This window comes from Rhinolophus hipposideros, assembly GCF_964194185.1.
Source record: "Rhinolophus hipposideros genome assembly, chromosome: 1".
Lineage (NCBI taxonomy): Eukaryota > Metazoa > Chordata > Mammalia > Chiroptera > Rhinolophidae > Rhinolophus > Rhinolophus hipposideros.
Window position 1 is genome coordinate 26711192 of NC_138047.1, and position 288358 is coordinate 26999549.

Below are 288358 nucleotides of genomic sequence, written 5' to 3' on the forward strand. Positions count from 1 at the left end.
TAGGGGAATATACTAGACTAGCTAGAGTGACTTTTAATCATTTCTTTTATGGTCTCCAGCTTTTAAATTTTTCACAGGACAGACCATACAATTAAGCAACCTCAAACCAGCCTCCTGCTGCCACTATATATAATAACTGTGTGACTGAAATTGGCTCCATTGTCTAGTTGATCACACTTGACTCAGAATGAATTTGCTGCTTGTTCTGTCTCACCCCATCCGCCCTCCTTGGCACAGTGAAGGACTGAATGAGCTCAGTTCACCTACCCACTCAGCGGGGTTTGCTCTCCTTTGCTTTTCTTGGTCAGGGCCAGAGGAGGTAGCCCTCCACTGCTGGCAGTGAAGTGTTCTCTGTCCAGAGAATCATTTATCCAAAAATCTCCCTCCTTTAACGTGAATAAAATCCCCACCATTAATTGCCATCTGAAAGTCTTGTGGCATAGCCTCTAGAAGATTCAGTGAAAGTCGAACGTCCTCTGGTTAAGTGCATTAACTCATAAACAATAGTGGCCATAATAATCAACACTTATTGAGTACTTAGTGTGTGCCAGGCATTTTGATGATCTCTTTTCTTGCAATATCTCAAAAAATCCCTGTCTTATGAGTAATAATTTTATGCGTCAGTCACTATTATTATCCTCATTTCGTAGATAACAAAACCGAGGCTTCCAGAGTTTAAAGAGCTGGCCGCAGGTATCTGTGTGTAAGTATCAGAGTCAGGATTTGAACCCAAGTCTGTCTTACTCCAAAACTCTTGTTTTTAACCACTGTACAGTTACACAGTTGACAAAGAGCAAGACTCTGGCAGTTTGGGACACCTGACAATTATGTTCTGATGGTGGGAGTTGGGGGAGAGAGAGTATGACATTATTTCTTAGGGAAAACACTTGAGACGCTAAGAAGATGCAAAAATAGAATGAATGTAGGGGATGCTGAACATACATTCAGCATTTATTGAACATCTACTATGTATAGAGAATTATACTAGGGGTGAGGGGTGAGGGTCAGGCTAGTTAACCCACTGTCCAACATGCTTCATATACTCCTACTTGCTGACTCTGGGCTAAAGGCAGGAAGTAGAGAGTGGTGTGCAGACTGAGGCAGCAGTTGCCCCATCTTAAGTTCTCCTTGTTCCCTGGCTTTTAGCCCACTGTATTTCTCTGCCATCTGCCAGAGCAATATTGCTGCTCTCCATGGGCTAGGACTGATATTGCCTTGTCAAATAAACCTGACCATAATTACAACAATGATAGCTCCTATTTTCTGAGCACTTACTAAGTGCCAGCCATTGTTTTTGAAAGCTCTATAAATCTATTATGCAGAACCCTCTTTAATCCCTCAGGCTAGTGACTGACCTTATTATTCCCAGGATTGAGGCTAGGAATGGGTTAGTGACTTGTAGAACTCTCTTTGTCCTTTGCTGAGTTACGGTTGGAATCTCACTCCATTTCCAGCACTACTTTCTGCCTCTATGAAGGTGAGTGAGTTTGGAGGAATGACTGGTGCAGTAAAATCAGGAGTATTGTGCAGGGACCAGCAAAGAGAGAGCAGGAGTCACTTAGGAGAGACAAGAGGAAAACATCTAGCCAACCTCAAGAACAGCAATATGGGTGCTTTTCCCCTGGAAGACCTAACCATCCGCCTGGGTCAACCAAACTGCTTAGAGATCCCAGTTCTCTGGGGATCCCAGCGGATCTCCCAGACCAGACACACTCCCAACCACCCTGCCTTAGCCCCTGAGGTCTCAGGAGATGTAAAGATGTCAGTTATGTTTGAGTGAAGCAGGAACACTCAAGTGGGAGAAAATAGAAGGAAAAGCAGGACCCAGAAGCCCAGGGGACAACGATCTTGTGCAGAGTGGCTTCGAAACCCAGGAGAGACCCCTATATAAGCAGGAGGAGCTTACTGGTGACCCAGTGGACGTGGAGCAGCTGTGCTCACTGCATGTTGTAATCCTGGGCTTGTCCCTGATGGACGGGAAGTACTTTCCTCAAAGTGAGTGAGCACTTAGTGCTGATGGAGAGAATCGATGGGAGAAAGGGGGCTTGGAGGTGCCAGAGGAATCATAAATATTGTATATTGTCGAATCAAATGGAAAAGGCAAAGCTATTTCTTTTTTCAAATGGAAGTGGTGCAAACTTCAATTCATTCAAGATTAATAGGTGCACTGCCCAGTCATCAGAGCTTGGAGACAAAGCAAAAAGGAACAGCTGAGATTGAGAAGCACAACCATGGAGCAAGGACATCCAGAGCTGGAGAGGCGGGTTAGGCCACGAGGTAGGCTGATCTGCAGATGCGTCTTCCTTCAGAAATTCCAGGAAGGTGTGGATAAGCTGGGGCATTACTTTCAAAGCACCAGGAAGATTCAGGTCATGCTTATTAGGTGACTTATAGAATACGAATAACCATGCTCAAATGCTCAAGTGTGGGTCCTGGTGATTCTGGCTGGTACAACAGCATTAGAGCTTAAGTGTGCAATCCCGTGGGTGCAGGAATGGTGAGGGTGGCCTCATTCCTCCCTTGCCCTCAGCCAGGGCCATCCCTGCTCCAGTCGTTTCACAGTGCTGAGCATCTGGGCTATTTGTAGAGATCGACAGGGACACTTACCTCACCTCTTCCTTTGGGAATTTCCTTTCATGTTCAGTAGCCTCTGAAAGCAAATGAAAGGTGATGTTCCAAGTCATTCCCTCCCCTTGACCTATTTCCACAAACTGTCCGTGCCTCTACTTCCTGCTCATTTCTATGAACAGGGAATGTGGCAGTGCTTCCTTTAGTTGATGCCCTCTTGCTCTTTTTCAGACCTGACATATTCATAGGAAGTCAGCTCAGAATTTATAGTCAGGACAAGAAGTGGATTGACCAGTCCTTTGTGAAAGGAAGGAGAGTTGGGTGTAACTGACCATTTTGGGGTTTTCCCTGGGCATAAGCTAGGCTTTTGGGAAACACTCCCATGCTGCTCACCCTATCTTCCCACTAACTATCCCCAAATCTATGTTGGTCACATCCTGTGTGTCAGTCCTGCCTTATGCCGTGTGAGGAATAGAAGATAAGCTCACATGTCCTGCCTGCCAGAACACGCAGACTTCCTTCTTTGTCTCCTGTGCTCTGACCTGCCACCTATGCCCAGATCTCTGCTCTGCTCACGCTCACCTTGGCAGGAGCTGGGCTTCTGCAACTGCCTTTTGCAGCTCCAGAAAGGAAGAGCATCAGTCAGATGACTCTTAACCTCTGCAAGAGCATAACCTAGTTTTTATTTTTGTTTTTAAAGATTTTATTGGGGAAGGGGAACAGGACTTTATTGGGGAACAGTGTGTACTTCCAGGACTTCTTTCCAAGTCAAGTTGTTGTCCTTTCAGTCTTAGTTGTAAAGGGCGCAGCTCAGCTCCAGGTCCAGTTGCCGTTGCTAGTTGCAGGGGGCACAGCCCACCATCCCTTGCGGGAGTCGAACCGGCAACCTTGTGGTTGAGACGACACGCTCCAACCAACTGAACCATCCGGGAGGCAGCTCAGCTCAAGGTGCCGTGTTCAATCTTAGTTGCAGGGGCACAGCCCACCATCGAGGACTCGAGGAGTTGAACTGGCAACTTGTGGTTGAGAGCCCACTGGCCCATGTGGGAATCGAACTGGCAGCCTTTAGAGTTAGGAGCATGGAGCTCTGACTGCCTGAGCCACCGGGCCAGCCCCATAACCTAGTTTTTGAGTAACAGAAAATAAACAATTAAGCAAAGCAAGATGGAATATTTCCTTTTGATGTCCCTCTTAACCATGATGCCAGCCTTGGCAAAAGTCAGCTGACACACTCACTCCCTGGAAACTACCTTTGGCCAGAGGCACAGGACTTTCTCTATTTCCTTCCTGCGCATTTCCAACCCATATCCTTCTTGCCTGCCTGAGTGCAGAAGCGGTGGGCAGCAGTGGGAGCTCCAGCACGATGCCAGAGGCTCTGCTGCTTCTGGTGCTTCACACGCCTGCCCCTCTCCCCATTTTACCTGCAGGTCCTCGGGCCAACTGGTGGGTGTGCATTAGATGCAGAGAAGTCGGGGCCCACAAAGCAGGGCTCTGCCTCAACAAACTGACAAGGGGCAGGAGAAATTTACTCCTTTGTAAAATGGGCATTGATTTTTCGTAAACGAGTTCATGTGTACATAGTGCCTGGGATGGGGTGGTGCTCAGTTCCTGGAGTTTCCATTCCTACGAGAGCAGTGGCTAAGGGTTATGCTTTCCTTGGATGTCCTGAACCACTTCTCGCGGTTCACTTTCCACAGGACAGTTGGTGAGGCCACACACAGGCCACAGGCAGGCACTCTCAGCAGGCCACAGATCACTGTTAGGGACACAAAAGTATCCTACACTTGCAACACTTTATTTTCTCTTTCTGCCCCTTTTCTCTCATCTTCCTATTTTTTTCTCTCTCACTCCTTTCTCATGTTTGCTGAATTTTTCCTCCCCGCCCAGGGTTTTGGAACCAAGAGATCTGCTATCACTCCCCTTAGTGACCTTAAAAGAGGCCCTTCACCCTCATAGGACTTACTTTTCTTATGCGTTTGCATAGAAGCGTAGGGTTGGGCTACAGTTTAGGATGATGAAATCAGGGCTGATCTCATTGATAACTTGAGGGCTTGGAGCCCTCTCCAAAATGTCTTCGCCAGCCCACCCAAGGTGGCTTTCGAGGGACTCCCAAGGACTCTGGGCTCCAAATCATCACACCATCTGACCACTGAGGTCTGACCACTAAGGTCAGCTCTAACAGTATGTTCCTTTTCCTCTCCTGCCCACATTTGACACCACAGAAACAGCAGGAAAGCAGCTGTGAATCCCATGGCAAGCTGCTGAGGCTGTGTTTTCTCTCACTGTCACACAGCATGTACCCACCTCTGCAAGGCACACCTCTGCCAATGCAGGGAGGTGACCTGGGCCAGCTCCCCCCAGCATCCGAACCCAGCCAAACAAGAGCTATCAAAGGGCTGCAGGGGCCCATGAAGTAATGTCTGAAAACATTCGTGAGATCTCTGGGGTTCCAAAGCATTTTTCTTTCTAATTGTGAAATGAGACTGTCTCTTTAAAAACTAAGGCTGTTTGTGAGGTGAATTTAAATACACTGCACAATAATTTCACAATAATCATCACACTGTGGTTGAGTCCACAACCCTGGGGGGTGAGGGTCGGGGGTGGGGAATATGTGACCGTTTAAATTATTTATCACAAATTGTTTTTTCTCATCCCCACATGAATGTCGAAATGGTTCTCCAATACAGTTTAAAAAATGTGCTCTGGGTTCATGACCTCAACTTCGGGGAATCATTATGTGCTCATCAGTTGACAGCATCAGTATCAGTCAGCTCCAAAGAGCATGTGCTTCCAACAGCCTCACTCAGCCCCTGCCTTTAGCCAATTCTTCTGCGGGATGCAGGTCTGAGTTCAAACTGAATTTTTCAACACTGGGCAAGTTTCAGCAAAGTAGAGCCGGGATGAGGATGCTACTTTTGTGATTCATCTCCTCCACAAAGATTGAACGGGAAGTGTATGTGGATCCCCCAGCAGCTGCTGAACTTTAAAAGACTTAGTTTCAATGAGAATTTCACGTCCAAGACCTGTCAGGAGCATTTGCCTTCACAAACATGACCTAGTCAAACTGATTTTCCTTTAATATCCATAAGACTGGGAATCTGAGAACGAGGCAGATGACAGCAGTGAATTTTCCAAACTGTCCATAGGCTTCCAACCATGTGAATATGTTCCTGCGGCGAGGGTGGGCTGCTTGGAATGTTGGTCCCTCAGGAGCCAATGTGAAGATGCTGATGACAACCGCCTGCCAAGCCTCTTCAGCAGGCTTCGGGGACTAAGGCACGTGCTACAGGTCCTTTGAATGGAGGCCTCAGTTCAAATGGGGCTATTCTATTGAACTACATGAGAGGGTCAATATTCAACCATTTTTTTTACCTATAAAAATGGCAGTTTCATATGTTCGATCTAATGTGTGCACTTGACACTTAATTGTGACCTTTTTATTTCATGGTGGCAGAAATACCTCATGTGGAATTTAAAATGCAATCCTCCTTGTGCTTAAAGGTCCAATCTGATTCGTGAAGAATCCTTAACCCATGTGACTTTAGGCCTGTGAAACTCTCCATGATTTCCCACCCCTGTCAGAACTAATCTCTCCTACCCCGGGGTTTTGTTAACAGTACTTATGAATTACATACCTTTAATTATATCTATCTGTATTCATCTATGACCTTTAAAATGACAAAGTCTTTGAGGATGTGGGCTACCATACACATCTTGGCTTCTGCTAGATACCTTTTCACATAGTAGGCACTATTAATTATTTATTGGTTGGCTACCTGAATTTTGATACATTTCCCAGTTTAGTAAAGTTGTTTAGTACCAGTCAGCTCTTTCAGAATTTATAATGGGCTATAGTTTTGCTTCATGGGACAAAAATGATGGTCATCTTTTATGTTATGATGAAAAAGATCGTTGTCTTTCTAATCTCATGATTGCGTAGCATTTCCATGGTGTGTATAAATGTATTTTCCTTTGTGTTGATGTGATTCAGAGAATACTAATAGCTGACCAGCATTCCCAGTCCTGCACTGCACTTATCTACAGTTTGTCTTGCTGTGCCCCCAATGGAGGTGGAAGTGAAAGATCACATGGGGCACAGAGGGTGTTACAACTACCTAAACTTGTATAACTAGGTGTGGGGACAGGGCAGTTTCCAGGCTCTCGGCCTCACATGGAAAGTTGCTGGCTAAGGTGGTGGATGGCCATCGGCTGTGGCTAGTTGGCCCTCAGCTGTAACCATTGAGCCATTGGCCACTAATATAACTGCCGTGGCTACGTTGGGGAGTCCAGGAGAGTTGAGGGAAGTCAGAGTTGATCGGTTGGCAGAAAACCAGACAGCAGGTCGCATGTCATGTGAATCCAGCCTCCAGTGAGACTATAGTGGTATGACTCCCCTACCTATGGCTCCGTGAGTGTTCCTTTTTGGCCTCACCATATCTTGTGTTCTTGTGTGGGGAGCGGGAGCTGAGACTCCACAAGCCACCCCGCATGACACTAGGCTATATGCATACATGTTATGACTGGGAATTGAGGAGTCTAGGAGCTTCCAGTTCAACATGTGTCCACTGGGACTCGTCCTCCCGCCCCTGCTCTCCTTCCCTTGCGCCTAGTCTCCGTGAATGGCTCTGATGTTTTTCCAGATGCCCAAGCCAGAAGCCTTGGAGACCAATGCACCCCTCCTGCCTCTCACCAGTGCCCACATCTCACTGAACGTCTCTCGGTCCTCTGTTCTGTCACCTTTCATCTTGACCACCATTGCCGAGAGTCCTACTTACCCCCCTTTCCTCCCTGGCTTTTTGCCTCTGCACAAGAGTGAGTTACCTGCCTTAAATCCTTCACGCAAGTCACACGAGCCCTTCTTGATCCAGTCCTGCCTGATAACCTAGTTCATCACTCTCCACTTCAGCTACTGAACTGCCCACATTTCCTCCCTCCACTAAGTTTTTGTGTTTGCTGCTCCCTCTGAATGGTAGGTGCACACCCTTTCCATGGCCAAGTCCTACTGAACGTTGGGGCTCAACTCAACTCCATCGTTCATTCACACCACCAGGCTGGGTTGAATGGCCCTCCCAGGCTCCCACAGCACCCTGAGCTTACCTCTAGCAGGACAACTGAAGCCTTCAGTCAAGCGGTAGCTCATCTTAGCTGGTGACAATGTGTTTCCTTTGCCATATAGCGCACTTTGCTTTGCTTATGTGGTGTTACATGATCTGCAAATCCTTGTTCTGTGCCTATTCAGTCACTTGCTTTCCTTGGACAGGACAGTGACTAATGATGAAGGTCAAGCGCTAGGTCTTGACACACTAATCCTAACTTTGAGTATTTCTATACATGGCACATTACAATGGGCATTAATTTATGGGTGACAGAGATAGACACAGAGCCTTTTAGCTAATTAAATAAAAAGGTATTACACCATACCATCCTGCCCCCTTGAAAATAAAATACAAAAGCAGGAGAAAGATGACACGCTGGTCTTTCAGAGTTTTCAGATGACATGCTGGTCTTCCTGAGATTTCAGAGCTGGGGTCTAGTAACTCAATAAGAAAGGAATAAACTCTCCCACTGTCTGACAGGACTTAGTTATGGCTTTGGGCATGGAGCAACGGAACCCAGAGACTTGCCAAAACTTTATCAGAGTGATGAACAGGAGGCAAGAACTCACATCCCTTGAGAGTAAAATTGTCACCCCCCGCCTGCCTGTGCTCAACTTTGTCACCTCCTTTCTAATGGAGAAAGTGGGGATAGGCAACCCCTGAGTCCTAACTGGATGAGACCTGAACTGTCAGCAAGATAACAAAAACCCCCACCTGGGCTCTTGCCTGAAAGGTAGAGTACCCGTGACTCATCCTACTCAGGCAAGCTTAGTCATTTCAAGGTAAAGTTGTGCCAGTTTAACACCCAGTAATATTTTCCAGTCAAAACTCATCAATAAACAGGAGATCACCAGTCATCTCTAGATTCTTCTTGGAGCCCCAGCTCTGAGGGGCACACAGCTCAAAGGAACTGGAGGGTGGCAAAGCAGGTCCCTGCACGCCCAGTTTATCTGTCAGCTTACACATACCCATGGCTCACTTACTGCCAGTGCAACTTCCTGACACTGAACTAAAACTGGGGGTTTTTACATATTCAGTGTGTGTCAGAGTTTAAAGAATATTATATAACTGAAATAACATTTTTGAAAGAACCATGTGACTTTGCTCTACTGGGTGAAGCTAAAATTAGAGGCCGGCATTCAACTGCATATAAGCTACGGATGCCATCAGAAGAGTGCCTTACATTAAAGGTAGTTTAGAGAAGAGGCAGCTGGGCTCAGCCTAGACAGGCCAGTGCTCTCAAAGGTCATGTCACAGTGGCATCAGTCAGGCAGGACTTTGAAAATCCTGGCTTAGAACTTGGCACTGTGGAGATTGTTCATATTGCAAATTTAGGCATTCATGCAGGAGCAGAACAGAAAGGCAGGGGGAGTAGATGTCTTGCTGTTACTTGGTTGAGTCTAAGCTCAAGTCTAGCCACCTTTGGCTGGCACAACTGTTACTGTGAAGAGAGACTGAAACTAATCAAAGCTATTTGTGTATCTGTGCCAAGCCACAGAGACCAAACTCCCCTGCACAAGAGGGGGGCATGTAGTAGCAAAATGGGTATTTTGAAGAGAAAGCCTGCTAATTTAAAATGAAGAGCTGACTCGATGCACCATGACAGGAGACAGGTGTATGGGCCAAGCGCAGCCTATCTCCATGGAAACTGCAGGCAGACATGGCTAACCGAGCAATCTGCAGCTCGCTCACAAAACTGGGTCCAGCCCAGGCAGACATAACCCGCGCTACCTGCAATTAAATAATTTATTGAAATTTAAAAATAAGAATGCATGTTTCTTATACTTCCTTTTTGTTGGAAGATGCAGTGAAATGACCAAAGGGTCCAGTGTGTGTGTGTGTGTGTTGAGAGGGTGACAAGGGAGGGAAGGAGTACATGGATTAATTAGCAACCATTAAGGGATACTTGACTAGTTCTGATTTATCTTTTTTGGTCAATGTTTACAGTCATATGTAATTCTAACAAAAATCCTTGAAATGACTCTTCCTAATATCCTCTTTTGCAGATGGGGGACAGTTGAGAAAAAATGAGTCAGTCTAGGTCACAAATCTAGCAAGAGATGGAGAATGGAGACAGATCTCAACCAGGTTTCCAAATCCAATATTCTTTCCATTGAAACACAACATCTTCTGTCAGAAAATCATTCAGATTATAGGGACAAGACTTTTCCAGAATTATTTGGTGCCTCAGGGTCTCTAGGGTATTTGGCCAGAATGTTAGTTCCCCTACAATTTGAGGTCCCACTGTCTGGGAGAAGCTGTGGAGGAGCCTTTTAGATTGGACCACTGTAGCTGAGAAGAAGACCCGTAGATATCAGGATCATAATATTCACATAGCTACATTTGGTAAGCATTTGCCATGCTCCAGACATGTTGACATAAGCACTTAGGAAACAGGGACCTTAGCCAGGCGTGGATACACCCACAGATACAGTCTCTGTCTTTACTGAAACCCCAGTCTCATCAGGAAGGTGAGCTGTAAACCTGGGTGTCTCCCACACCCACCACCAGCCCACACCTCACTGAGATCTCTGGAGCTGGGCCTTGGGGTGTGCATTGTTTTAGACCCCACAGATCATCTTGAGGTTGAGGTTGGAAAGTCCTCGACTTGCACATGGAATGTACTGAGAGGACAAAGGAGGAGCAGCTCGCCATCCAGAGAGCAGAAAAGAGTGCAGAGAAGTGGGGAGTTAAGTAACAAATTCATTCATTCATTCATTCATTCATTCATTCATTCATTCATTCAGCAGATATTGAGAGCCTATAATGAGTCATCTACTCCTCTGGGTGCAGGGACTCTGCTGGTGAACTAAACAAATAATAATAATAATAATAATAAAAAACCCCTCCTGTTTTCATGGAGATGATGGACCTTGATCTCCTTGAACAGGATCCAGCTTGGTGGAGAGGTGAGACCGGGAAAGAGTATAACATTTTTAATATGATACTGAGGAAACCATGGCATTGCCACTTACAAAGGGGCAGACCCAGCGTGGAAACGCAGGCCTTCCTGTGCACTATGTACTGCTACACAGAGGACCAGCAAAGAGAGGGGTCCCTGAGCGAGGGCAAAAACTACCTGGATGCTGGCACCAAATGTTGTGGATGTAAGTTTTGTCCTTCAGCCATGTTTCCCTTCCTAACAGAACTTCCTGGGGAGCTAAGGGTTACAAATGCATCTATCTTTCGGTCAACAATTTTAGCATCAGTTTCCATCACGCAGAGAGATTCCTTTACACAAACAACATAACTCCCTTAAGGAAGTCAAGACATTTTAGAAACCACAATCAAATTTGTAACGTAAGGCAAAGCAAAGTTTAACAAAAAAACAAGAAAAAGTTGTGTAACCATTTTTTGTTATGCAAAGCTGAAATGAAGAACCCAAATTTGACAAATGTATAAGGAAAGGACATGAAGTTTATAGTGTATTTTATAGAACAAACTATAAGAGCAAACATTCATACTCAGGGGGTTTCATAGGTATGATATCCCAGACCAAGACTGAAATTACCGCATTAACAAAAAAACCACCCTCCTCCGTTAGCTAGAGAAGTAAGAACATGGAACAAATTGGTACTTGCCAGCAATTTCTTTCTTTCAATTCTATAGCGGTTACAGGAAAAATTACAATTTGTTAAGGAAATCCAGAACATGTTGGTTTTCGGAGGGAAACGGATACACACATATACCTACCCATGGTTTGAAGAGAAAGAAAACAAACCCCAAATGCTTGAAGTGGTAACAATGGTTAGTTTTATTTCACAACTGATAATTTGTCCTTTCACAGGCAGAAGATGCAAAAACAGGGCTGTGTTTTACATTCTTCTCAGAGGAAGGATAGGTCCATGCACATTCTTTCTCTGACAGCCTTTCCTGCCACCTCGCCTGGCAGTTATTCAGCTCCTTTGAGCTTTTCCTCCACATCAGGGCATCTTCCCATGGACACATCCTAGATCTTGTCATCACCTACAGTGCATTCTGCAGCCCCATCTTAATTTGTCTGTCTCTTCAGGAACTAATTTCCCTGTCTCGTCTTTCTCCCAGTATTCCTTCTCTGCATCTTCAATAGAAGCTCCAATTTCTAGACTTCTGTGCTTCCCAGCCTGTTACCCTTTCCTCCATTCCTGTTCAGTAGAGCTGTTCTTCATCCATCATTAAGCCTCTCTCATCTGGGCTTGCTGGTCTCTGATTATAGAATACCCTTTTCAGGTCTCACCTCTCCACCAAGCTGGATCCTATTCAAGCAGATCAAGGTCCATCATCTCCATGAAAACAAGATAGTTCACCTCCAGAGTCCCAGCAGCCAGAGGAGTGGATGACTCATTATAAGTTCTCAATCAATGTCTGCTGAATGAATGAATGAATGAATGAATGAATGCATTACTTAACTTCCCACTTCTCTGCACTCTTCTCTGCTCTCTGGATGGCAAGCTGCTCCTCCTTTGTCCTCTCATCACATTCCATGAGCACGTCTAGGACTTACCAACCCCAAGCAAACATCAAGATGATCTGTGGGGTCTAAAACAATGTACACCCCAAGGCTCAGCTCCAGAGATCTCAGTGAGGTGTGGGCTGGGGGGTGGGAATCTCCCAGGTTTACAGCTCACCTTCCTGATGAGTCTGGGGTTTCCTTGAGGACATAGACTGTATCTGTGGGTGTTTTCACTCCCTGGCTGGATGCCCTGTTTCATAAGTGCTTCATAAGAGTCACAAATGATTTTAAAGAGGCTTTGAGCAAGTCATACTCTCTGGTGTGAGTGTCTGTCTGCATCTGCTCAGTCCTTCATTTCCTCTGAGACTCTAACAGCTCATATGTGGGAAGTGTGCTAGTCAGGGTGTTGAGGGTCAGGCTGGAAACCTGACTGTACCTTGAAGGCATAAATAAGATAGCCACACAGCTGTGTGCCTAGGACAGGAATGGGGCTTGGCCTAAAGCATAATGTGCCTCATCGCTGAATCCATCCCTCCTCATTTGGTCTGCTACAGGAGCAGGATTTGTCAAGGCTCTGGGCTCCTTTGCTTCAGGCATATACTCTTATTCACCCAGTGATCCAGAGAGTGGACACAGGGCATAGGCCTATAGGAGGGGCGGGGGCAGCACTAGCGGGGGATGACCTGGGGAGACCCCCACCCCCACATATTTTTCAGGCCCACTAGACCATCAGAAGTGGGGTCATGGGTTGACCCAGTCCCCTGGAGGTGTGGTGAGGCCACTGTCTACTCAGCAGTGCTGTGTAGCACAAAAGCAGATCAGGCCTGGTTCCATTACAAAGAAGAAAAAAACATCTTGTCAACAGGGGGCTGGTCCTGCAGCGAGGAGATTCAAGGGTAGGGATGGCTGAAAAGAGGTTTCGAGGATTGACAAAGCCTTTAAAACTCCCAAATTTGTTAGGAACTAGTGAAAGATGGAGGAGGCTGAAAATTATAAAATTGCTTTTGGCACCTCTGAGTCTCCCCAGCTGAGCACAGCCACCAAAAGCCTTTATCGCTTCTCCAAGGTCAGCAGTGAGTGATGGAGTCAACAGGGAGGGAGCTGCTGATGGAGGAGAACGGATGGGAGGAGGGGAAGATGGAAACGAGGAGACTGACAAAACCCAGGCAAGTCTGCTCCCAGGGGCTGAGCTCTGGAAAACAAATTTGGAAATATTATCCCACAAGATCTCCATTGAAGACACTAAGCTCAAAGGCCCAAAGGGACCATTGAAAAGGGGAGGCCAGAGCAAGGGATCTCAGAAGCTCTGACATTCTGGTGAAATCAAAACAGCATGAGGCAAACAGCTCATGAAGAGATAAGGGCTGAGACCTAGCCATGTAAATATGAGGGAATCGCTAACATTTTTGAGGTCTCTGTAGAAAGGGGGTTTGTTCTACTTAGGAATGAACTGTGAAAAGCTGAATTCCAGTCTGGAGTCTCTGTTGAAGCGTAAAAACCGAAAAACCTCTCCCACAGGCCATTTGGGGAAACAGCCCGTGATTTCATTTCATATTGTTCTAGGGCTGGCAACAGAGAACAAACCCCACAGACTCTGGTTTGTGATTGCATCCCGAAATGCCAGGCAGTTGTGAGTTCAGGGGATTTGGAATTCACTGGTGAAGTGAGCTCTTATTGGAATTCAGAAAGCAAACATGAACCAGGGGTATTTTTATTGTACTTTTTCATTTAGTGGTATAGCTTTTTCATCTTGGATTGGATTCCAATAGCTCCCTGGGCAGCTACCATTCAGTTTTGAAAAAAAAGAAAAATTAAAAATTAAGCAGACAAGGTTTTAGGCAGCTATAAGCAATAGATGTGGGAGATACCCTCAGGAAGGAAGCTGTGGGTGGATGTGGGGCGAGTCTTTGGGTGCTAAGGGGGTGCACAGGTCAGGTATTAGGTCAGGGACACTCATATTTTATGCTGAACATTCAAAAAGCCACTTCCTGGAACAGCAAGGTTCACACCAAGATTCCAGGGGTTCAGGGGCACAATCTGAGCTCCCCAACAGAATTCCTCATTTTTTCCAAATGTATTTCAGGTTAGGAAATGAATTTTCGTAATAGAGGGCAAGGTCTTTTGGGGTCTCTCAGAATAATCCAGAAATGCTGAAAGGAACCCACGGAAGTTCATCATCTACCTCCTGTAGCACTGACCCATGTCAATATGAGCAAGCCATCTCTGCTTTTGTGGTTCTAAGTGTCAGGAATGATGCTTTAGGGCATTGCATTATTATTTGGGAGGATTTGGTGGCCCTTCAGAACCAGGGAAGTAAGAAGATTTTTGTCCACGGGGAGTTTAAGAAATGACACACAGGCCCAGATCCCGGAGCTCTGTGGGGAAGGTGCTGACGTGGGTACTGATGCTGCCTGGAACCTCTAATTCTCTCAGCCTTCTATCTGGCACCAAAGCCCATGTGAGCCAAAGATTTATCTGCTCCCTCCAAACTGGTTATGAAATGCGGCAAGGATATCAGTATGGTCTCCTCCTAAAGGTTCGTGTGTGACAGTTACAGCTTCATTATACAAGGCTGCCTCAGGGCTGGAGCTTGGACATTCAATCTGCTGACCTGTGTTGGTTTACTTCTATGGAGTGTGGTGGTTCCTCCCCTCTTGTGTCCTAGGCTAGTGCTGGCCTGTCACTGGGGTGAAGAGGAGGGGTAAGAAGGCTGAGTTCCTGCTCTTCCTTTGAACTTTGCCTAAACTTCAACCAGGAGATGTGAAGTTTTGTAAGTATTGTCCTTCTGATAATGCACACAGTTCATCTATTGGTGTGAGGATAATTGAACAGAACCCCAAGTAACAGCAGTTAATATTATTCAGACAATGGGGAAGCTAAAGGAGGCGAAGATACGGGTAAGAGTAGAAGATTTGGGACAGATTAGAATAAAAATGAATTGGATTAGGGTAATTCTAGATGCTGTAAAAATATAACATCTTAAATTTTAATGTCTTAACACAATAGAAATTTATTCTATGTCCTGAACAACTTGATGGAGGTATTCTTGACTGATAGATAGAAGACTTGTCACAGTGGCAATCGGGATACTTGGCTCCTTCCATTCGTAGTCCAGCTGCCCCTAGGGTCTTGGGGAAAGACAGGGTATGGAGAAGTCATTCTTACTTCTTGAATGCTTTGTACTAGAAGTGACACACATCATTTCCACTCTAAGTCCCATTCCAGTTCTCTATTGATGCATAACTTAGTGGCTTACAACGACGACAATATTTGTTTTGCTCATGAATTTGCAATTTGGACAAGGCTCGGCGAGGACAGCTTGTCTCTACTCCATTTGGTGTCTCCTGGGATGCTTGAAGGCTGAGGGCCGGAGTCATTGGCCAATTTTCCCCCTTTATCCAAGGCTGGTATCTGCTGGTATGTCGGTGACTACCGGTACCTCAGCTGTGGCTGTAGCCAGAACATTTATACTTGGACTTCCAGCTGCTGGACCACCTCACAGCATGGTATCTGGGTTCCAAGGGTGAGTGTCCCAAGAGGACTGGGCAAAAGCTGTATCTCTTTTAATGACTTGCTCTGATAAGCCTTCCAAGCCCACCCACGTGAAAGGGAGAGGACACAGGCCTCACTGCTTGATACAAGAATATGGCATCCCATTATAAGACTGGGTGAAATGGGACATCCTCGTGTGGCCGTCTTAAGATAGTACAATGTGTCACAATTCCATTGGTGAGAACTAGTTGCATGAGGCCACTAGATGCAAAATGAGCTTAGGAAATATAGCCCTAGTTGGGCAGCCACTTCAAAGTGACAATGATGGCAGGAAAGCTCACATTTTGATTACAGCTAGCAACCTTTGCCACATGCTATAAAGCACTTTTTTTTTGCTTCATGAATGGGCCCATTGTAATGCTCCCTGGTCAAATGGAGACATCTGCAAAGACACTTTTTAGGATGTTGGCAGAAAAAGCAACATCATGCTGTGAGCACTTGAGGTTCCGCTTGACTGGAAAGCGCGACCATGTGGTGACCAGACGGCATTCTGACACTGTCCACCTTTAACACATTCCAGTGGAACCCAAGCACGTTAGACAGACCTTAGGCTCCATTTGGTAGCTGCAGAAATGGGATGAGGTGGGACACTTGGCCACAGGTTCTGCCCTCACCAGCTATTCTCTTTGCGCCTCCTCTGGCACCTTTGTTCCTAGAGCTTTTCTGATTTCCCGTGGCAGTAAAGCACTGCAGTGATGAAAATAAGGCTCGAGAATGTTCATTGAGCCCTCTATTTAGCAGATTTAATGAGCAGCTACTACAAACTAGGCACTATGCTGAGCACTGGAGAAAGCCTGTGAACTAGCCTGGCAAGGGCATGGTTGCCCAAGCACAGAATTTCAGCTGCAGTTCAGCATGAGGGTGGTGCTGTGCATAAAGACAAGGTGGATAAGTAACAAAGAGTCTAGTGACTTCCATAACATACTGGTGACTGCATCAATTAACCTAATTAAACTGCCTAACTGGTAAACTACACGCTCCCCATGTCAGATGTGTAAATCAATGATGAAAGACGAAATGATAGGGCTATCCTTGCTGTACACTTGTCTGGGGGTAATTAATTATAACAGTCTGGAATGGCATTTGTGCCTTGGAATATGGAGGCAGCTGAAGAAATTATGTATGTACTGCTGCAACTAATTTGCATTTAATTGTACTTGGCATTCATTTAGGGTCCTGGCAGCTGAGCTGCAGTGTATGTCACCAGACACTTCAGCAGATCACGAAGTTACCCTATGAGTGTTTCAGGGACGCTGACTGCATTTGTAACAAGTGGCATTTTGGCATACAAGAAGCGTCCTTCCTCAGAAGAGAGACAAACCATGAAAGAAATGTCAAAATTGAGAATGGAGAAAATCGCTGGGTGCTTTTGGAAACGCTTCTCCCCACCCACTCTTGAAAAACAAAAGCCAGACCCTCTTTTATCCTCTCTTTCAGCTGTAGCAGTAGAACTAAAGCATGTTTTTCAAAATTGGCCGAGAACAAGTGGTATTTCACAAAGAACACATCAAATGTGGGACAACTTCATAGGAAGAGCTTAGCTGAAAAAATAAAACAGCCCAAGCTCCTGCTGGGTTTGATGCCTGTCACGAGAGAGGACTTCATTGGTCACTGAGGGAGATTAATCCTTGTTTTTGTAGGAAGTTGGAAGCCACCATACAGATGTACCTTGTTTGAGTATGTAAGATGTGGCCATAAAAAAAAAAAAAGACTTAAAAATATTCCTAAGTAAGGCTGCTGCATTCGATTGTGTGCTGTCCCTTTCAAAGCACTTAATCTTTGGTTGAAATAAACTATGTCATTACTCAAAACATGTTTGGAATTCCTCTGCAGAGATTGAAGCATGTTGTTTTGAATATTTTAGCCCTAAAATAATTTAGAGACAAATCTGGGGAATAAGATAGAAATGCAAGCCGAGTCTAATATAGATGTGTGTGTGTGTGTGTGTGTGTGTGTGTGTAATCACAAAAGAGGTATACACAATGCAGTGAGAATGGTTTTCTTACTTGGTTTTTTAAATGGGCTCTGAAGGCATATCCTGATGAATGCTGCTCAACTTGTTTGAAAGATATTAGCATTGCAGAAAGATGTCCATAGCCTAATACCGACCATGTTTATTTGGCCATGGGATTTTTTTCTTTATATATTTTTTATTAACAGCTGATATAACCACTGTTCCCAAATGTGTCCCTTGGGAAATACTGAACTTCAGCAATCACAGAGAAAAGGACATGCAAGAGTACTCAGGAAGACAATAGGGGCTTCTAGTAAGACCGGGTAAATTGACCTCATGTCTCTCTTTTTCCTTTCCCAATGTGCCAACAAAGGAATAAAAATATATATAAAGTCTCAAACGCAGAAGAAGACAACAATGGAAAAAGGATTACAATAATTCCTGGAAAATGAGAACCCCTTGTTAGGGACAATGACTTAGGAAAGTGGAGGGAGCTGAAACCTAGATTTCTAGAAGGACGTCCTGTGGAGAGGTGAGCTGATTTGCCCACAGAACCCATGAAGGCTCAGAACTGCGAGGCAAGAGATATTGCTTTGAAACACAGTTGGCCACATGAGATGCTGTTATGAACTGGATATTAGTATCTTCCCCAAATTCATGTGTTGAAACCCTAACTCCCTGATGTGATAGTATTAGGAGGCAGGGCCTTTGGGACATACTTAAAATTAGATGAGATCATGAGGATGGAGCCCTCCTGAATGGGATTAGTGCCTTTTTCAAGAGTCGTAAGAGAACTTTCTTCTCTCTGCTCTCTGCCATGTGAAGACACAGTACGAAGTCAGCAGTCTGCATCTGGAAGAGGGCTCTCACCAGAACTAGTCCATCCAGGCACCCTGATTTGTACTTCCATCCTCCAGAACAAGGAGAAATACATTTCCATTGTTTATACGCCATCCAATCTATGGCATTCTGTTTCAGCGATCTGCGCTGACAAGGACAGGTGCTAGAATAGGGAAGCCAGGAGAAAGTCTACGTGAAGAAAGGCTAGATCCCTCTCTAATGCCTCTCTCCCATCAAAAACTAGAAGTTCATTCTTCTTTGGGGAAATTGAATCTGAGAGTCTCTAAAATGCAGGACATCCAGACAAAGATGTAGAGGATAGGGAATGAAGGACAGACCTGAAAACAAGAGGATTAAGTAAATGTATTTATAATGAATGATGAGCTCAAATGCACCCTTCCCCCACCCTGCTTCTATAGTACTGGTAGCCAGGCTAAGGTACCCAAAGCAGGAAGTTCCTCTATGGAGGAATTTGAGGGCCCAAGGGAAATGCTTGCATGTCATGACATTGGGGAGTCTTCCCTCAAAAAAGGCTGCATTGCCATTTTATTAAAAATGCTGTAAAGCCCACTATTTTGTTCCTCCATCATCATTTCATGCCCAGTGAGTCCCAATTAGGCTTTTAGTACCTCACCTTTAAATATGAATAACTGCTGGGCCGGCCTGGTGGCTCAGGCGGAGCTCCGTGCTCCTAACACCGAGGCTGCTGGTTCGATTCCCACATGGGCCAGTGGGCTCTCAACCACAAGGTTGCCAGTTCAACTCCTCAAATCCCGCAAGTGATGGTGGGCTGCGCCCCCTGCAACTAAGATTGAACACAGCACCTTGGGCTGAGCTGCCTCCTGGATGGCTCAGTTGGTTGGAGCGCGGGCTCTCAACCACAAGGTTGCCAGTTCGATTCTTCGACTCCCACAAGGCTGTGCCCCCTGCAACTAGCAACAGCAAGTGGACCTGGAGCTGAGCTGCGCCCTCCACAACTAAGACTGAAAGGACAACAACTTGACTTTGAAAGAGATCCTAGAAGTACACACTGTTCCCCAATAAAAGTCCTGTTCCCCAATAAAATATTTAAAAAATATGAATAACTGCTAAAACTTAGCAAGCATTTAAAAAAAAACCTCCATCCTCAAAGACAGAAAAAGAGAAGAAAACAGAGGTAATGCAGGGAACAGAAGAAAACGTAAAAAAATCAAACAAACAATACACTTGCAAGATAAGATATACGCTTGCACACATGAAACTAGAACAAATTACTATTAAAAAGAGAATAAGGCACACATCAAAAGCACAGACAACAAAAGGGAAAAACAGATAAATTGAACTGAACTTCATCAAAGGACACTACATCAAAGTACACTAGCAGAGAGTGAAAAAACAACCCACAAAATGGTAACACATACTTGCAAATCATACATCTGATAAGGATTAATATCCAGAATATACAAAGAAATTAAAAAACTCAACAACATCAACTAAAAACCCCTAATAACCCAGTTTAAAGATGGGCAAAGTATTTCAATTGGCGTTTTCCAAAGAAGATATACAAGTCACCAATGAGCACATGAAAAATTACCTAACATCACTAAATTGGGAAATGCATATCAAAACCAACTACAATGAGATATATTTCACTCCCATTAGAATGACTATTACTAAACAAAATGTCAGAAAATAACAAGTGTTGGTGAGGATGTGGAGAAATTAGAACACATGTGCATTTAGGAAGGTAAAATAGTGTAGCCACTGTTAAAATCATTATGGCAGATCCCCTACAAATTAAATAGCATTACCATATGATCCAGCAATTCCACGTTGGGGTATATACCACAAAAAGTTAAAAACAGGGACAGGAAAATGTGTTCAGAGATATTTGTACACCAATATTCACAGCAGCATTATGCACTACAGCCAAAAGGTGGAAACAACCCAAATACCCATCAGCAGATGAATGTATAAACCAAAATGTGGTGTATATGTACAATAGAATATTATTCAGCCTTAAAAAGGGATGAAATTCTGATACATGCTACGACATAGATAAACTTTAAAAACATTATGTTAGGTGACATAAGGCATACACAAAGGAATAAATATTGTATGATCCCACTTGTATGAGGTACCTAGAGTAGTCAAATCCATGGAGACAGAAAGTAGAATGGTGGTTACCAGGCCTGTTGGGATATGGTGGAGGGTGAATGGGGAGTTGTTGTTTAATGGGTACAGAGCTTCAGAATGGAATGATGAAAAAGCTCTTGAAGTGGACAGTGGTAGCAGTTGTACAACATTGTAAATGTACTTAGTGTTATTGAAGTGCACATTTAGAAATGGTTAAAATGGAACATATTTGTGGTATATGTATTTTACCATAACTTTTAAAAAGAAAAAATAATCAGAGTACAAGAAAGAGATAATGGAAATGAAAGTAAGATACCACCTTTTCCAACATTTTATTAGAAAAATTAGAAGAGAAGATATAATATCCCAGAAAAGAATAAAGGATAAAAGGACAAAGGGAGAAAAGGAAATGGAGAACTAGAAAATTACGGACGGAATCAGGAAGTTGAACATCTGCCTGACAGGAGTTCCAGAAACAGAAAATAGAACAAAAGGAGTGCACAGAATTATCAAAGCATTAATACAAGAAAACTTCCCAGAACTAAAGGACACGAGTGTCTAGACTGAAAGGTCAATGACGTGCCCAGCACAATACACTAAGAGCTAAAGAAAGGCTCACACAGAGACAAAGCATCATGGAACGAGGGATAATAAAATGACCTCAAAAGATTCCAGAAAATAAGTCACTTACAAAGGACTGAGAATGCAAACAGCATTGGACTTCTCAATAGCAGCACTATCAGCCAGAAGACAATGGATCAATCAATGCCTTCAATATGCCCAGGGAAAATGATTTCCAGCCTCCAATTCTATGCTCAGCCAAACAATCATTAAGAATATGTTGGTAATCTTGCTGCAGTCTGCATCGAATTTTTCTAAGATTATTTATTCTCTAGGTCCCTGCTCTGTAGGCCAGTCAGACTAAAATAGAACCTTTGCTATCAAACACTTTTTAAAACATTTTCAGCTCATCTGTTTCCCCCCAACTCCCCAATTTCGGTTTCATTGAGGCGTAATTGACATGCAAAATTGTAAGCTATTTAAAGTGTACATCATGGTGATGCGTTATATGTATATGTGGTGGTCGTCTGCTCCTTAGGACAGGTGACCTAAGGAGAAGGAATTCAGTGAAGTGACTGCTCCTTTTGCCACTCTCCTGTTTTTGAGTCCCTGTGTCCTAAGTCCTGTAGCTCCTGTCTCTTGGTTTACTCTCTCATTTGGCAGGAGCACATTCTCCAACAGCTTCCTAGGGAAATGGAAATTTTCAGTCCCTACATATCAGCAAGTTTCTGTATTCTACACTGAAATTTACTGGACAGTTAATAATTTAAGAAACAGAAGACCCAAAAGGAAAGGGGTCAAAGGATGACAGGTACGCAGCTAGGCAAGCTCAGAGAGACCCCGGGCCTTGTCCAAATAGGATGGGGAACTACGGATGGGGGAAATATTTATAAGTGTATGACAGGAAAATTCCTAGACATATGACAGAATCATTGGAGTATCTGGAGAGAAAGTGGGAGACATACAAAGAAAACCAGGCAAATGAATTAAATGGAGTAATTCCAGGGGAAAAAAAATTATATGGAAAAGGAGTACTGACCTGTGTGCTAATGGACTCTGTAGTGAAAAATAATTGTATAACCATATTCAATAGACTATTGATATAACTAAATACTGTGATAAGCCAATGTTGGGAGGGTAGGGGAAGGCAGCAGTGACATGGGGAGTGTGAGAGGGAAGTTCTTCTGTTAGCATGGTGAGATGTTAATCGTTAATGTCTAAAACTACAAATCAAGAATCAGAAATAGCAATATATTATTTAGAAATGTGGTTGTATGTACTTGAAGGAACTGCCAAAGGAGCTAATTACAGCTAACTCTGGGGACCATACCGAGAGCATTGGGCCTGGAGGGGCAGAAGACTGCCTTTTAGAACGTTTTGATGTTTTTGAAAATCATCTATGATGCAAATATCTGTGTTTGATAAAAAATATAAGCTAACCAAAGAGAGTATTCTCAATGTATGCACATTTATAAAATAAAAAGTTCTTTGAAAAAAGTCAGGTTGTGGGTGATTTGCATATTAAAATCAGAGCTACACTAAGATGGGCTGTATCTCCAAATGACTTCAGCTGACTGTTCTCGGTATGGAGGTAACTCAGAAGGATCCTAAGGTGCACAGGTGACTATCATAAACCAGGAAAATCACAGTCCCTTCAGCAGTTCATTTTGTAAATTTTAAAGTTATAATGTATCATCTCTGTTATTCTCTTCCCAGCTCCTACCCAGTCTTTACTCCCACTGTTGCCTGGTCACATGGGGTAGCTGTGGCTCATTGTTCAGGAGCCTGACTGTAGAGGAGACCAAGCCCATTTTAAGGATAGCACCAGGTACCTGATGATTCAGACTGCAAACCTCTTGAGGGCAGAGACTTTGAATTATTTGATGAATTGCATGTCTATTGAATGCCTACTATATAGAAGGCAAGACCCTTGGGCTGGAGAAACAAACACGAGCAAGGTACCATCCCCCAAATCAAGGGAGAGATGGACACACAGTTAAACATAATGCCAAAGTTAGACATTTTAAATATTTTAATAGACAACTTGGAAAAAAGTAATTTGAAAAAGTGTGATAGAGACACTCTCTTAGCCTGGGTTCCTTGCAAACCAGAGCCTGAGGCAAAGCTTATGGCTCATACCGAGGCGTGCTCTCCTAGGGCAGCAATCACGAAAAGAGGAAAGGGACAGACATCTGACAGAGTTTAGGGAACTGCCTTGCCTGAAACAGTGCATGGGTGTGTGTGTTGGGATGGGACGGCAAGATATTGCTCTGATGGCTGCTGCCTATCTTGTTCCTTATTGGTTACGGTTTGCCTGATGTGAGACACCACCTACCCTGACTAACCTTTGAGCAAATGAGATTCTGTTCAGTAGGGGGAGCGTCCTCAGAGACTGGAAGTGATGGGAGGAGCAGCCCATCTGGTCAGGTGGGACCAAGGCAGGGGAGCTGTTGTCCCTACCTCAGCTCCCACCATGGCCAGTGCGGCAGAGCCTGGAAGGGGCTGAGTCAGCGGTCTGGGCGCCAGATTCTGCTTTGTGCCGGCAGCTGCGGGTCAGGCATGGAGAGTGGACTGGGGTGGGGAGGACAATGCAATGAAGTATATATATGTATATATATTTTTCTTCCCACTCTCAAGCAATCCAATCTTTTGAGAAGTAACAATTATAAATAGCTGAGCCTGTAAATATTAGCAATTCTGATTGTTGGTAGGGCAGCATGATGCCATTTTTGTTGTTTGTTTTGCTCTAAATAAAGGAAAACAAGATCTCTCTTCTATCAGGGCAAATAGTCTTGACAGATGAGTTTACCGGAAGACTGTAAGCTCCCTGAGTGCTTTTGCACTGTTGTTACCTCTGTACCTAGCTCTCAGTGACGATTGACTGAGTGGACAAGTGAATCCGCATTTATTAGTTGACTGGATCTTACAGGAAAAAACCAGACACTATCTCGGCCAGCTGTTCTCAAACCCTATCATGCACAGGCATGGCACAGGGGAGTTTGGGAAAGACGCAGACCCTGGTTTCCAGCGCTAGAGGTTCTAGTGCAGTCAATTTGAGGTGGAGACAGGAATTTGCATTTTTTTCAACCAGCATCTCAGGTAATCCAGGTGCAGGTGGTTTGTGGATCAAAATAAGAGAAACCCTGCTGAAAGATTCTGGTAATTTGTGACGTTATGGATTTGCAAAAAAGATCATGCTTCATGTTTACTTGTAACAAGGACCACACCTAGAATACACAGCTGCGGATACCACGCTTTCCTTCCTATCTGTGAGACGTTGGAGTGGCACTTTCTACAGAAAAAGGAAATGGATGACGATAAGAAACAATTTGTAAATGTGCAGAGTGTAGAACTGTCGAAAGAATGTGGCCTGAAAAGAGCCAACAGTCCCATTTCACTCCCAAATACCCACATCTTATAGGATTTAATTCCACAAGCATTTATTAGGCCCTTGCTTTGTGTCAGGCACTGTGGATGGTTCTGGAGATGCGGGTGTTTAAGACATAGAGGTCTTAAAAGCTTTCCCTGTGTGTACACTTCCCTTCAGTAAAAAAGGCAGCCATGTATCCCGTGAATCCAGTGGCCAGAATGGTGAGTCTGAAGCAAGCAATGGTGAGCGAGTGAAGGATGGTATAAAGCTTGAACTTGGGAAAACTGCTTTTGCTCATTGACAGCAGTGAAATTGTGCCGAGAAACCATATTTCCTCACCTCCTGGTCTGAGAGGCTTTGCTGTTTGATTCACTTCAGTGGGAGTGGGCAGCCCACTCTTGCCCAGAGGCGTGGAGCTTGTGGGTCGCCATGACACAGGGAAGTCGACTTGGTTTCCAAACCCTGTAATAGGGATTTGGACACACATTCCACAGTTATCTTAATGTGGCTGTTTCCAAGGAAACAGGACCTCGAGTCCACTTCTTAGCACTGCTGGTAATCAGACTGTGTTGTTCCTAACAGAACCTAAAAAACATTTTTCTGATGGGACATGGCCAACGCCACCTAAACAGGATATATCTCAAGACAATACCACAGCTATAAAATAATGAGCAATCTCTCTCCTTTTGAGTGATTACTGCTTGCTTACCTAATGACAACTTCTTTTCCAACAGCTCCCTTAGCCTCATTTCATTCTTACTCCACCTGAATAATGACTGCTGCCAACCCATTTTCGAAACTGCCTCTGCTTCATGGCAGCTCCAGTGTAGAACTGTTCCCCCTTCCCCCAGGTCCTCTTAAAAATCCTTCTACATAAGCCCACACCCCATAAAAAGCCCCTCCCCACTCCATCTTGATGAGATGCCCTGCGATCCCTATGGTTTTCATCACCTGTGGTGCAGCAAGTTAATACACTGCAACTTGTTGGGCTGTGGGTGTGTTCCCGGTGGTCTCATCTGATGGGCTTTGTCAAGGATTAGGGGTTGGCAAAACAGGGCTCTTCTCTCTCAGTGGTGCACTGGTAAACGTTTTACAACTAGATCTTTGAAAAGAAAGGAAGAGGGAAAAGCTCTGATTTGTAGTGTTTGCCAATAGTGCGGTGTAAACATTCTCATGCTGGTCGATTTCAAGATACCAACGTGACTTCACTGAACAGAGTTGGGAAGAAAGGCGCACATCAGCTTTCAGGAGTCGGTATCAGCGAGCTCCAGCACACCACCACCACCTCCTCACCCACTTTCCTCAAGCGAGAACATTTTTTTTTCCTCATTGAGTTTCCACAATTTGTTCCTCCATGGAGTAGCCTGTGATCTTTTCTTTCCCTGAATTTGGGTGACGAATCTGTCATCTAGCTGATCTATGAAACTTGGCAAAGAACTTGCATATAAAAATTGACAAGTAGCATAGAACTTGAGTTTTGGAGACCAGTAAATACACACCCATACAGTCACTGTCAGCTCTTCATGGCTATGGCAGAGGCCAGATGATTTTGTCCTAGAGAAGAGATACACCCCCCTCTTAAATATCAACACCAGCTCCTCTTGCTTTGGCCTGGGCTTAATCTACAAGCCTTCAGCAAGACCTGCCTTTTTTTATCCCACAATGAACATTCTCTTTGTGGAATACCCATGAAGTAATTATAGATAATGGGCCACTGATCTGGCAGCTACGAGTTCAGCCACTTGACTGAGAAATGAGTTCCCTATCTCCTACTACAGGACTTCATTATGTGCTGTCCTGGTGAATTGATAATGAAAAAACTTAAAAAGTGTCTGAGAGCAAGAAGCTCCTTTCTTAGCCTGACTGACCCACAGAGCAGGGCCCAAGGGAACAGCTGACTGAACTCAATGCAAATTTCCAATAAGATTACCAGCAGGTTCTTATCGTCCTTTTGGAGCTCTGGGAATGTGGAAACTGAAAAGCCAACAGACAAAGATGGAAATAACATCGTTAAAGGAAAAAAGGAAAACTTTTCAATTTGGCAAAGAGAAAGAAACTGGTTTAAGGTAGGCTAAGAAGGTTGATATTATTTTTCTAAAAAGGCATAAGACCCTTTGACAGTAATACAAAGAAAATAAATAGATTTCACTTTACGTCAGCACTTTACTCAACAGATTGATGTAGTATCTTTCTAGTACTGGAGGTGCCAAAATGAAGCGCACCCTCTACTGAAGGAGAAAAGTATTTGAGCCAGCCACTTGCTTCTGTGCTCTCAGATCCAATTCTAGCCTTTTCCATGGGAGCTGCAGATCCCACGCCCCCTTAGCAACTGGGTTCGGGTCACTTTTAAGGCAGTCCAGCACCGGCAGGAAACTGGAGAATGGGTGTTAGGGAGAGGACAAGGTATCTATTCCTCTCTGTCTCTGCTTTGGATGGTGTCTCAGTGGTGCCAGTTCCCAGGCACGTAGCCTTGGCTTCTGGGCTCTGATAACAGCTCTTTTACCTTTGTTTCTCCAGCCCTAGCAGCTAGCTAGCAACTTCCTAGTGTAACTAAAATCTGCATTGCCTCATTGTTTCCTCTTGGGCTTATCAACTCTCTCAACAATAAATTTGTAACTAATTTGTTGCACTGAATTCCTCCTATTGAACTACCTGAAATGAGCTTTTATTGTCTGTAGGCTGACTAATACAGAAAGTAAACAAATAGTTATAACTTAATGTGATGCTGCTCCAAGCAGGCTCTGTGAAAGACTCTATAAAGACATTTCTCTCTCCTTTGCGGGGACTAGGACAGTTTATGCTGAATGGGAAATTTGAATTGTAGCTCCAAGGATCAGTCAGAAGCTCCAAGCAATTACTTGAGGTAGAGGAGGCAGAAGGAGGGAGAGTATTACAATCGTTTGCAAAAAGCATGACAACGTGACAGAATGTGGAGTTTTAAAGGAATGAATTTCAAATACTCAAAATCCATTGAAGAATGGGTCAGGCACAAAATAAGTGGACTGCTGGAGGTTAGCTATTCAGATTCCAGTTTTTATGACTACACATGTCACTGTTGTCACAGAAGACTTAAATTCCCCAGGATCAGAGGATGGGAAGAATTACCCAGAAATATCTGGAAAAGTTGGCACTGTTTTCTCCCGCTCACTCTGTCAACGCAAAGGATTATTTGCCTTATTAGCAACCATTAAACCATGTACTTACATATGACACCAATGTTACCTAAAGCCTCTAAACTATGAGGCACTAGTGTTGAAAATCAGATAGTGACTTGGAGTACCTCTTGCTTGCCTCCATTCTGCTGGGAGGTGGAGAGGCAGAGAAAGACTTCCCAAGTCACTGATAAACAAATAGGACCCAGGACTTGGAAATGGCCAAGAGCACATCTATTTAATCTTCTTCTTTTGACAGTAACACAAATGTGTCTAAAATTTAATCATCACCCCCTTCCTAAATACACATGCACATAAGACAACAGTGGCCTTTCTGTTGCGGGTGGGTCCCAACCTCCACAGTTTGGGAAACAGGAGTTGAAGACTGCCACTGATAGCGTTCTGATTAAAGCAGAAGGATCTGCTTGCCTTCAAGGACAATATTTGCATTTCTATGTTGTAAGGTGTCCTTTAGTAGCACAGTGTGGTATATTTTCAAAGATGCTTCCTGTTCACTTCTCACTTAATTTTCCCACACGACCCTGTGAGGCAGCTGGGGTAAATGGAGAGAGTTCAGTAACTTGCCCAAGAACCTCCAACAGACTCTCATCAAGACCAGAGATTGCATCCAGATCTCTATTGTTGGTAGGGGCACTTTGCGCCATTCCATAATCCTTGTCAGAATGTCTGCTCTTGTTACAAGTGACTCACTATAAGGGATCCAGGGTCAACTTTCCATAAAACACACAAAAGCTGCCAGGTTGGCCCCATTTCTCTTAAGCTACATTCAGGGGACGATGTTAAAAGAGAGATGATCAACTCAAGACAATGTCTCCTGGGCTTTTCCTTGCCTCCACCAGCCACTCCACCCCAGAGAGAAATGCCCTTCTGACCCCTGCTGGCAATGACAGCACACACACTGAGTGCGGAGAGAATTATTTCAGAGCTGAGGTCAGGACACTCTCCCAAACACTCTCCAACTATGATTGGACAAGAAGCTTCAACACAGGAAAGGTTGACTCAGGCTGATTAAACAGGTTGGAAAGACAGAAACAAATAAATCACCCTGTATGCAGCAATAATGGAGCAACAAAGTAAATATTAAAGGAGAGGCTTGCTATCAATATTTAACCAGCAGATTAATGTACAGGATGCACTTTGGAGAATAGGAGGGTGACCAGAGAGGCAGAAATGGCTCAATTATGATACATTGTCACAGTCAGAGAAGAGGAAAGGGTTGTCTGCATTGTTTAACCTCAGGTTATGTATGTACAACAGAGGCAATCAAGGGTGATTAAGTAAGAAGACGGTGATGAGCCATAATGCCAGGCTCATTAGCATAAAAAATTTGTTGAAAGAAGGAAATAGGGAATAAGCTATAAATTCTGGTTAAGAGTTCTTGCCTAAGATTCCTGTACAATTATGCCCCCCTTATCAATAATTTTCTCAGCTATTTTGGTTCTTTATTTGCTCAATTAGGGGAAAAGATCTTCAGGACCATTTCACATTTTCGGGCAATGTTTTCAACCATAACATGCCCTGATGTCCCCGGTTTTCATTCATACAACCAAATATATTTCTTACTCTGTTGCTATCTAGCCATTTCTCAGAATGGGGATATTATTAAATTATTGCACACAAAAAAATTTTCCATGAGTCAATAACTGTGGGGAATTCTGAATTAAAGATTAAAGTGTACATTAGCATATCAAAGCAGCTGTGATTCTTCCAGATGGATGTAGTGATAGATGACATTTCCCAGAATCATTAGCCCACAGAATCATTTTTATAGAAGTATCTTAGATAACCAAGATTCCTTGGGAGACTCTTGGTGAAGGGTTTTTCTCTCTCGTTTGTCTTCTTGAATTAGCCCACTGATTTCCCTCTGGAACATTTTGCTCTTCCTTCCTTCATACTTGGAGTGAGATGGCCACCAGCTAGTTTTCTGAGAATCGTTGTACCAGGGCAGTGAAAATGTCCTGAGGCATCATCATCTGGAGATCCTACCTTCCTGTATGCGAGGTGCCTACACACTCTGGGAGTGTTCCCGACAGCAGAGATCCCAGAAATGTACTTTATCTTTACATGTTCGCACAGCATGCAGACGCTTCGGCGTCTCATAAATAAAAGTCATTTTTCCTCAACAGGAAATGACAAATTTCAGTCCCACTGGGACTGAGTCATAGTCTCATACTGTTTCTCTAAGAGCTAACGAAATGTGAACCGCTAAGATTTCAAAAACTTATAGGATACCCTCTTCATGACCTAATATTACAAAATCCCTGAATTTTCCTTCTGGTCCCTCTGAAATTGTGTTCTCCACTCCATTCTGTGTCTCACTGATAGCTCCTCCAGGAGATGAGAAGAAACAGGAAGGATGAATATTTGATATAGGGTTTAGTGTAATAGGAGGTTAAATTAAAGGGTGGTGAGTTTCAAGGGTCAGGTTTCTCTAGATGGATATGTGTTTTACTCCTACCTTGGCCCCAGTGGATCTGAATGGATTTGGTCAGGTGGTCAACACCTTTGTGTTTTATTTCTGTCAAAAAGAGATCATAGCACCCACATCAGGTTGTTAGGAAATGAGTTTGAAAGGTATACAAAACAACAAAAGCATAAGTCTATAATATAACCGAAAAGTGATTACCACAGATGTTAATAGAGTTTTAACATTTTTTTCTTATTTCGGGCTGACTACAAAGATTTCTTCCCTCACGGTGAAAGACAATGGTACAGATCAAATCCTTTTATAATAAACTCTAGGAGATAGAGTATTTTCAAGTGGAAATTAATGATTAATGGATGACGTAGCTTTGAATTAGCTTTAATCAAGTTGTTTGTATTCAGATTGAAATGGATGACAATCTGATTACAGTTACGGGTGAAGAGACACTAAGGTACCTTCACTCTTTCGTGGTATCTTGGCAGCTGTTTGCTGATCCTGCCTTTGGAGCAGTGGCCCGGGGGCCTTGGGAGGAGCCTACCCTGCCCAGAGTGAGTGAGAATTAGGTGAAAACAGTTCATGCCAGGAAGAGAATCAGAGAGAGGCCAACAGAGGATCTCAGCCTGAGACCAAGTTTTGTCTTAGCTGAACCCGTGGTGTTGGGCTAGGACAAGACAAAGACAACTGACATTCCTGCTGGTAGGAATTTTTAGTTTGGGGCCTGGGAAGTCAACAAAAAAGGGACTAAGTGTCTCTAGCTAAGAGAAACATACATGGCTAGGCTATGTGCATCACATGGCCCTGGAGTTAGACTGCTTATCTCTGAATCCTGCCTCCACATAATCAGCAGGCGGTCTTTGTCACATTCCCTGACCTCTTTGTGCCTCAGCTGCATACTTTGTAAACAGAGACGATGATGAGGATGATAATAATGAAAACTAATTCATAGAATTGATGTGAGGATTAGATGATAACACCAGGTACATGGCAAGCTCTTAAATATCAGTACTATTCTCAACACTAAATAAATATCAGCTATTATTAAGGTGAAAATGAGAAAGGAGTGAAGCATGGAAAATACGAGGAAGAGAAAATGTTCCTGTGTGTATTAGTAGCAGTGGGGCAGCATGAGGTGTGTGGGCGCTGGAGCCTTTCGGAGAAGAGAAGCTCATTGAGAAGTTTTCAGGGTTGGAAATAGCTTCTTAAGGACTTTAAGAGACGCATCATATGCAATTCTGTGTTAAATCATTTGATATGATGTGGCTCCTCTCCAGGTCTCTACTACTCCACGTCTAACACACACACACACACACACACACACACACACACACGTACTCACAAATGTTAAATAAAACTCTGCTATAAATAATAGCCTGTGTGCATGCTTACTTGGGGGAATCAAGAAACAATGAAATGTTCTGTGCTGCCTATATCGGTGGGTGCTACCTACTTAGTTGGGTGCTGCATATGTAAGTGGGTGTTGTGATGTGGAGAGAAGAGATTTGTCCTAATAGATGTATTGTGTTTTTCTCTTAACTCTACACATACCTCCATCAACCTACTGATACCAAATTAATTTCTCTAATCAATGTAAGTAATTCTGCCAAAATCTCAAGTATCTCTCCATTGGGATAGATAAAAGTAATTTTTAGATATGGAAAAGGTAAGCTTATCAAGGTAAGCTAATACAATCCTGTCTTTACATTCAGAGGGATTTGGGGATCTGGGGAGTTTACAGAACGGCCCCAAGTTTGTGCCTGTAGCAGAGTTAGAAGTTGTACCTAGCTCTTCCGACTTCAAGTATAGAATTATTTTAAGAAAGAAATTATTGCATCGTTTTCTGGGTGTTTCAGACATATTGCCAATTTAGTCTTCACAGGTAGTCTTTGAGTCAAATAACATTATCTTCATTTTTATGAAGTAAAATGTTTGAGTTCATTTTAATGAGTAAACTGAGGTTCAGCAAAGTTAAGTAACTTCAGTAAAGTTACATAGTGAGTGAACAATTAAATTCATATTTTCACCTAGGGCTGTTAAATTTCTTCTTTATCACCCTATGACTCTCTACAAATAAACTGAGAACATAAATTGGATCTTACATACCTTTTTCTATCACATAACACCTTGTGTAGATAGGTGCTTAATAAATATTTATGGAGAAAGGAAGGAAGGAAGAAAGAAAGGAAGGGAGGAATGGAGGGAGGGAAGGAGAAAGGGAAAGAAAAGAGGAATTAGATAAATACTCAGGTCTCCTGAGGTCAAAGACATTGTCTTTTCCACTATACAAAACACTGTTTTGAATATTATTGATCAGAATGAAAGCAAAGTATAAGCTTATATTGAATTATCTTGATGTATTTCTGGTTTCCATTTTCCATCTTGATGTGTTTCTGGTTTCCATCCTTCATTTTTGTGAGGAGATATGAATATATCGATTTAAAATAGTCTGTGTTGGTTTGCCAGTTAGCATGAGTTATGAAGAGTTAATGCAAAATTTAACAAAGAAATTTATCTCCACTGCTCAAATAGAAGTGTATGAATTTAGAAATAAGATTTGTACAATGAAGATTATTTAAAATACCTATTGCCAACTAGATCTGAGAATTGACAGAATTGACTGGAGTGTCACTATATTAACATGAACCTTTTGCATTGTTTTACTTCATCTAACAATCATTTATTTATTTCAGAAATGAAATGAAATCATTTGAATTTCTTTAAGATCTATAGCACTCTAGTTTATTTAAATAATAGATCATTGTGCCTGTTGCTTTTTGCACTTAAGGTTTCTGCCCACTTTACTGCCAAGAATGGGTTAGAGGGGCTTAATGGTACTGTCTGACATGTGCCTTGCAGAATATGCTTCGAGTATCGGCCTAAAGTGATGCAGCGTGGCCTGACGAATCGGCTTCTGTGCATTAGTAGGTGCACTTTACCTAGTGATTTCATAACAAGAATATCCTGCATTTGCAAATGACTGTCTGTGAGTCTGTGTTTTATAAACATTCACTCTATCTCCCTGCACCCCTTGGGACTGAGGAATGGCTCCCAAGGTAAGCAGGCACATTAGGTGCTGGCACAGCTCTATGTTTAGGCAACTCCACAGAGAGCTTTCACTGAATTCAAAGGGAATTCTAAGCGTGATGGGAAAATTGGACCTAAGAATAATATTTTCTTTTAAAAAGCTCCTTTTCTCCAGTGCTGAACTGCAAACTGCTTTGTCTTTTGTATATTCCCATAAGCTAAAAAGTGTGTAAAATGCTGGAACTTACGACCAGGAGTGATAAACTAGAATGACTTTGTGGGGTAACATTATCAGAAGAAGAAACAATGCCGTTTTTAAAATGACCTTAAAAGCCTAAAATATTGCCAGGAATTTGACAATGGAATGAAACTGACTGGTGTGCTGCCCTCTTTTGACCTGTGTGAGATCCTAAAGAGTCTGTCAGACACAGGCTCTCCATTGCCCACTGGTAGAAAGTGGGTGCGATATTTCTGGGCCATCAAGGAGAGAGAGACAGACCTGAGCCAGGGCCCTTAATTCTGACCCACATGTCCTGCCTTGAGTGAATGACTTCTAGGGTGGTTTCTAAAACAGAGATGCTATGGAGGCCATTAGCATTTGGGTATTTTTATAAGCAGTTGTTGCTTTCTTATGATTGACATACGAGTATGTCAAATCATCGGCTGGCCAAATAGGACTATCCAGATCCCATTTCATAGTACCTTACACTCTTATGGATTATGGAATTTCCAATCATTCACTTCCCCATTTATTTCTCAACCCGCACAGCTCCTATTTTGTGCCAGCTGTTCCAATACTTTGACTCACCATGAGGTCCCAGTGTGGACGGACAACCTCTTGGTTTGAAAAAACTCATCTTCCTACCAGGACCTACTCAGAAATGAATACATGGGAAATCGGTTTTTGGTTTTCCTGCCTTCTTCCATTTTGTTGAATCTTTCTTTCCCTTCCTGATACTTTCTTCAGGTATCCAGGTTGCCTTGTTCCAGAGCTGTTTCCTCCTCCTGTCTTGGACAACACACTGTGATCCGGGCCCCCTTTCTCCCCAGAATGTCTTTTTGATCTCATGTTCCATCTTCTAAGAGTCACACTTTCCTTCAGTGATAGTGGGTAGAACTAGGGTCATGAGAATAACCAATTACTACCAACATTTTCACTGGCTAATACATTATGTTCTTAGTAATACAAGTGACTTAAGAGACTCACTTATGGAATTAAAACTTACAAGAATGCTTTTTGTTATTTTTAAAATACAATTTATTCTTTATTTCGAAAAAATCAATATTAATTTGAACTTTGTTTTAAAATTCTCTGATGTTCCCAACCTCAAGGTGTGAGAAATTTTACACAGCCTGTGATGCCTGTGCCAGTGGGGGTCTTACGTCCCTTCTGAGGTGCTACATGGAAAACACAGGACCCAGAGTCTTTTCTTCCATTCCCAACCTGAGTGAATTTCAATCCCATTATTCCTTGCCCTCCAGATCTTTTTCCTTTCCTCACTCACAATAAGACATTTAATGTTAATTTTTCAGTGGATTGATGTTTTTATAAAATTAAAATTGACTTCAGTTGCTGTATCTAGCAAAAATGCTGTAGACAAGGAATAACAAAGCAGACTATTGGGCTTCAAATGAGGGGAAAAGGAAAAATAGTAAAAGAAGCACATGTTACCATTCAATAAATTGCCCTGGCACAATAATCTTTTTTCTTCACCTACCAGTTTCTTTCTTTTGTTACTGTAATTTTTGTAAAGCACAGAAAAAAATACAGGTTAAAAAATAGCACTCAATATTCCTATTAGTACCACCATAAAGACATATTATAGATTACCACATGTATGGATAGGTATGTAATTTTTATGTAAATGGGATTATATTATAGATGCAATTATAATAACAATTATTGAATTTAATTTTACTTAAAGGTAACAGGAAGAAAATTAAAGAAAATGTCAAACTTCAAAAAGTGATTCTTTACTATTGCAATATTGGTTACTAAAAGGTCACTTTATGTTCAATAAAAGAGTTAGGGAAAACTTTAAGGAGTTAGAATTATTATAAAAAACAAACAGGTGTTTGAATCTAAAATAATATAGACTGCATCCCAGCTCTGAAAGAAGAGGGCATTAGCATTCTCTCACTTTCTCTCACCTCACTATCCCCACATCCTGATATATATATTATTAATTTTGCATTATTCAAGTAGATAGCATTCACATTCTGTAGTGTAACTTTAATTTGACGTAATTCCCATGTAGCTTTCACCTTTTACTACATTCTTTCCTTGGCTTCCTCCTTTTCAATTCATCTCTGAATTGTCTGAGTTTGAATGTCTGGTAGTTCTTTCATAGCTGTTTATGGGTATTGTAGTCCTTGGTTTCCTTGTCTTTAAGAATGTCTGCCTGTTTCCCTTATTTTTGAGTAACATCCTGGATTGGCAGAATTTCTTGGTGTTACATGTTCTTTCCATTGGAACTTTGCTCGATTGTTTTGAATGGAGCCTTGTACATTAGTCTGGGAAAGTCTGAGGCCACAGTGATTTTCTTCATTCTGTCTCAGGAACCTACCTTTATTCCTTGGATGTCTGAAACATTCATTAGTATACTTGTAGTTCAACAGCCTAACTAGGATATAGCTCAGTGTTGAAAATTCTCTATCACATTTTTCTAAAGCACAGTACACTTTTCAATCAGCATATTCAGTGTCCTCTTTATATCAAGGAAATTTTCTTGTGTTGTATCTCTCAATACATCTTCTTTTCCTTAGGTCGGTTCTCTAATCTAGGGATACAAAATATCTTTATGTTGGATTGGTTTTTATTTTCTCATTTATATTAGTGTTACTCAAATTGCTTTAGTATTGTTTTTTCATATGTAGTTATCATTATGTCAAACACTATTTTTATGTTAGTAATTCTATTTTCAAAACTATTTTGCTTTTTCTTAAGTTATTTATTAAACCTTTAATACGCTATTTTGTTCCTCAATTTGTCTTACGTTTGAAAGTCCTACTTCTATCATATCCTGTTATTTTATTTTCTAATTATACATTTTTGTTTATCATAATCGTGTTCTATATATAACATCAAGTAATTGTGAGTAAATCCCTTTTGTTTCTTGATTTATGTTTTCTCCTAGATTGCATTACTTGTTTTTCTCCATGGTGTTTTTGTGTTTTCTGTTGTTTGCCGGGAGTCAAGATGCTTCCTTTTATCTTGTTTATACTTGGACCATTCAGCCTGGACCTTCTGTTTACTCTGATACAGGGTGGGTAATTCTTAACTCTTTTCCCACTATATCCGACCTATAGTGAGAAAACGAGAAAGAAAGGAGGCAAGATCATTTTGGTTGGTGTGCAGTATTTGTTAGAGTGTCTGGGCTCAGACACTCTATTATTTTGTTAAATGTTCTAAATTAGATATAAAAGCAGATATTGGATGTGATACTGATTTAGCTACAAAGGCCAAAGAAGCAGTGATTTAACTATAATAGAAATTTATATTTCTCTTCCGTAGCTATTTGAATGTAAGCAGTCAAGGTCGGCAAGCATAGATATGGTGGCGGCTCTGTAGTGTCAGGTATTCTGAATTCCTCTATCTGACTGTCTGTCAAGCTGTCTACGCATTACAGAAATACTCAGCTCTTAGTGGCACAGCCACATCCAGTCATTGTGAAGGGAAAAAGGAGAAGGAAAGGGCATTTTTCTTTTCTTTTCCTTTTCTTTCTTTCTTTCTTTTTTAAAGATATGAACCCGAGGTTTCAAGCATCACTTCTCCCATATGATTATCTAGAACATAGTCACATGGCCACATGTAGCAGAAAGCGGGGCTTGGAAACGTAGTCTTTCTTCTGCGAAGTCATGTGTGCAGGTGAAACATGGAAATCACACTATTAAAGGAAGAAATTGGAGAACCAGTTGACCATGATGCACTAGGTTTCCCGACACTTACTGGTGGGATATAGCTCACTTCCTGGATGGGATACTCTTGGGCTTCAGATGGCTTACCCAATTCATGATGCCCACCTCTCCTCCTCCCACATATTTTTCCTTTATTTGGGGAAACAAATATAGTTCCTCAAATAGCTTCCAGTAGTTTCTACTTCTCCTCATTCAAAAAAAAAAAATTAAAAAAACGATGAGAACATTCTTTCAATTTACATAACAAGATTTGATGCTATTAGTGAGTATCCTTGGGATTTCTTTGACCCACCTGCATGTGTCCCCCTGGGGGTTGAATCAGGTGAGAAGCCAGGCTGTGCTGTACCTCTCTGCTGCCCCTGGCTGCTCTAGAGTTTTCTGTTTGTTGGGTTTAATGTTTTGAAGTTTATTGAACTAGGTTGTAGTCATTACCCTTTTTTGTTGCTTTTGGTGATTATTTTTGCTATTTTTAATTTCATTTTCATAGTTATCAGGAGAGGGAAAGTTTTTTGTATTACTGTTTTTCCCTTTTACCATTTATAACCCCTTCCCAGCATTTCCTATCTCCCTCTTTGCTTAATTTTCTCCATTGTACTTATGTAATGCAGTTAAAACTATTCTCTATTTTAACTCAAAACCCCCATAGTCTATCTTACTCATTTTCTCTCTTTCTGTATTTCCTCAACTTTTCCATTCTGCTATCATACTTGTTTATGTAGTTGTATAAAACAATTTTATCACGTTAAAAGTACCATTATATATATATATATATATATATATATATATATATATATATATATATAATAAAACGTTAGAAGGGAAAATACTTGTTTATGCTTAATCTATGTTTTTGAATCAGCAGTAGGGTCAACAGTAGGTTTTTGGAGACCTTTTTGTAATCTTCAAGCAATACCACTCAGGAAGATGTCTGCTTTGCTAACTGATTCTGTGGGTGACCCAGTTGTGTTGTCAAAATTTATCTCTACGGTTGGCATCCCACAAAGCTAAGCTTATATGCTATTTTTAACCAAGCATCTAGAAAGTTTATCTCATAATTGATGGGAGATGGCCCTGCTATGAAATTATGGATGAATGCTCACTTCATAAATTCTATATAGTGAGGATGTTGCTATTGGGTAGAGATAAGAAAAAGAAATTTAGGCAGGAGAATTGCCTGTCTTTAACCAAGAGATAAGTATTAGAGGAGATGCCGTCTTGTTATAGAGAAGGTCCATAACACGCAGGATGTGGCAGAAATTTTTTTTTCAGAAAAATTTTGTTATACTAACCCTCCAAATTCTTGTTCCAGAAGAAGAATCTCCTGGTAGGTTAAACCTGCCAGTAAATTTGTCTCCTCATTTCCCATTTCCACTGAGGTTCTCTTATTCCAGCTGCTCACCATGGCTGCTTTAATCAACAGGTATTTATTTAGCACTTACCATGTGCCAAGGGACTATTCTATGTGCTGTGGATACTGCAGTGAACTAAACAGACAAAAATCACTCTCCTCATGGAATTTGCATTCTATTAGTGTAGAGGAATAGCAAAATAAATAAGTAAAGTTTGTGCTATAGTAAAAGGTGACAATTTCTATGGAAAGAAATAAAATAAGGAGTGGAGAAGGAGACTGCTATGGATAGAAATAGGGCTCTGGGTAATGTTTGCCTTCCTTTTTTATATTTTGGCCACATATGGACACAAACATTTCTGCTGTCTGTCATTTGGTTAGCTGACATGCACGACGACTTGCAAAATTACTAAAGAGTTCTAAAATGACTAAATACAAGATGACTAAACATGAAGGGAAATTCAAATAGAACCACACAGAACATATGGGAAGTATAAAGGTTTGCTCCCAGGACTCATAGAATCTTTCCCCTTTCACATACTGCTTCCTAAAATCCTTGCTGTCTGGACACAAAAGACTGAAATAATTCTGTAGGCCCTTAGTCCATGTTCCTCATATCTCTCCTGACTCACCTCCACATGAAGCATTTCTCTTCGCAATCCAACATGCAGGAGTCTCATTTTTGACCTGAGTCATCTCATCTCATTTATTTCATTTGCCTGCTTCCCCCCTAAGTTATTTCTTTCCTTCATTTATAATTGGTTTCCAGTCTGAGAGACACCTCATTTCCCTAGGTAGCAGGCATAGTGAATGATCTCATCTACTTTCTGCAGCAGGAGTGTGGCTTGGCATTTGGTTAAACTGTGGCAGAGACACCCACCGCTTATTGAATATTCATGTGGTCCCCCACTTTTCTCAGAACCCTTCAAATTTAGTGGGACCACATGTCAATCCCAGGCTTCAACACCTTAGAGGCTAGTTTCTTGCATAGAGACCAGAAGCCACCTGTTCTTGTTGGTACTGCTGCAAGAGGGAAACAGCCTGGATCCTTGACTCACTGCTTAGAATAGAGCTGTCCTGCAGAGCTAATGGACCCACCGTCAACTCTGTGTAAGTAAAACATACACCTTTATGTATTAAGCCACTGATACTTGGGGGTTTATTTCTTACTACAGTATAGGCTAGCCTAAGCTGACTAATCCCTGGCCTAAGAGTAAAGTGAGATCATTGTACTACACATTCCAAAGTATTATAACAATTGACATTTGGTAATAGGAAAGCTTTCCTTCACACCAAGGAGGCAGGGTAGAGAAATATTTAGGATGTCTTCGACGGATCTGGGGTTGAATCTTGGAAATGCCACTAACTCATCGTGTGACATTAATTTCATTTTTCAGCCTCTGAACCTCAGTTTTTGTAAACTCAAATCATAAGATTGTTTTAAGGGTTGATTGAAGCATCTATAAAAGTTTGGTACACAGTAAGCTTTCAGAAAATCTGATAAGTAGTTAAGAAGTTTATGTAGAGTGGATTCAATAATGTGCCCACTGATTAGTTGAAGCAGATGCATGTGATGTCATAAGCCTGTGTGCTTAGGGAACAGGGAGAAGGCCTAACTGGTGCCACGCCCTGGACCTCTGCAACCATCCAAGGTTAATAGCAAATAGAAGAAACTAAATCAAAGGGATGATTTGTTATTTGGATGACAGAAAGGGTATTTCTTCTTACAACTAACAGGAACGTAGGTGGCTTAAATATGTATAAAATTAAGTGTTAATCCATGAACATTATTTTTAAGATGCTAAAAATAGTGTCCTTTTAGATGGAGGGTTGGAATCATGGCAAGAGATCTAACAAAAATGATTGAATCCGCTGTAAATATATCATACAGTCAAAGTCAAGAAGCAATTTAATCATTACTGAAAGTTTGGAGAAGTTGGACAAAATTAGAGAAATGAGAGCTCTAATAAACACTAGGACAACTTCCCGACATGATTACGTCAAGGTCGTTAGCATTGCCAGCACATCGCTGCAAGATGATGATGGGGCTTTGAAAAAGGGTGTGGAATTAGCTCATGCCAAAAAAGATGGGATGGAGGAGATGTCCACATCACAGAAAGGAGCATCACAAGGACCCGGACCTGCTCTGCATCCTGGCAAGTTATCCGATTAAAACTACACAAAGACGAAACTCAGGTGCACTGTCACAGGACAGCATGTCCATTTCCAATCCAACATTCTGCCAGAGCAAGTGACTTCCCAACTCCATTAACAGGACAGTGATAAAACTGGGTGTTGGCTATGAATGTGAAACATTTATTGAACTCCTACATCTTCATGGGTACCATTCTATTTAGATGTGGAAACAAGACAATCTTTCTATTAATATATAGAAAATCCCTCTCAGGAGACACTATTGGACAACAAAGCTCTATTATCTGTTAGTTTCTCATTCATTTATAACAAAAACCCTAAGGAACAAGATTAGAAAAAGTCAAAGAAAGATTAAATAGTGTTTGTGTAGTTTTACCCTCAGCATTTTAAAATCTTTGGAAAGGAATCAACTGTGTGATGAAGGAGGCAAATTTGTTGAGTAGAGAATTTGGCTCTTCACAAAATAGTCCTCCATTTCCTCCCCTGACCACACTGTGTTGATGAACAGAGTATTAACTATGCTTCTGTGGCACTTTAAAATTTTCATCCGGCAAAATATTTCATCGACTCTATTTCTTCCCTCTCAGAAAAGCCTACATTTAGGCCCCTCACAAACACACAATGGGATGTATAGATGATGTAATACAGAATTGTACACCTGAAATTATGTAATTTCATTAACAATTGTCACCCCAATAAATTAAAAAAAAATTCTCAAGCAGAATGCCCACGAAGTGCTTCTGAGTGAGATTTCCAATTTCCTAATTTTACTTTCTGTTTTCCAGGCTGTACTGTGCTCAGACTCTTCTGAACATTGCTTTGTGAAACCTGCAGGGATGTTTTCCTGTCTTTGAGTATCCAGAAGCCACCACGGGAAGCAAGGCACATTCTCGCACACCTGGCTCAGTGTAACAGCAGACGGTGAAGGTGCTTCTCAAACCGGAATGGATGGGAATACAGGTCATCAGGGGAGCTTGTTAAGCTGACTCAGCAGGTCTGGGGTACAGCCCGAGACTCTGCATTTGTAACAGGTGTTCAGATATTGCTGCTGATGCTGGTCCTTGAGTGGCAAGGCCCTAGGTGAGCATCTTATAACATAATGCAGGACTATGGACTGATAGGAGTGTTGGAGGGGGAGATGAAACCTGATACATCCTGAACTCATCACTCAACCTCCCTAAAATTTGAGTTCCTCGTTAATAAAGTGGAATAATTACAAAACTTACCACACAGAGCTGCTGTGAAAATAGCTAATGCTCTCAAATTAAAGAAGTACACTGTCATCACTCTAGAAGATTCTCATGAGGTGGGGTTTACACCTCTCTTGAAATAATGGGATCAATTCATAGGGCCTATATTGCTGACTGAGAAATGACATGCGTGGGATAATATGATTTTCTCATTTGTATCATCTTGCAATGTTTCTTTGTAATATTAAAAAAAGATAATTATCCTAGTCTCACATGCTTCTTGGTGCTCAGTTCTACTCAATTTGAGGCTCTCTTCACTAGGTTTCTCAACCCCCAAGTTGAAAAGCTGCTTAAGATCCTTTAGTGGATGTAGTTTAGGAAATTCTTGTTAGAACTGCTGTTTAGTGTAACACAACCGCTATAATTACCATTGGGAAGCAGAAACATTATGGAATGTTACAAAGCCCATTTGATTTGCGAAAAGATATAGTGCAATTCAGCCCAACTGGTGATTAATAAATTAGCACAGAGGACAGGAGGCAGAACAATAAATCAGTTTCATGTTTTAAGTTAAATGTTTCAATCTTCATGACATACCGGGGGTGCCAAAAAAATGTATACAAGTGGACACTTTCATCACTGTTGCTCAAGCAGCAGTTCGCCATAATCACAAGTGTCTGGACGCTGATGGTAACCACTTTGAGCACCTCTTGTAATTGCGAAGTCAAACGTGACTTGTATTCATCTTTTATCGGTATATAGTGAGTATTACAATTTTAATATTCAAGTACATACTGTACAGTGACTTAGCTCATTAAACCCAGTAAGAAAGGCCTAGCTTAGCAGCTTACTTGGGATAAGAAAAGAGTGAAAATCATCTCTGTTTAAGATCTTCTCAAACAGTGAAACAGAAGTAATATTATACCAAAGGCCGTGGCATTTTTCAGAAAGTGTTTTTGGATTAATTCTCATAGACTCTTTGCAAGTCATCTTGTTTTTTTGGAAACATCCATGAGTGTAAACATAAGTTCAGTAAAGTAATCACCTGGCTCTATCTCTATCTCTATCTCTGGCTCTTTTCTCTAAACAGAGAGACCTAAAAATCCACTCAGCGGGGAACATGTCCTATTGTTGTTAAATCTTGGAAGGGGCAAAAGGTGTAAGCGTCCAGAGAAAAGTGGGAATATTGGTTTACTGCGAAGAGCTGTGCACAGCATCCTACCTCTCATAGAGTTCCTATGCTTTCCAAATAAATTCTCCTACAGTTAAAGGAAGATAAAGAAAGAATTATTGGTCTGTGGATATGAGGGTTAGGGTAGGTTAATATCATCGAAACAATCTTTCTACAGCGTCCTATTCAGCATGCTTTGGCTCAATACTTCTATTACCTTTATTATTGGTATTATTATTATTAATGATTATTATTACTATTATTTTGGTTCCAGATGAAATAGAATTTTTCCTAAGCATTACAAATGGCCAGTTGTAATGCCATGCTCAACTTTGCCTTACACCTAAATTTCAGATAGACACAGCATAAACACTGTCAGATTTATTACCTATTTTTTTTTACAAGAACAACATTTACCAATAGGTATTTGTGAATTTCATTTAAAAAATAAAACTTTACCTAATGGAATATAGAACATTTGACACAAGATTTAAGGTTGAAAATTTTCCATTTATCAGGTCAAATTCTCTGTTCCTTATCTTGGCAAGTGTCCAATTTGGGCTGATATTTCTACCTGCAGGAAATGTCTCCTTAATCTTCTCTCCTTATTAGGATATTATTTGTAAAAGAGAACTTAGAAAAACCTTGAAAGTTATTTGATGCTGGAATAATACCAATTTCTTTAACAATAACAAAGCTAATATAATAAAAGCCATCAGTTTGGGGATATTTTATGAAAATGTTTAATTCAACTGTTTCTTTGGAATGTAGTAGTCATAGTTTGGAATTTAAGTTACAGTTCAGTTCTATGCGGTTTTTATGCTACTCAGTGTCTGAGAATACAAATGTCATTCAAAGTTAAGGCTTCGCTGTTCATTTTGAAACAACAATTTACAAGTGTCATATTGTCATAGAAAATAAAAATTTCTGTAAAAAAAATTTGCACAAAATTTTATGATGGTACAAAACATGAAGCAATAATATACCAGTAAAATGAAAACATTTTACTACAGAAAGTTTTATAGATTTCAATAAAGAAAAAATATGTTATTTTACACCTTTAAAAATTACGAAACAATCTAACACAATATAAACTGAACATTTTGTAACACTGCCTTTACAAATTAATAACTTTATAAACATATATTTTTTAAATATATTTATCAGTGCAAGATACTTTAAAATTTAAAGTTTCAGTATCATTTTTCCTTGGCTGAGGACAACTTTAAGTCCATTGCCTTAAAATAAAATCAAGTCTTAGTGCTTTTGTCCTGCTATGATTATAACAACTGAATGAATGTCTCTGTGGACAAAAATCTATTCTTACATAATGATCAATAGTTTCCTGGAAACAAAAGGCATTCTCAATCCAATTAAACCAAGATGAATGGACTGTCTTGTCCATGATGCAAATGTGACTCCCACAAATATATTTGAGTGAGACCTATAGCAATGCAGGAAGGGAGGAAGATTGAAAAGTTCTTATGTACAACATGGCATGACACAAATACACTGAAAACAACCAAAGCTTCTTTGGATTAATTCACATGCTGCCTGATAGGATGCTTACTACTCTGAGCTGTTAGAGGCTTTGGTGTTCCCAGCCCCAAGTCAGGCTTTTTCTTTGTGAGCAATTGGAAGTTTCTAGAAGCATTTATCCAAGTCTCTGTTTTTCAGGTTTCTGCTGAATGGATTTTAAAAAACATTTGTTTTGACTTTACTCATTTTTCCCCCACCCTCTTATCTAAAAACACTTCACCACCAGGCACCAGGATTTATAGTCGCTTTCTTAAATTAACTGTTCTTTCTTCCACTTCCTTTGTCTGACCCAGTACCAAAACAAGAAGGTTCTCATGGGTCATTTTTGCATATTTGGATGTAAAAATCTCACGTTTTGGGATATTTGGAGAATTGTATTCAGTCCTTCCTTTGGGTCTCACTTGAAAGCCAGTTCATATCATTTCTTCTCTCAACTTATCACTATTTCTATTAAATGCAAATATTTCTGTCAAAGGTCATTTTGATTGGAATAGACAGACAAATGGCTTAAGGAAAAAAGATACTGTCACTTTAACCAGTTAACAAGAAAACCAAAGTTAGACTTTGGAGGGCAGAGTTAGAAATTTCCCTTATTTATTTTAAAACATAAAGTCTAGTAAAATTATTTGCCATTACCAGCAGGTTAAAGCTGCAAATTTCTTTTCTGGACAATGGCAAATGCTTAAATTCTAAGAGAGAAAAAGACAGAGAGATAGGAGAGAAAGAGTTTACATTTGAAAATACATTCCGTATGAAAGAACAAGAGGAGAGACTATTGCAGCTTTATACAAAAGGATCAAGAGACATGAAATCGAACTATGGAAAAAGCAGAACAATTAAGCCACGTTGCCAAATCTTCGGAGCCCTTGCCTTCCCCGGGGCTGACGTCTCACACTAAAATATACTTTCTTCTTAGTCAGTGGGCCACCAGGGTTTGATTAAAGAGTAGGGCTTTCACCAGTGAGAAACAGAGCAGGTCGTTAATGTAACATAATGCGAACTAGTACAAACAAAAAGGCACTTGAGAGGACATGGACTAGCCAGTGCCAAGGATTTTTCGACGTGGTTGTCGACAGGACAGCCAGTTGCCAGCAGTGTTTGGTGATGGCACAGTTTTTTGTATGGAGTTCACAAGCACGAGGTTTAGTACAACACTGGAAAACATCAAGAAAATGTGACGGTATTGCTTCGTAAACAGAGCTGACACACTATACTGGTACTGAGGCTACAGTACTTAAAAATAAAACATCCTACTCCTTCGTTGCCTATGCACGACGCGGGCAATTATACACAGGTACGGCTTCAGGAGTCCACTGAAATGCGGTTATTCTCATACACTATGGGCACTGGGCTACAGGCAGCATGTCCGTCTAAAGGGCCACACTGAATACACTTGGCGCCAGCATCTTGGATTTTGCACAGTTTCCGAAAAGAATCCATAAAAGAGGAAAGAGAAGGGGAAGGAGAGTCGAAATGAATTATGAAGTCAATCATACTTGGTCTCAACACCAGCATTTGATTATTCAAATTAAACCAACAGAAAAAAGCTGACTGTACATGATTCCGATTGTTAACACAGCTAACTTGTTCCTGTCTGTCGGCCATACTCATTGAAGCTCCTGAGAAAAGCCTGGCTCAGCGTCATCAACGCATTTTCCAGCCTGTACAGTGAAAGAAGATCAACACACTCAAGTTACGTCCTTCCACCTCAGTTCTCTGACTCGACTTTTCATCTGTCTGCCTTCATGCCTCGGAGTAAGTACTCTGTGTGTTCAGTTTGTCTTTTTTCAACTTCACGCCATCCACAAGTTCAAAGTTATAGTTCTCCAGGGCAGATAAGTTTCTTTCTGACATCCCGTTGTGCCAACAGGCACAATACAGGACAACCCCACAGACAGCACCCAGGAGGACACCCAGCGCACTCATGGCTATGATGGTGATGAGGATGGGGTCCAAGGTCTTCAGCACGTTGCCTGGCTTCCTGGAGATGTTCTCGTCACCTTCTCCCGTGTCCTCGTATCCTGGGGTGCTCCCTGTGCAGAAAAACAAATTGGCTGTATGAGCACTGCCAACATACCAGATGGAAGTAGACAGAAAAATAGACAAAAAGGGAAAGAAAAAGGAGAAAATCACAGTCTCGTTTTGTCTCGTTTTGTCCCCAGAAGCCTGCAGGGGATTTCTGAAGTGGGGTTTGGCTCCTCCATGGATGGGAGACACCCAGGTTTGTGTTTCACTTACTACTGGGAATCGAGATGTGGGAGGTGAGGATACTGGGGCGCTGTGACAGCTAGCTTAGCACATGGAAACAACTGATTCTGGGTAAACAGTGAGGTTTATGGTCTAATCTAATTCAGATTTCATGCAGCCTGCCATCTGTGCTAGATTGTAATCTATGTTGTTAGTCCTTGGCCAGATATGCAGTCACTGAACTTTGCAAAATGCTCAGTCACACATTTGTGTGGCGAGGGATTTAACTCTTTCCTGTATTTGTCCAATCGCCCAGCAGGCACGAGGAATCCTTCCAAGCTGCCCTTCCATGGGGTTCTCTGTCCAGTATCCGGTGTGGTTTAAACACATGTTTGTTCTTCCACATGTAAAATCTTCAGGTCAAGCAAGTTTCCCCCCAAGTCTACAGTGATTTCACTCAACAAAGAGAGATCTTTCAGACCATGGGAATGCTTGCTGCTGCCATTTAGAAGGGTGCTGGCTCCAGTCTGGAGACCGTGTCTGTGTTGTGCTGAATAGAACACATTGAATAACCAGCATCTTTGCAGCCTGGTGGTTTCACTGGAGACAGTCACACTGCCCTGCAGTTCAGTCACTGGGGAAATGTTTTCTTTAGAGTGGAACATGAGAAATTATGAACATGGGAGCTTTGAGCCTAATTACCTGGTACTAGAAACGAGACTAAAATATTAATGTGTAATGTACACGGTGTTTACTTAGTGGTGTTCTGATCAACAAAGATTCCAATCAACGAAAACTAAAAATATGAGCTGCAAGTCCCTAAACAGGGGCAAACAAGCCATGGGGGCATATTAATATTCTCTCCCTTGATGAAACATTGTTTTGAAACAACCTCTAGGCGGGCTATGTAACTAAGCTAAATGATCCACGTGTAAATATTACTAACAGCATAGTATAGCGCTATATTTATCTGTTTCTATCAAGTCCAAATCTGGCTATAGTAGGACAACATTGCTAATAGCAATAGATGCTAACGTTTCTGAGCAGGGTGCAGAGCTGCGGGAGCAGCTGAGAGCAACAGTGGAGCAACTGTCCAACACCCCACAGCTGCTAGCCTGGAGGTGAGGAAACTTCTGGCAATAAAATAATGTCAGACAAGGCCTAAGTCTGATCAAAGTCTTCAATTTGATCACAAAAGAGTGTTCAAAGAAAACACATTTTCAAGCAAGTCCAAGTCTACCACCGAGTTAGCTATGCTACTTAAGAGAAGTCACTGCTCTGAATTTCAGTCTCATCATCTGAAAATGGGAATAATTATACCTCAGAGAGCAGCTGTGAGAAAAGATAATTAGAAAAGATAATGTATATAAGGTGCTTGGAACATACCAGCTCCTCAATAAATCCTTATCATCATCATCATCATTATCACAAAACTAGGGTTCCTGTAGAGGAGGATGGGAACAGATGGACCAAATTCAACACATTATCACAGACACTGGGCTCCAGTCCTTTAAAGACCGTATCTGGATGTCAACCAGACATAAACATTTGGGTTGTTTTCACATTACTGTGTGAAAATCATTGTAGGTCTTTGGTAAGTCATAGCCTTCACTAGTTTCCTGTTTCCATCGTGATAAAATGAGACTGGTTACTTGATTATCCTCTAAGTTCTCTTCTAGCTCAGGGAGGGAAGGGCTAGGGCTGCCACCCTTCCCCTGGGCTCAACCATGTACACAAGTCAGATTTGTCAGAGAGGCTCCCCAAGTCTTCAGGGCAGCTTAGGAGAGGGCCCTGTGTGACAACAGTCTAATCCACAGTATCATGGGTAATGATGTATTTTATTTGCACCACTTTGATATACTAGTATATTAGAGTTCCAGAAAGTTTCTTTATAAATATAATGAAAGCCACAGAAAAATTTTTTTTAATGTTGGTCACGAAGACAAATTTACCTGTTTCATCAATTTTATTTTCTGTGTTCTTTTTATCCAGGTCTGCGGGTCCTGATAAGTCAAACAAAATTGAAAGAGATATTTGAACTGCCAACAAAATATAATACATACAAACAACATAAACCCTAGCACACACACACACACACACACACACACACACACACACACACACACCCCAAGGGCTCAGCTGGGTTAGTGCAATCGCCTGTACCATGTAACTGTAAAGCAATAGCAAGGTGGTGTTCAGTGACTATTAAGTTGGTGTCACATCTAAATCCAGGTATCTCTGCTGATAGCAGAGTGTGTTATTTTAGAAGAGAAGGGTAGACAGAAATGGTTTTGGCGTCTGGAGTGTGGGGGAAATCTGGTGAAAATAGGAAACAGAAGTGGGGTTGTTCATATGGCTACCAGACTGTGCTTTTGTAGATAACAGCTTCCTAAGTTTGATGAGTGTTAGTTTGATTTCCTAAACAGTATGCCAGCAACTGTGTCCTGTGTCTTACAAAAAAAAAAAAAATCTCTGGAAAAAGTGGAGTCTGGCAGGCATCCTTTATGGTTCTGAGTAGAAGGAAGGGGCTTTTGAGTACTTTGTTTATTGTACTCAAAAGAACAGTGTCCGGAACATGATAGGTGCCTCAATAAATAGTTGTTGAATTAATGCATGAATGATCAATAACTAGTTGATAATCTTATAGCATCCATGGCTGAATATTTGAAAATACATATTTGATGACTAATTATATAATTACTTTAGACATCTTTTTAATGGCACTACAACATTAAGTGTATTAATGGTATTTTAGTTGTGACTTTTTGAGTACTATGCCTAGTGACAACTACAGCTAATTAGACCAGACACGTGAAAAGAAAAAGGCTCATAGAACTGTCTTAGCTCTCCATATGTTCACTGGAGCACTGGATGCCGCTTTGCATACGGTAGGTTGTCAGTTATAACTTGTTGAACTGAATTGAATTTGTTTGTTTGTTTTAGTTTGTGAAGTTAGCTCTACATTCCAAAAACATAACCATCATCACTCTCATCTTGGAATAGGAGAGCGATGGTATTACCATGCACTGTGTAGCTAGCTACATGAAATACATTGTTTGACAGCAATGCGACTTGAATGTGGGTCATTTGTAAAGTAGTTGCAACTGAAATATTAAGCCTTATCATTTTCCGTGAAGATTTGCTAACTAGTATGGCATTAAATAGATTTTCTTACACAGTACGCAAAAGCAGATTTTTATTCACAGCTCTTTTATTCCCCCCAATTTCTTCAATCAACCCTACCAAATTATTGCCACTTTACAGATTATGTATATTTAATATATTGCATAGTAAATGCCTTGTAAATTGCTGAAACGACCAAAAACCCATCATAGCCAGTAGGCCTCCTTTGTCTTAAATTCACCCAATCAGCATATTCCAGTTGGTGACAATTAACATCCTATTATATAATAATATATAACAAAGTTTAAGTGTAGCAAACGGAACTCAAGACTAATTACTGTGCTATTACATTGCCATTAATGATGCTATTTATAATTATATATCAAGAACTAGACAATATGAATTGGCTTTCTATGTCAGACTTTTATCCATACACACCAGACCGATAAACACCATAAACTCTGAAATACTAGGCAAAATTTCTAAATTTCATTTATTCTTTTGAATCATTTCAACTATTTTCGGAGACAGAAATATTTACTTATTTGTAATAAAGCAAAGAATTATGGCTTCTATGGTTCATTAAACTGTAATCTTAATTAAATTCACTGGGATTAAAATTTTCAAAGGCCTGCTGTTTTGTTTATGCACCCAGATTTTTGGAATTATCCAGATGTCTGAGTTTTCTACTTTTCATCAGATTGTTTTGGCCCGGTGTATAGAGTCTGTAGACGGAGATTTTCTTCTTTGCTATGTATGATGTTTGGATTCCACATCATAACGTAGTTTTGTAGGTACCAACCAGACATTCTAAATGAACTAGGTTAGGTAATGGGGTACCTAAAGATAAACTGACCTGATTATTGCCCTGTTGCACCAGAATATACATTTCATATGGTGTGCTCACAGCCCACATTGAAGTTCTAGGTCTAAATGAGCAAGACAACGACCAGCCCATGGAAAGAGACATGCTCTGGGCAAGTGCTCCGTAGGTGTCTACAGCACTTGTACTTACTTGCACAGTCCTCTTGTGAAATGTGGTTGTTAATACTGATGTCATCCACTGCAATCCCACCAAAGTTTCCTTTTCCGATTTCGCCCTCAAAAATCACCTATCAAAATGAGATCATTTTCATAGTACTTAAATGTTCAGTCCCAAATAACAGTGTTTATAAATGCTTGTTCAGCTCAAGCTATGGCACATAAATTAAATGCCTGAGATTTCGCAAAAGCACATGCTTTGCTGTCAGATCCTTATTAACTGCCTTGGTGATGGCATAAAACTCCTCACACTCTCTTTTTATGATACAAAATTTAAAACTGTAAAGAGCAGCAAATAAAAGGAATGATCATTGAGACAAACAGAAATAGATGAAAAGTAGCATTTCCCTTTATCTCAGCAAACTGGTTCTATTCCTGTAATCTAGGAGACTGAAATGCACTACTGAGATTATCATCGTTGCAGCAATATCTCATGTTCAGGAAACCCCTGAAATAATTTCTGGGGTGATTCCAGCATCTCATTTGATAACCTTCAAAATACGACCTCAGTGTCCCCGAAGCAGCTGCCCTGCCCACCTCAGGGAAGGGGTTTACCTGGTAAAGTTTCAGAGATTTGTGGAGCAGGACACGCCCTTCCTTCCAGTGGTCTCCTTGGTGTCCAATGGCCATCCAGACCAGCTGGTCATACTCCTCTGGCTTCTGGTAGCGCAGTTTGACCCTCAGTGTGCCCACGTTGGAACCAGACATGTGATACCAGAAGGTCATGCAATGGGCAGAGTTCTGGGAATAAACCACAGGGCTCACCAGGCGAGCCACTTTGCCCTTCTGGTTTTCATCAGCTTGGGAGTAGATGAAGTTGCCATCTCCTGCTGCCACAAAAACAACTGTCAGGGAAAGTGGCCAAATTTATGACTCCTTTATCTCTTTTCTTTCAATTTCCCCCACTCAAGCCTTCTCTCCTGGGCTGAGCACCAAGAACCCAAACCCGCTGTGGAAAGGGAACGGTATGCAGTTGTTGGGTAGCCTCTTTGGTACCCAGAGCTCAGCTCTAAGCTTCTGTGAATGGACATGTGATTGGAGGAAGACTGCAAAGCAACACTACGTCAGATACCACACATTGGGAATGCATCGTCATAGGGACCTGGGCTGTGATTAAATCAGCCTTTGCACTGTTGCAAGCAGACTGAAAGCAGAGGGCAGACCTATTTTCATGCAACTTTAAGATTGCTTCAGCAGCACCTGTGTGAACACAGACATTAAACAGAATAGTTTAGATGTATTCTTATTTATCGTTCGAGCACAGGACTTCTGGTTGATGATGCTTTGGTCACTATAACAACAGCTTGATAATACTAAAGCTGCAGTTTTTCCAAATAATCTAGTGATTTCCTTTTCCCAATTCAGATTATTTTTCACTAGTTTATTTTATAAATAAATTCCTGAAATAAACCTGAGAGCTTGAATCTCACTTGTGTTCCCGCTCCTGTGTGATGGAGGCTTCTGGTTCACAGAAAGGCAAGGTTGCATTTTCGAGGCTTATTAGAACATGGCATTTTGACAACACAGACACTTGCAGAACTGTGAGGACTTACTCTTGGCTTTGCTTTTAATTACCCCCAGTGGGAACATTTCCTCCTGCTACCACCTGGTCTAAACACACAATTCATGTTTCACTGTTTGCTCTGCACACAGAAATTACCTACTCTATGCCTCACCTGATGTAAGTGTGAATCTGACGCTCAGACCTCAGTAGACAGTGGTCTGTTTTGCTGGCTGTCCTGGAGGCTTGTGTATTTGTGACATAATTTTTCACTATGCATATGTGGGCACATCCTTGTATCTGCTCGCCTGTGTCAACAGCGTCCAGCGGGCAGTTTCGACCCTCACCTGGCTGCTTATATGCGATCACACCAAAACACGCTTAATGAAACCAACGGGTGGAATAATAAAAGGAGGGTGGAAATAGAAATCATAGCTCCAGCAATACGTGTGATGCTCTCTGTGTTTGTGGAGGGTCCTCTGTGACCCTCAGACACTCAGACACGCCTGGGGTTTGTCTTATCCCACTAATTGACCAAGTGGAAGTCACCTGTGTGAGTGACAACACCATTTCACTGAGATGACTAGTGGATCACTCCACTAAGACGGAGGTAAACAATGCACCCATCTTTCCTCTGCCTGCTCCCACCACTGCCAATCTTATGGAAAAAGATGGAAGTTGGAGATCTGCAGAGAGGAAATGCATTTATTAGCCCATGAAGTTTATTTGAGCAAGTCAGAGAATAAATGGTAGAAAGAAGAAGACTGGACATGGGTAGAAGGAGGAAGACTGAAATCTGTACTGGCTGCAGCCCTGCTGCCATTGTGGACTTTGAAAAATTGGCTCACGTCACTTTTCTGCTTCAAACATTTCTCTGGCTCCTCACTGTCTTCAGCCCATCCACACTTCTTCCTGTAGCACACAAGGCCACACCTCCCCTGCCACACATCTAACTGCTTCACACAGGAATCTGTCCAAACCACACCACTGGCAATCCACTGAAACACAGTGTCCTCTTCACATCTGCACATCATTCCCTATTCAAGCCAAGTTTACACTGTCTCTGAGTAAGGACTGCTCTCTCTGTCCTCTTCTATGTTACCTTTCACCACTGATGATCGCCACTGGGTAGCCTCATTCCACTGCACTGTGGTTGTTTACCACCCACAACCAGACTATGAGCTCCTGAAAGGGAGGGCCACGCTCCTTGGTAGGTGTCTCTCCAGTGCCCCACACAGCATCTGCCATGTGACAGGCTACTCAAATAACACATGCTCAGTGAACATGGGAACATGCGGGGCTTCATGAATCCTGTGGGAGGAGATACCTTGCTTCATTCTCAGAAGTCGCATTAAGCCAAGTGGGATTCCTTTAAATACATTCAAAATTGGGCAACAGGATATTGTACCTAGGTAGTGTTAATTAAAAAATAAAAATCTTCGTGTATGATTTGCAAAGTGCTGCACACTATCTAATGTTGTCTGTGTGCATGCGTGCTGTGTAGGGTTCTTTTCATCTAGATCGTTTTCATGTTAATAAGTTTCTGCCTTTCAGATGTCAGGCTCACGCATCTCTTGGCAAATGATTGTGTTTCTAGTGCAGTGGGAGGCTCTTTCTAGTTAGGGCAGGCTTGGCAGTATAGCCAAGTAAATCTGGGTGTCTGGGAGAACAAAAAAGACAAACCCTTCTGAAGGAATCATATTTATCAGCTGTTAATCTAAGACAAGCCCTCCTTTTCTTATACTCAACGCATAAAGCACTAATATTTTTCCTTTCAGGGGTTTGATCACAGTTCTGGGTCAGGAACTCTGTCTTCATTTTCTCAATTAGCACTTTACTTCTGCAAGCCTTTTAGCTTTTGTCTCTTGGTAACATAGCTTTTAACCTCCTTTGAATGTCAGATCCTACTGAGCCATTTTGCTCCACTTTGCATCAATTTTTCCACCATTACTGCCTTCATTCCAGCTAATTGCATTTGGTTAATTTGATGCCATTTATATGTACAGTGCCATTTACAGTCAAAGTATTTTAAGTTTTCTAAACCTGCTTGTCTTAAGATTCAATTGAAAGTGTCTCAGAATTGAAGGAGTCCAATTTTATCCAATTTCCCTGTCATTCTCATTAGGAAAGGAGCTAGGCTGTGGGGGAAGGAGGCCTATTCAACCTACTTAATAGTTATATTTACTGGGGGAAAAGTGAACAACAAAATAGGAAAGGCATGAAGTACCCTCTGCCCATTCACTGGCCCACTGACCCACTTGCCCAAAGCACAAGCATTGAGGGGAACTTTGCTCAATGAGATTTGTCAGCAATAGCAATGGCCCCTCTGGGGTATCTTTGGGAAACTACTACGTGAGTAAGCAGTTCTGTGAGCATCGATGAGTAGGGTAGATGTTTTTGGGTTGGGTGTTCCTTGTGTATGTGTGTGTGTGTCTGTGTGTGTGTGTGTGTGTGTGTGTGTGTGTGTGTGAGAGAGAGAGAGAGAGAGAGAGAGAGAGAGAGAGAGAGAGAGAGAGAGAGAGAGAGAGAGAGAGAGGATGTATGTGTGATTTTGCAAGACACTGCTGGTTGTTTACACCATACTTCAAGATGAAATAACTAGGAAGAAAACAAGATGGAAGTGAATAGATGAGTTCACTGGAGTGCCTGTCAGTTCCCTCTCTCCCCCAATCCATCCTTCCTTAAGTAATTAATCTTAGAGGGAAAGTAAGACAGAAGGGGTGGTGGTTTGTGAGCTGGAGTGTAGTGAGGTTTCTACCTGCTTAGATTTAAAATCTTTCCCAAAGGAATAAGAATGCCATCCCATCTTTATCCACCACCACTTCAAGTGTCCACAGAGAGAGTAAGAATTAAGCTCACTCTTTGTTTGATTAGCTGTAAATAACTAATATATGTCTGAACTTGCTTCAAGATAGCCCAGTGTCAGGGATGAGAGAGATAAACTAAGAGTCCTATGATTTGATAATTGTTGAAGTTGGGGTATACATATGTAGGGTTTGTTTTACTATTTCTTTTCTACTTTTGAATATGTTGAATTTTTCATTAAGAAAGCTCAGAAAAAGTATAAAACAGGTATTAATTCACATATCTTTGCCCAGTTTGCTATTTTTCAGGGAGGCCAATCAGTTGCCAAATTTAATCAGCATTTTCTACCTATTGGCCTAAGAATATCTCTACTAGGAAAGAGATTTTGGTTAATTCCAGAAAATAAAGGCATGAGTAAATGCTCTGCAGCATTTTCTAACCCCCTAAATTCTCACATCTCAGAAACCCTCCACAGTGAGACCTCTAATTCAAAGAAATGAGGCCACAGTGAACTCTGCATTACCTGTGTGATCCTGGATAGGTCCCGTTTTGCTGGTCAACACACTCCACTTGAGTTGCACTTGGTTGTCATGTTCCCAGTGACAGAATGTCTTGTGAGAACCCCAGCCAAATTCACAGTTAAAACCATATGTTGGAAACTCTTCAGTGGGTGAAAAGGAAAAATAGAGACAAGCAGAAAAAGACAAACTTAATCATTTAGGTCAAAAAGGCCCTTAATTCGTTCATGGAATGCACAATTTATATAACTTAATGTCTGTTTGAAAATTCTGGGAAAGCCACAAAATCCAGGATTACCAGGAAACTCACAAGATGTATGGAGATGTCAAAATGTTTGCAAAATCCCGTTTAGTAATTTTTTTTAACCCAGCTTTATAAAAAGATTATGGAATGCCTGCCAAGTTGGTTTTATATAAAATTTCCAGGAAGGTTACTTTCCAAAGCATGTATATTTTATCTGTAGCATTCTCCCTATTTCCATAGTATTTAATATGAAAGATACTCTGTTCTTGAGGATGAATTATATAAATTGAATATCCACCAATTAAGAAAATCTTAGTTAGAAATCAACCTGGGAACCTAAAAAGTCTAGAAATGTGACAGCTGAATGCCTCATCCTGGGGGTTATCTGTATTCTCACCATAACAGTTTATGCTTTGGGTTTTTAATGTCAGATCTCTGAAGCATTTCTTAAGCTTATTGTTTTTTCTTCTGTGCTTTATATCAGGTCAATTTATTTTAAGTGTATTTTCTGCTTTTTCAGTGAATTTAAAAATTTGCATATAAATTGTTCACCCCACTTAAGCCTTAATGCAAGGTCATGTAAAACCAAAGCACATTTAAATAGCCACCCATTTTAATTTTTTTAATGTTTAAAAACACTTTCTTTGGGATCTGAAAGGAAAGAATGAATGGATTCTCAGGAATGATTTCTCTTGTGTGTTCTCCAAAGTGCTACTTGGCTGTAGACTTTTTAATCTCTATTTTTTACTCCACCCTCTTTTTGAAAATACTTGAGCTTCAAGTATGGAAAAAATGAAATCATTGATACTTGGAATTTTTTTGGTAAATTTAAGCTAAAAATAAAAATATTCCTAAAGATGAGATGCTCATGCTTCTGTCAGTCTCACTCCCCCTCCTATGTAAAAAAATGAAACACAAAAGCATCTGTTTTCTCTAGTGAAGGGTGGGAGGGTCATTGCTTCTCATTGAGTTTAGGCAGTCCACAAGATGGCAGCATTGAAATAGAAAGGTGCCTAGGGCGACTTCCCATGGAACTTCAAAATGTCTCAAAACCATCCCTGTGTACAATAAGGAAAGTGTAGTATTATATGCTGTATTAGGGTACAACATATAACAGGCTGAGAGCATGTCTTGTTACGATCTTTTCTTTAACTTTGCCCAAACGTTTAATCAAAAATTCCTTGTTTACTCCTCTGAGCCTGGACTCCATTGTCCCTCTGCCACTTTAAGGATGGCAAAAGGAATTTTAATGTAAAGATTTATTGAATAGGTAAAAATGATTTACTTTGCCTTTTTAGTTTCCAAGGAACTCTTTTCAAATGCTAATGTAAAATTTTGGAAGGAATGTACCATATGAATTGTCAGAACCGAGAAGGATGGATTCTCCCTTCCAATGACAATGTGGTGACCTCCCAAATAGTGCACAGGGAAAATGTGAGAAAGTAAACTAGTAAGCCCTGTGATGTGCATAATGTGAACGCTTTCAATTAGTGCAAAAGGGCTATACTTCACAGCCACAGTGTCACTGGAGAGTTGTATTTCATGTCTAGTGTCTCATAACCATGAAATTCCAAAATTTACCACACTTGTGCAGCAAGATTGAATTATGCAGATGAAGTAAAGTCAACTGAACAGTGGCTCAATGGTTCAGCAGCCTTGGATGTCAACGCCCATGATTCAGGCATGTATTATTGCATAGTCTCATGTTAGAAAATGTTAATATTGGAAGATCTTAATGTGTGTGTGCTTTTGGGTTTTCTCCTTAAATGTAGTTTATAAAATATGCACATACAGGAGGGCAGTAAGCCATTACAGCACACACATTTCTGGTTATATTTACCTTGTTGATACCTTAAATTTACTGTTTAGTACAGAAAACTACATCATCCATTATTTTAGCTAATATTCTGGTGATGTCATAAAATAGATGAACTTGGATATTTCTGTAATCACCAGGACATGGGGCAGCTTTGCCTGAAAGAATGATTTAGGCATTCTTCCTGTTGCAGTGAATGGCAATTTGCTTTTATCTTCCAAAGTTCTTTCCAGTTGTATGAATCTAACAAGGCGAACTGCTCTCACTTTGTATATTTTACTACTCTTTTACTTCTTGTCTGGATTATAAAACTTATTTTTGGCAATGTTGTTTATTTAAAATAAAAATTTAAAAAAATCTATGCATTTTATGGGGGAGTGGTGTAGAGAGAGTAGCTCAATGTTGAAAATTCAAGCCTGGCTAGAAAGGTCATTAAACACACAAATACACATAAACATTTATAGGAAGGAAAAAGGAAAAAAAAAAAAACAGAGAAAGAGAGAAGGACAGAAGAAGAGGTAAAATAAAAGTTGAGAAGAGAAAAAAGCAAATGGACAAACGAAATACGTATATAGGGCTATTGACCTTTAAATCTTCAAAATATTACCGAAGCCCTGTAGCTGCACAATTCTTATTAAATTCATTGGGAATAAACTGGCTAAATTCCTCCTTGACTCTTAAAAATAGCAGGAAACAATATTCTGAACTTAAAACAAATTTATAGCCGCTGTGAGCAAGCACCAGCTGTGCTTGTGGAACTTATCTTGCCCGCAGTTGAATCATCAGCACCATATATGCACAAGGATTTAATTTTTAATTTAGTTTTTTGAAATCTGGATTTCAAAACTTTCATTGAGTGTGTTAACTCGCTTACTCATAGACTGGACTTGCAGTTCAAACAAGGCCCACGTAATCATAGCTTATGAATCTACTCTGAGCTGCTCTAGGAATGTTTGAAGATCCTCAGAGGGTAAGAGGCTTCACCAGGGGGAGCTGGATCTAAAATGCAGGGTTCTCCAACTCATTGTATGAGTTGGCCGTAGTGCCGAGACCACAGCACTTGGCACAAAGTAGGTGCTCAATACATACCTGATGAATGACCGACTAAACAAACCCAAGTCTAGGACATGTTTTTTCCTCCCACTATACGCTACAAGAAACTATTTAACTTCCTGCCATGTTTTCTACTCTTCAGAAATGAAACAACTTCATTAAGCCTAATTAAATGCTGGTCCCCCACTGTCTAAGACGACAGTCACAAGCCAAACGCGCTACTCAGCACTTGAAATGTGATGGGTCCAAATTGAAATGGACTATAAGTGAATCTCAAATTTTCAAGGATTAGTGTGAACAAATACTGTAAAATATCTCATTATTATTTTTTTTTACATTGATTACATGTTGAAACGATAATAGTTTGGATATACTGGGTTAAGTAAAATGTTATTAAAATGAAAAAATAAAAATAAAATAAAATAAAATGCAGGGTTCTTGTCAATTCCTGGCAGAGAACTCATAGGCTTTTATGCATTTGATTACAACCAGACAGTATATGAATATTATATGCCCACTGAGTTTATTAGGTTGATAAGAATCCTCAAAATGAAATCTTGAGATTCTGCTTGAGTCTATAATGGCTTCAGCAAAATCAGATTATGATGACAGTTTAGCAGTCTGATTTTCTGCTGCTTGTAAAGATGCCTGAAGAATCTGTAACCTACAGAACAGTGTGGAACAAAGTATCAATCAAATGAACCTGACCACTAGGGGACACCTCAGAGTTACACCTGGCCTCTTCCTCATACTCTCAGGTCCTCATGAAGTGTTCTGAGCATTGGCTGAGTCAGAAGGTGACAATCAAAGAAGGTCAGACAGCCCATTATACACAAACAAAGACTTGGACCTAGATTTGTGACTCAGGCAATGAAAAAACAGGAAACCAGGGTGATTCGTAAAGGGCTCTGGACTGACCCTGGAATTCAAAACTGGACCCGATCAGTAAGCCCTGGGGTTTGACATGAACTTGTTCAGATGGTGGTAGCAATGGGTTTTACTGGTTTATGATTTGTACATCTGCCCTCTGACTACACCGTGTTTCCTCGAAAATAAGACATAGTCAGCTCTAATGCGTCTTTTGGAACAAAAATTAACATAAGACTTGGTCTTATATGATATAAGACCCGATATCATATCATATCATATCATATCATATCATATCATATCATATCATATCACATCATATCATATCATAACCGGTCTTATAGTAAAATAAGACCAGATCTTACATTAATTTTTGTTCCAAAAGATGCATTAGAGCTGATTGTCCAGCTAGGTCTTATATTTAGTGAAACACGGTAGTAGACATGAGGTGACCATCTGGCCCTGAAGCTCCTCTGTGAAACCATCACACCAATGGCCTTGAACTCATGCACAAATCAAGTATGTTCATAAAGCCATCCCTGCTCTGATGATATAGACCTTCAACATTCAGGGAGAATGATCCCATTTGGCGATTTGATATACCCTTCCATTTTATCTACAGCTGTTTTTCCCTTTTATTTTTTAAATTATCCCTAGCTCTTTTGATAGGCCAGAGAAGAGATGAGATGAAACAAGTTAGCTGGCAACTTTATAGTGGTTTTAATTTATTCTCTGGCAAGAGAAAAAATTAAAACCACAATCAAAATGTTTGTTACATTATCAGACCTTCATTTTTTCACCTTACCCCTCTTCCCAATTATAGAGTCACAGAGAGTCAGCTGGTGGTTATCCCACAGAAAACCACCCTGAGAGAGCTGAGAACTCTCAGGAAAGGTAGGCAGCAAGTGAGAGGCAGAGCTTCACTCATTAGTTAGCTTCGCCATCCCAGGGGGGGCTGCACAATCCATTACGGCCACATTTTATAACGTGAAAAGATGGGGGTAGGACTACAGTGTCTTTTGAATTTAAGCGAACAGATTATTCTTTTGTTTCATCTTTCGGTATTTGGGGTGTTTGAGCTGTGTGGTAGCAGGAATTTTGTCAACCTGAGCAAACTATGGGGAAACAGGGTTAAGTCCAACTGAAGAGAATTTTGTTTTGCAGTTTAATCAGGTCAACGGTGACAGGGTCCTTTAAGGAAGCATACTAATTAGGGCAGTCTTTTCTGCTCTCTGCCTAGCTGGGTAGTGTCAGAGTGTTGAGGAAACGTTGATATACACCACACGCCCCATTAATAAATGACTGTGGAGGCCAAGGCTGAGTGAGCGTCTATAAAGGAAATGGGAGAAGCTGGAAAGCTGACCTGTTCACCTTACTCTAATGATTAACTTTAAAGTATTTAAAACCTCTGATTGCTTATACTGACTGTTTCCCTTCATGTGAGTCTGTAGGGAAGAATCTTACAGAATACTAACAAAATACAAAGAAGAAGGAGAGGGAGGCCACCATTTAACTGTGGCTGGCCTTGATAAACAGTAAACCAAAGGCTTTAAAAGTCATTATGCTTTTCTATTAATAAAAGGACGCGGAGGTGCTGTTCCCAAGGGTGGGCCCCTCCCCACGCACAATTATAGCCATGGCTTCCTGCGCCTCATTTCGTGGCACACCCACTGGAAATGCTGTTGTACAACTGCCAACTCTGTGGCAGGCAAAACTGACAAACTTTGCCTGTCTTGGTTTTGCAGAATGGTGATGAAAATAGTCAGGCTGCTGCCTGTGAGATTTCCTTCTCTTATCGTTTGCAAACACAGTCCATGTCCTAGATGTGCTGCATTTAAACAAAGTATGTTATCCTGTTCCTTCAGTTGGGAGCTGGGATTGTCACCATTTGGCAATTACTGATGGAGCAGGAAATCTCGCTCCCTGCCGCATATACATGTGGATGGAAAGAAAGCAATATTTATGGCTCATGCTTGGAGACCAGATGCTGTGTGGCATCTCTCTTTTAGGACTTTGAGGAACCTGAAACCCAGAAGCATAACAATGGGCTACTTTTCTTGGTGGGGGGAAATCTACCACATTTTCTGTTTTATTTGATACCTGATTGGATTGTGCTGTCTATTATGGTTGGCTTTTCTGTGGTCAGCACAGTGGTACCACCTGAAAAACAAAACAGCAACATAGAAAAGTGAGAAAAAGGAAGCATTGTTGATAATATGCCGTAGAGAAATGCTGCATGCTTACATACATTGGATAGAGGCAAACATTTTCCATAGAAAATTCTTCCTTTAATCCCAGCTATAGTAATTCTTTGACTTAAATTTTGCTCACCACAATATCAAGTTCAAAGAAACTATTAGTTTTTACCCAACACATTGATTCATAAAGCATCCAGACAGTGTGGAGAGCTTGAGACTTCGTTCCAAGGGCTTCCCTGATTCCCAGACTGAGCATGGCATGCAATTGCAACAGTGAAACACAAAGGCCTCCAAATGTCCTCAGTGATTTGGGTATTAAACCTGACCTAGACCTCTAAGCTTCAAATAGTTTCCCAAGGTTTCAGATGTGTGCCTTCAGGGGAGTTGCAAGGCTGGTCCCACAGTCTATTTTAAAAACTGAAGGTTTAAAGTGGATGGCAGTAAGATTTCCTTTTTTTTGGCTATGAAAGTTGTTTATTTTTCCCCAAGGACAGATATTCTGCCCAGTATGTGGTTTGGAGAAGCTGCAGGAAAAGGGAAGGGAGAAATATTTCTTCACAGTTCCAAGGAACTGGAGATTGCACAAACAACACACTGAGAAATGTCAGCTTTCAATCAGTTTGTGTAAACTTTGAAACTCCTGGTCAGGGGACCATGTGGAAACTTAGCTGCACCCTCTTTTTCTTTGTCTCAATTCTTCCATTTTCTGCTCTTCAGCATTATATTTCTGTTTAAATCAGTGTTCTTAAACTTGACAAACCACAAGAATCACCTGAACGCTTGTTGAAATTGCAGTTTGCAACCTACTTACCCTCAGGTCTCACTGAGAACCAGAATCTCTAGGGGTAAACCCTTGAAATCTGTATTTTTGAAAGCTTCTCAAGTGTGTCATAATCCACGAAGCTTGAGAAACACTGGTCTGCTGTTTATTACTTAGGTGCTTGGGAAAGGCGTTTCTCCTTCTGTATCTGCACTGCAGATCATGGTCAGTGATAATGTATTTGCTATCCCAAGACATAAAGTCCTGGGCAGACTGAGGGTAAGGGCATGGGCTGGGCTCTGACTGCCACAGAAAGTTTGGGTTGGTTATAAGGTGCCATTGTACACCTTCCAATGGTATCATTCAATAAAGATTGGTGATCAGCTCTGTTCTGGCCAGGCCCTAGTCCTATTCTACAGCTCCCACAGACCAGAAATCATCCAGCTCATGAATCAGAGCTGTAAACTCGTGCTCTTGGAACAGTCTGAGGATTTCTGAGCTAATTGGCTGCAGCACCAAGTCATGTGACCTCTGCTCTCCTAGTAAATGTGCCGGCTGAGCGGTCACACATGTGCGTGGCTTCAGTGAAGCAGGCACTAGGAAGGAAGAATTATATATATTATGGGTTACGAAGGTGAATCTTTAATGGTAGAATTGGAGGGAGGCCAGAATACATCAGCATTCTGTTCCCAGTGGTCTTATAGGAGAAAAACTCAAGGTGAAAATTCACTCTTTAAAAGTGATATGCATTATCAGTTTTGTCACAGGTTGGGAGCCAAATTCTGCTGTTGGATACATACAGATCCAGTATGAAATTTGGCCTCCTGATGCCTTTGAAGTTAATTGTATTATCTAATGACTTCAAGGGCATTTGCAAATGAGTAACTTCACCTTGGCAATCAAATATTGGAGAGCAAAACCTCTCCTCATTTCCATGCATTTGGTACATTTCACCTGGAATTCAGTGTTGTTTATAAGTAATGAGTATTTTGCTACAGTACTTATCTCCCTCTGTATACAAACAGGTCACCCCAGGCGGAGAAATTAAAGCAACAACATCTGCTTTAAGGCACTAAATGCTACTAAAGAAAGCCTTGATCCCAATTTCCATGTGCCCACCTATCAGGGTTAAAGTGAGAATGCTTTTAGTTTGCTTTTATTGTACTGAACATTCAAAGGTTGCAGCTCTGACAGTAAAGTCTGTGCCAGAGTGAGCAAAAAGGGTGCAACGTTGTGTGTATGCCTAGGAGACGTTTTGTTCACATGTGAGAAGATACCTGCTTGGGTGAGGGCTTTGCTCCTTGTAAACATTTATATATGAGCATACCCTTTTTCAGAAAAGGATAACAAGCAGCTTCATAAAACAAATTCACCATAATGCAATAAATGAATAGGGGAACATGAAATGCCTTCTAAAATTTCTTCTTGATGGGGGTGTTAAGTGGTCATTATGAACACCCCCAGAAGTTCCTAATATACACATGTATTGATAGAATTATTGAGACAAATGTGCTGACCTGATAAAATAACTTTTTTTTTTTTGCCATGGTCATACATAAAAAATGCCAAAAAAATTAGAATGAACTTTCTTCTATCTATACAAGATATAATTTTTTAAATGCTGTAGATAAACCATAACCTTATACTTTTAAAGGATAGCCACTGTTTCCACTATAAATGACCCATTTTCTGTGGTTTGTAACTCATTGCCATACACAGTTTGCTCCAGGCTAACATACTTGCCCTATTTCATTCAAAGGCTTCAGTTTCAATTGATTCAGTCATAAACCCAGGCAAAAATGAGAAGGTTGGTTGTTCTGATACGAGGAGTAAATCTGAGGCTTTGTTCTAATCAATATTAACTGACCACTTTAGGGTATATAAAGAAAAGAACTCTCTCCACAAGAGGGTAATTGAAAAGGGTATCCTGTGATGATTTCAGTCATTCCTTTTTAAGAGGAATTTCACTACGAAAGTGTGACAGGGTCGGCATAAAGCCTGAGGTTTGTGGCAGTGTTTACAGGCAACTCTGGGAAGGTTCCACGGGATCTGGTTCATAGAATGGTACTGTTTTTTACATCAGCTATCAGGTTTTCAGCTTGAACTTAACTTCTTACAAAGAAAATGCCTTTGCATTAATTAGAGTATTTCGGTGGCTTGTGGCTACTTATATACTTATATACAAGCTTTGTTTGAAAAGCCCATAGCAATGTAACATTTATTGGCCACATGAATGTAAGTGATTATCCTGGAGATTTGCAGGGAGACAGCCTTAGGAGGTGAGATTTCAATGTAAACCTAGTACATGGTACTAAATTTTTGAGCTAGATTTTATGCCCTTGTTCCATCTCAGAATGCAGAGCTCTCTCATTCCTTCTGAGGAAAGCTTTTGAAGTCATTCGAAATGTACTTTGGGACATTTCCTTCCAGATTTTACATGAATTGCTTTGGCTAATAACATGGCACTATTATGAAGTTACACGCTAACACCTTCAGTTTCACCCATGAAAATTAATTATGTGGGCTCTTTGAGTCCTTTCTGGGTAAAAATACAGACCTGCATCCAAGAGCTCATGTTCAATCTAAAATTAGAGTCAGATGCTATATGAAACTGCATTTTGACCCGAGTAGCAGTAAAGGTCCCATGGTACCTTTTGCAACAATAGTGTGAAAATCCCAGTGCCTTGGCCAATTTCCAAATGATGCAATCCCATTCCCCACTTGCCCAACATTTCCTCTGCTGTTCCAAGTGGAAGAGAGGTCCTTTTCTAGCTTTTAGGGTTTTAAAATATTATGGAGTAATACTCTAAATTAATTAGTGAAGCATTTGGCACACACCATCCCTGATATATTTGCTAGTTGGTGGTAATGTGAAATGACAACAAATGCTGCCTATATAAATTTTATTGTAAAATGATTTATAAAATCCTAACTTAAAAGCCACATTTCAAATATAAGCCTAATTTCATCAATTAGTTGGCTAAAAGATCCACTCAAAAATTTTTATCTTTGTGGGCAGCCGGATGGCTTAGTTGGTTAGAGCGTGAGCTCTCAACAAGGTTGCTGTAAATCCATGGGATGGTGGGCTGCGCCCCCTGCAACTAAAGATTGAAAACAGTGACTGGACTTGGAGCTGAGCTGTGCCCTCCACAACTAGATTGAAGGACAACGATTTGGAGATGATGGGCCCTGGAGTAACACGCTGTTCCCTAATACTCCCCAATAAAATTTATTAAAAAAATTTTTTTCTTGATCTTTGTTAGAAAATGAAAATAAACATTACAAAGTGTGTGGTTATGTACATATCTTATGGGGTGGGTGGGGGAGATGAGAATCTGTTCAGCACATTTAGCCATGGAGAAATTCTTATTCAATGAATTCTAGCCTTGACCCCGAAAAGGGTTAAAATGATTGGTTGAAATGGCCGTGGCGATTAAAAACAAGTTGTTTACATGGATGACATGAGGAAATGAAAATGCACATGTTTGGCAAGGCTGCCTCTGCTGTGGGGCAGTTCTGCCACCACCCTGATGCCCACCACCGTGAGGAGAGACACAGAAGCGACCAGGCATTAATTAGCTGGTCTCCACGACAGCATGAACTGAAATGGCACAGCAATGGGATGAAGATGGTTTCTGCACCTGTGAGCTGGAAGTCATCACCTGTTCCGCTGTGGCAGTTGGCCTGGTCATCATCACATTCATCCACCAGGTTCCCATTGGGAGTGGTCGGTCCAGCTGTAGGTGCTGAAACAAGATCCAAGGATCATTATCTCACACCTCTGAAATGTATTCTCAAGCCTCTGGTCTGGCTGTTGAATCTGCTAACACTTTTGCTGAATAATCTGTGGCAAGAAGGCCAGGAACATGGCTTACCTCTGTTTCAGGAGCTAAAATAGATTTGGATTTTGCAGAATCCATTGGGGACTGCTTTGTTTGCGTATTTGATCCATATCTGCTGAATAGAGTTGGCTGCCTTAGCATTTTTTACATTGTTATCTACATAAACATCCTTTTTCTGAAAAGTTCTTAAATTCTCACTGGTTATTTATTCATGACCCTGGGGTTGAGAACTTTGATAGTAAAGATATTGCTTGAACTGTTTTTCCTTTCCTTTTCAAGGTACTAGAGAATTCACTTGTCATGAATTCTTTTAAATGCTTAGTACTTACTAAGTTTGCTAAGTTCATATTATAATTTATAATTTTATTCCCCAAAACAGAGTCCCATCATTCACTTTTAGTACAATATTGTTATATATTTTTTATTAAAGAGTGATTCCATTTCTGTCAACTTGTGATCCCTCTCCAGAGCAGGTGTCTGAGAGGATTTGTCTTAGATATCCTGGGGTCATTTTACTTAACTCCCAGAGGACTGCATTCCACTGCTGGCAGGTATTCCCATATCTTTGAATTTGTAGATGAAAGGTATCCAACATTAATCAAAGAAAGACTGCTTTTGAAGTTCTTTAAATTTAGTTCAGTCTATTTTTTTTTTCAGTCTGTTATTCATTTTTGCAATCTGTTTAATATTTTACAGTTTTCGGCATTACATTTCACTTTACGAGACTGGAGATAATGTACAGTTCTCTTGATGTTTGAGAACCAGACAAGATGCTGAGAGCGGGGTCCTGTTCTCTAATAGCTTCTGGCCAGCAGGAATGTACTGGGAACTGCTGCTTTCTCAATAAAAATTTGACATTGTTTGTTATTGTGCTTAAGTACTGAGCAGAGTTATGACAAATGTAGAAATGTAGCTAGTTTCAACTTCTTTAACTACCCAAAAGCACACACCAATAATAACTGGGAAACCAGCACATACAGATGTTATAGACACTGTTTAGGCATACAGTCTACACTTTTTTTATTTTTTTATTTTTTTATTTTTTTATTTATTTATTAGTTTCAGGTGTACAAGACAAGGTAATACTTAGACGTTCATCATTTATATCCCTCCAGTCTACGCTTTTTAAAGCATACACACATATTCCGGGCTCTACTTATTCCTCTCACTGAATCCATAGAATCCTCTCTGGCAATCCAGATGCTTGTCTTCACTAAGATGTCTTGATAATGTGCCACTTTTAAGTATTTTAAACTGTCTCTTCAGCTTGCTGTTTCTTTTTTTCATTCATTATGGTTTCTATAAAGGTGGGGTTCCAAGTTGGAAGTGGCCCAGGGTAGTACCGAGATTAAGTTGAAAATAGTAGAAAGTGAATGATTTTTATGTCTCAGTTTTAATACTTGAAAATATTTTATTTTCTGTCGTTCTCTAATTATTTCTTAAATATAAATGCTAGCCTAAAATAGAATGGACACCCAGGAAAGGCTGGACTATACCATATCCTTTTTGTACTCCTCTAGGTAACTCCTATAGAACAAGGGACAAAATAGATACCCGTATTTAATAAGGCCTCTTCATTGACTTAAGGAAGAAGAAAAGCACTCCCTTTTACCAATTGTATTAAAAGCTTTGACATTACTTTCCTGGATGTTGGTTTCTCACATGGCTTGGGGCAACTTCCTCACTTCTGTGAGAGCTTGGAAACATCTGTTGCGAAGCCCTTCACCAACAATTTCGACTGCACTACAGAGTTGACACTGGCAAATTGCCACCAGGCTCAGTCTTTTCAACCATCCATTCATTCCACCTCCTAAATCAGTGTTGCTTCCCAGAACCCAGGCTAAAGACTTGCCTCATAGCAGCAGACTCCCTTTCCCAGATGACCACATTTCTCAGTAAATTGAACATGTCTGTAGTTGACTCAATCTGCCCATCCCTTCTTTTGCTTGGCATCTTTGCCAAAGCCCTGGCACATGGTCATTCTTGGTCTGTGTTGATAGTGGCTAGATAATTCAGAGGTCTGGGACATGACTACAGATATGGAAACAACTGCACAATAAAGAATGAGAGATAATGGCCTGCTTTTAAATAAGCACATAGAAAAGTAGCTATGAATTATTCACTAGTACGGTGATTCATAGCTTAAGATTCTACAAAATCTTCTAAAAAGTGCATAAAAAAGTTTTATGATTTTAATGTGCTCAGGAATATAGTTACATTTGGGTAGCTGAAAACACACATAATTTTGAAATCACAAGAAGGTGATACTAAAAAAGCATTCTTTAAAACAACTATGAGCATATGCTCAGTGTATTAACATCTGGGTACCAACAATAGCCATTCTTTGAGCTAACCTGGAGAAAGACCTTTATGGGGATGGAAAAGTTTGTGTAAGGTTATTCATTTATGACCAAGTGTAAGGCAGATGGGAATTTGAATGCACAAAAGCATTAAATAGTACAATAAACAACCATCGTATCATTTTTTTCAAACATTCATCTCATTTATTATGTGACAAAAAATGCAAAGACGGAAAAGTTATGAGAAATTCAGTGAGAACTGAATTTGTTCTTGATATGACCTTTATATGATAACCTGTTTATTCAGTAACATCCTTACAGACCTCACTGTATATTCACATACATTATATTATATAAAGTTTGTGTCTGCAGCAGCTTAGGAAATTCATCTAAGAGAATGTCTTGATGTTTCAGTCTGTTGAATGCTGCTTCCTGCTGGTATGTGAAAGGTAGTCAACACAATCTACAGAACTCTAGATCACACATAGACTTCTAAACAAAATTTAAAAAGTCAAAGGGATTGATGGTTGCCAGGTTGGGGGAGTGGGAAGTAGGGGGAATTTGCTTAATGGTTAAGTGGTTTTACTTTGGAATGATGGAAATATTTTAGAACTAGATAGAGGTGGTGGTAGCACAAATAATCGTGAAAGTTTGTACTAAATGCTACTGAATTGTTTACTTTAAAATGGTGAGTGTTGTGTTGTGCGAATTTCACTTCAATAAATTATTATTATTTGTTAAATCCAAGGAGACAACCCCACAGAATCTGAGGAGAGTTATGCAAACAACCAAGACAAAAAAAAGGAATCTGAAGGCATTGTTTTCAGATTAGAATGTTCTAGAATGTGCTTGAATGTTTAGCCTCATGAACTGGCAGGCACAGAGAGATGGATGCAAGATTATCCAGGGAAAAAGGTGGTAATTTGTGATAGTACCATCAAGGGCATAAATGCATGAAAAGGAAAAAAAAATCTAGGAAATAGAAGGGACTCTGGAAATTGTAATTACCTTCCACTTCACAGCCCAGCAGCTCCATCCTCAGCCCTAGGCCACCATGAGTGGCTCTCTCAGGGTAGATCCTGATGAACCGTGTGGAAAGAGGTGGGAAAGTCCGTAGCTCAGGTGTATCATAGTTGCTATTGCCTTCAAAAGACTGTGAAGTATGAGAAACACCAGTTATTAATAAAACCTTCCTTTCAGCAGAAGAGCCCCTCTACAGGGACTCTTAACAGGGAAGAGAAATAGGGCTCATTCTGCCACTTCGTAAATGGCTGACATACCTTATAAATGAGAAAAGAAAAAAAACCACACAATTAAACCTTCTCTAAGAAGTGACAGATGTCATTTCTCAGAAACCAGAGTACACACTGAGGCTATACCAGAAGCTTTAATGAGACACGTTTTTAAATGATATGCTGATATGCCCGGGAGGAGTGACACTTTTACCACTTCTTGAGGTGGAGGACAGTAACTCAGTAAGAGAACTTTGCCATTTTTCAGAGCTTATAATAGACACCACATTTTCAATAACTACTCCTGTTGTATTCTCTTAAAGGAGCAGGTCTTATAGGAGAGGGACGAATTAAATTCCTGAAGTAGGAAATAGTAAATTTAATGCAGTGCAAATGCTGTTCATTCAAGAACTTGGGTTATTCCAACCCTTTGGAATTGCTATTTACTTAAGCAGTTCTACCAGTTGGAGGCATCTGTAGATAAAAGACCTTCACATCTCAGGAAGGGAACAAGAGTCCTGTTTGTTAAGTGATGTTCTGATGCCTGGTTGAATTGCCCCTCTTTGTCAACTGCATTCCTAACTTGAAGTCACTGTGACATTTTTTTAGGAGCTAGGCTACCCGGTCCTGATGCTGCTGCTGGATTAGTTTATTTCCCTTTTTACAATGACAGGAAGGTCGAAATCCTTGAGAGCATATCTTTTTCAAGAAATGGATAAACCTCCCTATATCCTCTTTTCCCAACACCATTCTTAATCCTGTCCAGAACAGAAGAGCGGAGGGAGATTAGAAAAATTGAATTGCTTTATCACTGGGAGTGTCCTTTAATATACCAAACATCCTATGTGAAAGGCATTAAATGCTTAAAATATATTAATTCATTTAATCCTCAAAACAACGACACGACATAGGTTCTGTTATTATCCTCATGTTACAGATGAGGCATAGAGAGGTCAAGCAATTGGCCCATGGTCGCTTGTCAGGTAAGTGGCAGAGCCAGGATTCAAACCTAGGCAGTCTGAACCAGTGCCCTTCAGCCCTTCACTACTACACTGCTATGATGCCTCCTTTTGTCCCTAGAAATAACCTAGTCTAATCTACTCATTTTAATAAATGAAAACACTGAGGTCCAGGAAATCGAGGTCTTTGCCCAAGGCCACACATTTAGTTTCATTAGTTTTTCTTTAAATGTGTTGCAGTTTGGGCTACCAAACCTGGTAGATCAGATTGAGTGGATGGCCAGCCTATGGCCAGGCTATGTCAGTTATGAGTGGGAACCACGCCCAGTAGTTGGGTCATAAAACAGCCAAAGATGCCATCATCCAGTGGTGAAAATATCAGGGCAAAACAGGGGACACATTTAAGAGAAGGCAGACAGGTTGAGTAGGTTGTGACATATCCAGAGGTTTTCTGAGTCCTAGAAGAAAATTAATTGGTCTTTTTCCAACTCAGAAGAGCCTCTGGGAATCTCAAAGTACATGCCTAACATAGACCTACTTCTCCCAATTAAAGTTTCCTTCTATTATTTTCAAGAGTAAATTCCCTTTGGGGTGGGGTTCTGCACTCTTGATAGAACTGCAGTTGCTGCCAGTAATTGAGAATCTGACATATATTATTGTCAGGTCCAATTAAGTGCTGTCAGTAAGATACTAATTATAGTGAAAATAGCATTACTACACATGCGAGTTCTGTGTATGTTGACATAGTTCCAACAATCATAGGAGAAAAGCACTTATATCGATGGGATCCCAGACTCTTCTCCTAATTTTAACTTGAGCAAAGAATTAGTACAATGTAAATACATACCACACCGTCAGTGATAAGCTGGGGAGAATATTAGCAATGAAGAGCCATATGGAACTGGGCTAACTTTGCTAGCATAAGGCTGTTTATGAAATATGTGTCCTTTTACTAATCATGTTTTAGAAGGACTGTGAGTATTTAGATCCTCTATCTGCTCCTGAAAAGTGTAGTTAATTCAGACTCTGATGTACCTTGTCCATCATGCATTGAGAGCAGGAAGCGAGGAGAGGGCACAGAGGATTTTAAATCCATCAAAGTGCTATTTTATTTCACAAAACAGTACTTATTTTACTGTTACATATAAGATACTTGGCGTCCTAAGCAGGTAACCTTCATTGGTAAGTTTAAATATACTATGTTTTATATCTTTATACCATTTAGAAATATGTACTGCTCCTAAATTGTAGGTTTTACCAGTTTCCTTTTTTCATCTTTAAGATTTTATTTCTGGGAAAGGGCATGTAGAGATCATCGATTAGGCTCTACATAAACAACTTAGAAGTTTTCAGTTTTAAATATCATAGGAAGATGATAATTACTGATAGAATCATATTTTAGGAATAAAACTGCACGCATTCAACCAATCATGAATGGAGTGTTTTGTTAAAATTAAAAACTGTTGGCTTCTTGTGGAATTCTATACGAGATGTATTATAATAGAGGGACAGCGTCAGACGTGATTGCAGATGCGTGGATTGCATAACAACAGGAAGCATATGACGCATCCTATCCAGAGCATATGGTAATTTGTTTTCTGTCTCTCTTAGAACCCTAGTGTTGAAGAACATGTCACAACAGCACACACTGCCATGTGACAGCAGCTCCAGGAAGTTGCTGATTTGCAGCATATTCACACATTGCGATCAAGTCGCAAGGCTTACTACGCCTCAGAGAAGATTGGCTCTTAGGGAGAACTCCAGTTTCTGATGTTTGTTTTACTTTTTCTTTCACCGAAACGAGAGGGGGCAGACATAAAAGGGAAAATGAAATGGACATAAGAAAGTAGCTGCACACAGATGATAAAAAAAAACACTGGAAATGTTTTAGAAACCACAAGTTAACAAGGGGTGAAATGGGAGAGAAATTTTTACATTTCTGACAGCATCATCCCTGTCGGTGGGTGGCTGACCCACAGCCGGTGGGGGACAGGGCTGTCTTTGCAGAGCCCTACATCTGGACAGAGTGGGAGTTGGCTGCGCTGCCCCAGCTTTTGTTTCCTGCCTGCAATGCCTTTGTCTGAGTCACTATATTAAGCTACATTCCCACACTTACTTAGAGGGGGAGCAAGGATTATATTCGCTCAAATTAGCTAGAATCTTCTTTTCATAAAAGGAGTAGGTCTTGGTCAAAGTGGGGATGGGAAGGCTGGGACCAAAAGGCCAATTGTGCTGGCTATGAGAAACATCATTAGCTGAATACCATTCCCACATTGCATACAGAACTGACTGCCTTTGGGTTGTTACTTATTTTAATCTCAAACCAGCTTCCAGGTCAGCTAGCATACTCCTGGGTATCCTTTCTTAGTTGGCCTCGTATACTCAGGAAATGCAAATAAATTTAACAAACAGCTTAAGTAAAATGTAATCATTAAAGAATATCTGTTTAGTTAAAAAATATTATAGCATGTGTTGTGGTGAATGTTGGAATATTTTTATATTGCGAATCCCTTCCTGTTTCACTGGATCATCAAGGGTCAACTGCATTTAAAAAGGTTCTAATGCATAAAAAAAATACACTTAAGCATTACTTACAATAGCCAAAGGTAGAGTCAACCCCACTGTGTGTTGATGGATGAATGGAGAAACAAAATGTGGTATATGCAAATAATAGAATATTATTCAGCCTTAAAAAGGACATTTTGACACATGCTACAACATGGATAAAACTTGAAGACATTATGCTAAATGAAATAAGCCAGTCAAAAAAGGAAAAATATTGTATGTTTCCACTTATATGTGGCACTTAGATTAGTCAAATTCATAGAGACAGAAAGTAGAATGATGGTTGCCTGGGGTGGGGAACAGGGGAAGTGGGAGTTATTGCTTCATGGGTACAGACTTTCACTTTTGCAAGATGAGAAAGTTCAGGAGATTGGTTTCACCGATATAAATATGCTTACTATTGCTGAAGTGTACACCTGAAAAAGTTAAGATGGTAAATTTTGTTATGTGTATATCACCACAATTGAAAATTAAAAAACAAAAACAAAAACACACCTAAAGGAGGGATAGGTGACAGAAGGGAAAGGGGAAGGGCTGATAGGTTAGAATTTACAGAGAGATTTTGAGTTCCTACTGAGTTGCTGCTGTCAGTCCCCTGCTGCTCACCCTCACAGCTGCCCTGTCTCCTGTCTGTGTTGAGCTATCTGCCATCCTTAAGAAAGGGAAAAGTTTATCTCAGACATCACTTTTTCCAATCCTGTGTGCCCTAGAACCGGTGATCTTACTAACACCATCACACATCTCCACTGGTCTCACTGCTGAAAGGGAATAAGTCTTGCTTCCTCAGGAAACTGATGGAGGTCCTTGATTTAAGTCAAGGATATGAGGAAGGGCTTCCTCCCGGCAGTTGCTCCCTGCCCTTGGACCTCACCTTAGCCTTGCGTTTGCTGTCGTCCATGATCATTTTCCAGTCGGAACCATTGTTGCTGTACCCGATCTTGAATTTCCTCATGGATACCTTGTTGTCCCGGTGCTTCCCCCCCTGAATGATGATGCCCCTCACAATCTTCTCCTCCCCCAGGTCCACTTGGAGCCACTCATTTGTGTACGGGTGAGGTGCGGGGGGCAGTACCCAGCCAGAGCGACTGGTCACAAGGCGAATATTTTCAGGCATCCAGTTTCTGTCCCCTTGGTTTGATGCTGTAATCTGGGAGTCAGAAATAAGTCCAGACACCATACCCAGCATTCCAGAGCAAGGATAATCTATAGGGTAGAATGAAATAGATAATGTAAAATGATTTTCTAGAAATCTCCATGCTTAGAAAGAGAATAAAACATACTGAAAAAAAACATTGTCTGTACCCATGCATATAAATGTTCAAATTTCTGGATCATTTGACACTAAACTAGAGCCTTCCCTCCCTCAAACTTTTCTTCCACTCTTTCAGAACTCCCCTCCCTATACTACATTCCAATAAGTAAAATCTTCCATAAGAACATACATTTCCCCCTTTTTGAGTTTTTTCTAAGGCAATGAACGACATCATAGATCTTTTGATATCCTCTACAACAGGCCAAGTAGCTTCTGAGTGTAAGGAGAGTATCAATCATTGATTGATTGGTGACTTAAAAACAAAATGTTCAACCCTTCAATTATTCTCCTTTCAAAATTGTACATTTAAATAAGGACATGCATAGAAATAATAATTTATTTTTCTTTGAACAACTCAATTTTGCATAATATAATCAAAAGTTAGCCTAAAAATATAACCATCTTAATAGGCATGTATCTAATAGAGTAAAACTATGTCCATGTTATCAGCTGAACCTTAAGAATTAATAACTGAGATGTTCTCCCCATGAATTGATACATAGTTCAGATCATGTCATTTCTTTATTCAAACGTTCAGTGCCTGCTTGCTTAGGAATTATGCATGTACGTTCAACCAAGCATGCCAGGCCTTCCATAGCATATCCTTGCAAGGCCTCCCCTTGAAAGGCTGAGCATTCAAGTGTGTTATTGCATTGAATTCTCACACAGAGACAGTAACCAACCCACTCAGTGTCACAGAACTCGTGACTGGAAGAAACACAACTGAAACCTAGGGCTGCCTGATATCAAGGCCTAAACCATTGAAGGATTCGGAGATGTGCTGAAGACCATCACAGCACAGAGGGCTTATAAGATGAGGGTTCAAAAGTACCTATTGTGCATGGCTAAGGAGTGGGCTGGGGCCCCTGACCAAAACATTTTCAATGGAACGGAGAATCAAAAGCCAGAATGCCATGGGTAGAGGAGAAAGAGGTGGACAAAGGAGACATTTGTCTTCAAAGCAAGGCTACAGAGGAAGGAGAGAATAGTAATGGGGTTGGGGGGGAAGGTATGACTGGTCGTGAGAGGCCTCTTAGCACTCCTGAGATGGTAGACATCAGCATTTCTGAATGGCGTTGGGAAGAGACAACAGAAAAGGAGAGGTCACGATTGTATGGGAGCAACGTGTACAAATGTGGAAATGTAAGGAACTGAAATGAAGATCTTCCTCACCTGGCTGGGGCTTGGGGTGGGGGGGGCTCTCTCATTCTGTTCCCTTCGCTAGAAATTCCTTGTCATCTTGTCCTTCCCACTATCTGAACCACCTAAAATCTTGACCCGTTTTCAAATGCTACATCATTTATTCAATTTTCCTGATCTCTCCAACTAGATGTGGCTTTCCTTTTCTGGAGGTCTTCACAGCACTTATCTGCATTTCTCATATAGTAATGGTCGTCTTCAGTTCCTTGCATTACTGCTATTTGCCTCCCCACATTTTAAGTTCTCTGAGAGCATGGACCAAGTCATATTTAAAAATTTTCTATGACTCCTTGTGCCCTGCTTTATAAATACTATTTGCTCAACAAATATTTGTCAAATGAATCAACTTATTAACACTTTAAAAGGCAGCTGCCCACTTCCCAAGCACCTCTTCCTGTAATTCAGCCATAGTATTTGCTCCAGGCTGGGATCTGGAAACTAAGAATCAATTCAATGGGGATTAAAACAAGATTTACAAAAACTATTTTACTGGGGGACTATGAAATTATAGTGTTAAAAATAGAAATCACATTTTTGGTCACTGTGGTCACACCTGCTGATTCAAAACCAGCTTTTATAAAGAAAATGTTTAGCTGGTAATGAGGACCAGATGTTAACATTCGGAAAAAAACATGATTAACTTGAATAATCTAAAGAGAGCAGAACCTTTACCAGATTAATGTCCTTTCTCTAACACAGAGCTGGCTAGGGCAAAGTTTACAATGCACAAACCTAACAATGCCCAGCCCTTGTTCAGCCAACAGGTCCATTGGAGCACAGACTGTCATTCCTTTTGTATGTCTGTCTGCCTCATCCAAAAAGAACAACAAAGAGGAACCTTGATTTGCCCTTGATCGAAAACTGATTCTTTCAGCAATGATTAAGAGAAAACATATACAGAGGGTGTCAAAAAAATGTATATACATTTTTTAAAACTTTTATTTATTTTCAGTGTGTTTTTCCAGGACCCATCAGCTCCAAGTCAAGTAGTTGTTTCAATCCAGTTGTGGAGGGTGCAGCTCACAGTGGCCCATGTGGGGATCGAACCGGCAACCCTGTTGTTAAGAGTACGGCACTCTATGGAAAACAGTATGGAGGTATCTCAGGGATCTGAAGATAGAACTACCCTATGATCCAGTAATTCCACTCCTAGGCATCTACCCAGAGAAATCCAAAACTCCAATTCAAAAATCTGTATGCACTCCTATGTTTATTGCAGCACTTTACACAATAGCCAAGATATGTAAACAATCGAAATGCCCATTGGTCGATGACTGGATTAAGAAGCTGTGGTACATTTATACAATGGAGTATTACGCAGCCATAAAGAAAAAAGAAATCTTATCATTTGCAACAACATGGATGGATCTAGAGAACATTATGTTAAGTGAAATAAGTCAGAAAGAGAAAGACAAGTACCATATGATCTCACTTATATGTGGAATCTAAAGAAAAGAATATGTGTATGAACTAATCAGAAACAGTTTTGGGGACACAAAAACCGAGAGTTGTTAGATGGGCGGGGGGGAGGGGGGTGGGAATGGGGGGAAGGGAGAAGGGATTGGGGGGCGGCTGGTGACCACAGGATGGCCTCAGGGTTTTTTGAGAATTACTTTGGGGAACTTATTCAATAGTGTTTGGGGATTTTGTTGGGTGTCCGATGGACATGTGTCCTGTTTGGGAGACCACCTCAGGGATGCTGTGGATGCCTGGTCATGGCATTGTACACCAGAGACTGGATATTAATGAATGCCAACTATAATTTTATGTGTATAATGTGATGGCTCGGTGTGAGGTCGGGGTGGTGGTGGATGGGGGGAGGGGGGTTCACGGTGTGAAGGATGTAAAAAAAAAAATAAATAAAATAAAACTAAAAAAAAAAAAAAAAAAAAAAGAGTACGGCACTCTAACCAACTGAGCTAACCGCCCGCCCTTGTATACACATTTTAAGAAAGGAAAACACTATATTAAAATTACGCTGATGGTAACCACTTTGAGCACCTCTTGTAATTGCATAAGTCAAATGTGACTTGTATTCATCTTTTGTTATTGGAATATATTGAGTATTACAATTTTAATAGTTTTTCCTTTCTTAAAATGTGTATACATTTTTGGGGCACCCTCTGTATTAACATTTCAAAGTTTGAATTACATGCTAGGCTCTAAATCTGGCTACATGTCAAATCCTTTAGAAATAGTGTTGCCAGATATAGCAAACAAGCAATCAAACAAAAACAATAAAACAATAAGCAGGATGCTAAACTAAATTAGAATTTCAGACAAATAAGAATTTTTTAGTACAAGTATGTCCTAAATATTGCATGGGATAAAAAATTATCTGTCATTTATCTGCATAAGATTTAACTGGCAACCCTGTATTGTATGTTTGCTGGCAAACCTGTTTGCAAAGCTTAAAACCAATCTTAGATGAGAAGGAGAGATGAGTTCTGTGATGGGGAATTGAGGTGGTTATTTTCACTGATACATACTATTTTACAAGAATATCTCTGTACTTAGCTTTAATGGGAAAACTGAGATATACTGATAAATCAAATATCAGTTAACCAATTTTCAAAGAATGAGATGGTAATAATTGCATTTGATGGGAGAACCTGAATGAGCATAATTTTGTCTTTCCTCGATGACTCAGAAAGTATCTTTGGATTTTGTGGTGCCTGAGATCATCACTGAGAACTTTTGATTAACATAGAAACACATTAATGTGTGCTGAAGTTAATATGCTTCTAGTTAACAAATACAAGTTAACAGACTTTGGAGTGTACTGTCACACATTAAGTAGTAGCCCTACAAGATTAATTTCACTAATTTCCATCTTTACCAAAATGATGAAGTCTGCTTTGTCAAAATAATGAAAATGTTCCTTTGTCATTTCCTATAAAGTAAAATGGTTTGCTACAATCTTGCTTCTAGAACATATAAATCATTAAATCCAGAGCATATAATGTAATGACCCATTATTATATGCTCTGGATTTTTCCAGTTTTACTAATTTCAAAAAAATACTTTCTGAATACAAAACTTATGTTGAAACTTGGGGCTCTGGAAACTTTGGAAGTCAAGTGATATTATTCATGTGGTAACTTTTAATTCAATAGTTTTTTTTTTTTTTAAAGTTGGATTGAGTTAGGACCTGCCTACTCAAGAGGAGAGGATCGAATTTTGAAATCCATCACATTTCTCAGAAGGCATGGCTAAAACTGCAATTCATTCATTCAAAAATAGTGCATTGAGCACTTACTATGTTCCAGGCATACAGGACACAATAGAAAATCAGGCAAACATTGTCATCCCTCTCATGGATCTTCCAGTCAGCAGGGACACTTGTTCTTCTTTCATTAGTCTCCACTAGGAGGGGACCATGGCCTCTAAAATAAAATTATTTGCTTCTGGTACCAAGAAGCAAACACTGATATTGTTCACTAGAGTTTCTGCTTGCTGGGGCTTATTCTGGGTTTAATTTACTGAGCGTCACGTACTGCTTAATTTATTGGGTATCATTTAGTGAGCACTTATTCTAAACCAGCTATGTTACAAACAGTCTTTCACTGAATTCTCATTATAGATGAATGAAGGTTAATCTTACTGACCAGGAAAAGAAGATCAGAGGGACTTAATATCTTGCCTATGGTCACGCATTCACTAAGTGGATAATCCAGAACTAACCCTGGATATGTCTGTGTATCTTCTGTACATCTGACCATTATTGTAACATGCTGGCCTCTTCAAAAATCTGCCTCAATCAATTACTTGGAGACTGTAGCTGTCTTACTAGAGAGAAAGTATCTAAAATAAAGTAGGGATCATGATTAGCAGACTAACCCTATGAACCTAAAAGCAGTGTCTAATTAGGGGGGGAAAGCCTTCTTAAAATAGCTGTAAAATAGAATACATGTAAAAATATCAGAATATGCTGTTTTAGTCATGTATGTTTAAATAACTAGATAATTTAACTATTTTTAAAAATCTGATAAATTATTTGCCCTCTTTATATGTGAAGACTCACACTCTTAGAATTAACTCTCAGATAAATCCTTGTGAAAATGAAAATAGAGCATTTCAGGTTTAAAGAAGTATTTTTATTTGACTAAAAAGGGACTGTTTTTTTTTTTTTTAATTTAACTAAAAGGAGAGCCTGGACATTCAGAATTCAGACTAATATGTTTGGAGTCTTTATGAAATTTATCTCATTTTTTTGTTTGGTATAGTGACATGAGATTAGGTTGGAGTAATTGGCCAGAAATTTCTACCCTGGCTTCAAAAGGTCTTATTTCTACAAATTTATCAGTAACCTCTAAAATTTGTAATGCTCTGAAAATGACCTAGAACTTTCTCTTATGTAATTGTTGATCAAATATAAAGCCAAGGTCATATCTCACTTTTCAGTGTTCTTTTCTCCTCCAAACCCCTCCCACCGAGTTCCTGCCTCCAAGACCATGAACTTTCTGTCTTAGATCCTAAAACAATAAACACGTCTGTCTCTATGATGGAAATAAATAAAATTTTGGTAAGAAATCAGATGTCAATTTTTACTTTCCAAATGGACTCTACTGTAAACAGTGTAGTTTTTCCCCCCTCTTTAGTATGCTCTTCAAATTGCTTATAACTTCATGGAAAATTGTGATTTTTTTTTTTTTGCTTTCAAGTCAGTATTTTCTGTTTCTAAAAATAATTATACTAAAGAGGATAAAAATGAAAACAATAGAGCTGGCATTCTTGGAATGAGAAATTAAATGCCCTAAATACCAGGGGTGCCAAAAAAAGTTTATACAAATGGACAGTTTGGTCAACGTTGCTAAGCAGTAGTTCACTGTAATCAGAAGTGTCTGATGGTAACCACTATGAGCACCTCTTGTAATTGCAGAAGTCAAACATGACTTGTATTCATCTTTTGTTAGCGGTATATATTGAGTATCACCATTTTAATACAGTTTTTTTCCTTTCTTAAAATGTGTATACATTTTTTGGCTCTCTCTCTCTCTTTCTCTCTCTCTCTCTCTCTCTCTCTGTATGTGTGTGTGTATTCACAGGCTGTAAAATACAGCATAGGGAACATAGCCAATTATATTGGAATAGCTACGTACAGTGTCAGATGGGTAGTATATTGGGAGGGTTATCACTTTGTGAGGGGTGTAAATGTCTAATTATTATGTTGTTTTGTACACCTGAACTAATAATAATAAAAAAATATCAAGAATATAGTTTTGGGAGAGACGTCATCAAAATGGAGGCATGAAGTGAACCTCTGTAAAGCTCCCCTGGAATTTACAACTAATCAAACAACAATCACTCCACAAAGGACTCCCTGCACAGCAGACAGGCAAGACGAAGAGGCCCACTACTGAATTCACCTAAAGGTGGGAGAATCGCATGAGTGGGAGAGGAGGGAAGGGAGAAGGGCGGAGACAGAGCCGCGTGGGCGCAGGACGCAGACCTAGCTCAGTGCTCCGAGCTTGCTGCATCCCGGAAGTACCGCAGCTGCAGGAGAGGGAACAACTCGAACCTAGGGCTCCATTTATGGCCCACAGGGCTGTGGGGACAGCATATAACACGGCTCAACCCAATGCTCACGGCAGAGACCTCGGAGAAAAGACTGAGGGAAGAAGGCTGAAACGGTGGTTTAAGCCCTCACGGCTGAGTAGAGAATGGAAGCCTTAGGCACTGAGACTAGCCGCCCCCTCCCTACCCTCCACAGCTCGCCCCGCCCCCACCCGCCCGGTGCTAGAAGCGGAACAGTAGCAGTGTCAGATCAAAAGAACAGAATATTTGCTCTTCTGAGAACTGTGGACTGCAGACACAGATTTGCAGCCCAACTAGTTCCGGCAAAAGGGAGGGAGCTGTGGAAGGGGGACCAGCTGTGGTGGTGGTCGCCGCCATTGCTCTGGGCCACCTCCCACAACTCACCCCGCCCCTGGCCCCACCTATCTGGGCGGATCCCTGCAGGAGTAAACAGAACTGCTGAAACATACGGGCTCTGAATCTGGTGCAGAAAAAGCTTTGGAACTTCAAAAGCTCTCCGCATCCCCACAGGGATGTGGCGCCCTATGACCCAGGCGAACTGTTAACAGTGGAGAAGCCATTTCCCAGGGAATCCCCCTATTGTGTGAGAAGCTGGAATAGTGCAGAGAAAACATAGCACTACTGTGTGAGAGAGGAAAAAAAAGGATGCAGTCGGAGAGAAAATAAAACATTCTACCAACAAGTATTGGAAAACAAAAGAAAGACCACTTCCTATCAACCTGTTGCAGAAGCCACTCCTGTAGATGTCTAGGAAGAGAAATAATAAATCAGTAATTGCCATGAATAACCAAGACAACAAGACAGCTCAGAAAGAAAGTGAAAAGTTTTCAGAAAAAGAACTTCAAGATATGGAAATATGTGACTTAAATGACAGAGAATTCAAGATTGCAGTTCTGAAAAAACTCAACGAGATGCAAGAAAACACAGAAAGGCAATTTAATGAACTCAGAAATGCAATCAAAGAACAACACGAGCATTTTACGAAAGAGATTGAAATTTTACAAAAGAACCAAATGGAATTTCTGGAGATTAAGAATTCAATAGAAGAAATTAAGAATGAAATAACTAGCTTAGGTAGTAGAGTTGACCAGATGGAGGAAATAATCAGTGACATCAAAGATAGAAACCTGGAAATTACACAGATGGAAGAAGAAAGAGACTTGAGATTTAAAATAAATGAAAGAACTCTACAAAAACTTTCTGACTCCATCAGAAAGAGCAATATAAGAATAATGGGCATACCAGAAGGAGAAGAAAGAGAAAAGGGAACAGAGAACATATTCAAAGAAATTGTTGATAACAACTTCCCAAACTTGTGGACAGAACTGGATCCTCAAATCCAAGAAACAAATAGAACACCTAATTACCTCAATCCCAACAGGCCTTCTCCAAGGCACATTCTATTCAAGCTGTCTAAAATCAACCACAAAGAAAGAATCCTCAAGGCAGCCAGGGAAAAGAAGATGGTAACCTACAAAGGAAAGCCCGTTAGATTATCATCAGATTTTTCAGCAGAAACTCTACAAGCCAGGAGGGAGTGGAACCAAATATTCAAACTATAGAAAAAAAGAAATTATGACCCAAACATAATAGATCCAGCAAAGATATCCTTTAGATGAGAAGGAGGAATAAAGACCTTTCCAGACATACAGAAGCTGAGGGAATTTTCTAATACACGACCTCCACTACAAGAAATACTAAAGGAGGCTATTCGACCACCATCAACAGGGACAATTTGTGGCAACCAAAACATAAAAAGGGGGAGAGTAAAGGCTTGAACCGCAATATGGGAATGGAGAAAGTAAGCGTGCTGAAGAAAATGGAATACTCTAAATATCAAACTTTCTTTTACATAAACTTAAGGGTACCCACTCAAAAAATATCCAGAACTGAAACATGTACTGTAATAAAAGAAGAAACAGAGGGAAATGTCATAGAATACCACCACACAGAAATAATAGACAACAACAAAAAGGCAAAGAAACAATGGAGACACAGCCTTACCAGAAAACTAAAGATAGAATGACAGAAATCCTCACGTATCAATAATCACCCTAAATGTAAATGGACTGAACTCACCAATAAAAAGGCACAGAGTAGCAGATTGGATCAGAAAACTAAACCCAACCGTATGCTGTCTCCAAGAGACACATCTCAGCTACAAGGACAAGCATAGACTCAAAGTGAAAGGGGGGAAATTGACACTCCAAGCAAATGGTACCCAGAGAAAATCAGGTGTAGCCATAATGATTTCCGATGAAACAGACTTCAGGGTGAAAAAGATAACAAGAGACAAAGATGGACATTTCATAATGGTAAAGGGGACTATACAACAAGAAGACATAACAGTCATCAATATTTATGCCCCCAATCAGGGAGCACCAAAATATACCAAGCAACTACTAACAGAACTAAAGGGAGAAATTGACCAAAACACAATTATACTAGGGGACTTAAATACATCATTGACAGCTATGGATAGATCATCCAAACAGAAAATAAATAAATAAATAACAGCCCTAAATTAGATGAAATGGACATCATTGACATATATAGAGCACTTCATCCTAAAACATCAGACTATACATTCTTTTTGCGTGTACATGGAACATCCTCAAGGATAGACCATATATTGGGACATAAACTCAGCCTCAGCAAATTTAAGAAGATTGAAATCATACCAAGCATATTCTCTGATCACAAAGCTTTGAAATTGGATATCAACTGCTAAAAAAAAGCAGGAAAAAACACAAATACATGGAGATTAAACAACATACTTTTAAAGAACGACTGGGCCAAAGAAGAAATTAGAGGAGAGATCAAAAGATACATAGAAACAAATGACAATGAAAATACATCCTACCAAAATTTTTGGGATGCAGCGAAAGCAGTTTTAAGAGGGAAATTTATATCTTTATAGGCCTATCTCAAGAAACAAGAAAAATCCCAAATAAATAACCTCATGTTACACCTTAAAGAACTAGAAAAAGAAGAACAAGTGAAACCCAAGGTCAGCAGAAGAAAGGAAATAACAAAAATCAGAGCAGAACTAAATGAAATAGAGAACAAAAAGACAATAGAAAAAATTAATGTGACAAAGAGCTGGTTCTTTGAAAAGATTAACAAAATCGACAAGCCCTTGGCTAGACTCACTAAGATAAAAAGAGAGAAGACACTAATTAACAAAATCAGAAATGAAAAAGGGAAAGTTATCACGGACACCACAGCAATACAAAGGATAATGCAAGAAAACTATGAAGGACTATATGCCACCAAATTCAATAACCTAGAAGAAATGGACAAGTTCTTAGAAACATATAGCCTTCCAAGGCTGAACCATGAAGAACTGGAAAATCTAAACAGACCGATCACCAATAACAAAATTGAATCAGTCATCCAAAACCTGCCCAAAAGCAAAAGTCCTGGACCAGATGGCTTCACTAGTGAATTCTACCAAACCTTCAAAGAGGATCTAATACCAATCCTGCTCAAACTCTTCCAAAAAATTGAAGAAGAGACAGTACTTCCTAATTCATTTTATGAGGCCAACATTACCCTGATACCAAAACCTGGTAAGGACAACACAAAAAAAGAAAACTACAGACCAATATCTTTGATGAATACTGATGCAAAAATCCTAAACAAAATTCTAGCAAATCGAATACAACAATGCATTAAAAAGATTATTCATCACGACCAAGTGGGGTTCATTCCTGGGGCACAAGGATGGTTCAACATCCACAAATCCATCAATGTGATACATCATATAAACAAAAGAAAGGACAAAAATCATATGATTATATCAATTGATGCAGAAAAAGCATTTGACAAGATACAATATCCCTTTATGATTAAAACTCTTAATAAAATAGGTATAGAAGGAAAATACCTTGACATAATAAAGGCCATATATGACAAGCCCTCAGCTAATCTCATAATTAATGGTGATAAACTGAAGCCCTTTGCTCTACGTTCAGGAACACGACAGGGCTGTCCCCTATCACCTCTGCTTTTCAACATAGTGTTGGAAATCCTTGCCAGAGCAATTGGGAAAAAGAAAGAAGTAAAAGGCATCCAAATTGGGAATGAAGAAGTTAAATTATCACTCTTTGCAGATGACATGATGCTATATATAGAAAACCCTAAAGACTCCACCAAAAAGCTGTTAGAAACAATCAACAAATGCAGTAAAGCTGCTGGCTACAAAATCAACGTACAAAAGTCCATTGCATTCCTATATACTAACAATGAAATCTCAGAAAAAGAAATACAAAAAACAATTCCCTTTGCAATTGCAGCAAAAAGAATAAAATACCTAGGAATAAACTTAACCAAGGATGTGAAGGACCTATATGCTGAAAACTCTAAGACATTTTTGAAAGAAATTGAAGAAGACACAAAGAAATGGAAAGACATTCCATGCTCATGGATTGGAAGAATCAACATAGTCAAAATGGTCATATTACCCAAAGCAATATACAGATTTAATGCGATCCCCATCAAAATCCCAATGGCATTTTTTAAAGAAATAGAACAAAAAATCATCAGATTTGTTTGGAACCACAAAAGACCCCAAATAGCCAAAGCAATCTTAAGAAAAAAGAACAATACTGGAGGTATCGCACTCCCTGACTTTAGCTTGTACTACAGGGCTACAATAATCAAAACAGCATGATATTGGCAGAAAAACAGACCCATAGACCAATGGAATAGAATTGAGAATCCAGAAATAAAACCACATAAGTATGGACAGATAATTTTTGACAAAGAAGCTAAAAACATACAATGGAGGAAAGACAGCCTCTTCAATAAATGGTGCTGGCAGAATTGGATAGCCACGTGCAAGAGAATGAAACTGGACTGCTATCTGTCACCATGTACCAAAATTTATTCAAAATGGATTAAAGACTTAAGCGTAAGACCTGACACAATAAACTGCATAGAAGAAAACATAGGTACTAAACTTATGGACCTTGGGTTCAAAGAGCATTTTATGAATTTGACTCCAAAGGCAATGGAAGTAAAAGCTAAAATAAACGAATGGGACTATATGAAACTTAAAAGCTTCTACACAGCAAAAGAAACCATTGACAAAATAAAGAGGCAACCAACTGAATGGGAGAAGATTTTTGCAAACAGTGCCTCCGATAAGGGGCTAATATCCAAAATATACAAGGAACTCATGAGGTCAACAACAAAACAAACAACCCAATTGAAAAATGGGCAGAGGACCTGAAGAGACATTTCTCCAAAGAGGACTTACAAATGGCAAATAGACATATGAAAAAATGCTCAACATCACTAATCATCAGAGAAATGCAAATAAAAACCGCAATGAGATATCACCTCACACCAGTCAGAATGGCTATCATCAACACGACAAATAGTAACAAGTGTTGGAGAGGCTGTGGAGAAAAAGGAACTCTCATACACTGTTGGTGGGAATGCAGACTGGTGCAGCCGCTATGGAAGGCAGTGTGGAGGTTCCTCAAAAAATTACAAATAGAATTACCATATGACCCAGCAATCCCTCTCCTGGCTATCTACCCAAAAAATTTGAAAACATTTATACATAAAGGCACGTGTGTTCCAATGTTCATTGCAGCTTTGTTTACGGTGGCCAACACATGGAAACAACCAAAATGTCCTTCAATAGATGAATGGATAAAGAAGTTGTGGTACATATACACAATGGAATACTATTCGGCGGTAAGAAAAGATGATATAGGAAGATTTGTGACAACATGGACGGATCTTGAGAGTATAATTCAAAGCGAAATAAGTCACACGGAAAAAGCAGAGAATCCTATGATTTCACTGATATGTGGTATATAAACCAAAAACAACAAAAGAACAAGACAATCAAATGAGAAACAAAAACTCATAGACACAGACAATAGTTTAGTGGTTACCAGAGGGTAAGGGGGTGGGGGGAAGGAGATGAGGGTAAGGGGGATCAAATATGTGGTGATGGAAGGAGAACTGATTCTGGGTGGTGAACACACAATGGGATTTATAAATGATGTAATACAGAATTGTACACCTGAAATCTATGTAATTTTACTAATAATTGTCACCCCAATAAATTAATAAAATAAAATAAAATAAAATAAAAAAGAATGTAGTTTTGAAAAAAAATGAAAACATTGCAGTGTACTTATTTAAATGGAAAAGAATTCTAAAGTGACTGCTATTTACTTTAAAACTCAGAGTGAGAGTGTGGTACAGGAACATGAATGGACAAGTCCTGACCACCATAGAAATACAATGAGAATAACAGTCAGGACCATTCTTGTCCTTCCCGCTCTGTAGTAACATGGCTGACTGTTAGCTACTTAGTCTCTCAGTACTGCACATTCTTCATCTCTCAAATGAGAGATGAATTTGCTACTTATAGCGAATTTAACAGAGATGTTAAAGTCTTATTAATGTCATAAGAAACAAACTCAAAAACTGGAAACATTGCCAAGTTGATTTATGATATTAGTATATTCATTAAATAAAAGAGAGCTAGATACTGCGACAACACCTAAGAGAAAGTTGTCAGAGTAGTTAGTGAGTAAAAGGAGAAACTCTTGCAAGTTGAACTCCTTAACTGTAGTTCATGAGGCCACCTCTAGACTTCAAAATTAAAAAGATAAATCAGGTGGAGAACATTCTACAGAATGGTTATTTTTTGTCAATCTACTAAAGACCTGTCAGTGTGCCCAGGAGACAAGGATAAAAGGCACAGCGTTTGCCTTCAGAGAGCTTATTTGGTCTGTGGAAAGACACCACTTCACAAATACCCACCATGTGCCAGCCTGTGCTCAGTGCTTCCTATCTACAAGCTAATCCATTATCACAACAGCCCTGTATGGTGTACATTATTATGACTGTTTTCCAGGTGAGATAACTAAGGCTTTGAAAAGTAGTAAGTTGCCCAAAGAAATAAGCTAGTGAGTACTACAAGTAGGATTTAAACTCAGATTTGCCTAAATCCAAATCATATGCTCTTAACTACCAAATGAAAATAACCACATTTATACAAAATGACTCTCCCTATCTCCAAAAGTTTACATAAATCAAAAGTAGGCAATCTTCAAGCTGGAGCTTACCTGTTATCTTGCAGCCGTACACTTCAAACCTCATAGATATGCCAGTTTCCCATGTGACTGGTTTGATTCGGACAAATCGAGTTATCAGTGGTTTGGGGAAAACTCCAAACACGACATCTGTTGGGTTGGTGTTTCCCCGAAAAATCTGTGTGGAAAGAGGAAGCGTCCTTTAGTGACAAATTTTGGGGATTGAAAACAAATCCAAAAATGTGTTTTCAAAAATGCCTGTAAACATTATTTACAATTTGAGCATTGTCTTTACAGGTTGAGGTGGTGTTAACAACTTGCCATAGTATTTTTCCAAATGAGGGCAATCAGATAGAATCATGTCTAACACAGAATGCTTTCCTAATCATCTATTCAATTTTCAGAGAGGTCAGAGCCTCCAAAAGCACTGTTACCATGATAACATTCACTAAAGAATACATGCTATTATCTGAAAAAAGTGGGAAATTATTAACTTTATCATAAGGGCCTGCAGCATGTTATAGACATTTCATGGAAAGTCTCGCTATTTTACTTTCCCTGGAACCCCCAGAAGGTGTGCTTTTTGAGTTCAGTGCCAGGTCTGGCTCTTTGAAAATTCTAGGTTATGTTCCCAGCTATCGCACTAGGTCAAGTACCTTTCTCCCTTCCCACTCCATTTCTTGATGAAAGATCTTTTCCCTGACATTAATTAATGACTTTAATCTTTTTCAGTTATTGGTAAAATTATGTTTTAGTGGTCAAAATTAAAACTGAGTTATAAATGATACATAACTGTAAATCAGCTTTTATAGGGCTTCTGTTTCTAGTTTTTAAACTGAGTCATTTTTTTTTTCTAAGAAAGATGAGTCATGTAACTGAAAGTGTAATCAATGCCAGTCATGAACCAATTTTCCACTAGTATTTGTCAGGGCCACTCTACTTGGACCTGGTGCCATAGCTGTATTCTCTAGCAAGATCTCTGAGGAGTGGAGACTGCCATCATGGAACACTCTGGCATTAGACCTGCCTCAGGTGAAACTGAAAGCCTCCATTCTCCTGGATTTTACTTCAACCCTGAATTTGGGACAGCCCATGTAAAAGTAACATGCCTCAGCGATAGGCCTTGCGTGATGAGCACTCTGCTTCTCGCACAGCAGAGCCATAGTCCTCTCAGGTTGTGTAACTAGAGATTACTGGGCCCATCAGAGGCATGGAGATTCCTCCTCACCTTTCCAGGTAAGTCCATAGAGGAAGACCATACGTTCCAAAGGCTTGCTCTTCCACTGAGAGAAATAACTTGTAAAAGTCAGGATGCTGTTATTACTTCATTTGGCTTAAGTGGCCTGCACAGTTGAAGGGGTTCAAATGCTTTACAAAGCTGGCTATTAGCTTTATCCCTCTCCAGAGGTGATTTAATATCCTAATTTATCCTAGTCTGGGATGGCCTTCAGATTTCTGTCCTACTTGAGCATCCCTCTCTGGGAAACAATCTGTGTTGGGGCATTTTTGTGTGACAAAAAATAATGGGTAGCTGCCAGGAGTAGAGTCCCAAACCATGGTGCTTAAAGGGTCAACAAGCCACTTCAGAGAGAGCCCAGCAGTCTGTTAAGAGTGCTGCATGTGCCAACATTTGGCTCACACTGAGGCAATTTTATGTTTGCTGAAAGCCACGTAAGGACATGCATTCCATTCAAAATAAAGAGGACTGCTGACGTTGTGATTGGCCCAAGCCTGCTCTTGCTGAGGTACAGCCAACTCTCCCTGAGGAAAGAAGGAAAAAAGGTAGAGGGCAGTGGCTTAAAGGCCCCACAGTACAGAGAAAAGCAGGTGGCCAACAATAACTAGACTCCAGGTGGATGTTTGGATTTCATTTAGGTTCAATGAAAGTGCTCACACAGATGCCACGTCTTCATCTTTGCTGAATCTTTATTCTTTATGCCTCCTACTCTGAAAGCCCTTCTGTGTGCCACGGTGTTCTTGACAGTGGAGCTAGAGTGAGCTGTGTGCATTAGTAGGTACCCCCAGGATCTGTGTGTGCCTTCTGACATCCCTTCTGGGCCATGAGAGCAACTGATGGACAATGGCTATAGAGAACATCTTGGAGAAGTAGCAGTCATTTTTAAAGAAATGGCCTGAAGATCTGGAGTCAGTTCTCCCCACTATTTCTAGGTTCTTTTGTTTGTTGGCGTGTCCTTGGCATTAGTAGGGTGGTTTTTTTGTGTGTGTGTTTTGTTTTTTTGTTTTGTCTGTTTGAAATTAAAGCATGTCTTCACAAAAACTACTCCAAAACAAGAATAAGCTATGAAACTCAGGGTCAAATTTACTTGCTTAATTGCCACAAATGTTGACTATGAGAGTTTTTCTTCCCCAGATGGAGGATTGGTTCCATGTCCTCTCAGGCTAGACAGTGACCTTGAACCTGCCTGTCCACAGAACTTTCCTCCCACAGAGCAGCCTCACATCTATACCCACTTCAATCTTGTATTCCCCAAACAAGAGTGGGGGCTTCACATCTAATCAAAGGGAATTAACAGTTTTCTTATTTCACACCCAGGAGGCTTTTCTCAGTTCCAGACTCAGGAGAAAGTCAAGGCCATGAATGCTTGAAAGAGAGGCAAGGACATGTTAACTGATCTCTTCCCAAACCCAGGATTTCACGTTACCTGGATCTTTGCTACTATCCTTATTAATTCCCTATGTTTTATTCAGCCTCCAGGGCAAGCTTTTAATTTTGGGGAAACAGCGAGTATGAAATCTTTTGATTACTAAATCAGAGCAAGCATAACTTCAAATAAACAGGCAGGCTGAGAAAAAAACACCTCAGTTCCAAATGAGTTAGGGCAGAGCGCCTGTGGCAGGGCATGGTTGCATGGCCTCCTTGGTTGAAAGCAGTGAGGAGGTAGCATATAATTCCTGTGATCTGAGGAACACGATGGACTACCTTCGTTCTATTCATCCTCACAGAAGCAGCCAAACACATTTGTAAATTAGTTTGTAAGCCACAGAGGGTGGATGAAACGGGCTTTTCTAAAACCAGCCTGTTACAGAGAGGAAGAAAGAATGAATTTATGAAAGAGAATGAAGAAACACAGTGGAAAAAACCCAAACAAAACATCCTCTAAGATTCTAAGAGGACAATGTTTATCCTTTGCATAGTCAGTATCCCCTTGGGAAGTACAAAGTGATTCTTGAGTCTGACACTTAATTTGGCTGGTATTGACTTTTCTTGGACACATCCGTGTAATTTGCTTTTGGCTTCTAGATCTGGGAACATGAGACCCCTTGGTTAGATTTAAACCTCTAATTGCACTTTTCATTTTAAATCAATTCAAAAATAAACCAGGCCAGACAGAAAGCTCTCAAACAAACAAGTAAAACTGATCATCCATTTCAAAGACTGAATTGGTTGAGGGGGTAGCAGCCAAACTTACAACAGGTTTATTTCCTTCTTTTATGGTGACCCAGTCTTCCCCGTTGGAGCTAATTTCTATTCTGTAAGTCTTGACGTAGTATTTCTTCTTGGTTTCCTTTGAAATGGCTCCCTGTGTCCCAACAGCAGTGACAAAGCGCAGAAGGCCCAAGTCCACCTGCAAGACAATACATGGTCAGTTGTCCATCCCTGCACGGCCATCACCTGAGCATCTTTGTCTGTGGGCTCCTCAGTGTCATTTCCCTCCACCTGGGATCATTAGACCCTAATTCCATCTGGCATCAATTATTTGTAACTCCCCATTCCATTTCTGCTTTAAAAGGTCACAGATAAGATAGTAATTGCCCTAGGTAGGCAATTGCCAGGAAGAGACCTTTCTCATTGCTGCAATGAAGATTGCTTGATCCCTGGTACAGAAGAGAAAACTGGGTTCCATATCATGTAGCTGTATTTTCTAAGGGATTAAAAATGCTTTCTGGTGACATCATAAAAATGGCGGCATGAGGTGAGCCTCTTCAAATCTCTCCTAGAATTTACAACAAATTGAACAACTATAACTCCACAAAAATGCTTTCCAAACAGCACATAAAGATATGTCACTTTTCAAACAGAAAATCAAGGCAAGCAAGATAAACTCAGAAATTGGATACTGGAGAGACCTGGACTAGAACTCAAGTCTAACATGGTGCCGTTTCCCATCATTCTTTAGCTTCCAATCTCCCTCCAAACAGAATGCAGACTGAAACAATACTGACTTTGGAAGCACTGTGAGTGTTGTGGTTTGGGAAATGGGTCCTAGATTTGTAATCTGGAAGGGAGTGGAGAAGAGGAACACAAAGATATTTGTTTCATCTAAATTTCTCTCTTTTCTATATCTTCCCATGGCCTCTCTCCTTACAGTTCAGCTGGAGAGGTAGGTGGCTTCTAAGGCACCATCTGGGAAGGACCAATGAATGCCTCCATGAGACACCCACTAAGGCTTGCAAACTTTTATTGATAAGTTTCCAGTGGAGAAGTTCCTCAACACAGCAGCTTTGCCTCACTTCTCACTAATGCATCTCAGACAGCTGAAGGTTAGATCACTTGGAGGTCATCATAGGAGTGATGACCAGGGGGTGACCAAAGCCTCAAAGGTCCATGATTTCACCTCAGAGGTCTGCAGTGGCTTGGGTTGCTCCTAAAGTTCACTGTGACATGGGTAGAAAGACAAAGATCTAAGCTCAAGATTCTAGTATTGGCTCCGCTACTAGCTAGCTATTGGGCCTTGAACAAGTCACTTCATCTTTAGGCTTTTGATTCTTTATTTGTAAAATGGAGACGTTTGACTAAATCACCTGGAAGGCGCCTTTCAGCTCTGACTTCCTATGATTCTGTGTTGTCAGTAAAGTAAAATAATTTCTTTTTCTTTAACTATTTTTATTTTCCTTATTAATAATCAAGAATAATCTTAAAACAAAAATTGTTATTAAAAATTGTTATTAGTTTCTATATATTAGAAATATTTTCAGTTTTATTTTATGGATACATTTGATTATTCCTATAAAATTATTTCCCTCTATTTATTATACCCTCAACTTATTGTATGTCTGCATAATACAGAAACTTTAAAGAAATGAAACACAAATATATGGTAAATGTTTTTTAAAGGACACAGAAAGTAACCGCACAATACAACTAATAAATATTCACAAGATATTTAAACAGTACATTCATTATTAAGAGGCAAGAGAATGCCACTTTCTCTGAAAAGAGCAACAAAAGCCAAAAAACCAAACAAACACAACTTCTGAATTTTGCTTTACAGTTACTACATGACAATCCAATTTTCAGAAAACAATATTTCAATTAACCCTCCAGTGCCCACAGGCGATGAACACAGAAAGAATTTCTATTTTATGCATAGCCTGCCTCATGAAGAATGACTATTGTCTTTCATGAATTGCTTTTTCCTGAAGGCCCTTGGAATAGTAAATCAACATGTTGCCAATTCCTTCAAAACTGAACCAACAGTTACATCCAGGAAAACCAGCAATATCCCGGGCATACAGAAGCCAATTTGAACAGAATTCAACAACAGATTTCATCTAAAAAGGAAGGGGGTACCATTCAATGTAAGAAAATCTTTATTTCATTTACCTGATTTTAAAGATGTAAAGTCTATTCTCTGAATGCTTTCACCAGATTTAAGAGAAAAAGGAGCAAGACTTTAATAAAAATTATATTTTAGGATAGTAACGGTGGATGTTTTAAATTTTAACTTAACAAATATATACATGTTTACTATTTTTATCTAGTGCCTGAAATTTCCATTTTTTTCCAAAAGTGAACTATAGTACTTTGTATGCATTTGTGCACAAATTTCAAAAAAAAGGAGGCAATCTACGTTTGCCAGATTTAGCAAGTAAAAATACAGGATGTTCAGTTATATCTGAATTTCAGATAACAACAAATATTTTTAGTATAAGTATGTCTCATTCAATGTTTAGGACATAACATCAACTGGCTCATTGCTTACTTGAAATCCAAATTTAAGTGGGAGTTCTGTATGTTATCTGACACTCCTAAATCTAACTCAATTCCAGACAAATAATCAGGTGATTTTTAAGTTGCTGCAAAAACTCTGCTTTCCTAATGCTGCAGTCTGAGAGTTAATGGGTACTTTGGCCATGGCTGCGCTGAACAATTTCAACTGTTCTTAAATACTCTCTTAGAGCACTTAGAGTTTTACTCACTGTCCATTGAGTCATGCCCAATGTCATATTCACTTTCAAGCTGAAGAGCCCTTATAATCTTGATGTCCAAGGAAGCACGAAGCAGAGCTATTTAAATAAACTCTTCCTGTCAGATTTACAAATGGCTCTTCAGTTTGGAAATGATTAAATTCCCAAGAGTGCATATTCAGCTTCGGCTGATTTGCAATAACCCTAGAACTTCATTCCCTAGGTGTCCTATTCCTGCTTTTCAAATTTTGTATTTAAGATAAAATTTAATTACCAGGTAGGAAAGAAGTCAACTGGTGGTCAACGAGAAGAATCTCAGGGACTAGAAAAAGCTGACTTTAAAGAAAGGAGTAATAGGCTGGAATTAACAAGAAACCCAACATAAGAAGCATCCAAGTTTCCAGATAGAAAGGCCCCCAAAGCATATGCATGAATCACTTATAAAGAAGGACATGTATTTATTTTCTATCCTCAGCGGCAATGAAATGCATTAGTGACCTCCCCTTGTAATTGCATAAAGTTCCCTGCTGTGCCTTAAAACTCTGCAGATTCTCTTATTTACCACACTGGGATACTTGACATTTCATTTCATTTTTCTTGCTAACATTACTGCCACTGTGTTTAGTAAGGATGAATGACAACCTCAGAAAATGACTAGAGCTGGGGACCATTCCAATTAAAATTGGAAGGTACTCCGAACTCTAACAAGACCCCCGCCTCCAGCACTGTGGGAACTCTCAGTGGCAAGGCTGGGGAAGTTCTTTTAAGTACTCTCTCTTCCTCAGTACCTACGGGGAATGCCCTAACAGAGACCCTCCTGTGCCTGATTGGGAGGAGATACAGAGCCTTCAGCCTCAGAAGCACCACTGCTCACACCGATGGTGTCTGTGTCAGGAGACTCAGAAGGACTTCATGCCTGTGTATACACCTTTCTTATGGGTGACTCCATCTCTGCTAATCATGACATTGTCCTCCATCTACCTTTTTTAGTCTTACCTCCTGCATCTATTCCCCTGTAACCTTATCTTCCAGACCCATTAAGATATTTGTTATTCCTTATGCAAGAGAAGCATTTTCTGCCTGCATGCCTTGATGTATGAAGTTCTCTTGGCTTTACCATTTCCTCTTTCTTGACTGCAATCTTTCTGGTCTGGTAGGCAGAGTAAGTCACTTCTTACCGCAGAATATTATGTGCATAGCTCATGTCTCCATCACTGAATCCATCATGTTGTGTTTTTGCTCTACCTCCATCCAAACTTCCATGATTTCTCTTAGGGAATATCTGCTTTTCTATATAGAAAAGTAATAGATGCTTATTGAAAATTCATAAGATGCAGAAAAGATTAGAGAGGAAAATAAAACCTCCATAAGACCAACATTAGGAAATAACCACTACCACTGATGATAGCCTTCTAGAGTATTTTCTTCTTATGCAAAATATATGTGAATATCATGTGTATGTTTCGTTATTATAAAAATAAGGTGGTTTTATCTCTATGTTTGATAACCTACTTTTTGTTTAGTTTTATGGATATATTTTCAAGACAAAACGTTTTCCTATGTCATCATTTTCAGTGGCTTCATGGTATTCCATAGTATGGCTGTAGCATAATTATGCTGCTACCTGTGAACACTGTTACTCAACTTGATTGACATTCATTCAGTGGACACTTAATAACTGCTTATCTGCTAAGTTCTGCTTTACGTGGTGAGGATATAAAGAGCAGCAAGAGTGTGGGAAGCACAAACATATGATTACAGAACTCAGCAAGGTGCATATAGTGTGATGCAGCACACAGGAAGGAATAAACACTTTATCAGAGAATTGGAGGGAGGGGAATTGGAGACATTTCACAGCTGACTTTGATATCTAAGATACATATTAAAGGGTACACAGTAAGAGCTTGCAAGTAGGCACAAAGGGAAAGAATGTTCCAGGGAGGAGGAATGGGAAGCGCAGAGTCAAGGAGAAGGAAATGAATGAATGAAATGACAGACACTAATAACCTACCATGTTTCCCTCATTTTCTATAGACATTAGTCAAGAAATATATTGATCTCTAAAGATTATTGTGCTGTGGTCATTTTAAAGCCAAAATAATTAGTTGTCATGAAAAACATTCAAAATCATCCACGACCACCCTCTTGGTTGTTTAGCTTTTTGAATTATGATGAGCTCTCACTAACCTCACATTCTAAGAGACAAGATTGGCGACTAAGACAGGCAGCTGGAAAGACAAAGATACAATCCAGAGCGGTTCTATATAATACCACCCCTCTGTGTTTTGAGGGTTCATTGTCCTAACAATACTTCCTTTCTTTCCATAAAAATTCAGACACACAATAACCATAATTAAATAACCTGCTTTCCCTAAATCCAATCAGCTATACTCCAATCACTATTTTCTTATTTTGAAAGAACATCATTATTTCACAGCTGCTTTATTTTTAATTAGAAGATGGCTGTGATTTCACATCTGAGTTTGATGTACTTCTGTTTAACATTAAGGGTGATGGTGAAGGGAATGTGATGATGGGAGGGGTTACGCACAGAGCTAAACATCAAATGCATTCAGTAAAATTGTTGAATGTTTCACTCCGTGTGTGTGACAAACATAAACATCTGGTACTTATCTGGTGGTATGTAGAGTATTTTACAGAAGTTTATCAAACTCCTTCAGAGTTCTAGTGGCTACTCTTTGAGTTAGCTTATGTAGCACCTTCAGCAGAAGTGACCCACTATGACATATTGTTACAAATGTAAAATTCTAACACTGTTAGTAGAATGGCCACCCACATCTTACTTTCACTGTGCTCCACACACAAAGAGAAGACATTGCTGGACAAGAGATACAGAAGAGGAAGTCCCAACTTTTATTTTGGGGAGGAGAGGCACCCTAGAAGAAGAAAACAGCTGTCCTCATCTACTTCTGGGGGGCAGGGGATAATGTCCCAGCAGCTCCTTGGGGCGAGGGTCCCCCATGGTGTGGATTTTAACCCACACTTCTGACTCGCTCTTTGTTATAAGATGTCTACAGGTATAATCCACATGCACTTTATGTCCATGGCATTGTCTTAGTAATGACAGGAAACACATTCCCCAGATAAACAGAAGCCAGGAGAGGCACACATTTTACTGGGAACCACTTGAGGACAAAGCCCTCGTTTCAGCATTGTGTAGTAAATCACGTAACAAACCTTTGCAAACTGCTGGTTAAACACTAGCACGCAGCCTCTGAGCCATGAAATGAATATCGTTGCTTCCTATAATAATACATAACTAGCTATTGGTAATGTCATAATATGGAAAGCCTCATTTCAAAAATGAAAATCTGTCTTGCTCAATAAAATACTGCCCAATGAGCTAGATTGGCAAGGGAGCGTTTACCAGTTTTTAACATTCCCAAGGCAGGTCAATGCAAAAGCCTGAAAAAATAAAGGACAAAGAACTAAAGTCTGATTAAAAACAGGAAAAATATTTTTCGGTCGGTGGGGAGGGTGTCAGATTTTTTTTTTTATAGCATCTCTAATGACTCAAAGAGCTGTTTAACTCATTGCTAGACTCTACAAGCTAAAGAAAATATTTTTGAGCAATTGTCTCATTTCCTTAGATAACACACATGTTTTCTGGTAGAGTCTGAGCATTTGAACACCGATGCTCTACTAGGATTTGCGAGCCTAATTCACAGCACCTGATCATTTGTGTTCCTTAACTGAAATCTTAAACGTTTTATAGTTACAATCAAAATATAACCACGTTATATTCAGAGATTATTATCTATCTCTTTACGTATTTTTTCTCTATTACTGTGTTACCTAGAAAAATACTGATGGCTAAAATTACTATTATTAATAGAAAATTCACGGGCCAGCACCTCTGGGTCAGGCATTTTATGAAGGGCTAAATTTACATACACTGTCTCTTTCAATTCTCACAGCAGTCATACAGGGAAGTTTTTATAGACAAAGCAACATAGGAAGAAAGTGATGTGTGTACCTCGCCCAGAGTCACGTCACTTACCAGTTATTGAGCCAGGACTCACCCGGGATCAAATCTGCAGTCCATGCATAAGGCACTACACCCATGCTGGTCCCAAATTCATATTGTAAACACCATAATCATAGAAAAATAATTTAGATTTTTCTCAATGAACAATAATGAAATCTTATTCTTTTTGGAAATTAAATGTTTTGCATAATTATGGAGAATATGAAACCATTTATGATTACTTTGACGATTAGTTTAAAATTTACGCTGGCTACTGGAATGCAAACTTTGTAAATGACTCAGTTATGCTGTTGAAAAACAAGATGGTGGTGATGGATCATTTTTAGCAAATGATAGTGAGGAAACATTTACAATGCTCCTAAAGAATTAAAATATTCAAGTACAAGAAAAGCACAATGCAGGAAGAACCTCACCAATTTCCTTTTCTAGCTTTAATTGCCCGAATTAATCTTTTTTCCCCATAGCTAAAGTAAAGTGTTTTCCTGGGTGGAAACGAACTACTGGTTGCAACAAAACCTATGCTGATAGTAAAACAATCCCAAGTGAACGAACAGATGAATTTTCCTATCAGAAGACATGAGCCAACCAGCTAGAATAACATTAGATAAGGCTGAAACAGATGCAGTGGAAAGGCTGGCTTCCCCAACTGTCACTGTATGTACAGCAAAAGAACAACAAGGAAAGGGGCAAGAAAAATGAAGTCCCCAAATGAGGGCTGACCTTTATCTTTTTGGTTGATAAAAGGAGATAATGTTTGTGTGGGCTTCACTTTGGATGTATGGCACAATATCTGACTCTCATGTTAATTTTTTTATGCATAAATCAGAAGCCACTAATTAAAACAGAAATATTTAATTCTGATATATTCTTTGAACTAGAGTTCCATCTGGTTCTGTTTGAATAGTAAAATCTGCTGTAGTTGTTAAAATTGGCAAGCAGCATTGGCAAAAAGAAACAAAAGGAACTCCACGTAGCAGGTTAATACTATGGCATTTCAACTAGAGACATTTCCCAAATCCAGCTACTCAAATCACTCCAACATGGAAACCATAAAGATTGAATGTGAAGAAAAGGAATGCTGCTCTAGGATGGAGACACCACCTCTGGTCTCCATTTCCTTGGTGGGGTGGACACAGCATTAAGCTGTGGAAGACCTTTGGTTTAAAAACAGTACATGGGACTGTGACACCCACCTGAAAATGTTCAGCTTAATTTATGAAACATATTTAAGACAAATATGAGCAGAGTGTCTTCACATATTCTAGGCAAAACCTGAGGACTTTTTTTCCTTCCATATTTTCTTGAACAGATATAACTGTGCTCAGAAAAAAATAGACAAAGATTCCATGTTATTTCCTCTCTTATAAGAAACCTGTAAAATCAGGACATCAGGACACACTGGATTCTGACCACAAAGGAGGAGAAAATGAAATAGTGTTGGGGTTCCTATAGACTCTGAGATATAAGTAAAGGCAATTTGAGACTGCTGAAGAGTTAAAGAGAAAGGCTGATTAAATTCCTATGCTTTAGAAAAGATTGTTTTACATTTTAAAGACATATACCGACCTGTGAACTAATTTCTTCTTTAAAATGAAGTCTTTTGCTTCAGTACCATGTTAATGTGCAGGCGGGTGCCTCAGAAACTTTTAATAGCTTGGTCAGGAAGATGACATTTACATGGCCCCTCTTCCAACTAGAATGCTCAGGATCCATTGCTGGGCAGTAAAAGACTCAGGGACTTAATACTTTTAATTAACATTTTTTGAATTCTTATTTGCAAGTTGCATTAAATTTAAGACCTGACCCCTAAGCCTTTGATTTGGAAAGAGAACAAGTACTCAGAACAGACCAAACGTAATCCCTGGAAATTTAGTTAAGAATTTAACTTAAAAACTCAGTAGTAAATATAGCATAATTGGAACTTCTTAAGAGAAAAAAATACGTACGCCACAGTTAAAAAAACATTGTGACTGGCCTCAAATATATGCAAAAATGATGTGGGTCTCCTAGTCAAATGCCTCATAGGAGAGTCATATCATGTGCTCTTGCTACATGCGTTTACTCCGCAAAGATTTAGTGACATGCATGGGGGGCAGAGGATGGCATATCTCTTGATTCCATCCATTAATTGTTTATATGCAATAGTCATGAAAACTAGGAAAGTGTTCTCCTCTCAGAAGACCTAAAGGGTAGGAATTGCGTGGGGTAGGTAGGCAAGCTGAGTGGTCAAGTGGCAGTGCCCCAGTTGACCACAGGGATGTACTCTAGATGTCCTGTAAGAGCAAGCATATCGTGTATACAGACCTCTGGTTTCTGATTTTTGTCTCTGCGAAAACAAAGAGGGTCTAGTAATGGAAGAATGGATAAAGGATGGTCTGGACTACAACCACTTTAAAATGTAATAGCAGAATTTATTATCTCTGCACGTAATTTCACTAGGACTGTATTATGTAGACACAGCATTTATTATTGTTGCTGTTATTATTAAAAACATTTTGGGGCAAACTAATAAACAGAGCCAGGGTGCATGCTCACACCGATGTGTCTTAAAACCCAAATGATGCTTCACACATTGTAGGTGCTTAAATCGAGAGTGTGAAATTAAACTGAAGGATGGCAAGTGTCCAGATTAAAACATTCAATCCATTAAATTCAAAAGATATTTATTGTATGCCAGGCTCTGGAAGCAAGTAGGCCTAAGTGGAAATAATGATAATATAAGACTAAAAGTAAGAAGTGCCAGCACGACCATGGATGAGGTATTTTGGAATTCAAACGAAGGAACAGGGGGAGAAAGAAAAGGCTTTATGGAAAAGAGGTCATTGGAATCATTCAAACTGGACCACATAGGATAAGATAAGACTTCTCTGGGGAAGAGGCCAAGGTCGATGAGCTAAAGATAGAAGGAACAGGAAAAAGAAAATAAAATTCCACCCAACTGCCTGCATCTCAAAATATCTGGTATGATAAATATTTTCCTCCTATCTAATACCTCTTGGTAAATATGCCTTGAGAGAGCAAGGATAAGTGTCCTCCCTACCCCCACCCCCAACCCCAACACACGTCATCCTTTGTGTGGACCTTCATGTGGTCCACAAATACAGACCAGGGAGTTCTTGGTTAGTGACAGGGAGACAATGAGATCTTATTGGTAATTAAACTTTAAGCTCATGACTCTGCACTGCACTGCTGAGGTAATTCTGCCAAAACGTATGCTTTCACTGCCTCTGGAATCCAAGCTTTCCTGGGAATGAGACCTAAACCTCAATCTGCATGAGTCAGAGACAACTCTTTTGAGCCTAATGGCACACTCTGTAGACCTACCCTAAGTTTATATCTACATGTGAAATAAAACATGTCAATGAAATGGTGTACAAACTGGGTGATGTTTTCGTCAGGTATCCACACTGCTGTGGAAATCATACCATTTGCTCCTCGAACATTTAATGAGAGGGCAATGAGTTCAGAACATGAGCTTATAATGGTGGGTATTTTTGTTTCTAATATCTGTTGCACTGTGGAGGGAAGTTGGTGACTGGCAATTATTCATTTATAACACAAAAAAGTGCTAGATATTTGGGTGAAAGAAAGAGAAGGTTACCAGATTCTTGCCCTCTAGTCAGTGAGGGAAAAAGTCAAGTAAACAATAAATCTCAATGCACAGTGAACAGACTGCATTAAAAATACTCTATGAATTCTAATGAATGCTAGGACTATAGGGAAAAAAATTGGGGTGATGCAGGCAGCATGTGGCAGCACAAAAGCACAGGCCCCAGGACAACCTCTGAAGCTTTGACATTAAAGAGCGACCTGGACAATGTTAAGCAAGTTAATTAGCCATTCCAAGCCTTAGTCTCCTCCTCTCCCCAACAAAAATACCAATGCTTAGCCCATTTAGTTACTTCTCATGGTTATTATGAGGCTCATAATGATGCATTTGTACACACGTAAGAATGTGACCCTAATATTTTTTCCCTTAGTCATTTGGGAATAATTGGAGTGTGTGTGTGTGTGTGTGTGTGTGTGTGTGTGTGTGTGTGTGTGTGGTTTTGCCTGTAGTACCTAGCTTATAACTCCTTTGAAAGAAAAATGGAGTCTTCTTTAACTTTAAATTCACCTAGCCTACATACTAGCCCATAATCCTTAGCAGATGCTCAATGTTTGTTGAATTTAAATGTAATGCTGGGCCAGTCCAGCATTGCTGGCAATATTTGAAACTTCTTTCTTCCAAAGAAAAGCCAAATACCTATCATTAAAGTCAATGTTAAAGTGTTTGGGCAACTAACATACTCTTAAGCTAGGAATGTAATTATTCTTATCTTGGTGTTTATAACTGCAAATATTATAAGTACTCATAAAATTTCCAGTCCTTTGAAAAGTCTACTACTTAAAGCTTGAGTGTGCTAAATGATGAGCTGCAGTGGCTAGGTCTATGCCATGTGAAATATTCCTTTTTATTTATTTCTGAAATGACCTCTCATTAATTTAGTAAGTGTCCCTCCTCCCAGAAGTTACCCCAAATGGTAAGCAGGCTTAAATAATTTTTCCCTATATCTACATGTTCTTAAATACTTCCCTCAAACCTTTTGTCAACTTTTTTATTTTAGAGCTAAGTTATTTGCAAGCATGATGTCCATCCCCAGGGTGTTTATGTATTGGATGTTTACATAAACGGTATGTTAGACTGCTCTCATACCCTTCCTGTACTCTTGAAAAAGTAACAACATCAAAATTTCACTGTGTAACTAAGGTTTCCACGGTGTTACCTAACTGACGTGATCTTTATAAGATGGAATGATAGCATTGTGTGACTAGGAAATGAATACAGATTTCGGGCCTTTTGTGATCTTTGTATTTCTTTGTCTCCTGGTCTCTGAGAATCAACCTCACAAGCCAGGCTCATGGAGCTGGCTCATGGTCCCTTTCCAAGGGACAGTGACCTCAGTTGTGGACACGTACACATCTTTCCAGCAGTTTAAAGAGATCTTTCAAATCTAAAAGACTAAGAACATTTTACAGGTAAGGTACGCTTCTGTTTCAAAAGCTGTCGTTCGAGGCTACCCATAAACTTCTATCTGCACAACTGAGGAGATTCCTAAATGATTCTAGACAAACACACATTTGTACTCAAACAGCATCTGTCTATTCTAGCACAAACAAAATGATTTATTATTAGTTTGGCAGGAAGTCATGACTTTAATTTTTCTTTCTCCTCCTAAAGGGTTGGTTTCAAAAACAAACATAAGGATGGATATTTGGAAACTGAAGACTTGCAGATGGGGATCTAAATGGGTTTCTTGGCCTATAACTTTGAGAGCATCCTTTCACACCAATTTTCCAAGTATTTTTTAGTGATCTAGGTGAGCTTCTCATGTTAATGAGAGTTTCAGGAATCTGATGAGGAATCTGGAATTGCAGGTGTCCATGAAAACTCCTCTACCTGGTATTAAAAATCCTGCAAGGATCTGATGGGATTACTGAGATTAAAGTACATCACCCACCTAAGGTTATAACGAATGCTGCCCTGGAGACAGAAAGAAGAGAAAGAACAGGCTGCTTAGGTACAGCTGTTCGTCAGAAATTGTGTGAAAACACTTATTCTCTGAAGGGATGCCAATCATTGTTGAGAACAGATGAAATGAATTTTGAGATTTAATATTTGGTTAACTGCGTTTTCCCTGTTGGAAGCTAACCAGTCAGCCAGGAAGTGTATACTGATTCTTTTTTGAAGATCACTCAGAAAAGAGATGGGGAAAGCCTTGAAATAATTCATTTTCAAAGAATTACTCTTCAAGAGAATCATCTGTAATTACAACCTATAGGTTACGTTCTTTCGTTTGGGACTGAGTAAAGGCCAGTCTGTGGCAGGAGAAAAGCTAGGGAGTTGCAAACTCCATGGATGGATGCAGAAAATGAAAACCAGAAAGGAAAAAATATTATACAATGATCAGTGACTTCCATGCTCCTTCTAGAAGAAAAGGAAAGGCATGTGTTCTGAAAGACATGCTGCTGTGCCATCCAAATGTAGTCAGTGGACAGAAATGCAAATTCTTTCCATGTTCTGGGAAAACAACAACAACAACAACTATCTACATTAATGTTATGCATTTCAGTCTGTGTTGCACAATGGGAAAAATGCATGTGCATGACCACTTTCAATCCACAGGAGAACAAGCACAGATGTTACACTGAACATACTGTGTTATTCCCCCCCGGTGCTGCCCGAAGTCTTAATGTAATGGAAGCTGTGACTTGCATTTATCCGCTGGAACTATTCTTAACACATAGTTGCACACATCTATTTCAACTACATACTTTGGAGGTGAAAAGAGGTAAAATGTTTTCCTGGTGAACATGACCACCATGTGGCTGTCTGTGTGGTGGTGGTGGTGGTGGTGTGGGGTGGGGGACCGCGGGGGGTGGGGCTGGGAGAGGTTCTTGACAGAAAAAATCGAGCTAAGGCACATATTTGGGAATACTGACAAACTCATTCCTTTCATACAACCCCGCAGGTTTTCACATCGTCCTAGCCCATTGTCTCTACACTTACAGATGCCAAGTTAAGGATGAGAACACAGCACTTTGCATGGTTTTAATAAAACTGCCAGTATTTGAAAAGCTATGGAACGGACTGGTTCTTAATCTTTTTGAATTATTTTTGATAAAAAGATTTTAATTGAGATGAATTTTATATGAGACATTTTATATGAATTTTATATGAATATTCTAAATCTAGACACTTTAGAGGAAGATAAATAGATAAATAAATGTTCACATAAATTCTTCTGAAATACAGCAAAGTTCTTAGACTAAGGGAACTAAGTTATTGTGTTATAGAAGTTGATAATCAGAGATGAATATCAGAGGTTGAATCCCAAATTACCTATTCCTGCCTCCTTTAACTTTTGGTCCTACACCCCTCCCCTGATGGCCCAGGAATGTCCAGATAGAGATCATGTAATATGGTTTCCATATTTGTCTCAATAAACGAGATTCACTTACTAGTGATTGACTTGTCATGTTAAATGAACAAATGTACTAACTGATGTTTCGTTACATGGTAACTGACAGCTAAAATAATGAAGTCTTGCCATATTGGTATTGGAGCTTTCTAAACGAATAACAGCATCCTTATAAATGAATGCAATATTTGGAAACATAAGTTAAAACCACAGAAAGTGTATAATGTATGCACTGTAGAATATTGCTGATTGAGAGTAGCAGTGATTAGTCTGGATTTTTAAAATAATGTTTAAAAAATTAGGCCAATAAAATTCTGCATGTTATATCTTCATTTGTCAAGATTGGGAACTTTAGAAAAAGTTCTTTTCTTTTTTCTCCATGAGCTCTGTAAACTTCTTGAAATATCACAAACATTTTCTTTAGTATTTCACATAATTTGCTAACTTTTCTTTATCATGAGTATATCCCATTGGAAAGTTTACATTTCATTTCCAGATCCTCAAGCTGAAGGCTCTGTCAAAATTCTTGGACATGTATGCCATTAGCTTGTAACTCTACCTGGATCTTGGCCTTTCTCTCTCTTCTGAGATGGGCTCTACATAGATGTATCAGCTTTAGTCCCAAGTAAATGCCAAGTCTTAGAAGTGGAAGACAATTGTGATGCCTTCCTTCCTATAGCTGGATCCCTGGGGCTGCTTTTTCTCCTTTACTTCTCTGGGTTAGTATTATGGCCTATAACATGCTCAGAATTAAACATGGTATTTGTCTTCTTAAGAAAAGAAAAAAAGAACTGATGTTGGCAGTACTTGAAGGTGTGAACAGTCTGTCATGGTGGGTAAGCCCATGCCTTACAGATACTTCCTTCAAGGATTGGAGAGACATTAAAAAGATGAGTCATCTAGGCTTCATCTTATCTCCCTTCCTGGGCTACACTTCCCTGTGCACTGGCACAAAGGAACCAAGGAAAACAGGCCCCACTAGTAAAGTTTCTATGTGAAATCCTTAGATAAACTTCATGGTGAGGTCAACCTAAACAATTACTTGATCTAAGTAAAGAAAATATTTTTAACTATTTTTTTTTTTTTTTTTTTTTTTTTGCTATGTGCTGCCTCACATGATTATCAGTAGTCTTTAGAACGAATTTCAGTTAGGCCGCTTATGTTTATATTTTCTCTTAGGCAAAGGCATCAGCTAATAAATTTATTTTTAATAGAATCACAGAATCTTAAAAGCTTGAAAGGATTTCAGAAGCTGTCTGGGACAATCACCCATCCCATGAAGAATTCTATCGATAGCCCTCTCAGGCTTGTTAGAAGAATGAAGGAGCTGATTTATTTTTCTGCTAAATCCAGAAAATATACTTAGAAGTTGTAAGCATTAGAATTGTAAGGAAAATAAAACTTTGGTGAAATTCAAACTTCATTCTTCTGAAGGAAGGCAATTTGAAGAATGCCATAAATACATTTTTAACCCCTCGAGGCAAACAGCGTTGAAAAAAATGCACAAGTCACTTGCACAAGTACATATGTGACTATTCTGAGTCATAACATGTACAATTAGTCTCAAGTGCTTACTTTGTTCAATAGTTGAAAATATAAAAGTGTAATGCATTTTATTACTATTGGGATTTATAGAGTATTTTTTTATTTAATCTACTTCCCTTTATTTGAACAGAGAATTGAATGAAATTTGAAGACTGGGTGGTGAAGTGGAGAAAGAAAATGTGTGTGTGTGTGTGTGTGTGTGTGTGTGTTTGTGTGTGTGTTAGGTCAGCATCCAACATTGCTATATGGGTATGGATAAAAGTTGCCATTTTGCTGTGGAGCTTTCAAATAGTGCATTAAATGAGAAATGTAAGAGGGTACAAATACCCATGCACATCTGGGCTTTCGAATTTTTAGGCTGCACCTTTTTCACCTTTGGAGAAGGTTGCTGTGGACGTGCTAGAAAAGTTTCAAACTGCAGGTTCTGCCAATTGTGTAGAACACAGTTTTTGCTCTGGGGCTTTCAAATTATGATATGAAAGTTATTTAAAGCTTAGGAGTTTCTGTGTTACATTACACGCTGCATAAACGTAGCTATTGCTCCTAAATGTGTACATTAATGCACTCTGTAGAGGTACAGTTATTACCGCTGGGACAGAAATCAACAAACCCCACCAAAGGAATTTCTTAAAACTGCTATCATAAAATCTGTGCATGTTATGGATTTCATTAACATTTTGCTCCCTGAGGATTCCCAATTGTATAATAACAGAAGTTCTTTAAATTTTAAATACCACAGACAGGAATAGCCTTTCACCCAAAACAGATGTGAAACCATCAACCTTGCCTTCTTATTGGTCCACAGATATGAAACTGGTTGGTAATTGATAGCTCTTAATGTGTTGTTGTTTAGGTTACAGAATTGGAAACTTAATAGTATTTTTCCCATGAAAAGATAAGTTAATAAGGAATAGACAGGCTTTTCAAACACAGTTCCTTACTCTTGATTATATTTGAAGTTAAAAATAAAAAACACCTATGATTTGCATATTGCAAAAAAACTGAAATAGGCAAAGGTCAGTTCCACATGATGTCCAGCTGTGGAGAAGCTAATTTCAGTCTTATTTTTCCTAAATCCTGTCAACATGACTTGTGATTTTGTCCCTGTGTTTCCTTTTCTTTTCTTTATTTTTATTTTTTGCCTATTCTTTTTTTTTAATTAATTAAATTTATTGGGGTGACAATTGTTAGTAAATTTACATAGATTTCAGGTGTACAATTCTTAATCCCATCCTTATCAGTGCATTTTGAGACCCCAGGAATCATGCAGTATTCTAAAATAACACATGTATTTATTTAGCTAAAAACAGTTCACTTTTAAAAGCTAAAAATAGCGAACCTTAAGATAAATAATGGAGCAGGTTTATGAGGCTATTTTCCCGTATAAGGTAAACAGATGCATCTGTATTTTTGGCAAACAAAAGAAGTACAATTCTGTTCAAATAATATCTATAATAACTGGTTGAAAGGGACAAAAACCTCCCAAACACCAGTGACTTTTTCTTGCAAAATGCTGACCAATCTGAATACTTAAAAAATGACTTGATTAGGATTTGGGGTATCTTTTACACCCCTGGTTTTCATTTGGGGGTGATTTTACCCCCAATAGGATATAGATATTTGGCAATGTCTGGAGACATCTTTGGTTGTCATGATGGAGGCGTGTGTGTGTGTGTGTGTGTGTGTGTGTGTGTGTTTTACTGGCTTCTAGAGGGTGTAGGCTAGGGATGCTGCTAGACATCTTACAATGCATAAGACAGCCGCCCAACAAATAATTACTCTAAAATATTAGTATTGTCAAGGCTGAAAAACCCTACTGTAGACATAGTCCAATCATTTGTTTAAGTTAAATATTCTTCAGTGACTATGCAATTTAGTAGACATCATTTACCAATCAGCAACTAAGTAGAAGTATGCTGGGGTTTAAATGTGCTAGCTCTGTCTTCAGGGCACCATCTTAAAAAATGATCTAAATCAATTTCCACATCTTGTTGCAATTCAATAGCAGCAAAGAAGTGGGGGAAAGGACACTAAGATATTGGTCTAGGTTCTATCATTAACTCACTATATAATCTTGCATATCATTTAATCTCTGGACATATGAAAATAAGGAATTTACACAAAAATGATGTTTGTATCTGCTTTTAGTCTTACACTTAGAGATACCCTAGAAAGAAAAAAGGTTATCTAGAATATAACTATGAATGTTGGCTCCAAATAGACACTGGCATAAAATATTAAGAAATTAAACTGTAAGCAAAATGGAATGTGCATTCTATACAAATTAATTTATTTTTAAGTATAATTCTACCTAAACAGTTGTGGTTCTTTCAATATTGTATTTCCAGTGATGCTTTATCATAAAAATCTAAAAGTTTCTTTAAATGTCATACATTTTCTTTAAGATGTGTTGACATGAAATACTAGTTAGTAAAATCATTTGACCAATTTTTAAAACTGAATTAAGTGGTCAACTTGATCAAAATGGTTAAAATCATCTTGGTATTCTCTATATGAGAAAACAATCAGTTAAAAATGTCTAAATAATTATGTCACATGCACATTCTGTTTTCCCCAAATCACATCATCCTTAAAAGAAAAGAAAACCTCTTAGTTTACTCTGTCCCTATATACATTTCTTATATAGATTTCCTTTGAATGATTTCCTATAATATGAAAAACCAAGGTACCAGAGAAAGCATGAGGAAAATTTCCCCAAAAGATAGTAACTTTTGGAACATAGAATTCCTGAGTGGAAAGCTAATCATAGAATAATAACCTACGATGTGAGAAGGGTAGGATGTAAAGCATTTACATTATGCAGGAAGTAGAAGTCAATGCAGAATCAAAGTAAGATGACCAAAGGTCCATCTTGGGCAACTTTTCTTAAAGCACATCATCTCCCTTCCAGATCAATGTTTTAGCTAAAATAACATGTTAGTATTAGTGGTAATGAGCATGCACACACACACACACACACACACACACACACACACAGCACACCTGGGAAATAAACATTCAACTGAACAGCTGTATTTTTCCTAAATTTGCCAACATTATATTTTACAGGCATCATTCCATATTTGGGTAACCCAGTGAGCTATTTTTGTCAGTTCTCTAGTTATACATTTAAAAGCATCATTTTTTTAAAATTGCATTTTCAGCAATTTACTAATGCTTGAATGAGATAATGCACACACTACAGTGTCTGGTTTATAAGGAGAATTTACAATCAGGATAATATGGCTCAATATATGTTCTGGATTAGTCAATTTACCAGGTGGAACCAATTTTCAATACAGCATTATATATTATACAACTGCTAGAAACTACCAATTGTATGAAAAGTCAAAAACTATTTCATAGGAGATACCTATTCCACACTCAACACATTAATATAAGAGAACAAAAGATTTATCCAGAAAGTTTAGAAGGAAAGAAAATTATATATGAAACTTGTTAAAATAAATGACATTTTAAAGCTTTAAGATAAATTACTTCAGTTTCCTCTTCCAATTTTAGGAGGCAACTCACTTTAAAGATAAAAACAAAGATTTCAAATAACAAATTCTTCTAATTGAATAAGCAGCACTCAGTTCTCCCACCTAAAATTTGCTAAAAACATGTAATACCGTGTATCAGAGGGAGTATTTCCAAGAATTCATGCATTATTTCATTCCATTTGGCACTTGAAGGACATCCATGTAGCCCCTTCTTAGTCCCTGAAATCAAATCTATGCCTTTAAATGATCTTTTGTCTCCATTCTCAGCAAGTTGTAACTGACAATTCAATTTCTGAATCATGACAGAGCCACTTTGCAAGTTGTTGGTAGCAACAACTCACAGCCCAGATGAATGTTGGGAGAGCATGTGGGTAGACAACCTCAAAAGACCTTGTGGACTAATGGAAAGACCCTGGGGCTGGGGGTTAGGAACCTGGCTATTTGAATGACAGTCTTCTCTGTGATCCAAGAGGCTTGAGGTCCTCACCAGGCTTTGTCGCTTTTCTCCGTATAGTTCACATGAGAGTATCTGCACAGCTTAGAGAGTATCTCACATGATAGACCATGAGGTGAAAAAAAACCACTTACAATTCTAATGGCCTAATGCCAGTTGCACCCTGGGCCTGTGTCAGACTGAGCCGAGGTGGTAATTCACCAGCTGCTGTCTGCCATCCAGATTTCTCAGTGTCTACTGATGCCCTTCCCACGTTTGCGAAAGGATGTCCACTTTAATTGTGTAAGACTGCTTTTTCCCATAAGTTGCATCTTTTCCCCAAGTTGGGATTCTGTGAACCACTTAATCTCTCTGTGCATCAGTTTTCTCACTTGAAGATGCAAATAGAAATTTCTGGTCTATTTAACTTATGTTCTAAGACCAAAAAAGGATGTGTATGAAAAGGTGCTTTTAAAAAGAAAAAGTGCTATAAAAATAAGGTTTTGTTGTTGGAACACGCTTTACAAGTAATTGGAAAATCCGCCAAGCAACCTAAAGGCCTCTTGGATTTGACCAGTTCCACATGTTGAACTGTAGTGAGAGCACCTACCTTTTTTTGACACTATGGTGAATGAACAGGACTGAGTGTGTGTGTATGTGCTGTTGTGGGTGTGTTTTGATTCAGGTCAGCCCACTTCCTTAACACACTAAGGCCTTTTGTTACTGGTGTCTGCTTTCAAAATTCCTTCAGTTAGATAATGTGGACCATTATCCAAGAGAAATACATATAAGGCAAAAGGAAAACATGACACACACTTCCTCAGAAGGTTAGCCCTAGCTCCTGTCATCCGGAACTTTTCTTCTCCTCATCCCTCAGAAGGAACATCTGCACCAGGAAATGTGGTGGAGAGAGATGGCACTTTTGCTTCAGTGGCTTGCTGATGGATTCTTATAGCTACAGAGTGTCATCTTGGAGGGACCCTTTCGTGTGATTAATCCATGATGGGACTGATTTACCAAACCGAGCAGGATGTGGTTTAGAAGCCAACTGCTTTCTGCTCTTCTGGAATAACTGAAGGCATAAATAATCTAGTACCAGTTGTTTCTCCCTACAAAATACACTGCCCCCAAATTTGTAGAAGCATCAAGTGCAGCTTGAATAGGTTTGTCAAGTAATTCTATGTCTAAAGTCACTGGAGGGTGTGGTAATCGATTAGTCCCTAGTGCCATTTTTATTTCTTTGGATTAACAAAGCTCATAGCCCATCCAGGCATTATGTCTCTTGCCTTTTTTTTTTTTTTTCCTTCTGTCTCCTGGCATTTTAATCAGGGAAAAGTCACAGTTGTTTTGAGGAAAGCACTCCCAAGAGTTTTAATTAAAGCTAGAAGGATAAATCTGTTTACAGTGTGGTGAACACTATCATTAATAAAACATTGAAATAATTAACGAATTAAATTCTGCTTTGTGTGTGAATGGCTGCACTTAGGATCTAGGAGAACATGTCTCCTGAACAGACACGTTTGCTGTGTACTTAGTTTGCAGAGATGAAACGAAAAAACAGAGACTGTGTTTCTCTGAGATTCACAGTATCATAGACTGCTACAGCCTGAATGGCGAAGGCGATATTACCTTAATTTTATAGGAAAAGAAACTCAGTTTCAATGAGGTTAATGTCTTGGGCTCTAATGATGTCCTTGAAAATTAATATTTTTTTATAGCACCTCTGATCTCCTGAGCCACTACTTTCAATCCTTGATTGCTTAACCAGAAACAAAAGCAAGAAAAGATTAAGTTAATAATAAGATAAGCAGCTCTAGGACACAGAACAGAATGGAATACTCTGGAGAAAAAAAAAAGGGGGCAAACTGCATGGTGTAATTAACTCTGCCATTGACAATTAAGAGATTTTAGCTGCTCAGGATATGAAGTGGCCTTTGGAACAGGATATGACCATGTGCAGACCTCCAAGTTGGGACTTCCCTTCGTGTTCCTTCTCACTAAACTACCTGTTGTTTTTAAGCTTTCTGGCAGACTACAGATCTCACAGGAAGCACCAATGTGGATGTTCATATCGACGGTTAACGGTGCATTGTTTTTTTATGTCACTCAGTAATTTCCTAGAGAAAACAATGGGAACCGAAGACTGTTCCTGTCTTGAAGGAAAGTCAGCTTACAATATTGCCTTAACACATACAATCGTTTGTCCTCGTTGCTACAGCAACATGTTTGTGGGGTGCATTTGATGCAAAATGTGAAAAAGCTGAAAAAGAAAACAAATGCCCTCTGCATACTGATGTGCATAGAAACAGAAATGTGCGTGAGCTAACGTCCCTGTGATTGGAGGTATGTCCCTCTTGCCCTCAGTCCAATTATGCTGTGCTTGTTGGTTAATGTATAAAGTGTCTATCCAATGAAAACAAGGAGATAACCACTTCTAAGTAGTTTCAGAAAAGCTGGAAACACACAAAAATCACTCGTAATGAGGTGATAGGTACCTTGTTCACAGGATTGCTGTGATGTTAGGTGCTCTCACCATGTACACAGACACAACAAGCATAAAAATGGGCCCAGGAGCTCCTGAAGGAGAAAAAGATGATTTTACCTCAAGGTGAACTGACGCTAAGCTTCTCTGGCATTTACCTTCTAGAAGGATGCAGGAGCAAGGGCCCTGCATTTTAGGGTTCCAAGCAGTAAGTACCCAACTCATCTTGGGGTGAGCCTTCTCAGCAGGAGAAAAAGGATAAAGGGAGGTGAGTGATGCTTCACCAGATACACCTAGGGATGTATTTGTAGGGATGGCAATGAATGATAAAGATGGAGCATACTAAAGTGTAAAGAAGCAGGTGTTGGAGTCCCATAGACCTTGCTTCCAGGGCTGGTCACTAATCTCTCCGAACCTCAGTATCCTCATTTTGAAAATGAGGATAATTGTACCGTGTTCACAGGATTGCTGTGAGAATTAAATAAAAGTATGTCAAGTACTTAGCAGAGGTCAGGTTGCATAGTCAGCGCTCACTAAATGGTAACTATTCAATGAATGGCACAATTGTCATTCATGCAATTCACCAACTATTTCTAGCTCTCTGCCCTCTAGCACATGTCGAATTGCTGCCACTCGGATGCTTAGTGTAGTTGTGGGGTGTGCTATGGCAATAAAGTGTGAGTGGAAGTGCTCTTTTCTAGGGAACCCCAGAGTCGTATTCTCTGCCACTCTTTCTCCCTCTGCCTTGGTGACAGGCAATGTGTCAGATGATAGCCACTCTCTGTGTGGCTCCTGGTGTGAGAAGATATGGAGCAGATCCCCAGACCACCAGAGATGGAAGTAGCATGGGCCAGAAGAAAATCCCTTCCTGTTTTGGTTACTTTGCTTCTCTTGACCATGTTTTGATGGGAAGAGTTGGAACATTTAAGATTTTTTTCTTCTGGGGCAATCTCATACTGTGCCTAACTCCTGAGAACGATGTAAATCCTGTCCTGTTGACAAATGTTTTGTGAGAGCCCATTTTTGTCTCCATGTTTCTACTAAAATAGAATTGCCTTTCACAGAAGAATTGCTACAGTTGCAGTTTCAGACCTCTTGCAAGACCACTGTCCCTAAATTACTGAGCGCCTCTCCACATTACCAAGAATAGGACTACATTACCATGCAAACACGCTTAGGACTGCAAAATGTAAGCTTTTTTCTAGAGGCATGTCTGTCAATCACACAGAACTGCTTGTTGGTTTGGAGATGAGGAAGGAGCTATTTTGACATAGGCAAATTCATTTCATTTTTGACTTAATCTAGAGCTGGATTCAGCAGTCCCAAGGTAAAAGTCTCATCTTTTCTCACCCTCTATACATTTCTCACTTACTTAGAGGTTAGCATAAGTTCAGTCTCCTGTAATAGGCCATTTCATTTTAAGTGTATGTTAAACTAATATTGACCTTTCCAAAGTAAAACAAAATCTGGTATTTGTGCTCAAAAGACTGAAACAGCAATAGATGTGGAAAGTAGGGGATTAATCATCCTGGTTTTTTTCTTGCTTAGAAACTCTCTCTGGGAATTAGTCATTTTTATATATCTAGCAATAAATGTAAGATGGTCTCTGCCTACTCTCTTGAAAAGGAAGCCTGGATCCTTCAACAAATAACTTTGTATAATTTGCTCATAATTTAACCCACTCAGGCACATATGTATTTGACAGTGGGTGAAAAAGTCAAGAATTCGAGCATCAGGCCTTGGGTGGGAGTATGCAGACATCAAGGTTGGGCAAGTTTAGGATTGGGAGTGGTGCTTGGAATAAGTCCAGAGATGTGCGAGGGGTGGTGGGTACAGCTGGGGAGAGGAGGGTCTATGGGGAATGTAACGGTTATGACAGAGAAGGGAAGGCCAGAGCAAAGTGAAGAAAGCAGAAACAATTTTACTAAGAAGAATACAAACATGTACATTTCATACATGTACGTGTATAAGTAATCCATAGAGACCAGTGCCCTCAAATAAACCACCTCCTGGGCATGTGCTATATTGACCTATATGGAAAAGTAAACCTCAATCCCTTTCTTCCCTTCTTCCACCTGAACAAACAAACAAGCAAAACTATACAAGTACTTGCAAACACTTATTTCATGCAAGTCTACAGATAAGGCTAATATATTTCATCAAGGAAGTAAACATCTGTTGAAGTAGGAAGCGTATCAATAAAAAATGTGTAATTGTTGAGAAAAATCAGATCTTTCAGTGTTACCAAAGTGAGACATCTGTGCTCAAATTCTGTGAAGAGTAGTATATAAGTATCTGAGAAGATAAATGGATTTTCAGGGATGTCATCCGGGCCTGCCTTGCTCTAATGGTGTACCTTTGTGACATGATAATTCTACAGAGTGATTATACTTGGTATCCATTGTCCTTCTTTTCTCATCTGAAAGCATTTGGCATGGCACTGCTTTTTTTCAACAACCTTTATAGATAACCAAAATGTTCTTCAACCCTAAATGTGCCAGGTCTTATGCTACATACCTGTATCCACTCTCTGTAGGAATCTTCTCCAGGAGTCCACCCATTCTCAGGGTAATTCAGGCGTGAGCGTTCTGAAGACCAGTTAGTGCTATACTGGGAAGAAGCTGTGATTTGATCAGAATGAATCTCTCCCGATTCCATGCCCAGAGCTTCCAGACATTTGAAATCTAAAGGGGAAAAAAAAGTGGCTCCAAATCATCAAAACTTAGGAAACCCAAGATGTATATTTCTTTTTTCAATCTGGCAGACTAAAATGGTCATTTTTTTTTTTGTTCACACACAGTTTTACAAAAGATGACAGCAAGGGACTTATTGGACTATGGCACCGATTCATGCATTTTCATGGCAATAACTTTTGTTTATGTTTTGTTTGTTCATTTGTTTTTTAGATTCCACATATAAGTGAAGTCATATGGTATTTGTCTTTCTCTGTCTGACTGACTCCACTCAGCACAATACCCTCTAAGTCCACCCACTTGTCACATATGGTAAGATTTCATTCTTTTTTATGGCTGAGTAATATTCCATTGTATATATGTATCACATATTCTTTATTCATCCATCTATCAATGAACACTTAGGTTCATGGCAATAATTTTTAAAAGCAAGGCTGTGAAGATATCATAGTGATTAATTATTTTCCCAATTGGACCTAGGTTGACAGAAATACTATTAGAAATTTATTAAGAAATAATAAAAATTCTGATTTATTTTCAAAGTTGAATGTATATAGATATGTCATATGAGTACACACCAAAAATTGTGTTTCGATAAAATTTTACTATTGAATACGTTCCTCCAATATCTAATGAAAGTGAAAAAGACTCTATGTCCATTGGTAATCCATATTCAGTGGACACTAGAACTTAACTCTCTGTCAGATTCCTTGCAATTGGTACCCAAGCCACCTCTCCCTGACTCTCTTTGTTCTCATGCTCTGCTGCCCCTGGCCTGGTCATTGTTATTAGCATCATTAATTTATTAAAACACAAAAGTATCCATCAGGGTAAACTGCAATATCATCTGTTCCCAAAGAGCACCACAGTTTTACAGTATAAAAAAATAATGCTCACGATGATGACCATGTATTCCATTAGGTCTCATATATTCAGTGAAACAATGAAATATGAAATTGATATCAAATATGATATTGGGAAATCAATCAATTTTAGGAAAATGTAAATCCAAAGTAGAAAAGTGAAAAAAATCTCAACTAACCAAAATTTTACATTTTCTGAATTTTCTATAATAATAGGTAGGGTTTTATAGCATAAAAGGTTTTCATTCACTTGTTTCCTACTTTTAATGTTAGGTTTGTTATTTGTAATATAACAAAATATTTATAGGCACAAAAATACATGAATTAATCAAATAAGTACAAATACGTTATTGAAACTTAATTGACATTTTTTGTTGCCAGTAAGATCTAGTAGAAAAGATAAGGAACTTATGTGTAGAACAGGTCTCTAAACACCCCATCTTCTCCTTATGTTACTTTACAACCCAGCAGCTAGATGAAACACACAGTTTATTTTTTGTTTTTTCATTTTTTTTCCTCTTGGGCCCTTCCTTAAAAGAGCTGGAGACCACATAAACTTTGAGGAAGGGCTGAATTAGTTGAGTATTGTAATAGGATATAGAAACATAGTCTCTTTTTTTAATGCAAAGTATAACAAATTAAAACATGCTTCTTTTACTTGAATATTCACTTTCATTCACAGAAGAAAGGAAAACAAGATGGCTTCCACCAGGTTCTTCACAAACCAAACTACCACGCACTGTCTCTGAAAGTGAACTACCACAGATTTTTTTTTCTTCTCATCCGTGATTGATGCTACTGATGCCCGTCCTTTCATGAATCTCAGCCCAATACACATTTGAGGATGCCAGGTAGCTGGCCTGGCATATTTCATTGTTTCTAGGCACTTTTTTTTTCCATTTCCTGCTTTCTTCCATAATTTCAGAGGCTCACAAGTAGCCTTTTTATCCACAATTTTACTAAGAAAGCAGACCAGATAGTTCTTTCCATTGATATTTGTAAAATCCATTTAAAAGAGAAAAACAAACACTTGGCACTCCAACTCAAAAACCGTTTCTTTAGTGTTTCATGTGGCCGCAGGTGTGTGAGGAAGAATGACAAGGAGTATTTACCACGGAGCTTTGCAAGATAACAAACACTGACCTTCTGAGACGCTGCTCTGCAGGACACTGTAGTTTGCTGAAAAGCCTTCTTTTGCGATGGCACTGTCAGTGTAAAACACCATGGATAGAATGCCGGATGAGGAACGAATTCGACCTGGTGTTTTCTGTCCGCAGTAACGCCCAATGTGAGGGCCAACTGGAAAGAGAGAAATGCAGAGAACATTAAAATGTCTTTTCTTCTACAGCAGATGCAAGAATAACCATTGGCAAACACGGGTCCCAGTGGAACCCAGAAGTAATTTCCTACCCAAAGCAAGTCTACCCTGGCTAATTGCTTTGCAGTGAACATATTGGATCAGGTTTGTGGAGAGGAGTTCCAAGTGTTCTCAGAAGGGCAATAACAGACATAACCACATTCCCTAGGGAGCAAGATGGTTTTTAGGAACAGAATCTAAATATTTACTTCAATGGCAAAGAATGAGATTTGGGCTGTCAAGTGCCATTTTGGCATTAATCTCCAGGACCAGAGTGCACACACTGTCCAGCGCTGGACAACTCCAGCTAGGCTGGTCAGTGAGGTCTCTTGGAGTTGCCTGTCCTCACTTATCCACCCTAGCAGGAGATCCTGAGGATTTGTCTGGAACCAGGGCAGTACCAAGGGTCTGATCCAGCACTGTGTAACCTGATTTCCTTCCTTGTTCCATCTTTTAGTCCTGGAGCCTTATTGTGACAAATCACTGACTAGGATAGTGGGCAATGGATCATGTCCTACTTAGGGCTTAATCTGAAGACTAATTAATAATTGTAACTGTTTAAAAATTTAGAAACTATAGATACCAATAATTTATGTGTAATAGCAAGTTGCAATCAAAATGAAAGGAAAATACATCTTTCTGACTTCTGTCCCAGTTTTTTCTCTCCCAAAGAAGGGGGTTACTGCAGCTTCCCTTGTGCCCTTGTATTCTTGGCTGCATTGCACTGGTCTCCAAAGGCCAAGAGGTGACCCAAAGCAGCCATTTGTGTACCCAGGAAAAACAAAAATAGCACCTGAGGCAGCAAAACTTTGGGAACGCCAATTGATTTGTGAGAAAGTTAAACTGTATTTAACTTAAATTGGCCACCCCCTTGTTGAAGAGCTTTTAGACAAACCTTGGCAATTGTAAGTTGCCTTATGGATGGTGCTCAAGCCCTCTGGGCTTGAAGAATCTTTCCATTTCCCTGTCCAGATCAGCAGCAAAACAAAACAAACCCAAAACAAAAAAAGTCCCTTTTCTCTAGATTTTTTCATTGCACATATGGTAAAACCATACCAGACGGTTTGTGCTTAGAAGGACAATCTGGTGTGGACCATTTTCCCCTCCAAGAAATCCACGGTTCTGTGCATTTCAGCTAAGAGTTATTGCTTTGTTCAAGAAAGAACAGTAAGTAGACCTATCCCTGGCAGGATGGGCCTTCAACAGGGAGTGGTGTTCCAAGGGCCTGCGTGTGCAGCTTGGATACAGAAGGCAGCGGAAGAGGGCTAGGAGAAGCTAGTGTGGTTGAAAAAGTGAACCCCACAACAACTGATCTCCCTGAAGCCCCATATACCAGCTGAGTTCCTAGTTGGCAGCTAATTGGAACACTCTGCTTTTTAGAGTGCTTAGATCTTTGGCTAACAGGTTGTCAGCTCTTGGCCAACCTTCTTAAAAACAAAACAAAAATCAATCAACCAAACAAACGAAAAAACACCTCACCCCAAGAGGTTTACATATCTGAGTTAGTGCAAAATGGGAACTTTGAATATCTGGTAACTTCTCCATACACTTAATGTGATTGATTTGACTGAATTCAAAGAGTTTTCTCTCTACTGTAACCCCTCATTCTCCAGGAACCAAACGTTTTATGTGTGTAGATTGCTTTATTATAAAGAAAACAAAGAGGCTGATCCATTTAGGGGAATTGATACAGATTATCTACAAGGCATCACGTGGCCATGGACAGTGGCTTTGCATTATGGGAGGTATATTTTGTTATATTAGGCTTCCCAGATGGCAGTAGAAAGCATCTCAGAAGATGAAACTCTTGCTGTTTTTTGTTTTTTTTTTCCCAGCTTTAATCCTGGCTTTAGACAATTCTACAACAAGTATTAGTTTTTGACAGATTTTCCTCATTCTGAATGTGGCCCTACCATACGGGTAATCCAATCCTTTTTTTCTTCACTATGGAATGCAAAGTTGCCCATAACATATGCGTGAAAATATCTTGTTAGAGCCATAAACTCAGATGTTTTCTTTCCTCGAAAAGAATCCCATTTAAAGTCTTCATTCAGTCTTAATGGTAGGCTTAGAGTCCATTCATACTCCCTCATTCAAATTCCATTATTGTGGCTGCATAACTTTCTTTTTTTCTAGTTTGTGGGCAAACTTTTCCAGCCCTAATCCTTGGGGTCGTTATGTGATCACCACGGCCACTGACCTTGCCAAGAATACAAGGGCACAAGGGAAGCTGCAGTAACCCCCTTCTGCTCTGGCTGCTGATCCTCCCCCTCCACTGTCACCCAATTCCTCTGGGGACAGTGGGGGTGGTGTCTCTTTGAAAGAGGAAACAGAAGAGAACTTGTCTAGTGCAGACTCATAATTTAGAGTCTCCATGACTCACTGGTTTATAATGTGTAAGACATGCTGCGTAAATCTGCTTTCTGTCTTTTAGAACATTGCCCTAGGATAGCAGTGTGCGACTCTCTCCAGGAGCCCTTAAGATATGAGAGTGAAAGGCTTTTTCGACTATAATACAAAGAAGTATTGAATTTTCCTGAACAACAGCGAGACCTTAGCCTAGCAAGCTAATGCAATATTGATCTGAGGGAGAGCAGATGAAATACTCTTGTCCATCTCGGGTGTGTGCTCATTTGTGTATTTACATGAACATAACGACTGGATTTCTTACTTCCATTCGTATGGAGCAAGAGGCCAGGGAGAGCAATGAAAACAGTAATAAAAACAGAAGTACAATTCAAAAATTGAATTATTGAAGAATTTAAGCAAGTAACATGTTCTAAGTTATCTCTTGGGGGGAGAGTAGGCCTAGAAATATCACATCTTCTCAGGTGTAAAGCCAATATAGTGTTTATGTGGTTTAAAAGATATACCTACAACTGGGAATAGCAATACCCCATTCTTTGTATTTTCCATTAATCTCTCCAATAATTACAACTTTACCTCAGAATCAGACAATATGGCTTTCTGCCACCTTTTCATGTGAAAAAAAGGGGCAATGATCTACTATAAAGAGGTACTTTTAAAATTAGGTATTTTTGAATACATAAAAAAAAGGGAATCATTTCAAAAGGGTACAAGATAGGCCATGTATCGTCATTAATAATAAACCTTTTGGTGGAGAATATATGGGCTTTGCAATTTCTCCCCCGAAAAAAATTTGCATGTTTATATTATTTATATTTTGGGATGTTTATGTTTACATAATTTATATTTTGTATCTATAGTTTAGAGGTTGATTTTAATATGAAAGTAAATAAAAGAAAACAGAACTCAATCTAGCTTTTATGTAACTTATTCCCAAAATCATTGATAATGTTTGGAATGTAGGTAATGACCACACTGCCAGCTCTGTCCCCTGGCCTAGAAGGGGGCAGACTTCATCTGCACCCCTGTGGTGTGAGCTAAGCATTCATGCTTGGCTCCATAATAAAGCACAAGCATTTGTGGCATCTACCAGGTAGCATGCTTAGCTCATGGCTCTCAAACCATATGTAAACTTCCCCAATTACTTCAGGGTTGCTACTTGTGACTCCATAGAGCTTCAAAGAGTGTGATAGAGGGAGATGTGTGATTCACAACATGCATGCCTCGGATTTCCAGTTTTGGAGTAAACTGCTTTTCTTCAAAGTCAATCTGAATCAACGAGTAGCTTTCAATTACTTAGACATCTAATTTAATGTTTATGATAAAATGCAACATAAAATCACTTGATGGTTAAAAGCCTTCAGCGCCTTCTGGTTGTTGTTTTTGGAAAGGATATCAAAGACTAAATGTAATTTTGCTGGCAGAGGAACTATATGTGTTGAACTCCTATGACAAAAATGTTTCTAGTGCCACTGACAAACCCAGGAGCCTCTAGTCTCTCGTTTTGCCTAAAAAAGAGAGAGATGCTAGGCTGGCACAGACTGGACGAGGCCAGGTACATATTGACAAATATACAAACACAATTTTCACATTCCAAAGTCAGTTTTCTCTGGGACTAAGTGAAACACACCATAGTTTAAAACATGGGTGAATTGCAAGGCTGATAACTCTTACTGTTAATTGTTCCTTGCTTCAACTCAGTGATTTTCCAAAGCCAGAAAATTACTACTTTGAAAAACCCTTGACACTAATAATAATGTGCTTCTTTCTGATAGTATTCTAAATAAGTTAGTTGATTGGACCTCCTTTTCAGATGTCAATTTAAATGTAAGTTCTAGAAAGGAAGGCTGAACATTTGGGGTGTGAACAAATAAACCCATTATTAAATGTTCCAACTATTGTTACAATACTATTATAATATTGTTTTTCTAATTATTGGATTGAATCCTTGGAAATCAATCAGTACTCTGTTTGGGCAAATCTCATTACTTAATGAAGGAGTTTCCTTAAGATCATCATAACCCTATTTATATGGTAAGAGAGCAAAGAAGTAACTAAACTAATGGTAACCCATTTATTACAATGACAATATAAGCTTTCTCTAAGCCCAGTTTTTCTCCAGTGTTGTTTACTATTTAGGAAAGTATCTATATTAAATTACACTGATAATGTTAATGTTATTTCAAAGACAAAGGCAGTCTCTTTCACATTATGCTTCCTCTCCGTTTACAATTTATTTAAATACTGTTTCCTTCAACTTGATAGTTATATCTGACTTTATTTTATAGATGGTTATACATCTCTAGCTGCAGGATTTGTAAGAACTCCCAAGCTGCCCTTTCTGATCTGCGTAGTGTTCTCTAGAGAAATCTTAATATTAAACCAGACTAAACACAAGACAAGCAATGCAGCTGCAACAAATTATTTGATATTATCTCCCTCTGTTCAGAACTTGGGTGTGTATTTTTGCCATTCACCTTCTAATTCACAAAGATTGAAATGGAAAACTTTCATTTAGCTGTCCACATGACTGCCTCCTCCACCCCCTTCAAATCTTAGCTCAAATGTCACTTTCTTTATAAGGCCTAGCCTGACTGACCAGCCTGTTTAAAAATTAACCAAGACATCCCTCTCCACTAACCCTAGCACTTTTATGCCTTTACTCTACCTTTACTTTTCTTTTGTTTATAGAACTTCTCACCTTCTAACATCCCATGCACATAATTCATTTATTTGTAATGTGCCTTGTTTATTGTCTCATTCCCCTGCAGAATGGAAATTCCACTAGGGCAGCCATCTTTGATTGTTTTATTTACCAAGTGCCTGGGACATGGCTCGTGCTTGATAAATATTTTTAAAATGTATAATAAATTTAGATGATAGGAATAATAAATATAAAAGATGTGTTAAGGTGATTCAAGTTGCCAAAGATAAGAATTCCCTTGAAAGCAGACAAGGAATCTGTCTAAATTAGAAATGTGCAAACATTCTCATCCCTCTTCTAAACTTCTAAATAGTTTGGTGGCAAAATGGATGCTTATTTTACCCTCTTTTCAGGTACTTAATGTCTCTGTATTTGTAAAAGTAGTGGTTTGATTTAACTGCCCTCTTAAGATCTCCTCTGACAGTCTATGAATTAATGACCAGTGGGGCAGGTCAATGAAAAGAACAAAATTTTTTAGTCAGGAAAACTATGTGTTGGTCCCAATTATATCACACACACACACACACACACACACACACACACACGCACACGCACACACACACAGCTATGAGAACTTGCATAATCATTCATGGACTCAGTTTTCTTATCTATAAAATGAAGGAATTGGACTAGATAATTACTAAGGCAGTTTGAGCTCAAATATTTCATCGCTGCTCTGAATGAGAATAAAGGGAGTTACCATTTTGCTTTGTTTTCCTTATTCCTTTTGAACTATTTTTTAAAAAACGATGCATGTATCATGACACGTGTGAAAGGATCCCAGTGCCCCTCCTCCAGGTTCTTCCCTTTCGGAGACACTTCCTGCCCTTCTTACCATCGGGGAATCCATCCCAGATTTCCAGGCGGTCATAGCGACAGAACATCCCCCCTGGAGGATTGGAGTCAGGCTCCAGGTCAAAGCTTTCAAATTCCAGGATAATCTCCGACATCTTTGGTGCAAAGATAATATAAGTGCATTCAAGGCTGTTGGGATATTTTTCAGGGAATCCGGGGGACTTTATCACTCCATTAGGGGTTGTGTAGTTCTGGGAACACTCAGGACCTGTGAGTAAAAGAGAAAAAGGAGCAGTCAAAATCCCTTTAAACGACTACACCAAGAAATAACCTGGGAAAAGAAAGAGTATCTTTCTGATAAAGGCCCGCCATTATAATCACTGTCCTAACCATGCATTACTCAACCTTTTCATACTAGTGCCAGGTATGGAAAGTCAAGTTCAACTTTATTGTGTTCACCTTAGTTTTCCATTTGTGTGGAACAATTTAAAAACTTCTGCTTTTGCAGAGAAAAAAAATGACAAATATGAAATCATGTGGGAACAATGAATGAGTAAGCTACAGAAATCTTGACAGAGCCCTAGAGAAATAATTATAGCCCCTTCAAGCTTAAATCCTTAAATCTTGAGGCTGACAAGCCCTTTATTGGTGAAATAGAACATTTACAGAGGCAAGGGGGAGAATTCGATGAAGAGAGTTTGGGTTTCAGATTCCTACACCAGTGACTCAGTAACTTTGCCAGATGTGACCTCTGCCTCTTTGACAAACTAAATGTGAAAGGTAATTCGTACATGTACCCAGGGTGAGTGACTCATTCTGAGTGGTGTTGACACAGGTGTGCCGGTAAAGTGTGGCTGCTAGTGAGGGCACGATAAACTGTGATTATAGGCTGTGTTGTTAGAAGTCACCTGATATCAATGTTGACATCCTAACCTTCCCAAAGTATCAGACACAGTACTTTCTGCCATTCTAAAATTATTTGTTAATACATATGTGTGTGCATGTAATGCACATATTTACAATGTGTGATTTTAATGACTATTCAGGATTATCAAGACTTTTCAAATTATGGTGATTTATAATTTAAACTGGTCAAACGTATACATACATATATTGCAAGTTGACCTTTGACTGTGTGAATGAACACAATTTCAATTGATGGCATCCAGCACTGAATAGAGTGGTATTCACCACACAGTTGAAAAACTGCCCATCACATATACTGATGTGAGCATATGAACTCTTCCCCTTATCACCACCACCACTGCCATGAATCAGATGATGTGACCCTTCTAAATCACAGGATCCAATCTGGAGATGTCTAATTCAATCATTCTTTTCCTGGGCCAATGTCTCACTGATGGCACCCTGTGATGGCATGCAAGGATTAAACTCTAAAAAACGAGGTGTGTTGAGATAATGGTTAACTAAACATTCTCCCAAAGTACAAGTACTAGAGGCAACATATTAGGCATCAAGACAAATTACATTTAACGAGCTGAATTCTAGTTTTAGTGGCTAAGGTTAGTAGGTTGATTTTAGTGAGTCTGGCAGCCTATTGAGAAAACAAATCAATCTCTTTCTCCCCATGCACATATTAGATTTCTATGGCACAGAAGAGTGATACTGATTAGATGGGCACAAGCTACCTGGTCTGTAGAGGGCTGACTTTAAAATACCTGCCAAAGCCTTCTCGATGTGGGTCACATTTTACCATGATAGCCTCAAATGCTTATCTATTCGATTCTGGCTGAAAAGTTATTAATATGTGGCGTTTTGGAATGTCAGTTCCAGGTAAAATAATTATGAAAGACAGTTTATAATCTGTTTCTAAGTTATTTGGTGGTTTCTGAAATGACAGTGATATGCCAATTTACATCTTTATTTCACAAAGTATCTATCTATCTATCTATCTATCTATCTATCTATCTATCTATCTATCTATCTATCATCTATCTATCTATCTGCACAAAGGGTGCCAAAAAAATGTATATACATTTTAAGAAAGGAAAAACTGTTTTAAAATTATGCTGATGGTAACCATTTTAAGCACCTCTTGTTATTGTAAAAGTCAAATGTGACTTATATTCGTTTTTTGTTATCAGTATATATTGAGTATTACAATTTTAATAGTTTTTTTCTTTCTTAAATATGTATACATTTCTCTCTCTCTCTCTCTCTCTCTCTCTCTCTCTCTCTCTCTCTCTGTATATGTGTGTGTGTGTGTGTGTAATATTGAGAACCCTTTAGAATTTTGATTCCAAGATGTAGGTAGTGACCCTAGAGACCTCCAACCTTCTCCTTGGGGCAAAATAAATAAATAAATAAATAAATAAATAAATAAATAAACAAACAATAAATAATATTTTCGCTAGGCCCTTGTAAGGCAAAGCAAACAGCAGGGTTTAGTGCAGGTACCAATATTTTTTTTCTTAGATAAAACTGTTCAGATGAGATTAAGATTTAATGAAAGAAAGAAATGACAGGAGTTAAGAACATACTTTCAAATAAGCTTCAGTGCTTTCACTGTGTCCTTGTCTTGTCAGATACCTTTGGAAGCTAGCTCAGGTTTTCTAAGGTATTTGACAAAAGCTGGGAAATCCTATGTGGTGATGGAAGAGAACTGGATTGAGCACCAGAAGTTCTGAGCTCCAGTCCTGCCTTTACCACTGACCTGCTATGTAGCCTCAGATGGCCTCCTAATCTTTCAGGTCCTTAGATGCTGGGCATAGCAAATGGAAGGTTGACTTTGGGATTTGGAAAAAAAATCCCTTCAAACTTAAAAATTGGGTAATTTCCCACTTTCTCCAGCATGCATCAAAATTTGTTTTAGTAGTTTCCTTATTCACTGCTGCATAAATTTGCCACAGTTGCGCACATACGTCCCCAGAAAGGACTGTGGCAGGAGTGGGTTAGGGAATTCTATAGTGAGTATACAAGCCAGGAATAGGAGAGAGGGCAACAGCTCCATGTGCCCAGGAGCAAATGAGCTGGTGGTGTGAGAGGTGCACATCCAGCCAGCATTGGAGCCAGCAAGCACATGCTCTTGTGAATATCTGTAAGACTGAGAGTACTTTGTGTAGTTATGAGTGACACATTTCTTTGTTAATGACAATAAGAATGGATAATAACAATAGCTAAGATACTCTCTTTAAGATTATTATTAAACATACAGATTTTCAGTCAAACAATGTATGAAGTGACCAAACCTGCTCTCAATAAATGTGCCCCTCCCCTGCTCCAAGACCCACAGAAAACGACTACAGCTTCTTTCCACATTTGGCCCTGGATGACCCAGGCCAAGGGATGAACAGGAAGCATGATACATGGGAGGACTTGTGTTTTCTAGAGACATTACTTCAGGTGAATGGGACTAACGTTAGGGCTGGTGGCCCAAGGTTTCAGCATCTGAGAAGAGACGTGTAGCAAGGAAACATGGGGTACCTGTGGAGAGAATTGGGATGCCAGGATGGCCCCAGGAAGCAAGGGAAGAGATGGGGACTGGCCTTGCTGACTGTCAGGCAAAGCCGTTCCTTTAGAAATGTAGCTCTAGGGATGCAGAAATGGCCTAAATCTTCCTTAGAACTATAATCTGTTGCCAGAAAACCTCAAGGTCACAGGTGAAAGATTAATTCATTGGCTCATCTATGATTAGCATAATTTATGTGTTCTGAGGAAACTTGATATTACTGCACCCTAAAAGAAGTGCTATATTTGTAAAGGAAGAGAGATTCATGAATTTTATCATATAATTAAATGGCTTTTGAGGAGAGAATGTCCATGAACTTGTATATGTACACATTATGTTAGTTAATGATTTCTTATGGAGTATCTATAAGGAGTATAGTATGTACAGTGAGGGGGAAAAATATGTTTTCTCTGCATTTTTCAGGTAGTACCAATCTAGTTGGGAAACAAAACATGCACACATGAATAAATTTGAAAATATTAAGGAGAAACATATTGGTAAGTGAAACACATTTTTGTGCGTATGTGTACAGCATGTATGTGTGTATGTGCGTGTATGTGCGCATGTGCACATGTGTGTAGGGGACAACTTGGGTATATGTGTAGGAAAAAAAATAGTAAATTAATTAGGAAGAGCTTCCTGAGAAAAATTTGTTTAGAGCCAGGTGTCTACCAGGTTAAGGGACATAAACTGAAAAGAGCCAGGGCTATGAAATCTGAAGGTACCAGCTTTACCCATAATCATCGTAATGGCACGTGCTTATTGAACACATCTTCCGTGACAGACACTGGCTACATGTTTTCCGTGTTTTCATTTCAACTGATCTTCACGACAAGCCTGTGCTAAATACTATTATCCATTTTTCAGATGAGTACTCAGGGGCTTTGAACATTCACAGATAGTCAGTGGCAGAATTAAAATTCACATTCAGGTCTGCTGGGTTTCACCCAGTGCATTTCCCTGAGGCAGGAAGCCACACTGTGAATCTGTGAGAATTGAAGCTATAGAACGTCCAGAGGAATTGATGTCATGCCTTGAGCTTGATGACCCAACGGGACATTGAGGCTTGACCATGAATGACGGAGATCTGCCATAGTCATTTTGAGGACTGCAGCGTGATGACTGTTTGAGAAGCTGTGGGTAAGATCAAAGAGCGTGGGAAGAACCACAGATTGGGCCTGCTTGGTTAATGGCAGTGGACTTGGAAAGGAACTGTGACTCCGACACCTGTGGATAACAGTTCAAAAGAGATAGAAGCCACATGGGATGTAGGGATGCAAGACGAGAGGACAAAATAAGGCTTCAAGTCTCAAAAATGGTGTTAGAGAGCAGGACAAGGAAAATATGAAACATCTGAGACTAACAAAGTGGCGGGAGCTGAGTTCTTTTGGAAGAACAATTCTTAATGACTTAGTGACTTAGAACTCTCTCTTTTCTCTTTCACCATCTTCAGCTCTTTGAGAAACACTGAAAATAAAAGGGGCTGTTTTTAGCCTCTTTGCTGACACCTTTTTTCTTTGATAGTGCCACGTGTAGGTAGAGCAAATATAGATGTGTGTGTGTGTGTGTGTGTGTGTGTGTATACATAATATATATATAATATGATTTATATGACAAGTCAAACAGTTTTCAACACAAGAAAATATGTACATATGTAATCATCTGTACATACTTATGTCATACATATGTATACTATTATTTATACTAAAGGGTTTCCAAGCATGTGCTTAGACAAATTTCTGAAGAAAGCTCTCTCCATCTATTCATATTTATATGGGGCAGTGCCAGATTCCTTCAAAATTTTAAGAAGTTGTACAGATGGTCCCAGAAACTCCTAATGAGTCCTTTTTGTTATTTCCAGTTGCCACTGACCTAGAGACCTTAGGCATTTGTCGTTGGTGTAGCTAGATGTTTTTTAGTTTTAAAAACTAGTTTTTCTCCTATATTCTAGGACAATACATTCAAAGCTTGAGCCTCTGTCCCTCGGTGGGTCTCCCACACACTGATGTCAAGGGAATAATCAAATAATTAAACAAATAAAATAATTAAAAGGGAAGGCTGAATTTAACACATAAAAGAAATCTACAGACTGTTGGAAAAAGAGTAATATGCAGATAAAATATTGTTTATCAACTGACTAATATGTGTGTTTAGTTCCTCAAAGCTGGGAGACTCTGAATTGTCCATCTGGGACCTGAATATACCATTGCAACAGAAGATTAGTAAGTGATTATATTAGAGAGGAGACTGCTATTTAATTACTAAGGGGAATGATACGTAAAGTGTTACTGTTTTGTTTCCTCCAGGAAAGAGGTTCTTTCCCCACCTATCCCTCCATTAATAGAAAGCCTCTTCTTCCTCCAATAGATTTAGAAACTTTATAAGGCTAGTGGACTGCTTTGTTTTTCCTGCGAGCTACCAGTTTTGAGTTTTGCAATAAAATCAAGGAAAGAAGACGTACATGTCTTCAATGTAACAGAGACTCATGCATTTTTAATGCAAAAAATCAAACTTCGACAGTAGATAAAACTTATTTTTGAAGAAGAAAGATAATAAATGCTTTAAAAAGAGTTTCATGGAATATATATACATACATATGTATATATAGCTTATAAACTGGTTAAGACATTAGAATAATTTAATTTTGATTTCTGAAATACTTTTTAAAAAATATTAAACATACTCCATGCATTGGATACTTTTCCTTTGTTTAAAATGTTCTCTAACATTTTTGTAATGAGAATATATGATTTTTTACAAAAGGATGAAAACATTACTCTTTGTCTCTTTTCACTTTGTCTTTTATAAAATCAAACAACGTTAATGAACATTTAGTCATATGTGTTTTAATCTAAGTTACTCACCTCTCTTGAAAATTTCATAACGTATGGAAAATCCTGCACCATGTGTCTCATAGTCAGAGACAAATTTGATAAAAAGAAATGGCCCTGAAGATACTACAGGAGAAGGGGCAATCTTTCCACAGAACTTTCCCGATAAACGTCCACTTTCATTTTCTCCATCAATGACTTCCACGTAGTCATACCTAACACAGAAACAGGAAAGCAAACATGAGGTTAGTAAGAAATGCCCTTTTAATTTCAGTAATTTGGAAACTAGCATTACCTGCAATAGTTTGTCAGGGGGAGAAAAAGTGTTATCTGCATTCACCACTGTATTACAAGGAGAGGAAAAAATCTAGCAAAATGAAATAATTAAAATGGACTACATCATGTCTGTATACATCATCTGGCAACAGAGAACTATTAAGAATAATGGTGTCCATTATACTTGCAGACAATGTCAGTTAAAGTAACCAATTAACAAGAAAAAGAGAAATCTCATGAGCACAATTCTCTATTATTAAATTGTGTTCTTTTGTCTGTGGTGGTGGGGTGTCAATACATAATGCTATGCATTCTTTTCAAACTGTGAAGTTCTTTTATGAATTCAAAATGTCTCCTTGGCTGGAGCTCTCCATGAACAATACTTGGATTTCTGTGAGCGACCCTCTAAACATATGGCCACAGAATAATAAACAGATTCTTTACTATTTAACCCAATTCTACCAAACTCCAGTCTTCTTAAAAAACAAAAAAACAACTCTCTCAGTATCTACAATAGTTAAAACACAGATCATCTTATCTTCCCCCCAAACTACAGTTGAATTGCAGAATGTAATTTCTCCAAAGAAAGATGTTTATTTAAAAATGGAAAGTAACTTTGTTTACCCACCAGCCTGAAGTTTTAAAAGGATATTGTTGTTTGAAAAGGAAACATGACACATTTAAAATTACCAAAGTGATGTGATTTAAAAAGATTCAGGCTTAATAATACACAAAGGAGACAAATGATAAATGAAGTGACAATAAAATATTACTCTAAAGATTGCGCTAAGATAACAGATACGCTTGGACCTTCTTTATCTCTAAAAGGTGGAAAACCATCTCCAATTTCCTAGCATCCCCCAGGAAAATAGGAAGATTTTTGTTTGTTTGGCATTATGTATTTTTTAGTGTCTTGTTCTTTCCTCTCTTTTTATTGACCAAGTCAGTCACCTAGGAACCAGATAATCTGATTTGTCTTCCATTTTTCTTCTAGAACTGACATGAAAACATTACAGTCCTTTCATTTCAAACCTTTATTTTATTTCTGTGCCTAACTTGGTTCAGAAGTCCTGGGATATATTAATTTCAGGAATGGCTAAAATATGGCAGTAACATAAACTGCATCTGGCAATTTAAAAGAGATCAAAGTGGGGCAAATCTTCATGATGACCAATGTCATCTTTAACAATCCCTTTTCAAACTGTCCAGGACACATTACTTATGTTTACATCAAGTCTCAGGAGACAACTGCGAAGATGATATCACTAGTTAAAGTGGACAGCTTAAGGCTCTCTAAATTAAAAATGACATTACCTCATCAGTTAAAGTTGTGTGCCAGCTTTGTGTATACCAAGAAGAAAATAAAGCTGACATTGATGGAACTAAACATTAACATATGTGAATTATTGTATTAACTGCATTTCCTCTGCTGCATCCGATGTTTCCAGTAGCACTCACGGGCCTGCTAGCATCGCTGTCCCTTTGCAAAACTATGGAAATACACAGAGGAATTGTTTGTTTCTCAATACTTTTGGAATGCTTTGTGCATGTTAAAAGATGGTGGCAGAGGAGGAGAAGTAAAAAGTGGAGGACCAGAAGGAGGATGAAGAAAGCATTACGTTCAAAATCCTAATTACGCTTTTACAGTCAACTGGGGGCAGCTGGAAAGAACGCCATCTCTGTATTCATTAAAGCCCCACAAGTTGGCATTTGTGTAATTCCTTTTATCTCGACTGCTTCATTGACGAGACAGGTCTGCATGTTTTGCCCATGCTTGCTTATAATTTAACTGTGATTTGAACTGTTGGCTGTGTTTGTCCTGGCGACTGTGCATGCAGCTCTGCAATATAGGCTTTTTACTTGAATCCTGACATGGTCTGAATATTAAGTGGCCAAATCCTGGTGCATTTTGCCTTGCAGGCACAAATAAGAGAGGTGGGTCAGGCTTTTTGAAGAACTGAGGGCATTTTGGTGAGAACTTGCTCCCAGGTATGAGAGAACTCAGCTAATATAGTCTAGTGAATTGCAATAGGGAAAGAAGCTAGTACTTTAATTCACGTATCTTCTAATAGTAAAATACTAGACTCTCCTGTTGGCAATAGTAAAAGCTAGTTTTAAAAGGGAGAGAGAGACTACAATCTCTTCCCAGCAAGAGATAAGTCATTGCATCATTAAATGCCAATTTTAGGAAATTGAATTATTCAGGGATACAATAGTTACATTTGTAAACAGGACCGTTGCTCTCATTTTAGCACTTGCCTTCAAAGAACCATCCATCAGGGCCCCAAAGGGTATCACAAATAGCAGATCGTGTAAATATTCAGGAGGGTGTATTTGCACAAGTTGCAAAGGATAACGTTGCCAAAGAAGTTAAGAAAGCAGCTTGCATCTCTCTCTGGAGTTGATACCAGTTCCACTCCATAAGTTTCTTGCCGGCAAACGTGGTGCCAGGAATGCATCTGGTGTGCCAGGATCCCTCCCGAGAGACTATATGTGTCACCACAGCAACGCACCCAGCCTGCTTTGGCCTGAGGCCCAGGATCCTGAGTTTGCAAATTTCACTCCCCCAGCTGGCTGCACACTGCTCTGTTACTGCTGCCAGTGTGGCAAACACTGCATTTCTTGGAATGTCAAGCTCCCCAGTTGCGACAGCAGAAACCTACAAAGGTGAAAATGGAGGCACTTGTTTGACCCTCATTCTGAACCGACATGTTCCAGCAGCTGGAGGAAAAGTGGGAATTGTGTCTCAGGCACGTAATTCATAAAAAGCTAAAAGAGAGGTCAGAAAGTTGACTTCTCTGTCTGTTTGGAGCCCTGCTCCTGAAAAGGAACGCTCCAGGTGAGAAGAAAGCCGTGTCTGGGTCCAAAGTACACTACCCCTCTTTGCACCCCTGCTTCCAGTGCAGACATGGGTCCCAGCTAGGAAAGCCTTTCCTCAAACTTCATCTGCCCCATTTATAGGAATGTAAACGACATGGGGATTTTTAAAATATTCAGAGGACAACCAATCGCTCCTCCTTTAGCCATCCTTCCATTTATGTTCTTAAATCTTCTACCTTAAAGCTCTCCCTTTCTGCACTAATAATGGTAAAGCAGCCTATGTGTATGGAGAAGTAGCGCAAAGATCTCTCTACCTAACCCTTTTACAATTAAAAGACACTTTCCCACAGTTTCAGTCTTAGGGTGTGAAATGAGGGGTGGCTCTTCTCAGGTGTGTGGCTGGTTTTAGACCACAAGCTTCTTAAGTTAAAGGCCGTTGTGCTTACATATTCCCCCACTCTCACCCTACCTGGGTGTATGTGGGTGGTGAAAACATTTCACATTCTAAGAGTAACCGTGAGTTAGGTTTCCCATAAGAGTGATAAAAAGAATAAAGATTTCCTTCTAAGAATTCTTGAAAGGATTACCCAGAGATTATTTTTTCCTTTTGGAAAGTTTGAATTATGGTTTTAGGAAAATGGCCAAGTAGGGGGAAAAGTGATGGGAAAATGAGAAATGTATTCAGTCACTAAAGAACGGTTTTAGAGGCTTCATAGGTATGCAGTGCTGAATAGACAAATGGCATACTTAAGTCGGATTTTCTCTTGTGAGATCCGATGACCCCTGACTCTCCACAGTGGAGCCCATTAATGGAAAGAAAGCCACTCCCCTGCAGGGTGGTGTCTGTGCGGTGAGCTACTGTACCAACCCCCTCATAGTTTCTGGACATTCTCACGTTATTAGGAAGGGGGATTTTAGGTGGTGGTGTCTTTTTAATCTCCTTCCAAGAGGACCTACCCCCATGTGCATATATACATTAATAATGGAGAAATTGGACACCTGACATCATAAACCAGACTGAAAAATGATGTTGGCTAACATAATTTTCACCTGTAAAAATGTGTTTCTTTGGATCTTTGGTTTATTTTGCACAAGACATTAATAGCTATCCCAACTGAACAACCTGTAAACAATTACTATACTGCTGCTGTCCAAGAATCATCTTATATATCCCCCAGAAGAGAACAGATTTTTCTCTCAGAGTATTAGAAAAAAGGATTTGGAAATAAAAACACAATGATGGAGCTAGGAAGAACCAATTATTCTGCATCTGTGTTTCTGAGCAATTTTATATGAGATTCACCCCCTAACAGTTCTGTCTTGCTTGCAATGTTCTAATCAAGATATATGAAAAGTCTTACAAGTTTCATAGCCTCTTATTCAGTACAAGCATTTTTTTTAGAAATCTATTCTAAGGAAATAATCTGGAATAATTTCAAATGTTTATGCAAAAAGTATTGCTTGAAGCTTTATAATAATGGAGAAAATGGAAATAAGGCAAACAGGAAGGAAACAAGAAATAATTTATATACATTCATATCATGGGATGTTATTCAGCCATTAAAAAGCATGCTCAACAAAAGATATTTTATAACATATGAAAAATGCTTATGATATAATAGGTGAAAAATGAGAACATAAAACCCTATATGCAGTATATTCTCAATTCTTACTCATATGTAGAAAAAGAACTGGAAGGAAAAATGAACTATTAATACATGGTTGTCTCTGGGTAATGAGATTATGTTCCTCGGTCATTTCTGTATTTTTCAAAATTTTTACAATGGACAAATGCTCCTTTGTAATCAGATAAATCAGATAAAAGTTATTTTGGAAAGTATTAACTACCTATATGTAAAGTAGCAAATCAATATCTTATTGCCTAGCTAACAAGTTTTGTATTTCTTTGTTAGAAAACACTATCTTATGTTTTATTTGAAAGTAAATCAAAGGCTTTCCCTTTTTTCCTAAAGCAACTGGATCAATGAGACGGGGTGTGTGTGTGTGTGTGTGTGTGTGTGTGTGTGTGTGTTTAGTTGTAGAAAGTTAAAATAAATCAGATTTGATCTCATATTTCCTGAAATGCTGGCAATAATACTTGGCATTTGTTAAGTAATTTCCATGTTACAAAATGCTCTCAGATGTATTATCTCATGTAGTCTTTACAAGTGATGGCAGGAAGGCAGTTATCAGGTGGTACCAGCCCAGGAGCCTAGAGCTGGGGAAATACATGCATGAAATAAGCTGTATCCTTTCAACACTGCCTACTTTAGGGTAAATTTGATTACAATATCTGCTCTTATTACTCTCATTAGTACATATTTTTAGGGATGGGGAATGGGTATGGCCTTATTATTTTAGAACTATTCATTAACAACTTGTAATTCATTTTTTCAACTGGAAATTGTTGTGAGAAAAATGCCACATCAACTAACACTTCATTAATTTTTCTTGATGGTGTGCTTAGCACTATATAAACAAACATGTCGGTGTGTACAAAGGTATATGTGCAGGTGTGTGTATGGGGTGGGTGGGTGGGGGAACGAGCTAGCTCTTGACCTTCATGGTTAAGTTGAAAGTTTCAGTGGAACGGATGGTGGCCATGAAACCGCTTCTTCCCAGAGCTGATCTGGCCCCCTGCTCAGGCTAGATGTTCAGGAACCACATAACAAGACCCCAAGCCCAGGGTGGGCAACAGAAAGAAACAGAGGTGAGTGCTGGAGTGGTGCTGAATGGTAGCTATAATTGTGTTTTCTTCCTAGTGCTAGCACCCTTAGCCTGAACATAGCTCCAGCAAAGATGGGGCAGGGGCAGATCCTGGGTCATGCAGACCCATCCACTCCACAGGATGAGTAGGTAGGCCCCTCTGACCACCATGAGGGCTGGAGCCAGCCTGATGCATGCACTCAGCATGGAGTTGGCAGCACCCTGGATTCAGAGCAGGGAGAGGGCCTGAGCCAGCGGGTACTGCCAGAGAATCCCTCCATATTTTCAGAGGAACAGAGAGTCTGGGCTGTGATCTGGCTCTTGTCTTCTCCGCTCTTAGCCAATTTCTATGAAAGCCATTTTAAATCTGTACAAAATTTTAAAATTTCTACTATCAACAGAATATTGTTTTTTATATTGTTGTATTCCCCTTTAAAATTTGTTTCTAAGTTTATAAAGTAATGTTTTCTTTATTAAAATAATGTCCAATATTTATCCTAAAGATGTATCTTTCCAACATGTATATTTGTGTATATATATATATATATATATATACGTATGTATGTATGTATGTATATATGTATACTTTTTCTTCTTTTATGCACTCTGTATTATAAGCAGGATTATAGGGCATTCATCTTTGAGTTGGGACTCATTTTCACCTGTTATATCACTTTCTAAAATTCACTTTTCCTTACTTTTATTCTAGTAATTCTTTCGATACACCCCTAACTTCTAATCCATAGCATGACGACATCTATACTTGTAATGCGCTTATATATGTTCACACCAAGTAATGTGCTTTGACATTGTCAGAGCATAAAGTGGCGTTTTCTTTCCTACTGGGATAGAATACCTATGATATATTCCTATCCCTATTCATTTCAGTAGGAGAGTAGCATTTCCATTTCCCCACCATTGAGTTCCTTCGCTGATCTTATCACTCAAACTCAGGGTCCACCTATGAGTAGACTGAGGGTACAAGGTTTTTGCTGTCTGTTTAGCTTCAAAGTGAGCACAGTTTCCAGAATGAAGGGTTGGGCCCGGCTACAGAGCTGGGGAGAGCAGGTGCTAAAAAGACTAGGCAATTTGGGGAATGTAATCAATAATATTGTAAAAATTTTGTAGGGTATCCAATGGACACTTGTTTCATTAGGGAGACCACCTCAGGGATGATGTAGATGCCTGATCGATGCACTGTACACCTGAAGCTGAACAATAATGAATGTCAACTACTATTTTTTTAATATATAAAAATTGTAGTTGGCATTCATTATTGTTCAGCTTCAGGTGTACAGTGCAGCGATCAGGCATCTATCTATATATAGATATATAGTTACAAGAAGCGGAGTACAGCCTTAGGAATAGAGACAGTGTGTGCGGTGTCAGAGGGGTAGTGGATGCGGAGAGAGGGGTTATCACTGTGTGATGGATATAAATTATAAGCGTCTAACTATTACATTGTTTGGTGCACCTGAAACCAATAAAATAAAAGTTAAAAAAAAAAAAAAGATGAAGTAATAGCCTCTTGTCAATCACAGGCGTCAATCAGACGGTCCCACGCCTGGAAAGGATCAGCCCATTTGAGAGAAAAAGATAAAAACCACCAAGGCCTCATTAGTCGGGGCCCTTGAGCCATTCTCTACTACTCGGGTCTGCTTCTATTTCTTTGAAGTGTACTGTCTCTTCTAATAAACTACTCTTTCACCACTTTAAAAAGAAAAAAAAAAGAAGAAAAGAAAGAGGCTAGGCAGCTTTGCTCAGGGGCTGCTGGGTATACTTAAGCCACACCATCTCTCCTGCCACCGATCCCACTGGTTGTAAATGAGATGCCAAACCCTTCCCGCTCTTGTAATAAAATAATTGTAAACAATGTTGGCAAATACTTTTGTCTTTTGTCGTGTCATTGTCATCCTCAAAGACCCACACAGTATTAATCTTGCACTTGTCCATAAGCTTCCAGGTAATTCTCCTGCAGGAAACACCAACACCATATAGCCCACTTAACATCTTTCTCAGAATGTGGCACCTCTGATTAAATTTAGGGAATTAAATTTAATTCTCCTGCAGGAAACACCAACACCATATAGCCCACTTAACATCTTTCTCAGAATGTGGCACCTCTGATTAAATTTAGGGCACCTCTATATGTCCCCTAGTCAGGTAACCCAGTCTCACATAATCGGAGTACAGTCCAACTCATCGAGCGAATCTCACACGTGAAAATTTTCATCTTTAAGCTTTTGTAATGCCTCAGGGCCATAATAACGAATATTGATAATTTCATTGAAGCTACAGAAAACTGACGATTAATAGGTTAGATAATAACACACTGATATATACAAGAGTCAACAGTCCCAGGAAATGACGTTATACAGAAGTGAAGAAAGAAAATGTTAAAGAAAAAAGTTTTACTGGAGTAAAATGAAAAGAGATACGAAATGGCTTTTATTGCAATAATGTAAAAGGAGAATCATTGATTGTGTGGAGGATTATGAGGGCTGCAATGCGTTGTGGCTGGTCAAGGACACCGCAGAAGGAGAGAAACTAAGATAGTAAATATCCAGCAGGTAATAGGCAATCAGTTTCTTATTACTATGTACCGAATTACCACAAATCTAGGAGCTTAAAACAATACACAGTTAATATCTCACAGTCCTATAGGTCAGAAGTCTGGCTTGGCACAGCTGGAGTTTTCTGCTCAGGGTATCCTAAGACCTAAATCAAGGTGTCAAAGTCATGTTGAGCTCAGTGTCCTTGTCAAAGCCCACACCATTGTGGCAGAATTCAGTTTCCTGCCATTGTAAGACTGTAATCCTCATTTTCTTGTTGGCTGTCGGCCGGGAACTGCTCTCAGATCCTACAGGTCATTGGCATTCTTTGCCATGTGGCCCTCTTCATCTTTAAAGCCAGCCACAGAGAAGCTCCCTCACAATGAGTTCTTCTCAGGCTTCACAATTCTGCAGGAAAAGCTTGGTCCCATTGAAGGGTTCACCTGATTAGGTCAGGCTCACCCAGGGCAATCTCACATTTCTGAGGTCAACTGATTTGGCAACTTAATTCAATCTGCAAAGTCCCTTGACAGCAGCACCTAGATTAATGGCTGATTGAATAACTAGGAGAAGGTGCGTATACCCCAGAGGCCAAGGATCTTGGGGGCACCTCTCAGAGTTCTGCCCACCACACAGACCAAGCTCTGATAACACTTATGAAAGTCGGAAGCTGCAGTAGAAACTAAAGGCAGGCTGGATCATCCACTTACATCGCCTGATATGAGTAGATCAAAGGTGAGTCGGATTCGGTGTTAGACTAAGGGCAGGGTTGGGAACCTAAAGCATCGGTGGAAGTGATTTCAATGTTTGCATGTCACGTTGGCTATTGGTTTGGGAACCAAGAGCCACAGGTGGTGCTTGCAGTGAAAGAGAAAGCAGCGTTCTGAAATGTGCCCCATTCTCCCGATTGAAGGCAACACAGAAATTCCAGGAAAGTACCACATGTATATCTAGAGACAAAAAAGTAATCCTAGCTTAATTTAAAAATAAATATATAAAAGATTTCAAGATATGTGGTGTAAAATAATGGGCAAAAGATATACTTTTAATGGAAAAGATTTGGTGTTCGAATTTCTCATTTTTGAGGAATCTCACTTCATAATTAAGATTTTCTGGCATGGAAGATAAAAAGCAAAATCCTTTATATGGGAAAATATTTCTATAATATAACTTAGATTATGAAATTTTAAAGATGCAATTTAAATGGAAGAGGAAGAATGCCTCCCTTAAAACAATTAAGCTCCAGAAGTGGAGGCTTCCAGTGTCAACTTTGCAAAGTTCAGTATTTATAGAAAAATTCACATGCCTTTAATTACAATAAATTCAGTTCCCAAGTAAAACTGTGCCATCTGGAAGATATTAACATCATTTACAACTTGTTTGCCTCCTTATTTCATAGAAAATTTTTTACTTCTTGCCAACTTTCCACTGTTCTCAGGAAAAAAAAAAAGAATTACGTTTATGGATTGTCTCAAGATGGGTTTCTAGAGCAAGTCAAACCATCAAAAATGCCAGCAGGAACTTTTTGGACACATTTACTTCCTTCTTATTTACTTTAAATACTTATATCTTTATTTTAACATGTTGGTTTTTTTTTTTTTTTTTCCGTATAAAGGATATTCTCTTCTCTCTGCTCCTCTCCTCTCAGCCTTCCAAAGAGAATAATTTTTTAAAAAAGTAAACTCAGTCTCTTTTAACATGATCCAGTAGAGAGAGAGGTGGGACAAGAAGAGCTGGATTCTGGTCCTAGCTCTGAACCTCAGGAGCCACTCCTGCACCTTTGATCTATCAAGAAATGTCACCATCTTTGGCCTCCCACAAAGTGTCAAAGAGGACAGTGAGGCAACGAGGTGACACCTACCTGCCCATCAGGCATTCAAATTAGCCAAAATGGGATGACTATGATCCTAGTCCTCCTCACCCTCTGCAACTGGTGAGTGGAGTGCCTTAGGCAGGTCACTAACTAACCTCTGTGAGCCTCAGTTGCTCACGTGTAAAATGGACAGAATGATAATTAACTTGCAGGATGGCAGGGAGCATTAAATGAAATAATTATGTAATGGCCTTGGCAGGGGCTTGAGATCACTTTCCAAGTGAGGTTGGAATGCAGAAGATAAGGGAAAAATACAAAGAAAGCTAAATAGAGCACAGCTTTGTTTTCCAAAATGTACCCAACCCTGTTCAAATAGACTGCAGTTCAGGCAGCGCAGATTAGCTACTGTTATCTCCCACAGGGATCTATCAGTCAGGAGATGACTAACTCAGGGTATGACCATAACCTGATACTTTGAAAAATACTACTTGGGATGACAGTAGGTCTTGCCCCAGTACTACTACCAAAGGCCAATCAATTAAAGCCATTGTCAGTAATGGAGTTAAAGAAACAATTTGCATATGTTACAATATGCTTTTTTTTTTTTTAATCACTAAATCCATTAAGTGCTTCCATTGATGGACCCAACTGATTTAATGATCTGCAGTTGGATTAGTGCTAGTAGCAAGCCATGCTGAATTTGCTCAAAAAGTCCCCTTAATTGGTAGGGTAGGAACACCAGGGTGCAACTTCCAGGTCTGGAAAGGCAGGGAATCTGGTTTATAGCATCCTGAAATCATAATAGTCAAATTCTGTTTTTCATCTTTGGAAAAAGAAATAAAGCAATAATTCTAATAATTCTGTTTTAGACTATAGTGCCTAATGTGCTAATTTTAAGAGTAAAAAAAATACTCCTGATTAATTAGTAATTGTTCAGTGGGGATCTAGGCAGTTGACTAATCAGACTGGCAGGACCTGAAATTGGCAAGTATTCGTTTTATAAAGGGTTTCTTTCTTTCTTTCTTTGCAGTAATTACAGTAGAATCTTTCCAGTGTTAGGTAGGTGAGATTATTCTTTCCGGAGTGAGGAAGTCCCTTACCCTGAAATGACCATCTTTTTTTCTGAAATAGTAGACAGAAAAAAATACTGAAAAAAAATGGGTATAGTGACACAGATTAGATGTCGCTTCCTTTTAGCAACACCAGTAGGGAAAGGAAGATTGGGCCGAAGTTTAGGATGGGCAGTGGGCATTGACTTGAGTAGAAATCGTGCTATTCTGTTCAGTAAACCCTAAGGTTTACTTAAAGTACAAACCACAAGGCTAACCACAACCAAGAAACGTGAATCTTTTAGGTTTGGGCCTAATGCATTCATGATACTAGAATGAAATGCACATGAGAAAAATCGATCATGTCGTAGAAAGATTTCCTTTTCCTTAATGTTTATCGAAAGCAGCAGACTGTTGGCTGTGACTCATCTTTAGAGCCTGATACACTCATGCTTAGAGTATTTGTCCTTTTTCATTATTTAAAATTCTATTAAGTCAAAACGCAGGTGTATCAGCTACAGATGACTGGGCCACTAGGAGTCTTACTCATCTGCCATAGAGTCTTACTCATCTGCCATATATTGGTAACCCAAAGTCAATCTGTAATACAGAGAATAACTTATATAATGAGAAATATATCTGTGGACATAAAGTAACTTCACATGTCAACTAGGGTTTTTTTCTATATTACAACATACAAACCAGTAAAAAAGCGAAACATTCAAAAAATCACTGGTTATTGGTCTAAACATCAGTTGACACGATTTTTTCTTACTACTGACTTGCGTTACAATGGAGTAATTACTTGGTATTGAGCAAGACTATAATACCTCTGTTTTAGGAACCAGCTCATGGAGAGAAGAAGGGATTTTAATGACCTGGACGACCTCATGATTTATTCAGACCTTAAAGGGAAACTGTGTATTTAGAAGAAAGGAGAGCAGTGCCCATAAACATTGCCGGTAGCATACGGGCAGGCGTACCATCTTGCTAAGTTGAACCATATCACCACATAAAGGGTCAGCTCACTGAAATGGTTCTGTGTTTGGAGCACGGATTTAACTCCAGATGATTGCATAATCCTCATCGGACCGTCTAAAGTACTCCCCAACCCCAAGATATCTTTATGGCAAGTTTAACAGAAAGGAAAAGGGAATATGGTCAAGTTTGCTAAAATAAAATGTAGCATAAAGGGAGCATTTCCAAATGCATTCATCTCCTAAGCAAAACATAAGCTAGAGAAAGATATAAAAAGTTCCCCTTGATAATACTAAAGTCTCAGCTGTAAAAACAAGACAGGTAGGCAAAGGAGAGAGAAAGCTGTGCTGCACCTCCGTTACTCTAATTATTCCATAAGGGAAGACAATTTCTTTCCCACTAAAAACCAGAATACATAAAATGATTTAACATTTCACTACACTGGAAGCATAATTTCTTTGAATGCTCTTAATCTAGAAAGCTAGTTTATACTGCACTTAATCAATGAATGCAAGTTTATTAAGAGAATTGATAGTGTAAAGGCACACTCCCTGTGGAACAAGGAGGTTTTTCAGCATTTCAGTTCTTGAATTATTTGGGGGCAAATAAGTGCTCACTTATAATTGTAACAATAAAACAGACGCTGTGAGAATTCTTTTGGGGGAAACTTATTTAAAACATTGCAGGTTCTTGAAATTGTCGTATTATTTTTAAAATAACCCATATTTCAGCTATTTCATTAATTGTGATTGCTTTTTCCTCTAATAACCTAGATCATATTATTATTGTTTCATCACTTTCCAATCTGTTGTGCTTGCTCCTTTTTTTTTTTAGTAGGAAGCAGAAATAGTAGAGAACTGGTCCTAAAATGTGTTTCCCAGAAATGCTCCAAGAAAAAAGATGTTTTCCCTTTCCCCCAAATCATTTGGGAATGCCTCATATAATAGTTTATTGTAAATATTCACAATTTACGTCAGTATATTAAGGGCTCGGAGAAGTCCCACAGGTATGAAACCTTGATTTAACTTAGTTTAACCCAACATATGTCAATCTCATTGATCATAGACCCTTTTATTACATAATACTCGTGGAACTAGTATTCATCACAAAGTATGTGCTATTTTGAAAAGTCACTTACTGTGCCCTAGTCACAGGTCAGAAATAATAAGGTTTGGGGAGGGAATCAACTTTGTAAATGATGACATAAATTTGAGAAGACAGATAAATTTGGTAATCTAACTCCTTTTTCTGTTGTCTTAAGTATTAGGAATTTAATTTGAATCCGTGCTTTGAAAAACTGTTTTAGCAATCATCTTGGGCTAACCAAATACAATGCTGATGCCCTTACCTCCGTCTGTACCAATACGTACGTGGTCAAAGGGGCTCATCCCAGGCTGCCAAGTGCCTCTAAGTCTGTCTCTCTGAGAACAGGAAACAGGAATGCCCTCGGTTTACTAACTGAGGCTACCACCATGAAAAGACCTAGCAAAGTTTTCCAGTGGGAAGAGATCTAAGGGAAAATAGACTGATAACACATTTTATATATGAGAAAACCAAAGCCCAAAACCCTTAAGGAATTGGAATAATATTTCAAATCCAGTAGTAGAAGAACCAGAATTTTCTACTATATTATGATGTAAGAGAAACCAATCATTACATCTCATTTTTTAGGAGATGATGAAAAGGGTCTTTATGATCATTTTAACTCCTAATTTAAAATTCCTACTAAGGAATTACTTAGCTTTGCTCAAAAACCTGTAAGAAAAAGAAAGAGACCAGATGGGAAGCTCATCCCATCTCTGACTCCCTGGGGATTATCCCCTCTCCCATACTTTGCCTTGGATCCCTTCCCTCAATAAACGTTTCTCCAGTATTTCATGTACCTTCTATCCATTGATCCTAAGACCACATTTCATTCTTTTTTTCACATGAGAGCCTTTCAGGTGACTGTGGATAACCATTATGCCCCTAAAGTCTCTAACTTTTTTTGTATTGTAAAAAGAGAAAATTTAAAGAAGCCATTTGTTAGTCTCTCTCTCTCTCTCTCTCTCTCTCTCTCTCTCTCTCTCTCTCTCTCTCTCTCTCTGTCTCTCTCTGTCTCTCTCTCTCTCTGTCTCTGTCTCTGTCTCTCTCTCTCTCTCTTTCTCTCTCTCTCTCTCTCTCTCTTTCTCTCTCTCTCACACACACACACACACACACAAACACACACAAAACCAGGCAACAACACAGATAAATAAAGAAACCACTTCTCCACTTGCTCTAAATTTGTGGAGACATCATTATCATTATTTTAGCAATAAAGTAGTTATTTTATAGAAACAGTTAGCACTTTGGAAAGTGTACATGTATGTCAAAGGCTCTGTAACTGTTTTTGGGACTTGGGACAGTGTCTGTGCCATAAAGGGCAGGAGAATAGGCTGGGCTCCTATTCTGCTTCGTTCCAAACCTTCTGTGCTTTCCTTCTCTCTCCATGCCCACACCGTCTAGCCTCTGCCCTTCTTATTGATTTTGGACTAGGCAATCTAGAGGTAGGGTCTTGTTATGGAAGTGAAAAATTGCCTATGTGGATCAAGGATCCAGGAAATGGAGAGAGGTGCTGGGTGGAGAGAAGTCTAGGTCTCTGCATGGATGGAGCCAGAGAGCAAAAGAAATGCCCGTGACAATTTAACAGAAGCATTTTCCACATCTACATTGAGGGTTGGCTTTCTGATGCCAAAGAAAGAATTTGATTTATTCTGCTGATTTTTCTTTTATAAACCAGCCAAGCCAGCTAAGAACTCCAAATTCTGGACAGTGAACATTCCTATTTTTGTAACTGTTAAATTTCTATGGTGAATTTTCTCTTACTCCCACCCTCCTCACCACTTTGTAATTTCATGCCAATTGATAGTCCTTTTAACCTTTCTTTGTGTGTAATATAGTAAGATTATTGCTGTACTATAAAAAAATATCATTGAATCAGGATACTTTTCTTAATGACTTAGATTGTAATAATTCTTTTCAGACATAGGCAAAATACCCATTTTTTACTAATTAAATACCTACATAGCCTTCATAAATTTTTTAACTAATTAATTATTTTTAACAGTTTCAGGTGTACAAAGCAACATAATAGTTAGACATTTAACCCCCTCATAAAGTGACAATCCACCCTCTGACATTGTATATAGCTGTTACAGTATCATCGACTATCTTCCTTATGTTGTGCTCTACATCCCATGATACCTATATATTTAATTATATTGACAGTCAATATTATTCTACTTCAGCTCTTCAGGTGTATAGTGCACAAGTCAGGCATCTACGCAGTCTATGACGTGATCCCCCTGATAAATCCAGTGCCCATCTGGCACCTTACATGATCTTACAGTGTTGATTATATTCCCCATACTGCATTAACTATTAATTTATATTTCTTAATGCCTTCCCTTTTTCTCCCTGACCCCAATCCCATTCCCATCTATCACCCTGATAGATCTAGTACATATCTGGCACCATACCTAGTTATTACAACATTGACTACATTACTTATGCTATACCCTACATACCCATGACTATTGTATAATAACCAATTTGTTCTTCTCAATCCCTTCCCTTTTCACTGGACTTTAACTCCCCTCCCATCTTAAAGAAGTCCCTCTAACATTCCTTGTAATACTTGTTTGGTGGTGATGAACTCCTTCAGCTTTTTCTTGTCTGGGAAGCTCCTTATCTGTCCTTCCATTCTAAATGACAGCCTTGCTGGGTAGAGCAGTCTTGGTTTTATGTCATTGCTTTTCATCACTTGGAATATTTCCTGCCACTCCCTTCTGGCCTGCAAAGTTTCTGTTGAGAAATCAGCTAATAGTCTTATGGGGGCTCCCTTGTAGGTAACTAACTGCTTTTCTCCTGCTGCTTTTAAGATTCTCTCTTTGTCTTTAACCTTTGGCATTTTAATTATGATGTGTCTTGGTGTGGGCCTCTTTGGGTTCATCTTATTTGGGACTCTCTGTGTTTCCTGGGCTTGTATGTCCATTTCCTTCACCAGGTCAGGGAAGTTTTCTGCCATTATTTCTTCAAATAGGTTTTCAATTCCTTGCTCTCTCTCTTCTCCTCCTGGTACCCCTATAATATGAATGTTGGTACGCTTGATGTTGTTCTGTTAAACCCGCCTCAACTTTTTGGATTCTTTTTTCTTTTTGTTGTTCTGGAAGGGTGTTTTCTGCTATCTCATCTTCTACATCACTGGCTGGATCTTCTGCTTCATCTAATCTACTGTTGATTCCCTGTAATATATTGTTCGTTTCCATTATTGTATCCTTTATTTCTGACTGGTTCTTTTTCATGGTTTCCATCTCCATTTTTATGAGATCATTGAGCATTCTTATAACCAGTATTTGGAACTCTGCATCTGATCGATTTCTTATCTCCATTTTGCTTGGTTCTTTTTCTGGAGCTTTGTTCTGTTCTTTTATTTGGGACTTGTTTCTTTGCCTCCCCATGTTAGCTGTCCCCCTGTATTTGTTTCTATGTATTAGGTAGGGCTGCTCTGTCTTCCTGTCTTAGTAGAGTGGTCTTTATGTAGTAGGTGTGCTGTGGGGTTCAGTGGCGCAGTCTTTCTGGTCACCTGAACCACATGCTCCAGGTGCGTCCCTTGTGTGTGTTGTGTGTGCCCTCCTCTTGTAGTTGAGCCTTGGTTGATAATTGCACATCAATGTGAGGGACTGACCCTTGGGTTCGCTGTGTTGAGGACTGGCCTTGACTACATTGTAAGGGTTGTTATGCAGGGGCTGACCCTATGGAGCAGGATCTGCTTCAGCAGGGCTCTGGTGCCTGCCCAATCTGCCCCTTGGGTGTGTCGTACTTGGAAATGGCTAGGTGATGCTCCAGCTGGTTTTGAAACTGGCCACTGGGGGCACCAGCCCAGGTCCACCTTGGAGGGGATGTGCTGTAGGTCTACTTTAGCCACAGCCCATGCCCCACTTGGGCCCACCTAGCAGGAGCCAGAAAGAAATCTGAAGATGGCTGCCGCCTGTGCTGTGCTTGGAAGCACCTTTGAGAGGCCAAGTCATGAGCCAAGGCTGGCTGCCACTCGTGCTGGCTTAGGGCTGCTCAGCCAGAGGTACAGGACATGCTCACACCAGATGCTGCTTGTCTGGATTCTGCAGACCTTTGAGAGACCCTGGGAAAGTGCAGCTTGAGCCAAGGCAGGCGGTCTGCATGAGAAAGACACTGAAAGCCTCCTGGTGTGCCCGAAAGTTGGGTTGGGCCAGGTCTCAAATCACCAGGGCATAGCGAACACACAGCAGAGACTCACAAATGGCTGCCACCTGTGTTTGCGCCCTGGGGGGGGGGGCGCTCAACAAAGAAACAGTGTCTCTGCCAGCTTCCCCTTCCCGGAGAAAGCCACCTCGCTAGCCCCCGTCCCAAGCCAGACAACTCAATTCCCCACCATTTGTCCCTGCCACCTTTCCAGCTGCTGCCCCAGCGCTGGAGCTCATTGCTTTGGTGGGTAAGTCTGTGTGCAGTCCCTTTAAGAGGAGCACCTGGGAGTGCAGCTGCACTCAGTCTCAATCACAATCTCCGCTGTTTTTCATAACCAAAAATTATGGGGACTTCTCTCCCCAGCACTGAAATCCTGGGCTAAGGTGGGGCTGGGATCTCTTGCTCTTTTAGGGTATGGGGGGACCCCCACAGCTAAAATAGCCCTCCCTATCTTCAATGGTTACACTCAGGTGGGAGACAAGCCCATTTCATGTGTCTGACCTTCCTACCAGTCTGGAGGTAGCTTTTTCTGCATGTCCTTAGTTGAAAGGCTTCAGTTCAGCTTGATTTTAGGCGATTCTCAATAAGAGTTGTTTTGTGGATTAGTTGTAATTTTGATGTGGTTGTGAGAGAAGGTAAACACAGCGTTTACCTACTGCACCATCTTGGTTATCTCTCCCTTCATCATTTTTTTAACCTTATAATAGGCTTTCATTAATTTAGAAGTCTAATGGCCTTTATATCAATTACTACTGAATTCCTCCCTATTTATTCACTGACGAACATACACTCAGAAATGCAGGTTAGCAGTTCAAATACTACAGAAGCAGAAGTGATGTCGGATTTGGCAGTCATTAAAAATAGTAACTTTAACTTGATGTTTTTGTAATTTTTCTTCTTTAAAATCCAATGCCTTCAAAAATACTTTTCCATTAATGTGTGACAGACATGTTAAACACAGGCTGTGTAAATGTTTGAACAGAATAATATTGATCTCTTGAATGGAAATTTTCCATACAAACAGTAGAGGACTATTAGCAAAGCTTTAATTTTTCACTCCCATTATGCTCTGCAATTTAGAAAAGTATTCTTAGCATGTGTGAGATGTGTGTGTGTGTGTGGGTGTGTGTGTGTGTGCGCGATTTTTTTGGTGACAAAGGTAGCTTATATTTATGTGGCACTCTTTTCTGAGAAGCTGAGAAATGTTTTATGCCTATCATTGCTTTTTACAGGCTTGAAAAGACATCCTCACGTGTCACAGACACACTTAGTATGTCTGTGACACATGAGGCTGTCTTTACTGCATTTGTACCCACATCCCTACTAGAACAGCTCTTCAATTTTGTTAAACCACTGCTTTCATAGGCGGTTCTTTACTGAATTAACTCTTGGACAGTTCACCCAGGATCGTACAGAAGTACCAGGAAGGGAATCAGAGGTATGAGTGGTGGTATAGACAGACAGATTGCCTCCTCATCCTTGGCTCTGGACCTCCAGTCAGTGACTAGGAAGTGAACCACTAGCATGAGTACTAGAGACAAGGTAAGAGGAACAGAAGCTGTGTCGATCGAAGATAATTGGGGAACATTTCTATAGAGCACGTTGGCAACAGTCTCCTGAGCATACCCTGCTCATTTACAACTTCAGAGCTGTCTCAAGGTAAAGTGCAAGCCCAGGTTTTACCAGGGCTGCATTTCATTCTTGCTCCAGACTTTTAAAAAACACTGTTTAAATACGGTTAAAATGAATTTTGGTCATGGCCTTACAAAAGAAAGAAAAGATAAAGATGAAACCTAGTAGATAAATGGCAGGGTAAGAGGAACGTTAGAAGGACTCACTTGGAGGTCAAATGCATATCCAGGCATTAGCTGCAGGGTCTTCATTTTAAGGCACAAACTGAAAGGATCCATCCCCTGGCTAGTTCTGAGGTCTCTGCTCCAAGTCTCTGCCCAGGTACCACCCCTAGGATAGCATTAGCTCTTCTGAAGGTCAGGGACAACTGCCCCAATGGCCCTCATCTGAGGATAACTGCACAGAATTGTTCTGGCATCCCTTTCCTAGAAGTTTCTCTTTTCTTATTTCTGCTACTCCAGATTCCATTTTTACAAAGCCCAATTCAAGATTCATTTCTTCTGTGAAGCTTTTCTTATATTCAATCACCTGTAAATGTTTCCTCCACTTGAATTTATGGAATCTTTAGCTAGTAGTCAGTATAGACCAAGTAATTATAAATTTGCCCAATATTGCATTGGAATTATGTGTTGCCATGCCTTATACATTTCCCTGATAAGATTGTACTTTTTTTCGGTAGAAAAAAAACATTTATCTTGGATTTTTCTGAGACTCAGGAATGAAACTGTTTCCTTAGAAATAAGTTCATGCTTATTGAGAAAAATGAATAAACAAGAAAAACTAGAACAAACATCACATAACCCAGGAGTCCAACTATTTTATATGCATATTTTAACAACATTTAAACCGAAAGTTCTAAATTGTTGAGTCAATAGTTTTGAAAGAAAACATCGTACACTTTCAGGAGATTCCCCCCCCCAAAAAAAGAAAAAATATCACATAAATCACTTTTGGGAAAACTTGGGGCACTGGGTGTTCTGCTTTTGTTCCAATTACATTAAACCTTATTAAAAGAACCATCGTGACAACAACATCTTCTTTTCAGAAGAGCACACCAAATACTTAGGGGCATAGTCTCATCTAGACGTTCTGGGATTTAGGTACCTAACTCCTATTAGTGATAATAAGTATTACGTCTATGAATCCCTAGGCATTTATGTCAATCTGATCTGTTTCAGTTTCCACAGGTGGAATCATAGTTTTAATGAGGTCCATGTCTTCAAGATTTCTATTTAGAAAAATAAAATGTTTAGATCTCATCTTTTCTGCCATCCCTGGTAGTGTTACAGAGAAGGGCGACGTTTAAGTATTTTGCGTTGTATGTTGAAAAGCTGTAATCCATTATTTTTTTAAAAAATTTGCTCCACATGACATCTCAATCCAATTGACATTAGTGTATGTTAGAAACACACACAAATGTAAGTTTTGCCTAATGAAGCTGTTAATTATTTTGTCCCTGTTATGTTCCCTCCCTGCATCACCCCTCTCTTCCACTTCCTTCAATTAGGGGACAAACATCAAAAGGTTTCATAGGCTTTATCTTTATCACTAATCTGAGTGCACCATACGCAATTCATTCTCTTTCCTTTAGTGCGTGAACATAAAAAATTCACTGCCATTTGTACTTAAGGTCACTATCTGTGGAAGCCAACATTTTAGACTCGTTTTTTCATCATTTGAATTTCAAATTCTCATCCTCAAATGGTTCTCACCCTGCTTTAAATCCAGAGCTGAAGAGAACAGCATGCCCTGCTAGAATAATCTTTGTCCGTTATACGGCTTAGAGATGTAAATTACAGAGTTTGTTCTTTTATTTTTCTTTTTAGTATCTAACTTGCATTAAAATGGAATATAAGTCCAGCAGGCACTTTGCAAGTAAGGATGTATGTAATGCCTGTATACGTGTATGTCCATATGTACACATATTTCAGTAAGCATGAGCATAAATACAAGAGTACAATCTTATCTGTCTAAGAAAGATTAATTTACAAAATAAAAAGATTCTAAATCTGTGCTAATTTACACAAAATGTTGAATATGACTTTGAACACCTCTTTTACCAAGAGGCTTTCTTATCCACAGAAGCAGCCAAGGGAGAGAGGATGACAGACTGGGTTAATCTAAATCCCAGCACTGACAAATGATTAACTCCAGTCGTCAAATGATTAGCCCTAGTCCTCGGGTCACAACCTTGTCTGTCAATAACTTGTACCCAAACTCCTTCAGGAAAGGTAAGGAAAATTAAACAAGCCATTTTTTAAGCCAAACTCGGTGCAATTGCAACAGACCCTACATTCTGTGCACACCTTCTCAGAGGAGTCCGATTTCCAGTTTTTGTTAAATTGGTTTCATATCAGTCAATACTTGTTTAAAAACATGTCCTAAGTCTCTGTGGCCTGTGCATGCTTCACTTAACTCTGATTATTACATCAAGATTCACAAACAAGATACTAGAGTCCCTCCTATTTACTGCAAAATGCTATTGAAACAAATTGAAATTCAATTTTAGAACAAATTGCAATAGCCCATCAAGATAGAGAAAGTGGGAGGAAGTTGGGCCTCGAGGTGTGCCGAGCCATTGTTAAATGTAAGACCGCATTGCACCTAATAATTTAAACATGGTCTTGAGGGCTGACATTTTTAATGCTTTCTTGATCTCTTTCTTCTGGCTCTGTGTGCGCTTTGCCACTGTAGGGTGCAGTGCATAGTGAGTTATGGATTAAATACCAAGCCCTCTCCTGCCAATAGCACTTTCAGGAGGGGAAAAAATGATTGGGTACTTTTATAAATAGTCATGCCGTAGGTGTCCACAGAAAGCAACCTTTATTCAGGGGTTTTAAATGCTGCCTGCTTTTTAGATACAAACCAATCCATAAAACTGCCAAGTTCAAATTTTCAGCTATTATTTGGGCAATAAGAATCAGGTATCTTGGTAGGCTGGTTTGACATTTTTGTTGGCATAAATTAAGATCCCAGACTTAACTAATGCAATGTGGTTCTAAAAATTAATTTAACTCACACAATCCCCCTGATATGCAGCCCATGGTTTGCATTTATTAATACTTTGTGATTCATTGCATTTTGATTAAAGGAGAGGGTTAAGAATTTAATCCTCGAGGCAGCTCTGACTCTGAAGAACAGAAACATACACATATTTCTGCCATCATGTGTTGCTTCAGGGCAAGAAAAAAGAAGGCCACTGTAATTTGGAGACAGGACTCCAGACACCTATGAACAACAGCAACCATAGCACGTCACTAAACAGAATAGTTTTGTGGAAACCTCGAGTGCAGTAAGAAATTAGTGGGCGCTCATAAAATAGATACAAATATACAACTTTCAAAAGAGATAGTGTTGGCATGAATGCTATTAGATTGGTGCAAAAGTAATTGCGGTTTTGCAATTATTTTTAACCTGTTAAACCACAATTACTTTTGCACCAACCTAATAGAAGGAAACTCATTTATAATAAACATGTAAAACAAAACATGGGTTACAAAGTCTTCGCTGGAAGCAGAGAATCAACGAAATGGGGACACAATTTAGAAGAGTTACATATTATAATTATATGAATAAATGCCATATATACATACTATATGCATTTATATGTAGATGGTTTTAAATATATATATATATATATTGAAATGAACTTGAGCCTTGTCTTATTTTTAACTATGGAAACTGAAATGGAGTAGTGGAGTTGCCCAAGACCACAGAGTTAGGTTTAGTGTCAAAAGTTCCAGGTCTTCTGACTTCTGATCTAGTATTTTTCCACAGAGTTTTTAAACATGTCTTCCACTTGGATCAGTTAAGAAGGCAAACCTTCTTACAAATTTACTTCTGGAAGAACAGAATTCTACAGTGGTGGGCCCTCTTCTACGTCTAGCATATTTTTGAACACTAAACAAATTATTTTTAAAATCTTCATTCAAAAAAATCCCCAAACATTTTCAAGAGTTTTGATGGGCTTAGTTAATGTTTCATTACAAATAAAAGTAGAGAGGAAAATAAGTTTCCTTTCTGTGCCACTTTTGCTGACTTTGACACTGGTCCTCACAGGCATCTAAACATTTTAGTGGGAATTGTAACATTGAAGGGCTTGAGCAGGCTCCTTGAGGCCATTTGTACAACCTTGCCCAATTCAGGCAGACGAGCAGATTTGTTTCTGTCCTGCTTTTAAAACCCCCAAAGAAAGAAATTCCACAGCTTCCCTACTAACTTATTCCTGGATTCCATAATCACTGCTGTAAAGAAAATTTTAGAAGACAGCTCCAATCTGTCTTGTTTCAATTTCAGACCAATTTCTTCCCCTTTTTTTTTCAGTTTATTTAAATGTACATATGCACATATAGTTATAACTCCATCTATTTTTATCCCAGAATACATAGATTCTCTCTTTCTTTTCAGATGAGATGAGAAACATTTACAGAAATCTTAACTGTAACGCAGTAATATGGGCAAGGTTTGATTATATTATATTGAATAAGTATTTATTTATTAATATTTATTAGGTTAATAAAGTTTTATTATAAAAATTTATTATATTCCAGACTTTTCCTTCCCTGGAATGTTTTTGGCCCGGTAAATTTGAATCCTAACATCTTTAGTAATTATCTTAGCATCCAGTGCAGAGGAAAACAGGAACAGGGTGCTTCCTTTGAATTTTACAACCTGTTTGCGCCATCACATCTTTATAATGGTGATAGTGTACCTAATAATCTGCAGTTCATTTCATTGAGCTAGAAACAAGGAAAACCACCCTGAACCAGAATTACAGGAGGGAATTTGGAGGCCCGCTAAATGTTCTTCTCTGAGCCCTAAATGTTCCAGATTGGGTAATAGAACGCTTAGCACGTGATATGGACTGCTACGGGTCACACCTCCAACAATCTGTAGCAGAGACAGTACGAGACTCTGGATTCCCTCTTCCAAACCCAGTGCTTCTTTTATTAAAACACACTCACTCAGCACCCACAAGGGAGAAAACAGAAAACATATTCATTATCTTTGAGGAAAGAATGCTTGACATCTCCTAACAACACACACACACACACACACACACACACACACACAATCCCTTAAAACACACTTGCTTAGCACAATGGGGATGTAGCACTATTACCATATTATACACATCATTTTCTGTATGCCCACATGAATGAATAAATTTCACTCATCCATACCCAATGTGCATTCTTTTATCCATCACAGTTGTAGCATGGATAATGTTCTTTCTTCAGATAACCCAAAGAAGTCACTAATAACAATTAAATATATTCTTTATTTCATGTTACCACTGAACAATACCATGTGTAAGCAAATTCAACTAAGTAGAACTTACATAAAATCAGACTGGGCTTTGCAAATTCAAGTTAAAAATAGTGAGCTTCTGTCAATATAATAAATTGACCACTTTATATGTATATCTGCAACTTGATGTAGTGGTGAGATTCTTACATATCTCAATGCTTCGATGAATGTTGGATTTAGGGAAGCTCTTAGAACGTGAGAATGGAGGAAAAGCCTGATGTGGCATCTGACACCCTGCTAATGTGTATCATTCCTCTTTCTGGGGCTTAGTCTTTTTACAGAATAATGCTTCAGCAAAACCCATTTCTAGTAACTGTGCTGAGAGATGCAAGGGGCCAGAAGAGTAAGTATTTGAAAGTTAATGAAGAAGGAAAGAAGAACTATGCCATTCTTGTGAAATCCTGAAGGGTTCCTAAGGGAACCTAGGAGAGAACCAATCTTTAATTTGTATCTGAGCAACACCAAAAATGCGAAACAAGTATCATTTCCTCAGTGTCTCAGCTACCAATCTGCTAAGCTGCAGGCGTGACCTGCCTAGCTGAAGCAAGAAACTAGGAGGGCAGAGCTCTAAAGTTTAGGACTCTGCTACTCGACAGTTGGGGGATGCTGGGCAAATCACCTCTCGGCGCTTTTGTTTCCTCACCTTCAACCTAAGGGGGGTTGCCCTGGAACATTTCTCTTTCTGTTAACAACACACCCGGTTCAGAAATAGTCACGTTGTGCTCTGCTTTCATCATCGCCTTGATCATAGCCCAGAGCCTCTGACTTGCCCTGACACCATCTCTAATATGTCAGAGCAGCTCAAGCTGGTCATTCCTCAAGTGTCAGTTAATAAAGGAATTTAAAAATTTTAGGTTTTTATTTAAAAAACTGCAATGCAAACATATTCTGGGTCACCTAGATAGCCACCATATAAAGAACACTGGCATGTCTTTTTGTAATGACATATGTATTTGTGCTTATGATTACATGAGTGCCAAGTGCAGACTATATGGAAGCATGGCTCCCTGAGTGGACAAGTGTTTCCCAGCCATTCAAACAGACACAAGTGGTGGGAGAAGTGAGCCATCACCTGGGAACACAGGGGTAACATAGAATTGAACTCTAAGGAACTAGCATTCTGGCATTTAGCACCATGGTCTAGTTATTGGGAAACTAATAAGTGACAGTTCACTAGTAGTAACTCTAGACATAAGTAGGCAGTGATGAAGTTTTCCTTAAAAGGCTTTTTTTCAACATACTATTTTTGGATATAACATTAAATTAATCCACCATTAATTTAAGACATCTGTGGCTAAAACCAATTAAACAACAAAATATTTTTTTAAACCAGCAAAGACCATGATAATGGTTAAAAGAGTTGTCTATCATGCTGACACTGAGAGATATAAAGTTAATAACAAGTATAGCATAAAAGTGCAAACATATCTTACCGTTATTATGTTACTCGATAACAGGAATTTTGTTTCTACCAAATGTCATCACTAAGCACATCAAATTGATGTTATCTGATTGTTTTGGTTTTGTAGTTATGTTGGGATTAATGTGTAAACTGGCATTGGTTTATTCTATGGGAACACTAAGCACAAATACGATATGTATAATTTTTGGTACTTACGTAATAAGTAAAATTATAATATAAAAAATGTTGAACACTAACGGTCCATGATTTGCATTAAAATTATATTCCTTAAGTTTGAGAAACATTTTTCTTTTCTTTCAACTGTATCCTTGGGCCTTTCAGAGAGGACAGGAGCCCACAGTCAGACAGGAAGACCTGTTTGAAGGCAGGCTGCCTCCTGGTTCACTGACTTCTCTCGTAAGTTTGATTGTTCTGGAACTTACCAGCCTCCTCTTCCTTTTAGTTACTTTAAGCAGACTTATGAAAAAGGGCTCTTTTCATCTTAATCCTGCTCCTTATACCCAAGCCAGCCTGGAATCATGAGGAAATCTTAGAACCAACTTGTTCTTTAATGAGAAGGACAAGATGTTTCTGGATCCGCAGGGTAGGTCTGAATGTAGACAGGAGAGCTGTGGAGGGTTGATCTGGAATAATAACTGCCCCAGGGATGGAACAAGGGCCCATTCTTACTCTAGAGCTCCAGGGATGGGATGGGAACAGATAACTTGGCAGCTGGGTGCTCGGAAGGGCTGCATACCAAGCTTGGTTTAGGCCAGTCACTGAATTCCCAGGAAGGCACCAGCCCACCAGAGCCCAGGTAGGATTACCATTTTACTCTTAATAATCCAATTTAAACAAAGAAAATATTTCATTCAGCACAACTTTAAACACTCTACAAATTTATTATAAATCACAAATTGGAAGTCCACACAATTTGTAATACAAACCAAACACTAAACACTGATGTCTGTGGTGAGGCCATATAATTTACGGCAAATTTAGTTACTGTCGCAGTCTGTGTGTCTTATCTGTATGTATTCCTATAAGAAGCGGCACACTTTTAAGGGGTTAATATTTCATTTATGACCTGCGAGTTGACAGTTTTCTCTAAGGATTTTCCTAGAGGCCAAGTGCTATGAATTGCTTAGTTCCTTTAGATTTAGACTGACTATAAATAAGGATTCTGGAATATTGCTAGGGCCTCTGCAAATTTCACTTCCTACCTTATATCTCATGCGGTCAAAGTACACCTTGTTCCAAGGAACCTTCTTCTCCTTCAAATATTTGGAGGCTTAAAGGTAGGATTAACTGTCCTAAATTATGTAGGCCCTGAGGTAACAGGGCGGGGAGAGAAAAACAAAGGTGGAAGCTTTTGGTGATTTCCTGGGATCCTGCAGTCAGATGGAGTATGGCCTCTTGGCCATCGAAAATCAAACTCAGACACTGTTCTAAGAAAAAAATTCCTAAAAATTACATTCTGCTCCGAAAATGAGCACCACATTTTCCTGTTAATAAATTTATCAACTTCAGTTAGCGGTTGAAATTCAATTATCCTGTTTATCTTGCTCATTTTGGCAGGCATTAAAATACACATGTTTTTATGGAGTCAAGCAGGTTTTCAAGATCTTGGGGATGCTCTGGAAATAGTTTTTCAGTTGGTAAAAGGGAACTTGCATGAGAGCCTACTTTCAGCACTGGTCCCAGGAGCAACATGTGCAAGTCACATTAGCTTATTTCAACCCAGCGGCTTACCTGCTGGGCAATCAGAGGTGCAGGTGGCCTCCTGCAATCTCTGCCTCACTGGACCTGAGGAAGCTGCCTGCATACAGCCAACTCCCACCCTCCTGTGCAGCCCATTCTTCACAGCCCCTGAGAAATGCCTCATGAATTTTCAACCTCTAAATTGAAGAGCCCATTTAATGTCCTACCCTTATAGAGTGCCCAAATTCCCAAGATCCCAAGTGCTTTTCATTTACTGCCCAGGAAATAACCACAGTAGTGCTAGTTATGCAGACAGGAACTCCGGGATCTCCATTTCCCTGGTTGGGGACACGAGGTCCCATAGTTGAGAATCTGGCCAGGCATCACAGGTAGTGTGGTAGTTTTGGCATCCGAAGGATCTGGCTTCAAACCCTCACTCTGCCACTTCAAGTTCTGTATTCCTAGGCAGACCTTTTAACCTTTCTATACTTAGTTCCCTCTTTTGTAAAATGGGGATAATAATATTTTGCAGTGTGCTTGTGAGGATTAACGATTACATACACACACCACAAGGCACACTGTAGACACCATATGAATTGTTACTGTTATTATTGGCCTAGGCTGGAATGTTGCCCGAATGTAAATTCCATAGTCTTCCCACTAATCAAAGTGCTCCCACAACCACCACTGCTATTATTACTGCTACTGCCTACTATTCATGAGCATTTACCTGTACCAGGATCTTTACTGGCACTTTCCCTGCATAATTGCAATTTATACTCCAATAACCCAAAAAAGTACTATTTTCGGTCCACTTTGTAGTTGAGAGAAATGAGGCTTAATGAGGTTCCATTGCCCAAGGTCACAGAGTAAGTGACTGGCTCTGGGTCTGGCTGACTCGAAGTTAGGGCTCTGTCAACTGTGACATATTCTTTCTAAAGAATGAGCCAAAGCTGCACTCCTCCCTCCAAACAGAAGCTGTGCTTCTTCTCCCCTCAGAAGCACCCTTCCTCCTGTCCAGTAGCTCCTGAGCAGGGGTCCATCAGCTCTGAAGCCTGGGTACAACACACTAGCCTAGGGGGCAAAGGCCTGAGTGCTGAGACATGGGGTCTTCGTCCATTCTGCTCACCAGAATGGTCTCTGATTCTTGTCTGATCACCAGCCCCAGCGTCTTCGTTCAGGATATCTGAGGTTGGAAACAGTCCAGATATTTTTTAAAAATTGCTCTAGGCAATTGATTCTGAGGGGTGTACGTGGTTGAGAATCAGTAAGAGATCCTGGTTGCCTTAAGAACAGCTGTAGAAATTTAGGGGAATCACTGGACCTCCCACTTTTCTGCATCTGAACCCTGGCTCATAAAATGCTCTCTACTGATCTAAAGAGAATCTGTGAAAAGATATAAGGTCACCTATGTGACTTGGGAAAGTCACTTGAAAAAATTCATGTTCGGAACTTCCTGCTGTCTCCTATTTCCTACCAAATCAAGATGAAAACCTTTGCTTGACTTTCAAGACATCTGGAATCTTCACAGACCTCTGGTTTTCTGCACAGCCTGCTCACGCTCCTTTCTTCACTGTCATGGGGACACCCTGTGTTCATTTCGGCCTGGATTTCCCTTCAAACCTGTGGTACTGAAATGCTCCCAATGACCAAATCATGTCACTTTTTTAGGTTAGCTTTCAAAAGGACAAGAAAACACCTTCCTCCTATTTTCACTGACCTAACAGCGATAAAATTTCTACACACTCTGAGTGTCCACCTAGAAGGAGGATCATAAAGTCAAGAATGTAATTGTCCACAACAAAGTGCCTCCGTGTGGAGAAGAACTAATCTCAGGTTCAAGTCTGTCCCACCTCAGGTGGGAGGTCTGACGCTCTACTTTGGATGGGGCCAGGAGAGGATTTCAGAAGCGCTCCTACCTGCTGGCCTGGGCTGACCGAGTCCAGGGCATCTCAGAGGAGTGTGTGCCCATGGCCTGACCTCACGTGCTGACTACACTGCTTTCCATAGGGCTGCTGCCCCGTTCTCTCCTCCATGGGAGCTGAACCACGTCCAAAGCAGGCAGACATTTCCAAGCAAACGACCATGAATATTGCATCATTCAAACAGGAAAGAGATGGCACCCCATTCTCATTTGGGTTACCCATGTTGTTGGGATGAGCCAGGGACTGTACTGGAAGCAGGACATTTGATGGGTTTGTTTAGCCTATCTGTCCTGAGGTTGCATTCAGGATTTTTCATTCTGCCTGAAGTTAGGGAGGGAGGCAGAACAAGGCTGACCTTTTGAGAGAGGTTTTCATAAAATAAATAAACTGGATGACAGCGTATAAAAGTTACAAACCTCTTTAGAATGCCATATGGGAGCAACTTATAAACAGTCCATAAATATCACCTGCTGGGGCCAGTCATGGAGGCTGATGCCGAATTCTGTCCTAGCACATTTTCTGCAACACGGAGCCATCTGGTAATGACAATTTATTCTCTAGTTGGCACAGGACTACAATTATAAAACATGTTACTACTGACTTCTGTCTGGAAACAGATGATTGTGGCTCACCCTGCAGTTGGATAGAGTGGCAGGTGGGTGTGGCTCAGTGGTCACATACAAGCTAGGTGGTGCCAGCAGAGGGATTACAAAATTAGAGGGGCATTTCTTAGAGATCCCCATTCCACTACTGGGATTTCCATAACCACCACCACACACACACACAATGTTTTGAAGCAAGAAAAATTGTTCCTTTCATAGTAATGCCGAATTTTTCAGCCATTTGTGTGTGTGTGGGTTTTTTTTTTAAGGTTCACAAACATCTGTGTCATTCTTGGAGTACAGAATGTAGAAAAAGCATAGTAAATAGAGACTTTACCCTTTACGTGTGTCTCCTACTTTCAAGCTAGTAATTATGAATTCTAGATTAATTCTACAAGGATAACAATGTCTTTTCCAGGTTCTATTTCATGTAGAGAATAATAATAATAATAATAATAATAATAATAATAAAAGAATGAAGTGTGATTGCCTTCTCTTCCAAATAGACTTATCACAGAGTCTCTGTGTAGAAAAAAATATTCCAGATTTCTCCAAAGCGGAGAATAACGTGACAAGGGAAACATAACTCAAGAAAAGGTCGGCTAATAGTTTTATTATTACAAATGCATACAAAAACTAGACATGTTTTAAAGCCATTATCCCCTCCCCACCCAACACAAACCTTTCCAATTATACTTTTAATCAAGAATTCCTTCTTATGTTGTTACTTCCTGTTCTTCTGAGTTCCTACGATATGTAGTTTCCATCCTGGTCTCATCCTGTTTGGCCCCTTTGCATAAAAGCAAAGGAGCCTGGCCCAGAGCCTGCCAGGGCTTTTCAAAGCCCCAGAAGCCTGTAAACAGGAAAGATTTCCTCTCTGAGGCAGAGGGCCCTTCCTTGATCAAAAGATGGCTCTTGGATAAAGATTTTCCCCAGATTTTCAACCATTAGCACTTTCCAGATCAGATGCTCTCTTGGAGGGCACTTTGCTAGCCATCCATGGCAGAGGTGTCAGGCCTCTTGCCAGAAGTCTAAGGGCCACACAGAACTCGCAGGAAGAATAAATTGCAGCTGCTCTGTCTGTTAATGAGGAGGTGGGGCCTGGAGAAACACAAGGATTTCCTCTGAGCAATAGCCCAATCTGGGAGCCCCCTCCTGGTTTACAGCCAGGGAGGGCAAGCTGATCAGACTTCAGAGTATGAAGTGGGGCAGGATTGCTGTGTGAGAGGCTCTGGCAGCCTTGCGGACTCTAAAATTGGGAAAAAAAACAATGGCTCTAAACAAGATTGCTTTTATCCCCTTGGTTAGTAAGTGGCCTGAGGCCACTTCAAAACTATTTTTGAAAAATGGGAGCATAATTGATGACGTCTTAGCTGGAAACATAATTCCATGTAAAAGTTCGGGTGATGTTTGTTTCTAGAGTCAACTTTATTACTTTATAGTCACAGCCAGGAGAGTCAATTTATTACTTTAGAGTCACAGCTCATATTTTCAAAGTGGAGTACATCTGTGTCCAAGGCAGCTAATCTTCCGCCTGTAATTTCATTATAACCTATCAAATTCAGTCAAAACCTGTCCGTCAGCAGTCACAATATTTTGCATTTCTTCCTAGTTAATCACACCTGTGAACCGAAATATGTAAGAGTGAAGTGAGAGAAAGAGCAAAGGTATCCAGTTATCTTCTTTCTAAATTGGGCAAATAGATCAAAGTGTACCAAAACAAACAAACATTTTTAAAAGACCTTCTTTCCTGTATTGGTCTTATCTCTAGAACTCACTCTTCTTTTTAATTACCTGACAAGAAAAAGGGGTGCTTTGAATTCTTATCACACATTTCTCTACAGCACTCAGCTGGCACTTATAGACTGCCTTGTTTCCTTTGCTATCTCATTATCTGGATAAACTCCATCTTCTGAAATAGATTATAAACTTTTAAATCCAGGGGATTATAGTATAATTCTTTGTCTCTCCCTTCCATACTCCATAGGTACTAACAGGTCAGTAACAATTTAATGTTTAAACTCAACTTTACTTCATTTCCAATCGGTGATTAGGGCCTTATTTCAGTAGAACTGGGAAATGAAGTGATATGGTCAAAATTTGTCAGTGTGAACAGATGTTAAGTTTCAGTGTCCTGAAGTCAGAGGTGGGTGCTTAATGAGAAGAAAATACATGTTAAATGTGATGGAAGTGGCAGGAAGAAAGTGAAGCTTTGCTCACACAACCAAACTGGGTAACAATTTAGAAAACATCTGATTTACATTTCAGTTATACCATTTGTCATCTTAAACTGTAATATCTCTGTGTACAAGTCCTATCTCCCCCATTTACTGTAACCTCTTCAAGGGCAATAAGCAAGGCGTCATTCATCTGTCATTCATCTTTCTGTGCTTAGTGCCCATTGTGGTACTAACATTTGATATACGTCCCCCACCCCCAATTTTTTTTGTATTGAATAAGATCAATAATATTGGCATGGCGATGAGAAAAGAGAAATGAAATTATGATTTTATTCAAGTTGTGAGGATCTGTTTCTCCATCGAGATTATATATATATATATATATATATATATATATATAAATCCATGAAAAGACAACTATTTCCTCTGCAATACTTAGCTGTTGTTGGGAAATAGCTAAATGCAATTTGGTTAACACAGTGAAAAAAGGTCAAACTGTTGAAAATAACTGAAACACATTATAATAATTAGTTTAGGAGTTGACCCAAGACATGTTTTCATTAAAATATTTTCTGTTTTTGACCTCCAGTTGCCCTCTTCTTTCACTGACTTACTCTTCTTTATTTGAATGGAACGCCTGCTCCCAGAAGGACTGTATTATCACTGCCAAAAACACGAGAAAGCTAAGAAGAGAATGGGGAAGAAAATTACAGTACCATGAGAAGAGAAATTTGGTTCAACTGTGTCATCTGTGGGGTTCTGTCAGTCATCTCTGTCTTGCTCTACGAGATCTCGCAGAGGGAAATCTTTGTTTTTCCTAACCAATTATTGACTCATTGGTCCCTATGCTCTTCCGCACTCAGAAGCACCAGAATTCTAGTACACGATGACTGTCCCCTACTCTTTATTACCTGTTTGGGCTACCTGGCAAAAGCAAACACACTGCTATTATTGGCAGAGAGCTATGAACATCTAGCTCACGTCGCTTCTCTAACATAAATAAAAGAGACAGAAACAATGAGCATAAAACCACTGCGGAACTCAGAGGTGGTGTTTACCAAAGCAGCTACTTTTGCATTGTTGGGGTCAGAAGGGCGCGCTCACGGGCACAGGATAACGCACGCGCGGGCATCTACGTAAGATCCCACAGTCTTGAAAGCAACTTCCTTCATCCTCTGTTTTGCCATAAAGATTCTGAATTCAAATCACTTTCAGGAGGGAGGTAGACAACCACTAAAATAATATGATAAAGCATATTTTATCCCCTGGTAAGTTTACAGGTTTCCTTGACAGGTAATTGCTAATTATCTACGACATAGTAGCATTACTGAGGAAATTACATTTGGTTTATTCTCTTTGTGTTTTACACCTTTGTTAAAGGTAGTCCAATGTCTTTTAGCTGTTCTATAAAGGGTCACCTAAGGAAAAGCAATTGTGTGCTTAACATCTGGGAAACACATTCTCTGTTGGGTAAGTTTCATGGGAACAAAGTTATTTATCAGATTTTTCCCCCCTTCCAGCTTCAGCTTTGTTTTCCTAGGAATTGTGTAATAACGCTGGAATTAATGAGTGATGAAGAAGCCCAATTGAATCAATATTGAGTGAAGTTAGTTTGTATACATAGATGTGAGTACTTTTGTTGGAGTCAGATTGAATTTCTCAAGAAAGCACATAAAAAAAAATATGTAGGAGAGAGATACAGCTGTCTGACCGAAGGAAACAGAAGCCCAACTTTATAGACTTCTCCATACATATGTTGAAACAACAGGCTGATTCATAGCTTCCTTGCTTAGTTCCAAATTGCCTTGCAACAAAAGCAGATTTAATCTCTTCTATAGACTATAGCTGGCATTCACAATCCTACAATCTCAAATCTTCATAAAGGGAACTCTGGAAAGCATGGCTCCCAAGTCTTGATAAACACAAATTTACAGAAGAGCAGAATTTTCAATTAACACAAGGGTTGGCAAACTATAGCCTGCAGACCAAATTTGTCTAACTGCTCATTTTTGTAAATAAAGTTTTATTGGAACACAACCATGCTCATTCATTTACCTATTGTCTCTGGCTGCTTTCACACTATAATGGAGTGATTGAGTAGTGTCAGATTGAGACTGTCTTGCCAGGGAAGCTTAAAATATTTACTATCTTGTCCTTTTCAGATAGGGTACCAATTCATGATGTAAAATAATAATTTATGCCATAAATAATATCAATTTCCTTGGAAATGTAGTTGTGGTTTTAAAATAAATATCACCAACCTCTCCTAGCCCTAAGAATTATCCTCTCAAGCAGTTGGTAATTTGTATCAAGAGTCTTAATACTGTCATTATTGATCAGTTCAGGAACCATATGTCTAGAAGTTTCTTCTAAAGAAATTCTCAAAGATACATAAATACATGCATATAGATGTTCATCTCAGCATTATTCACAATTACTTATAATTTTGAATGTTTGAATAACAATCTAAATATCTTAAGTAGTTTGTATAAAATATTATCACTTTGAAAAGTTAATTGACTTATGAAAGGCATGTTTTAAAGATCCCTGAAGGGTCTAGATAATGCTTAAAATGTAATTTTAAGAGAAAATGGTAGAATAAAAGGATCTTTAGTGGGAAGAGATGAAGATAGAATGGTAAGATAAAGCATTCTACTCATTTATTTAGTCATGAATATTTTTATTGAAGAATTATTATTTTTATACCCTCGCTAGGGATATGAGGTAGAAAAAATTTCCTACAGTTTCTGTCTATCCTTTCTGTTTAATTTGCATCACTTGAAGAGCTAGTAAAATGGCTTCTGGGACTAGAAACCAACCCCCAAAAGTCATAGGTGACTGTGTTTAGTCTCCCACTGCGAAACTCCCATATATGAATCACCCAGAGACCACGCCTCCAGCAACCCTGCAGAGCTGGCTTCTGGCAAACATATACTTTAAAGCAACCCCAACCCATCCTGGGAAGCTTTGCAGGTCCCATGTTCATTCTGTCCATGTGTACTGTTAACTGAGGTCTGTCACTTAGGGCCAGTAGAAGAACGAACAGGGATTGACTGGGATCTATAGTAAGAGGCAAAGAAGGCAAGGCCTGGAGTCAGAACTGGTCAGTGAGTACCAGGTATAGAGAACAGACAGACACTGGTCAAGTACAAGGCTGGAGATTGAGTGAACTTGGGAAATAAGAGTAGCTCAGCTGAGTGCTGAATCATAGAGGGTCTGAAACCCCAGCAGAAGGTTATAAGCAGAGAGCATCAGCAACCAGGAACAAACTTGATGCTCAGCCAACAATTGCCTCAGCCAGACTTTTCTTATGTGCATGTTGTTTGAAGCAAGTGGGCCTGCCTTGAAACTTGAGGGTGAAGGTAATGAGAACCGGCAAGCTGGAAGCGCACAGAGAGAGCACGAAATAAGCTCCAGATGTAGTACATCTCTTTTGTTTATCATTGTCTTTCCAGAATGTAAGTACCATGAGGGCAGGGAATGATGTCTGTTTGGTTTACTGCTCTATCATTAAACAGTAAGTGGCCCATTATGGGTGGACAATAAATACTTATTAAATAAATAAATGAGGTATTAGGCAAGTTGAGGCGTTCAGCGGAAGAATTTTGGTGTCCAAATAAACAATGTTTTGGAAAAATGCCTGAACTTACTCCAACTTCCAAGTTTGTGAGTTCTGAATTTATTATATTGTATGTATATGTTTTCTAAGTATATGTTGTGATGAATGTTTACAGTGAACTGTAAACCATTAATCTCAGGGCCTGTATAATCTATATATAAAACAACATTGATAAGAAACATGAATAGTTTAAAACTCAAAGTCAATCCAAGTAAAGATGTAATGTCAACAATAAGGGGAGGTGACAGTTCAAGTTCTTTCTTTTATTGTTGTGTTTAGAAATACTAGACATTTTCCAATGAATGCTGGGAATTAGCTAAATAACTTTAGATGTTAGCCCACCGTTGATCATTTGCTTTAATGAAAGTATGGCTCAGGAGGACCAAACAGGAGAAAAGTACAATTAACATGTTCATTCATTTCAAGTCCTGTTTACATTTGAATCTTGAATGACTTAGATTTATTTTTTTAAACCAAGTTTCCTGCCTGTAATAGAATCATTAATAGAGCTCTTTAATCTTTACTGGTAACACATCTATGTTTAAAGTATTCAGAAGTTTCTAATCAGATGTGTGAAGGGAAGGGCATGTGTAGAAGGACAGCAAGTTTTAATCACATCTCTGTCCCTGGTTAGCCTTTGGCAAGTTGCTTTATCTTTATACATTTTGGTCATTTCATTTAAAAATGGATCTGGTACAAATAAACAAATTCCCAAGGATGTGTGAATTAAGCAGTGGTTATAAAGAACTTGGAAATGATGACGTGCTTTCAATGCTAAGGCAAATCATGAAATTGCACCTTTGCAAAAATTCTATTGTAGGAATAAATGAATTAGAACATTGTATTTACAGTGTGATTTGCTTCTGAAATAGAATATTCATAATGGGCCTCAGCAGGCGACAACAAAGTACCATCTTATTTCCTGTTGATAGACCATAATTTCAGAAAATTATTTTTACAATGGCATCTGAATAAGCTCCTTAATTTGAGACTGTTTTACAAATAGATACATCGCTTATTACATAGCTTACGCTGCCTTTGAGATGCAAAGAGTGAGGTAGGATTCATTAACAAAATTGCTGTTGTCATTCCTTTGTAGTTTTTCCAATGTAATTTCTGTACTTTACAATCTAATGTTAACAATCTATGATGAACAAAACGATAAGGTAAAAACTATCTCTATGTTGGTGATCAAATAGAGTTTAGGTTAAAACGCAGGTTATCAATGCCCATGAAATTATGCCTCGAACTTGGTTGGGCTGGTTCCAAGAACAAACAACTTACTCCTACACAGAATTTACATTTAAATAAAACATATCTGTCAATTGACAAGGTGAAGGTCTATGTGAAAAAGTGGACAATTCCTTAGAATAAAGAATAAATGTTGCCACAATAGAGTCTAAAATGTCTGATATAATTTAAGGGAGGAAAACTGACATAAAAATATTTGCCTCAGAGAAAAAAAAGAATAGGAAGAGGGAAGGGGGTTGTGTTGCAAAAGGCAGGAGAGTCTGGGCTGAGCTGGAGTAGCTTAGATCGAGGAAAGAAGTAAGAAAAACAGGGGGTTGGTGGATCGGGTGGGTGGGTGGGTGGGGGCGTTGGGGTCTTGTCAAAGGCCAGAGAGAGGCCCTGCGATCAGGGACAGGCTAAATGGTCAGAAAAGGTATTTTTGGAATTTGCTCTTGTGGCAGCAGGATTCCCCTGCACAAATAGAATCCTGTTACGTTAGAGGCAAAAGGGTTTAAAGTACAGAGCCCACCCCTCTCATTTCACAGACAAGGAAATGAAGGCCCAGAGACATTAAAATCTTGCGCCCTCCGCTACTTAGAAGCTGAGTCACTTCTAGAACTTAGGATGGTGGTGGGTCATCACCCATGAGGGCCATGCCATTAACTAAGCAAGTCTCCTGAGGGAACTTGAACGTAGTCTACACAGGCCTGGAACAAAATATTAATAGAAGTCAAGGGTATGAAGGTATGATCAGGCAGCACTTCTACTTCTGCCCCAGCTAATATTTTACTCTCCAGAAAAGCAAGATTTTATCATGTAAGTCATTCTGGTCTCTGGTTTCAGACAAACTATAGAGATGTGAGAGTGAGAGAGTGCTATGGGTCTCTAGACTAGATAGATAACAGAAACATTTAGAATTATCCCAGAAAACTCTGTGTAAAGGAGTGACATCAGGGGGTAGTGAGAAATATAAAAACTTTGTGTGCTGACAGGGTTACTTGCTATTGTAGGAGTAGCCATGCACCTGCTACTTCTTTGCTTCTTCCTTTTGAGTTGACACTAGCCTATTGTAATACACAGCTTTAGGACATGCTTAGGAAATGCTTCTATGGTGACAAAGGTGTGAGCCAGGGGAGCAGCTAAAGCCCTTCATTGTCCATTTCAGAAAATGCCCAACCACAGCAGCCCTGGGCTGGCTCACCTAGCACCTCTCCAGGCCACTGTCTTTATGTAGCTGCACAAAGACAGGGGCCTGGTATTTATTGGGTGATATGGACTAACATATTCACACCATTCTTCAGGGGACTCACCCTGTGTTAACTTCTCTAATGGAGAAGTTCACTTTATCCATCTTCCCCAACAAGCCTGCTGTGAAGTTCACATGTGCATTTATTGGGGTTGCCAGCTGGAACGGAAAAAGGCTCTAAATTATGTGTATTAAATTTATGTAAAGGTGGTTTGGATGTGAGCCCAGATATGAATATACAATAGAGAAAGTTTACAGAATTGTGACACAAAGCCCCAAGAGTTGTGTGGATGTCAGAAAATGCTCAGCAAACAGGACATATACCTACAATGTTAATATATTTTATGCCTCTAACTCCAAAACAGATTATGGCGATGACTGTGAAACAGAATGAACAGCTTTGAGTGAAGCACTACCTCTGCATATTTTCTGAGATTTAGCTAAAGCTACTCACATGTAGAAATCTAGGCTTTTAAAAACAGAGGTTTTGAGAGGAAAAAAATGTAAGTTTGACTCCATTCCCAAGCAAATTAATGGTTTACCATGTAAATGAGAAGTGTAAGTGTGCATTTTTATAGTCCAATTAAATTAGAGCTTTTCCTAAAAGGCTGACTTGGTCTTTCTGGGCTAGATAAACACACTGGCGAAGATTCGAATGTTAGTCGATAGTTCAATTCAGCAAATATTAATTAAGCACCTATTGCAAGCCCGGTGATAGGCTATGCATGTGGTAGAAAACAAGAACCATTCTCTGTTCTTGAGAAATTTCTTGGGGATATCAGAGGACAGAGAACGAGAGACCACATTAAATTCATAGTTGGATATCAGGAGAGGCTTTATGAAGGAAGCATAATTTCCGATGGAAGCAGGATGATGTGCAACATTTTGTTAGGGAGACAGAGGTTAGTGGAGGAAACACCCTATACCAAGGCATAGGGTAGGAAAGCAGGGATAAGTCTGAAGAACTAAAAGGTGATCATTTTGGCTAAAATATGTAGGGGAACCCCAGGGGATAGGCCAGAGAAACAGGTGGGGGGCTACAACTTGGAAGGCTGAGGAGCACAGGAAGAAGCAAGGAGGAAATGGGGAACTCTCAATGTTTCTAAGTGGAGAAGAGGAACGACAAAAGATCCTTGAGGAGGCTATTGCAATTGCACCAAGGATAGGTTCTAAAGTGTTAGAATTTGAGTAGTAGCAATAGAAATATAACAGAAAGATAGATGTGAAGGACATTATAGATAAGTAATGTAGAGGCCTATAAACTGACTAGATTTAGGGGACAAAAAAGGAATCAGGAGATGATCCAGAGTTTCAAGTTTGAATAAATAGGACAGCAAGGAATCAGTAATAGAAAAAAGGCAGAAGTCATTTTAAGGGGATATACACAATTTGATTTTTCATTTGTGGCAATGGTTTATCATCCAGGCAGTCAACATCATCCAGAAAGAATTTAGAAGTTTGAGTCTAATGCTGAGGTCAAATCTAGGGTTGGACAGAATTGTGGATATTATCTGAGCTGAATGGCTAAGATCAAAACGGCAATTCAGGGAGAAGACACTTGAGGCATAGGGAAATCCTTGTCAAATGCCTGTGTTTCAGTGTTGAAGGAGAAAGAGACGTGGTCAGAGATGTGGAGAGAAAATCAAAATGGCACAGGATCATGAGATGCAGGAAAGAAGAAAGCTCTGATGCGTATAGAGTAGCCAACTGTGTATAATTTGTGTAAAGATTAAAGAAGTTAGGGCCAAGAAAGGCCAATGGTTTGAGGCATTATAAGAGTGGAGTATAACATTCAAGCAAGCAGTTTCAGTCCACTGGAGGGGACAGAAATTATCCTGAAAGGAGGTTAGTGAGAAAGTGGAGTCCTGGAGTTTAGACACCATTTTCAATACCCTTGGCAGTAATAGAAAAGAGAAAGACAAAGAGATGAAACTTTTTGGAGGGTAACAACATCCAAGGATCTCTTTTACTCATGAATGGGAAAGTCCTACAGAGTCTATTTGACCCTTGGAGGCCCACAGTGATCCCACAAGACGGAAAGCACATCCCTTCTGTGGGAGCTCCCAGCCACACACACCTGTAGTTATTTCAGATGAAAACAGAGCTGAGAGTACTTTTGAATGACTGAAGATATAACTATTATGAGGATGAGGCGGGGAGAATGGACTAAAATAGTAAGCTCTTTTCTGCCACTCTCCTAAGGGCCGTCCTGTGGAAAGGCTCTGCATGGCTGCCACTGAGAACCTCCTCACTACTGGGAAATGTGTCATCACCAGGAAAGGGGGAAGAAGACGATCAAGTTAAAGGACCTGGGGTGATGAGAGACAGAAGGAAAGGGATGAGATTGAGGTGGCCCATCTGTTTAAAAGCACTTCTTTTCTCAGCTGATTTTCTCTACGAAGTGATGCTACAAAATCCATGTAGTTTTCTCATTCTTGAACATGAATATAAAAGACACTATTTAGTTTAACTGACTGGGAAAGCCTGACATCTGAGCTGCAGTAACCACTGTAATATTGGTTTCTGCCTCAAATAAAGTATGGGTTGGTTTACAGTCTGAATGGACTGAATATGTTAAGAAGTCCTTAGGCCCACTTAAGGAAATAGTGAGATTTATAAGCCATCAATGCTATGATCAAGTTTGTGACATTGACATAGTATCTTCCACAAGATTTTCCAGAAACTTCACCAGTTTTTTGAAGACTGCCATTATAACACACTTAACCAGGCAACTTCTTATAAGACATTCAGAAATTCCTGTTGGATGACTACGTGCTGAACATTAGATACCATCTCTGTTGTGGATATGTGCAGTGCTTTTGAAATATTTATCCGTGCCTCCTCCTAAGGATGCAGACGTTATTGTTTACTGTCTGAACTTATTTTAAGGAACAAAACCTGCGGATGCACTTCCTGTTATAGTACTACCTAGGCTTTATTTAATATATTGCTCTTGTATTCTTAAGACGCTTCCACCTACATTATCTCGTCAACACTGTGTTTTTGAAATAGGTAGAGGAAGGAAAGCATTTTTTTCTTCAGAAAGAGAAGGGAAAAGATGAATAAGAGCTGTGTCTAGGTCATGTTGTTCCATTAGACCCTGCTGTTGCACCTTCCTCAGGTGCCCTGGTTAATATTGTCAAAACTACTGCATTAACGATGCTATAATCAAGCCATTTGTAGACAGCAACCCAGCCCCTACGACCTGTGTCCCGTCTCACAGAGGGGAATGAATAGCAGAGGTGCAATTATAACCCACGTCACCTATTCTCACCAGACCACTTTGTCACAGGGAGCTGCTAACACAGTCCCCTGACAATCAGAAATCCCCAGCTCGTGTTAATGAACTCACATACACATCAGGTATGATGCTAGAACAGCTAAAGAGGGAAATGATGATGTGTCTTGAAGGATTGAACCAATATAGCCTAACAGTTACTCAGTAGTGTCCCCAACCAGGGACAAAGAAATTGGCACTGTAATAAAGGATAAGGGAAAATCTTTTTCTTGGAGAAAAAAAAAGGAAAATTCTAATTAGTGCTAAAAAACAAAACAAAACAAAACACGCCCCTTCCCTTTGTCTAGTCTCAACAACCTTCATTGAAAATAAAATTATGGGTTACCCCTTGAAAAGTGAAGAAGCTGTTGGGACAGTTTCGGTGATGTTGGGCTTCAATAAAGCCTGGGCTGAAATATGTTCCAAACATACACAGTGGAAGAGGGGCAGGCTCTGGGTGTGGAAGAGCCTGCTCTCACTGCTCTGTCACTCTCCACATGACTGTGGCCCTTGCCTGTGCTCCTGAGAATCAGAGGCTCCAGAATTCAAGTTCTGATGCGTCTGACCAGGTGGGTGGGGGGGCTGGGAAACCTGGTCAGATTCACCTTCATATCCAGGCTGCCAGAAGTCCTTTCTGAAAGGACTTTCAGACTGACCACCCACTTGAGTATTTATCTAAATTGCCCTGTTCACTGTCCTTTCACTGAATCTCACTGGTACCTTCTCCAGATTGCCTACTGTGAACTATAGACTCTACTCAGGGAAACACTGTATTTTTTCCCCTTCTAGTGTTCATATACCAGCTTTCAATTTCAATAAAGCTGTCAGCTGTTTAGTTCAATTAAAATAGTGCTTATTGTGTGAAAAGCATTCTGTTGGATTGTGGATGGTAGAAATACAAGTAAGACGTGGTTTCTGCCTTCATGGAGGTTGCCACGCAACGGGGAGACAATCGCTTACTATACAGTTCGAAGGAAGAATCCAAACATATGGGTGTAGAACAGAGGTGTACATAGAGTCAGACTGTCAAATTAAAGGAGATTTGTCATTTTTATTGGCTGCCATTTTTTCAAAAGAGTGGATTGATCCAGAAATTAATATTTTAATATATTTTATCATCTTTTTTTGTGACCAAATTTCTTAACAAATAAATGCCCACTTTCTGAAGTTATCTGAAAATGGACAGATAAGTATGAACCAAGATAAAAGGTCAAACAGCGGTCTAATTGAACCAGGTGTTACTGCATCTAAAAAAATAACATAATCCTAAATCAGAGAAAATCAACCTCAGAGCTATCAAGTTTGTGGGGCTTTGTGTCCTTCATTTTCTTTGAGTCAAACGTGTGTTCTTTTTTTCTTTAAATTTGGGAATTTAATACTCTTAATTTTGTTAAAGTTATCTAGAGTTAAGACTTGGACCACATCTTATCTTTTCCATGCTGTTTCACTTACAGCTTATGTCTTACACAATAGCTTGCCCTGCTAGTAAACATGCATTGGTTGGAGAGTCACACAAGGAGTTGGAATCGTGACTATATTGACTGGCCTTTGCCACCTCTGTCTATTCTAGAGAAATTTAAGCACTTGAATAAGGAGACATTTAGATCTTCTTTCATCCCAGGACTGGCTGCTCTCTCCGTGACATGCCAGTCTATCACAGAGGCAACAAGCTGTCACCTCCAACCTGGCTGACTGATTATACAAGAATCTGACCAGATAGAGACAAAATACTCTGGAGCATCTGTTTCTTTTCAAAAAAAAAAAAAAAAAAAAAAAAAAGAAAAGAAAACCCTCTTCTATTTCTCATAGGAACCCAGTGCCTGAGTAAACGCTCTCTTTAACCCTTTCTGAGTCATCAGTGGCAAATACAAGTATGGAAATGTTACAAATAGGGGAACTCGGGAAGAGTGAAATTTTCCTGCTATTTTCCTGAGATTATGAAAATGAGCTGTGCCTGGGAGAGAACGCAGCCTTTTGATTTCTGGGCCTGTGAGAAAGCTCTGGATGCAGCTGGTATCTCAGGTGTCCCTTGAACCAATTGTATAAATCGAACCCTTGTGCTGCCTGGTTATCAGGCTTCAAATAAATATTGTATTTGTTTGTGCTTTGTGCTTTCAAACTCCATTGACCAAAGGGACCAGAATTTAGATATTTCCCCCCAGGATGTCATTCCTAAATGAAGGCAAGTTTTGACTGAATGGAAAATCACCAATTAGTTGGAAATTTTCTGTGCACAATTTTTACTAGTGCTTACTTAATCTGAATTAAGAGTTTAAAAATTAAGTCTTACTCAGAATTAGTTGATGTGTAGTTAAACTTTTGTGTGAGGTATTTGATGGAAGAAAATGGCTGCTTGAATAAAAAATAAGTTGGCAACATTTCATCAGAATTTTCTCATTCAAAAGGCACATCCCAAGCTTCTTCAATCACGATGGTGGAAAGATACTTGGTGCAGCAGTTGAGCATTTGGGCTCAGTTAATTTAACTTTTCTAAACCTCAGTGCTGTCATCTGTAAGATGGAGATGATAGGAAGATTAAGTGAGATCATGTGTACAGAGTGCTTAGCGAGTGCCGTGGTGGAAAAATAGTGAGGACCTGACTTTAAGAACCAGCCACGGTCATTCCTTTCTGAACATTCTATTGATTATTTCAATTAAAGGAGATAAAAAACATGTTGACCAAATAAGATACAAGATATGTTTAACATAGACCTGAGTTTGATGAGGAGAAAAATCACGCTACAAAGCAATCGAGTGGACAGAAGCCAAAAGATTTTTTTTTCTCTCTCTCTGCTCTTCTGTAGAATTTAGTAGAGTTCGGAATGAATGCAGTTCACTTCGTAAGCTCTCTGTAAAGACTAAATGATTTCAACCATAATACAGCGTGTATTTGGCTTGCTTCACAACCAGTCTGAGAGTTATATTGACCTTAATGCCATCCCTAACTGACCAAGACACAGTTCAATCAATCAGAGAATAGCAGGAAAAATCTTCTTTTGAGGTGCTATGTTCTGCCAAGTCACTGACTCCTTCAATCAGGATTGATTACAAACACCCAATTATGAGACATTTGGAACCTGATCTGAACACTAATCTTGTCTCTTGTTCTTCAAGCTTAATGATCATTCTTGATGAATACTACAAGGGCAATTAGTTAAGTTTATTTTGTAGCCTCCTTTACAAGTACACACACACATGCATATGTGTTTGTGTGTGTGCTTCCGCCCAAGTATGTCAGCATGCATGCAAGTATCAAGCTTTAAGCTGGAAAGAAAGGAGCTGAGAATACGCAAGCTGGCTGAAGGCATATGTCTCAGTTGGATCAATTTTTAAGTGCCTGGTCCCTAAAGTGAAATCTGGAAATGCCATGTACATGTTGATTCAATCTGATAAGATTTCAACTAAACCTTCTCTTTTAGCTTCTCATAAAGGTTGTGTCTTTCAAATTACAGAAATGCCTAACACACAAACAACCTTGTAATACTCAAAATTCATTAGGATCAAATGTGATTGCTTACAGTAAGAAATAATAAAGAAAATTAATTTTATTAAACACATGGGGTTCTGTTCAAATTAAATCAGTGTTAGTGGGGGAAACATCAAAAGGAAGAAAGTAGATAATTATCTGCTCGAGTAGTAACCAAGGATGCTGTAGGTGGTAGCAACAACACCAGCCAGCAGTTGTTCTGAGAAGGGTTCAATCTGACCCGCTCAATAGTTTTATAATTGAATTGAGCTTGGTGGTGGTGCTGCTCACATTGCCCATATTAGCAAGTCATGTGAGATCAAAAACAGCAATGAAAAGATGAGGAACTATAAAGCAAAGGAAGAGTTTTTCAGAATTTGCCTTGCATATAAAGCAGGCTCCAGACTAAAAACTTTGTGTTTATTTTACATAACGTTAGTATATGCAACAAATACAAGATATTTCTATACTAGTCACTGACAAAAATTAGAAAATGCTTCAGTAGGATTATGGGTTTTTTTTGTTTTATTAGAAAGGGAACAGTACACATTTTTTAAAATCTCCATTCCAATGAATTGCACTATAGTGAAAGGATAGTACATAGAGAATTCTAAACTTATAGTTTAGTTTTGTTTGGTTTTGAAATTTATAAAAATGGAATCACACAAGTCAGGACAGTAGTTGCCCTTGAGGCCAAAGGTTAGTGACGGAAAGTGGACACAGGGGCTTCTTTCTAGGAAGCTGGGTATATTTACTGTTGATTGGTTACATAGATGTAGTTATGTTATAAAATGTTATCAAACTTTACACTTATTTTGTGTAGTTTTATAGATATAGATGATATTTTAATTAAACGTACATATACTTCTGTATTTTATATAGAAAATGGAGAAGTATTTTAGCATAAAATACCCACTGTTTTCCATAAAACAAGGTCTTTGTTTTCGTCTATGTGATGCTCGGAAACACAGGCCTGGGACTAGAGTGAGGCACTTGCCTTGGATACAAAAATTCAAAGAACTCACTAGTCAAGATAAATAATATTTTAATGAAAATCTTAAAAATCAAAATTAATGCAAAAGTCCATGCTGAGCAAAGCAAATAAAGGCAAAACAGAAAAAAATTACTTAGGGAAACCACAATGGGAACTTATACTCCCCAAATTGCCGATATACAATTGATCGCTGTATAATTAAATTTCTAGGAATAATCAGATTTGAGAAAGAAAGGGCAGATTAATTTTTATTCAGTGAGTTTGTAGTTTATTAAAATAAATGAAATGAGTGATGTTTCAAAGTTTGTAATAACTTAGGTAATTTTAAAAGTAGTATTAAAGAAACACTTCATGATTTATTTTAACAAAATCCCCAAACTTAAAGTTAATCTTTATTTAATTATAATTTTATTGTAACTAAACTTCATATGAATTTACAAGAGTGAAAATCTTCCTTTGATTGCATTGAATTAAGAAAAAGGCACCTATTATTGATCACATGAAAAAGAGAATCTGAATCTAAATTCTAGGTAGTAAAGCACTCATGCTATGGTAGCTTTGTGTTTTGGCGAAATCCTACAAAACAGCACTGACAATAAGGTACTAAGTCAGGAATTCCTCAGTAAGAAGACTACTACCGGGCTTTCTCCCTGCAACACTGCCACCTTTTTAGACTCTCTTTCTGGAGCTTCACATTCATTTTCTAAATATTTTTAACCCAATGTCTGTGAAATTTTTATTGCTCCCCAGATGACGACATCTGATCTGAATGTAACCACACACCTCTTTGCTCAGCAGTATTTGTCACAAACCATTATAAATTATCATGCTGATAGGTTGCATTGCTGGGAAACCGGAAAAGTTCCATAAATTCTAACTACTGTATCAATGACATTCTTGTTTATTATGCAGATATAAAGTTTTATGAGATTCAAGATGTTTGCCTTACCACCGAAGAAAACTTTAGTGGAATAAGGCCTAACTAGCTCCATGCAAACACTGAAAACCGTTTACAATGTACAATGAACATTGCTTTCTGAGAAACACTCAGAAAAAGCAGGTCACTTTTTTTTCTTTTTCTGTGTTTAACTGTACTTTGACACTTCCCAAGCATGGAAGATTTTGCTGGTGCAGAAAAAAAAGAGAAATGATTTCTTCCATTTCCTTAACACCTTCTCCTCCTCTCAGAACATTCTCTAGCCCCCCTCTCTTATATCAACATAACAATAAAACCAGGCAGTATATCTAGCTAGAAATCCTAGCACCATGTTAGCCCTGCTGACAGATGCTCTACTCTCTGCTCTACCGAATGATTGATCGATACCACACTTTGTTCAATAAAAGAATTCAGGGAGTTATAATATTGTGTTTTTGATGCCTATTTGTAATGAAACCTGACTCAGTGGTGGCACCAACATAGATGGTTGCATTTTAAAACTATCAGTCACTACTTCCACAAATTCATTTTCTCTAAGGGAAACAGATCCCCTCTACCCCCCCAATAAGTACTTTCTGTAAGGTTAAATCCGTAGTTTACTCATGTACTGGGTCAGTCTTGGTATTTAGTCACATAAAAAGTTGTGATAAATAAATCACATAAGTAAATAAAATACATTTGATTGTATTGTTAAAATTATGAAATAGTTTTTTATTTAATTATAAATAAAACAGTAAAATTTAAGTAAAAATTCTATTTCTACCAGAACTCATCTGTGTAATTACTTATCTATCCCTATACCTTACAGAAAAATAATTGTTTACTTGGGTCTCAAGAATGTTTCTCAATAAGCAAATGTACTAAGGAATCGAATTCTTGAGCTTTCACATGGTGAAAGTTGACTATACAAATACTGACAGTTTCAAAAAAATTACAGGGTGTATTTATATGTGGATCATTCCATTACTGAATCAATATATTTAGTTTGACATATGCTTAGTTTCACGTTTCCAAATGTTCAAACGATCACCTAGTTTTTAAAGATACCATAAAAATGGTAACTTCTGAGGGGAGAGTTTAACATTTCAAGGAGGTTTCATATCACTACCTCATTATCCAGTACCAGCAACTTTAAGACACTGGTGCAACAAGTATTTCTTGCTGCTTGGACATATAACATAGACATGTTACATAGCTGAGAAAGTGAAAGCTATTAAACATCTCAAATAAGACAATAGCTTGTTCTTAACCGGAAAGGTAACTAAAAGCTTACAAGCTCTATGAATATGGTTTATTATAACTACTTTTGTATCTTTTCGAATACAATTTTGGAAGTAGCCTAATATAAGCTACAAACAACAACAATAACAACCAGAACCCAAAAACTATGGTTTTACACATTTAACATAAACTTTTGAAGTTTATGAATTTGTTCTTCTAGAGTTCCTGGTGGTTTCCATTTTTTCTAGGATATTCTATCCCCTGTAAGTTTTAAAGCTGTGGATTCTCCTCATGGCCTTTACAAAAGGAGGCAAGAATTATGCCACATTTGCAGAATTTCAACTACAGCCTTCAATAATGATCAGGAGTCATATGAATCAGTCTGCAAAGATAGTGACTGCAATGTCTTAAGTTGATCTTCCTGTACCATTTTTGGAATTTTCATTGATAAAATGATCAGGTAGCAACACTTCAAAACATGGCACAAAGATACTTTCAATGCCATAATGTTCACTGACTTCATAAGGCTAAAAATATCGGCCTTTTAAGACTGGCCAGGAGATGACACCTTCACAAAGAACAAACCCTCATTTACTATAATTAAGAAACCGCCTTACTCTGTAGCATTGGAAAAAAAAAATCTCACTATCATTACAAAAACAATCTTCTTGGCCATGTCAGTTTGAATACCTTGGTAATATCACTAAAATTGTCTCTTTCTATTGTAATTAACCGCTTGCTTATCATCTTTAAAAAAAGAAAACTAAAAAGGTGCTCCCCCAATCCCACCACACTCTGCTTTACCTCGTGGCATGGCAAATACGACTTAAAGGCTTACTGTGTGCCAGACACTGCTGTGAGCACTTCACATGTATTAACTCATTCAACTGGCTTCCGTTTCTTACACTTCTACTCCAGTTGTGTGCTGGAACTGGCATGAGCCAGCTCACAAGAACCAACTGTACACCTGTGTCACAGGTCTATGCACAGTGACATCACATGTGTAGTTTGAAACTGGCCATGGAGGGAACATTTACACTGCAGAAATTGGCAAATATTACAAATAAGGACTTGACCCACAGCCTCGCAAGGTCCAGTTGTTAAATATGTACCAGAGTACCATTGCAAATAACTACTAACTATTCTGAATTCTTTAGCTATTTTATATTAAACATATACATGGTCATAATTTTCAGATCAGGTTTTAGTAAACATAAGTTTATTGAAATTTAATAACACCTCATTTTTAGGAATAATGTCATTACTTGAGTATGGTTTATCAGAGTTTCTTAAAAATATTATAGCAGTTTAAGTATTATCAAAAAGCAAAAGTAAAATAAGATACAATGAAATAGAGAGCATGTCTCTAGGTTGTCTAGGTGATTGACACTGTAAAAACCACCATACAGAATATTGGCAAAACACACACACACACACAACACCACAATGAACTTCCTGTTTTCTAGCAGTCACTGTAACACTCTAGTAATGACAACTTTAACACAAGATTAAAAAATCAATTTAATGCCCTGAAGCACTTCTGAATCACAGAATAAAAATTAAATTAGAATCGGCATAATTTTATTACACTGTGGTGTATGCTAATTATTTGGAAATTGATCAACAGTATATGATGTATGCTAATTCTCTAGCCAATAGAATGTTGAATTAACTGGATGACCTTATTTCCCTAACCATGAAAAAATAGTTTAGCCCACCAACTCAAAAGGTTGTTGAGGACTTCCTGCAGGTGAGAACAGTTTCATACTATTCTGTTCTTCCCTAAAAGGATTATGTGTTTGCAGGTAGAGTAATTTTAATAATGAATGTGCCTGTATAATAATGTTTATATCCAATCAAAGTAGTAAACTACATACATTGTATACAATTATATCAAGCTGACCCATTTTAAAATTTGGGAAACATATCAGTCGTTGAGATACAATTTAGAACTGAGATTTAAATAGATTATTCTACTTTGCTAAAACTAAAACTATCTATTTATCTAAACTTCATTAAAGATTGATATTCAGGTTCAAGTCTCTGGAGAATATACCAGGCGCAGTATAGAAGAATGGGATGATGTGGTCAAGACAGAGAAGTCTGCGGGATGTCCTCAGAAAAGAGTAAATCTAGCTCTTCGTGGACTGCTGCCTGCAACATTAAAACATACTTTCCATACTGTGGAAAGCTACACATGAGTTCTTTCACACAAAGTGAGGAAATATAATTTAGACTGTCTCTATAGTGAGAATGTTTTCATAATAATGAAATCTGTCATAGTAACTTAACAATGCTTAGTAATTTAACAATATAAGGAGTTAGTAAAACTAAAGCAGATGGATGAAACACTGATTCATATTTGAGTCCCATTGTATTCAGTGTGCGCCAACAATTATTTTTAGCATTTTCCGTAAGAGACTTGCAATCATTAATCTACCGTAAAAAGCCCCTCATCCGATTTATTCCTATGTTTTATCAGTGACAATTTGCTTTTGTCATGTCAAACTCAGTAAGATATGGTTCTTAAAACACCTTCCAGGAAAAAAAAAGAAACATGTCCATACATTTCTTAACACAAGAGTTCCAAAACCAAAAGTGTTAACAGGAAAAAGAATATGAGCGATTGCACATTTAAATATAATCTTCCTAGTTTAAGGAACTCAGAAATCACTTAACATAATTTAATTTCCATACCATTGACATATGATCTGGCCTAGATTGGAATCACTCCTGAATCCATTTATAACCCAGATTGTACGCACAGACTGTCCCCCTTAGACGTTCGTGACCACTAGATGGTGCTGTGGTGCCCTGTTCAAACACATTCTCACTTACTTGCAGTCTCTGTCCTCCAAATCGAAGTGAGGGTTGAAGTTGATCATAATTCTCTGGTTTGGCTCGGGAGCCTGAATCAGCCATTCACATTTTTCACTTGGGTGATAAGAATGAGGATAACCAGGAGATGTAAGGTACCCCGGGCTTTCAATTTTTATAATATCGCCACATTTATCTGTAATAAAGATAACATTTTACTAGATCTTTCCCTGACAACCAGTTAGGTGTTCTAACTTTGTATATAAATTACCAGCTATTAAACATTCCATAACTTCTTATGGGGAACTCCGGGAGGCCCCTTCAGGTCCTTCAAGTGGAGCTGATAGCAACACCTCACCAAGGAACGCTTTGATCCCAGGAAGGTTGGCTCAGGAGGAAAGGGGACTGAGCTCTGACAGGACTTGACCCCCAATCCTCACAAACTCCTGTCCCAAGAAAAAGGTCTTCTAAGATTAAAAACATTAAATTCCCTAAATGGATGTTAACATGGTCCCCAGGGAGCTTCTGCTAGACTTAATTATCCCCCAAGAAATGTAATCGCATTAAGTAGCAAGTTCTAAGTGGAAGGTGACTAAATGATGCCATTCGACCCCTTGTGTAGCTTTTGATGATAAGCCTGCTCTGTGTCATTGATCAGCGGGGATTGTCTTCCAAGACAAACCTTTACTGTTGTTGTTTTATCTGCCCATAAATCTGAGTAATTTTGAGTTATCTCTGCTCTTGAGATTCAGATCAACACAGAACAAAGTGTATTTGGTGAAGCAGAAATAATTCTACTCTACTGCTCCAAGTAAAGTTGCTCCGGCTTGGAGGCCAGATCAAAGCAACTGGGCAGAAAGAAAAATAAATAGCCACACAGCATTAATTCTAATTACCTACATGTTGGAAGAAAACAAAAAAACAAAAATAACCAGACAAACAAAAAAGCCACCACACAGGTCTGTTATCACGTTTGGTAAGCCCCATTCTCACATTCTGGGAAAAGTGAGCTGACTAGTTTTGAGGCTTCATTTCAAAAAATCCGATCGCTGAAGTGATTCACTAAAAGCCAAATAAACCAATCTCTGGGCTACTTTCTGTTTGGTGTAGATTCTCATTGTCACTTTCTATGATGGATTTCATACTGGAGAGCCTCAGCGTGAAATGCTTCCACATTTATTGTTGCTTAATTTTGAGCAATAAAAATTCAGTGCATAAACTATGTAAGAGGAACAGGTATGAAAGCAGTGAAATATATAAGCCTATCAATCATAAATTTTCAGTAATGGTACATATAGATTTTAATATTGCATCTAATAGATTCCCCGTGGAAAGAGAATGGCATTCTTTGCTCTCAGCATGAATTTATAAATCTACAGAATTTTATTACAGGAAAACCAGGTCAAATGGAAATGAAAGATGAAGTGCACATCAAAAATGCATAAAGCTACATGCATTACAGAAATCATTTCCCATAAATTAAAAAGAAGACAATATAAATTACATTGTTTTTCTCAGTTACTAGATGTTTCTGACTGTGTTTCCTAGAGCAGGAGTAGCCTTATCCTGGTTCCCTTTGCCTTGGCTTTTAAAAGCTTACGGTTTGCCAAGAAGAAATGATGTTGCAACTGGAGTTCAGAACCTCAGCTAATGATCATATTGGACTCTATTGTGTGATTCTACTCAGGCTCTTGGGTTATTTTAAACGTGCAGAGAACTTGGAAAGTGACCCCATCACGTTAGGTCCCCGCCAGCTCTGTACGAACATCATGGCAGAGTCTGGCATCTGTTAGAGGAGTGAAATAAAACAGCACTGCTTCTAGTCACTCGACAGAGTCACTTCAGAAGACATTTAGGTAGACTCGTACCACACCAGAGCTCTTTAATCTGTGACTTCTGAGAAAGTGACAGTGTAATAAGATAATGTGGACTGCTAGACTCTCTGGCTCTGTTCAATCTCTCTAGCAGTTGATTAAGAAAGAGCAATTTCTAATGACTCTGAACCATTAGTCCTAAATAAGGTTAATGAATTAATTTAGCAGACTCTGGTACTCAGAGGAGGTGGACATGGCTTTAAGAGGTCTGCTGAATTACAGAGGCTGTGGTCACTGCAAGCATAGCAACATGGCTTTAACCAGTCAAGCTCCCTGACAAGCTCAGGTTCTTAGCATTCCTCTAATTTCTACTAAGATACATATATACATATATACATATATACATATATATACATATATATGTATATATATATATATATATATATATATATATGTAGTCATACACACTTACATACATATATAGAGAGAGTTCACAACCTAAAGTCTGAAATCTGTTTGCATTAGGTTTCAAATTCATTCTGGGATCACCCCTGCAACTGATTAATCTCAGGAGTTGGGGAGGGTGATTTGCTGTAATTTCTAAAATCTAACCACTTGGGCTCTTTCAAATGGAAGAGAATGTTATTTCATTCCCTACCAGATTATAGAAATATGCCACCAACTCAGGTTCATTAATAAATTGAACTTCAAATTCACAAATTTGTGAGTGTGTTTTGCTTCCAAGCCCTTTAGAACACTGCTTGGTAGCCGTGGGTGGAAATCTATTGCTTCAATCAAAAAACCTCCAAAAAGCATATTAGATAGATTAACTTCCGCCATAAAGACGTGATTTAAATTCCTCTTGGTCTGAACCCCCTCCACTTGTGGTCTCTTATTAAAACAATATACCTCAGTAAATAGTGGATGGTCTTTTCTTCTAATTACTTTGATTGAAATCTAAGCCAGACAAAAGTAAACATTTGATAATTAGTTAATAATCGCTGAAGATTTACTGTAAAGATAATTTCATACTCTTGCCTTCTCGTACTTCACAGTGCAAATGAAACATGCCTACAACCAGATCACATTTTAAAACACATTATTTAGGTTACAGTATACTGTTTATAATGCAGCACAGTCTTTCATTTACTTAACAGTGGGTGATTTGTAAAGCTAAGTGGAAGCTGCATCTAGGTTAAGGATTTTCAGATATCCCGGTACCTTACACTGTATATATCAGATTCCTTTATTGACACTATGAACTTTCATTCATGCTTCAGACAGATTAGGGACGATTTACAAAGGCTGAGGAGGGAGTTCCATCAACCAACAAACCACTATCTCTTGCAGGCACCCACCAGAGGAAACAGTTCAGGGGAGCTGCAAGGGAACCAGGAAGTTCTCCCGGTAAAGCGTTCATTAACTTTCAACAGCCATCACATTTTTGAAAGGGAGTCTCATTCTAATTGCCTTTGGGAGGAAACATTATTAAGATAATTGGTGTGCTGATATGGGAAGGTAGGCAGCGCTGCCTTGTAACAGTGGTGGGAAAACCCCCACAGCCAAAGCACCAACTTCAGGAGGGAGCCGGAGGACTTGAAATCTTCCTGCCCCAAAACCGAATGGTCTTATTTCTTTATTTCTCCGCCTGGATAAAAAGTTTCCTTCGCCTGGGAGGTGGCTATTCCGGTTTCATCCCTGCAGCGCTGCGTGAATCGTGGCTGGGCGGGAAGCCTCGCCCGGGCCGGGTCCGGCAGCTAGGGAGCCCCGGACCAGCGCTGTCACGCGCGCCTCTGCCTGTCACTTACCGTTGCGAAAAGCGCTGGCCGGGGCGAGGGCGAGGGCGAGGGCGAGGACGAGCGCGGCGCAGAGGAGCTGCAGCCCCCTCTCCATTCTCCCTTCGCCGGATCCCCAGCAGACTCGGGAGAACGAGGACGTGCGGGGAAAATAGAGCAAAGAGGGGAATCTAAACAATCCCAAGCGCTCCAACTCCGCCTAGAGCTGTAAAATCCTCAGTCCGTCTTGGAGAAAGAAAAGCAGCGAGGCAATGCCTTGATCGGAGAGCAGGGCTTCTCTTTTTGTGTCTCAAGTCACTCGCATCCTGTCATTTAGCTCCGGTTTCCTCTCTCTTTTCCCACACTTGTTCCTCTTCCAGGAGCCACTGCCCGGGCCATGTCTCAAAAAAAAAAAAAAAAAAAAAAGCGCGGGGGGGTGGGGGAAGCTGCGTGGGGGAGGAGGGAGGTAGGGAAGCACACAAGCCAATTTCCAGAAAGAAAGAAAAAATAATCCGGCTTGTCTCTGGACCGGTTGGAGCCGAGGAGCTGGCGCCCAGGGGAGGTCCGGGGTGTCTGCGCGGAGAGGAGCAAGCAATGAGAAGATGAGCGGGAGGCAGAGGAGTTTCACCAACTGCACCCCCGCCTCCCCCACCTCCCGTCTTCCCCCTCCCCTCCTGGAGCCGTTCCCTCGCTTCCTCCCGCCCCTCTCCCCGCACTGGCTCGCCAGTCAGTGTCTGACAGGAGACGGGGAGGAACAAGTTTCCCTGGGTGTGCTTTCCCGTCCGTCTGTCCGTCTCTGCCAGAGGCCCTGCAGGGATCTCTGCAGTAGGGAGGCGCTGGGGTCTGCGCCCTGGGCATGTCTGCTTGGCGAGTGGGAGACGAGGTGGGGGCCACCGACGGTGTTGGGCTCTCCTACCTCCGCGGGCTCGCTCGGGACCCCAGTGGGGACAGCAGGCAGCTCGCAGAGGATCTCCGGGATCCAGCCGCCAGGAGCGCCAAGCGCCCGGGAGGTGGCGGCTGCTTCTCACAGCTCTGAACCCCCCGCCGGCGTCCGCGGGGCTAGGAGCTCAGAGTCAGCCCCTGCCATTCCCCGCGGTGCCGGCCGGAGACCTGTAGCAGGGGGCCGCGGGGCTCCCCACGATGCCCCGGGTCAGGACTGCAGGGACAGGGCGGAGAGCGAGGCTGCAGCGGGATACGCACCCCAGAACTGGGCAACGGTGGGCAGCGTCGCTGCCACGTTAAGCCGAGTCATATCACGGCCTCCATTCCCGGTGACAAGGAGCGCGATCGAGCGCTCACCGTGCCCAGGTAGCCGCCTCACGTTGCGGTGTTGGTGTCCTCTCCTCTGGGGCAGAGGTAACGCCGAAGGGTGGGAGGTGATGCGACTGCCAGCTGTGTGTGTGTGTGTGGGGGGGGGGCAGCCGTCGTCCGACCCCACCCAACCCATGTATCGGAGCCCACGTGATCCGGGTTTGGAAATGAGGGGTCCAGTGGCCCCGGTTTCTGTGCATCCCAAGGGAGGTGGCGCAGTGGCAGCAGAAGAAAGAGATGTGCTCTTGGCAGGGCACTCACGGTGCCCCCTCCGGGCCGCAGGCCATTGTCACCGACGTCCCTTTAGCTCCCGCCCACTCCTACCTCCCAGAGCGGCGCGTCCTCTCTTGTGGGCGGGATGCCCCCCAGTTCCCTTCCTGAGGCTTTCCCAGAACTGCAGCAGAAAGCTCCTGCGGTTAAAAATAGCAAGGATATAACAGGGAACAAACAGGTTTCGGCCACCGATTAAGCCCTTGACAGGGGTAAATGCCCGCGGACCTCCTCCGAAGGAGTTCGTGGGGAAGGTGAAAAGGTCACGACATCTTCTGGGGATTGGCGTTTAGGTACACACCCGAAAGCAGAGCCTTATTCCTACCTGGCGCAAAGAGCTGGCAAAGGAGATTTAGGAATGTTGGCAAGGAGACACTGGTCAAAGGTTTTGGCGGAAGAACTAGGGGCGGGACAGGGGAAAGGGAGCCCTTGGCGCGCTGGCCGCTGGCAGAGACCCGGCGCTCGCGGGTCCCGGCTGCGCGCAGTAACGCGCGTCCGCAGAGGTGCAGGCTAGCCCAGCGCGCACGGAGGGACACCCGCGGCGGCCGCAGTCACCTCTCTTTCTCTCCAGGTCAAGCTTTCCCACCCGCCGCCAGCTCCCGGGAGCCCCCGCCTCCAAGCTGGAGACCCAGCCCCCTGGGCGCCTTGAGCCCGCCCTGCCCGCTAGCGCCTCCTTTCCCGCGCGCCTCCTTTCCTTCTCGGCTCCGGGACCCCTGGGAGGAGCGGGGTAAAGAGGTGGCACTAGGAGGCTGGGAGTCCAATGCCTCGGTGGAGCAGAAGGAGCGGTGGCGGGGCGGTGGAAGCCCTGCAACCCCAGCTTCAGCGGGCGGGCAGGAGTCAACGCAGGGGAGACAACCGCACCCAGCGCGGCGGGGAGTGAGGGAGCAAATGCGGTGGAGGGAACCTTGGTGCTGGGCTACGACCGGCGCATTGCCGGCGACCTCGCCGTCCCGGGCGCACCCCCGCGGGTCCCAGTCCCGAGCTGCGTCTGGCGAGCGGCTTCATCAGATTTGTGGTGACTTTCAGCGACCTCAGTCCAAAGCTTGGAGGGAGAGGCGCCTCTCAGAAACTGGCAGGTTAACAGAGCAAGGAAACCGGGTGGGTGCAGGGGCCGGAGTGTCCCAGAGTCACAGATACCCTTTTCTTCCGAGTGGGAACTGGGAGGCCCGCGTGCTACAGGAGCCGGGTTTGACCCGTCTATGCCTCGGCGGGGTGAGCGAGGGGGCACACGCGGGAGACTTGAGCTGTGTTGTTTTTAGAAAACTGCCAATCTCTCTTCCCCTTTCCCTGCTGAGTGTGCATTTCCCAGCCTGGACCCACCCGGCTAACAAATAAAGCCATGAGCTCATGCACTCAGAGAGGGACTGTCCCCACTCCACAACTTCGCCCTTCAGGCTACCTGGGAAGGCCTGCCTGTGCCCGGGAAGGGATCCTCCAGTGGGTCCAAGAGCAGAAAATGCCTGTCTCCTTTCTTGTTCATCCGTTGAACACTTTTGCCAGGCTTTCTCCAACCAACTAATAAAACATGCACTATGCTCTCTGAGGTTTGTGTGTGTGTGGGGATATCGTATTTAAGTTCTGCTTCAGATTTTTCCGGTTTTAGCTGATGGCCTTTCTAGACTCCTTAGCTTCCACATAGTACTGGGTAACGGAGCACCATCGCACTGATTGACAATTGCCAGCTAGTGGGTTGATATAGAGTGAATTGTCCTTCCTGAGAACCTCTTTCCTCTGCTTTTGGATTCCACTAAGTGCTGAAAAGGGTCAGTTTTATAGTTTTGCAATTCTCCAGCAAGGGAGACAGACTGACCTTTATAGGAGAATAAGTGATAGAGGAAAAATTTGTCAGTGTTCCTGGGTTGATTTTATTTTAGTCTCAGGAACACATCACTCTTCCTGACATAACAAATCACCAGACTAGATAGGACCCAGTTCCACTGAAGCGAAGATTCATGGCCCACACTCCCAGAACTATGGTCAAAAGCCCTGGGTGTGCAGTACTGGACCTCATGGACTCCCCATGCAGGGGCTGCTGCAGGAATAAGGCACTTGGCTTCCACCTCTAGAAAGCAGGGCCTGAACAGAGGCCCATCGTTAAGAATAGACCTGGTGGTAAATGTTTGGTTCCTTTCATCAACCTCTCATCAATTTGTCAAAAATAAGATGAGATACATTGCTCCCACAAGGCCATTTGAACCACTAACTTCCTCAAAGTACTTCAGGTTGTTGTAATATGGAGATTCAGGTTGGTATTTCAAAACTCTATCAAGTCTAGTCAAGTTTTTTAAAACACATATTTCAGAAAAGCAAAAAAAAAAATATTTTTAGTAAGAGCTAACCTACATTTGAAATGTAAGAGTGGAACAAGTGAAACTGGGAATGGATTTAAAATTGGAATTTAAATGAACTGTTATTTAAAATATTTTTATTATAAATGCCCTTCCATCAAATGACTCTATCACTCAAGAGGTATCTTTTGGACCACACTGGTGATTATCTCCTTAATTTGGATTAACAGAGGAAGAAAATAAGCACATGAACCTTTACTTTCTGATCCTTCATTTTTGGCCTTTTCAAAGTTACCTTGAAAATTCTTCAAATATTGGAGAAAAGACTATCATCTAAAGTTTAAAAACAAAGTTACAATGCAAAATTCTTGTAATATAATATGTGCAATAACAAGTTGCAGGAATATAATGCTAAAATTTGAATCATATTAATGGATTCAAAACAATTTTTGGTGTTAGAGGTGAGGGATAGAGTTTGAAAACTGTATATTATTTGTCCTAAACAATAATCTTAGATTATTCTGTCTTCATTGAATCGCTTAATTAAAAAATAGTAATAACCAATAGAAACATTCATCAAACCAATAAAACATCACTAGAGAGAACCTATTCAACATTTCAAAAGGACTATTTTTAAGTAGGACAATCTATAAAATATAATTTGAGCAATCAAATAGGGAAGTGGCTCCCTTAAAATTTAATTATAGTCTTAAATAGAGAATGGAAATTTTAAGGAATTTTGAAATAATCAGCAAAAATAATTTTAAAAATATAAAATAAAGACCAAAAACACAGGTAAGAATTGCTGAATTTATCCTACCACAATTTAATTTTATTTTGTGTTTTTATTAGATGACTCTGGCTGCTACATGGAAAATGGGTTATGGGTGGAGCAGGGGAAGAAGTGAAAAGACCAGTTAGGAAGTACCTGTAGTGGAATCTAAATAAGAGCGTGAACAGGATCATAGCAGTGGAAATTGGAAAAAGATGTATTCCTGATGTATTTAGAAGGTAAAATTGACAGGACAGATGATGGAATGGATATGCCAGTAAAGGAGAGGGTGTTGTCAAGGACGACCCTTAAGATTGTAGCTTCCATAACTGGATGGGTGGTGGTGATAGCCTTTGGCTAGGCAAGGAACACTAGAAGACAAGTGTGAAAGGAAGACCATGAGTTTGAATTGGTCTAGGTTTTCAGTCTCTTTGAGACAAATGAATTAGGAATACAGAGAAGCTGTTTGGACTGGAGATAGAAATATGTGAGTCACTGATATGTAGTAATATAATGTAATAATATAATAATTATAATAATATTGCAATTGAAGTGGAAGGAATGGATGAAATTGCTGAGGGAATTGGAAAAGGAGGCCGAGACAGAAAACAGAGAAACATCTAAAGTCTGGATTGTCAGGATAAGACAACAAAAGACCTTAAGAAGGAGCAGCTGAAGAGGTAAGAGGAAAACCAGGAGAGTATAACTGTCTTGAAAGTCAAGTCGAAAGGAGATTTCCAAAAAGGAAGTGCTAGACAAAGGAGTTGAATACCCTTGAGAGTGTCAGTTGGTTGAGGACCAAACTGCAACTGGGCATAATGGCATGATAGTTACTGAGGGGTGTTTTTAACAAGAGCCATTTCAGTGATGTAAATGGAGGGACAGGGCTAGAGGCCAGATGGAAAAGGGCTAGGGAATGAATGGGAGGTAAGAAAGTAGGAACAATGAGCAAAGATAATTCTCTCTCAAAATTTCTACTGAAGGAGAGGAGACAGCTCTGGAAGGAAGAGGTGTGGAGGGCAGTTGATGTTTTTCTTTTTGGTTTGCTTTTCAGATGAGGTACTTTTGAACATTCTTAAATGCTGATGGGTAGAACCTAGTATTGGTGGAGATGTTGAAAATAAAGCACAGAAAGCAGAGGGGCTTTAATCCATAGCCCAGAAGAACAGATTTACCCTAGATTGAAAGAGGGACAGCTCCTCTGTTATAACTCTGTGGGAAAAGAGGAGCTGATGGGTCTAATGGCAAGGAGGTTTGTCATTCTGGCGGGGGTAGTTTCTCTCTACTGTCTTAGTTTTCTTCTGTCTCATAGAATAAGGGGAGAGGGAGAGTTACGAAAAGTCTACAGAGAGGAATCAAATTGGAGTGAAGATCAGGCTGACCACGGAAGCTGCTGCTGTTATCGCTGCCATTTTGATAACTTCATAGATTGAAAATTTGGGCTAGGAACACATTTTCCTAGAAAAATTGGCTAGTCTTTCATGAAACTCACAAAAGTCTGCTTAACTCCTACTGAAGTTGTGATAGACTATTAATGACATCATTTCAGTTTTAGTGACTCAAAATAGGTGCTCAATAAATGCTTCAAAAAGGGAGAGTCCCCCCAACCATTATTTACAACAAATTAATGAATGTGTCTGTTGATGTACGGGAAAGTGTCACTCCAACTGACTCTTTGCAGTACTGTCGTGCCCCTTAACTATTCTCTTCTTTATTTTCTATCCTCCTAGAGATGGCCAAAGAAGAATTTTAAATGTTCATTTACACCTTACACCAGACATCCACAGACTGCCTTATTTGGATAATTCATGTGAAATACAACCAACACGTTTCTTTAGTTTTGTAAAGTCGAGATTCAACAACAGTATTGTACATGTTTTTCACAGATATTTATGTGATTTTTTGTTGTTGCTTGCTTTGTGTTGTTATACAATTTGCTTCCTCGATAGTTCAGTCAAATATATTGGGTAGACTATTTGTCAGTGAGAATTATTTTCAAAAATGCTTCCTTAAATTTATTATGTTAAACCATCAGATTGTCAAAGTGTCTTGCCTCTGATGTAGGAGGTGGTAAATTAATACTTGTTGGTTGACTTTCAGCTACAAAATTCACTGCCCAATGGACTTGCCCAATACCACAAAAAAACTACTGTGAGATCAGGAAGTCATGCAGAACAAGGCAGGCCTTCTTGGAAGTTTTATATTTGAAAGTCTTCAGGCTATTAGTACAACAGGTTACCTTCTGCAGTCACATTTTCCTTCTGCTCAAATGCTATTAATATAAACACTCCAGCAGGGATGAGACATAGCAATTAATGCAGACAAGAAGGAAAAATATTTGGTAAGAGACAATCTTCTTCTTGATATTTTCAGAGGAAGTTTTAGTTGTAGAAGATGAAAATAATAAAAATGTAAAAGTCGAGACAGCAAAATTATAAAGTGACAGGTGATAAAACAAAAGATGGAGGTTTGCATTTTGAGATGTTAGGCAAAAAAAAGTAAGAACACATTGGAACTTTTTTTAGTTGTAATTTACATTCACAGAGTTCAAAGTGACCTGAATACCACCAGTCAGTCTCTTAAAGACATCGCTTCGCCCTCTCTTGCCACAGGTGGAAGAACCAACAAACATTGAGAGTCCAAATATGGCAAGGTTAGGCAGCAACTCTGTGATGGAACATAATATGAGAAACTGATGTTTTGACTTTAGGTTTGTATCTTAAAGAAGATGAAAGCATACGACTTCACTCATATGTGGGATATAAAACTGAAAGAACCAAAGGAACAAGAGAAACAAATAAAGAAGCAAAAACTCATAGACACAGACAACAGTTTAGTGGTTACCAGATGGAAAGCGGGGTGAGGGATGGTAGAAGAGGGTAAAGGGGGTGAAATGTATGGAAGGAGAACTGACCTTGGGTGGTGAGCACACAATGTGATATATAGATGATGTAATACAGAATTGTACACCTGAAACCTATATCATTTTACTAACCATTGTCACCCCAATACATTTAATTTTAAAAAAGAATGAAAGCAAAACTTTATAATAAAATAAGGACAATAATACAATTGGTTTATTCTTTTGAAAATTCACAGCAATACTCATTAGTTTGTGTTGGAATGGGTCAAATGGCTTCTTAAGTTCCTACTGTGCTATTACCCCTAGCCTGGCATGAAAAGGCACATTTCTCCATTGTCGTTCTTCTTTCTGGATTTTTAAACCCCTTTGTGACTCCACAGGCTTTGGATTTACATTGAGGCATGGACTGGATGTAGTCAAACATACTCAAATTTAACTCATACTCAAATTTACTCAAACATACTCAAATTCAGTGTTATCTGCCAAAGCAAACTCCTGTCTCATTGATTTTTAAGATTCTTTGGTTTGAAATTGTCTGCCTTGAGTTTTTAAACAGTTATCTGTCTTAGACAGATCAACTCTGGTATCTATGTAGTTGATATGAGTTCTGATCTTGTGAAGTGAATATCTTTTATTATGTAGCTATAAGATAGCACTTTCCTGTCACATATAAGAAAAAGCGTATCATAAATTTCAGGATACATGACTGAGAGATAATCAGATTCAGTTGCATATCAAGAAACACAATCTGGATTAGTTTAAACAAAAACGTAATTTACCAGTCCTAACTGGGAAATCAAGAAGCAGATCTGGCTTCAGGCATAGCTGGGGCCAAAGCTTCAGTTGGTGCCAATCAGCAGGATGTCTCTATTTTCATCTGAATTGGCTTCATTCTCTAGCAAGCACTCTCCAGGCAGTGTCAAAGGGAAGGGCAGGTCCATACATAAGTGGACCTTCCTTCTAGGTTGTGATCATAGAGAAAGGATTCAAAGCTAGGGTGCTTTCTCTCCCAGAGTAGGTAATTATCTTTAATAAAATTCTGATTGGCTCCACTTGGATTATTTGCCCCTTCCTGGTCCAGTCAGTTGTTAAGGGAGATGGGTTATTCTTGTTAGCTTGCCTGATTCACTTGCCCACCCTAGTTATGGGCATTAGGGCATGCGATGGAAAGAATGCAGAGAGACAATCTTCAAGAGAAAAGGGTCTCTGGATTCGGTGAAGAAAGGCGGAAAAGTGCCAAGTCATCAGAAGCCACAGGTGTTCACTAAGCAGACTACTCTCTTTGTTATTTGTTGTTTTCAAGTAAGAGTGATGAACCTTTCAGTTCTTCGTTTTTATTATGGTCGATGTGCTATGTTTGTTTGTTTTGATTTGTTTTTAGATTTTGATCCAAATATCCAATTGTGGCAGATAGCATGAATCCATAGTTTTATTCCAAACTCGGAGGCTAATACTTCATTTAGAATTAGCTGTCAGTGAAATTATAAAGCAGGTGAAGTAGTTCATTTTTAACTCCATTTCCTTTCCAGTGAATGTCCTACATTTTCTTTTCTTTTCCATGCCCCTTCACAAATACCTTTAAAGAAATATATCACTGCAATAGCACCATACTTAACCCCTAGAATGGTGAGATCTCAGGGGCCCTGTTCCGCAAGTGGGGAAGGTTTCAGAGGCAAGGAATCTTTCAGGATTCCCTTATAAGAATACTGAGTAAGTTATCTATGCCTACTGGTGTCAGAGTACATTACGGGGGTTCAGAAATTTTAAGCTGCCTTTGAGGGGGAAATGAAACATATCTACTCTAGGAACACTGCCATGAAGACATGGCCTAAGAATCACTTATAAAATAATGCGTTCTCTTCAACAGATGCAAAGTGTTTGCAGTGACTTGATTAGTGGATCCCAGGTCTCAAATTTGCGATGAATAGCATCACCTCATAAAATGAACTTGAAACAGTGTGTTCTTCTACAAATCCTGTGTGGTATGTTTTCCTGAGATAGGTGAAGGCTCACGGGACAAAAGAATTACTTGACTATATTGAGATATTTTTGGAAAAGGTCCACATACATCTGTAGTGCCAGTTTTGTTCTTCACAAAATGTTACCTTTTAAAAAATTTTGAAGTACATGCTTCAAGGGAGATGAGAACAATGTCAGGGAGAGTCTCACCTATGAAAGTATATAACAGAAAGCACAGCTAAATTTCAGAGCACTGTGCTCAGAGTTCAGTCAGTCCCCCCTCTAGCACAACTCTGTGCAATTCTGAACACATCACTTCATCCTGCTGGGCTGCCAATGTTTTCATCTGGCAATGCCTAAAAGATAGACATTGAATTAAGTCATCTTTCAGCACCTTATCAATTGCATAACTGAATGATTCTACTGTTTTGTGAGCAGTTTTTTAAAAACATTAGAGTGGGCATATCATCCTCCAATATTATGTGAGACTTTGTATGTACAGAGCGTTATACCACGATGCCTCATCCCTCATGCTGACTGGCTCCTCTGCACTTCTGATATTTGAAACCTTCTCAGCATATTTTCTTTCTGAATTGGTTGTGTCCCTAACATGGACCATGAAACTCTGAAGTGAACGTGGAGGCCACATCCTATATCTATCTGTATATACTGTCAGCTCTCAGTAAGAAATATGATAATGAAATAATGTACTCTCAGAGCAATGGCAGGGAATCACCAAAGTCACAAGAGACAGAAAGCAGAGAAACCACAAAAAACTCACAGATGCAGCCACCTCTCACCAGATCTCTTCTTTGCCTGATTTCTCCTATGTATAGGGTAAGTCAGTAGTGGTCCTATTCGGCTGGGAGCAGAAGTAGTTATTTCATGAAGGATTTTTGTCAGTTAACTAAATTAAAAATTTAAGGAAAAGATTTATAGAGAAAATACAGGTAAAAGCATGACTGTTCCTCTTTATGATTCTCTGATCATGTGCTGTTGTGCTCCTAGAAACAGTCTGCCTTTTTAGATACCCTTTTGAGTGGACACAGGGTGTGTACCCCGCTGGGTTTGCGCTCCGTTGTTCCCACTTCCAACCATGAGAGCAGTAATGGAGCATCTGTGGTGCTAGGTCAAGTTGAAGACAATAAAATTTTGGTTGTGAGTCTCCTTTTATGTTGTCTCTAGCTTCTATGCCCGGGGTATATTCTATTTTGGAGAATATTTTAGACCAACCTTGAGCTTAACTGCAGATTCGCTCATGAGGTTGGGAGTTCTACCTACTGAGTACTATGCTTTTGACAGAGAAGGTTCTGGGGACATTTTTTGATTCTTCTTAAGAGATATTTGATGGGCTCATATGGATTCAGCTGTGGTTGGTTATAGCAAACATTCTCAATATGATGGAGTCTGGGAGGTAGGTTTTGTTGCTAACATGAAAATATGCCTCAATGTCATGCTGGCCCAAAGCTTGAGGGGTCAGGGGAGTTTCTTCATCTATGCAACAAAATGTACCTTTGCTGTGATTTTGACAACTATATTCCTTAATAAAAAACTATCCTTGGAAAACAATATAAATAAAATAAAGTTTTATAAAGACTCTGAAAACATTCTACCTTTTCCCCTGAGGCTATAGTGATTATCCTGATTTTTAAAATCCCTTTTCTTTTTCCTCCTGAGTTTTCCCATTTCATGCTCCCTGGGAGTTTCTCTATAAAATAAGCCTGTGTAAAATGGGTAATGAGGAAATCGTTGCCTTAATTGAAGGTCACATCTACAAAGATCCAGGTAGGTGTACTTTGGCTGATGGAAAAATCCCCCAGAGTGATATCCTGTGGCCCTAAAAGAGAGACTTTGTTGTAATTTGTCAGAACCATGTTGGCTTCTGGTTGGTGTCCATCGTCTTCTTAATCTCACAACCAGGTAATTTCCATTATAATTTCCATTATAGATGACTCCCCACATTTGAAAGGGAAAAGGAAGGGCGCCCACAGGCTTCCATAATTAAGTACAAACACTTTTTACTTTTACAGTATTAAGTCAAAGCTTGCAAATCCTTTTGGTGTTGACCTCATGTATTCTACACATTTGTGACCTTTACTTTCTCCCTTCAATTCTGACTAGATTGGCACCATGGCCTTATTATGGTTCAGTTTTTTTCTAGTGCTTTCATTTTAAAAGAAGAACAGGAGAATGATTTTTGTTTGTTTGTTTGCTTTCTTTTCTTTTTGTTATTGTTAACATCTAGTCTAGTGTTGACACACTTTTTAGTTTAAAGCGGAGAGGACATTCTAAATACAGAAGACACTGTGCTTTCAATAACTTGATTTCCTAACCATTGGAGGAATCTGTGATCTGTTACCCTGCAATGTAAGCATTTTATTGGTGTTCCCATGACAGCATTATTAGCTAGTAGTTTCACCTAAAAAGCCTTCTTAATTTGCTGCCTTTTTTTTTCTTTTTGCCAATTTACTTTCTCTTTCTATAGCTACAACGATTAAATATATGTTCCCAATATCTTACTTCCTCTTCTTTCCCTGGTGGAATAGTTTCAATTGTGCAATTTCAGCTCCTGCTGTGTATTTTGGGTGATTATTATTATGTGTGGTCCCTAGCCTAGGAATGGGTTATGCTCTAGATATGTTTCAAAATTAGTTGGTTAGAATTCTACATGGTTTCCCACAGAAACAATATCATAAAAGATAGGCCACAGGCCAAGACATTTTAAACTTACACATAGCTGAACTTTCGTTATTGGTAGCCCTGAGCTGTGAGGCCTTTTATAACCCTAGATCTGATTATTTTTAAGAGGGGCAAGGATGCTAAGTCAGTAAGGTATAATCGGGGAAAAGCAAGGCTTTGGTAGCTGGACTCCTCTTCTGAAATTGCAAGTGGGACTTTCCTAGACAGTGGGGCTCTAAAGTGTGGCGTGGTTGGGGTCCTAACAGTACTCATATTTCTAGAAGAGCCTTAACAACTGAGAACATCAATTTGAGGAAGGGGGTCAGAGGGAATGAGTGTCATCAGCGGGGCCAGCGATGGTTTTGTGGTCTAGAGGGGAGCAGCAGATGAGCAGAAATTACTTCTTATTTGTAAATGGCTTATTTGGAAGTTATGAACTCTTTTAGTGAATGTGGGTATAATTATATCTTTAAAATCAACCATATTTCACTGTTATAGAATCATTTGATGCTTTCAAAGACTTGTGATACTTACACCACTTTTCTCTAAAACCAAGGACATCTAGTTCTCTTTCTTTAAATCATGATTTTATGTTTTTGTTATTGGATGAAAATGGTTATGTACAATGTGCTCTTTCAAATTTTTCAATAGTAGATTTAGAGGATTATTATCATTATCCTATACTCTTCCTTTCATGACTTGGTAATGTTTTTTGCACTTTTATTAGCCTTTAAAAAATAGAGTAGTGTGCCCAAGTATAAAGTCAATTGCAAAGTGACTCCAGTAGCTTTTGCTTCAAAATTACTATATTGTGCTATTTATAATGCTAAGTTGTTATTATTTGGGAGCAAAATTATCATTTCAAAATAATTTCAACAATCTAGAGCCAGGGTGTTCAAACTTTTTTCAACGTTTTTTGCCAAGGGCCATATGCAGTAAAATACACAAACAGCCGGGCCACTCACTCGAGGTGAAGTACGTATTGCCTCACCTGGTTTATTTAAGTAAACTAAATATATTTTTGAAATTTTTTGCAGGCCAATAAAAAATGGATTGTGGGCCGCAGTTGGCCCGCGGGCCGCAGTTTGGACACCCCTGATCTAGAGAGACATTTAAGAAATGTTACCTCATCCTGCTGTAATTTTTCAGATATGCTCCTTTTGCTGACAATTGTTTTGTAAAATCTTTACAATTGCTCCTCTTGTCTTGAACGTTATAGTCTAGAAATATTTGGGCAGCTTGATGTCTGACACATCCTTGAGGCCATCAGAAATGCGATCTCCTTTTCCCAACACCAATTTGCTATCTCTTACATATCCAGGGTGGAGTTTAGAAGACCTGCGTGACATGATCAATAAGCCATTTTGAGAACTGCTCAGAACTCCATTTTATCTTTTTTAAAAAACAACCTTTAAAAGCAGAAACCCTGGCACAGCACTCTCCAACTGGGCCACAGAAGGACATAAGGATGTTGGTGCTTTTTCCTGTCTATTTTTGTCCCTTACCAAATCATAGCCCTGGAAGGGAGCTTTAGAAGTCATCAATCTGTCCCGTTGCCTTCATTCTAAACATCATAGAGAAGAGGTAATGAACTCTGTTCTAAAAGGCTAGTCATTGGAAAGTATTTCAAAATTAAGCAACAAATATTTATGCTTACTATGTATATAAAACAATATGGAGTAAAGGACATTCAAAAATATAAGACATTATCCATAGCCCCAACAATCTTACATTTTCATTTGGAAAGGATAGATATATAGGTGTGCATTAAATAGCCATCAGGGACTGCTGAATTTGGAGTACATCTTGAAGATCTAATTCTTGATCATTGCAAATATGTTCTCTTGACACCCCTGCTGTTTGATCCTGTCAGTTCATCACTGGGAAATACCAATTGTTAATAAATTTTACCCACTTCTAAATTCTAAAGCTTTTAATGTATGATAATTAAGTCTATAGAGGTTAAATGACTATTCTAGAAATAGTCTGGATACACATTTTGGCTTTACTAATTATTAATAATGTGGCTTTGGGCAAATTACTTAATGTTTTGCCTTTTGATTTTACATTTGTAAAATGGGGGGTGGGAATAATACCTACCTCCTAGGATTGGGAGAGTTACATGTTTAATTTTCAGAGTAGTGTCTGATATAGGGTAAGAGTCCATCATATGAAATGGTGTTTGTATAATAGTCATTTAAATATTTGGCTATACCTTTAATGTCCCATTTTCCTAACTTCCCTATGCTTGCTCTTTTCCAGGTATATGATTAATGATATAACTATTCAATTGTTGATGATGGAATACAAATTCATAACTGACTCAATCCTCCTTGTTGGGTATTTATGTCACTCTTACTCCAAATATAGAAACAAATAGGTCAATTACATGTTGTAGATACTATACTTCTAATGTTGCATATCAAGTTTGCAGAAGTGTTTTAACAAAAAAGTGTGAACAAAACAAAGTCCTTTCCCTTGAAGAGCTTACTGTCTAGTAGGAATGGCAGACACAGAAGCAACTTTCTTATTTCCTCATTCTTTAGTGTAAAGGGCCAGCTGCAAATCTCAAGCATTTGAGAAAAGACTGTAGCATGAAAGCAAAACACTGGAAAAGAAAACCAAGCCAAAAGGAAAGAGAGATAATTCAGGGAGGAAAAAAAAAACACACACAAAAACTTACAAGAATACCCAGAAACTATGACTAGTATACGGAGAGGGACTCGAGCAGATATTGCACCTCAAGATGGGACAAAATGCATGAGAGGGCAATATGCGATGAATCTCAAGAGGTTACGGAAGTCAGATAATAGGGGTCTTAACTTCATTTTATTGATGTTGTTTTTCAAAAGCTTAAGTTTGTTCTGGACTTTAGCTTCCAATTTTGTGAAATGCTTGAAATGGCCCATGAATATGTTACCATCCTTCAATCCCTGTTTACATATTCTTTCCCAAACTGAAGTTCATTGGCAAAGTCCTAGTGTTAGCACACTAATTTCTTTGGAAGAGATCCAGTTTCATACCTCACTAGAATATCACATATGAGCATATATGTATGTGCATGCTCAATATCATAGTTTTGTTTTGTTCTGTTTTGTTTTGGAGACAGCTATCTCTTTAACTATCCACACACTGAGGCTTATGGATCAAATGATTTTAGAGCCTGAGAAATCTAAAAATGACTTGCAGATGAGGGGAACTGATGCCCAGAGATGTTTCCAAAGGTCACACAGTCGTTTAGAGGCCCAGCTTAGGTCTACTGCTCTCTGGTATGATAAATACTGAATAAAAACTATAGAATGTCTAGAAAGGCAGAGTGGACTTTAGTAGGAAAGGAACTTGAGCTCAGCCTTCCTATGCATAGGAATGACATAGCAGGATTTCTGTTCATTTCTAAGTGCAGGGTAGAGGGAATTATGTCAAGCCCTGAAAAACTATTAGAGGCATAAATGTGTAAGATTTGTTTGATTAGTGAATAGACGAGAGAGAAAAGATACATGTAATAGAGCAACAGAACATGAGATTCTAGCTTGCATGTGAAGGATTGGCAATGCCAAAGAAAAAGATTTTATACTTTATCCTGTAAGCAATTAGGAGTAACTCAAGGTTCTTTGAATAGGAAAGTAGCATATTTCCTATAGAGTATCAAGAAAATGTATCTTGTGTCATTAAACGGGATTGATTGTATTATAAAAAGAGTGGACACAGGAAGACTAAATGGTGCCATGAAAATCATCTAAGAATGAGGAAAACTAATATCCTCTCCAAGAATATTTTTCTATTTGGAGCCATCACATAATAAGACATGGAGAGAAAAAAAAAACAGATAAGCATTTCACCTTTCTTTTAGAATGGTTATAAAGAAATACATACATATATATGTATATGTTTAATTTATGTAAATGTGTATAAAGGAAAAATATTTAATTTAACCCTTAAGTATATTTTTGTGTTCTTTCTGCTGAAAACACAGTTGGTCTTTTCTGGCTTTCTCCATTGACTTCCTAGATATTCTTTTTCCTAGTACTATTTCCACCTGTATTACTGATATCACTCCTGTGTTTTTTTCATACTACATTTCATATTGTGTTCTCTATTATTTCACCCTTAACCCTCTTTCCTTCACACTTCAAATATTCCTGGTTGAACCTGGTCACATCCTTGGCTTCAGCTCTCATCTGTTATCTGTGATTCCTCAAATCCATCATGATTTCTCTACTGAACTTAAACCTATTATATATTTTCATCTGGCTGGGCCATAGCCAATTCAAATCCAAGGGGTCCCGAATAATTTTATCTCACACCTCAATACACTTCCCCCAGTGTTTATTCTTCTTGAGTTCTTCCTCTTGGTTACAACGTCCACTGAGATACCAAAGCTGGGAATTGGGAGTTCTCGGGGGATCTTAGAGATACCCCTGCTCTGGTGTTCCAATCCATGCTATCACACCACTGTTCAAAATATCACATCTGCTGGAACAGCTCTTGTAGTTCCTCCTTGTGTGTAGGATCAGTATCTTCCTTAATAACCTGGTCTCCTCTTGCTTCTAGAATCCTATTGTGTTATTCCACCTTCTTCACTGTCTTGCTTTAGGAACTCCCACTTTTATGCCTCTGTGATTTGCTCATAAATCTACCTCCTCATTCTTCAAAGCTTAGCTAAAATATCAGCTCTCCTAGGAAGTCTTCCCAAATTTACTGGCTGAGATTCGTTTCTACCCTCTATGCTCCCAATATTTTGTGAATTCTCCTTCTTACTTATTGTTCTAGTTACTGATCTCTTCTGTCTTTTTTAATAGGCTACAGAGTCCTTGAGAAGAGGAGCTTTATTTTATTTATCTTTGTGTCCTAGGATCTAACAAGATGCCATATAAAAGTCTGTTAAATTGAATAAAGGACAAAGGTTTACATGGGGATATTTTATTTCTGATGTCATTGTTCTAATTATTAGAAGACATGGAAGGCCTAGGAGGAGAACTAACTTGTAATGAACATCTACTTTGTGCCATGTCCTACACAATGTGGTTTACATATTCTCTCATTTGATCCTCACAGGGACTTTTTAAAATTAGTATTATTATCCCCATTTACATATAAGGAAAATGAAGTTCAGAGAGTTTGAGTCACTGGCAGACTCTAATTTATAAATTCCAAGTCTTGGAAGTCAGTAAAAACTAGGACAAGGACTTAAATTAACTTGATGTACCCTAAAGCCATAGGCATATTAAATGACTCAGAAGAACGTGAAGTGGTTTGAGTTCTATGGAAAAAAGTTACATAAATATGATAATGCCATTTTCTTATTCAAAAGCCTTTCAATTGCATTGTTTTTGCAAGCAAACTACATTCCGATTCTTCAGGCTAGCATTTAAGAGCCTCCAAACTGGATTGAGATTCATTTCTGCTCTTTTTTTTGGGGGGGGGGGTTAATATTATTTTCTTTTTTTTTAATTTTTATTTTAAAAAATTTATTGGGGTGACAATTGTTAATGAAATTACATAATTTCAGGTGTACAATTCTGTATTACATCATCTATAAATCCCATTGTGTGTTCACCACCCAGAGTCAGTTCTTCCATCACCATATATTTGATCCCCCTTACCCTCATCTCCCACCCCCCATCTCCCTTACTCCAATAATTCCACCTAAATGCTCTGCCTGCTGGCGTAAACTGCCTGGACATATGCACCTTTCTACATTTCTATTTTTGCTCACTCTTTCTTCCACCTGGAATGGACTTTCTCAGGAGTATACGTTCAATGTTAATTAGCTTACTTTGTCTTATTATAAATAAATGTATGGTTTTCTAAAGCTTTTGGAAAAATGAAATTCTTAATGGACCCCTTCTTTGCTAACTCTGTTCAGGAATGTCAGGTTAGAAAAATTATCCTAGAGTAAAATAGATTCACCTCAATAAATTACAAAAGAAAAAAAGAAGAAAGCTGGTACTTTCATCAACGTGATGACACATTGCTAAATGTTAGATTAGAAACATTGCTTGAAACATGAAAGATTATTAAAACTTGAGGAAATAGAAAGTTTTTATGTGTTTTTTTTTAACAGCCCATCCAAAGAGAGCATTCTGAACTAACTTGACACACTCATCAACTTCCTAATCTAAAGTTTCATTCACTATTTCTTTCCCTTACACCATGCCCAACTTAGTTATCTATAGAGCCGTGGTCTTGGCAAAATATCAGGATTGTCCCATTCATCTGCCTGCTGGATTTGGTCCAGGACTAGCCACAACTTTGTTCAATTTTCCAGTTTTCAATCAATCTCTGGTCCAGCATGTATAGTACAGTAATTACACAGTTACACAATGGAACATAATGTATATTTCCCAGCACATTCAACTGTTTTTCTGATTACAATTCACTAACTTAGGGTAGGGGGTGGGAGACAGTATCTCTAAAAGATGATTGAAGCACAGCTGTTGAGTGGATCCTTCCTGCCAATATAAAACAGATGATGGAGGCTGACCTCAGAGGGACCCCAGAGCTGGCACACTCTGGCATAATTTCCCCCACCCCCTGTCTCCAGAAGCAAGTCTACTTTTGTTCATATATCTTTATAGGAGGTTAAGTTTCTCGTACGTTGTGTGTAAAACTATTCCTCTAGCTGAGCAATGGTAAACGTGTGATATTCAGAGAAATAGCACATTAAACTTATGCTTGTTGTTTGAGCATTATAGCTGTCTTTCTCAGGGAGTGTGTGAAGTCTCTTGGAGCAAAAGAGAAAAGAAGAGAAAATTAAAAAAATCAAATGACTTGGAGCACAGAGGGTCATTGTAATCACAATCTCTTATCTGAAGTCCCCAAATCAAATAGCTCTGACACCTTATTTATTTATTGACTACTTATTTGAAGCCAAACCTGATCATCTGAACTCACTTAGCAAGATGACCAGATCTGACGTGTTCTTAGGCTCTTAATGGTCTTTATTCATCCCACTTTATAGGAAGATCCATAGTTTTGCTCTAGGAATATTAATGTGTTTGATTAAACAGTGCCATCTGTATCCCATTGGGATACGACATATACACCATATTTGTTTCGTGAAATTTGAAATATTCTGAATAGTGAATTCATCTGGCCAAAGGGGCTTTGAATAAAGGAAAATAATCTATAGTGCAAGAGAAACTATCTTGATTTTAAACATCCCTCTCTTGAGACAGTACAACCTATGCCTCTAACTCACATGCTCTAGTGTCTCGCACCAATCACTTAAATGTTATCAAGATCTCAAGTGTACCCTGCTCCCTTTCTTCCCTTCTCACCCACCCTAACATTATAATCACTTTATTTTTTTCACCCCCTGCTCCCTTTGATGAACTTGCCTGGCATAGCTCCATCCTTGTTTCAACCAATTGTCCACATACTCCATGCCTTCACCATAGTAGCTGAACATTATTGGAAAATATCGTGTAACTGTGCTGTTGGTCTCACTTAAATTCATAAGTACAATCTCTACTGGACACTGTTAATCTGCCCTGCTTTGTTTCCTTGGTACTTTGTCCTTTTTACTCGTATATATGACTATGTCACACCGTATCTCCTTGTAATATGTCTATATTCACTTACCCATCATGCTCAGCTGATGACCTCAACTCATGCTGCATTGAAAAAAAATATATAAGCAGAAAACAAAAAGAATTAATTTATCTTCCCTCCACCAAATCTACCAAACTAGCTGCTATCTAACCTAACCGACCTAACTCCTTTTACCCACATAGTATTCCTTCTTGCCTATTTGGATAGAAGAACTATCCCTGTTTCTATCTAAAGACATCTCCTCTGTCACCTCCTCTGACCTTCTCAAGGACTATGGTCCTACAGTCTCTCTCTTCTCTTTCTCTCCTCCCTGCATCATCAATTTATTCACTGGCTCTTCTCACTTGCACCCAAATATGCCATAGTATTTCCCATATCCCCTCCAGATTTCATGCTGTTTCTCTGGTTTGCACCACAATATTCTGTTTTTTCTCCTCACTGCAATTTTGCATCGCTGCCACCATCCCACTGACACTACTCTTGTGGAAAGTCTCAAGGACCTGCAGGTGGCCACACACAGTGGTCACTTCTCTAGTCTCATCCTAATCTTTAGTTGTCCCACATTTGACCTTTCTCTATAAGAACCACTTATCCGTATCTTCTCTCAGTTTCTGTTGACAACACAATCTCATGATTTTTTTTCTGACCTTTTTGGTTATTTCTTCCATATCATTTGCTACCTGTCCAACCTCTACAAGATGGAGTTTCCCAGCGCTCAGAATTATGCACATTTCTCTTCCCTATTTCACTCCATGGTGTTATCCAATCCCATGGCTTTAAATAAGACTCCAAGCTGACAGCCCCAGCAGCCTGGGTCTTGAGCCCTGGATCCACATACCTAATTGTCAGTGTAACTCTTCACTGGAAAGTCTAGCGACATCTTAAACAACACTCAAACAGAATTCTTCATATTTCCCCACCTGAGTTGTTCTTCCCCAGTGCCCACCAATTAGTGAATAGCAAACACCACCATTCATCAGTTGTTCAAACCAAAAATCTAACTCCCTCATTCTTTTCACTGCCAATGCAATCCTACCATAGTCACATCTAAAATATGTCCTGATTTCATTCTCTTCTCTCCATTGATCTAGTTTAAACTACAAATATCTCTCACCTGAATTTTTATAGTAGATTTTATATGTCTCCCTATGTATACTCTCATTTCTCTATGATCAATTCTGTACATAGCATCGAAAACAATTTTTAAACACGTACATGTGTGTCTCTATCCTGTCTCAAACTCCCCTGTGGCTCCCATTTCACTCAGAATAATTCTGAACTCTTTGCCTTGGCCCACAAATCTGGTCAGGTCCTGTTCCCAGCCTCCTTTCCTGCCCTCTTCCACACTCTCCCTCTCCCACTGCCCCACAGCTGCACTGCTTTCTCCCTCTTCTCTACACACATCACAGCAAGTTCTTTCTCACATCACTTTCTCTTACCTCTGCCTGCAATTTCCCCTCTGTGATCTCTAGATTTCTGGTTCCTTTCTATCACTTAAATTTCAATTTAAAAGTCACCCTCTAGTCACTCTCTGTCACATCCCCTGCATGACAGAAATCAGAGTCCTTCTTGGCACTTCTGCTTTAGCCCTCACATTCAGCTAATCAACAAGTTTTATTTTCTCTCCTCAGTCTTGCTAAAGCCAATTCATTTTGTTCTTTCTCCACCGCCACAACCCTAATAAAAACAACCTTCTTCTCTTGCTTGGACTATGGCGGTAGCCTAGCAGCCACTGCCCACCTTTGTGCTCGTTCTTTCATAATCTGTGTACATCCATCACATACCCTAGTTGCCTTACGGTATGGCTTCCCATTGCTATTTGGGCGGATTTCAGAATTCTTACCAAGATCTCTAAATCTCTGATCTCGCTCCAGCACTTCTCTTCAGCTGCACGTTTTCATACATAAGCATTCTTTCAGTTCCTTAAACATTGCCAACGAAGCACATGTCTTTTCCTTAACTTGTAACACTACATTACCCTCTCTCCCTTTTGCCTTTTTAATTCCTGCTCATCCTTCAAGTCTTAGCTTGGAAATCATTTTCACAAGGAAGCCTTTCTTGACCACCCTCCAAAACTGGATTTGCTCTTCCTGTCACATAGAATCAGCTTCCTATACTTTTCATTCATAGTACATATTAGGATTGTATTTAATTCTTTCATCTTTATTGTTCACCTTCCTGGCTAGAATATGTTTCATGAGCTATAGTACCACAGTAAATGGCATGAGCTCTGGGGCCAGCTTGCTGGGGCTGTAAATCCTAGTGCCTTTTTTCCCCTAGCTATGTGATCTTCAGCAGATTGCTTAGACTTTCTCAATATAAAATTAAGGTAATTACAGTACCTACCATACAGACTTGTTTTGAGGTTTAAATGAGTTAATAAATATAAAGCACTTAGTATAGCATCTGGCAGATAATAAACACTCAATAAATCATCATGAGTATCATGATGGCTGGGATTATAAGGCTGGGATTAAGTCTGCCTCGTTCATCCTGGCACATCCAAAAAGTATTTGTCAAATAAATAAATAATATTTTTCAGGAGTCAATTAAAATCAGAAGTAAACCTTATGAAATGCCTAAATGTGCACAAGGCTCTTTAGGGGATAGAGAGATTAGCAAGACATAGTTTTCACAATCAAGGAGTTTTCAACTCAGCCAATGGGAGTGAGACACAGAAATGGGGTGTCCTTAAAGGGAAGAGCTACAGTTGACACATCTTTGTGTCCTGTGCATTTTCCCTGGAGCCGACTCAATTGGCCTCCGTGTGTGCACGCTGAGCAAGAATCTACATCGCTGTCCCAAGAGGAGATCATGGGGAGCTCTGGGGAGAACAGGAGAAGGCTGATCAGTGGAAGTGGCAGGAAGTTTACCTTGAAGGACCGGTAGGGTTTCAACAGGTAGAGCTCAAAGACTGGGATGCGGAGTGGCAGGAGGTGAGGAGGGCATTTCAAGAAGGAGGAAAGCAAGGCATTAAGCGGAGAAAGCAAATGAAGCATACAAGTAGTCTGGAATGTGGACCAGTGGTTCTCCCAGAGGTTCTGGAACCAGCAGCGTCAGTATCGTCTGAGAACTTGTTATAGATGCAAATTGCTGGGCCTCTCCACATTTACTGAATCAGAAAATTTTGGGGGTGGGGCGCAACAATCTGTTTTAACAGTTCTTGCATTTGATTCTTTTTTTTTTTATTCTACTTTATTCAGGGGAGAGCTCGAATGCAGTCCCCACTACCATAAATTATGCAGTCAAGTTTTCTACATTTGGGGAAATCGCAGGGGTCAGCACATCCCGAGTGCAATGGATAAGCCTCGCCCTGGGAAAACCACCTTCGTGATCATGGTATCTCCCCTGCCAGGTAAGTATTGCATTTGATTCTGATACTAAAGTTTGAGAACTTCAAAAACCAATGATTCTAGAACAATGTGTTCTAACAGGTAATCTGTGAACATGTACCATGGGATTCATGTACTAGCAATAACAACACAACTCAAAGCCCCAATAAACCTGATAGGCGCATGGCAGTTAATGCATAGTTGTGACTTGGCTGAACACCACTGGTTTCAACCATCGTATAGATTTTAGTAGATTTTTTTCAACCATATTTTGGGACTGTAAAGGGGTACTTTAGTTTAAATCATAAAGTAAAAAATGTTGATGTTATAATATAACTTGTTAAGAAGCACATGATAATATTTCTGCAAAGTTGCCTCAGGATGATGTTCACCAGATCAGATCCACAAGTCATATATCAAAATTCTTATAAAGCTCATCAAGATGTCTCAAATCCTTAAAGAATAAACAGAACAAGAAAAATATGTAGTAGTTATTCTATCTAGTTTGGCTTTTCATCTAATAAAAATGTGTTATTTGGAAAGTGCTTGCAAATAACAGCCTAAAAACTCCTTTCATATCATCATTAGAACTTAACAATTATAAAAATGAACCAGTTGATTTTTAAACTGTGAAAAGCAGGAATTCTAAATAGCTACTAAAGCACTCAGATCCTCATGATGTAACACATAATTAAACTTTAATTTACATTTTAATCTACATCAGTCCCCAAATCAGAGTATCATTTTGAAATTTGTTACTAACCATCCCTTTTTCTTACATAATTAAATCAAACAGTACGTGTCACATAATAAATAGGAAAAACCTAGAAATTTGTATACATAGCATAGCACTAATATTATAGAAATTATATTAAATGAATTTTATAGTATGATTTTTAATAAAAGCTAAAATTTGCAAAAAATGTTTTAACTTAAAATTACTTCATTTTATACCATGAAAAAAAATTTAAGGGAGATAATTTGCAAGATTATTATGAAAAGCATTGATGAGTCACAAGAGGCTGGAAGACTTGGGCCTGGGGCACAGGGTCTGAGTGCTGACTGAGAGAGAGCAGGGAGAGGCAGGGCCAGGAAGGTGATGAAGTGAACAACTCTAAGAGGTCTTCATGCTGTGGGAAGTTTTCAAATCCCAAGCACAAGTAGAGCTTAGTTTTGGAACAGCGGCCATTTCTTCTCAAACAAAGGGGAAAGGGTACAACTTTGAAACATTTAAAAAAATATTGTACCTACCAAAAGTCAGAATACTCATTAAGTTCTCTGTATTGTCTCTAGGAGATTCTGGAACCATTTGATTTGTGTCCCATGTTCTGGATTCCATCCCTTCTTGTTTCTTCTGGGACCTTGTTCAACTAGTTGTTGCTCCTCTCTTATGTTGTCTTTTCCTTTTCATTCACATTCCATCAGCATATAAGTGGAAATGCAGGTTAACCCTGTATTAGTCTGTTTGGGCTGTCATAACAGAATACCACAAGCTGTCTGGCTTAAATAACAGGAATTTATTTTCTCACAGTTCAGGAGGCTGGAAGTCCAAAATCAAGGTGTGGTTAGAGTGGGTTTCTGGTGAGGCCTCTCTCCTTGGCTGGCAGATGGCCATCTTCTTGCTGTATCCTCACATGGCTTTTCTTTTGTGCACTGGTGGACAGAGATCTCTGGTAGACGTCTTTTCCTCTTCTTGTAAGGACATTATCAATATTCGCTCACGGCCCCAGTTTTCTGACCTCATTTCCTTAATGGCCTTCGTAAAGGCCATTTCCAAATATAGTCACATTGGGGGGTTAGGGTTTCAACATATGAATTTTAGGGGGACACAATTCACAATTAATCCTTTCTTCTGCAAATGTTTTTACCCTCCATTTTTCTTCCATATTCCTGACATGGCCACATATTTTTAAAGAGTATTTAAAACCTACTATACCTGCTGATGCTTTTAATTCCATTGTTTGTTTGAAGACTCCTTTTGTACACAAGTGAAACTGGTAGCCACCTTTTCCTTCCTTATACACTGTAAGGCCAGAGATGAAGATAAAAAATTGATTTAAAAGGGAATCCTGATGAATCTGTGTTTTACATGTTTTATATTATATAATCTCACACTATTATTGAGAGTAAATCATATTATAACTACAGCCACGTTTTAGCCACAGGAATGTTGAGTTTGATCATTTGTAGATGAATCCCATCTCATTTGCAACGTTCATTACTTTTTTCAGGTTTTTTATAGAACTAGAAGGTCAGATGGTCCACATCTTCATATTCAATATGTGGAAAGAAAGTAGGGTGTTGCAAGCTAGATTGTCAGTTTCCAATCCTCATCTTTGTGTTGGGGACTCAAACAGCAAATAATATAGCTTTTCACATTAGGCAAACACGGATATACTGGATTTAATTTTCCCCCCCGTATATATTTTGATGATTGAAACACTGAGGTAGCAGTCAGTGCACAGAAAGGAAATATTACTCAATTGCACCCCATGGAAAAGAACAATTTACAGTGTTTTCAAAGATTCCAGATAAGGGAGACTTTAAATACAAAATGTTATACTTCATTGAAAATTAAGATTTGTTTGTTTTGTTTCTTTATTTGTTTGTCTTGTTCCTTTTCTGTTTTCAGTTTTATATTTCATAGACACAGACAATAGTTTAGTGGTTACCAGAGGGTAAGGGGGAAGGGGGATGGTAGATGAGGGTAAAGGGATCAAATATATGGTGATGGAAGGAGAACTGACTCTGGGTGGTGAACACACAATGTGATATATAGATGACGAAATACAGAATTGTACACCTGAAATCTATGTAACTTTACTAACAATTGTCACCCTAATAAACTTTAATTGGAAAAAAAAGAAAATTAAGATTTTCGCAAAATAAAACATATTTATATATGTATTTATATATTCATATTATATTATATATTATATTATATATTATATATTGCATATTATAGACATATTATTTTAGATGAACATCATAGAATATATTTAAATTCTTTTATATTCTTTTTCATATTATTATTATTTTTTTTAATTAAAAGTTTATTGGGGGTGACAGTGGTTAATAAAATTACATAGGATTGAAGTGTACAATTCTATAATATATCAGCTACATATCATGTTGTGTGTTCATCACCCAGAGTCAATTCTCCTTCCATCACCATATATTTAACCCCATTTACCCTCATTTACCACCCCCTCCCACCTTACCCTTTGGTAACTACTAAACTATTATCTGTGTCTATGAGTTTTTTGTTTCTTTATTTGTCTTATTGCTTTGTTACTTTTAGTTTGGTGCAGCTGCTATGGAAGACAGTGAGGAGTTTCCTCAAAAAATTAAGAACAGAATTACCATATGTCCCAACAATCCCTCTCCTGGATATATACCCCCCAAATCTTTATTTATCCAATGAACATCAGAGCACATATATCTTTATGGAAAATATTTATCCACAAAGATATATGTGCTCTGATGTTCATTGCAGCTTTTACAATGAACTTTCAAGAAATATTTACAGTGGCCAAGACATGGAAACAAGCAAAGTGTCCTTCAATAGATGATTGGATAAAGAAGATGTGGTATATATACATAATGGAATACTACTCTTTTTCATATTAAATACTCAGTATAATATTTTTAAATAGTTTTTTTTTTCATTTTCATATAAAGCTAAACTGGCCTGATGGAATTAAGGTAGAATTTTTTTTAACTTTATAGGTGTATATCTTGTTTGAATTATTTTAACTTTTAATAATAACATGTATGGCTTTCATAAGCAAAGAGAGAGAGAAGAGAGCTAACAGTTCTAGCATATCTGCATATATCCTATTTTGGCTTGACAAAGTAGGCTGATTATAGAACTTCTTAAAAGGTCATTTGGTAAAGTGAAATAAATGACTTGGAAAAATGCTCCCCAGAGAAAATTGTTTTGAACAATTAAATCATCATCATAATAATTTAAACCACTTTGCAATTAGTCTTTTTATGAACATTTACAACTCCAAAATGATTTTTAGAAAAATGAATCTTGGCAACCAATTAATACTTGGTCTAGTCTAATTCATTTTATTTTCTTGAGGGCAGAGAAAGCTGAGGAAGAGTCAGAGAAATGATATCCATTTAATATATTCACACACAAAAATATTGTTTTGAAAATATGTTGCGTGGATTTTTATTACAAATTAAAATACTGTATTCTTTATTTCTCCACTTCTGAATTCTTTTTTCTCATCTGAATACACTGCAATAACTTTAAAGCAGTCTGCTTTCTTATGTTCTTAGTATACCTACATGATGCAGACATATCCTTACCACATTGAGGCTTATTATATTCACTTACTAAAAAAGAACCTAATAAACAATTTTCAGTAATTATTGCTAACTTTATTTATAAATGAAGTGTCACCAATTGCATTGTGATGATTATCTTTATAACAAACTCATTGTTACATTAAATGCAAAAGCATCCTCTTACACAAATATATACCTAAATTTATTTTTATAAGTAAAGCAATAAAGATGAAGTTGTTATCATAGTGGCAATTAGTGAAATTTGCTAAGCCAAGTCTCTCTCTCTCTCTCTCTTTCTCTCTCTCTCTCTCCTTCTCTGTCTCCTCCCTCTTTCTCTCTATAGTGACTATAAAGCTAAGAAACAGATTTCATGTGTAGCTTATAAATGTTTTATTACATGGAAATAACTGGCTTCTGTGAGCTCACACATATGTGATATTTTATGTTTTAAGTTCATTCTTTATTAAATGTATGACATATAAAATACCTTTTATAGTCTTTAATATAGATTCTTATATGATTTATCAAAAACAAGACAAAAATTTGAAACAAAACCTGCACCCTTGTTATTTATTTCACTCCACACTTTTGAGAAAGATGACTGGATTGGTGAAAAAGAAGAGAAAACAAATTAATGGGTAGCATCAATATATAATTTAAAAAACTCAACAATTTCCATTTATTTCTCAAATGTTGCCTGTGACCAAGAGCTAAGTAATAGAGTTTTTATGGGCATGACTGTATCCCTATAGGAGGCAGGATACTAAATATTCAAAACTGTATTGCCCATGTCTTTGAGAAACATGTCAAGTCCCGTGAGGGGCTTGTGGTTAGAAACAAACATAAATTAATAATAAAAAAATCAAATTGAAAAATCCTATGGCTACATTTGAAGAAACATAGAAAACAACCGGAAGCTTTATTGATCTTTACATCTCCACCCTTGTCATCTTCTCATTTCTTTTGTTGGGAGGCAGAGGAAGAAAAAAGAAGTGGGAGAATCAAAAGAGAAGGAAGGAACAAGAAGAGGAAAAGGAAATAAGAGGAACTAGGCAAAGTAAAAATAGACAGATGCATTGTTTTAGCTGACATCCACATGTTCTTTGGACAAAAGACAGCCGTCTTTAACCTGTTCACTACATTTCTCTCCCTGCCCACTTTGCCCACTGTCTCGTCCCGCTGTGCCACCACCAACATCTGCCCATGGGGGCTTGTGCAGAGCAGAAGGATGGCAGAGGAGGGCCTCCCCATATTTCCCATGAAGCCTAGTAAAAATCCTCAGATGCTTGTGATCTTGGGGAAGCCCATGAGACTCTGTTTTCTCTGCTAAAATGGGAAAATTGCTGATGTTACAAAGTGTTTTAGAGGACCAACAAAAATAATGCACATATCCACACATGCAGACATCCTGCCCTTTCCCCTAAGCCTAAGTAGCGATAGCCTTATAGATTCTAAAAAATAAATAAATAGATCGATCAACCAATCAATGTATCAAACCCAAATCTCCAAATCTCATATTTTTCTGATTACCGGAGTGAAGATACTCTGTAAAAAGAAATTTATGTAATATGTAACTCTCAAAATAGTCACTTCATGGTTTTTGGTATATCTTTTTCAGAGTTTTTGCTCGAAGAACATGCACACATATATTTTTTATTCCAAAACATAGTTGTATATATCATTCCTCAGCTTGCTTTTTGAGTATGAAAGCACAATCTAGATATCTTTTCATGTCAATACATATAGCTCAATCTTGCAAGTTTTAATGGTTGTCACTTATCTGGCGATATGATTTGTCATAGTGCACCCTCTTGACGGACATTTGGGTAGATTTCCTTTTCCGACAAATGCAAGTAATGCTGCAGTTAATGTCTTTATATATAAGTAATATAAATAAGTTTCCAGAGTAGAGTGTTTGTGTGAGAGGTAAGTTCCACTTGAAATTTTGATGGATAACATTTAGTTGACCTCTTATACAATTATATCTTATTTCCAATACATTAAATCCTCACTTAATGTCCTTGATAAGTTCTGGAACTTTAAGTGAAATGATGAATAATGAAACTAATTTTACCATAGGCTAATAGTTATAAACATGAATTAAGTTCTTTTGGCACCCCATAATGTTATAATGAAAAGATGTTGAATTGGATGATGTTATAGAGAACTTGCTGTATTTTTAATTTTAGTTTTCTGAGCTAGAAACCTCAGGGTAATCACTAAACTTCTCCTTTTCATTTCTTAGCCTTCTTCCAAACTGTTTCCACATTCTGTGATTATACCTCAGCAATGTCTCTGTCATGCGGGGTGTCATGTGGGGTCTCTCTTCCCGCTCCCCACATAAGAACGCAGGACATGGTGAGGCCAAAAAGGAACACCAATGGAGCCATAGGTAGGGGAGTCATATCACTATATTATCGCTGGCGGTTGGGTTGGAGACACAGGAAGCAGGAGCCACACTATCTGCAACCTGCCGTCCACTTCTCTGTCAACCAACCCTACTTGCTAACTGGAATCCGCCGTGCTAACTGCAATCCGCGCTTCTCTGCCAACCAACAACCCCACTTGCGAAGCCACAGCAGTTATGTTAGTGGCTAATGGCTAACCAGGAACAGAGGATGGCCACCTGATCACAGCTGATGGCCATCTACTACCCGAGCCAGTACCTTTCCACGTGAGATCCAGAGCCTGGAAACTGCTCTCTGGGACTCTGTCCCCACAGTCTCCTAATTCCATTCCCCCATCTTTATCCTCTTTGTGACTTTCTCCGCTTATGTCTTGTAGAAGAAACTTTCAACAGTTCTCCAAAGTCCATTCTCTTTGTCTTCTCTGGTACTTCAAGGAGTCTACGTTTTTCCCAGGCTGCATGCCTGGCCATGCTAATGGAAAGGGGACAGAAATGGCACATGTCCCTGCCAGTCATTGTCCTCCATGCCCTTTTGTCTTCTGCTGGCTGAATGCTGCTGACCACCGCCAGGCGGTGTGGAGTGGAAGATGGCAGAGCCTGCGCCTCCGAATGGCTGCGTTGGGGAACTAGCGCTGGTGCTGACTCATGGCCGGAACAGTTCCTCCTGTGAGCTGTGGCACTCTTGCGTCTCTTTGGTACAACCCTGAGTCTGCAGAGCAGATGAAGACAGGTCTCTTCATCTGTCATTCATACTATTGTAGCAGCCTTCTCGCTGGCCTCTCTTGCCACCTGCTTCTTCCTATTCTCTGAACCACACTGACCTCCTTTAAAAACATCAGATACCCAAGATCCTATATTAATGGCCACAGCCTTCTGCAGGTTGTCTTCTGTGCCTCCCCAGCCCTGGAGCTCACTGACCTTGACATGCAATTACGTTCAGTACATGGATGCAGAATGAATCAATGCATGATGTTTCCTTTAGAGACAAACTCAACAACAGCTAGGAGGCAGTTTCATAAAAATCTACTTGTTTCATAGGACTACTAATTTGTTCTTAGCAGTTGGTAAAAATCGTGATTTCAGGGTTCACCTATTGAGGTAGGGTAAAATGGCATGATTCTGGTATTACAGATTTAGGTCCATAACATTCCAACTCGAAAGGGCCTTATTGCTCATCTAGTACTATTTCCTCACCTTGCAGGAAAAGAAAACTCTACAACCCAGACAGCTGAATGATCTTGTTCCAGCTCAGACTACCAGTACGATTTGCGCAACAGCAACTTCGGAGCAGGTCAGCCCCCCAGGTTATAGGTCTGCTTTCATGACACCAGTCTGTCCCGAAGGGGAGTGACCATAGAAATCAGATGATATCTGCTGTCTACTGTCTGCTCAGATTCAACTCACTCCCAAGCTCAACTGAAGTCTCTGTTTAAAGCTTTGATGCCTGTTTCTCTGGTTGCTCACCCCAGGCTTGGTCTCCCAGCCCACTGGGCAGGGGCAGCTTGGTAGGAGTCGCCTCTCAGTCTGCGTTCCTCCCTCATCACTAGAACTCTCACATGTACACAGCCTTCTTCATTTGTCAGGGCCGTGGCTGCCAGTGTGTGGCAGGAGGAATGGCAGGCTTATAACTGTCATTATACCCTATAGAAAATAACTGTCACTTAAAAGATGTATTGTTTCTTGTATATGGAGTTTCAGCGATGGATATGTTTAGAAATTAATTATGCAGTGAGCCAAGCATTCAGCTACACGTCACAAGATTGAAGGGATTCCGATTTTAGGAGGAAGACTGTATGATCACAGTGGTGGTGTTGGTCATGGACGTGGACTGCGTGAATGAACTGAAATGTTGTAAGACTGTTCTGATGGCCCTGCACTTGTTGTGGCTGGCTCACCTGTGTCCTCACTAGCATTTTTCCATCACAGCTCACTCCGTCACTTGCTGTGGGGAATATGAAGGGCCTTCTAGCAAAGCTCTTACTATTGTTGTATGTTAACCTGATATTTGCAGCCAAACACTTTGAAGTTATAAACTCCCTGAAGGAAGCACCGAAGGACAGCTGAGTGTAGTGCAAAAGCTAGAAATGTAATTGGGGTAGTTAAATCCCAGGTTCCACATGATCTCAAGAAAAATTCTGTTTTCAAACATGGTTAATTATGAGGAAAAAAAAAACCCCTGAAATCCCACCTTCATTCCTCTCTTTATGATAGAGTATTTGAAAATACACAATGGTCCTGAGAAAGTTTGCTTGGGCTAAGCCACATATTTATCTGTGAACTATGAAGTTGTACATATACATATATTCATTCATTTGACAAATATTTATTACAAATATAGTCAACACCCTTGAGTATATACTCAACACATTGCTCTAAGTGGAGGATTACAGCTGGGATAAAAACCAAGTCACTTCGTGTACATGGAGTGTACATTCCAATGGGAAGGTAACAATAGGAAAAATTATATGTCATCAGAGCTCTACTGGTTATACTTTGTTGAACAAAAAACACCCCATGCCAACTGGCTTAAAACAACAATGGTTTATTACTTCCCACAATTCTGTGGGTGAGCTGTGGGTTCTCCTGGTGACCTTATCTGGGCTCACTCTTGTGGCTGCTGTGACCCAGAAGCTCAGCAGGCAGAGCAGGGCTGGCTGGGCCCCTATGTCTATGTGGCCTTTTGTCCCTAGGGGTCTTAGGGTTGCATGGGAATGAGCACCAAAGAGTAAATGTTTATCTAGTGCATCATATTTGCTCATGTCCTATGGGATCAGAGCCAAGGTGGGAGAGAACTGCATGTTGGCACAGGTATAGGAGCCATGATTCATTGTGCACCATTTTGGAAACAGTCTAACACATGGGTGATTAGAAGTACTAGGAAAAATAAAACACATGAGAGAGGATCTATATGCAGTAACTGGGCAGTTATCTCAGATACAGAGGTCAGGACAAAGGTCTCTATGGACGTGACGTTGGAATAGAGACCCGCGCAGTAGGGTGGGGGCCATGTGGGTGCAGTGGAGAGAGTGTTCAGGTGTTCCAGCCAGAGTTGCAGCATGTGCAAAGGCCTTGAGTGGGAGCAAGAAAAGGCTCAGTGTGGCTGGAGGGCACAAGCAAAGGGTCATGGTTGGTGAGAGAACTAAGACAAGACCACACAGGATTTTGTAAACCATGGTAGATTTCAAAAGGTATTCTAAGGATGAAGGGAAACCTGTAGATGGTTATGTACTGAGAAGGGACAGGATTTGATTTATGTTTTTAAAAAAATCACAATGGCTGCTGTGTAGAGTATAAACCTTATAAGACCAAAAGTGGGAACAGGAAAATAAGTTAGGAGAGGAGAAAGAAAAGTGGCTTGAAATACAATTAGAAGAGTGAGGAAGACCAAATTCAGGACATGTTTAGGAATTAGGACTCAGGGCACTTTGAAAGGATTCAGTGTGGGTTGTGAGAGAAAGAAAGACATGGGCAATGTCTTCTGTTATTGGTGCGAACGCTGGGGTGAGTGGTAGATAACGTTAGTTGGATTGGGGTAGGAAGCAAGATAGAGAAGATATTTAGGAAATGAAGCCTACCATATTAAGTTCTCAAAATCCTAAAGCTGAATTTAGAGGCAGCTGACAACTCCATCATTTTATAGATGAGGAAAAAAAGACCTGGAAAAATGAAGGAGTTTCATTTTTAAAAGATCATATAGGAAATTGGAGCAGATCTGGTACTAGAAACCCTGGCTTGGGTGTTTTTTTCTCCCAGTGTCTCAGGGCAAAGATCTTCTCAGGACTTCATGCTGCCATCTTGGCTTTGCTGAGATCATTTCTGAAAGGTATTGAAATTGCTTTTAAAGGTTTGTTTCCCTCATTGTTGTCCTGCTTGAGAATCCAAAGGTGTTGTGAATCTATTCTCTTTTCACAGAAGACTAGTTTGAAAGAGAGAGTATATAAAAGTATACTGTTATTTTAAAAACGTTTTTAAGATGGTAGCTGCCCCTAAAACATTTTCATTTTGTAACGAAGTGAAAATCATTTACTAATAGATAGATGTCAACTCCTGCAGCTATTCTAAGTAAGAACTTTTTAATTAAAAAATATTTGCATGTTCGACTATAATTCTGTTTTCTTTTTGGTGTGTGAAGAATCACATTCGATGGACACGAGAAAATAAGAGTAAGCCAATGCAGCACTTGCGGAGGGATTTGGAGGAGCAGTTGATTCTTTGAAAATAGAGTTTTAGGGACAAAAAGTTGTTTGAATGGATTTCACCTTTCTGCAACTAACTGAGACAAATGAAAGGTCTATGAGCAGGGCCTAATGAGCCTCAACACAATTCAATTGTTCTCATATTTTGGGTTTTCATTTTGAAGCTGGAAATCATTGTTTTTTTTTTTTATATTTGAAAAAAATTAAGCTAAGTTCTATGCAGTCTGCTCAAGGAGATTTTTGTATCCATGTTACTCACTTCTTGGTACTGAGTACACAGCTGATATTTTTGATGTTAATGGATATTCAAAGTTTAGCATTCAGGGAAGTAGAGGAAGCAAAAGATAAAAGGCAACAAATAGTCTTCCAGCAAAGAGCCAAGGTAAGCAAGGCCTTGTCAAGGGGCAGGAGGTGGGCTTATTGTGAATTGACGGAGGATCTTCCTCTACGAAATCACCATCTCTCCTTTACTCAGCACTCTCTGCCCTCTATCTTATTTTCTCCATTGCACCTATCACTCTGAGATCTTTAAGGACAGAAACTTATGATGATGCTTTTTATTAGGTATTTACTATATGCCAGGTTTGGAGCTAAGTGCATTATAAGCATTATCTCATTATTATTTTGTCCCCAGTCAGTCTATTTGATTACCATCTTCCTAGAAATTGAGTCCCTGGTTTTTTGGATAGGTTCACTTTATGTCTTCAAGAAAATCACTAAATTCCTTATGCCTCAGATGTATAATTTATAAAATGTAAGGCTTTCTTGTATGTACCTTCCAGATTTCATTTCTTGCTGAAGATATGACTTTTTTGGTAATTTCACAATTGGCTTTAAATAAGGAGACTAGGACATTAACAAAAAAGGTAAAAGATGGGAACAGAGAATGTGGGTTTGAGAAGTAAAACAACAAAGGTTATGCCAGAAGTTTAAGTTTTTGAGGAAACTGAAGGGAAAGAGAAACCTTCTTTTCCATCATTTCTTTTTTTAATTACAATTTGTTTTTTCAGTAACAGATGACATACAATATTTTATTAGTTTCATGTGTACAGCAGAGTGATTAGACATTTCTACAACTTACGAAGTGATCACCCCTCTAAGTCTAGCACCCATCTCATACCATAAATAGTTTTTCTGATTTTAACAGCTAAATTTTCTCATGTGTTTCCTAGCTCAATTTTTTTTTTTTAATTCTCTTACCTGTCTCTTGGAGGCAAGCATAAAATCCCATTTGCAAATTACTTTAAGAAATGTGAGTAGCATTGCTGCTCACACAGGCAGATATTGTCAAGGATGATATTGGGGGAATTTTGAAGGGCGGATAACCCTTAGTTTCCAGTAGAGAATCACTCATAAGTGGGAACTCCCAAATAGAGAATTCCCAGGCAAATCTCATAATCTATTATGGATATTACTTCCTAAGTTCATAAGATGATATCCATACCTTGAGTTTCTATGGTTCTATGAGATTATTTTCTAAATGTCTCATGGGTTTCAGAAGAACATTTTGTCACAGATTTTATTTCAAATCTGCCAATTAATGAAAAAGTTTTTGATCCAGATTTTTAAAAGGGTTACTTGTGTCCTATTTTTACAGAGTGAACAGATAGACAATCTTTAATGTTAAAGTTTAAATGTTACCCTAAGGTATGGTCTTAAAGTTCAAGCTCATGATTTCAATTGCTCACTTACGTCATCTCTGATGTGCTTGTCATTCCATCCATATTTTGCATGGGGAAAAAGTACGTCATCTCTGATGTGCTTGTCATTCCATCCATATTTTGCATGGGGGAAAAAGTGCAGGATGACAGTCATTAATTGTCTAAGTTGGTTTGTGCTGTTACTGTTGACGATGATGTGGCTCTTTCAGTGGCCTAGCTTTGCCTCTCAATGCTGAGAGGGGATCAAGGGCTGCTGAGCTCTGCTCAAGTTGGGGGGTGAGAGGGGGTAGGGAGTCAGGATGGGTGTGTATCCTGATATTCTTGCATCTGAGATTAAGTCTTCCACCTTTGAACCTCTATTAGGGGATAGGAGTCACCACTTATTATAGCCAGATAGGGGTACCAGTCCCTTGTTGATAAGAATATGAAGACACTGAGCATAGACAAGTATGTAGCTTTGGACAGATAAAGAGGACAGTCTTACGGATTTCCCTCTGTCCAAGCCACAGTCAGTTCTTGGCCTACAAATTGGAATTGGCTCCCTGTAGTCTATTTTTCTTCTATGTTGAGATTGTCTCTCAAAAGTCAATTGTTAATCTTTTTAACATCATCCCTTTTCTACAAAATCCAACCCAGATATTGCCTGGTTCTTTTGTCTCCCTAATTCCTCTTTTCAGAGCTATCCATTCTTGCTTTGGGAAGACAGAAAGTTTCCCCCTTTTTCTTTAAAACCACCTAGTTATTAAAATGATTACAAGATTTTAAACTTCTTGAGGGCAGGGATTATGGATTATTCATCATTGTGTCATCACTCGTGCTTAAATACTGGGCAAATATTTGTCTTATAAATAAGATATATGCAACCAAAGTGGGGCAGAGGAAATTCAACATATATCATGCTTACAAAAACTGGATTTCCTGAGATTTTCAGCATAATAGATGAATCTTTCTTTCCTTCTTCTCCTCTTTTTCAAGTAACTCCAACAAAATTTCTAGATACTATCTATTAATGTCAGAGATTATGATATACATATGTATATCTCCATATATCCCATGGTGCTAAGCACAACGCTTGGCATATCCAAGGCACCCAGTATAAATTTCATAAGTGAATGAATGTAAAATGTGATTCTTTAAGCCAAGTCAGTTTATTTTTCAGAATAATTGAGTTTTAGTGAATTAAACTTTTATGATCTAGCAAATCCTTTACACAAACCAGTTGGGAAAACACCTATAATTTATGCTTCACAGACCTTCTGTCTACATTCTAAAATTTTATTTGCAGTGCCTACACTAATTTGAATGAAATGAAAACCAAGTTTTTATATATATATATGTATATACATATATACATATATATATACATATATATATATGAAACAAAAACTAGAGTTGAACATTTTTAGAGATTTAGAACTGTTATAATTTTATTTCTTTCTTCCTTCCCCGTTTCTCCTCCTAAATTGAAATGCAAGATTTAAAATTTGGTGAATTGTAAAGATATTTTGTACTAGTTTTAGACTAAATCAGAGTAATTAATAGAGATGCTAAATAGAAATCACCTAACGACATCACGTTCAAATTGTGTTAAACTAAAGCTTAGTTATTTAGTTTTTACTAATAATTTTCCAACTGTAACTGGCCTTTGTGAATTATATTGAAAACACGCCTGTTTTGAAATCTAGAGGCCAGAAAGGAAGCCTTAGATGGAAATCCCAGCTTTTCTGGAAATGGTAGAGCGGAGGTAGTAAGGAGAGGTTGGACTCTCTGTCCTGGGTTTGTATTCCTGCGGCAGCGCTTTCTGGAAGCAAAGTCACTGAATTACATGGAACCCTATGAGAGGTCATGCACGGAGCTATTTCCCAAAGCACAGCCTCTGTGTCTCTGAGGTTCACTTCTCTGAGTAGATGTCTTTGGGATCCCAGAAAAATCTACGAAAAGAGAAGAAAGTAGGAGAGGAAAGAAAGGTCACTCATTGGGCCTGATTAATTATCTAAAAAGGAAGTATAAAAAGGAAACCGATGAGCCAAACAAGTGGATATATATTAATACCTGCTCCCTTTCACTCCACATATAGAGATGTCTTAAAACGAAACATGCTGCATTTCCATCACCATCTGATTGATTATGAGTACATGAAACACATTTCCAGTGTTTGATTAGATGAGAATCGAATGGCTTTCTGAGGAGGAAAACACTGTACTTTACACAGCCCATATGTCACTAATGGCATCAGATGGCAATATAGTAATATGCAGGCCCGTTTTTAATGCTTCATCCAAAAACTGTACAGTGGAGAGACATCTGGGTTTGGGGTCCTGACACTGAATCTGTTACTGCCTGCATGATCTTGGGCAAGTCATTCCATCTCAGTAATGTAGGCAGCATCAAGGTCCCACCTGTCATGACTGATGGGCCCTGAGCTGACAGAGTAAAAAAAAGTACACAAGTTTGAAAACAGTAAACAGTGAGTAAGCACATGAATGTGTGTGGGGCTTATCTATACTATGAGAGGTATTAGCCTGAGGTCTTTAGGAAGCAAAGATCAAGTTTATTAGGATGAGCTTGGAAATGCCTAGAAACCAAACATAGAAACGTGTCAATCCACCTTCAAGAGTGGAAGAGAACAAACATGAACCAGAGAAATAGTACAGGAATAGTTTATTCATACCGGAACCAGTTGTCTCGGTCTACTGGTGAATTCCCTTGGACTGTCTTTGCTCCTCTCTGACATCTTATATTGCAGTCCAAGTTCATAAAAGACTTTTACTCTGTCACCCCCAACACTGCCCGTGTCTCAGGGTACTTCTGAGGATCAAAGAAGGTTGACTTCCTGCTCTTCAGAGATGTTAGTCAGGGCTGTCATTATGGAGGACGTTATAAGTTGTATATTTTAAAACATATATTTCAAAAGTCAGCTTTTCTTTCAGGTACCCTTTCTTAATTCAGCTTGAGGCAACAAGGTATTGTAAAAAAGGCCTGCAATTAGGACCACTGTTCTGTTATTTGTGATTTGCTCATTTGAGGTACTACTCATTTAACTTCTTTTGAGTCCCCATTTCTTTATCTTTAAGTAAAACTAATACAACCATATCTACATAAATAGTGTTGCAAAGTAGTAATAAGAATAGTAAAAACAACAATAATCACCACCTAAGTATGAACAATACCACCATACCTTTATGGCTAAGATTTATTATTTACAGATACTTTGACCTATATTATTTCATCTGATTTTCCTGGAACCTTGGGAAGGCTCCTACTACTTTGAATAGCCTACTAAGTAATTTGTACCACCCTGAAAGTCAGCCTGATGGAAAGGAGATAAAAAAGAAGCAAAAGAGTGTTGTTTCCTACATTCATGAATTCTGCAACTAATAGGTGTCTGAGGGCCTTTGGGATGGTTTCATACTAGGAATTTCAAGTTCAGCTTTCAAGAGACCAGTGAATGGAGCAAAAGACAAGAATATGGGCATCCCAGACCCTTCCTAACTTCAATTACGTAAAATATCTATATATTTCCCCCCCTGTGTTATTGATTGGGTTTCCATGTAAAATTTTACCTGAAGAGAGTTCTAACCAAATACTTTTATTTTATAAAACTGTGGTAGTGACTTAAAACAAGATAATATCCCCATAAGTCACTGTGGATTAGAAAAGAGACAGACAGGGAAACTCAAAATTAAAAAAACAACAAAAAAAAGATTTATTAATCGATTCACAGATATTATTGTTACTTTCTCTTGCCCACCCTCTCAATTAACTCACCTGAAAATGACATCATTTGAAACTACGGAAACAGCTTCTTCATTAAACAATATGTTTTGAAGGTTTACTATACATAAATCACTGTCTAGGCACAATAAAAGACAAAAATAAAAATCCATACTCTCAATATAGGTATAATTCATATTGAGTAGATGACCTAAACTTATGAGAAGGTAGCATCGTAGTATCAAATGCCAAATAATTGTGACCATCTTGAATGGAGAAATTACTCAAAAATTGAAGTGATCTAAGGAAGTTTCTTTTTTCTTTTTTTTTTTACAGAAGTTGGGGTTTTAGCTGGTTTTGAAGAATGGATTACATTGAATTAGGGGACAAAGGACAAGATATTCCAAGTGTGAATGTCTTTAGTAAAGTCATAGATCTGGGAAATGTCAAAGTTTGCACAGGAAGGATGATAACAAAATCAGTTATTTATAGCTCAAGGTTTATGAAAGGCAGTTGGTAGGAGTGGCCTTGAGTTGCTAAGCACTGACTGGTGGATCACCGGGTGACAGCTGAGGTGACAGAGGAGGCCACTCCTCATCTTATAGAAGAGTGGTAGGTATTCCAGTGGTCAACTCCATGGTCTAACTCAGGATCAGTCCTTCCTTCCCTGCCCTCTAATGCCATCTTCCTCAGCCACCGCTTCCCCCACTGTATTAAATTCACAGTAAAGACTTAAAATGTCATTTCTAACAGCCCTACCTTAGCACCACCATCCACCCAATTTCCAATAAATTGGAAAATAGGTAATATAGAAAGCAGGAAATAATAGAAAGGTTTTGAACAAGGGCACAATGTCTTTGAAATATAGATTTGGTAGTGGGTGAATTTGAACTGCAAGAACCCATAGGCAATTGCCGGCAGGGAGACTGTGTAGGAATCCATTTATATGAACATTCTTGAGTTAGTATGTGACATGTGTTGTGTATACATTCTATAATTTAATTGTAAGCCAACCCCACGAAGTTGATAATAATATTCCAATTTAATACATGGGGAAACTAAGGTATAGGAGTTTTAAGTAACTTTCCCAGTATCAATTCACCAACAAATAAGAGCTGGGATAGGAACCCTAAACCTTTATAATGCTAGTTTGTTCCATTTATTATTCTTTATTTTGAAGTCAAAGCAGATGTTTGAGTTAACCATTCTCCCCAGATCAAGGCACACTATCATCTGTGCAAGGCACACTCTTTCTTATTTAAGTTGTTTATTTTTATCCCTTTTAAAAATCCCTGTACCCTCTTTCTATCACTCTTTCCATAGTCAAAAATTTCAGTGTTTGATGTGCATTTGCTTTTTGTACGTGCTTTTGAAACATGAATATTATTATTTTGTGTGTGCATATATTTTTAATTCATGTAAATGGTATTAATTATATATCTTCTCTTCCTTACTTTTTTCACTAAGGGCTAAATTTTAAAGATTCATCCATATTTTTATGAATGCTTCTAATTTACTGATTCTAACTGTAACTTCTGCCCTTTCAATTACATTCGATTAATTCCCTAAAGCAAGGGCAGACTTGGGAGACAGCATTCATAAATATTAATTAAACAATTAGCATATTAAGAGCAATGCGGACAACAAAACATTTGTTGAGCACTTACCACCAGACATTGTGTTCACTGTTGGGAATACTCAGATAAAACCTAAAACTTATCTTTAAGAGATGCTGAATCCAGTAGGGCACCCAATCACACAAATAAATAGTTACAGTTTAGTGATTTATGTGCAGTTATAGATATGAGCTCAAGAAAGAGTAATAGCACAGAGCAGGGTGTGATTGTTTCTGCTTGGGGCTCTGAGCAAAATGAGTGAAATGGGGAACAAGAGAGTAACTTTTTCTGGGTTTCAAAGAATGAGGAGGAGGAGTGTTCTGAGTGAATGGGTGGGGAAAGCATATTCTCGGAAACAGCACTTTTGACAAGAATTGTTTCATTGCCTATCCTCCCCATGGCCCATTCTAAAGACCTTGCTCCACTCAGTCTCTCAGAACAGCAGCAGTGTTTACCCCTCCCATAACCTGAGCTAGACTGATTGTTTAAGGGGTGGGTACCTGGGATGTGACACAAAGGCCACCTACCACAGATCCAGCAACCAAACATTTGTATTATATTGTCTTGGTTAAACAGGTAAGTTACTCCAATCTACTCTTTCCCTTGAAATTTGAACTAAGAAGCCTAGGGATGTTGCCAGGTGGTGATAGAAAGTGGAACTGGTAGGTCTTGATATCTGGTGCTCATTTGGTTATTTGCATGGTGATGAATTAACAATTTGGCCTTCAAGCAAACTAAGGGACTGAAGTACTTCTTGGGTAAAGAAAAATGCTGCTTCGGTTCCACACGTTTTCTGTCCTCAGCTCCAGGCCTGTGAGTTGGACTTTGCTTCCTACCTCAAATTCCATGAGGTTTTTCTGAATCTTTACAATCAATATATAAAGTATAGCATAGGGAATATAGTCAAATGGTATTGTAATAGCCATGTACAGTGTCAGAGGGGTAGCAGACTTAGGGGGAGTATCACTTTGTGAGGGGTGTAAATGTCTAATCATGTTTTGTACAGCTGAAAATAATATAATATACAAATTAAAAAATATTTATACCTTTATTGAGAACTATTTTGAGTTCCTATTGCTAATTACCTAATGGTATTTGAATAAAGCACATACTTGAGGCACACAGACCTGAGAAACTGAGGTCTGTTTGCACAGTTACAGTTTGTTTGCTATTGCCAAGTATAAAACGTGTGAGAAGGGTTAAGGGAAAATCTGAGGGAAGAATCAGCAGGGCTTGGTGACTAATTAGATATAAGACATAAAGATAACCAATTCTGAAGCTCCAAGTTTGGAAACCCCAGAAGAATGATGATACTATTGATATAAAGCTAGAGAAATAAAGGAAAAAGGGATAATTCAATTTTAGCTATGTGGGGAGACTCTGGGAAACATAAATATCAAGGGGTAAATTGGAGAAAGAGGAGCCTACACTAACAGAGAGAGAGAGAGAAAGAGGACTCAGTAAAGAGGAGTTATGAGTGGGACAAAGAAACCAAAGAAGAAACATTTTAAAGACAAATGTAATCATAACAGTAATTGCTGGTAATAGTAGTACTGGTAATTAATAGTGTAATGGTAATAGTCTATGAAATAGTCAAGACATCATAGTAGAAATGAGGATGACAGAAAGGCAAAATACATGAGCGACAGCCCTATACATTCTCCCACTAGGAAAATGTTCAGTGCCCTTTAATATTCTTCCACAGATCTGGCTACGATAACACCGATGTTACTTTGGATAGTAAAATCTGAGTTCATGGGAATCTGCTCTGTTGAAAGTTGTTTTATTTAATACTCAATACAATGCCGTACGTACTTACCAAATATGTTTTGATTAATAAGATGAAGAAGGTTTCTGTGCTAAAGTTATCCTACTAGACTTAAAATTACAAAGAGGTAATTTTGGCCTCTATGTCTATGGGGAGGGACATTGAAGCCTCCATGCTCAGAAACAACCTGTAACAAAGCCTGATCTCCATGAATGCTTCAAGTCATCGTAGCCCATTTAGATCTGTAGTTTTGAGGGAATTTAAATTTGGGGATTTCCCATGTGAAGCATCATTTGCAATCATGTGCTTAGCTAAAAATTCTCCTTTTCTAGGAAAACTCATAGTAGTGACACGTTGTTAATTTGGAAAGAGAATAAAGGACAAATGTTGCCATTCTTCCTGTGCTGTAGACTTAACCAACTAATTAAATCCACTTTGCTTTCCGAGCTTATGGTGACTTTGTGTAATTCAGACCAGAATCTTGTCACATCCAGAAGATCTGTCGTTGTCCAGGTTACCATGGCAGCTAAATTTTTCCCTTTTTGTAAAATTATCCCCAGCCCTTGGCTTCAGTTAACCACATACGCTGGTGTATTATTAGCTTAATGAAGGGACCCTTTCTGTAGGCTTCTTCCAATGCTGTCAGGTAGCTGTCCAACTAGCATGGTGTTGCTGTGTTTAGTATCTTATTCTCAGCATCCATCTGGAGTCCTCTTACAAAGCCAGTAGGTTGTGTGCCAGGGAACATCCTGCTGCTTCTGAAGAAAATTCATCTCCGTCTTCCTTAAATGTGACCCATGACATCATGCTGTCACCCCCCTTCCTCAGCCCATCCTGAGCTCCACACTATGAGGGGTGGCTTTGTCACCATCTAAGCATTTATAGCTATTGTCTGTGCGAAGATTCATTTTTCACGTCCGTAGCTATAATGCAACATACTCTGGGATCAGTTTCAAACTCTAATGATTAACACATGTTTATTCATTCCAAATGGAGCTGCGGCTGCAGTCCCTGCTACACACATGTTATTGGGTTTGGGTTTTATTGTTATTATTTTTCCTCCCTAGGTTGGTTCTTCATTCAGTTGGATCAAATGAAGCAACCAACAGTTAATTCTGGAAATCTTTGTCCTCTGCCTTGGAGGTGTCTTTCTGCATTTATCATTTACCCATAATGTATGCAACCACATCACTTTCTGGGTGCTGTGCAATAATCCTTGAAGTTACAACTTTGGGCCCAGCGTTGAGCTTCCCTCTGTATATATGCTTCCACAAAACAATGACAGCCAACTAATGACAACTTTACCCTCCCTCACAAACTCGAGGCAATAATACACACCAGAGGAGGAAAAAAGCAATCTCTGTTTGAGTCTAAAATATAGGAGGTGAACACTTAGTAACACAAAGGCAGACATTCACAATGAAGTTAGAAAAATTAGAGACATCTTTTTTGTTAGCTAAAAAAAAAAGGCAAACATAGGGTTGCCATTATCAGCTACTTTAGTGGGTGCTTTCACTTCCTTGGGAGGTGTCCCAGAGAGGGATGGTCAGGTTTTGGGGAAGAGATAGGAAGCTATTTATTCATCACCTTCTAAAAGACAACACTTTCAACTCCATTTCATGACTCAGTGAGAGAGCAGCATTCATCAATATGCAAAAAACACGTAATTTGGAGCAAAATCTGATTTACTGGGGAATTACTTTTGGTTACACGATTTTCCCTCCTCTCCAAACTCAATCTCTGAGCTAAATTGAAGTTTCTTCAAATACATCCTAGCAGTGGAGGTTAAAGAGCCACTGTGAAATTTATTTCATCCCTGAATTTACGGGTTTGTTAAGCAAAACTATACGAAAACAATCAAATGAAAGATACTAAAAATCAAAAGGGAAAAACCAGTAATAAACAAGCAGGTCCAGCTAACTTTTCCTCTCCTCAAGATGAATGAAGAAAGTAAGCATGGCACATAATAACCATTGGTATTTTTCCAGCTTTAATAGTTTGTTAATGACCACAGAGAATGGATCCGTGGCTATCCCTTCCCCCACCCCCCCTAAACATTTCTCTCTTGTTATTCACCTATTGTAAACCTGATGTCTCTCTGATAGAGCAATCAGTTTTAAATCTTGAAAGAGAGTTAAACAGAGTTTGTAATTTTTTTAACTAGTACCTAACACACAAGGAATGTGGAGTCAATGCCAAGCTGTAACCATTTATATGTCCTGTGTTATTTATTCCATTTCTCGAGTTCTGTGTTTGACCGAAGACTCACGGGACCTATTGTTTTCATAGGACACATCTAATCACCTGGTGCCAGGTGGTCCCAGCCTGAGGCCGGAGCTCAGCCACCAGCAGATTTTCTGCCAGTGTATTCATCCTCTCTGTGCTTTTCCGGATGACTATAAATAGCATCACTTGTGAGGATTGTTGAAATAATTTGTTGCTATAATTATAGTGACATTTCTAGCATGTTATAATCATATAAAACTGCAGAAATAGAAAGATGCTATTTTGGAGGTTTTTTTCTTTTTTCCTTTTTTTTCCTTTTCAACTCAGTTTGTGTTTTATGAAAGAAAAAAAAAAAGAATGGCACTTGTTTAAAGAAGGAACCAGCCGCGTGATACTAGGAGAGAACATGACTTACAGAAATCAAGAGTACTGATTAAGAAGAAAGGCAGCTAGACACTTTGAAATTGACTTGGGTTTAGTCAAAAAAAAAAAAAAAAGAAAAGAAAAGAAAAACACTCCAAAATACAGTTCCATACATACAAGCGAAGTGAAGACGTGATGATACAATTATTCCATCTGAGGGCCTTAGTAAAACCAAAGTCACTTTAATTTTTCATAGGCCTTCACCTTTTTGATGACAGCATCTTTCTTAGTTGAAGACTCAAATTTCTGAAAAACATATTTAGGATGGTTGTACTATAAGAATCTTTGAAAAAGACTATTATCTTGAGTTGACAAAATAGTCCCATTGTTTCCAAATGTTCAGTCAATGTCAATTAAAAAGAATAAAGATCTATTGAGAACATGCTGTTTGCTGGTGAACAGTCACACAATTTGAGGATGGGACCACAGTTATGGGTGCTTTTAAAGCACTTCTCAGGATTCTAAAATGGAGTATGTTTTCTATATAAGCAATATTGATTGACAAAATTATAAAGTGCCAAGGTTATTCATTCATTCATTCATTCATTCATTCAGCTTTATTGAGGTATAATCGACAAAATTATAATATATTTAAAGTGTACAACATGATGATTTCATATGTACAAGAATTCAAACAATTGAGTTAATTACCACATTCATCACCTCACATATTTCTTTCTTTTCTATTTTTTTGTGTGAGAACCCTTAAGTTCTACTTCCTTAACAAATTTCAATTACATAATAAAATGCATTATCCACTATAGTCATCATGCTATACATTAGCTCCTCAGACCTCATTCATCTTAAAACTGAAAGTCTGTATCCTTTAACCAACCTCTCCCTATTTCCCCCACTCCAGACCATGGCAACCACTATTCTACTTTCTGTTTCCATGAATAAAACATTTTATTTAGACTCCACATATAAGTGATACCATGCAGTATTTGTCTTTCTCTGTCTTACTTCACTTAGCATAATGATCTCCAGGTTCATCTGTATTTTCACAAATGGTGGGATATCATTCTTTTAAAGGCTGAATAATATTCCATTGTGTACACATAACACATCTTCTGTATCCATTCAACCATTGACAGACACTTAGGTTGTTTCTATACTTTGGCTACTGTGAATAATGCTGCAGTGAACAGACTGGAGCATAGATATCTTTTTGAGATTATTTCATTTTATTTGGATATCCAGAAGTAGAATTGCTGGATCATATGGTAGATCTATTTTTAATTTTTTGAGGAACCTCCACACTGTTTTCCATAGTGGCTGCACCAGTCTGCATTCCCACCAACAGTGCACAAGGATTCCCTTTTCTCCACATCTCATCAACACTTATCTCTTGTCTTTTTGATAAGAGCCATTTTAACAGGTGTGAGGTAATCTCATTGTGATTTTGATTTGCATTTCCCTGATGATTAATGATGTTGAGCACCTTCTCTTGTGCCTGTTGGCCATCTATATGTGTTCTTTGGAAAAATGTTTATGAACATTCATTGTCTGTTTTTAAATCAGATTGTTTGATTTTATTTCCTATTGAGTTGTATAAGTTCTTTATATATTTTGGATATTAACCCTTTATCAGATATATAAATTGCAAATATTTTCTTCCATTCCATAGATTGCCTTTTCATTTTGCTAGTGATTTTCTTTGCTGTGTTGAAGTTTTTTAGTTTGATGTAGTCCCATTTTTAATTTTTGCTTTTGTTGTTTTTTTTGTGTGTCAAATCCATTGCCATGACCAGTGTCAAGAATCTTATCTGCTATGTTTTCTTCTAGGAGATTTATCATTTCAGTTCTTATGATCAAGTCTTTAATCCATTTTGAGTTGATTTTTGTGTACGGTATAATATAGAGGTCCAGTTTCACTCTTTTGTATATTGATATTCAATTTTCTCAACACCATTTATTGAAGATAAATTATCCTTTTCCCACTGTATTCTTGGTGCCCTTGTCAAAAATTATATGACCACATATGCATTGGTTTGTTTTTGAACTCTCTAATCTGTTCCATTGGTCTATATGTCTGTTTTTTGTTGTTGTTGTTGTTGTTTTGTTTTTAATGCCAATACCATACTATTTTGATTACTATAGCTTAATACAATTTGAAATCAGGAAGTGTGATATCTCCAGTTTGTTCTTCCTTAAGATTACTTTGGCTATTCAGGGTCTTTTGTAATTTCATACAAATTTTAGGATTATTTTCTCTATTTCTGTAAAATATACTGTTGGAATTTTGATAGGGATTTCATTGAATCTGTAGATTGTTTTGAGTAGTATGGACATTTTAACAATATTCATTCTTCTGATCCATGAACTTGGAATATCTTTCTATTTATTTGTGTCTTCCTCAATTTCTTTCAACAATGTTTTATAGTTTTCAGTGTACAGATCTTTCATCTCCTTGGTTAAATTTATTCCTAGGTATTTTATTCTTTTCATGCAATTGTAAATGTTAGGTCAGCTGCGGCATGGTCAAAGCGGCTGGAAGCCAAGTCATACCCCTCTGCCAGATTAGACCTCCCCCCGCCCCCCAAGGAGCCAAGTCATTCCCCTTTGCTAAATTAGACCTCTCCTTGCCTGACAGAGACTGGGGCCCCTGGCATTTCCCAGAAAAGGCAGCAGACCGCTGGTGCAATAGCAACTCGGGACACAACTGATCTGCTGCTAGGGGGGCCTGCTCATCTGCCACCTCACTCAGCCAACCTCCTCCCCCCAAAATCGCATATATACCTCCCTCCCTCTGCCCTGGGCTTCGCTGGCCCCGTCTGTGGACCGGTGAACCTCGCCTAGGAGCGCAGAATAAAGCATTCACTTTTCTCAACCCGCCTGACTAGACCCATTATTTCGCCTCAAGCCTTACAGTAAATGTTTTTTTTTTTTTTTTATTACTGTTTGATACTTGCTTGAGCCCCGGGCGGGGGGGGGGGGAGGGTGGCTGTAAGAAATGTTTGTGCACGCTTTAAAAACTGCCGTTTAGTTTAATATGGTCCTGTGGATGTTGAGCCCCATTGCATATCATAGCTAAGTGATTTGAGGGCTCATCTCGTGGGTGGCAGCCACAACATTTGGGGTGGTAGATGTGTGGACAAACTCCTTCCAGGGAGAAGCTGGAGACTTGGTTTTATTATTGGAGCAAGTCAGAGGGAGAATGCAGAGGAAACACCCACTTGGTGTTTCGGGCTCCTGGGAGGATCCCAGTCAGTACCTAAATGTAGGATGATTAAAAGCTGGCCCCCTTAGGCAGCAGCTGAAAAAGTATACAGTCAAATGTCTTCTAGGGAGAAATTGGGAGATAAGCATTTTTGACTATTCCCTCTGTGCTTAGCCTGGGGGTATATCCTTGAGGAGTGCTCAGCTCACAAGTCCATTTAACAACTGCTTCTGTGTTTGCTATAATCCTTTGGGACTTGTGGATACAAGTCCTGTTGGTTGTCAGAGCTAAGTGATTTGTGGGCCTATCCCTTGTTTGATGACCTTAAAAGTTGGGGTGCTGTATGTGGGATCCAGGGAGAAGCAGGGAGTTGAGGGTTTCCTCCTGATTGCATGTCATTGTGCCCAGGGTGTGGTTTACGGGAAGAGTGCATCTCAGCTTTGCTTACCCATTTTGATGTGGATATTTTCCCTGTTGTCCAATGCATAGGAGTCACTCGACTAGTTCTGGATTTCTGTCAGAGGGAATTGTTCCATGCAAAGCTGTATATTTGGTGTATCTGTGGGAGGAGAGATAGTCAGGAACCTCCTATGTCACCATCTTGTGAATGTTTATTTTAGATGCAACTCGTCTTCTGACTGCCAATGCTGGGACCTACTCTTCTGACCTGGCCAATGACACCAAACAACAAAATGGGAATTGTCATTGTCTCGCTTTGTTAGCACTAATCAAGGTTATAATTTTATTTATTTGTGTGATCTTTCCCCAAGGTGTCTGTACACCCCAGGAAGGTGGAGATCCTGTCTGGTTGGCAAGTGTTATTTCCAGTTCCTGGCCAAGGACCTGACATGTTGTAAGCTGACAGGCTGTAAGTCAACATGAGTTCAAAGAATGAATGATGGAACAGGACACTTCGACTAATTCTGGCTCTGCAATTTATGTTTTGTAAATTTGGGCAAACATTTCATTTCTTGGAGCCTCAGATTCTTTCTTTTCGAAATGGTTGGGTTGGCCTGGAAGTTCTCCAAGGTCTCCAGCCTTAAATTTCATAAATGAATATATGGTAGATATCTCTGAGCCCTATCATCACGTTTCTTTTCTGGGAACCATTTGCTCAGGACCCAGCTCCCATCTCACTCTACTGCACCACTCTCCCTGGATATAGCCACTCAATCTAGGGATAGACTCTGGAATCGAGCTGGAATGAGCACATTCTCTTTTATAGGTATTTGCAATTATGACTGAGGACCTACAAAGTAGAATCTTCTCAGGCTGTGCTGTGACCTGTGGATTTGTGAACTTTAGAGTAGCTGCTTCCTGCCCAGTATGGAGAGTCAGGCCGAGGCAGTCAGAATGCACAGTGACAAGAATGAAGCCGTCTGCACAGCAGAGAAGGCATGGCAAGCGGAGAGTTCTGGCAATTCCCAGCCCCTTGCTGAAGCCTATGTCTTTCCTGAACTGCTTTGATAGGATGGCTTGTATACAGACAATAAATTTCCTTCTCCCCTACCCCTTTGTTAGATGAAAAGTAGCCCTAATTAGTTTTGTTATTTGTATCTAGAGGCCCAACTAATAAACTCGTATACATACATTCTTCTCAATAATTCAAGCTAGTTTAATTGGTTATTCAGATGAAGTCTATTAGAGTCTTCAAATCCTCATTTATATAAGCCTATACCCAGTATTTGCTGTGAGCAGCATTTATCAGAGCCTGTGAAGCATTGCCTCTTTCTGGGACAGTCTGTTGTGTTTCTACACAGCAGAAATCCCATAAAACTGGGGCGATAAACAGCCTATAACCGGGAGTGAGTGAACAGTCCATTTTTCAGCACTACTTTTGAACAAGTTTGTCTTGTCCTCTTTGTTGACCTTTGTGGTCATCTACTGCATACCTGCCTATGATTCTCAGCCCTGTCTGCGCACTTCTGCTCAGAAGTCATGTGTCTGATACATATCTGTGCAGACCCGTGTCCACCCTTAGTCTCCTCTGAACTGCGCTATCTTGTCACACACGCCTGACTTCATAGTTCCCTTCCTGGTCTTACTAAGAACTGAATAATTGGGTGATGAGTTATCTAATTCTATCAGCCTCATGATTCCTTTGAAATTTGAGTGTGGAGAGGCAGCGCCACGTAATGAAGGACGTCAGAAGACTCGGGTTCTGCTGGTAACTGTGAGAACTTGAACAAATCTTGGATTTCTGGGATACTCCTACCCCCACTCCAGGGTATATTTCAACACCGCCTCACCTTGTACTGTATCAATCTCTAGGCTCTTACCACTCACTCCCTTGCATCTTCCAGGATTTTGAAGGGGTAGGGGTCTTGTTTGCAGGTGGACCGTTTTCACTATTGGTATCTCAGTTTCATAGTAGATGTTTAAAAGTTTTAAGTAAAAAAGCTCTTTTCTTTTTTATTTCTTTTTAAAGAAAGAAACTCACAATCGACAGAGGGAAGACTGGGGATGGGAGGAGTACTGCTCTTTGATCTAGAAGGTCCTGGAGCTCCCATGTCATTCTTTACATGCTTGGAGGGTTTGCCCACATTTTTCCCCCTGATTCTTTCCTTGATCAGCACCATCACCAGCCCTGGTTGTTCTTTGCCTTAACTAGGTGTTGAGCTTGTTTCTTCTCAATCAAGATGTTTTTTTTTTCTGACAAATAAGGAGCTTTCTCATTCTTTTGCTTCATGTTTTAATCTTGCAAGGGACTAGAATTCTTGAAATGCATTAATAGTTATTTTCTCTCATTTTTGCCATCACCAGCCCCCAGCTGGTTTTGTGAATGATAGCTCCTGAGCAGTTGCAGTGAGATAAGACTCTAGAGTGGCTGGCCTTGGGACTCCAAGGTGCATATTAGGACACTAAACGGTGTGTCTCATAATCAATGTTAGTGTCTTAATGGGAACCAATTGAGCTACTTTGGCCTAACCCTACTGTCCATATGACAGCCCAACCATCACACATCAGTCAGATCCAATAGTTCAGCTTCCGAAGCATGGCCGCCCTACAGTGCTGGTGACCAGAGGAAGGGGAATGCCTACTAAACTATCGAACATTTTGGAATTCCTTTATGACTATAATGCCATTATACTGGGGCAAATTTTGAATGATAATGGTGCTTAAGATATCTCAACAAATTTGTTTTTATAGATTTACAGGGCTTCATCATGCCTCTCTATCTGCCAAGTGCTATCCCTTGCCTTTGTCAGTCTTCCATGAGTTTCTCTACTCCTTTTCCCTCAGAGCTAATATCTTTACAAAGGAGAGACTGAAAAGAAAGTGATCACTAAGTGCAAAAGAGAAGAGCTTCTTGTGACGCTTAGTCTGCAAACACAAAATTAGAGATAATACAGGTTCATGCAATGTCATGGGTAATGACAATAATCTAGATAACAGCCAATAAAAGGCAACTTTATTACTTTCTTGCAAACAAGCCAAAAACAATAGTTCATCAAGTGTCCACTGCATTCACAATGGAGCATCTTATGATCTTCTAAGGAGAAGTTTGACGAAATGCAAGACTTATGCTATGGATAAAAATGCCAATTTTTGTTAAAATCCTTACTTATTTGTCACTTTCTTTCTGAATTCCAAACTAATTTCTTTGGGGCTAAAATCTCTTCTTATTTGTTTGTTTCTTTTAGAACATAGAGGCCATGAAATTTGTACTTAAAGTGACCATTGGTTTGCACTGGGTGTTCTTGGCCTATTATTTCCTACATAGTTTTTACTGTAGTTTTTGGGGATTGATTCATTTAGTCTTGGCAGTTACTGAATATTCTTGTCCTTTGCAGCTATATAGATGCTTCAAGTTGGCAGGAAGAAAAGAGAAGTCTTTGTGCCGTTGAATACCAAATCTGGCCTCTAGTATGGTGCTGAGGGAATGCTTTTTGGAAAGACATCAGAAGTAGCTAAAGGAATATCCCAAAGACCTTGTAACGTTAATGGAGAGAATTTCCCATGGAGTCATTGGTGTTCAGGCAGGCGGCAAGGCAGCTAATTCTGGATGAGTATAAATTTCAGTTACGTTGTTCAGCTAGGTAATATGTTTTAGGTGAAAACTGAAGTAAAAAAGAAAGCCTGCTATGGCCAACACCTGCATGTTCTCCTATTAATCTAGGTAGCCTTTGATAGAGGAATTGGTATTAGGAAGATTATCCTTTTGACTTGCTTCAATGTTGGGCTAGAGTTAGACGGAAGGGGACATCCATGTGGCCAGGTAACTGAGATAAAAGGCACCATAGCTACATAACTCTAACAATCACCCATATACCAAATAGCCTTCCGCTACTATTGTCTACAACTAGAAGATGATGACACACTTGTCAAAGAGATTCTTTCCATAGTCACAAGTAGAGTTAGAGTGCTGCAGACCAACAATTTAGGAGAGGATATGAATTGGAGTGGATCTGCAATGTGGACATCAATAGAATATTCCAGGCTCTCTTCTGGGAAGGAAGTGAGAGATTCCTGAAACAGTAGATGGAAGTAGATGGCAGGAAAAGGAAGCCTTAAGCAAGAGAGTTTAAAGAAAATCAGAAGTTTAGCTCTACCAGGCCAGCATATGAGGACCCTGACTGGAAGCGGGAGAGGGAAAGGGGGAAGTGACATTAAGGCATGGAGTCCTTTTGGAATCTTGACTTGAGTCCTCTGCACGTGTCCCTCCACTACTGATCTGAGTCCATCTCCCAGTGCTTGTGGCTCTTCTACTCTGTTCTGATGGCTTCTTTGCCTGTGACCTGAATCAGGTAAGTAGGAGAGAGTAGTGGGGAGGGGAGAGAGTAGTGGGGAGGGTACAGAGCCTGGTGACAGTGCTGACATTTGCATTTTTGGGGGGAGAAGCACGAAACCAAATAGGAAGGCCTGACTTTTGGTCTTTCACTGTTTGAATGTGCTGACTTGCTGCAGAATAAACCCACAGCTATCCCCAGTTTTCCCAGCATACACAACTTGGGCAGTTACGCAAGGACGTGAGACCAGGGTGCAGTAACAGTGCCTGGATGTGTGTGTGTGGTGGTTATGTGTGTGTGTGTGTGTAAAGAAGGTGGGAAGAATACCCATGTCATCACAAGCTCTCTTCTCAGAAAATGGTCATCATGTTTATTATGTTGCCAAGTACACCTGTCTAAGTGCGTGGATAAAATATGGAAAAAATGGAAAAGATGCAGCTCATTTGATCCTCTGTTTTGTTTACTCTCTGCGGAAGAGAACATTGAAGAAGAAAGGAGGTGAAAAGGCATAAAGAGGGAGGAGAGCTGCCCTGTCAAACCCACAGGTCAAGCAAAAGGGTTTGGTGTGATTTTAAGCCCAGCTATTTTTGAAATTTAGTGAGGAAAGGAAGCATTAAACTCCTTTCCTGGCATGTTAAATAATGATAATATATGCTTTAAAAACTCATTATAACCATTAACATGAATAACTAGTGATTTAGAATTTGAGTTAAATCGTTAGGCTGCTACATTTGTGCTTTTTAGGTGTTTGAATATAATCATTTGAGGATTAAGCTGAGAGACATTGATCTGTACCAGAAATAAATAGCAGGCTTGCTTGCATAGCCAAGATTGGAGTGGAGAAATGAGAATTCTTAGGGAAATGTCTGTGTATGAATGAATGAATAAAAAGTAAGATATTTCACACCTTAATTACAGGGAGATTTCAGAAAGACATTAATTGACGTTTTTAAGAAGATGAGAGAGTAATATGTGACTTTAAGAAATAGTTTTTCTTTGGTTTTTATGGTCTCTAGGATTTAAAAAAGGATTAATTATAGAGGCAAAAATTGTATTTTTCTTATTTAGTAACCTTCATTTAGGGAAAAAAAAAACTGATGATAGGCTACTTTCTTGGAATAAAGGGAGTATGTGTCTAGGACCTATTTAAACATTATATCAAATAGCAATTACTAACATATTAAATAGAGACAAACCCACTGCATCATCCTTATTTCTGAACAGACAAATCCTTAGTAGTTCATACTGTACCTAGAAAAACAATGGACTTTATCATCAAAACTGAGCAAATCCAGAACTATTTGTTTCACTGTAAAGATAACCTTGGATTTGGTGGTTGACTATATTTAGGATTAGATGACTATACATAGTTTTGGAAAAAAGAAAATCCTTCCAATTAATTTTTTTTTACAGTGTTGATCTGTTTCTACAGTGTAAATAGACCCTGAAGGCTGATTTTAATGTCCTTTCATTAAGGATTTCATTGATGTATGAGTTCAGGGTACTTTGGGCTGAAAGTAATGTCTGTTGAGATGTTAGTGAAATATCAAGCAAGGTGAACAAAATAGGCAACTTACAAAGAGTATTCTGAAGGTCTCACAAAAATAAAATCATCAAAAAGAAACTTTGAAACGCAATGCAAAGCAGAATGCAGGAGGCATTTTCAAAGACTTTGCTGTCTTTGGATTCACAGACCACCAAAATTTAGCAAGATTCTGATATACAGGAGCGTTTGGAAGTTTCTGGGCTCACTCACCCCTCAGAGACTAAAAAGCCAACAAAAATTCAAACTGTCGAGCCATTTTGTAATATAAAAAAGAATCCAATCCATGCATGTGTGTAATTTCCACAAATTAGCCTTGTAAGCCAGCATGGTGTTTCGTAACATTGTGGAGTCATGCATCATACAAATGAGACAAGAGCTGTGGCCAAGAACCGTTTTCAGGAAAATTACAAATCCTCTGCCCTTTCTTGCACCCTGAGCTCAGAGCTTCTCTTCTGACTAGAATCACAAAGAGAAAACTAAACATTTTACCCCCAATATTATTGTAAATTAGTGGCAGAAATGACCTTTCCAAGAGACAAGTCTTGCGGTGGGCTGGTGGGGGAGACCAGTCTCTCACGCAGCCTGGAGTCTGAGTCAGAGCAGCCTCAAGGCTGAGTCAGAACAGGCTGTCACCAGGACCTGGGCTCTGAAGCCCTGGGCTGGATTTGCAAATCACATCTCACATGAGCAGTGAGATACAATTAGGGAGATCAAGGCATGGAAACAGCACCTGGGGCGACTAGAGTGGGAATGCAGACGTGTGCTGGGGATTCAAGAACCTTTCTGACATGGTTGTTAAATCCGGTGAAATGTGATTTCTTTTTCTTTTTTTCCCAATGCTGCCACTTTTCCACCAGGACCCTATCAAGGAGTCGCCTCCTTCCCTGCTCCATCCTTCTCTCCCTTATACTCACTCCCACATTCCTGCTCCTGCAGATGCTGCTGCCCTGCCTGGATTGCCTCTCATTCATGCCTTTGCACATCATCTAACAATTCACTGTGTGTTGTGTGCAAGCACTCGCTTGGAATTTATGGAATTCAAAGATCTGTAAGATCCAGGCACTTCCCTCAAGGAGTTGAAAATCTCCTCAGAATGAAAAGAAACAAATGTATGACAGATAACTAAAAACATAAGGCAATAAAATAGTCAAATGTGTGGGGAAAATGTAGCAATTCAGAGGACAGAGCTTGTCCCCTGGGAAGTCTTGTTGTCTTCCCAAGGTGTGTCTGCCCAGGCCCAGGGGACAAGCAGGATTCAGGTAGGGAGAATCGAATGGGGCCAGGGCATGGGCCAGCTTTTCCAGCAGAAGCTCAGCATGTGCAAAGGTAGACGAGCAGAAGGAAGGAAAGCTAGGGAGAGAGGGCATTGGGGATGTTCAGAAGCCCGGAACAGGGAGCAATTTACACACTGGGCTAAAGCACACACAGCTTTACATTTTGCTAGGTTACCCAGGAAATGAGAAGGAGGTACTGGGTGAAGGAGTGTTTTAGGGATAACATGCAGGGCCTAGTGGAAAATGAAAATGTGAGGCCCCTTGTTTAAAAAGCCAGGGAAAAAAGTTCTATTAGTTTTCTAAAATAGAAAGCTATTTTTTTTCCTATGGTTTCTCCCTCTCCACCTATCATGGGTTTTTTTGTGTGCTATTTCGTATCATGGTTCTTCAGGCACAGGATACTCCCAGGGAAAGTACAATGCTCCATGGATGCCTAGGGACCCCATCTCACAACTCGACGAGGGTCCATCCTCCAGCAGCCAGGTTCTCCCTCCCGACAGTCCCTGAACCAATGCGCTTTGCTCTGGCTGGGAGTGAGGAAGTGAGCCAGTCCTCTCATTCCCACTGCCTGCTGATCCAACCCATGGCAGACGGGAGACCTCAGGGCATTGTTTCTGGGTGTGCTGGGTTGATAGACGGGGTGGGTGAGAGACTTACTTCCACCAAGTGTCCATCAAATGATCTGTGGCACTGGTAGCTAGATCGGGGAAGGTCACCGCCATGGTCCCCCTTGAGGTCCTACAAGGCACATGTGCCCAACCCTAGCCATATCCAAGTGAGCCCGTGCATAGCCCCTGCTGCACAGAGGTCAGGAAAGGAGATGGGTGGAGCACAGGGAGTCAGGGTGTAGGGCTCTGGGAACCCATGAGGGACACAGAAAGCTGCAGGCAGATAAGTCCCACGTCTCAACACACACTGGTTGTACACTGCGAGGCTGCATCTGGGGGCAGAGAAGCCTGTGAGAGGTCAGTGACCTCACGCAGGTAGCAAGGGTCTGACACAGGGTAACAACAGAGTGAGAAAGGAAGGAACCATGAAAGGGGGATGGAAGGGACTGTGGACTAAGGAGAAAAATAAGTCAGAGGCATCTACTCAGTTTAGAGCTTAGGTGATACAGAAAATAATGGCACCCTGATGTAAAACGGAAAGAAAGTAGGGATCAGTTTATTTAAATTTTAGTTTGAGGTGGGGTTGGAGGAGGGGCAAAGGTAAGACATTCCATTTTGGACATGACAAGTTTAGGCTGACGACATAGTTATAGGAGGACATAGGCAGGTGGATAGATACCAGGAGAAATTGGGAGAAAGATGAGTGCTGAGATGAAGACACTCGAGGAATTGGCCCAGAGAAGGGCTGCCAAAGGAGCGGTCTCCGTGAGGTCTTTGAGAGAGAGAGGACCAAGAGGAACAAGTAGACACCAGACAATGTACTTGCGGGAAACCTGCCTTTATAGGAGAGAGAGGCTCCCGGGGACAGAATAGGATCAGCAGAGAGGAAACCTCAGCAGAAGGCTAGAGAGGAGTGAATTTATAGAAGAAGACCAATGGGGCCAACCCAGAAAAATCTTGGAGAACAAGGTCAAGAAAATTATTCTTATTTACAATTCCCAAAGGTGTAGTTTCAGTGGCATAACTGAGTGGCTTACTAGGTGCATGAGAGGGTTGTATGCCAATCATGACTTTCTGGAGTGGAGTTCAGTCTGGGTTGGAGGCCAACAGTCCAGTTTCACATCTCAATTTGTACACTTTCTAGTTACATGATCTTGTACAAATTACTTAATCTCACTAAAGATCCATTTCCTGGTCTCTGAAATGAGTATAACAATGATGTTTTTCATGTGTGATGAATGAATGCAGAATTCTGGCACAGTGACTGGCGCACTATTATTACTAGGATTACATTGAAGACTTAGCAGCAAAAATGATGACTGAAATAACTCTGTGACTTCAGGGAGTCCAGAAGTCTAGTGGTTGAGACAAGTACACACATGAATGGCTGTAACACAAGGCAGTGTAAGTGCTCCAATAGAGGCATAGCAATTTGAAGAGGGAGAAAGAAAGCAGAGGGTAGAATCGCGGCACAGCAGTCCAAGCACAGACTAGAGGCAGGCCAGCATTTATAAAATCCCAATTCAATCACCCTCTAGCTCTGTGAACTGCAGGTGACACAGATTGCTGGTCCCCAATACCTATTCTTTCATTCTCACATCACACGCACACACACACATTATTATTACTATTTTTTTAAAGCTAGGTACCTAGCTGTTCTGCTAAAGACTACAATTTCCAGTATCCCTTCTTGCTAGATGAGAGCATGTGACCAAGTTCTGGCCTATGGGACATGAAAAAAAGAAATATGGGCAGGTTAAACTAGAGGTCATGTCCTTAAAAGGAAGAAATATGCTTTTCTGTTTGTCCTTTATTTCTCTCCTTGATATCTGGAATCCAATGGATGAAACTGATGCACTTATCTTGAGCCATATAGCAGAAATTATGGGTTGAAGATAATATACCAAAAAGACAGAAATTGCCTGCATTTATTAGCTGGCGGGGCTTTCACCCTTCCTTGGACAGCTTATATTTGGAATGTGGAATAAGAAATAAATTAATTTCACTATTATTTAAGTCACTGATATTTTGGTTCTCTCTGTTACTGTAACTATACTTGTACACTGAAAAATATACACTTGTGAACATTTATAAATGAGTATAAAAATATTAATTTTATTGAGCTATGAGAACTGAGTCTTCCCTAATGCATAGAAAGCTCCAAGACCAGTAGCTAGCATACCATATGTACTGAATCAATATTTGCTGGATATGTGAACATTACGACCAGCGTATACTACTTTGGATAATTGCTAAGAGAGTGTATACCTGGGGGAAAGAGTAGGAGAAATTACATTTTAAGCTGTTTTGCAGGTAAATGTTAAAATGTTTTAACTTTATTCTTCAGGTAGTGGCTCTTTAGTAACAAAGAAATTAGGAATATTTTCATGCATTTTGATACAAATGTAAAATTTGATATTTGTTGAGCCTCTAGTTGATGTCAGGCATTGGGAGAACAAAGGTAATAAATCAAGGTCTTTTCCTCAAGTTGCTTGCTCAATGCAGTTACTCATTATATAGTACACTGCTTAAAAACTTGGACTCTAGTTGCAGACTGCCTGAGTTTGAATCCTGGTTCCACTGCTTACCAATTGGTGACTTTGGCAAATTATCTCACCATTCTTTAACTGAGTTTTATTCTCTGTACAGCAGAGATCGTAATAGCACCTACTTCAGGGTTGGTGGAAGGAATAAATGAGCTAATACCTGAAAAGTACCTAAAACAATGCCTAACATTGAGTAAGTGTTCAGTTTATGTTAGCTAATGTATCAGTTAACTATTGCTGCGTAATAAACCACCCCAAACTTGGTAGCTTAAAATAACAAACATTTACAGTTGGCCGTCCATATTCGTGGGGTCCACATCCATGGATTCAACCAACCATAAATCAAAATGTGTATTTTCAATGCACAATCCATGGATACAGAGGGCTAATAATGGGACTTGAGCATCTGCAGGATTTGGTATCCATGGTGTTGGGGGTCCCTGAAACCAGTCCGCCATGGCCACCAAGGGATGGCTGTATGTACCTCACAGTTTTTCAGGCTGGCAATTTAAATTGGGCTCATCTGGGTGGTTCATCTGGTCTTGGGTGTTCTTCCTGGTGCATCTGCCATCAGTTTCAGGTTGGCCAGGTGGCTCTGATTCTGGGGGTTGACAAATTTCTATAGTCATTGGTTAGGGGGTGGCAATTGAGCCATTTGTCTCTCAGACTTTGGCAGGCTCATCAGGCTTGTTCTCATGATGGAAGCAAGATTCTAAAAAAAAGTGGAAGTATGAAAGGTCTTAAAACCTAGGCACAGAACTAACATAGCACTACTGCCACCATATTCTATTGGTCAAAGCAAATAGCAAGTTCAGCTAGATCCAAGGAGAAACAGTAAATTCCCGTTGCAAAGAGTGTGGATACAGAGATGCTATTAATTGGGGCTATCGGTGCCATTAATTTACCACAGACTGTCTTCCTGTCCCAATTAGTCACATTTCTCCTACATGCAGAACATAGTCACACTCTTCTAAGACCTGCAAACTCTTATATACCTATGGCATCAAACTTAATATGAGTTTTGCATGTGGCTCTTTGAATGTGGCTCCTCTTGATCTGGAGGCCTATGAAATACAGAGACAGGTTACTTGCCCCATGAGGCCCAACATTTAATGGCACAGGAGCAGGACAACTGCAATAAATACTCCTATTGTAAAAGAGAAAGAATGGAAGACACTAATAGTAACTGGTCCATAGCAATTCTGAAATCTCACTGGGTAAATTTTGCCAGTTACCCCAGCTTTGGGCTTGGGGTGAGTTCCTTGATTAGAACTGATCCTTATGAGTGGTTTCTTGGTGCAGTGCTCTAAATAGCTCTTATTTTACCTTCTGGGGTCCTGCTTCTGCGCTCTGAGATGTTTTTCTTTTTCTATCACCCTTCTTGGCTACATCTGAAGAAATAGCCCATGTTGGCACGTGACTGGCTTTCCTAACCTGCCTACAGAAAATAGGATGCCCAGGGCTTTTCGTATATTTTGAACAATCTCAGTCCCCTTTAGTCCAGGATGGTAACACTTGGCCTATGAAACATCCTTAAAAATGCAGTGGCCATCTTATTAACTGATTATTTTATTCATCTCATTGTATAAAGCCAACACACACATCATTTTGTAGATATGGCTAGATTTACTTACTGCTACTTTGGGATAAGGCTTTGGGGAGATTTATGATATTAAAGTCCTCTGGTTTAAAAAAGGTGGTCTACCTTCATTATTTCAGATGTTTTAATGAATGGTCCTACAACCACACCCTGGAATTCATCTGTGTCCTCAAGCTGTATTTTACATTGAGAATCTTTTGCTGTCTAAAGAGACTGGAAATGAGGAACTTTTATTTTTCATCCTACAAAGCATTCTGCTCATAAATTGGCCAGTTCTTCCTTTACTTCATCTCTTCCTTGATATACCTTGATATATGCAGCTAAAAGGAATGAGCTAACACTTTCAATATTCTGCCTTGGGAACCCACTTAATCAAATTCAAGCATTTGTTAGATATATTTTTATCTCCTTATCATATATATATGTATATATGTGTATATGTGTGTGTAAATATATATATATATATATATATATATATATATATGTACATACATATATGTATATATATGCCGTGGATACCAAAAAATGTCTACACATGACTTGTAGTCATCTTTTGTTATTGGTATATACTGAGTATTACAATTATAATACAATTTTCCTTTCTTAAAACATGTATACATTTTTGGGGCACCCTCTGTGTGTGTGTGTGTGTGTGTGTGTGTGTGTGTGTATAAATATAAGATATATAAAATCTTACATTTTTCTGTAGGTGGCAGTTTTAGTAACAGAATTATTGATTAATTATTCATACACTTTAAAATTAACTCTTAAGTTGCACAATTCAAGGGTTGTGCCAGCATCACCATTAATCAACTTTAGAACATTTTTGCCATTCCAAAAAGAAACCCTGTACCCATCAGCAGTCACTCCCCATTACTTCTTTCCCCCAGTCCCTTGCAAACATTAATTTAATTTCTTTTTTAAAATTTTTTATTAAATATATTGGGGTGTCATTAATTAGTAACATTATACAGTTTCATGGGTACAATTTTATAAAACATCATCTGTATACAGTATTGCATTGTGTGTTCCCCACCCAGAGTCAGTTGTCTAACTTCTATTTCTACTGATGGGCCAGTTCTGGCCAATATAAATAGAATTACATAATGATATGTGACATTTTTGTGACTGGATTCTTTCACTTAGCATAATGCTCAGAGGTGACAATTTTACAAGTAGGTTTTCTATCCACACCACAGGTCATCATTTTTCTAGCTTTGAAAACACTTTCCTTACCACATCTCCAGTCTTTGCTGACAGTGTACATATTGCTCTTCCATCCTTCACTCACTCATTGGTTCCGAAATCAAGGCCGCACATTTTAAGTTTTGCTTACAACAGCATTTCACTCCTGGCACCAATTTCTACATCATTATTTATTACTCAGATCATGTTGTATCAAAAACAAACATCAGTGGCATGCACTGATAATCATTTAGTTTTGTTTATGAATCTACAGGTCATCTGGGTGCTCCTTCTGGTCTCAACCGGCTCACTTATGTATAGGCTCTCAGCTGTGGATCAGCTAAGGGGTTCTGTTGGCCTATCTTGGAGCTGGCTCACTATACGCTCTTCTGGCATGGCATGGCTAGGACAACTGGGCTTTACTTCATGTGGTCTCTTGTCCTCCAGCAGGCCAACCTGGCTCATTTACATAGTGTCTAGGCAGGGTTTCAAGAGAAGCAGAACTACATGAGGTCTCTCAAGTCCTATGAACACTGACACTTTTGTCATGTTCTATTTGCAAAAGCAAATCATAAAGCCAGTTCAGAATCAAGGGGTGGGGAAATAAACCCCCCTCTTGTTGGGAAGAGCCGCAAAGTTACATAGTAAAGTGAAGCCATTAATTCGGGCTATCAGTGCAATCAATCATAGCTATCATTCTCATTACTGACACCAAATAGCCACAGCCAATTCAATCAGACTGGAGTTCCATAGTTTTTCTCCAACTCAGTTCAGCAAATATTTATAAAGTGCCTATTTTTTGATAAATACTGTGTGTGGTCCTGAGGAGATAACCACGAAAGGAGAGATGAAACCTGTACTCATGGAATTCATAGTCTAAGAAGGGAAATAGACATGTAAACCAATAAACACAAGCCAATGTTAGAAATTCAACAGTATGTTCGAAACAGAAAATGAGGTGGTAAATTCTACTGGGGATTTCAAAGTAGTTTTCATAGAGAAAATGATATTTAAGTTGGGTCTTTGCAGGCGAATAGGAAGTTCTGGAGGACAAGAGAGTGGAATAGACCATTTAGAGGAGAGACAAGAGTGTGGACAAAGGTATGGAAACATAAATGCTTGTGGTGTTAATAGGAATTCCAAGTAGCTCATCATCCTTGAAGTATCAAGTGCTGGGAGGGAGAAAGCAGGAGATAGGTCACAGAGGTAGATAATGAGGTAATGGTGCAACCATACAGGGGCTTTTCTCTAATGCTTAAGACTTATTTTTTATCCTGGAAGTAACTGAGTGCCAGTGAAGCAGATGAATGCAAATTTTCTTTTCCTTTCTTTTCTTCTTCTTTTTTAAGATTTTAATTAAAATATAGCTAACATACACTATTATATTAGTTTCAGGTATACACAACAGTTATTCAGCATTTACATACCTAAAGAAATGATTACTGTAAGTCCAGCAGCCATCTGACACCGTACCACGCTATCATAATATTATTGAGTGTATTCCCTATGCTGTATATAACATCCCCATGACTTGTTTTATACCTGGAAACTTGAACCTTATTCAAGGTTCAATATACCTTATTCAAGGTATATTCAAGGCTTATACCTGGAAACTTGAAACTTCATCTTTCCACCCCCACGCCCACTGCCTTTGTAATTTTTCAATTACAGTTGACAGTCAATATTATTTTATATTAATTTTAGTTATATAGCACAGTGGTTAGACATTTATATAATTTAAGAGGTAATCCCACTGACTAGTCTATTACCCACCAGACTATACATAGTTATTAACATAATTTTGACTGTATTGCCTATGTTGTACTTTATATCCCCCATGACTATTTTGTAACTACCAATTTGACTTCTTAATGCTGTCAGCTTTTTCATCCTGTCCCCCAAATCCCTTCTATCTATCACCCCAATAAATCTGGTACCCAACTGACACCATACATAGTTATTACAATATTATTGACTATATTCCTTATGCTACGCCCTACATCCCCATGACTACTTTTCAACAACCAATTTGTACTTCTGAATCCCTTCCCTTTTTTTTACCCATTCCTAACCCCTCTCCCATCTTGCGATTATCAAAATGTTCTCTGTATCTATGAGTTTGTTTCTGTTTTGTTTGTTTTTTAAATTTTGTTCTTTAGATTCCACACATATAAGTAAAATCATATTGCATCTGTCTCTCTCTGCATACTCCACTCAGTGCAATACCCCTCAGGTCCATCCATGCTGCCGCAGATGGCAAGAACCCATTTCTTTCCATGGTCAAGAAATATTCCATTGTATATATGTACCACTTACTTTTTATCCATTCATCCATCAGCGGACACCCAGGCTCCCTCCACATCTTGGCCATTGTAAACAATGCTGTGATGAACATACGGATGTACACGTCCCCTTGAAGTAGTGTTTTGGGTTTCTTCACATATTACCCAGAAGTGGGGTTACTGGGCTCTTCTGTATCACTTGTTATAGCCTTTGTTTTAAAGCCTATTTTGTCTGGGACAAGTATTGCTACCACAGCATTTTCTTGTTTTGTTATGTTTTCCTTTTCACGAAATATCTTTTTTCCTATCCCTTTTGATCTGAAGTGAGTTTCTTGTAGGTAGCATATGTAAGGGTTTTGTTGTTTTATTTATTCAGCCATCCTATCTTATGGAGCATTTAATCCATTTACATTTAAAGTAGTTGTTAATAGATATGCAGTTATTGCCATTTTATTAATCATAGTTCTGATCTTTTATTTTTTTTTTTTGGCTTAAAGAAGTCTCTCTAACATTCCTTGTAATACTGTTTTGGTGGTGATGAACTCCTTTAGCTTTATCCTGTCTGGAAAGCTCTTTATCTATCCTACAATTCTAAATGATAGCTTTGCTAGGCAGAGTAATCTTGGTTGTAGGTCCTTACTTTTCATCACGTTGAATATTTTCTGCCAATCCCTTCTGACCTGCAAAGTTTCTGTTGAGAAGGCAGCAGTCTTATGAGAGGTCCCTTGTAGGTAACTAACTGCTTTTCTCTTACTTCTTTTCTCTTGCTGCTTTTAGGATTCTTTCTTTGTCTTTAACCTTGGGCATTTTAATTATGGTGTGTCTTGATGTGGGCCTGTTTGGGTTCATCTTGTTTGGGACTCTCTGTGCTTCCTGGGCTTGTATATCTATTTCCTTTCCCAGGTTAGGGAAGTTTTCAGTCATTATGTCTTCAAATAGATTTTTGATTCCTTGCTTTGTCTCTTCTCCATTTAGTACCCCTATGATGTGAATGTAGGTACACTTGATAGTGTCCCAGAGGCCCCTTAAACTATCCTTATTTTGGGGGATTTCTTTTTACTTTTTGCTATAGTGATTGGGTGTTTTCTGCTACCTTATCTTCTAAATCATTGATTTGATCCTCTGGTTTATCCAATCTACGGTTGCTTCCTTCTAATGTATTCTGCATTTCAGTTATTGTATTCTTGATTTCTGACTGGTTCCTTTTTATGTTTTCTATCTCCATTTTTATGTTTCCTATCTCTTTGTTAAAGTTCTCCCTGAGATCACTGAACATCTCAACAACTCATCTTGGGAACTCTGCATCTTGTCTCCATTTTATGTTGCTCTTTTTCTGGAGCTTTGTTCTGTTGTTTTATTTGGGACATGTTTCTTTGTCTCCCAATTTTGACTGCCTCCCTGTGTTTATTTCTATGTATTATGTAGGGCTGCTATGCCTCCTGGTCTGAATAGAGTGTCCTTATATAATAGATGTCCTGTGGGACCCAGTGATGAAGTCTCCCTGGTCACCAGAGCCGGGCTTAGGGCTGCTCATCCAGAGGTACAGGACATGTCAAAGCCAGATGCTGTTTGTTTGGGTTTTGTGAACCTTTGAGAGATTTTATGAAAGTCTTCAGCACGAGCTAAGATAAATTGTTTGTATGGAAAAAGCACTGGAAACAACTTGGGTGTGTCTGAAAGTGGGTGGGGCGGGGTCTCCCAGAATCACTAGGGCAGGGTAGATGAAAGGTGATAGCCAATTTGATGGAGACTGAAATATGGTAGCCATCTGCATCTGCAAGCAGGCAGAGGGGAGAGCTTAACAAAAAAACAATGGCTTCCATCAACTTCTGTGTCCGTGAGAAAGCTGCCTCTCCAGCCCTTGCCTTGAAATCAGACAAATCAGCTTCTCCATGTATATTTCCAGCACCCCCATCACTGCCCCAGCATTATTATCCAGAGCAAGTGAGACCATCAGTGAGCACGTCCGTGCAGAGTCCCTTTAAGAGGAGCAACTGGGACTCCAGCTGCCCTCTGTCTCACTCAGCTACCATCTCTGCTGGTTTGTACAGTCAGAAGTTATGGAGACTTCTCTCACCAGCACCAATCCTGGTTTTGTGATCCTGGTATGGAGCTGGGACTCCTTTCTCTTCCAGGGGGTATCTCTGCAGCTGAGAAATCCCTCTCAATTTTTAGTGGTCACACACAGGTGTGGGACCAGCCTGTTCTGTGTTCATGCCCCATCTACCAGTCTCGAGGTGGCTTCTTCTGTATGTCCTTAGTTGCATGGCTTCAGTTCAGCTAGACTTCAGGTGATTCTCAATAATGGTTGTTCTGTAGTTTAGTTGTAATTGATGAGGTCGTGAGAGGAGGTGAGCACAGTGTTTATCTACTCTGCCATCTTGACTGGAAAATCTCTGACAATAACTTTTGATTTCTCTGGAATAAACATGCAATAGTACAATTTCTGGATTTTATAGTAAGCATGTTTTTAATTTATAAGAAACATCCATATTCTTTTCAGTACTATTTTATATTACTACCAGTAATACATGAGGGATCCAGTTTCTCAGCATCCTTGCAAGCATTTGGTATTTTTTGTTTTAGCCATTCTAATGGGTGTGTAGTGACATCTCACTGTTGTTTTAATTTGCATTTCCCTAATGGCTACTGATGTGGAATATCTTTTCGTGTGCTTATTTGCCATCTGTATATCCTCTTAAGTGAAGTGTCTGTTTATGTCTTTTGCCTGTTTTCTAATTTGATTGTTATATTCTAGCATTTTTTTTACTCACAGCCTCTTGTGTATTAATGTAATTATAAAATAGTCTAAATCTTATCTTGTGTTTTTACTAAAGTGATATTTCCATGGAAGAGAATCAAAAGTCTTATTAAACCTCCAAACATTCTATTTAGATAGCCTGCTGTATTATGCATGTAATTTTATCATAGAAACAAATGGGATGATCCTGCATACTAGTGTTTCCTCAAAGCTATTGGTCAGTTCCTAGTTTTTTGTAATATATGCAGGTGTTGAAGAGCAACTAATGGCTTAGGCTAGTATTACAGGTCTTGAGCTTAAGAAAAAAGTCTGGCTTTAGGTTAAACTAAAACTTATTATTTGTGAATCTCTAAAGGAAACTTTTGGCCAAGCACTTAGGTAGTGTGGCAGATAGTTGTGTTTGTCTGTGTTTGATTGGACACTGGCAAAATCTGCTCACTCAGAAAAGACCAACTTTCAACATCTGATCCTACTCATCTTCTTTGAAGTTTTCTGTGAAATGTGAGCTAGATTTACTATTTGTGTTTCTTATTCAATGAGTTCAAGAGGTAGACATAAATTTTTATCTCTTTAATAAGTCATAACTGCTGAATCAGCATATATACAAATTGCTAAACCAATATAAGATCAAGCCTTAGTAAATAGTTAATTGAGTAGAATAAGGAGAATTACTGAAGAATCTTGCTGAAAAGTGTAAGAGAAAAATTTCTTCACTCTCTCCACACAAACTTACAGTGAAATCTTTTTGTACAGAATTTCTCCTCAGCATAGGATATAACCAAGAAATTATGTAAGACTTTGCAATTTAATTTTTTGAAACAAAATAATCAAACAAATATGTATTGAAAAATTTTTATAGTAACAATTGTGGGGACAGAGCCAGGAGTACAGTTGCCAGGCTCTTGGCCTCACATGGAAAGGTGCTGGCGGCTCAGGTAGTAAATGGCCATCAACTGTGATTGGATGGCCATCAGCTGTGGCTAGTTGGCTGTCAGCTGTAACCAGTGAGCCATTGGCCACTAATATAACTAATATAACCAAGGCTACACTAGCAGCAAGGGGGGGCTAGCAAGAAGATGGTGGCTGAGCTAGCAAGAGCGGAGCAGTTAGCACGGCAGATTGCAGCTAGCAAGTGAGGTTGGTTGGCAGAGAGAAGTGGATGACAGGTTGCGGATAGTGTGGCTCCTGCTTCCTGTGTCTCCAACCCAGCAGCCAGTGAGACTATAGTGGTATGACTCCCCTATCTATGGCTCCGTGGGTGTTCCTTTTTGGCCTCATCATATTCTGCGTTCTTATGTGGGGAGCGGGACCAGAGAACCTGCATGACACCCTACATGACAAAATTTTTGTGGAAGAATAGACACGTATTTTTAAATACCATCAGAAAAAGCATAGAGCAATACATTAAGTAGGTTGCAATAAATACCAAATTCGGAAATCAGCTTCTGTCAAAAAGGAATGATTGAAGAGTTCTGACATTAACTGAAATATGAACTAGCCTAAAGAGTACTTAAAGAAGGGAATAAAAGCACTAAATAAATAATCAGTATTATTTTGTCTTTTTTGTAAATGATTAATTGATTAAAGGTGAAACAGGGTTAAGTAATTCAAGCACCTAACATCAATCAGAAATCAGATTCTAGCTTGTGAGGTGCCAACTAGTATAGAGAGCTCAAAGGATGGTTCCATATTGTTTTTTCTAGGTAAATCATTTCCATTTTTGAAAGTTCTGGGGTTGTTGGGTCAATTTGGGCCTTTCCTCATGGAGAAACCATCCTGGAATAGAGAAATTTAGGCATCTGGAACAGGTTGATACTGTAACATACGATGTGGGATGGATGTGTGGCAAGCCCTGTTAGTGGCATAATGACAGATAACCATGTCGAGAGAGGTTAGGCAAAGGAACATATAAGAGTGCCAAGAGAACTCAGGAGCATTTATCTTTGCATTCATCGGGTATTCACTGATCTCCTTTCATAGTCTAGCTCTGTGTTAAGTACCTGCAACACAGAAAAGAAAAATCTTTGCTGTCTAAAAGTTCAAAAACTCATGTGGGAGAGAGACAAATGATCCTCAAGTACAACAGGATATAAATAAGCGTTATGATGGCAGCAAGTACATGGTATTCCTCATGTATAGAGGCGCTCTGTTTCATCCCCGTCAGGGTGATGGAATGGAATAGGTAAAGGAAGAGGACCTAGATGAGCTGAACACTGAGATGGGTCTGGAGGGTGAAATAATAATTTGCTCAGCAAACATAGGGAGCAGAATAAGATTGTACAAGGCAGGTGGAGGGGTGGAAGAGAGCAAGTGGCACTTTGCCCAGCTGCTAGAGGTTTGCTATGGTTGGAGTATAGTGGATGTATGGAAGGGGATGGGAGGGGAGGGCTGCAGAGGTAGGGAAAGCCAAGTAAGGACAGTTATTGAAGGGTTTGGTGTAGGCCAGTGACATGATGAGAAAGGCAGAACTAGGGAAAATGTTTTGCTGCATGCTGAAACCATTGGCTTAGTATCCTGAGAAAATGAAATCATGGAGACCACTGCATTGTGTTTCACAAATTACATATACGTGTAGGTCAGACAATTAAGTTCACAAACTTTCCACAGTGCATTTACATGGTGGAAAGTTCGTGAACTTAATTGTCTGACCAGAGCATATGTATATGTATACGTATATATACACATATATCTGTATGTATATATATACACACACAAAGCACACACATATATACATATACATATATACATATATATATATGAGGTGTGATAAAAACTATAGTAACTATTTAAATTAAAAAATGATTACAGTTAAAGACACATTGTCATTAATCCCCCTCAAAATACTCGCCCTCTCTTTGAACACACTTATCCCATCGTTCTTGCCACTTTCTGAAGCAGTTCTGGAAGTCCTCTTTTGTGAGTGTCTTCAGTTGCACTGTTGTGGCTGCCCTGATGTCCTGAATCGATTCAAAACATTTTCCTTTCATGGTCATTTTGACTTTGGGGAAGAGCCAGAAGTTGCACGTGCCAGATCCAGTGAGTAAGGTGGATGAGGACACACCATACTGTTTTTATTTGACAGAAATTGCCGTACCAGAACTGATGTGCGACATGGAGCATTGTCATGATGGAGGATGAAGTAATGACACTCATGAAAGAGGACTTCCAGAACAGCTTCAGAAATTGACAAGAATGATGGGATAAGTGTGTTCAAAGTGAGGGGGAGTGTTTTGAGGGGAATTAATGGCAATGTGTCTTACTGTAATCATTTTTTTAAAAAATTTAAACATTCAGTGTATCTTTTGATCACACTTTGTGCCCATATATATATATATATATATATATATATATATATATATATATATATATTGCTCTTTTTGAGCCTAGCCTATCCTCTGGTCATTGACCTACCAAGAGACCATTCTTTAAATATCAATGCACAGAGGTTATTATCTGGCATGTTACCACCCATAGGTCCATCCCCACACAGTTATAGCAGCTGGATGGGGAAGTTGATGGAGATTATGGGTGCTGATATCTTGTCCTTCCCACTGATAGATGAATCCCTCAAATGAATCCTGTCCTCATCCATGTGTCTTATTTCTACACAAGGGTGGAATAGAGTTTGAGATTGGACATAATGAAGGAGATTTAAACTATGACATATGAGCTACTGCTGAAGAATCTGGGAAGGTTTCACTGGATACGTGGAGTCTCAAAAGTGATATTTCTATTTTTAAATATTAGAAGTTTTTCCATGTAACAGGAGGTGTTAAACTTGTCGTATGGCCATAAAGTGTAGATTGTCCAATTGGGTAAAAGCTATAGAAAAAAACTGCTTTGGTTCACAATATAAATTATGTTGCCATCATTCGGTGAGTGAATAATCCAGGCCAGGGATTATGCTGGGATCTCCAATCCACTCTACAACCCTGTAAGGTACATGTTTTTTATCCACATCGTGCAGATGAGGAGCCTCAGTACATTCAAGATTTAGATCTATCTGTTTAACTTTCTTTTTCCATTGTATCAAGATTCCCTTGGGAAAAAATATTTTGTAATATGCTTTATTCTTCCCTTGATTTGAGGTCTCTGAGGGGAAATAGACCACGTGCCACGTAGGTAGTTCTTTCCTCAAAGAGTGGTCTCTGCCATGAAAAGCTCCATGGGAATTCAAACATCACTTGAGCTGCTGGACTGTGTGGCCTTTACAGCCCTGTTTAAATGAGGGCTTCTAGTGTTCTCTGCTATTTTATAGACAAGTTGGATACTTACAATATGTGGTGTGTATTAGTTTCCTATTGCTGCCATAACAAATTGCTGTAGACTTGGTGATGTAAAGTAAAACAACACAGTTTTTTTATCTTATAGTTCCGGAAGGCACAGCTGAATTTCACTGGGTCAAAATCAAGGTGTCAGCAGGGCTGGCTCCTTCTGGAGCCTTTGAGAGGAGAATCTATTTCCTTGCCTTTTTTCACTTCTGGTGGCTGCCTCGATTCCTTGTTTTGTGGCTTCTTCTTTCATCTTCAAAGTGCATCATTCCAATCTCTGCTCCCATCATCACATCTCACATCACCTTTTCCTCTTTTATAATCAGTTCTCCCTCTACCTCCCTCTTTTGTGATTACAGTGGGCCCATCCAGATAATCCAGGATCATCTCCCCATCTCAAGATTCTTACCTTGATCACATCTGCAAAGTTCCTTTTGTCACAAAAGAAAACATTCACAGGTTCTGGGAATTAGGACATGAACATCTTTGGGGACTGTTATTCAGTCTACCATGCTGAGGCAAAAGCCTGGCTATAGGGAGGATGGTGAAATCTTCTCAGACTTAGGAAAATTCACTGAAGGAATGAATTCCACACTGCATATGTCCTTTAGACATGCAGAACAGACTCCATTAAAGTTGTTCTCTGGCACATGAATTACTGATAAAACAAAGAACAGCTCCACAGTGGGGAAAAAGCACTCTCACTTATCTTTTCCAACAAAGGATGGTAACATTTTAAAATTCAGATAAATAAAATATGTGCCCAGCATCAAAGTCTTGGAAGGCAGATGAATGCAAAAGTGTGAAAATAACTAAGAAAAACTAATCACAATCAAGCAAAGACCAAGCAGTACTATTGTTTTGCATTATCCAAGACTGTCAAGCCATCAGACTTAGGGGACCTGGGGAAGGAGACACTTGAAGACAGATAATTTAATTTTAACACTGGAAATGGGTTTGTCACACAGTTAATCCAACAGGCAAAAAGTAGCGTGCATCTCAGAGTCCAACACCTGATAGTAAAGTATCATCTATGGCAATTCGAAGTCTCCCCAAGCCCATTTTAGGTTGGCTTCTGCAGGGAGCGATTTCAGCTGTTGAATTCACCATATAGCAGTCTCTGAAAGTGGCATTTATGCAACTAGAATTTGTTGAGCATTTAAGTCTGTGTGTCTCACCACATAAGTAAGTAGAAGACAAAACCTGTGCCTGAAGGACTTTAAGATACTTGGAAAGCTCCCTGCAAACAATCCAAATAATAATGGCTCATAATATCAGCTTGGTGTCTGGGTCCTAAGATTCAACTGCTGATTTCAGTTTATACATCAGATTGAACAAAGGCATCTACAAATAACAGATATTGTTACCCAATTGTACCAATTGTTATCTACTAGAGATATGATTGAAGAATATAAAAATGAATTGATTGAACACTAGAGCAAAACAAACAAAACATTTATTGAGCTTTTCCTGTGGGCCAAACCCTGTGCTAAGCCCTGGCTCTGCATAGATGAATAGAGCTGGGGCTGTATCTTCAAGGCCCTGAAGAACATTCTCTGCCACCAATGAGTTTGTTACCCAGAGAGAAGGAATGAAAACATGAGGAAAATTATTAAGTAAAAATAGAAGCTAAGCTACGGGTACTAAATGAACATTTCATGAGTAGTCTTAATATCGATGAACAATGTCTCTAGATCTTGGTAAATCCTCCAGATTTAGAAATACACTTTATCAAATGTATTTTCTCTAGTTTCTAAAATTCAGTAAAACATAATTGAAAAATATAGCAGTCTCATTTGAAACTTAAAACCATGTAAGTGCAGAACTAAAAACAGTATTAAAATTAATCCCACAACTAAAATGAACTCTTTTACTACGGTACGTGTATAGATATGTAAGAGCAATATTTAAATCTGGAAGAGAGAAAGTTGTGGGTAGTAATTGACGTTTTGGTAGTAACTGACTAAGTAATGAATAAAGCACAATAAAATCAACATTATTAGGGGTCATCTAGTTTTACTAAGTTTAGTTATGCCTCAATCAAATCACAAATTTCTGTGAACTGTAGATCTCCTAAATACTTCATAAAATAACTAAGCAATGAATAGTAAATTTCCATTTGCCTGGATTCTCAGTGCTTAAGGAATTCAAAAGAGAATGGAACAAGTAATAGAGCATTTGATGAAGCCTTTGCCAGGAAGGATGGAGTTGGGCTAAGGCTTAAAGGACTTATAAAAGCAAAAAAAGGACTTTCCAGTATGGGATACAGTGTGGGCAAATGTGTTCCACTTCCTTACTGAATCATAGGTCTGATTTTGGCCAGTACTTGGAGGTAACGTTGGACTGTGGTCAAGGTAGTACGGATAGGTAGGGTTTTGACATACCTCATTTCTGTTTTAGACACCAAGACATTTTAAGTATTAAAAAAGGAAATGATAATATCTAAGCTAAGTACTATGAAACATTTCTATGGACCACAAATGAAACAAAAACGTGAAGTGGTGACTAGGGTCAAAGCCATGTGTGGGATGGAGTTCAGGTTAGGCAGCAGGCAGTGGCAGCTGGGAGTGAAAATCCTACAGGGTAAAAGAGACAAAAAAAAAAAAAAAGTCGTAATGGAATGGAGACCAAAACTAGGGGCTGATGTGGGGCTCTCTACACCCTCAAAAGGATGTTATAAATAATTGTTATAAATAATTGTCAAATATACCTGGAGGCTACAGATTTTGGCAATTGGAAATCCAGGGAGGTAGAAGAATAGAGGCACAGTCTCAGGAGTAGGTACTGAATCATCTGCTCACTGGGTTTGTTGCTCCATCTGTGATATCTCTTTTTTCCCCAAAGTACCAGGGCCCCAAATCACCTTTATAAGGTCTGGTTTCACACTTGGAACCCTGGGAACAGGTGGAGGCAGCTGCAAAATTGTTGGACCAAGAAGGGTGAGGATGTGGAGGAAAGCAAGAGAGAAAAAGAGAGAAAAAAATCAATGGAACAAGATAAACCAGCAAAACAAATTTCTAAATCACATGGAAAAAACTAATGCTAAGAAGGGCAGTAGACAAAAATACAATCAGGACAAGAAATGAGCAAAGTCTGGACAAAGATCAACGTTTAGGTTGTTTAAAGAGATACAGGAAAACATATCGCCATAAAATATAATTATGAAACAAAAGGAGGTAGAAATAAAAGTAGAGTGTATAGGTATGAAAAAGAACCTATTCTAAAATTTTGGAGTTGAGAAATATAGTAATTGAAATAAAAACGGAAATCTATAAATACAGGATAAATTTAATATTGTGGAAGAGCATATCAGATTGTGATGATATTGTGTGTGTGTGTGTGTGTGTAGAGAGAGAGAGAGAAAGGAGAGAGAGAGAGAGAGAGAGAGAGAGAGAGAGAGAGAGAGAGAGAGAGAGAGAGAGAGAGAGAAGCATGAAAAAGAAGTTAAAAGACATGGAGGACAGCAAGAGTTCCAGCATATATATAATGAGAGTTCCAGAAGAGACTGTAAATGGGTGGGGAAAAGAGAATGACATGAGTACTTAGATTGAAGTGCATTGTGTTTGTCTAGAAAGATAAGTAAAACAAATCTATACTTATTCACTTCATAATAAACTTGCAGATATCAAAGATAAAGAGTAAATTATAAAGCTCAGAACAAAGAAAAGATAGATGACCCAGAACTGAACAGCACATAAACAAATAGCTGAAGGAAAATAATTATCAACATGATTTTTTAAAACAGCTTTATATTATTCAAGAGTGAGATCAAAATAAAAACGTTTAAAAACAAATTAAAAACTAAGAACTTTAATAAAAAGGATAATGAAAAACAAGGAAGAAGAAATGCAATGGGTAAGTTAAAAGCAATTGTGACACAGAATTTGATTAAAAGACATTACATTTATATTTTTAACCACAAAATAATTTTTTAAATTGTGAAACAGAATCTAAAGAAGAACCATAACATAGGGAGTGGCACTCATTCTCCAGTGGTTTGTTAAATCATACTAAAATGGCTTTCATTGTCAAAAGGAGGATTGAAGTATTGAAAAATAAAATACATGCTAAAAAATTAATGGTTGTCACTAAAAAATAGAAACAAGCTACAATTATGACAGCAGTGGAGAAAAACAAACATATAAACAAAAATATAGAAATATTCCGTCACTGAAAAAGGCAAAGGTGTAAAAATTTTAAGGAAAAGAATGATAACTAAGATGGTAAAACTTAGTCCAAATAGATGGTTAATCTCAATAAATAAAAATAAATCAAACTCATTTATTGAAAGAGAGATAATTAGGTTGAACAATATAATAAAAATATAGGTGTATATTGTTTAAAAGAGACAATTTAAAACCACACAGAAAGATGAAGATGAAGAGAAGTGAAAATATATGCCATGCAAATATTAAAAGAGATTTAGTTTGGTAATATTAATCAGACAAATTAGAATTTAAGGCAGAAACATTAATAGGGGCAAAAAATGAACATTACATAATACTTGAAAGAACAAAGGAGTCAGACACAATCACACACCTGTATACACTTAAAAAATAAATAAAAAGCAAAGAGTGATGGAAATCAAGCCAGGTGGGACCAGGTAGTGGTACACCTTTGAATTCAGAAAGAGTGTTTGCCTTTGGTATAATAAATAAAATGAAGCCATGATGCATCCTTGAACACAAGATGGTCTGAGAGCAGGGATGACGTGGTTAATCTGATGACCTAAGCAATACATGCAGGAGTAAGGAAACACTAGGTGCAGTGGTTCCCCCCTACCAGACAGGTGTGACAAATTAGGAGAAAGTTGATGAGACACTGCTGTAAGGAATGAAAAGATTAAAAAAAAAAAAAAGAGGAGCGAGTCTAAAATCAGTGACGGAATGGACATCAGGGTTAAGGAAGGAAGACTAATCCAAAGTTCTTAGCAAACAAGAATGGTGGTATGTGGGAGAAAAGATAGGACAGTGAGCACATGAGCTAGTTTTTGGGGAAAGTTGATACAGTTTTTGATATATTGAATTTTGAATAATTTCCCTGAAGTTATCATTCATTTGATATGGGAAACTGGTCAGCTGTTTGTGTGCTGGGAGACTTGGAAAACCAGTCTGATTGATCTTTTGCTGCCTTCTCCTCATATCTATGGGGTGCACCTAATGCTCTAGAAGAGCAGAAATTCTTACCCACCCTCACTTAAAGATTAGTAGTGCAAAGATTGGTCAGTAAAGAAAGGGGGTTAGGGATGAATTTCCAATAGCCTAGGGTTTTCTATAGAGAAGATTCTAGCATCTGTGAGATTGAGGGTGGAAAGATCACTATAGCGCTTGTTGGCCCTTCCACTTGAAGAAAGGTGGTTAGTAGCTTTCAGTTCATGGCTACACTGTCTCCCATTGTAATTTGAAGTCATGATTATAGGAGTTTTTGTTTTGTTTTAAATATTTTCTGTCACCAAAATTTACTATTTTTTTCCTTAGTCTGTCCATGTTAGAAGTGATAGTGTTGGATTGATGAAAATACTGTTTCCTCAAAAGTTCAGTCATGTGATTGAGATTCTGTGCAAGTTCCTAAAAGTCTAAGAGATGCTGAGCTCAGCCTAGATGGCCACTGTCCACAAGGAAGAGGGAGGAAGAGGAACAGCTCTTATAACATTAGCAGAGAGTGATGGGGGTGGGGAAGTCAGAAAGTTGTGAGAGCCACAGAGAAAAATCAGGGCTTGCAAAGAATGTCATGGAAGAGCGCAGACCCACAGAATGTGTGGTGCTACTAGGAGCACAATTAACTACTAGTAAAAGTCAGGGACGAGATGTACACAGGACCTCATGAGGGGAATTGCTGCTTATAGGAAAAAGGAGAACTAACAAGGATGGGAAAAGATACGGTTTAAGAAATTGAAGTTTCTGGCCTGGGCAGAATTAATCAGTTAATTCCTCTAAAGTTTTAGTGGCAGAAACTGACTGACTGTGAAGGAAAAGCAGATCTGTGAAACGTCAATGAGAAGGAAGAGGGCAGATCACGAGACAGCTGAAAGCGGATTCGTCATCAGACTGAGGTTTCAAGAAGTCAGTGATTGCCCACACGGGTGCGTCAGTGGTGTGAACTTTCATTATTAACACTCTGGCTGTGTGGACAGAGCCAGGAGTGCAGTTTCCAGGCTCTTGCCCTCACGTGGAAAGGTGCTGGCTCAGATGGTAAATGGCCATCAACTGTGATCAGATGGCCATCAGCTGTGGCTAGTTGGCCGTCCGCTGTAACCAGTGAGCCATTGGCCATAATATAACTGCTGTGGCTATGCTAGTAGGAAAATGGGGGCTAGCAAGATGGTGGCTGAGCTAGCAAGAGCTGATTGCAGTTAGCACAGCGGATTGCAGCTAACAAATGAGGTTGGTTGGCAGAAAAGCGGACAGCAGGTCGCACGTCGTGTGAATCCAGCCTCCAGCGAGAATATAGTGGTATGACTCCCCTACCTATGGCTCCGTGGGTGTTCATTTTTGGCCTCCCCATATCCTGTGTTCTTATGTGGGGAGCGGGAGCAGAGACTGCAGGCTGCCCCGCGTGACAGTGGCCATGACTGACAAACATTTCAGTTGTGATTCAGATTCCAGAGTTGAGAGTCCAGAGTAAGCTGTAGCAATGGAGCAGTTTTTGACTTATTCTGGAGAGTAAGATGAGTACTGACTCGGCAGCAATGCTGATAAGTAGGCCAAGGCTAAAAGCTGTTAGCAAGTTATTGAGCAATCACATTTACAAAAGGTGAGATGGTTGGACAGAAGCAAGGCTCTGTGGTAGAATATTAAATGGATCTGAGGATGAAATTGTGGGTTTATATGACAAAGGGAAGCTGGACTAAATCTTTGTTTTGAAATTATTTTCTGGAGAGAAGAGGGAAAATACCTACAAGTTGGTTGCACAGCTGCACACCCAAACTGTGTATAGTCAGAGAATGTTTTATTATTAATATTTGTTCAGACACCAGGCCCAGTGGTACCCCTAGGGAAGTTGTGACCTCATGTGGCATGGAAAGCTATATTTACTTCTGTGGACCAGAGTCAGGAAAGAATAGGCATTTGGGAGAGGAACTCGAGACAAGAGGGACAACTAAAAGTGATCTTTCTGAAGCATGATCTCGCTTCCTCAGGATCGCCAAATTCTAAAAAGTATACATCCATCAAAGATTATTAAAATGTATTAACATATATGAATAATTTCTAGATATCAAAACTATAACAGGGGGAGTTTAAATCATGTCCTATATGTCTGAAAAATAACAAAAATGCCTATTAGTTACTCAGAAAATGATAGTACACAAGCAGTCCTAGTTCCCAGGGGATCACACAAGCCTCTGACCATCCACCCCTGCTTTCAGAAAAACTGTGGAAATGCAAGTGCCACGTTCATCCCAGGAGCTAACGCTGATCCCAATAGCAGAAGCAATTTGAATCTAAGTGGTCCAGGCAGGATCTGGGGAGCTGGGTTACAAATCCTGCAACACCCTTCCGATACAGAGGAAAGTGGAGAAAAAACTAGCATTACACTTACAGATCTTTCTTGAAGCCTGAAGAATAGGGAAAACAGTCAGTCACACATGCATTGAAGAGACCAGAACAGGAATCAAAGAGGTAGGCAGGAGTTTAACCCATTAGACAGAAGATCAGGATGGGACTGGAAAAATGTATGGGCAATGTAACATCAGTGAACTACGTAACAGCAAGGAACTTGTCTGTGAATAAAATAAAGAATGAGTAACATATTATACGGAAGGAGGATGTGAAATATATAGTGCCGGTGGGAAACTTCTTGTTGAGCATTGCAATGCTCATATGCCTATGAGTCTTTGCAAAGAAAAGGAATTAGGCTTTTAATTTGTGGCGAATGAACTCAGATTCCCCAGGAAACCTTCTTCATATTAGAGGGTTTTGAGGATATCGGAATGCTGGAAACATCCCTGTGGTCAGGAATAACTCAAACATCTAGTCCCAGCTTTTTCTTTCAAGAATTAAGGGCTCATTAATCAACACAAGATGGGTGCAAAGCTTCGATTGTCTGTAATGAAGATACATGAGAGGGGGAAAAAAGCATATCACAGGGTCCTGGAATGAAAAGGAAAAGTTGATTTTAGGGACAGATGTGGTTCCATGTATTATTACTTGGCACCTGATATAAGAAGAAACATGTGACAGATTTCTACTCATAAAAAATTGATACCAAGGGGATGTCTATGAGAAGGGAGGAAGCAAATCTCATGGAAAAACTAGAAGAAAATACCAGTGTAAATGTCAGCCAGGTAGCCAGTGCGTTGAAGGCAATATTAGGGGCGTAAGAAATGTGCCCTTTCTGCAGATGTCTGTTTATTTTGTACTTTATGGGTAATGGAACTTCTTGAGCATTTTTGTTTAGAGTCACAAATTTGGAAAATCCTGCTCCTCCCCCCCAAAGGCATTGATATTACAAGATTTTTTTTTTTATTGGGGTGACAATTGTTAGTGAAATTACATAGATTTCAGGTGTACAATTCTGTATTACATCATCTATAAATCCCATTGTGTGTTCACCACCCAGACTCAGTTCTCCTTCCATCACCATATATTTGATCCCCCTTACCCTCATCTCACTCCCCCCACCCCTCTTACCCTCTGGTAACCACTAAACTATTATCTGTGTCTATGAGTTTTTGTTTCTCATTTGTTTGTCGTCTTCTTTTGTTGTTTTTGCTTTATATACCACAAGATTAAATAAAAGTCTTTATTAGACCTTTCTGTGCTAAAGCTTTCATTTAATTTTGAATAACCATATAGGATGGCCCAAACAACTGGGCCAATTTTGTTTAAGTTCAAAGGCAGGTGAAGAATGAGAACAATGTAAGATTCTAAAATAAAACGAAGGCAATAAAGAATATGAGCACTAGAAAGCAATTTAGGGAGTAGCAGTGGCAGCCTTCAGAATGACACACAGGAGGCCCCAAACTGTATAATAAAAGAAAGCAAGCTAGCAGATGGCTTAGTCAGCTCAGCAGTAACTGTGGGCAGAACTGAGTTCCTGAGCAAGTACTTCTGATGATTAGCAAATATCTCTTGTCCACATAAAGGTTCCTGAGCTTACGATAACCATTTCCAAACAGCTGTAGTGCTGGCTATCAAGAAGCATTTAGTGTAATGAAGGGAGAGGTGATACCTAACATAAGTGCGTACAGATGCATGTTGTGAGTGCGGGGCCAGAAATGGCTTATGTACTGAGTATGAATCGAAAGAAGACATGTGATAGGGAAAGCCATCGCCCTTCCAACCTCTCAAGCATGTAAGTATATTAGTTGCTATTTAAGTTTGTACATACGTAAAAATAGATAGATGATAGGTGGTAGGTAGGTAGGTAGATATATATATATATATATAGATAGATAGATAGATAGATAGATAGATGATAGATAGATAGATAGATAGATAGATAGACAGATAGATAGATATGGATGAATAGGTACCTACATACATATGACATATAATGATTTTTTTGTTTAATAAATAGTCATTAACATTCTAACATCAACTGAGTGAATGGGACACTTGTAGAGGAATATGGATCTGAATCCTTTGCACTCATCAGCTAATTGGCAAAAGATTCCCTTAGAGGTAAAAACCAGGAACACATTTCAGGTCAGTACGGGATAGGGTGCTTGTAGTTAAAGGAGTAGGGAGATACATCAATTCTGCATGTGTACCTTTGGATAACTGAAGAAGAGGGTTATTGAAGAAGATGGAGGTTCTATAAAATAGATCATGTATGTGTGTAACTACTGGTATCTAAAGTCAGTTAAAAAAATCCACGATGTACAAGGAAGTACATTTCTTCTTGAAAATGAAGAAAATAAAAATGAAAAGCAATAAATACTATAGAAGAGGGAACTGTTGGAATGCTAGGTGTGTTAGATAAAAATTGGGAAAGGATATTTATTACCAAAAGCATCTAGATAATAGCAGTAGACCTAGCCCTGCGTTGCATTGGATCCAGATAGCATCTAAGAAAGAGAATGTCATGCTCCCTGACCTATCAGGTGCAAGCGCCCCCACTCTGTGCAGTGGGCTCCAAACCCTGCATCTGCACTGCTGTCTTAGTGCTGTAGAGCGTATCTCAGTTCACAATCAACCTTGGCATATTGCATTTACACCACATGGAGAAATAAAATGTATTTCTAATTGACTTTCTAATAAGTACTAATTAGTCCAGGCCTTTGTGATCCATAAAGAGATAAGGACTGAGCTTGCATTCTTCTATCAAAATGTTAGAGCTGCAGCTGACAAAGCGTCATGCTGTTTTCTCTGCCTGTCTTTGGGAAGAAATTGAAATTACCTCAATGAGAAATCTCATTTAGATTTTGCTAATATACGTTAGAATCTGAGGTGAAACAGAGCAAGCAATTGTGATAGGGTCCGCAGGAGTGGTCTGAGGGGACCAACTTGGAGCAACATTAGGACAATCACTGCCTCTTCCAGGTAGTGACATTTAGGCTGAGTAGGAGTTGTGACAATTGTACAGCATCTGCCATTTCCAGACATCTTTGTACTGAAGGACTCTGAAGGTGATGCCTCAGAGTTGAAAGTCCAAGGGAGAAAGTTAATATATGATATTAATTCTTATGGATGAATGGGTTTAGTTGGACTGCAAGAAATATGGGTCTTCCTAGCTATAGAACTCAAAAGGATCTTCTAGCTGAAAGTTATTGCAAACACCACAGAGGAGACATCTGGGGCCAAGGGAAAGATTTCAGAAAGCAGGCTGCTGGGTGCACTGTCCTTGTGCTTATGTTAGGCACCAATCCAACTCTACCAAAGTTAGACAAATCGATCCCAAGGTCTCAAGTACCTTCTCCATTAAGTGAGCCATGGGGACACTCTCATGGTTTTCAGTGCGTGAAAACTCCCTGGGAAGCAGCTGAGACAGTCTTTCTCTTACTTCTGCTTTTACCTAAGTCTTAGGAAATATTCCATGTTATTCCCATGGTGGTTTCCACAACACAACATTTCCTCAAGGCTATTCTAGGGTTGTCCCACTTCCCATTTCCTCTGCAAGGTCATGAAGTGTTCTTAAAGAAGTAGTAACAAAGATGCCTTGTGCACTGCTTGTTGGATTTAAAACAAGAAGTGTCTAGAAATCATTTGTGATGTAGTAAAGAAATATAATACATCCTTGTTATTTGTAACCACACTGTTCTGGAAGGGGATCAGTACATGGGATGTGTATAACATAATGCTCAAGCTTTAGTCAAGTGTGTTAAAATGAAATAAATCTGGAAGGTAAAGAGTGCTGTAATAGGGTGTCTATAAGAGCTAATGGCAGAGCGGGAATGAAACAGTGAGTGGCAGAAGATGAGATAAAGAGGGTCAAGCAAATGTCATGAAATACTTTTATACTGAAAATGAAAAATCCGTCTGGAAATCTAAGAGAAAAAACACAGATGAGTGGACTGCATGGGGGAGGGGGCTGAGAAAATAAAATATTTTGATAGCAAAATTTTAGATTCCTAGGGAATGAGAAGAGATAAGCAGGAGCCATAGGAAGGTAGAAAGTCAGGGTTGTATACAGGTTGAGCAGGAAATTATTTCAGCCTAAACTAAAGTCAGAGTGGAAGTGAGAAAGAAAGCTCTCAATTTGTAAGATTTCTGTTCAGGAAGTGGAGCAAAGGTCCCAAGGGAATGAATGTGACCAGAGGAGGAAATGGAGGAATAATAGATGATTACAAGCCCCTGAGTTTGGGAAGCAGGGAAGTGTTATTGACAGTCAAGAAAGGAAAAAAAGGTGTCTTAAAAAGGAAACAAACAGGGTTCATTTTCAGGTTGGTTATTTGATGTATGAGGATAAATATTTAAAAGTTAAGACTTGAAGGAGGTTGTGTCTGGGAAAGAGAGGGCAGAGGCGATCGCCCAGGGGATGACTCCACTTACTCCACAAATGTAGAAGAAACGTCTTAAGGGCCAAACTGAGCAGGAGGTGAGAACATGAAGAACATGAGCATGACGGCCTGAGAGTTTGTGAGATGGCGTCGTTATGCAGATTTTATTGTTTTCCATGCATCTACATCAATGTATCTTTCAGTGCATATGTCTGAATCATGAAACTTATAGAATCTGGTGTTTTTTTTTTAGATTGAAAGAATGATTGGTGATTATGGTAAAGAGAGGAATGGGGATATGGGGAAAGGTCTTGGGTAAAGCAAAGGATAAAAGTCAGAATTCTTATGTATCAAAGTGAAGGAAACTTTATAAATAACTAGAAGGAAGGCAGATAAGATTTTGACAAGACAAACACAGGCTGATTTTCAAAGTAGAGAGGAAGTGGCAAAAACAGTGTGACAGCAGACAGGATGTGAAGAAATGGAAAGAAAGTGGGTGGTAAGGGACAGAGGAAAAGGACAAGTGTTCTAAAAGAAATTGGGGGCAAATGTCTAGGGAATCAGAGGCAAATGTCTGGGATAAATGACACCCAGATGACCAGGGCCACCTGTCATTTTCCTAGACAAACAAAATTAACCCCCACCCAATTTCTAAAATTAACCCCCACCCAATTTCTTCTCAGCAGTTAAAGGCAGAATCAGTGTGTGAAGTTTCCACAAAGAGAGACATTTCTGATGCTGATTTGTACACTAGGGTTACAGATTAAGGTGAATAGGAAATTGACGGCTAAAGTGATCAATGACTTAGAAGTGAATGTAATATATGGCTGAAAAAACCAGAGATGCACAAAACTATTGCTGCATCCAAAATTTTTGAGATTGAAGAAAAGAACCATATGGGTCTCATAATTTGGGTTTGAGAAATCTGGAATCTAAGTAAATGCTATGGATACTGATCAAGAGACAGAAAAGCAAGTTTTGAAGAACAGCAGCGCGAGTGCGCGTGCGCACGCACACACACACACACACACACACACAGACACACTCACAGAAAGAAAGACTAGAAAGGTGGTTACCTGTAGGTGGTGATTTCTTGAATACTATTCATTTTCTGGTTTTGTGCTTTTGCATTATTTTAAATTTGAATTACAATACCTAAATATGAAAGCAGTTCATCCTTTTTAAAAAATCTTCTTTCAGAAAGCAGATTCTGGAGAAAAAAAACAATTTTTTTTTTTCCACGTAGTTCCATGAAAGGTGCGGCAGTTTTGCAAGTAGGTAAGAACATTAAGTCAATGTGATTTCAAAACACTAAGAACAATTACCATTTAGTTTTAGAGTTGAAGAGATACTTGTTGGATAGAGTAATTGTGGAGAGTTGAATTTTGCAGGTACATACTTTACAGAGAGGTAGGTCTGGTCTCCACCACTAGACAATCTCATGGAAGCTCTTCTCTTTTGGTAGGAGTCAATGGTTCCTTGAGGCCAGGGTCCATGACAAATTCCCATTCAGGAAGGGCTGTCTCTGTGTGTGACCTCTTTGAGCAAACATACCTTCTGGTTTGCAAGGCCCGATTCAGTTTCAAACATATTATCAAATCATCCCACAAACCATAGGAATGTCCCGGCAATTCCAGCATTTCTGACTTCTGAACTACACATGACTCAGCTCTCTGAGAATTTGAAGGTCTGGTTGGAGAATGTGGCAGCTGGAGTGTACTGCCTTTGTCTCCTGGCTCCATCACCTGCTTCCTCCAGACTTCCAGCAGGGTTAGAAAGATCACTTGCAGTCTGTCCTGTGTGTGGAGAGGTTATAAGACTCCCTCTTTGGACAGACAGAGTGGAGAAAGCCTGGTTTCCCCCGTGGGTCAACTTCACAACTGGGCCAGCAGCAGACGGCCTCGAGAGGGTGAAGAACTCATAGAGTCGGCTCAAAAAGATGCAAGTGGGGAGTATTCTCTTCTTACTCACATGAACAAAATTCGAAAGGGATCCAGGTCCTCACATTTCTTTGACCTGAAATCTGACACATTCCTTCCTGCTCGAGGGACTGGGGACACTGTTGTCCCCAGAAAGATGCTCCTGAGGATACCGGGTCCTACACACGCCACATGCACCACATGGCATGCGTGAGCTAGAGGCAGGCAAGGCAGCTCTGGTCTCACTTTCCTAGTGACTTTACTATACCTGTGTATTTCTTTTTCTTGTGTATATGTGTGTTTTCCTGCTCATTTCCCTAAATAAAATGTTCTTTCTCAGCTGTATAGCTCCTTCCCCTGATGAATTCCTACTGTGGCCTCTCTCTAATGGTGTTTCTTCTTTTGCTTAGAACAGCATGCATCTGCTTTCTGAGTTGAGTTAATGGGGGATGGAAAGGAACTAGCCAAGTCTCCATGGGCTCTCCAAGAATCCCCCAAACCCCTTAAAAATGGCTGACGTTTCCAGCTGATTTCTTTGGACTCTGTTTATGCCTCACCAAGTAGCATATTTTATATGCCACTCAGACTTTCATGAAACAGCGCACACTGGGTTGGATTTTAAGTAATACCTTGTAGGGAATTCAGGAGCATCCAGTTGTCACCCCCTCCATCAGAGCCCTGTCATTCCTTTGCCATCATCAGAAGAACAAAACGTTACATCTGCTTTCCTTTTCCACAAGGCGGCTATCCCAGTCTTGCTGCGAGCTGTGTTATCTACTGGCCTTCCTCTAATGACTCACACACAATAGACTGCATCTATTTAAGTTTCTGGATCCCTTTGGAAACAAGGCCTTCTTCTAACACACACACAAAAAAGATGTTCAGGCAGCAAATCTGCAGGTAGTAATTTTAATAGGCACTAATGTGAATTAATAATTCTAATAACCTCATTTCAGATGTGTTATCGGGACACTAGAGAGGGTTGCCATGGCTGCTGTATTTTATTGCTCACAGCTGTGCAAACCCATTTTGGCCAGCAAAATTCTCCTGTCTAACCTCTCCTTCCATGGGTTTGCACAATCTCAGGCAGTGTGGCTGGGAAAAAAAAAAAAAAATTGAAAAGTTGTGCTCTTAAGACTCTAAGTAAATGGCATTGATAAGTGACAATAAGGGATCCCAGTACTTTCAAAAAGAATTATGCAGTTATATATTCATGACATTGAAATCATTGCTTTGGCATATTTATCAATATCAACATCCAAAGTATAATTTACCAGTAATTCCAAAGCACCTTTAAAAAAGTGCTTTGGGGCATAAACTATATTCCTTAATAAACTACCTTAGGTATGAGGTCTGACAATTAAGTTCACGACTCACCCTAGAAAAAGTGCTACATCCCTCATTGCTGAATATCACTAAGGCCACCTTTGAAGTACTCCCCTTGGGAAGCTATGCACCAACACCAGTGCCTAGTCCACCTTTCAAAGCAATTTGGGAACTCTTTTTCTGGAATGGCCATCAGAGCTGTTGTTGTATTACTCTTGATGTCCTGAATAACATCAAGATGTCTTCCTTTCAATATTTCCCCTTTCTTTGAGTAAAGGAAGAAGTCATTGGGGGCCAGATCAGGTGAGTAGGGAGGGTGTTCCAATACAGTTATTTGTTTACTGGCTAAAAACTCCCTCAGAGACAGTGCCCTGAGAACTGATACATTGTCACAATGCTAGAGCCATGAATTGTTGGCAAAAATTTCAGGTCATCTAACTTTTTCATGCAGCCTTTTCAGCACTTCCATATAGCAAACTTGGTTAACTGTGCAGTTGGTACAAATTCATAAAGGATAATCCCTCTGATATCAGAATAAGGTTAGTAACATTGTTGCAACAAGTTCACGAACTTAATTGTCAGACCTCATATCATTGCCTCCTACAAGATTCCCAAAAGTACATGAATTAATTCATAATGTCAGGCCACCAGACCACCATATACTTAGCTAAGTGCACATAGCATGTTTCAGGGCTCAGCATGAGTGCGTGGGGATCCCTTGTGAATTCTAACTGACCTTGTCTTGTGAGAGCTCACAGCTGGGAAAGTCAGATATGAACCTTAATATCCACCATGGGATATTAAACAGAACTCATTTGTTAAGCATCTGTTAATTTCCTGGTTCTATGTTACTGTTTTATGTATATTTTCTCATTTGATCCTCACAGCATTCCTATCAGGTTGTTGTATTGGTGGTTTTTAACACATGGCCACACATTCTTTGATAACGTCTTTGAGAAGTGGGTCTATATCTTCTCCCCTTGAATCTGGGTAGGCTTGTGACTGCTTTCACCAGTAGAGTACAGCATAAGTTACAATATATGACTTCCAAGGTGTCTTAAAAGGCTATGCATCTTCTGCCTTGGTCACTGGAACATTAGGTCTTCTAGCCCAGAATCATCATGTAAGAAGTTGGACAACCTAAGGCTTCCTTGATGTGACTTGTTTCTTATGTGACTTGCCCAAGACATGTCTAGGTGCTCCGGATAACAGTGCAAGCTGAGCTAGCTTTTGATTCATCCCAACCCAGTGCCAGATATGTGAGCAGTGACAGTTCCAGGGAATTCCAACAACCTGGAGATTCCATCTTTCTAGTTGAGGCCCAGGCATCGTGAGGCAGACACAAGTCATTCTCTTTGCAGTTTGACTGAATTCCTGATCTAGAGAATCCATGAGCATAATTAAATGATTTTTGTCTTATCCCTAAGTTGTGGGGTGGCTTGTTATGCTTCAATAGAAACCAGAATACTAGAGAAATTTAGAGGTTACAAACAACTCAACCAATGGCACACAGCAAGTAGCAGGCCTGGGATTCAAAACTGGGTCTGTTTGGTGCCACATCTCAAGATCTTTTTACCATATAATAAGCACCATAAGAGAAGTCTATAAACAGTGTTATAAAAACATGGGACACAAGTATTTTTCTTCCTGTCCATGGTCATTGGTGTGGACTCATCTTGGGCTTGCCAATCCTAAATACAGAAAAGCTGTGGGAAACATGTTGCGATCTTTAATTAAAGTGTATTTTTTAAACCCACCCGTGTTCCTACCAAATTTTCATGTATCTGATTTGAAAAGTAGCCAACTCATTGACTTTAACTTTCATCTGAACCCATATGGCAATCTGGAACTCAACACGAAACCCCAAGTTCTGTTCTGCTCCAGTTGCTCCATTGGAAGCCAATCATGGGACTGGCTTAACAGCTTCCCTTCTTTGTTGCCATTTAAATGCTACCTTCTTGCTTATTAAAAAAAAAAAAAAAAAAAAAAAAAAAAGTTCTAAACTTTTACAAACCATGGCTGTTTTGATCTCAGGACAGAAAAAAAAAAAAAGGAGATCTGAAGTTAGACCATTCCACCATCTTATAGTGGATGAAAGTCTCCACAGTGTGGTCCATTTCAGAAGGCTGTGATCCAGTAAACTTGAACCATGTTTCCCTGTCCCTCTCCCACACCAGCCTGTGAAAAAAGGCAAAGCTACATTATATTCACTTAGAGGTTTGCAGGACTTAGAAAAACGCTCTATGAAATGGGGATAATTTAATAAAAACCTCAAACTTCTTTGGAGTCGAACTCTAGGCAATATATACCTGCCCTTGGAAAACTCTTACAAGCAGGATTGAAATTTTACATCAACTCCATTTTCCTGGAATGAATTGACTAACTTTGTGAAACCTTCTTTATAATGAGAGGTCTCAACGCAAGGTCACCGGTGACAGAATTACTTATGCAATTAGTCACTAAATGCATCTAGAAACCTTTGGGAATAAGGGACTTTCCTTGCTGCGGAGACTTATTTATTAATTGTTAATTATAATTTCTCTTATCAGCTTCTCTGTGGATTTGGTGTCTACAAAGAAAGACTGAGAGGAAAATTATAAGAGCTTCTGTAACACAATCATCCCATCAGTTTATAGCAGTGGCATTTGGGAATCTCAGATGGAGTAACAAAACAGACATGTTTTGTCCACTGTATTGGCACAGTACCTGATGGGTGGGATACCCAGGTCAATGACAGTCCTTTAGAGCTGCCACTCATGTTTCATCCTATGGAAACAGAGAATGAGAGCTCCAGTACCCCAGAAAACTTCTCTGGAGCACCAAGTTCTACATTCTACTTTACAACCTGCATATCATATTTCATCTCCAAGTCCTGTCTGTTGAACTTCCCTGGGCGTGGTGACAGGTGATAATAGATCACATTGGCCTCCCTCCAACATGGTGGGTTCTCTGACACTGGCAAGCAACATGACATTGAAATGTAACCTGCTGAGAGGGACCCAAAGACCATGCTATGTCATCCTTGTGAGTGTGACAGGTCAGCAGCTTCCTTTAGGTGCCAAGGCACTATGCATAAACACTTCTTCACTGATCCTTTGTGGTTATTTTAATGTGTAGTTTTCATATAGAAAAAAATAAATGCCTTCATACTTTGAACAAATATTGAGCATGACATTAAATATTTCCAGTTTAAAATTTTTTTCTATAAACCATCTTATTCATGGGGTTTGTGGTATAAGTCTTTGCAGGTTATGAAAGTACATAATCACTTTTGACAAATATAGATACACATATTTTCCCACTAGCAATAAGTGGATTAGATGATATTTCAGATCTAGACAACCCTAATTAAATTACTCCTAACTTTACCAGCCTTTGTGGATTGATCTCTTTTTGACCTTCACAGCCCATCAGAATAAATGAAAAGAAAGCATTCTAATATTTTTTCACATTAAAACTTTTACACGAGCTTTCATGCTTGTATTTGAAATATATATATATATATATATATATATATATATATATATGTATATATATATGTATATATGCATGCAAATGTTTGCTTGTTCTTTGTGTGTTTTTTTCCTTAACCTGTAGTCGTATAAATTAGCATCATGTCAGGAAACGTATTTTTTAAACAAACATCCTTTCTTAAGACAAGAATGCAAATGTATTCTGATGCCTTTATTTTTAACTATACAGGTAAAAGTTCTGTCCAAAAGAATGAACAAAAGACATTTTCTGTAAATAAGCATAGTAGTGGAAATTTTCTTTATAACACCATATACTACAAATTATCTTTCATGTGAAAGGAAACTTTTCTTGCTTTTTATGAGCTATCTTTGTGGTAAACACCGTAAGGAAACTTTTTTTTTCCATTTGTGAAAAGACAATGTGTATGTTACACATTTTTTAAAAAAAGGTTGAATATATTATGTTGTTAGTTTTAAAAAAATGGAATTTCACTACAAGATAACAGACGTGCCCTCTTTTAAATAAGATTCAAAAGTTACAAGTATCATAGACTACCAGAACTAACAAAAGTCCCCTTTCTCTCTCTCTCTCTCTCTCTCTCTCTCTCTCTCTCTTTCTATGGCCTTTCTTTTCTTTGTCTTATGTAAGACAATTTATGATTTTCTTAAATTGCAAACTTTCCTCGAGCATTTAAAATATAATCCTTTTTGTGACCATTTACATACACACCCTCCAGGGTTACTATATAATATAATTCAAGGTACTCCCCCAGTGGGAATAATACTTTAAATTTCTCATCTGGTAGGAGTATCCGTACATTTTAAGCAACCTAAAGTAGGATTTATGTCTCATTCTTTTGTGTGTGTTTGTGTGTTCTCCACAGTAGTTAGTACAAAGCATTGCACACAGGAGGTACTCAATAAATATTTAAATTAACTTGGACTATCCTACTGACTGATATGATGGGAGATTGGTACATTTTGATTATAATAACAAATACAATGCAAAATGATTTTTGATGGCCTGGTGATTTTATTGTTTTGCTGAGTAAATCACAGTAAATACTCATCTACCTGTTTAATCACATGGTGGATAGGCTTCTTAATGCAGATATACTCACACAATCATCTTGATCCTCTACCTGACGGTACCTGCTATCCACTGGCATTCTGAAAGAGTACTGGCATCACCATTAGGGCCTGCGTCTCCTTTGTCTCTAATCCCTCAAGGGGGACATTTCCTAATCACTTCTTTTTTCTGTTTGCTAGAAAAGGCTTTTGGCACACACACACACACACACACACACACACACACACACACACTCTCCATTGAAAGTTTCCCAAGACTGCCATTTTCAATGCTAATTCTTAATTCAAGTAATTCTACACAGGATAAAGGTTAATTAAAGAAGAAAAGACATGTTTTGCTTTCTGATTTTTTGATTTGGCTAATCTTGAAAATGTGTCACATTTTCCAAAATAAATTGTAGCAAAGAAACATCTCCTCTCTCTTTGTCCCCTTCCCAAGACTCAAATCTCAGAAGTCCCATAATTCCTAACATTACTAAGGTAGCCTCCATCGAAAAGGAGTGTATATTTCACATAGAATCAAAGCAACTGGCAACCAGGACGGTTAAACAACAATTGCCATAATGTGGGCAAAATTACAGTCGACACACTTAAAACTGTTTCTTCAGTAGCTTTCTACTCACCCAAGAATGAAAGCAAATTTTACAAGAAAAGTAATTATGCTTTCTTACCATAATGAAAATCTTTTTTTTCAATTTATTGGGGTGACTACTGTTAGTAAAATTACATAGATTTCAGGTGTACAATTCTGTATTACATCATCTATAAATCCCATTGTGTGTTCACCACCCGGACTCAGTTCTCCTTCCATCACCATATATTTGATCCCCCTTACCCTCATCTCCCACCCCCCACCCCCCTTACCCTCTGGTAACCACAAAACTATTGTCTGTGTCTATGAGTTTTTGTTTCTCATTTGTTTGTCTTGTTCTTTTGTTGTTTTTGGCTTATATATACCACATATCAGTGAAATCATATGGTCCTCTGCTTTTTCTGCCTGACTTATTTCGCTTAGCATTATACTCTCAAGATCCATCATTGTTGTCAGAAATGTTCCTATATCATCTTTCTTACCGCCGAATAGTATTCCATTGTGTATATATACCACAATGTCTTTATCCATTCATCTATCGAAGGACATTTTGGTTGTTTCCATGTCTTGGTCACCATAAACAAAGCTGCAATGAACATTGGAGCACACGTGTCTTTATGGATAAATGTTTTCAGATTTTTTGGGTGGATACGCAGGAGAGGGATTGCTGGCTCATATGGTAATTCTATTCGTAATTTTTTGAGGAACCTCCACACTGCCTTCCATAGCGGCTGCACCAGTCTGCATTCCCACCAAGAGTGTATGAGGGTTCTTTTTTCTCCACAGCCTCTCCAACACTTGTTACTGTTTGTCTTGTTGATAATAGCCATTCTGACTGGGGTGAGGTGATATCTCATTGTGGTTTTTATTCGCATTTCTCTGACGATTAGCGATGTTGAGCATTTTTTCATATGTCTATTTGCCATTTGTATGTCCTCTTTGGAGAAATGTCTCGTCAGGTCCTCTGCCCATTTTTCAATTGGGTTGTTTGTTTTTTTGTTGTTGAATTTCATGAGTTTCTTGTATATTTTGGATATTAGCCCCTTATCGGAGGCACTGTTTGCAAAAATCTTCTCCCATTCAGTTGGTTGCCTCTTTATTTTGTCGATAGTTTCTTTTGCTGTGTAGAAGCTTTTAAGTTTCATATAGTCCCATTCGTTTATTTTAGCTTTTATTTCCGTTACCTTTGGAGTCAAATTCATAAAATGCTCTTTGAACCCAAGGTCCATAAGTTTAGTACCTATGTTTTCTTCTATGCAGTTTATTGTGTCAGGTCTTATGCTTAAGTCTTTGATCCATTTTGAATTAATTTTGGTACATGGTGACAGATAGTAGTCCAATTTCATTCTCTTGCACGTGGCTATCCAATTCTGCCAGCACCATTTATTGAAGAAGCTGTTGTTTCTCCATTGTATGTTTTTAGCTTCTTTGTCAAAAATTATCTGTCCATATTTATGTGGTTTTATTTCTGGGTTCTCAATTCTATTCCATTGGTCTATGTGTCTGTTTTTCTGCCAATACCATGCTGTTTTGATTAGTGTAGTCCTGTAGTACAAGCTAAAGTCAGGCAGTGTAATACCTCCAGCATTGTTCTTTTTTCTTAAGATTGCTTTGGCTATTTGGGGTCTTTTGTGGTTCCAAACAAATCTGGTGATTTTTTGTTCTATTTCTTTAAAAAATGCCATTGGGATTTTGATGGGGATCGCATTAAATCTGTATATTGCTTTGGGTAATATGGCCATTTTAACTATGTTGATTCTTCCAATCCATGAGCACGGAATGTCTTTCCATTTCTTTGTGTCTTCTTCAATTTCTTTCAAAAATGTCTTATAGTTTTCAGCATATAGGTCCTTCACATCCTTGGTTAAGTTTATTCCTAGGTATTTTATTCCTTTTGCTGCAATTGCAGAAGGAATTGTTTTTTTGTATTTCTTTTTCTGAGATTTCATTGTTAGTATATAGGAATGCAATGGACTTTTGTATGTTCATTTTGTAGCCAGCAACTTTACTGTATTCGTTGATTGTTTCTAATAGCTTCTTGGTGGAGTCTTTAGGGTTTTGTATATATAGCATCATGTCATCCTCAAAGAGTGATAATTTAACTTCTTCATTCCCAGTTTGGATGCCTTTTATTTCTTTCTCTTGCCTGATTGCTCTGGCAAGGACTTCCAACACTATGCTGAAAAGCAGAGGTGATAGGGGACAGCCCTGTCGTGCTCCTGAACATAGAGCAAAGGGCTTCAGTTTTTCACCATTAATTATGAGATTAGCTGAGGGCTTGTCATAGATGGCCTTTATTATGTTAAGGTATTTTCCTTCTCTACCTATTTTATTAAGTGTTTTAATCATAAATGGATGTTGTATCTCGTCAAATGATTTTTCTGCATCAATTGATATAATCATATGATTTTTGTCCTTTATTTTGTTTATGTGATGTATCACATTGATGGATTTGCGGATGTTGAACCATCCTTGTGCCACGGGATGAACCCCACTTGGTCGTGATGAATAATCTTTTTAATGCATTGTTGTATTCGATTTGCTAGAATTTTGTTTAGGATTTTGGCATCTGTATTCATCAGAGATATTGGTCTGCAATTTTCTGTTTTTGTGTTGTCCTTACCAGGTTTTGGTATCAGGGTAATGTTGGCCTCATAAAATGAGTTAGAGAGTACTGTCTCTTCTTCAATTTTCTGGAAGAGTTTGAAAGGATTGGTATTAGATCCTCTTTGAAGGTTTGGTAGAATTCACTAGTGAAGCCATCTGGTCCCGGATTTTGCTTTTGGGAAGGTTTTGGATGACTGATTCAAATTTGTTACTGGTGATCGGTCTGTTTAGATTTTCTAATTCTTCACGACTCAGCCTAGGAAGGCTATATGTTTCGAAGAACTTGTCCATTTCTTCTAGGTTATTGAATTTGGTGCATATAGTATTCTTCACAGTATTCTTGGATGATCCTTTGTATTTCTGTGGTGTCCGTGATAACTTCCCCTTTTTCATTTCTGATTTTGTTAATTAGTGTCTTCTCTCTTTTTATCTTAGTGAGTCTAGCCACTTGTCAATTTTGTTAATCTTTTCAAAGAGCCACCTCTTTGTCATATTAATTTTTTCTATTGTCTTTTTGTTCTCTATTACATTTAGTTCTGCTCTGATTTTTGTTATTTCTTTTCTTCTGCTGAACTTGGGTTTCACTTGTTCTTCTTTTCTAGTTCTTTAAGTTGTAACATGAGATTATTTATGTGGGATTTTTTCTTGTTTCTTGAGATAGGCCTGTAATGATATAAATTTCCCTCTTAAAACTGCTTTCGCTGCATCCCAAAATTTTGGTAGGATGTGTTTTCATTGTCATTTGTTTCTATGTATCTTTTGATCTCTCCTCTACTTTCTTCTTTGACCCAGTCATTCTTTAAAAGTATGTTGTTTAATCTCCATGTATTTGTGTTTTTTCCTGCTTTCTTTTTGTAGTTGATATCCAATTTGAAAGCCAATTTGTGATCAGAGAATATGCTTGGTATGATTTCAATCTTCTTCAATTTGCTGAAGTTGATTTTATGTCCCAGTATATGGTCTATCCTTGAGAATGTTCCATGTACACTAGAAAAGAATGTATAGTCTGATGTTTTAGGATGAAGTGCTCTATATATGTCAATTATGTCTATTTCATCTAATGTGTCATTTAGGGCTGTTATTTCATTATTTATTTTCTGTTTGGATGATCTATCCATAGCTGTCAATGATGTATTTAGATCCCCTAGTATAATTGTGTTTTGGTCAATTTCTCCCTTTAGTTCTGTTAGTAGTTGCTTGGTATATTTCGGTGCTCCCTGATTGGGGGCATAAATATTGATGACGGTTATGTCTTCTTGTTGTATAGTCCCCTTTACCATTATGAAATGTCCATCTTTGTCTCTTGTTTTCTTTTTCACCCTGAAGTCTGTTTCATCTAATATCATTATGGCTACACCTGATTTTCTCTGGGTATCATTTGCTTGGAGTGTCAATTTCCACCCTTTCACTTTGAGTCTATGCTTGTCCTTATAGCTGAGATGTGTCTCTTGTAGACAGCATATGGTTTGGTTTACTTTTTTGATCCAATCTGCTGCTCTGTGCCTTTTTATTGGTGAGTTCAGTCCATTTACATTTAGGGTGATTATTGATACGTGAGGATTTCCTGTCATTCTATCTTTAGTTTTCTGGTAAGGTTGTGTCTTCGTTGTTACATTGCCTTTTTGTTGTTATCTATTATTTCTGTGTGGTGGTATTCTATGATGTTTTCCTCTGTTTTTTCTTTTATTACAGTATGTATTTCAGTTCTGGATTTTTTTGAGTGGTTACCCTTAAGTTTATATAAATAAAAATTTGATATTTAGAGTATTCCATTTTCTTCAGCACGCTTACTTTCTCTATTCCCATATTCAGGTTCAGGTCTTTACTCTCTCCCTTTTTATGTTTTGGTTGCCACAAATTGTCCCTGTTGATTATGGTCGAATAGCATCATTTAGTATTTCTTGTAGTGTAGGTCGTGTATTAGAAAATTCCCTCAGCTTCTGTATGTCTGGAAAGCTATTTATTCCTCCTTTATATCTAAAGGATATCTTTGCTGGATGTATTATTCTTGGCTCATAATTTCTCTCTTTGAATAGTTTGAACATTTGGTTCCACTCCCTCCTGGCTTGTAGAGTTTCTGCTGAAAAAATCTGATGATAATCTAATGGGCTTTCCTTTGTAGGCTACCGTCTTCTTTTCCCTGGCTGCCTTGAGGATTCTTTCTTTGTCATTGATTTTAGACAATTTCAGTACAATGTGCCTTGGAGAAGGCCTGTTGTGGTTGAGGTAATTAGGTGTTCTATTTGCTTCTTGGATTCAAGGATCCTGTTCTGTCCACAAGTTTGGAAAGTTTTCACCGACAGTTTGTTTGAATATATTCTCTGTTCCCTTCTCTCTTTCTTCTCCTTCTGGTATGCCCATTATTCTTATATTGTCTTTCTGATGGAGTCAGAAAGTTCTTGTAGAGTTCTTTCATTTTTTTTAAGTCTCAAGTCCCTTCTGCCATCTGTGTAATTTCCAGGTTTCTATCTTTGATATCACTGATTCTTTCCTCCATCCTGTCAATTCTACTACCTAAGCTGGTTATTTCATTCTTAATTTCTTCTATTGAGTTCTTAATCTCCATAAATTCTATTTGGTTCTTTTTTAAAATTTTAATCTTTTTCGTAAAATGTTCATGTTGTTCTTCGATTGTGTTTCTGAGTTCATTAAACTGACTTTCTCCGTTTTTTTTGCATCTTGGTGAATTTTTTCAGAACTGCAATCTTGAATTCTCTGTCATTTAAGTCACATATTTCCATATCTTTCAGTTCCTTTTCTGGAGACTTTTCACTTTCTTTCTGAGCTGTCTTGTTGCCTTGGTTATTTATGGCAATCACTGATTTATTATTTCTCTTCCTAGACATCTCCAGGAGTGGCTTCTGCAACAGGTTGATAGGAAGAGGTCTTTCTTTTGTTTTCCAGTACTTGTTGGTAGAATGTTTTATTTTCTCTCTGACTGCAGCCTTTTTTTCTCTCTTACATGGTAGTGCTATGTTTTCTCTGCACTATTACAGCTTCTCACACAATGAGGGGGATTCCCCGGGAGACGGGCTTCTCCTCTGTTAATAGTTCACCTGGGTCACAGGGCGCAGTGTCTGTGTGGGTATGAGGAGAGCTTTTGAAGTTCCAAAGCTCTTCCTGCACCAGATTCAGAGCCGGTATGTTTCAGCAGTTCTGTTTACTCCTGCAGGGATCCACCCAGATAGGTGGGCTCAGGGGCGGGGTGAGTAGTGAAAGGTGGCCCAGAGCAATGGCTGCGACCACCACCACAGCCGGTCCCGCTTCCACAGCTCCCTCCCCTTTGCGGGAACCAGTTGGGCTGCAAATCTGTGTCTGTGTTCCACAGTTCTCAGAACAGCAAATATTCTGTTCTTTTGATCTGACACTGCTACTGTTCTGCTTCTAGCACTGGGGCAGGTGGGGGCGGGGCGAGCTCTGGGAGGGGACGGTGGGGATGGCTAGTCTCAGTGCCTAAGGCTTCCGTTCTCTGCTCGGCAGTGAAGGCTTAAACCACCATTTTCAGCCTCCTTCCCTCTGTCTTTTCCCCAAGGTTTCTGCCATAAGCGTTGGGTTCAGCTGTGTTATATGCTGTCCCCTCAGCCCTATGGGCCATAAGTGGAGCCCTAGCAGTCCGAGTTCTTCCCTCTCCCACAGCTGCCATAGTTCTGGGATGCAGCGAGCTGGGAGCACTGAGCTAGTTCTGCGTCCTGTGCCCGGGCGGATCCGTCTCCGCACTTCTCCCTTGTCTCCTCCCCTGCTCGCGCGATTTGCCCACCTTTAGGTGAATTCAGTAGTGGGCCTCTTTGTCTGGCCTGTCTGCTGTGCAGGGAGTCTTTTAAGGAGTTATTGTTGTTTGATTAGTTGTAAATTCCAGGGGAGATTTACAGAGGCTCACCTCACTGCCATTTTGATCCATGAAAATCTTGACATACTTCTAATTTTGCAACCCCTGCCTCTTTCCAAAATGTTGTTTTCAGTTACTCTGTATTTGTAGCTAGAATCAAAACCAAAATATAAGCTAAATTACTTGACTTTTGTATCATACACTTTCCCCAAAATTACATCCCAAATATAATTTAAATACTCATAACATCACCTTTGAAAAAAATTACATTCCAAAGCTCCTTAACTTCTTTTTTCTATTCTTTCTGTCTTATTATCCCCTTTGTAGTTAATTCAATCCTCTTTCCCCCCGTCTTATCCAGGGAAACTGTGTTGCCTCCCATAACCTTCTCTTTCCCCTTCTGAAGCAATTGAAAACATCTTTTCTTGCTTCTCAGATGGGATTCATCCATTTAACATAAAATTATACAGAAATTTCCCAAATAGAGAACATAAAACATTTCCTATGATATTATGGGAGTGGTTCCTACAGATGACAAACTTAATAAGTAGCAGCCAATTATTGACCAGTGCCCAAACTCATACGGGTGTTTGCTAAGAGGTTTGAGTAAGCTTACCATTCAGTACATTTTTTTTCTTGCTAAGATATTTCTACTGTTCTGTTCACTCTTGTGTATTCTTTTATTCACTTGAATAATCATTACCAGCAGCAGAAGCCTAATTACCACATCATCCTCTCCATGCTCAAATCATAGGTGTGAGCGGTACAGTTCCTTCTTTATGAATTCATCACCTTCTTAATGATAACTGATGCAAACAGGGTCTTATGAATAAAATTTGTGAGCAAATGCTGGGAGCTTATGAAGTTAGTCCTGGTCTCGCCTCTGTGGCTAGTATTACCCACCCATCTCCACTTCCCTCAAGCTGCCAACAAGGCAAGGGCTGCCTTCCTTAAAATGTACCTCTGTGATGGTCATACCATATGGCAGCACTGAGAATGTCACCCTATGCTCTAGGGTATTTTTCCCCATAGCTTACACAAATTGTGAATTATTATCCATAAAATAATGGTAAGAGAGACAAGGGCAGAGAAAGGATCTGTTATAAAGCCTCCATTAGCAAATGAGATTGGCTTTCCTATCCATGTGAAAAGTTCAAGGAGGCAATCTTGTTAAACAGCCATTTTGCATAAAGAAATAATATGCCATAATGGACCTTTTCAAATAACTTTGATGTTTTCCAGAACAATTTATTAATACTGTGCTCTGGAGGAATAAGGGATGAAGTCTCACTAGAGGATAAAATCGGCAGTTGTTGGGCAGTTGGTCATGGCTCAGCAGATTTCATAGTTGTTTGAAACACATTTCAATCCTCTGCTAGAAATGCCTTTCCACACTATTTTCCCAGACTGCAACCCCCATTTTATCTGGGCATTGTTTACATCAGAGAAACATAGTCCTAATTTTCAATTCTCTATAATTGATAGCCCAGGCATTAGTAATGTAATTGTGATCCGACTGCTGCCTCTTTTCCACTCTCTCCCTCAATACACACTGACCATCTTAAGAATAAAAACATTGGGGAGGGAGGGGGAGGAGGGTGGTGGGGATATGCACCCAGTTTGTAAGAGGTAAGTTAATAATTTACGTATTTGAAGTAAGTTTTATAAGGAAGACCCATAATTTCGCTTCTTGGCTGGATTTGTACCTGTCTATGCACACCTGTGTGCTGAGCTCATCCAATCCACTGCTTATCAAACTCCTTCATGGAATTTGCACAATGGTACCTGCTTCTAACTGTGCCACTTAGCCTTCTGTCACTCTCTCCTGGGTAGCTTACATGAAATAAAATGCCTCTCAAGGGCTTTTAGTTTCTCCAAGTTTTGGATACATTCTCAAAAGTGATTACTTCTAGTTATGTTAATAATATAGTTATATTTATACAAGTACATTTAGAGAGAACTAGTTCTGTAGGTTGCTAAATGGGTCCCTTTCCAAACTTGGTAAACCCAGGGAAAATAAGAGTAAAATAGGTTTTTTATTACATGGGAATTTAATGCAGTTGACCCTTAAACAATGTGGGTGTTGGGAGCACTGTCCCCTCTCAGTAGAAAATCTGCATATAACTTTTGACTCTACATATCCACGAATTTAAGCAACCATGGATGAAAACAATATTTTTCATCTGCAGTTAGGAAAATTGTTCAAAATGGACAAATATTGGTTTTGATCTGTGGTTGGTTGAATCCTTGGATGTGAAAACCATGAATACTGTATTTACTGAAAAAAAAAGCACAAAAAACCAAAAACCCCACGTATAAGTGGACCCATGGAGTTCAAACCCAGCGTTGCTCAAGGGTAAACGGCATGTATATTATGGATCTTTTAATATATTTATTTGTTTTGCGAACCTTCTCAAGTGTTATATAGTTGCATTTCTCAAACTTACTTGACTTTTGTCAAGAAACATGCTTTGTGCACTGTGATGCACCATCAGAAATTACAGAGGGAGAAGAATTGATTTTTTTCAGTCTTGGGTAGCTTATGTAATCTAAGGCAGCTTGAGAACCAACAAATACGATGGGAATGAGATGGCAAAAGCTCTCAATTCTAGAGATTCTCTCTCTTACCAGCTTTGATGAAGCAAGCAGCCATATTGGAGAGGCCAATGTAGCCAAGGCGCTGAGAGCAGCTTCTCTCTAATAGCCAGCAAGGAACCTCAAGCCAAGAGCTCTTTAGAGACAGAATCCTTCCAAAAACCACATGGGGGATCCTTCCCCAGTGGGTGCTTCAGATTATCCTGCAGACTCTGGACTGACACCATGATTCCAGCCTGTGAGTCATGGACCAGAAGACCAGATAAGCCATGCTTCAATTCCTGACCCACAGAAACTGTGAGTTAATAAGAATTTAAGCCACTACATTTGAGGTAATTTATTTTCTAGCAATGGGTTCGTAATACAGATTTTGGTCTAGAGCCTGGACTAATGTGAGCCAGTGTCTTAGTGGAATTAGTTGTTAAAATTATCATCAGGGATATACGCCCTATGCATAGTTTTTAAGGAGAACAACCAATTACTTTTCTCAGGATAGCAGAGAATATCCCAGTTATGAAGAAAAGAATGTGCAAGGGCTTATAACATCAATTATTGCAGAGAATATTTCCTGAGAACTATTATTTATTCTATGCATGGCAGTAGGAGGAGTAGGAGAATAATTTCTCTTGTCCTCAAGGAACTTTAGAAGAGAACGCAAATAAATAATTGAGCATCTATTTTCAAAAGTAGAGTTAAAATAAAGGTATTAATATAAGGTGCTATAGAAGTTATATTTCCATATGTGCATATGGGAGAAATTAGTTCCAACAGAATAGAAGGAGAGAATGAAGGAACTTTGCTTGGAGGAAATGCCAACTGAATTGGCCTTGAGGAATAGGAAATAAAATAGTAGTATTTTAACAGATGAAAAGGGTGAACAAAGGCATTCCAGGGGAAGAGGAGAATAGTACTTACATAAGTAAGTATGGGTGAATTCAGGGTGTGTTCAGCAAGTATGTGTAGACATCAAATCTCCAAGAAAGAACTGAAACAGAAATGGAACATTGAAATAATTTTGTATATATTGGGTGGATTTTATGTCAACAAGTTATATTAAGGGAATGATAATATGGCTACCAGGATGAAAAAGTTGAGTCTCAATTTCTATACTTTTGTTCCAGTTCTAAGTCTGATATGGGGGAATAAACATCTTTCTTCATATAACCTTGACAACCCTTTTATAAATGACTTCAAGAGGTCCAGGAGTTTTGGCCCATGACTTGAGATAACATGAGATTGAAATTATCCAAGCAAAAGACCATCAAACCCTTAATCACCTGCAGATAAGATTCCACATTGTCCCTTGGAAAGGTCTTTTAATGCTTGACAACTTTAACAGCCAGACTACTCTTCTTGATTTTGTGTTTCCTAATGGTTAATTACCCACTTATAAATTGTGAAGACAACTTAAGATTTCTCTGAAAAGCTCTGAGTTTCTTTGACCTTTCTTCATAGGTCCTTTATCTAAGTCATTAATAACTGTCATGTTCTCCTCTGGACTTAGTCCAAATTTTCTATGTGTCTTTAGTAGCAAAGACCCCATCTTGGCAGGCAGCATTAACAAGGGCCTAACATATGATAGGTAGGTTAAAGATTGACTTGGACCTCACATTTCATATTCTACACGCATGACATCACGTGATTCTTACTTCCTAATGTCAGGACCATGTCATGGGTCCACATTTGTTCTGCCCATCATGAATTCCAGAGCCAAGAGAAGTTTGGCTGTATGAGCAAATCATTAAACTTTTCTTCAGGGTTATAGAATCTAGGAGTTATTACCCTTCAAAGGGGCTATATTGTAACCAATATCCAATGTGATTAGAATTTTAATGTTTGGACACTGAAAATAAAGCAGCCTTCCTTCTATTGGTAATCAGGCTCCCTTCTATTGGTAAAGTATGAACTCAACCTAAGAAACTTTATAGGCATTATCTTTGAGGAGCTCACAAACCTCCTGCTGAGGATGTTGGGTAGTTTCTAATTCTATCATTGTTTTACCATTGAGCAAACTAAGGTTTGGATATGGTATTTTATTTACAGAAGTAAATCGTAAATGGTGGACTCTTAAAAATCTAACCTAAACTAAACAAATCCTTATGGGACCTGCCATTCAAACAAATGCTTTGCTGCCAGATTCTTCCTTAAATTGCCAAAGCATATAAGCTGTAAATAATTAATAATAAAATGCAATTTAGTTGTAGTACAGTAGCTAAAATTTAGACCCAAACACCTAAATTGAATTATTAGGTTGTGACTTGAATTATTAGGTTGTGACTGAGAAAATGGGTAAGTTGTTTTTTGTGCATGTGCAGTGCAGCTTCTTTCGGTAAGGGCCGCAACAGTCAACTGGCATCACAAAGGAAGGCACCTGGCAGAACTGGTGACTTTTCCCTGAAGAGATAAAATCAGCACATCCCTCCACTTCCCTAGATGCTAGAATCT

At 39.3% G+C, this 288358-nt stretch overlaps 1 protein-coding gene across 9 annotated transcripts; it reads right to left on the reverse strand.

The window, feature by feature from the left end:
* Positions 1 to 43256: 43256 nt before the first annotated feature.
* NRP1 (neuropilin 1) lies at positions 43257 to 187451 on the reverse strand. Of its 9 annotated transcripts, XM_081046551.1 has the most exons (19): positions 187208 to 187450; positions 186218 to 187022; positions 185335 to 185874; positions 181734 to 181908; positions 130749 to 130930; positions 124456 to 124683; positions 118336 to 118491; positions 116154 to 116320; positions 91984 to 92139; positions 88586 to 88730; positions 74310 to 74641; positions 69691 to 69835; positions 66182 to 66286; positions 61683 to 61742; positions 55608 to 55745; positions 51334 to 51608; positions 50753 to 50849; positions 48567 to 48617; positions 43257 to 46460 (listed from the first exon to the last, which is right to left on the reverse strand). In XM_081046551.1, exons 3-19 carry the CDS (start codon positions 185417 to 185419, stop codon positions 46171 to 46173), a joined length of 2787 nt encoding a protein of 928 aa, XP_080902677.1. In that variant the 5' UTR covers positions 185420 to 185874; positions 186218 to 187022; positions 187208 to 187450; the 3' UTR covers positions 43257 to 46170. The 9 variants fall into 9 exon arrangements, with proteins under 9 accessions (XP_080902677.1, XP_080902681.1, XP_080902685.1 ...); XM_081046555.1 differs by lacking the exon at positions 186218 to 187022 and having other exon boundaries at positions 51334 to 51605; positions 187208 to 187451; XM_081046559.1 differs by lacking the exon at positions 186218 to 187022 and having other exon boundaries at positions 51334 to 51605; positions 66203 to 66286.
* Positions 187452 to 288358: the final 100907 nt, after the last annotated feature.

Coding starts and splice junctions, on each gene's coding strand:
- NRP1 (XM_081046553.1), bottom strand. CDS start 185,419: ATGGAGAGGGGGCTGCAGCTCCTCTGCGCCGCGCTCGTCCTCGCCCTC. Junction 124,684..130,748: donor TTATGAAATTTTCAAGAGAG/GTGAGTAACTTA, acceptor TTTTACTCACAG/GTCCTGAGTGTTCCCAGAAC. Junction 55,746..61,682: donor AGACAGCACAATCCAATCAG/GTATCAAATAAA, acceptor CACCCACTGAAG/AGTTTCCAACATATGGTTTT.